Below are 235,397 nucleotides of genomic sequence, written 5' to 3'. Positions count from 1 at the left end.
GCTCTAGTGTTTGAGCAGAGTATTCTTTGGATTAGATTGAAGTAATCTATTTAAAAATGAATGACACATAGTACTAAATAAGTATTTGTGTCCATCTTACCAGTAGAGACTATATCCAGTTCCAAATAATAGGTTGCCTTTGTTGAAAAGAAAACCCACAGGCCCCAAATGCAATCACTTATTTTAAGGGCCTCACTTCAGCAAACCAATACTTCATATCCAATCTAACTGCAGTTTCAGACCCCTCAGGAAAGTAACCTTTTTTTTTTCTCTCTTAGGTAGGCCCCATGGCCAGCATGGAGCCCAACCCCAAGACCCTGAGATAAAGACCTGAACTGAAATCAGTAGTTCCAATCTTAGTCAACTGACCCACCTAGGCGCCCCCAAAAAGTAACCTTCAACATGGAATTCCTGGTTAGCACTAGGATGGCTTTGTCTACAGTAGTGTACTTTTTGTCAATAATTTCCTTTCTCCCATTCCTTTCTGCCTTTAAAGCCTTAATTTTTTTGAAGTAATTTCTACACCCAACGTGGAGCTGAACAACCCTGACATCAAAAGTTACATACTCCACCAACTGAGCCAGACAGGTGCCCCCATTTTCTGCCTTTATTTTCAATTGTTTAAAAAAGATGTATTTACTTATTTGGGGGGTGAGGGAATGTGGGAGAGGGAGAGGGGGAGGGAGAAAGAAACCCAAGCGGACTCGCGCAGCACTGAACCTGAGATTAGGACTCTGCCTTCACAACTTCAGCCCAAACCAAGAATAGGACCCTTAACCACTGTGCTACCCACACGCCTCTATCTTTAAAAAACCTTCCTTGTCCTGCAGCAACTTTCCATTTGCTGGATGGGATGCTTCCAGATTCATGAATTGTTCAGTAAAGCCAGTTTGATCTTTTACATTACTCAATTGAGTTTTTGTTTTTACTATCTTTTAATGGGGGCTATAGTATAGTTTCTTAAAACCCTTTCAAAGTAAGGCTGGGCAAAGTAAGTAAAATGGATAACTGTTCTGACAGATTAACAAAAACAACTAGCAGGATTTTAACGGTACCATATCTGGTTTCTCCTCTTATTCTAGCCCTATTTTGCTGCCCTTTTATGGGGTGCCTGCCTACCTTCAGGATTTTTAAATGTACCTAAAATTTTATAGAGAAAATATAGGCTCCTCGCCTTGACATGAGGTTTCTCGTGATTGGGCGCTTGGTCACCTCCATGTTCCATTTTTGCTAATCCGCAGGAAAACTAACAGTAAATCGGAGACCGAAAACCAATAAAAAACCAGCACACCCAGCACAGCAGTGCTGAGAAGGAAGCAACCGGCTATTAAGCCTACGGTAGCGAAGGAGGGCCAGCTATCGAATAAGTAGGGGCCACCTAGACCCAGACTAAGTGGAAATGGGTCCCAGACAGAGAGAACGACTCTGGGGGAAGTTAGAAAGCGGGGAGAGACTGCACGTGAATGAAGCGAGGCTCGCGGGGTTGAGGCCTGGATTAAGCTCTTGGCGCGAGGTTCAAGCTCGGCTGGAGACGCCACATCTGATTGGGCCACACCTCCGTGCCCTCTCCGGTCCCGAGGCCGGCCTCGGGCAGACGTGGAAGGAGGGAGGCGCGAGACGGGAGGCCGGCCGCCCGGAGCGGGGAGCGTGCGTGACCCTGCGGCGCGTCACGTGCGACGCCGGCGGCCATGGCGGGAAGCGAGCCACGCAGCGGAGGCAGCTCCCCTCAGCCACACCACAGCGACTGGAGCCGTCTAGAGGCCGCCATCCTCAGCGGCTGGAGGAACTTCTGGCAGTCGGTGGGCAAGGAGAGGGCAGCGCCGAGAGCCTCTCAAGAGGAGGCGGATGAGGAGGCCAGTACCCTGACGCGGCTGCCGGTGAGTGGCGGCCACCGGCCGCGGAGGACCTAGGGGCCGGGCCGGGAGGGGCGTTCCGCACTGGCGGCCTCGGGAGGCATCACCGCGCTGAAGCCTGTGTGTGGCGCGAGGCCGTTCCGGGCAGTGTCGTCACCTGGGAGCAACAGTTGACCAGAAACGCCGAGGCGTTGACCTTTGGTGCTCCGCAGCCGGACCGAAGGTCGCAGCGAAACGCCCGGGTAACCGGCCAGGTCCCCCTCAAGTCTTCCACGCCCCAAACCAAGTTTTGGCCCTAGAACACCCCGAACGTCGGGTTAAGGAAATAGGAGGAGACCACTGCAGACTCTGGTTAGCCTGGGAAAGCCTTCGGTCGCTGGGTGCTCGGCGTCTTGCACCTGAGGTTCAGTGTGCCGGAACACCGCCCGGAGATCGAGGCTGGTCCCTTACCGCGCAGTTCAAGTTAACAGAACTCACTCTTAACTGACCAAGACGAAGTCGTGCCTCAAGTTACAAGAGACCACAAGAATTATCCACACCACTTACTGTTAAACTTTTCAGGCAGATGGGCAAATGGGAGCGAGGATCAATTCTTAGGCATTAAACAAATTCTGTATCTCGGCTGGACTGTTGACACCCCCCTCCCTCTGACGTCTATCAGGAATTAAAAACTGCAGGCTAAGGACGCCTCCAAGCTTCTCCCTTTTGTAGAAGTTCTTTGCAATTCTGATTTGATGGAGAAAGTGAGATGGCAGAACTAATGACAAAATCAGAAGTGCTTTGACAGAAGTTTTATTTTGAAGACTAGGTTGTTTCCTTAAATGGTTGGTTCAGGTAATGTAGTGGCAAAATTCTGTGAGAAATTAAAGGACCTCTTTATTTTGCTTGAAATTCCAGAGCAATGATTGGTCTTTCATGAACGTTTCAATGTGTCAACAATTAAATGTTCAGATTCGTTTCTCTTCTAATGGCAGGAAAATAACTTCAGCATTATAGATTTAATTACTAAAAATACTGTTAAATTGATCTTTGGTTATCTAGTATAATTGTTTTGTTATTCATCATGATAGATATAATTATTAAAAAGATGGGCTGTCCAGTTGACCTTTGGATTCCCAGTATAATAAAATAATTATTTGTTTATAATTATCAGAAAACTTTTAAGCTACGTTTTTTCCTCCCTTTTACCTATTTGCCATTTCTATTTCAGATTGATGTACAGCTATATATTTTGTCATTTCTTTCACCTCATGATCTGTGTCAATTGGGAAGTACAAGCCATTATTGGAATGAAACTGTACGAGATCCAATTCTGTGGAGATATTTTCTTCTGCGGGATCTTCCTTCCTGGTCTTCTGTTGACTGGAAGTCTCTTCCAGATCTAGAAATCTTAAAAAAGCCTATATCTGAGGTCACTGATGGTGCATTTTTTGACTACATGGCAGTGTAAGTATCTAGTTTTATGCATTAAAAAGAAGCTACTAAATTTGCCTGTGGTGCAAGTTAATAGTCTAAATTCGTCTTGGCTCTGCCAATAATACATTTCATGGAATTTGGTTGTGTTTGTAAAAGTTGGGGATTAACTTAAATTCCTTCATATGACCCTTTCAGTTTTCACATTTTGTTATTTACCTGTGGTAGTTATTTGGATAATTGTAGAGAGTTCATATGTCAAGAAGGAAAACATTTCTTAAAGCTTTCATCATCTTTAGAACACTTGTCATTTTGTTAAATAGTGAATACTTTTCTGTATCCAAAAAACAAATGATCAGTGATCAGACACCAGTTCTTTCACAGGGAAAGTGAAAAGGGAAAGTGAAAGGGATGCCACAGGTGGCATCCAGCATACACATTCTCAAGATTCTGGAAACTAAGATTTTGTTATACCCAGAAGCATTGACACTTTTAAATATCATGTAGCTGAGAGAATTAATGTTGAGCAACTATAGTGTATTGAATTCTATGAGGGATGCTTTATGTATGTTTAGTTATTTAGCCATCACCAAATAAGAAAGTATTACCCTTGTGTTATAGATGTGGAATTGAGGTTCAGAATGGTTATGGATTTACCTAGTTATATAGCTTATAAGGGACTATTCAGATTGGAACCCTGTCATGCCACCTTAAAAATATATAATGTCATTGGATCTGGGTATAACCTACTTTATTGAGGGCCCCACATTTAAGGCACTATAAATAAAATTTAAAAAGTATTTATGTTTTAGATAAGAACTGTTTTTGCTCTGCTATATTTAGGATTTTTTTTCATATTTGATTTGAATTATTCAGATCTTTCTTTAATCTAAATGCCAAGTCTTATAAGACTACTTGATTAAAATGTATATGATAAGTTATATATAATTTCAGTAAGTGCTATTGTCCTCTCACTTGCTGGTTGTTACTTCTACATTGTCCCACAACCAACCATAGCATCAAGTATATATGCTGTGGAACCAGCTTTTCCCTGGGAATAGAAATAATCATAGTAACTACCATTTGTGATCATATAAAGTATTTTTTATTGAAGTATAATTAACAGTGTTATATTAGTTTCAGATATACAGTATAATGATTCAACAATTCTATGCATTTCTCAGTGCTCATCATTTTTAAGTGTACTCTTAATCCCCTTTTATATCACCCCCCACCAACCTCCCCTCTGCCAACCACCAGTTTCTTTTTTTGTCTGCTTTTTTCTTTGTTCATTGTTTTGTTTCTTAAATAATATAAATTAATTTGTTCCTTACAACCCTGGGTTAATTGTTATTGTTCAAATAATGCAGATGAAAAAACGTAAGTTCATAGTATATAAACAAAGTGGTCAGATCTACCTAGCCTCAAAAATTGATTTTTTTTTTCTTCTTGAATTACAAGTTTCCTAAATAAAGACCATTGTCTTGTTAGGTCAGTAATTGTCTTAACCACCATGATTTAGTCAAAGGGCTTTAGGTTTTATTTTGATTCAGTTACTGTGTTCTAACTTTTGATAACATGTAGAATTGGTAATTTAGAAATTTATAGCTATTGAAAGAAACTGTTGGTTTGTTTTTTTTTTTCACATGATTCTGAGTTTGCTAGGTTATCTTTAAGGAAAAGTAGAGCCTCCCTGTATATTTAACACTTACTAAACTGTTACATTGGAGGCTGTTAATAGGAGTACTTAAGAAATTTGGTTCTATTGGTGGCATTACTAATTTCTATCTTTTTTTTTAATCTCTAAAGACATTTATGCTAAGTATCCTTATAGGTTATTGTAGGGTTTCTCAGTCTTGGTACTATTGACATTTTAGATCAAGTGTTCAGATAACTGTGCTGTGCACTGTAGGATGTTTAGCAGCATTCTTGACCTCTGTCCACTAGATGCCAGTAGCACACCACACACTGACCCCTAGTCATAATAGCAGAAATGACTGCAGACATTGCCAAATGAATGCTCTCTTGGGGTGGGGAGGCAAAATCTCCCCAGACTGAGAAATGCTGCTATGTGTAGTGAATTTTTATGACTGAAACAAGTGTTAGACCAAGTGTTCCATGAGAAAATCTAAATGAAAAATTAGAAAGTAAGAGCCATTTCCAGGGGAAGACTTCCTTAACATTTGGACCACTTCTACTCCCAGAGTGCCTTTGCTTTTTCATGTGGTGGCATCCAGCATACACGTATAATATGTCTGTTCTCCACTTCCCTCCATGAGGATTGGAACTATATAATTATTGTATTGTATAATACAATAATATAATGTGTCTAGCAGGTTCTCAATAAACTATTGTTGAATGAATAACTGGCTATGTTTTTTTCTGTGTTTATTTTCTAATTGTGACAATTTTATGCAGCTATAAAATGTGCTGTCCATATACAAGAAGATCCTTGAAATCTAGTCGTCCTATGTATGGAGCTGTCACATCATTTTTACACTCACTGATCATTCAGAATGAACCACGATTTGCTATGTTTGGACCAGGTTTGGAAGAACTGAATACATCTTTGGTGTTGAGCTTGATGTCTTCTGAGGAACTTTGCCCAACAGCTGGTTTGCCTCAGAGGCAGATTGATGGTAATTTTCATGTTAATCTGTAGCATATAATAGTTAAAACACTTTGATCTTGACACTAATGTTAAATCAAAAGAAATTTTTAATTAACTCATTGATGTAATGAAATACAGTATTCTGGTGAATAGGCACTCCTCCTCTCCAGGTCCCAGTGGACTGAAAGGGTTGATTTACTTTTTATCAGAGATGAGCTTCCTCTTATTTCCTCAGATTTGTGTAATCTAGAATATAAGGTTATGTGCAAGTAAAATATATGTTATCAGGATGTTTGTATCGTAGTTACCATATTTTAAAAGAATGTTGATGGCAAAAACCCATCTACTATGTGCAAAGTACTTTGATATGTAGTAGAATTTTTAAAAAGAGCTAAATTAACACCTTTCTCCTCTTTCTGTGAAAACAATAATCATATAGTTAGTTGGCAAGCAGGAAATAGAAGTATAAATAATACTATAATTTAGCTTATGCTTTGCTTATTCATTTATTGAGAGCACCTATTAGATGCTAGAGGTATAGCTATTTGAAACAAACATCAAAAATTTTTATCTGCCCTGAAGACACTTGGTCTTGATAAGGACAAAGACAAGTATATAGGCGATTAGAATATGGTGTAATTAGCTCCTGAGTAGAAAGATAAGGCTCCAAGAAGGCTCTTTGTTGAATATGATGCCTTATTTGAGTCATTATGATGAGTTAAAGTAGGCCATTAAAAAAAAAGGGACACAAGTATTCTGAGCAGTGAAAACTACATTTCTAAAAGCACAGAGCTCTGGATACATATTACACATTTGAAGTAGATCTCTGTGTCTAGAGTGGGCTGGGTGAAAAGATATGTGTATTCCCTGCTTAAGCATTTGGGAGCTGTTGAAAGATTTAAAACAGAGCAGTGAGATGATCAAGATTACATTTTAGAAAGATCTGGCTCCTGAGTGGAAAATTGATTAGAAGAGGCTATAAAACATGGAGACCTGTTAAGAAAGGACCATAATATTGTAAAAACATGAAGGATAGCGTTGACTGAATATGCATGAGTGTTATTTCTGATGTGGTTTTCATATTGGATGATAGTGCCATTCGCTAGGATAAGGAGGAGGAAGAGACAGTTTTTTGAGGGATCTTTATAGGAAGAAGGACAGCTGCTCTTTGGAATATGCTGACTTTGATAACTCTGGGATATATAAATGGAGATGCCTGCTGTAAGCAGTCCACTTGAATGGAAACTCCATTAGGGCAGGAGTCTTACCAGCTTTGTTCTTAGCTGTGTGTTTGAACTCAGGCATGTAGTAGGCACTCAATATAGATTTGATGACTAAATGAACAATAACTGGATTACTCTATGCATCCAGATCTCAAGAGAAAGATCTGGGTTAGGAATCAAGATTTGGGAGTCTTATGGTGTCCACATGGACTTGGAAGTTTCTGAGGATGGAGAGGAATATTGTGAACTAGGTGTAAAATCTTCAGTGAATGTTTGGTTCAAGAGGTTATCAAAAGGAGATTCATAAATGATGAGTTTGAGAAAAGGGAGATGGTATTGCATCTGAATGGTGTATCTCAGAGATGGAGTTTTGAAGGTGGTTGGTGAGTAACCGGACATGGCAGTGAGGAGTAAAGAGAACATTGACCCCACATCTTTACCCTGAGATGTGTGAGAAGAAGCAGTTTTGTTACTTGAGATGTACTGCAAGAGAAGCAGCCCCTAAGGGTAGGCCAGTTCAGGTAAGGCCATGGGGTAGAAGACTCTCTAAAGAAGAGGTTGAGGATATGGGGGAAATTTGCTAATCATGAATTGTCAATTTTATTCTCTAGACAGCAGCAGAAATGATTGTTTATAAATGCCAATCTAATTATGCCTCAAACCCTGCAAGATCAAGGAAGAAGGGGGAATGGGTTGTTGGCAGTGTGGTACAGAACAGCATAGAGATCGTATTGGGTTGAGGTTAGATGTGTTAAGAAGGTAATGTCTGGAAATTAAACTGATGAAAACAAAGAGAAAATAGTAGAATTTTTTTCTTTGATCTCTTTGGAGAGTTTGTGCACCAAACCTTGTGGCCAGGGGACTAGGGCCATGCTTGCAGTCTCAGCCAACCAAGATTTCTGCGTATGGGTTAACCTGGAATGGTGACATAAGATGGCATGACAGGTTAATTTAAACAACTAGATTGGTTATGATGCAGGGATTAAAGGTGTGAAAAGTGGAGTTGTCCTAAAGTAGAGGTAAGGTTATATTAAGTTGTTTTTGAAGAGCAATGGCTTTGAAGGAAAGAGACATAATGAGATAGGCATTTTTTTAAAATATTTATTTATTTACTTGACAGAGAGAGATCACAAGTAGACAGAGAGGCAGGCAGAGAGAGAGGGAAGCAGGCTCCCTGCTGAGCAGAGAGCCCGATGCGGGACTCGATCCCAGGACCCTGAGATCATGACCCGAGCCGAAGGCAGCGGCCTAACCCACTGAGCCACCCAGGCGCCCCGAGATAGGCATTTTTAAGCCATCTCTCTGGTTGCTGTCAGAAGAATGGACAGTAGGGGTAAAAAATGGATGTGGGAGACTAGTTAGAAGTGATTGCAAAAGTCTAGTTGAGGGTATGGTAATTTAGACTAAAAGGAGGGATTGAGGATGGACAGAACTAAAGGGGCATTTGTATAGCAAAAAGAAGTAGAGCCATGGGAGAAAGACAGATCTTTTCATGAGGTAAGAGGAGAAGAGGCCCAGGTGTTAACACAGCCAAAGAAGGGAGGAGGTTAAGAAACAAGGACAAGTAACAATGTTGATAAAGAACAATGATCTTTATCCATGTTTTTATTACCATGTAAATGAAAATTGCATACAGCACATTTTCTTCAACATGAACATTTCATTTTATTCCAAAGCTATATGTAATTTGTCATGGGCTTTTTGGTTGCTTTTTTGCTGCACTGGGTAATTTTTTTTCAGTGTGATCTTTTTCTGTATTTATTAATGACTTGTTTTGATAACTATAATTTTCTTCTTTAGGTATTGGATCTGGAGTCAGTTTTCAGTTGAGCAACCAACATAAATTCAACATCCTGATACTATATTCAACTACTAGGTAAGGCTGTCTATGTGGTGGCCTACCTGGGGCATCAGGACTTGGGTACTTTATGGGGGAGGTGGAGCCTGCTTAGTTTTTATGCTTTATATTTACATTTTTCTTACAGAAAGGAAAGAGATCGAGCAAGAGAAGAGCATACAAGTGCAGTTAACAAGATGTTCAGTGTACAGAATGAAGGAGATGATCAACAAGGAAGCCGGTATAGTGTAATTCCACAAATTCAGAAGGTGTGTGAAGTTGTTGATGGATTCATCTATGTTGCAAATGCTGAAGCTCATAAAAGTAAGCATTATTTTATTTTCTTTTTAAGAAAACTTTTTTGCAAAGCAAATAAGAAAATACATTTTTAGGCTTTACTGTGGCTTCTTAAAAGCATGATGGTTAATTTAATAAATGTGATTCTATGACCTCAGTTTATTCTATGGATAAAGGACAAAGAACAGATAAGCTTATAGCATTCCTTTCTGTATCATCCTTTCAGTAGCAGCTGCATCATTAACAGCTACTATTTATCATCAAGACTAAGACTCATTTTCCAACTTTTTAATTTCTCATTGCTAATAATGAGTTCACAAACCTTAATGTGCATTAGAATCACCCACCTGGAGAGCTTGTTAAAAACAGCTGCTGATTCCTATTCTGATGGATTATAATTCATAGATTTGGGTTGTCTCTTGGGCATTCTTTTTTTTTTTTAACCTACAAAATTCTGATGCATATCGAAGTTTTATAAGTACATAGTATTTCTTTGTTGTATGCTTCTGCACTTGTTATTGATGTTTTCTATGTTTCTAGCTCTATTCAAATAATTTATGTAGATAACTGGAAAATTTTAGCCTTGTTTTAATTACCCAGATAGTCAAGAGAAAGGTGGGATGAAGTGTTAATTAAGTAGAGTAGTTAAGAACACTCCACATATTCTGAATAATTGCCCTTCACGATGCTATATAGGCATCACATCAGAATATTATTGGGCCACAAACAAGTATTTTAATTTTTCTCCCAAATCTTTTGTGAATAAGTTAAGGCATGAATATATAATATATTGTTCCCACTCAGAACAAGGTAGCAACAGGCTGAAGGGATTTAACGTTTGTGGTGCACTGAAGTTAACCAGAGCAACAAAAGCTAAGTCCAGCTCAACTAATGATTAGTTGGAATCAACCCACAGCGTTAGTGGTCTAACAGGAAAATATATTCTTTTACCTCAATCTCTACTGTTCTTCTACATAAAACATTTAGCATTAAATTAAAAATTATAAGACAAAAAAATCAAAATGAAATGACCCATTTCAAGAGATAAAGCAATCAGTGGAACCATATCCAGAGATATGATATCAAATGTTGGCACTCACAGAAAGGGACATTAAAATAACTATGATTAATCTGTTAAAGGATCTAGTGGAAAAGATGGAAAATATGTGTGAATAGATAGGGATTTTCAGCAGAGAGAAGGATGCTGTGAAAAAGTAAAATGAGAATGCTAAATATGAAAATATAGGAGGTAAACACTTTACATAGTGGATTTATCAGCAAAAGAAACCTTTGGTGAATCTGAAGATAAACTAAAATTATCCAAAGTAAAACACAGAAAAAAAAGAGTAGGAGTGAGGAACAGAGCATCCAAGAACTGGGGGAACCCATCAGGGGTTCCCAACTCAGGGAGCAGTAGACTTTCTCTTAAGAGTCCATATAGTAAATATTTTAGGCATATAATGATCTCTATATGAGATTTCTATCTCTATATGAGATTAGGCATATAATAATCTATATGATCTCTCACAGTTACCCAGTTCTGCTGTTAGAGTGCAAAAGTAGCCATAGACAATTTATAAATGAATAGGCATGGATGTTTAAAAAAAGTATTTATAAAAATAGATCCATAGACCATAGTATGACAATACCTGGTCTAACTCATGTGTAATTGGAGTCCCAAAATATGAAGAAAGAGAACAAGGAAAAAGAAATTTTTGGACCAATAATGACCAAAATTATTTCAAAATTACTGAATGATGACAGGATGCTCAGAGGATTCCAAGTAAATTTTAAAAAATAATGATACACAAATAAAAAATAAATCTAGGTCCATTAGAGCCAACCTGATGAAAACCAACAATAAAGAGATTATCTTGAAGACAGCCAAAGCAAAATGAATCATATATAGAGAGGGCCAAAGATAAGGACAGAGAATTCCTAAAAGAATTGCTGAAGGCAGTTAAGGGAAATCTTTACAGTGTTGCAAAGTGGGGAAAATCTTGTATTCAAAGATATCTTTCAAAATGAAGGTAAAATCAAGACTTTCAGAAAAAACCTGAGAAAGTTAAATATCAGCAGATTTATATTACAAGAAATATTAAAGAAAGCTCTTCAAGGCAGAAGAACATGATACCAGATGGAAAAATGGATCTTTATTAAAAAAAAATTAAGAGCCCTGGGAGGAAAGCAATGTAGCTATAGATAAGATTTTTTTCCTAACTTAATTTTTTTATAATATGTAAAGGAAAAATAGTAAGACTGTATTGTGGGCATATGATTCTTTTAAGTAAGGTATATGATACCAATATAGACAAATGGAAGGGGTCAAATGGAGATAAATTGTTATAAGGTTCTCTAGTACATGAAGTTGTGTAATACTATCTAGAGGTAGACTGCTAGAAGTTAAAAATGTACATTGTAAATCCTTGAGTAACCACTAAAAAAAGTGTGAGAGAGGTACAATTAAATAAGCCATTAGTGAAGATAAAATGGAACTATTAGAAATCTCAATCCAAAGAGGGGGGATAAAGGAACAAAGAACAGATGGGACAAGTCAAAATCTGAGAGGTTATGATTAGATTTAAATGCACCCTGTTGATAATGACATTAAATATTTTTTCATTTTCTGTTGATATATAACAAATTTCCTCCAATCTAGTGGCTTAAAACAACACTCATAGTTCATAGTTCTCAACACTGATAGCTCATAGTTCTGTGTGTCAGAAGTCAGCACAGTATGGCTGGGTTTCCAGCTTGGGGCCTCACAAGTTGAAATCAGGGTCAGATGGGTTGCAGCACTTTCTGGTGGCTCCTGGGAAAAATCTGCTTTCTAACTCACTGAAGTTATTGGCTGAATTCAGTTCCTTACTATTGTAGGAAAGAGGTTACTGTTTTCTTGCCAACCGTCAGCAGGGGCTGATATCATCTTTTAGAAGATACCTTCATTTCTTGCCTTGTGACTCCCTCTTGTCTTCAGATCCACAATGGAGAATCTTTCTCACCAGGAGAACCTCATCTCTTTAAGAGCCTACCTGATTAGGTCAGCATCACTGAGGATGATCACTCATTCTTGAAGTCAGCTGTGTCTTATAATGTAGCCTACTCATGGCAATGATATTTCATCACTGATTCTAGATTCATCCCCTCTAGATTCATATATTATACAAGGGTGTGAGTCATTGGGCATCCTTTTAGAATTTTGACTACCTCACAATATCACTGATTTTACATAGTCCAATGAAAGCCAGAGATTGTTAGTTTGAATAATAGTGCTAGACCCAAGTCTGTGTTTAAATTGTTTAAGCTAGTCTTTCAAGGAAAGGGTGGTGATAGCTATAAAATGTATGAGAGGAAAATACCTATACCAATGTATTTTTGCCTTTAAAATATGGAGACATCTGAATGGTACTGAGACTTTTTTTTTCTCTCTAATTTCACTGAAATACCTATCCTTGAAGGCTACCTAATGTAATTTTATGATAGATCAGTAAATGAAGAGCTGTAAATGAACAACAATAGGGACAGTTTGTTATGCTTGGATCCTGGTAATATTTTTATTTCCTTGTTTTGTTTTTAAGTTTATTTTTAAAATCCTTATAAGTAATGTAAATTAAGGGTTTTGACTACATTCTCTAGGACATGAATGGCAAGATGAATTTTCTCGTATTATGGCAATGACAGATCCAGCTTTTGGATCTTCAGGAAGACCTATGCTGGTTTTATCTTGTATTTCTCAAGCAAATGTAAAAAGAATGCCCTGTTTTTATTTGGCTCATGAGCTGCATCTAAATCATCTAAACCACCCATGGATGGTAAGGTCCTATCTTCTCTGGTGAGGAAAATCGGAAAATCTTATTTTATTTTTTCACTGTTCTCTATTTGATTTTATTCTTTTCTACTCATTCTCTTTAATGAAATAGCATTCTACAGTTGATCTTAATAACCTAAGCAGTGGGAGACTATTGTTTGGTATCAATGTTTCACCTATCATTTGCTCATTACTTGTCTCTTCTATCATAGATATAGTGAGATAGCATTTGGAGATTTTTTTTTTTTTAAGATACCAGTATCACTTTTTCAGCATTAAAATATGCTTTAAGGGTCATCAGAAATAAAAATTTCATCTTATTTTTTCTTGCTTTCCAAATTTTACTTTAATCATGGAATCCTATTCTCAAACTAAACCTTACATGAAGCCCCTAAGTAAAATAAAGGAAAATAAAAATTGGAAATGATTATGCTTAATAAGTTAAAGGATTTTCTTCCTTCCTTCCCATATACCTCCTGTGGAATCCTGAAGACTCTTTGGAACACAGTTGGAAAGCTACTAATAAAGGTGTACCTTCCTAAGTAGTAGGTTAGGAAGAGTGTCAGTCTTAAAATGTACATTTTTGCAATACTGAATATCACATTTATCAGCTGGCTAGCTGAGTTCATTTTAAAATGTTTTAGTTTTCAAAGTGGATCCTTTAGAGCAATTTTTTTTCTAATACATACAAATAAGTCATAGAAATGGTAGTTCTTCCCCTTCCCAAAACTGAATTCCAAGATAAGCAATAAGCCTCATATTGGTAATAATTATAAGTAGAAGATCATATTTTTTTTTTTATCTAAGTTCTCTAGAAAACAAAACAACTGACTCACCCAAAGTTTATTAGGATTTAAAAAATCCTGTTCTTTTTTTAGTATCTAGAAAAACGTTTCTTTTAATAATAAGATTTCGGGCTCAGTTTCTTACAGTGGTCTCTCTTATCTGCTCATAGGTCCAGGATACAGAGGCTGAAACTCTAACTGGTTTTTTGAATGGCATTCAGTGGATTCTGGAAGAAGTAGAATCTAAGCATGCAAGATGAGCCTTCTTTTAGACCTTGGGAACTGAAACCACTTGAAATTTGTTACTAAGGTCATGATGTGGATATTTGCTCAGCTAATTTTGTCCTGCCTTTTTGCAGGTTGGCTTTATATTGGGACAGCTATAACTGCTGTGTTTTTTACATAACTTTTATTTTTTACCTTAAATCAATTACAAGAGAAAAGTTTCAGTGCTAGCATTTAGCCCCTTAATGAAACTTTTAAGACTTTTTTTTATGACGTTTATATTTTCTTTTTTAAAATATTAAATTCTGTGAAGAACAAGTTTGTACTTCTCTCATTCTTTGTGATTTCTAGTTTCAGTTCAAAGGTTGCCCTGGTGGAGAATAGCAAATTTGCTAAGCTTTCTATAGGTTCTTCTCAAGGGTCCCTAACTGGTTATCAAAAAGAAGTTTTTATCTATTTTAAATAAATATACTGCTTAAAGACTGGAATATTCATTGGAATTGCACTTATTGTTATGGTCATACAGCTTCTGTTTTTTTTTTTCCATGAAACAGCAGAAATTAACTTTATATCCTATTTAATACTAATTCGGTGAAAATAATTTTCCTGGAAGTTTTTGCTATTTTACATAACCAAAAGTTCATAAGATTTTTTATTTTATTTATTTATTTATTTATTTCTCAGAGAAAGAGAGAGAGAGAGCACAAGCAGGCAGAGCGGCAGACTGAGGCAGAGGGAGAAGCAGACTCCCTGCTGAGCAAGGAACCTGTTTTGGGATTCGATCTCAGGATCCTGGGATCATGACCTGAGCCAAAGGCAACAGCTTAACCAACTGAGCCACCCAGGTGTCCCAAAAGTTCATAACATTTTAAAGCCAACTTCTATTCTTAGAGAAAACATTCCATAAGACATGATCATAAGACCTTCTCCTCACAAATTGCAGAGGAAATGTTATATTCCTTTCCTGTCTCATTAGAACTGAGGGATTTTAACATTGTAATAAGAGCACAGTATTTGGGTTAGGATTAGAGTTAGAGTTTTAAAAAAAAGTTTAGTAGTACTAAGATACAGCCTACAATCCATGAGTGGGTGCTGCTCCAAAAAAGGGAGTTCCTACACTTGGGTACACTCTTTCAGAACTTGGCTTCAGCAACATGTAGTTGGGGGCAGGATGGAAAATGCTGAAAATCTCCCTCCTGGGAAGATACTTCTCTCACTTAGGGAAGTATTATGGTTCTTCTTCCTTGGCTGCCCCAGTTTAGTTGATAACTTTCTGATTTGAAGGAAGGATGGAGTGAGTGAATCTTGGTTCAAATCCCAGACACTTGATGTTCTTACTGAGTTTTAGTAGATTTTTTTTTTTTGAAAATATTTCTTCATTTTCTGTATGCTTTGGGACCATTTATGGAGACTTTAAATTTTTGTTTTGTTTTGTTTTTTAATAAGTTTCTCCAGTTTCTCTAGGGAGCCATTCCACAGAACCACTCATGTTATTATGCCAAAAGTAGGTCTCCCTGTTTTCTTTTTGTAGTATGTCATCTCGTTCATTCCCGATACTGATATTGGTAATTTATATCTTTTTTCTTCTTGACCAGTCTAACTTAAGTTTTATTGATTTTATTATTCTAAAAAAAAACCATCTTTTGGATTTGCTGATTTATTCTATATCTCATTGATTAATATTCTAATATCCTTCCTGCTTTAAAATTTGTTTTGAATTTTTATTCAATTTTCTCTTTTCTAGTTCTTTAAGGTAGAAATTTAGATAATCAATTCTGTTCTTTTTTCAAAACATTAATTATTTTAAGTAGGCTCCATGCCCACTGAGGAGCCCAGCACAAGGCTTTAATTCACAGCCCTGAGATCAAGATCTGAACTGAGATCAAGAGTCAGGTGCTTAACTGACTGAGCCAACCAGGTGTCACTGTTCCTTTATTTTTTAAAAATAATCATTTAAAGCTATTGATTTCCTCCTAAGCCCTCTTTAGCTTCATGTAAACATTTTGAAATATTATGTATTATTATGCAGTTAAAATATTTTCTAACCCCTTGAGATTACTTTTCAATCCATAGATTATTTAGTATTGTTGTTTTAGTGTTGTTTAATCTGTTAGCTATATATTTTATTGTAATTGATACCTGATTCAGTGTCTCTTTTTAGCAAAGAACATTTAAAAAATTTCAATCTTCAAATTTGTTGAACGTTACTTTCTAGCCCAAGTTATGATCTATTCTGGTAAATATGCCACATGCACTTGAAAGAATTTATATTCTGTAGTTGTTAGGTGGAATATTTTATAGCTATTTATTAGGTAAAAGTAATTGATAATGTTCAGATATTCTATATTGGCTATATGATTTTTTTAAAGATTTTATTTTTAAGTAATCTCTACACCCAACATTGGGGCTTGAACCCACGAACCCAAAATCAAGGATAACTCACTCTGAGCCAGCCAGTTGCCCCATACTTGTTTTTTTCTAGTAGTTTTATCAATTGCCAATAGGCATTAAAATCTTTATGTAGAATTGCCTTTTTTTTTTTTTAAGAATTGCCTATTTTTTAACTGTCAACTTTTGCTTAATGTGTTTGATGATGTTTTTAGGTGCACATACATAGATGACTTATATTTTTCTGATTAGTTAACTCTTATCTCTCATTAATAATATGTCCTTTTTGCTGATAATACTCATTGTTGTAAAATTCATTCTCTAACATTAATATCACCCCTTCGATATTTTAAAAAAATACTGATCTCCTGATATATCCATTCAACCTAAATCTGTCTTTATGTTTTAAGTTTATCTCTTGTAGATAGAATATAGCACATTTTGCCTTTTTCTTTTCCATTCTGGTAATATACTTACATTTTAGTTAGAATGTTTAGATCATTTACATTTAATGTGATTATTGATATGATTGGCTTCAGATCTACCATTTTATTACTTATTTATCCCCTCTTCTCTATTGTTGTTTCTCTTTTCTTTCTATTTTGGATGTTTCATTGTTTTTTGGAAATTGATTTAAGTTTTTCTATTAGTGTTTTTTAGCATGTCTCCTCATTTTTTAGAGGTTGCTATAGTGATTGCAACATATTTCCATAGCTTTTGAAAGTTTTCTTATAGTTAACCTTGTACCCATTTGTGTAATAAGTACAAATGTTGTAACTGTGCAGATTTCATTATTCTTCAAACCACTCTTTGTTATAGCTGTTAAGTGTAGTATACTGCTATATGTTATAAATCTCAGACAACAGTTACAGTTTTTGCTGAAACAGTTCATATCTATTAAAGAGAAGTTAAAAAGAAACATATTACAAAATAATAAATGTGGTCTTTTATTTTTTCAAGATATATAAAATCCTGGGTTGACAATTTTACTTGTTCATCACTTTCAAGATGTTCTTTTGTTTTCTTCTAGCCTCTGTAATTTCTGATAAGAAGTTACTCACCAATTACATCTTTATTCTTTTGTATATAATCGACCTTTTTTTCTCTCTTCTTTCAAATTTACTTTTTATCTTGGTTTTCAGTGGTTTAACTACAGTGTGGCTTGGAAGACCTTGTTTATAATTATCTAGCTCAGGAGTTACTAACTTATTGAATATTGAAATTCGTGTCATTTACCAAGTTTGTGAGATTTGGGGTCATTATTTCTTCAAATGTATTTTCTTCCCTATTCTTTCTTGCTCTCTGGGTCTGTATTGTGTAACAACATGGTTTACACCATTTGTTATTATAAGCTGTCTCTGAGGTTTTGCATTTATTTTTCTTTCTGTTCTTCAGTTTGAATCTTTCAATTGATTAATCTTAAGGTTTTCAAACTCTTTATATTTTGTTAAATCAGTCTTGTGAATTTTTATAATTTATTATTGTATTGGTTTATAATTTCCTTTTGGTTGTCTTTTAAAATTCTATTTTTCTTCTCAGATTTTTTTTTCTTTTTATTTTTTTCACTGAGGCCATACATTCCTGTATATCGCTGAGAACAGTTGTAACAGCTGCTTTAATATCATTGTCTGCTGAGGCACCTGGGTGGCTCAGTTGGTTAAGCATCTCCCTTCTGCTTAGGTCATGATCGCAGGGTCCTGAGTCCATGCTCAGCGGGGAGTCTGCTTCTCCCTCTCCCTCTACACCACCCTCCCCTCACCGCCAGCTTGTGCTTTATCTCCCATTCTTTATCTCAAATAAATGAATAAAATCTTTAAAAAATAAAATAAAATCCTTGTTTGCTTATTCCAAATTTGGAAGTGTTTGTTTCAGTTTTGTTATTATTGTCCTTTTTTTTTTTTTAATTAAAGTAATGAGAGTCAGTTTCTTTTTTTTTTTTGTATCTTGCAGAATTTTGTGTTCTGAAAAATATGAATGTTAAGTTATGGTCTGGCTTCTGCTATTTTTCTCCAGTGTGTGACTTTTTTTTCTTTTGTTTAAACAGTTAACATGGTTAGACGTAAATTGCAAACTCTGTTCCTTGAGCAACAGTTCTACATTCAGTTGATCTTATATTTAAGGAGCAACTTGAGTTGGTTTTTCACACAAAGTTCAATCAAAGATATAGAAAGAGAATTCAGTGATCCCTTTCCTGGCTTTTTCTTTTCTGAGACTCCCTTTTTCCTCTCTAGTGGCTGCAGTTGTCCTCAACAAAATCAGGACATTTTTTTTTTTTTGCTTTTCAGATCTGCTCTCTCTCTCTCTCTCTCTTTTTTTTAACTTTTTTTTTTAAAGATTTTATTTATTTATTTGACAGAGATCACAAGTAGGCAGAAAGGCAGGTAGAGAGAGAGAGGGAAGCAGGCTCCCTGATAAGCAGAGAGCCCCATGCAGGGCTCGATCCCAGGACCCTGGGATCATGACCTGAGCCGAAGGCAGAGGCTTAACCCACTGAGCCACCCTGCTCTTTGTCTTTTGTCAGAATTCCTGTTAGGGGCTCAACAACTTATTTTCACATTTGGAGTTGTTCTACTTTTTTCACATTTGGAGTTCACATTTGGAGTTTGCAATCTAGTATAGCAATCATATTGTCATTAAAAGCTTCAGTGGTCTTTTTCTTATCCCAGCAAAATCTATCTTCTTGTGACAGGTGTGATATTCCACACACAACACCCAGACTAGGCAGTTGGTTCTATAAAAGCAACAGCTCTTTGGTCACCAAAAGAGCCTATTTATCCTTGGAATTTATTTAGACTTTTTGTACCATCTTTGATGGCCTAAAGTATAATTTTCATTTTATTCTGTGTATTCTTGTTGCAGTAACAATCTTTGTGACCTACATTCTATCTGAAAGCAAGCAAAATTCTTAGTGGTTTTTAACGCCTTACGATTTCTCAGATCTGTGTTCATTTATCAGAAGATTTCTAACCTTTTTTTTTCTATTCACGGTAGCTAAACTAAATTGATCATGATTTTGCACTGTGAAGACTTCTCATGTCTCATTTTCCCCTTAATTTTCAGTATTAGTTCATTTTTACTATATAGTATGATGACTTTTTACTGTTTATTTTTCTTTCATTGGAAGTATGTTTGCCTTCATATTCTTTGAGCATTGGTAGAAGACTATCTGTTTTTTCTTGTGTTTTCTGTAATTTATAATTTGTTAAGGAAGTTACTGCATTTTATGGTGAATATGTGTTCGTAGCCATTACTTCTTCACTGTAAATTGGGTCCTTTAACATTACAAAGTAAACTTTTTGTCTAATATAATATTTCCAAGCCATGAAATGCTGGTATTTCTTATTCACTTGTATTTACCAAGTCTAGCTTTTCTGAATCCGTTTGTTTTAAGTGGGTCGGTTTATTTAACAGTTAGGTTTTGCTACATGAGCCAATATGAAAATGTTTTTTATTTAATAGGTGAGTTAAATTCATTTTTATTTATTGATATGATTATTATATATTTAAGTAATATTTATATATTTACTGTGTGTTATGTATTTGTTGCATTTCTTTTTCTATGTTTGTATATTTTTATGTTCCTTATCTTAATACTTTGAATATTATATGATATATATAAAATATGTATTTGTATGTTCTGTGTTTGTTTTTGTTCTTAGGTTATCTTTGTGCTAATACCTGCATTAATAACCATTTCATTATTTAGATTTTTTCCCCTTTTCTATTATTTTCTTGCTGATCCTTTTTACCTTGCTCTTTATTTTATTTAAATTATTTTTTGTTCTGATTTTTGCTTGTGTCCCATATTATATTCTCAGTCTAATGTGTTGTTACTTGAATGTCTTCCAATTTTGTGTCTGTTTTGTTGGTTTTTTTTTATTTTCAGTTTTGTTCCTGAGTTCAGTTGGCTCTCATTTTACAGCTTCTTATTTTTATGTTAATTTTTATTTTGCACTTTTAAATATATTCTTTGAGTTTTTTCACATCACCAAATACTTGTTTAAGGATTTTTAATTTTTTTTTAAGATTTTATTTATTTATTTGACAGATAGAGATCACAAATAGGAAGAGAGGCAGGTGGGAGTGGTTGGGAAGCAGTCTTCTTGCTGAGCAGAGAGCCCGATGTGGGGCTTGATCCCGAGACCCTGGGATCACGACCTGAGCTGAAGGCAGAGGTTTTAACCCACTGAGCCACCCAGGTGCCCCAGGGATTTTTAATTTAAATGACATATTTTTCTGTGCTTTGTTTTGGGGGGAATCATTTTCATCATCTGAAATGTTTCTCTTTCCATATTTTGGTTTTTTAATACAAGAACTTAAGTATGGATGATGTCTTCCTTTTTCTGTTAATTTTGGTATATCTTACATTTTCCTATGCCAGCAATAACAATTGTAAGGAGAAAAGGAAGTTTGGTGGCTTTTTAGATTTCTTAGTGCAAGAGTCCCCTCTTGTTGGTATGATGAACTACAGGTTATTTAATTAATGTCCGCATTTTTTGTGGGAATAGGAGAGAGGATACTGATGTCTTCTGATGTTTCCATTTTCTTTTGTTTTTTATAAAATCTTTGTTTTCTACTACTCATTTCCTCCTTTCTCCTTATCCCCCAAATCCATGGGGATCCAAAGCCATTCTTCCTTCTAAGTTTTTATACTCTTCTGGAGAAGGGATACAACTCCCAGTATGGTTTCATCCACTTTCATGGTCCTCCTTCTCAATTCCCCATAACCAGAACTCTGAACATCCAGATATCAGATTTATTTTCTGTCAAGAGATAGTGGGACTCTATCTTTTGGATAGAGATAAAATCTTTCCTTTGAAATAATCATCTGTCAACCCTTCAGCCATTACTCAGGAGTTGGAGCTTCAAGTCACCCTCCCCTCATTTGATCACTTTCTTTATCAAAGGTGCAAACTTCTCAGGTTCATAGTTTTATATAATATATTTACCAGCTTAACTTGAGGATATTATTACCATTGGAAGAAGCTAACAAACCAATTCAAAATTTCACTTAGAACAATGTACTTTTCTGTGTCCAAATACAATGACTTATGTAAAGAAATAAAGGAAAATTGAAAATGGGAACAAAACATGCTTTAAAATTTTGCTTTTGGCAAAGGACAATTATTAACTGGCTTATCCACAAATAGGGAGTACTTGTTCTGACTGGAAGAACAGTTAATGTGTCTAAATATTTCTAACCAAATGTAGCAAATAAAATGTAGAATAGCCTGAATGAATATGAATATTTATGAATCTTAATTAGGAGACCAGTGCTGTAAAGTGAATGCTAATGAATTAAGAGAGCACTGCTTTGCTTATTATACTCATTTATGTGGCACCGACAGGGTTATGCTTTTTTATGCAATGATGCAAGTAAATCCAGGGTTGCTAAAGATTTTCAGTACTGAGCACAGTATTCTTAGAGGGTTCAAATAGAAAGGAGAATGTGTTGAAATGGAGTGGGCCAGTGAAGTTGAGAAGGTAGAGGGAGCACAGGGTTGATAAGAATTTTCTTAGTGGGGCACCTGGGTGGCTCAGTGGGTTAAAGCCTCTGCCTTTGGCTCAGGTCATGATCCCAGGGTCCTGGGATCGAGCCCCACGTCAGGCTCTCTGCTCAGTGGGGAGTCTGCTTCCTCCCCTCTCTCTCTGCCTGCCTCTCTGCCTGCTTGTGATCTCTTTCAAATAAACAAAATCTTAAAAAAATTTTTTTTTTCTTAGCAACTTTGGTGGTAGCTATTGGTGAAAACCCAAAATGGGACTTAATGAAGCTAAATGGTGCATTTCCATATATCACTTTACCACCATCACTTCCATGTGTTCTCATATCTTTATTGAAGAGCAAAGAAATAATACTGAAGAGTTGGGTACAGAAAGAAATATAAACTTAGGCTAGAGGATAAAGTTTAAGCAGAAACAAAAAAAAGTCTGCTACTCTGCTAGTTTGGGACCATGGGAGCAAAATTACTACCAAATATCAATAAGTAACACTACTGCTTACTTTAGGAATCAAGGTAATAATATAGAAAATACCTTATATTTGTGCGTGACTTTCTAATGTATCTACCACATTCCTCATATTATCTCACTAAGTCTATAGAGAAACTGTATACACAGAAGGCAAGATTCATGAAGATTAAGTGATTTGTCCATTGACACCCAGATAGTAAGTGACAGAGACAGTACTAACACTCGGGTATTCAGTAGTCCGTGGAACACAGCATACTGAGAAAGTGTAATGCAATTCATTGTTATCCTCAATATTCAAATACTTCTTAGACTTGTGGTTTTATACTTGTTGAGCTAGGTTAATAAAAATTTTAAGTATGTGCAACACATACATGCTTGCATGTACAAGTGCTCACACATACATGTCTGTGAATACATAATACAGATACCCATTCCCATGCACATGTGATGTATTTCTTACCTATACAGCTTCCACTAAAATGTAAGCTCTGAAAGGGTAAGGATTTTAATTTCTTTTAGTCATTGTCCTGACACCAACACCCAAAAGAATCACTAGTACATGATGGGTGATCAATTAACATTTTTTAAATACAAGAATAATCTACTGGTATGTTAATAATTATAATCATTTTGCAAATCATGTTTATGTATATTTGCTACATCATTTAAGAATAGTCTTTCTTAAATAAAACTAAAGCATGTAACCTGTGGATCAGGTTAGGCATATGTAAATTGGGTAGTGCATATGTGTGCTGAACAATAGGGAAGGATGGAAAGAACAAATAGGCACTTAACATTCATGAGGCATGAAATATTCAACAGTTATATACTTAAATTGACAATCCATTATTGATATCCAGTCTGGCCACAAGTGTCCTTTGCTGGGGCTGCCCGGGGGTTATTAGCAAGCTCTTGACCAGGAATATTGCTCCTACATCTCTAAGTGATCAAGTGTGTACAGGCTCCAGATACCTGTCATCTGCTGAGTTGCCTTTCTTGCCTTTAACTCTGGTCGTTAGAACTGCATTGTAAGCCGAGAAGGCTGATGTAACAGAGAATGAGAGGGGAAGAACAAGCCAGCAAGTGAGAGGGGAGTGAGGGGAAGAAAGAGAAGTTGGGAGAGGGAGGTGAGGGGAGAGAGACATAAAAAAAGAGAACATATGAACATTGTATAGCACAGGATTATCCTGCTTGAACCCTGTTCTACGTATATTTACCAACTTTATTTCTTTCTCCTTGCTTCTTTTTTAAAAAAAAAATGATTTTCATTCCAGTATAGTTAGCATACAGTGTTCTATTAGTTTTGGGTATACAATATAGCAATTCAACAGCTCCATGTATTACTCACTGCTTACCAAGGTAAGGTACTCTTAATCCCCTTCACCTACTTGATCCATTCCCTTTTACCCCCCCCCCACCTCCTCTCTGGTAACCCTCTGTTTGTTCTCTGTAGTTAACAGATTGTTTTTTGGTTTGTCTCTCTCTTTTATCCCCCTTTGTTCCCTGTTCTGTTTCTTAAATTCCACATATAAGTGAAATCATATGGTATTTGTCTTTCTCTGACTGGCTTATTTTGCTTGGCATTATGCTTTCTCATTTCATCCATATTGTTGCAGATGGCAGGATTTTTTATTTTTTATGACTTAATATTCTATTGTATATATATATATATACCATATGTTTATCCATTCATCTCCTGATGGACATTTGAGATGCTTCCATAGTTTGGTTATTGTAAGTAATGTTGCAATAAACATAGGGGTGCACATATCCTTTCAAATTAGTGTTTTTGTGTTCTTTGGGTAATACCCAGTGGTACAATTACTAGATCATAGGGTAGTTCTATTTTTAATTTTTTGACGAGCCTCCGTACTATTTTCCACAGTGGCTGCAATAGTTTACATTCCCACAAACAATGCATGAGAGTTCCTTTTTCTGCACATCCTTACCAACACTTGTTGTTTCTTGGATTTTTTATTTTAGCCATTCTGACACGTTCAGTGAGGTCATATCTCATTATTGTTTTGACTTGTATTTCCCTGCTGATGAGTGATGTTGAGTATCTTTTCATGTGTCTGTTGGCCATCTGTGTCTTCTTTGGAAAAATGTCTTTTCATGTCTTCTGTCCATTTCTTAACTAGATTGTTTATTTTTTGGCTGTAGAGTTTTTTAAGTTCTTTATATATTTTGAAGACAAACCCTTTAACAGATTATATCCTTTGCACTTATCTTCTCCCATTCTGTAGGTTTCCTTTTAGCTTTGTTGATTATTTGCTTCACTGAGCAGAAGCTTTTTATTTTGAAGAAGTGGCAGTAGTTTGTTTTTGCTTTTGCTTCCTTGCCTCAGGAGATGTATTGTGAAAGTAGTTTCTATGGGTGGTGTCAAAGAGGCTATTGCCTGTTTCTCTTCTAGGATTTTTATGGCTTCAGGTTTCACAATTACATCTTTAATCCATTCTGAATTTATTTTGTGTTTGGTCTAAGAAAGTGGTCCAGTTTCATTTCTTTGCATGTTGCTGTCCAGTTTTCCGAGAACTATTTCTTTTTTCCCATTGGATATTCTTTCCTTCATCATCAAAGATTAATTGACTACATAGTTGTAGGTTTATTTCTGGGTTTTCTATTCTGTTCTATTGATCTATGTGTCTATTTTTGTACCAGTATCAAGGTGTTTTGATCACTATAGCTTTGAAATATAATTTGAAGTCTGGAATTGTGATGCCTCCAACTTTGCTTTTCATTTTCAAGATTGCTTTATCTGTGTCTTTTGTGGTTCCATGCAAATTTTAGGAGTGTTTATTCTAGCTCTGTGAAAAATGCTCTTGGTAGTTTGATAAGGATTACTTTAAATATGTCCCTTTTACAACTGCACCTATAACAGTAAGATACGTAGGAATAAACCTGACCAAAGAGGTGAAAGACTTGCAGTCTGAAAACTATAAAACACTGATGAAAGAAATTGAAGATGACACAAAGAATTGGAAAGACATTCCCTGCTCATGGATTGGAGGAACAAATATTGTTAAAATGTCTATACTACCCAAAACATATAGTGTATTTTTAATTTTATTTATGGTGTTTTTCATTTCTGACTGGTTCTTTTTTATGTTTTCTATCTCTTTGTTAAGGGTCTCACTGATGTCTCCACTTTTTTCCAAAGTCCAGTAATATCTTTATGATCATTACTTTAAGTTCTCTGTCAGGGATATTATTTATATCTGTTTCGCTTAGTTCTGTTGCTGTCCTTTTGTCCTGTTCTTTCATTTGGGACATAATCCTATGTGTTCTCATTTTGTCTAACACTCTATGTCTGTCTGTCTTTGTTAAGGAGGTCAGCTACATTTCCTGCTCTTGAAAGTAAAGACCTTATAAAGAAGAGTGCCTTGCAGAGCAATGTACTCTGTTCAGTATAACTGGGCACTTTAGCTAAAGCTATGTATGTTGTTTGTACCCAGCTGTTGTGTCCTGGCTGCTTTTTCTTTCAGCCCAGTTGTCTTTAGAGTCTGTCTTTGCCTGTTGTGGGTACTGTCTGGTCCTCAACCAGAGCAGAGTGGACAATTTTAACAAAGTGCACCTTGGGCTTCCACAGGGCCCACCACTGCCACCACCACCAGTGGGACAGAGGCTCTGAAAATGTGGGTCAGGAGAGGCAGCAATGGCAAGGTTTGCAGCAGTCTTCTGGGGGAGAGTGCCCACAGAAGCTAGACTGAGGCAGGGGTTACTTTGATCAACCAAAGTGCAGGCGGGCAGGACTTAGTCTAAGCCAGCTAGGTAGTGAATGTGGGTGCTGTGCTGGCTCCTGCAGGTGGCCATGTGTTTATGCTGGGGAGTGGAGAGGCAGATGGCCCCTGCCAGCTTCTTTGTTCCTGGAGAAGTCCCTCCATGCACACTGCCTCTTTGGGACATGCCCTGAAGTGCATAGATAATTCTGTTTCTTACCCTTTTCACATCTGCAACTCCCTTCCCCAACTTTGTGAATAGCCAAAGTTTCACTTCCTACCATGTGTCTTCTCTTCATACTCTCTTCCATGTGGCTTCTTCCCTACCTTAGGTTGTGGAGTTTGTCCTGCCAGTCTTCAGGTCATTTTCTGTGTTATTTACACTGATGTGAGTATTCTCTAGTTTTATCTGTGGGACGAAGTGAGCTTAGGTTCCTCTTACTCTGCCATCTTGGCTCCTTGGTTTTGCTTTACTAGACTCAAACATAGTTGAGAGATACAGGATTAAACTGCTTGACTTTAAAAAATATTTAAGAGATTGGGGAGGGTATGTGCTATGGTGAGTGCTGTGAAGTGTGTAAACCTGGCGATTCACAGACCTGTACCCCTGGGGATAAAAGTATATGTTTATAAAAAATAAAAAATTATAAAAATATATTTAAGAGAATATTTAAAATGTGCTGTTATTTTTCAAAAGTGGGAAATTCAAAAATTTTTTGAGGAGTAAACATTTCAGGAATGCTGTTAATATATTTTTATTATGAGAAATGGAAGCAATAGAAAAATATTCTATCATGAACGTCATGAAATCCCCTTTTTCTTTCTATTTCATTGGAGTACAACATGTAGCATGGGTTTCAAATTAAGATGTTTAGTCATTGGAGCTTTATAACCATTCTCCTCAAAACAGTAGCCCCTGAACCTTGCACTGAATCATCTAAACATAATACATCATCCACATCTAGCCAACACCTGTCTCCTAAATTTTGAGTAAAATGATTTAGTTATTTGAACACCAGCTGGTAGCCTGATCTCTATACTGAAAGTAATAGAAGGATTTATAGGCTACTCATGTTGCCTTTTTTCACTGTACTTAGGAAGATAGGATGTTACTTTATATTTTAATCACTTCATAGTAATTGATTGTGGTAAACAACATTTGTCTGAAGTGAAGGAGGGATGTCTGAAAGAGAGACATCAGAGATTAACTTTAGTTAAAAGTACATTTCCAGCTGAAAACTAAAATGTAGACACTTAGTATGAAATTGATATGTGTGTGTGTGTGTATGTGCGTGTGTGTGTGTGTGTGTGTTGTATATGTTTGTGTTTCTTTAGTTGTAGAGAAATTCTAGAGAAAGTAGGCAAGGCTACCTTACCTAGCGGAAAGAAAGTTTGCAAATTTGAAAAAAGTTTGGTATATAAAAGGGCTTTTAGACATTTTATGCTATCCCTTTCTTGCCCAGAGTAGAAACTAATCACAGGGAATGCAGGAACTTACCTTTAGGACAAGTCAGGTCAGAGAAGAATTTCAAAATGGAAAATGAAGTAGGTAAATGGGGCGAATATCATAGGGTCAATGTCTTTTCATATGCCTTTCTTTCTGTGCATGAGCCCCTACTTATGGATAGTTTCGCTCTCTCCACAGTTCATACTGTATTCTAAATTTGACATCATACAGGAATGAAAAGGATTTTTACTTGGTTGGATCTCAAAGGAAAAGCATTTCGGTCATAAAATACAGAATACATGGAGTTAGAACATTTAAAATCGCATGATACAAAGATTTCTGTTACTAGTCAAGATGGAGGGTAATTTAGAAAGAGAAGATTTACTTTCCTGTCTAAGTAACAAAAAAAATGAATAAAATATATGGAAGAACAGTTTTCTAGACATCGAACATTAGGCAATGAAGAATAGTGATTCCCTTCACTGTATAAACAAATGAGATGAGATCTATAATTTCCCCAGCTTATTGCCTGTGGATTTCCTAGGCCACAAGAGAGAGAGAACCTAGACAAAGCCTGGTGGTCTCCCTGAGTCGAGAAGATAAAGAAGGGAATCTGGGAAGGGCAACCAAGCCAGAGTTCATAGGAAGAGTATCACGGAGGAGTGAGTTATGCAGAAAGAGGGAGGAAAATCTCTGGAGATCTGCAGAGTCCTCTACATGTTTTCAGCTCTGTACTGATAAGTGCATGAGGTGAAGAAACTGCTTGAGGCTGGAGAAAGAACCACCAGAATGGATTAGAGGGAACAATAACAGGGGCTTACAGAAGATGTCAGCCAATGTGGGAAACCTTATAATCCTGGAATCAGGGTAGAATTCTCAGAAGTGTTTTTTGCCTCAATAGTAGCAAAATCAACCCTTAACTAAATGTTGTTCTGGTTCCTCCTCATAACACTCATAAGCAAGACCTTACTGTTTCTAAGTAACTTAACAGCATTCCAGAAGAAAGCTCAAGAATATTTACAGAAATGCAAAAATATAGGGTATCCAACAAGATAAAATTCATAATATCTAGCATCCAATCAAAAATTATCAGCATGCAATGAAGCAAAGTATTATCCATATGAAGATGAAAAATAATCTATTAAACCAACCCAGATTTGGCACAAAGACAGAATTAGTAAACCAGGACAGTAAATAATTACTATAATTACAACTCCTATTTCAAGAAGCTGGAAATATTATGCATGTTAAATAAAGACCAAAAAAATGTTATAAAGACCTAAATTGGACTTGCAGAGATGAAAACTATAGTGTGTGAAATGAAAAGTATAATAGGTGGGATTCATGATAGATTAGACATTGCAGAAGGAATTACTGAACTTGAAGACACAGCAATCAAAACTATACAGATGAAACAGAGAAAAATTACTGAAAAAGCCCCATAGAGCATTAGTGCTTAATACTTCTTGTGGTGCAGGTCTATGGGAGGTAAGATGAATCCTTTCAGTTTTTGCTTCCTTCCAAGTATGTTTCTTTTGACTTCATTTTTAAAGAACATTTTTCCTGGATATAGAATTCTAGATGAATAGTTTTTCTTTTTTCTCTAAGAGCTTTAAGGTGCCACTCCATTGCTCACCCCCTTTGTTTTTTTCTGATAAGATGTCAGCCGTCACTCTCATCATTGTTCATTGTATGAAATATTTCTTTTCTTCTTCTGATTTCAGGATTTTATCTTTACTCTTTAGATTTCAGCAGTATGATTATGATAAGGCTAGGTATGGTTTTCTTTTTATTTACTTTCCTTGGATTTCTCTGAACCTCTCAGGTCCATATGTTGATATCCTCCATCAGTTTTGGAAAATTGTTACTCATTATCTCTTCTGATACTACTTCTCTGTTTTATTGTTGTTTTTGTGGTGGGACTCCAGATACACAAATGTTAGCCTATTTAATATTGTTTCACGGTTATTGGATGTTCTTATCACCCTTCTTTTAAAAATATTTTCTCTTTGTGTTTTAAATTGGGTAATTTTAGTTTCAATTTTCAATCCAAATTCACTGATTCATGTGATATGTTCATTATGCTAATGAGTCTGTCAAAATAATTCTTTATCTTATATTTTATTTTTCATTTTTAGATTACCATCTGGCTCCTTTTTATAGTTTTCATCCTTATTCTGTGGTTCCCCATTTGTTCACACCTACTATCTACCTTTTCCATGAGATTTTTAATATATTTATTATTATTATTATCTTGAAGTCCCCTTTTGATAATTCTAGCACTTGGACTGTCTTTGGATCAGGTTTTAATTGACTCTTGTCTCTCTTGAGAACAAGTCACTTTTTTTTTTTTCTGTGATTGATGGTTTGATATTGATAATAGTACAATAGAAGCTGAAGAAAATAATATTTACATCCAACAAAGGGTATCTTCCTTTGGTCAGACCACTAAAAAGAGGAGATGAAATTTAAGGAGATAAGTCAATATCATCTATAATTGAGTTGGATCTGGACTGGTCTCCTTCTTTAGTTGGATTTATTTCACTGCAGACTTCAAATAATTTGTGCAAGGGATCAGAATTTTCTTTTTAATCAGACTTGGGTCCCGAGTGTCTGGAGGATTTGTTTCCATTCTCCTGCTTTGCTTTCAGCCTTCTGCAGATCCTGGTTGTCTGCGTCTCAGAGGGGTGTGTGTCCGCATTCTTGCCTCTACCCCAGCCCAATCAGTCATTGTGTGTTACTCACTGAAGACCCCAAGTACCTAAGGGGTTCAGTTCATTTCTCCTTTGCTGCTTCCAGACTGCAATAAATCCCCTGTGCTTACACTTCAGAGGAGAGTCCCTTTCATCTTTCCTGCCCCTCTCCAATTATAAGTTATCACTGTCTCTTACTTAGTGTTGGGCCCTGAGAACTTAAAGAACGTGTTTCAGTTCTCCTTTCCTGCCTTCAGAGTTCATGAGGTTCTGTACACTGTACCTCAGAGGAGAAGATCTCTCTCAGCAATCCTGCCCCTTTTCCACTGAAGTTAGGTGACTGCTGCCTTTTATCACCATAAAGCCTGAGTGCTTGAAAGTCTCTCTTAGCATTCTTACACCAACCCCAAGGTTTTCATGGCCACTCTGTGAAGGCCCATGAGAAAATATTGGTAGATGGGCATGGTCTGTGTCTTAAGGATTCTCGACCATCATGACAGGCCACACTTGGTCTACAAATTTGTTTTAGAAGTTCAGCAGTTTTCCTTTTACTTACTTCTCTGACAGCTTTTTCCTTTCCCACTGCTTCACCAAGGATGAAAGAAACTGTCGGGTCTCTTCACTGCAGAGAGGGGTCTGTAACTTTCTAAGTTTTATTCATTAGGTATTTTCCCCCATATTTAGGTCTCTGATGAATTTTAATAAACCGTGATTTTATTGGTTATCTGGCTTGTTATTGTTACGGTAGGAATGGCATTCTTTTTGTAACTTTCTACATTCTAAGCAGAAGCTGACACCTGGCATTTACATATACATGATTATTTTCCCATTATATATATAAAGGGAATATATATTTATTTTCCCTTTATATTATATATTTATATATAATATTATTTATATATAAATATAAAGGGGAAATAATATATAATAAAATAGATATATTTTATATATATACATGTAAACATATACATAATTGTTTGACAAAAGTTACTGTTACTGACAAAATTTTTTTTAGAATTCCTCTTTCAGAATTTCCTTTGAATACCCCCAGTAATAGAAAATCTTTAGCTCTAAAAGTCATATCTGCTCTAAAATAAAAGTGACATTCAAAATTAAGTTCATAAATAATGCTGACAATGAAATTTAGCAATGTTTTTAGTAAAGACATTGTAATTATAAAATAGACTGTCTTATCTATCTTTTAAACAACTTTGAAGGCAATTTTATACAAGCAGTTCAAAATTGATTTTGAATGATAACAGCATCATTGAAATATGAAAACTGTTTCTAATGATGGCTGCTTAATTATAGGATACTAATTTAAACCAAGTATTGAGGAACATGAATTTTAAATTCATTTTTATTGTTCATATATCTAGCTTTGAACCTGTTTTTAAAATTACTTTGAAATATTTCAAACTTTAGTTCTTGTACTCTGATTAATGCAATTCAATGGAAAGTATATAGCTTATCATTTTATGATTTTCTTTTTAAATACAAAAAGAGGTTAATTTTAAGTTTACTTGAAAACATATCATAACACATCTTTAGTTTGTTTACATCTAATTTCAAAAGAAGTGTTTTAAGGGAAGGATAGATACCTTTCATTCATGAAAACAAAAATGGTAATGGATTACCACAGAAAAGTACTCATTTATGGGATCAGATGTGGCCACAGTTCCCAGCAGAGGGCAGCACTCCATGGGAAATCACGTCTTTAGGGGAATGCTTCTGAACTTTTTTTGGTTTGTTTTACCTCAAGTGCCAGAGTCTGGTCAAACTGTTGACAAACATTTATGGGATTTTATTTGTTGTGTTTTAAAAAGTTAAGAAATTGTGAAGCACTTTCTTTGAGGCTGAATATTCTGACTAGTTGCTTATTTGATTTTTTCCTCCTGTCACATGCCAAAATTTAAGGACATGTAATACAATGAAAATACAGAAAGGGAAATTAGAGAATCGATTCCATTTACTATAGCACCAAGAACCATAAGATACCTGGGAATAAACCTAACTAAAGAGGTAAAGGATCTATACTTGAGGAACTATAGAACACTCATGAAAGAAATTGAAGAAGACACAAAAAGATGGAAGACCATTCCATGCTCTTGGATCGGAAGAATAAACATCGTTAAAATGTCTATACTGCCTAGAGCAATCTATACTTTTAATGCCATTCCGATCAAAATTCCACTGGCATTCTTCAAAGAGCTGGAGCAAATAATCCTAAAATTTGTATGGAATCAGAAGAGACCCCGAATCGCTAAGGAAATGTTGAAAAACAAAAATAAAGCTGGCGGCATCACCTTACCTGATTTCAAGCTTTATTACAAAGCTGTGATCACCAAGACAGCATGATACTGGCATAAAAACAGACACATAGACCAGTGGAACAGAGTAGAGAGCCCTGATATGGACCCTCAACTCTATGGTCAATTAATCTTCGACAAAACAGGAAAAAATATACAGTGGAAAAAAGACAGTCTCTTCAATAAATGGTGCTGGGAAAACTGGACAGCTATATGTAGAAGAATGAAACTCGACCATTCTCTTACACCGTACACAAAGATCAACTCAAAATGGATAAAAGACCTCAACGTGAGACAGGAATCTATCAGAATCTTAGAGGAGAACATAGGCAGTAATCTCTTCGATATCAGCCACAGCAACTTCTTTCAAGATACGTCTCCAAAGGCAAAGGAAACAAAAGCGAAAATAAACTTCTGGGACTTCATCAAAATCAAAAGCTTCTGCACAGCAAAGGAAACAGTCAAAAAAACAAAGAGGCAACCCACGGAATGGGAGAAGATATTTGCAAATGACAGTACAGACAAAAGGTTGATATCCAGGATCTATAATGAACTCCTCAAACTCAACCCACACGAGACAGACAAACACATCAAAAAATGGGCAGAAGATATGAACAGACACTTCTCCAATCAAGAAATACAAATGGCTATCAGACACATGAAAAAATGCTCATCATCATTAGCCCTCAGGGAGATTCAAATTAAAACCACATTGAGATATCACCTTACACCAGTTAGAATGGCCAAAATTAACAAAACAGGAAACAACATGTGTTGGAGAGGATGTGGAGAAAGGGGAACCCTCTTACACTGTTGGTGGGATTGCAAGTTGGTGCAGCCTCTTTGGAGAACAGTGTGGAGATTCCTCAAGAAATTAAAAATAGAGCTTCCCTACGACCCTGCAATTGCACTCCTGGGTATTTACCCCAAAGACACAGATGTCGTGAAAAGAAGGGCCATCTGTACCCCAATGTTTATAGCAGCAATGGCCACGGTCGCCAAACTATGGAAAGAACCAAGATGCCCTTCAACGGATGAATGGATAAGGAAGATGTGGTCCATATACACTATGGAGTATTATGCCTCCATCAGAAAGGACGAATATCCAACTTTTGTAGCAACATGGACGGGACTGGAAGAGATTATGCTGAGTGAAATCAGTCAAGCAGAGAGAGTCAATTATCATATGGTTTCACTCATTTGTGGAGCATAACCAATAGCATGGAGGACAAGGGGCGTTAGAGAGTAGTAGGGAATTTGGGTAAATTGGAAGGGGAGGTGAACCATGAGAGACTATGGACTCTGAAAAACAGTCTGAAGGGTTTGAAGTGGCGGGGGGGTGGGAGGTTGGGGTACCAGGTGGTGGGTATTATAGAGGGCACAGCTTGCATGGAGCACTGGGTGTGGTGAAAAAATAATGAATAATGTTTTTCTGAAAATAAATAAATTGGGGAAAAAAAAATTTTTAATTGTTTACCCCAAGGGTACAGGTCTGTGAATCATCAGGCTTACACATTTCACAGCACTCACCATAGCACATACCCTCCCCAATGTTCATTACCCAGCCATCCTATCCCTCCCCACGTCCACCTCCCCAGCAACCCTCAATTTATTTCGTGACATTAAGAGTCCTTAGAGTTCATCTTCCTCCCGATCCCATTTTGTTTCTTTTTTCCTTCCTTACCCCTGACAACCCCCCACCCTGCCTCTCAAATTCCTCATATCAGAGAGATCATATGCTAATTGTCTTTCTCTGATTGACTTATATCGCTTAGCATAATACCCTCTAGTTCCATCCACATCGTTGCAAATGGCAAGATTTTTTTTTTAATGGCTGCATAATTCCATTGTACATATATACCACATCTTCTTTACCCATTCATCTGTTGATGGACATCGAGGTTCTTTCCATAGTTTGGCTATTGCGGACGTTGCTGCTATGAACATTCAGTGCACATGCCCCTTTGGATCACTAATTTGTAAATTTAGGGTAAAGATCCAGTAGTACAATCGGTGGGTGTAGGGAAGCTCTGTTTTTAACTTTTTGAGGCAACTCCATACTGTTTTCCAGAGTGGCTGCACCAGCTTGCATTCCTACCAACAGTGTAGGAGGGTTCCCCTTTCTCCGCATCCTCGCCAGTATCTGTCCTTTCCTGACTTGTTAGTTTTGGCCATTCTGACTGGTGTGAGGTGGTATCTCACTGTATACTGACTTGTATTTCCCTGATGCTGAGTGATGTGGAGCATTTTTTCATGTGTCTGCTGGCCATTTTGTTATCTTTTTTCCAGAAAAGTCTGTTCATATCTTCTTCCCATTTCTTGATTAGATTATTTGTTCTTTGGGTATTGAGTTTGTTAAGTTATTTATAGATTTTGGTTACTAGACCTATATCTGATATGTCATTTCCAAATATCTTCTCCCATTCTGTCAGTTGTCTTTTGGTTTTGCTGGCTGTTCCTTTGCTATGCAAAAGCTTTTGATCTTGATGAAGCCCAAATAGTTCATTTTTGCCTTTGCTTCCCTTGCCTTTGGAGGCTGAGGTTGAAGAGGCTGCTGCCTGTGTTCTTCTCAAGGATTTTGTTGGATTCCTTTCTCACATTGAGGTCTTTCATCCATTTGGAGTCTACTTTTGTGTGTGGTGTAAGGAAATGGTCCAGTTTCATTTTTCTGCATGTGGCTGTCCAATATTCCCAGCACCATTTGTTGAAGAGACCATCTTTTACATTGGGCATTCTTTCCCTCTTTGTCAAAGATTAGTTGACCACAGAACAGAGGATCCATTTCTAGACTTTCTAACTTTCTATTCTATCCCATTGGTCTATGTGTCTATTTTTGTACCATCTGTCTTGATGATTACAGCTTTGTAATAGAGATTGAAGTCCAGAATTGTGATGCTGCCAACCTTGGTTTTTTTCTTCAACATTCCTCTGGCTGTTCTGGGTCCTTTCTGAATCCATATACATTTTAGTTTATTTGCTCCATTTCTTTGAAAAAATTGATGATATTTTGATAAGGATTGCATTAGATGTGTAGATTGCTTTAGGTAGCATAGACATTTTCCCAATATTCTTCCAGTGCATGAACATGGAACATTTTTTTTCCTCAATTTCTTTCATGAGTACTTTATAGTTTTTTGAGTTTATTCCTTATGGTTTGGGGTGCAATTGTAAATGGGATTGGCTCCTTAATTTCTCTTTCTTCTGTCTTGCTGTTGGTATATAGAAATGCAACTGATTTCTGTGTATTGATTTTTATATCCTAACACCTTACTGAATTCCTGTATGAGTTCTAGCAGTTTCGGAATGGAGTCTTTTGGGTTTTCCACATGAAGTATCCTATCATCTGCAAAGAGTGAGAGTTTGACTTCTTTTTTGCTGATTCAGATGCCTTTTATTTCTTTTTGTTGTCTGTTTGCTAAAGCTAGGACTTCTAGTACTATGTTGAATAGCAGTGGTGATAGTGGACATCCCTGCTGTGTTTTGACCTTAGCAGAAAAGCTCTCAGTTTTTCCCCATTGAGAATAATATTCACTGTGGGTTTTTCATAGATGGCTTTGGTGATATTGAGGTATGTACCCTCTATCCTGACACTGTGAACAGTTTTGATCAAGAAAAAATTCTGTACTTTGTCAAATGCTTTTTCAGCATCTATTGAGAGTATCATGTGATTCTTGTTCATACTTTTATTAATGTGTTGTATTACATTTGCATGTACTTTTTTAATGATGTTGAGCCAACCTTGCAGCCCAGGAATAAATCTCACTTGGTCGGGGTGAATAATCCTTTTAATATACTGCTGGATCCTATTGGCTAGTATTTTGGTGAGATTTTTTTGCATCTGTGTTCATCAAGGATATTGGTTTGTAATTCTCTTTTTTGATGGGATCTTTGTCTGGTTTTGGGATCAAGGTAATGTTGGCCTCATAAAATGAGGTTGGAAGTTTTCCTTCCATTTCTATTTTTTGGAACAGTTTCAGGAGAATAAGTATTAATTCTGTAATTTGGTAGAATTCCCCTGGGAAGCCGTCTGGCCCCAGGTTCTTGTTTGTTGGGAGATTTTTGATGACTGCTTTCATCTCCTTACTGGTTATGAGTCTGTTCAGGTTTTCTATTTCCTCCTGGTTCAGTTTTGGTAGTTTATATGTTACTAGGAGTGCATCCATTTCTTCCAGATTATCAAATTTTCTGGTGTATAGTTGTTCATAATATACTCTTATAATTGTTTGTATTTCTTTGGTGTTGGTTGTGATCTCTCCTCTTTCATTTATGATTTTATTTATTTGGGTCCTTTCTCTTTCTGATAAATCTGGCCAGGGGTTTATCAATCTTATTAATTCTTTCAAAGAAACAGCTCTGAGTTTCATTGATTTGTTCTATGTTCTTTTGGTTTCTATTTCATTGATTTCTGCTCTGATATTTATGATTTTTCTTCTCCTACTGGGATTAGCCTTTCATTGCTATTCTTTCTCCAGCTCCTTTAGATGTAGGGTTAGGTTGTGTACTTGAGACCTTGTTTCTTGAGAAAGACTTGTATTGCTGTATATGTCCTCTCAGGAATGTCTTCGCTGTGTCCCAGAGATTTTGAACAGTTGTGTTTTCATTTTCATTTGTTTCCATGAATTTTTAAAATTCTTCTTCTTTAATTTCCTGGTTGACCCATTCATTCTTTAGTAGGATGCTATTTAGCCTCCATGTATTTGAGTTCTTTCCAAATTTCCTCTTATGATTGTGTTTCAAAGCATTGTGTGGCCCAAGTATATGCAGAGAATGATCCCAATCTTTTGGTACCAGTTGAGACCTGATTTGTGACCAGGATGTGATCTATTCTGGAGAATGTTCCATGTGCACTAGAGAAGAATATGTATTCTGGTTTTTTTAGATGGAATGTTCTAAATATATCTGTGGTGTCCATCTGGTGTATCATTTAAAGCCTTTATTTCCCTGTTGATCTTTTGCTTAGATGATCTGTCTGTTTCAGTGAGGTGAGTGTTAAAGTCCCCTACTATTATTGTATATTATCTATGTGTTTCTTTGATTTTGCTATTAATTGGTTTATGTAATTGGCTGCTCCCATGTTAGGGGCATAGATATTTAAAATTGTTAGATCTTCTCATGGAAGTGTGATATAGTGTCCTTCCTCATCTCTTATTATAGTCTTTGGCTTAAGATCTAATTTATCTGATATAAGGATTGCCATCCCAGCTTTCTTCTGATGTTCATTAGCATGGTAAATTGTTTCCCATCCCCTCACTTTAAATCTGGAGGTGTCTTTGGGTCTAAAATGAGTTTCTTATAGACAGGATATTGATGGTTCTTGTTTTTTTAATCCATTCTGATACCCTGTGTCTTTTGATTGGGGCATTTAGCCCATTTACGTTCAGGATGAGTATTGAAAGATATGAATTTAGTGCCATTGTATTGCCTATGAGGTAACCATTACTGTATATTGTCTCTGTTCCTTTCTGGTCTGTTACTTTAGTCTCTCTCTTTTCTTAGAGGATCCCTTTCAATATTTCCTGTAGGGATGGTTTGATGTTTGCAAATTCTTTAAGTTTTTATTTGTCCTGGAAGCTTTTTATCTCTCCTACTATTTTCAATGACAGTCTAGCTGGATATAGTATTGTTGGCTGCATATTTTTCTCATTTAGTGCTCTGAATATATCATGCCAGTCCTTTCTGGCTTGCCAGGTCTCTGTGGATAGGTCTGCTGCCAATCTAATATTTCTACCATTGTATGTTGCAGACTTCTTGTCCCAAGCTGCTTTCAGAATTTTCTCTTTGTCACTGAGACTTGTAAGTTTTACTGTTAGATGACAGGGTGTAGACCTATTTTTATTGATTTTAAGGGGGGTTCTCTGTGCCTTCTGGATTTTGATTCTTGTTCCTTTCACCAAATTAGGTAAATTTTCTGTTATAATTTGATCCAATATACCTTCTGCCCCCCCCTCTCTTCTTCTTCTAGGATCCCAATTATTCTAATATTGGTTCATCTTATGGTATCACTTATCTCTCGAATTCTCCCCTTGGGGTCCAGTACTTGTTTGTCTTTCTTTTGCTCAGCTTCTTAATTCTCCATTATTTGTTCTTCTGTATCAGTAATTCTCTCTTTTGCTTCATTTATCCTAGCAGTAAGATCCTCCATTTTTTATTTTACCTCATTAATAGCTTTTTAAAAAATTTCAACTTGGTTAGATTTTAGTTCTTTTATTTCTCCAGAAAGGGATTCTTTAGCATCTTCCATGCTTTTTTCGAGCCCAGCTAGCACCTTGATAATCATCATTCTGAACTCTAGTTCTGATAAATTACTAGTGTCCATATTGATTAGGTCCCTAACCATTGGTACTACCTCTTGTTCTTTTATTTTTGTGGTGAGTTTTTCCACCTTGTCATTTTATCCAGATAAGAATAGATGAATGAGAGAACGGAATACTAAAAGCTAACAATGACCCCGGAAAAGTATACACTAACCAAATCAGAAGAGACCCAAAACTGGGGGGAGAAGAAAGGGGGAAAAAAGAAAAAGAAAAATATATATATTGAACTGGTGAATAGAACAGAGCCACACACTTGATTTTGGGTGTATTTTGTTCTGTTAGAAGAAACTACCTCCCAAAATTTTAAAGAAAGAAAATCATATATATATATATATATATATATATATATATACACACACACACACACACACACACACACACACAAATAAGGGTAAACACAATGAAGAGATGGAATATGACTGTAAAGATGAAAATTTAAGAAGATTCTAAAAAAGGAATTGATAAGATAAGAAGTTGGTTGAAAAAAGAAAAAAAAAAAGAGGAAAAAATGTGATCAGGCCAGAGACTATAACAATGCTGTGCATTAGATTTAGGGTATATTTTGATCTATTAGAAGAAACTGTATCCCAAAATTTGTGGGAAATTTTGAAACCTATATGTATACAAAAAATAAGGTTAAATATAATGAAGGGATAAAATATGACTATAACAATGAAAATTTAAAAAAGATTTTTAAGGGGTGCCTGGGTGGCTTAGTGGGTTAAAGCCTCTGCTTTCGGCTCGGGTCATGATCCCAGAGTCCTCGGATCGAGCCCCACATCGGGCTCTCTGCTCAGCAGGAAGCCTGCTTCCTCCTCTCTGCCTGCCTCTCTGCCTCCCTGTGATCTGTCAAATAAATAAATAAAATCTTTAAAAAAAAAGATTTTAAAGAAGTTATTGATAACATAAAATAGTTTTAAAATATTAAAATAAGAAACCGGAAAAATTTTAAAAAATAGAATAAGAAAAAAATAAAGTTAAAAATATTTAACTTTGAAAGGGTAAAAAGCCATGAATTCTATGTGTTGCTTTCTCCTAGTTCTGGAGTTCCATAATTCTCATTGAGTAGTGAACTTGGTCTTGACTGGATGTTCTTTCTAATCTTCTGGTGGAGGGGGCTATTGCTGTCATTCTCAAATGTATTTGCCTGAGGCGGAAATACACCACCCTTGCCAGGGGCCAGGCTAAAAAATCTGTTAAGTTTTGCTTTTAGTAGCTTTTGTTCCCTGCAGGCTTTCTGTACAGCTTTGGAGGACAGGAATGAAAATGGCTGCCTCCCAATCTCCAGTGAGGAGGAGCCGAGAGCTTGGGCCCCCCCCCTCCTCAGTGCACCCTCAGATAAAAGCAGTCTGTCCCTCCCATCTCTCTGGTCTCCAGCTGCACTCCATGCCTACCCTGTGACCAAGCATTTCTATCTCTGGGACACAACCCAGTTTGGAGTTTACAAACTCAGGAGATTCCTGCAGTGCACTCCCACACTGCTCCTCCCAGAGGAGGAAGGAAGGGTCTCCCCAGGTCTGCCACTTGTGGGGGTCCCTGTTTGAAGAGCAGTGGCCCAACTGCACCTCAGATCATGGTTTAACATAACCACAAGCTGAGAGCTCCTCCCTGACTCCATCTTTGTAGCTTCCCCACTCTGATACCTGGGAGCTCTGCCACACTTAGACACCCCTGGTCTTTTTAAGACTCTGCAGGTCCTGGGACCACACTGTCCCCGTGATGGCTCCACCCCCTGCTTAGCCTCTGGAGCAACATCTCTCAGTGGAGCAGACTTCTAAAATTTCTGATTTTGTGCTCTGCTGCCCTACCACTTGCCAGGAGCCAGCCCCTCCCCCATGGTCTATGTTGCCTTGGATTCACTTCTCCACACGTCTTACCTTCTGAAAAGTGATCGATTTTCTGTTCCTAGAATTGCTGCTCTTCTTCTCTTCTATCTCCTGTTGAGTTTGTAAGTGTTCAGAATGTTTCAATAACTATCTAGCTGAACTCCTGGGACCTGATGATATTTAGGTCTCCTACTTCTCTGCCATCTTTCTCTTCCCCCGAATGACTTCTTTTGAAGTTCACTGGCAACTTCATGTTTTGAATATTGCATGATTTATTGCACAAAGCCATGTTTACAGCATTCTTACAATTTATGATTTTATGAATGCCTATTATGTCCCCATTAAGTTGTTCACTTTTTATCTTCTTCTGAACTGTTTTTTAAAGCTTTTTATTCATATGAAAGATATTTCATCTATCAGTTTCCAGTCCAACAAATGTTTTATTTTTGAGCATTTTCTATAAGTGTGAGCTCTGTTACAAATGCTTTTGCTTCTGAATTTTTTTAATTTTCTTTTTCTCTTCTGTAGTTCAATTTTATATGTGCTGACACATGCTGAGACACAGCAAGAAAAGGTCAGTGCCCTTCAACAACATTCTGCAGTCATATCTTCTACATTATGCCTAACCTAACTTCTTCCATTCATTTCTTTTCTTTTTTTATTACACACACACATACACACACTCTATCTCTCCCTCTCTCACACAGATATATATATATATATATTTGTATATAAATATATTTGTACTGTTTAATGTACAATAGCAAAATAAAACAAACAGTAGTGTAACCCATGTCAAAAAATAGAACTTGGGCAGTTTCCAAGCATACCCACTTAGTTCTTGGCTTCCTCTCTAATTATAATCCTGCCCCTCCGCCCTGGAGGTATCTACTATTCTGGTTGTGTGATAATCATACCTTTCTCTTTATGCTTTTGCAACCCATATATACATCCTTAAACAATGCTCTGGTTTTGATTTTTTGAACTTAATATGAATGGAATCATACTGTTGGAATTTTTTTCCTATTTTAAACTTTTGATTTGCATATTAAAAATTGTGCACTCCAATAATTAAAATCATTTGAAAAAAAAAGTTACACTCTGATTAAACTGCATTTTACAGTTTGCAGGACACCTTGGACTAACTTGGTTTTTACCCTAGATTTCACTGATGTCAAACCCTCCAGCTTCTTTGCAAGTTCTTTTCCTTCCCTGCCAGCCAACCAGGCAAATGGGAGGCAGGCTCCATGTTCATTGTGGGTCGTTCTGATTCTTTGGTGAGAAAAGGGGAAGCAGTCATTTAAACTTGATCCAACCTCTTTGCATCTTACGAAGTTAAACAGCTGAAATAAGTAAAACAAGAAGGTAGTGCTGTGGAGTACACAGTACATGTTGGTGGCACACACCTCATTATAATTTGCCTTCTTGCTTCTCCTGTTCAGTCATTTCTGTTGAAGATAGTAGTTTTTTTATGCCTTCTTTAATTTAAACTTACCAAATTTCTCAACCCCAGCCTTATGATGTTTGTCAGACATGATGCAGAGGAAGGAGAGTGAGACTCTCCAGAGAGTGAACTCCAGTCTGCTCGGTGGCCACCTCTAAGTGTACTCTTGGAATTACTTTTATCCTTCTTTACTTTTATCCTTCTTCTTTTGATCAATATTGTATTTTCAATGCCATCTATACTATAGCATTTGGCTATATCATTTTCTCAGTAATATACTCTTCCATTGTATGAATATTTCACAACTCATTCACGCAACCATAAGTGGACATTCAGGTTGTTTGTAGGTTTGGGTTACTGTAAATAACTGCTGCCAATATTCTTACACACTTTTGCTGGTACATATCTTTACATGTTTTTATGGTAGGTACTGGTATACTTTAATATTTCCCTGGCGCAACATCTCTTGGATTTTGATATTCAAACTTTAGAATATAGGTATCTTTGTAATACGCTTGTCAGTTGATGTTTTATAGGAAAAATTTATATTTATCCCCAAATATACAGTAGTACATTTTCAAGAAAACTCTGTGTGTGTGTTGGGGGTGGGTGTTGTAGGGGAAGTCTTGAGTGATATTCTAAGTAGAATTGTTAAATGTTAATATTTTGAAAGTTGCAGTCAGAATCAGCAAAGGGCATTGTGATGGTTAATTTTACATGTCAACTTGGCTGGAGGTGGGTGCCCAGATATTTGGTTAAATATTATTCTTTGTGTATCTATGAGGGTATTTCTGGATGAGATTAACATTTGAATAGAGTAAATTAAACAGATTGCCCTCTACCATGTGGGTGACCCTCATCAAATCATTGCTTGTCTCAATTGGACAAAAGGCTGAGTAAAGGAGTATTTGCTTTCTCTGCCTATCTTCAAGCTGGAACACTGGTCTCCTGCCTTCAGACTTGGGCTTAGACTAGAACTATACTATTGGCTTTCCTGGGTCATCAGCAGATACTTGGATCTTGACGGCAGATCTGGGACTTCTCAGTCTCCATAATCATGTAAGGCAGCTCCTTATAACGAATCGTAAGTCATACATATATACAATTGATTGTGTTTCTTTAGAGAACCCAGACTAATACAGCATGTTGCTGTATACAAAGTGATTGTTTGAAATGAGCATATTAATCATTTAATGAACACTTCAGCCATTTTACATCTTAACCTGACAGCTTGTCACTTGTATGTATAGGTATTTTACTGTGAATTAGTTCTGTTTTAGGAAATTGGTTGAGGTTTTGAGTTGACATAAAAATGTTACAAGTTTTCTTATTTATAATGTTGATAAATAGACTCTTGATTAGCATTTATTTTTAAAATGTCTAATTTATAAAAACAGATTTCTGATTTTTAAATGGAGAACACCTTAAAGCGGGAAATGCCACAACTAAAATGGAAATGCTAGGTCATAGGTTGTGTGTCATCAACTTGGCTAGATAATGCCAAATTGTATTCCAAAAGTATGGTACAAATATTCCCATCAGGTGTCTGTGGGAATTCTGTTGCTTATATCCTCACAAAGAAGATAACCAAATATCCCAATTTTTAAGGAAATGAACTGTTTTACAGAAAAATGTCAGTCATGAAACAGAAAGTACAGAATTAGAAAAGAATAATTTCACAGACTCAAATGATATAGATTAAGGGAAAAATTATTAATTTGTGTCAAAAATCATTAAGTGGTTAATCGGAAATTTGGTTAATTACCAAAAGAAAATCTCACATGTTATTTTTTAATAGTAAGGGAAAAACTTATCTGTTCAGTGGAGGAGAAAACAAAGTAACTTAGTAAAAGACTCAATCAACTGTAGCATCACTATTGGTTGTTAATGAAATAATGTGTGCCTTTTGATATAATACCATGTGAAGTTACACACCATTGCCTATGAATTATTCTAGGCAACAACATTTAAATTGGATTTACTAAGCCTCTAATATGATGTTCAATTTACAAGGAATATAGAATATAGACAAACAAGTTAAATGAGAGTGTGGCAAATAAAGTAGACAAATTCAGGGATATTCTGCAGGAGGTAAATGGGTTGGATTCTTTAAAAAGTTACTATTGTGAAAAAGACAATTGTGGTTGATTATGAGAAACTAAGGGACATAAAAACCAGAGACAAATGATCTTATGTTTTATATATATATATATATATATATATATATATTTATGTGTGTGTGTGTGTATATATATGTATATATATACATGTATGTATGTGTGTGTGTGTATAATTTTATTTATTTGTCAGAGAAAGAGAGAGAGAGAGTACAAGCAGGGGGAGTGGCAGGCAGAGAGAGAAGTAGGCTCCCCACCAAGCAAGGAGCCCAGTGCGGGACTCAATTCCTGGATCCTGGGATCATGACTTGAGCTGAAGGCAGACACTTAAACAGCCATCCTCACATTTGATATTTGAATGAATAAACCTCCTGTGTGCAATATTTGGGGATTATATGAGGAATTTTGAAAATACTCTCAATATCAGAGGAGATAAAATGTACTGAAAGAGAAAGTAGAGATAATTTACTGAAAAAAGCAGGTTGAGGAAAAAAATGTGTGCAATATGATTTTATACTGAGATGAAACTGCAAAGGGGTGTGTGTGTGTGTGTGTGTGTGTGTGTGTGTATAAAGACCTGGAAGTATAGAATTAAGATAATTAGTAGTGGATAAAGGATTTATTTAATTATGTTTTCCTAATTTTCTACAATGCACATATGCTTCTTTTGTAGCAATAATTTTTAAAAGACACAGAGTAGATAATAGAGGGGGATAGTCCAAGATGGTGGAGTAGAAGTCTGGTCCCAGGAATTCAGCTCGATAGCTATCAAATCATTCTGAACACCTGTTAGCTCAATCAGAGATCTAAGAAAATAATAGCTGCAACTCTACAAATAGAAAAGCAACCATTTTCTGCAAGGTAGGAGGTGTGGAGAAGTGAAACGTAGGTGATATATGGGAAGATAAACCATGGGAGGAGGGAGACTCTGTAAGCTGGCTAATGGCAAGTGATGTAGGAGTGGAGCACAAAATCAGAACTTTTAGAAATCTGCTCCAGTGAGGGACATCCTTGCCTGAACGGTGTTCAGGTGGTGAAACAGGGTGGAGTCCTAGATGGGACAGTATGGTTTCAGGTTCCTTGGGATCATAGGAAGACTAGGGATGCCTGAGTATGGCTGAGTACCCAGGCATTAGAGAGGGCAAACCACATTCAATTCAGCAAGCCCAGGAGTGGGCTCTCAGCTTGGGGTTGGCATATACTGTGAACTGTGGCAGGGTTGATCAACTACTCTTTAAGCAGGGTCCCAGGAAGCAGCAGAACCATGGCCAGACCCCACTTCCTCCCCCCAGAGGAAGAGAGCATAAGTGCCTGATGCCAGAGTGTGCAGGGTTTAGAGACATGAAACAGGGTCACGTGCCTGAGATAGAAATGCTTGGCCATACGCTGGGTGATCACAGAGTGTGGATGGAGACCAGGGAGACAGGAGTGACTGACTGCTTTACCCTGAGGATGCACTGAGGAGTGGGGCCCTGAGCTTTCAGCTCTGGGGCTGGAGAGTAGGAGACCACCATTTTCATTCTCATCCTCTTCAGTGGTTCAGAAAGCCTTCAAGGAACAAAAGCCACATAGAGCAATCTGGAGCACCTTACTTAGTCTGGCCCCTGGCAAGGGCAGTGCAATTATGCCCAGGGCAAAGACACTTGAGAATTTGTGCAACAGGCTCCTTCCACAGAATATCAGCGAGAACATCCTGCTAAGACCAAGTTTCTGATTATAGATACCTGCAAAATGCTAGTGCTAGGTAAAGATAGAGAATTCGTGTTTTTCCCCCCATGATTCTTTAGTTGTTCAATTTTTTTTTAGTTGTTCAATTTTATTTATTTCTCTTTCCTTTTTCAACCAATTTCTTATTTTATCAATCTTTTTAAAAAATCTTTTTAAATTTTAATTTTTACATTTACATTCTATCCTTTTGTTGTATTTAATTTTAGTTTTGTATATATACAAGCTTTTCTTTTTTTTTTCTTTACAGTTTTAAGATGCAGTTTCTTCTAACAAATAGAACAAAATACACCCACAATCTAGTTTATGGCTCTGTTCTTTTCACTTGTCTGATCATATTATCTCTCTCTATTTTATTCTTTTTAAAATTAAAGTCTTAACATTTTCATCTTTACAGTTACATTGTGTCATTTTAATGTCTTTAATTTTATTTTTCTACATATATAAGTTTTTCTTTCTTTACAGTTTTGGGATGTAGTGTCTTCTAACAAACTGACCAGAATACCCAGGATATAGTGTATTGCTCTGTTCTGTTCACCTGTATGTTTATAGTCCTTATTTTTTTTTTTGTCCTTTAATTTTCATTTTTACAGTTATCTTCTTTCCTTCCATTGTATTCATTTTATTTTTGCATATATGTAAATTTTTCTTTACATTTTTGGGATCTAGTTTTCTAATATACATACCAAAATGCGCACAGGATCCAGTGTATTCCTCTGCTCTGTTCACCTGTCTGATTATTTTATTTATTTATTTATTTATTTATTCATCTATTTTTTTTTATTGGTTTTGGGTCTCTTCTGATATGTTTAGTGTATATTTCTCTGGGATTGTTCCCATTTTAGTATTTTGTTCTCCCGTTCATCTGTTCTTCTCTGGACAGAAGGACATGATGGAAAAACTCACCTCAAAAAAGAGAACAAGAGGCAGTACTGACTGCCAGGGGCCTAATCAAATATATTTTAGATATAAATGAGATGTCGGAACTAGAGTTCTGAATAAGAATTATGAGATTCTAGCTGAGCTTGAAAAAAGCATAGAAGACACTAAAGAATCCCTTTCTGGAGAAATAAAAGAACTAACATCTAATTAAGTTGAAATCAAAAAGGCTCTTAATGAGCTGCAATAAAATACGAAGTTCTAACTGCTAGGATAAATGAGGCAGAAGAGAGAATTAGTGATATAGAAGATAAAGTGATGGAGAATAAAGAAGCTGAAAAAAAGAGAGAGAAACAACTACTGGATCATGAGGGGAGAACTTGAGAGAGAAGTGATGCCATAAAGTGAAACCATATTAGAATAATTGGGATCCCAGAAGAAGAGGAAAGAGAGAGCGGCAGAAGATATGTTTGGAGCAAATTATAGCTCAGAACTTCCCTAATCTGGAGAAGGAAACAGGCATCCAAGTCCAGGAGACACAAAAATCAATGAAAATATGTCAACACCTCAACATGTAATAGTGAAACTTGCAAGTCTCAAAGACAAAGAGAAAATCCTGAAAGCAGCTTGGAACAAGAGGTGCATAACCTAGAAACAGCAGATTGGCAGCATACCTATCCACAGAGACCTGGCAGACCAGAAAGGACTGGCATGATACATCCAGGGTACTAAATGAGAAAAATATGCAGCCAAGAATACTTTTTCCAGCAAGGATGTCATTCAAAATAGAAGGAGTGAAAAAAAGCTTCCAGGGCAACCAGACTAAAAGAATTTGTGATCACTAAACCAGCTCTACAAGAAATATTAAAGGAGGATCCTTTAAGTGAATAGAGAACCCAAAAGTAGCATAGACAAGAAAGGAACAGAGATAATATAGAGAAACAGTGACTTTACTGGTAATACAATAGTATTAAATTCATATCTTTTGATAGTTATCCTGAATGTAAATGGGCTAAATGCCCCCAATCAAGAGATACAGCATATCAGATTGGATAAAAAAGCAAGACCCATTGATATGCTGTCTGCAAGAGACTCATTTTAGACCAAAGACAGTTCCCTATTGAAAGTGAGAGGGTGGAGAATGATTTATCATGTTAATGGATCTCAAAAGAGAGCTGGGGTAGCAATCCTTATATCAGACAAATTAGATTTTACACCAAAGGGTGTAATAAAAGATGAGGAAGGATACTATATCATAATTAAAGGGTCTATCCAACAAGAAGATCTAACAATTATAAATATTTATGCCCTTAACATGGGAGCAGCCAATTATATAAACCAGTTATAAGAAAATTAAAGAAACACATTGATAATAATACAATAATCATAGGGGACTTTAAAAGCCCACTTACTGCAATGGACATATCATCTAAGCAGAAGATCAACAAGGAGACAGGGGCTTTGAATGACACACTGGGCCAGATGGACTTCACAGATACATTCAGAGCATTCCATTCTAAAGCAACAGGTTTATTCTCAAGTGCACCTGGAACATTCTCCAGACTAGGTCACCTACTGGATCACTAGTCAGGTCTCAATGAGTACCAAAAGATTGGGATCATTCCCTTCATATTTTCAGATCACAATGCTTTCAAACTGGAACTCAGACACAAGAGGAAATTTGGAAAGAACTCAAATACATGGATGCTAGAGAGCATCCTACTAAAGAATGAATGGGTCATCCAGGAAATTAAAGAATTCTAAAAATTCATGGAAACAAATGAAAATGAAAACACAACTGTTCAAAACCTTTGGGATGCAGCAAAGGTGGTCCTAAGAGGGAAGTATATAGCAATACAAGTAATACAGGCTTTTCTCAAGAAACAGGAAGGGCCTCAAACACCTAACTTTACACCTGAAGGAGCTGGAAAAAGAGGAGAAATAAAGCCTAATCCCAGCAAGAGAAGAGAAATAATAAGGATTAGAGCAGAAATCAATGAAATAGAAACCAAAAAAACCCAGTAGAACAGATCAACAAAACTATTAGTTGGTTCTTTGAGATAATTAATAGGAATAATTACTAATTAATTAGATTAATGATCTTATAAAAAAGAAAAGAGAAACGACCGAAATAAATAAAATCATGAATGAAAGAGGAGAGATTGCAACCAGCACTAAATAAATACCATTATAAGAATATATTATGAACAACTATATGCCAAACAATTAAACAATCTGTGGGAAATGCATGCATCCCTAGAGATACATAAACTACCGAAACTGAAACAGAAAGAAATAGAAAACCTGAACAGACCCATAACCAGCAAGGAAATTGAAGCAGTAATCAAAAACCTCCCCATAAACAAGAGTCCAGAGCCAGAAGGCTTCCCAAGTGAATTCTACTGAACATTTAGAGTAGAATTAGTGCCTGGTCTTCTGAAGCTATTTCAAAAACTAGAAATGGAAGGAAAACTTCCAAATTCATTCTATGAGGCCAGCAGTACCTTGATCCCCAAACCAAAGACCCCAACAAAAAGGAGAATTACAGACCAATATCCCTGATGAACATGGATACCAGAATTCTCACCAAGATATTAGCCAATAAGATCCAACAATACATTAAAAGTATTATTCGCAAGACTCCACTCCAAAACTGCTAGAACTTGTACAGGAATTCAGTAAAGTGTCAGGATATAAAATCAATGCACAGAAATCAGTTGCATTTCTCTACACCAACAACAAGACAGAAGAAAGAGAAATTAAGGAGTCAATCCCATTTACAGTTGCACCCCAAACCATAAGATACCTAGGAATAAACCTAACCAAAGAGGCTAAGAATCTATACTCAGAAAACTATAAAGTACTCATGAAAGAAATTGAGGAAGACACAAAGAAATGGAAAAATGTTCCATGCTCCTGGATTGGAAGAATAAATATTGTGAAAATGTCTATACTACCTAAAGCAATCTACACATTTAATGCAATTCCTATCAAAGTACCATCCATCTTTTTCAAAGAAATGAAACAAATAATCCTAAAATTTGTATGGAACCAGAAAAGACCTCGAATAGCCAAAGGAATATTGAAAAAGAAAGCCAAAGTTGGTGGCATCACAATTCCGGACTTCAAACTCTATTACAAAGCTGTCATCATCAAGACAGCATGGTACTGGCACAAAAACATACACATAGATCAATGGAACAGAATAGAGAGCCCAGAAATAGACCCTCAACTCTATGGTCAACTAATCTTCAACAAAGCAGGAAAGAATGTCCAATGGAAAAAAGACAGCCTCTTCAATAAATGGTGTTGGGAAAATTGGACAGCCACATGCAGAAAAATGAAATTGGACCATTTCCTTAGGTGTAAGGAGAGAGAAACAACTACTGGATCATGAGGGGAGAACTTGAGAGAGAAGTGATGCCATAAAGTGAAACCATATTAGAATAATTGGGATCCCAGAAGAAGAGGAAAGAGAGAGCGGCAGAAGATATGTTTGGAGCAAATTATAGCTCAGAACTTCCCTAATCTGGAGAAGGAAACAGGATGGATGAAGGACCTCAATGTGAGAAAGGAATCCATCAAAATCCTTGAGGAGAACACAGGCAGCAACCTCTTCGACCTCAGCCGCAGCAACATCTTCCTAGGAACATCGCCAAAGGCAAGGGAAGCAAAGGCAAAAATGAACTTTTGGGATTTCATCAAGATCAAAAGCTTTTGTACAGCAAAGGAAACAGTTAACAAAATCAAAAGACAACTGACAGAATGGGAGGAGATATTTGCAAACGACATATCAGATAAAGGACTAGTGTCCAAAATCTATAAAGAACTTAGCAAACTCAACACCTAAAGAACAAATAATCCAATCAAGAAATGGGCAGAGGACATGGACAGACATTTCTGCAAAGAAGACATCCAGATGGCCAACAGACACATGAAAAAGTGCTCCATATCACTCGGCATCAGGGAAATACAAATCAAAACCACAATGAGATATCACCTCACACCAGTCAGAATGGCTAAAATCAACAAGTCAGGAAATGACAGATGCTGGCGAGGATGTGGAGAAAGGGGAACCCTCCTACACTGTTGGTGGGAATGCAAGCTGGTGCAACCACTCTGGAAAACAGCATGGAGGTTCCTCAAAATGTTGAAAATAGAACTACCCTATGACCCTGCAATTGCACTACAGGGGATTTACCCTAAAGATACAAACGTAGTGATCCAAAGGGGCACATGCACCCGAATGTTTATAGCAGCAATGTCCACAATAGCCAAACTGTGGAAAGAACCTAGATGTCCATCAACAGATGAATGGATAAAGAAGATGTGGTATATATACACAATGGAATACTATGCAGCCATCAAAAGAAATGAAGTCTTGCCATTTGAGACGACGTGGATGGAACTAGAGCGTATCATGCTCAGCGAAATAAGTCAAGTGGAGAAAGACAACTATAATATGATCTCCCTGATATGAGGAAGTGGTGATGCAACATGGGGGCTTAAGTGGGTAGGAGAAGAATAAATGAAACAAGATGGGACTGGGAGGGAGACAAACCATAAGTGACTCTTAATCTCACAAAACAAACTGAGGGTTGCTGGGGGGAGGGGGGTTGGGAAAAGGGGGTGGGGTAATGGACATTGGGGAGGGTATGTGCTTTGGTGAGTGCTGTGAAGTGTGTAAACCTGGCGATTCACAGACCTGTACCCCTGGGGATAAAAATATATGTTTATAAAAAATAAAAAAATTTAAATAAATAAAAAAAAATATTATTCGCCATAACCAAGTGGGATTTATTCCTGGGCTGCAAGGGTGGTTCGACATCCACAAATGAATCGATGTAATATAGTACATTAGTTAAAGAAAAGAACAAGAACCATATATTCCTCTCAGTATATGCAGTAAAAGCATTTGACAATGTATAGCATCCTTTCTTGATTAAAGCTCTTCACAGTTCAGGGATAGAAGGAACATACCTCAATATCATAAAAGTCTTATACAAAAATCACGTGGCAAGAATCATTCTCAGTGGAAAAAATTGAGAGTTTTTCCCCTAGGGTCACGAACATGGCAGAGATGTCCATTCTCACCACTGCTTTTCAACATAGTACTAGAAGTTCTAGCTTCAGCAATCAGACAATGAAAAAAAGTAAAAGGCATATGAATCAGCAAAGAAGTCAAAGTCTCACTCTTCACAGATGGCATGATACTGTATGTTAAATACCCCAAAGACTCCAGCCTAAAATTGCTAGAACTCATTAAAAAATTTAGTGAAGTGACAGGTTATAAAATCAATGCATAGACATAAGTTCCATTTCTATATACTAACAATGGGACAGAAGAAAGAGAAACTAAGGATTCAATCCCATTTATGATTGTACCCAAAACCATAAGATAGCCAGGAATAGACTTAACCAAAGAGGCAAAGTTTCTGTATCAGAAAACTACAGAGCAATCATGAAAGAAATTGAGGAAGACACAAAGAAATGGAAAAATGTTCCATGCTCATGGATTGGAAGAACAAATATTGTTAAAATGTTTGTGCTGCCTAGAGCAAACTATTCATTCAATGCAATCCATATCAAAATACCACCAGCTTTTTTCACAGAGCTAGAACAAATAATCGTAAAGTTTGTATGGAATCAGAAAAGACCCTGAATAGCCAAAGGAATGTTGAAAAACAAAGCTGGTGGCATCAGAATGCCAGACTTCAATCTCCATTACAAAGCTGTAATCATCAAGACAGTATGCTTCTGGGACAAAAACAGACACATAGATCAATGGGATAGAATAGAGAACCCAGAAATGGACCCTCAACTCTATGATCAACTAATCTTCAACAAATCTGGAAAGAATATCCAATGGAAAAAAAGACAGTCTCTTCAAAAAACGGTGTTGGGAAAATTGTACAGCCACATGCAGAAGAATTAAACTAGATCATTTCCTGGTCTAGTTGGTCTGTCATGGTCTATCATGCCAAAAATAGACTCAAAATGGATGAAAGACCTCAGTTTGAGACAAGAATCCATCAAAATCCTAGAGGAGAACACAGGAAGCAACCTTTGTGACCTTGGCCACAGCAACTTTTTGCTAGACACGTCTCCAAAGCAGGGGAAACAAAGGGAAAAATGAACTATTGGGACTTCATTAAAAGCTTTTGCACACCAAAGGAAACAGTTGACAAAACCAAAAGACAACCAAGGGAATGGGAAAGGATATTTGCAAATGTCTTATCAGATAAAGGGCAAGAATGCAAAATCTATAAAGAACTTCTCAAACTCAGCACCCAAACATAACACACACACACACACACACACACACACACACACACACACACACACACAATCCAGTCAAGAAATGGGCAGAATACATGAACAGACATTTCTCCAAAGAAGACATACAAATGGCCACAGACACATGAAAAAATGCTCAACATCACTCATCATCAGGGAAATGTAAATCAAAACCACAATGAGATATCACCTCACACCAGTCAGAATGGCTAAAGTTAACCACTCAGGAAGCAATAGATGTTGGAGAGTTGCAGAGAAAGGGAACCCTCCTACACTGCTGTGAATGCAAGCCGGTGTAGCCACTCTGGAAAACAGTATGGAGTTTTCTCAAAAGGTTGAAAATAGAGCTACCCTATGACCCAGCAATTGTACTAATTGGTATTTACCCCAAAGACACAAATATTGTGATCCGAAGGGGCACCCACACCAATGTTTATAGTAGCAATATCCACAATAGCCAAACTATGGAAAGAGTCCAGATGTCCATCAACAGATGAATGGGTAAAGAAGATGTGGTGTATATATATGTACAGTGGAATACTACTGAGTTATCAAAAAGAAATGAAATCTTGCCATTTGCAACAACATGGATGGAACTAAAGGGTGTCATGCTAAGTGAAATAAGAGAGTATCATGCCAAGTGGAAGTAGAGGGTATCATGCTAAGTGAATAATCATAGAAAGACAATTTTCATATGATCTCACCTATGTGGAATTTAAGAAACAAAACAGAGAATAATAGGGAAAAAGAGGAAAAAATAAAATAAGACAAAATCAGACAAGGAGACAAACCATTAGAGACTCTCAATCATAGGGAACAAACTGAGGGTTGCAGGAGGAGAGGGATTTGGAGGGTGGGGTAACTGAGTGATGGACATTAAGGAGGGCACATGATATAATGAGCACTGGGTATTATATAAGCCTGATGAATCAATGACCTCTACCTCTGAAACTAATACTATATTATATGTTAATTAACTGAATTTTAAAAATACACATATGTAGCAATATTAAATATAATACTTAGGAGGAAAAAATAAATAAAAGCTCCCTAATAATAAAAACAATAAAATATTAAAAAACAACAAAATAGATAATTAGAAGTTATTTGATCTAACGATCAATTGTTTAACTGATTGATTTTCAATGGAGTGTATTTCCTGGCAAGAATTAAGATATAAGAGACAAGTTTCTGCCTAGTAATAATTGTATGCATGACTCACATACTTATATTCTAGATAATCTTCTTGGAAGTAGTGATTGCCTTGGTTAATATTAAAAATACCACTCCATAGGGTCATAAATCACCTAAGCATTTACTTAGGTGCCAGTCTCTGTGCTAGATCCTGGGCTTCAGAAAGAAAATACACTTCCTTCCTATGAGTTATCAGTGGTCCAAAATAGACTAATTAAACAGAAAAGCAGACTAATCTCAGTATGATTGGTAGGACTGATTCAGTGGTTCTCGAATGAGGAGTACCTTGCCCGCCATCCAGAGGACATTTGGCCAGGCCTGGAGATATTTTTGACTGTCTCAACTTGGGGTGTGTGTGCCACTGGTATCTAACAGATAGAGGTCAAGGATATTGCTAAACATCCTACAATGCATAGAAGAGCCCTGCACAACAGAGTTATTAGGTCAAAAATTTCAATAATGCTGCTGTTAAGAAACCTTACACTAATCATTGCATTTGGGGGCTTATATAAGAGGGGTGTCTAACCCAATAAAGGTGAGTAGGGGACAGGAGTCATGAAATGCTTGCGTTGAACCTGGACTGAAGTTTGAACAACAACTGGAGTTAACCAGACAGAGGACACCAGAGTGTTAAAAAGGTATGTGCAGAGTTGTATGGGAATATGGGGGGAAAGAGAGTCTAATTTGGGGGGATGATGAGGAGCAGGCGTGACAGTTGTCAAGGAAGGCTTCTCAGTGATGTTTGAATTTGTCCAAAAGGATTACTAGGAGGTTGTCATATGGACATAGGTATGTGGGGGATGGTGTTGGAAAAGTTCTTGAATGTCAGTTTAAAACTGAAGTAACTCTGCCAGGTATCATTTTGAGAACTGGCATATTTAGTCCTATAAGACAACAGCAAGGCTGCATATGCTGATAGTAATTCATTGTACTGTAGGGTAGAGTCATCATATTTTTTTAAAAAAATCATGTACTTAAAAAATTCATCAAGCTCAGTTGCAACGATGATATATTCATTGCAGCTTTAATTTGTAAATACCGGAGAATTTTCAGACATGCCTCTTAATTAATTTCTAGTTTAATTCTGCTATGGTCAAAAGACATACTTTGTATGATTTCTATTCTTTTAAATTTGGTGAAGTTTGTTTTAGGGTCCCTGGTGTGGTCTATCTTGTTGAATATTCCACATGCAATTGAAAGAAATGTTTATTAAGATGTTGGATAGAGTATCCTATAAATGTTAATAACATGACATTTTATTGACAGATTGATAGTGCTGCTTTTGTCTCCTATATCTTTACTGATTTCCCATGTATTTGTTGTAGCAATTACTGAGAGAGGAGTGTTGAAGTGTTCTATAGTCGTAGATTTATCTATTTTTCCTTTCAGTATTATCAGTTTCTGTCTTATGTATTTTGAGGTCATGTTGTTGGGGTGTACCCATTTAGAATTGTTAGGTCTTCTGGAGAATTGACCCATTTATTATTGTCTAACTTTTCTTTTTAAACATTAGTAATATTCATTGTTCTGAGGTAACTTTATGTGACAGTATAGCCACTCTGATTTTCTTTTGTTGGTGTTTGCATGGTATATGTTTTGTCATTACTTCACTTTTAATCTATCTATGCTTTTACATTAATTTTGTTTCTTATAAATAGTGTATACTTTAACATTCCAGTTTGAAATCTCTGTTTTTAATTAGTATGTTTAGCTCACTCACAATTTGTTATTTTTAGTGTGGTTTTATTAAAATCTACAATCTTATTTTCTGTTTGTTTTATCTATTCTTTATTTCTTTTATCTTCTTTCAGTTCCATCTCATTGGTTAATTGAGCATTTTTGTTTTGATTTCCTTTATCTTCACTATGGACTTAACATTTATTAAAAAAATTGTTTTTAGTAGTTGCCCTAGGAATTACAATGTATATCTTCAATTAATCAGAGATTGACTTCAAAAAATATCCTGCTTGGGGCGCCTAGGTGGCTCAGTGGGTTAAGCCTCTGCCTTTGGCTCAGGTCTTGATCTCAGGGTCCTGGGATCGAGCTCCACATCAGGCGCTCTACTCAGCAGGGAGCCTGCTTCCTCCTCTCTCTCTGCCTGCCTTTCTGCCTACTTGTGATCTCTACCTGTCAAATAAATAAATAAAATCTTTTAAAAATATAAATTAATTTAAAAAATTCTGCTTTGTGGTAGTTTTTCATTATACAGCACTGACTTTGAAGGCGCATACAATCACACCTACCACTAGTTATATTATTAAAAATTCTGAAAAATATATACTTTATTTATTTATTTATTAAATATATACTTTAGTCTATGTCTAGAAAGTGGTTAATAACTTCCTTGAAGGACAAAAAAAGGAAAAAATGGAGGAGAGAGAGAGAAAGAGAGAGAGGAAAAGCTCTGATTTGTAGTGTTTGATGATTTCTGTGGTTAAACACTACACCCGTGGCCAATTTCAAGCTACCACTGTGATATCACTGGTGGGGATAAGAAAAAATGAGCACAAACATTGCGTTGAGCCAGTACAAGTCTCCTCCGGTACACACTACTTATCTGATTTGGTCACCTGCTGTTGTTAAGACACATCCTTGGTTCTTGGATGGTATTTACTTTTCTAGGACGTGTAACTTTAATTCTCAAGGTTTCTAATATCCAAGGAATCTGCAACTACAATGTTTCACCCTTTTTCAAATTTATATTCTTTTATTACTAAAGACTTCAGGTTCATTAAAAATTATCATATCCCCTTCATAGGATTTCTTTCTACTTTTAAAAAATACAACCAGAGGCTCCCATATACAAATTTGTGTCAACTGTACCTAAATTAATCTAAATACAGAGGCACCAAGCTATTCTGAAATTAAAAGTTGTTTGTGACAGCTAGCCAGGAGTCAGCTGTCCTAACTTTGGGGCTTAGAGCAGTCTTAACTTGGGTGAAAGGATCTGAAAGGGTTAAAGAGCAGCTTTTGTATGTTTTCTTACAAAGAGAATGAGACTCACTGGATTGATAAAGGTTAGCCAGAAAGTCCCGTCTTTTAATGATCTAAAAATAGCTGCATTGGTGTTCATTCATAACCAGCTACTAACTCTCCCTGCGTGAGTCAAGTGGTGACTATGGTCTAAGAAAATGAGATCCTAAGTTGTTGTTTACAACAGGATTGGGGGAATGGAACAAATACTGAACATTTGGAACTTCCTGGGAGAGGCTGTTGTGAATTTTTGGGCGCCTGGCTGGCTCAGTCAGAGGGGCATGTAACGCTTCATCTTGGTGTCAAGAGTTCGAGCCCCATATTGGGTGCAGAGATTACTTAAACTTTTTTTTTTTTTTTAAGTATTTCAATTCCAATGTCTCTTTATAGAACAGAGAGCCCGAGCCACCCATGGGAATGCTAAAATAAAGATTTGGGTGTGTATGTGGGGTTTGTGTTAAAGAGAAAAATTACGTTTGACTGAGAACGCAAATGCTAAGAGACCAAGAAGGGTCATAAAGAGACTACAGTATATATTCAGGATAATATTTTGAGTAATTGTGAACTTCACTGAGCAAACACATAGGTTAGTACTTTCTTGTGTTATCATTTCTCCATATTCCAGGATGAAAGCGGTAAAAAAAATGACTGAAAGAACCTTGAAGTTAATTTCTTATTCCTAACTCCCTTTCTTTTCATCTCCCCGTGGCACACGATCACATTTTACCCACATTCTTCTAAAGGAGAAATTGAGGTCGCCTGGCTGGCTCCATCAGAAGAGCATGCAAGTCTTGGTCTTTGGATTGTGTTTGAGCCCCTCTATAGTAAAGATTATTAAAAATAAATAAACCTTAAAAAAGTAAAGGAGAAATTAGAACGTAAAACACATCTTTATGATAAGTAAAAGAATTAGGCAGGAGTTGTAAATCATTTAGATTTCCTTAGGGATAGTGATTCCAAAGCATTCCTTAGTGAACTACTATTGCTATTAATCACTTTGAGAGCCAAGAAATTCAGATTTTTTTCCTAAATGTATGCTTCTATCTTCCTGTGAGTTAAAGAATACTTGCTTAGATTTATCCTAATTATAACAGCTTAAACCTAAAAGACTGATTTTTAAGTTATATTACTTCCACATTGTCTTGCTTGTAAGCCATGCATTTTTTTCTGAGATAAAAGGAATGCATGCTCATTATTTTAAAAATTGGAGAATATAAATAAAACAGAAAAATCAACCATTACCCCAACACTGAGAAAGAACTAGTTAGTAGTTCTTCATACATTCATAGTATTTTATCTGCATCATTTTATGCACAGAAATATTTTTAAAAATTCAAATTATACCATATATATAGTTTCAAATACCAATATTTACATCAAGTATATATAAAATAGATTTTCCTTGTCCTACAGAATGTTTTAACTCTAATTTTATTTGCTAAGTCATATTCTGTCATATGGATGTTTCATAATGAAATGATGCTTCAAATAGTCCATCAAATATAGTTCTCTTTTCTATAATTTCAAAATTTTGTATCTAGAGTCCTTTATTTCTCTTTTTTTAAAAGTTTTTATTTATTTATTTGAGACAGAGCACAAGCAGTGGGTAAGGGTAGAGGGAGAAGCAGACTCACCACTGAGCCAGGAGCCTGTTGTGGGATTTGATCCTAGGACCCTGGGATTATGATCTGAGTAGAAGGCAGCTGCTTAACTGACTGAGCCACCCGGGGGCTCTAGAGTCCTTTATTTCTAATTTCAAAATCTGAACAGCTGTGAAAAGAAAAGAGTTTTTATAACTCATCTGAGGGCACCTGGGCTGGCCTGATCTAATTTAGTGACAAGACTTATTTAAACTGATGTGAGGCTATTGAGTATCTATGTTTATCCCATTTAAAGATATTTCCCAGCAGAAATATTAATAGATTATGGGGTGTTCCCCTAAACTCACAGGGGCTTAGTCTATGCATTGTAGAGACAAAAAAATGAACTCCAAAAAAATTCCAAAGTATTTCAGTTAAGAGATTATGGGTTTTAGATATTTTTTGTTTTCATAAATAATATTGAAATGAGGATTTCCATGCTTACATTTTTTGGTGCACTTTGTATAATTTCCACGGGGATACCCTTCAGTGAATAACAAAGATATGCTGAACATATAAGTCTCAATTTTTTTACTTATTTCCCAGAAAGCTTTATCATCAACAACATATAAAACTGCTCAGCCTATGACATTCTCACTTGGCTTAGTAATTAAAAATTGGATTTATTCAATAGGCATCCTCCAGTTTCACTGCAGATTTAATTTATATGTCTTTGATGAATAGCAAACTTAGAGTTTCTTTATATTTAAAAAAATTATATGTCTTCTGTGAGTAATCAGTCCTTTGCTCATTTTTCTATGAGATTGCTTGCATTTCTCATAATAATTTATATTTTTGACAAAAATCAATTCACTTTCTGTATTATTCATGCTAAACATTATTCTAATTTTCCTATCAATTTTGTCTTTGATATTTCATGTAGTCAAATTTATTGATTTTACAATTATGTATTTTATTTAAAAAGCGTAATACTTACAGTATGCAACATACTCTTGTGTTGCCTATATAACATGAAATAATGTAAATCAATATATAATTATAGTCTCAGTAGCTTGGTTTTTGCATACTAAATTTGCTGAAACTGTATTACAAACTTCTAATACTACCGACTGTATCAGTTTTTAAAAATGTATTCTGGTTTTCATATTTGTTATTGTAAGAGAATGTACATCCATTACAGAAGCATTCTCTCTCTCTCTCTTTTTTTTTTGTTTTTGTTAAAGATTTTATTTATTTATTTGACAGAGAGAGAGACACAGCAAGAGAGGGAACAGAAGAAGGGGGAGTGGGAGAGGGAGAAGCCAAGTTTCCTGTCGAGCAGGGAGCCTGATGTGGGGCTCGATCCCAGGACCCTGGGATCATAACTTGAGCTGAAGGCAGATGCCTAATGACTGAGCCACCCAGGTGCCCCATTACAGAAACATTCTTAATAATAGACATCATTTTTTTTCCAATTTATTTATTTTCAGAAAAACAGTATTCATTATTTTTTCACCACACCCAGTGCTCCATGCAAGCTGTGCCCTCTATAATACCCACCACATGGTACCCCAACCTCCCAGCCCCCCACCACTTCAAATCCCTCAAATTGTTTTTCAGAGTCCATAGTCTCTCATGGTTCACCTCCCCTTCCAATTTACCCAAAAGCACATACCCTCCCCAATGTCCATAACCCTACCCCCCTTCTCCCAACCCCCCTCCCCCCAGCAACCCACAGTTTGTTTCATGAGATTAAGAGTCACTTATGGTTTGTCTCCCTCCCTATCCCATCTTGTTTCATGGATTCTTCTCCTACCCACTTAAGCCCCCATGTTGCATCACCACTTCCTCATATCAGGGAGATCATATGATAGGGAAATGACAGATGCTGGCAAGGATGCAGAGAAAGGGGAACCCTCCTACACTGTTGGTGGGAATGCAAGCTGGTGCAACCACTCTGGAAAACAGCATGGAGGTTCCTCAAAATGTTGAAAATAGAACTGCCCTATGACCCAGCAATTGCACTACTGGGAATTTACCCTAAAGATACAAACGTAGTGATCCAAAGGGGCACGTGCACCCAAATGTTTATAGCAGCAATGTCCACAATAGCCAAACTATGGAAAGAACCTAGATGTCCATCATCAGATGAATGGATCAAGAAGATGTGGTATATATACACATGGAATACTATGCAGCCATCAAAAGAAATGAAATCTTGCCATTTGTGACAACATGGATGGAACTAGAGCATATCATGCTTAGCGAAATAAGTCAAGCGGAGAAAGACATCATTTTGTTTTTAATCAAAATCTTTATCAATATAGAATGATCCTTATATAATTTAATTATTTACCTGATTTTTCTTTGTCCAATTTTATTGTCATCACATGTCTTTCTTTGTATTGACTTTTTCTATATACCTTCACTCATCAATTTTTTTTTTACTTACTTGTGCCATTTTTCTAATCTTCTTTAGGTAAACCAATTTTATGGTACTGAATTTAAACTATTCAGATTTACTGTTGCAATAGGTATGTCTGTTCTATTGTATTTTTTTATTCTTTTGTTAATTCTTGGACATTTCTTATCTTTATGCTTTTTTTTTTTTAAGATTTTATTTATTATTTGACAGAGAGAGATCACAAGCAGGCAGAGAGGCAGGCAGAGAGGAGGAAGCAGGCTCCCCGCTGAGCAGAGAGCCCGACGCGGGGCTTGATCCCAGGACCCTGAGATCATGACCTGAACCGAAGGCAGTGGCCTAACCCACTGAGCCACCCAGGCGCCCCTCTTTATGCTTTTTTAAATATGTCATATGTTTCTCCAGTATCTGTAATGGTAAATGAACTATTTTCAAATTTCAATACTATTATATTTAAATTTAAAAATTTTAGCTTATATCCAATTATCTGACTCAATAATTAATATTGTACTTTGAGTCCCATGATCTGCTAAATCTCAACTTAATTCTCTTTGTTCCTCTCTGTCATTATTAATATAGTTATTATTTTCATAGTATAGCCTAGCAGGAGAGAGAGATTAAACAACAAACAATTAGAAAATATTGAGATTACCATCCGTTGTGATTCTCAGTTTTTTTTATCCATGGGATTTGTAATAGATTCTAACAATAAGTTGTCCATCAGTTTTGTCTTCAATATTGTCAATTCTTGTGTTTTTATAACTATTTTACTTTAGAAATGGAAGAAACAATTTGAGAATAAAAATCTGATAGGTATTCAGATACAAAGAGGAACCTTTTAAGTTAACTTTTATGCAAGTTAATAAATTGTCTCAGCTTCCTTAAGTTATCTTTCTTATTATTACAATAAAGAATAATGTTAAATATGGTAAGAATTTGGGGTATAGCTTATGGTCATTCGTGGTGGTAGGACAGTGTTTGCTCTTTTATTACAAGGACATCACGTCTCACTCTCCTAAGGCTAACTTACTCTTGGCCTTTGGATCATCTTTTCTGAGGGAGATTTTATGGAAACTTCCTATAAGGAAGAAAAAAATAGCCCCATGTTTCCTTCCTCTGTTTTTATGCTGCTAAAAAATAGAGGTTTCCATTCCTCTTTTGACCAGAGGTGTATGAAGATAAGTGAAACCCGTATTGCTAGGTTGAAGTGCAGGTAGGAGGATGGCACTTACTTTCACTTTTATCTCCTGATCTGCTAAATCTCTGTTCATGGCAGGAAAAATTAGCTCTGGGTGGTTACACTCACGTTCTTTTTTCTATCCAGCTTTCTTCCCAGGCATGAAACCCCCCAAGTGGTGATATGTTCCTGCCTGTGTTGTGATCCTGTGCTGTATGGAAGGATTTCTGTTCTTGAGATGTACTCGCATCTTTCCTCTTTACTATCAATATGTGGCTTCAATTTGAGTATCTCTTCAGTAGATTTTCTATCTACCCTACTTTCAATTCCTGTTGCTATTATGTTGTGCCTAGATAAGGCAGCAAAATCCCCTTAACTGATTTCCTTGATTATCCAGTTTCGCTCTTTTTCAAACTTCCACCCTTGTGATTTTTATTTTTAGCATCAAATCAGAGTATGACACTACTTTACTACATAATCTATCTCCCATTGCCTGAGGATACAGTTTAACAAGATAGGTAATTCCCTTCACAATCTAGTAGTAATCCAACTTTTTATTTATTTATTGACTCATTCAACAAGGCCTAGACATTATATTTGCTAAATGAATGTTTTTAGACACTAGGAGTAAATCTTTACAGGTGTTACCAAAACAATGATTGGTGCAACATAGTATAGTATAGGGAGGCAAATGCAAGCAAAGCTAGTAATAGAAAAGCCACATCAGAAACTATTCTTAAATTTATTTACTAGAATTTTTACAATTGCTAAGGGACGATACATATTTAAAATAAAATTTAAAGAGTGAAAAGAGAAAAATTTCAGTTTCGATGAATTGTGCAAGGATATAGGCTTAATGTTGTGGGCTCCGCAGATGAAAGGTTAAGAGTGCTCTTGAAGAAGTCAGCCTGGGTTATAATTCTTTTCTGCTTACTAACTTGGGAGAGTTACCTGACTTCTTTGAGTCTTAGCTTCTTGGGCTAAATGGATAATACTAGTGTATTCTTCATAAGATCGTGGAGAGAACTTAATTGATTCAAGTAAAGAGCTTGAATAGTAAGATTTCAGTCAAACTTAGCTATTACTGTTTTTGTTATTATTAACCTTAGTTGTCCAAGAGAGAAAAGAGAGCCTTTTGCTAACTTGGTGTGGTAAGTTAAATGACATAAGCCATCAGCTGCCCCCTAGTTCATAGGAAAAGTCCAACTGTTAAACTATAAATAAGAAAAGTAGGGGGGGCGCCTGGGTGGCTCAGTGGGTTAAGCCGCTGCCTTCGGCTCAGGTCATGATCTCAGGGTCCTGGGATCGAGGCCCACATCGGGCTCTCTGCTCAGCAGGGGGCCTGCTTCCTCCTCTCTCTCTGCCTGCCTCTCTGCCTGCTTGTGATCTCGCTCTGTCAAATAAATAAATAAAATCTTTAAAAAAAAAAAAAAGAAAAGTAGGGGCACCTAGGTGGTTCAGTCAGTTAAGCATCTGACACTTTATTTTGGCTCAGGTCATGATCTCATGGTATATGAGATTGAGCCCCATGTTAGCTCCACGTTCAGTGGGGGAATCCACTTGAAATTCTCACCCTCTCCCTGTGCCACTCCTCTCTCTTTCTCTCAAAATAAATAAACCTTTAAAAAAAGATGTTACCACCTGATTCTTAGTTCAAAAGCTGGAACTCTCTTTGTTCCCTATGTCCCACACAACTAAATTAAAATATTCTATTTAAAATTTAAAATTTTGATTCTTTTTTCCTTTAAGAGTAAATGCTGCATGACTGATTTATAACGTATGTTTCAAACACAGCAATCAGTTATGGTAGTTATAATTTTTGAAACTGAACTTTTTTTTGTAAATTCAGAAAACATTATATAAGGTGGGATAAGCAGTCCCTAATCTTTAGAATAGTTAAGAGGATTTTAGAGCATATTCAGGTGGTTGAAAAGCCCTAATTTATTTTGGGATGATTTTCTTGTCCTATGTCTATTTCTCTTTCCTATGTCTATTACCTCTTGGCTCCACTGTTTGGCACAAACATCCAAAGCTACTATGTTTTTTGATTGAGAGCAAAAAAAAACCTATTTACTATAATTCATTTTGGGGGATGTGTGTGAGATGGGGGAGAGGGAAAGGAAGATATAAAAACAAGGAAAGACTTAGTCATTTTCAGGGAATCTACTTTAGTTATTTAAGGAGGAATGTAGCTTCCTATTCATTTTCTTCCATTCTGAAAAAAAAAAAAATTGAGCTTTGATGAGATTTGGTCCAGGGGGAAAAATGTGATGTTACATTTGTATTCATGTATTAAATTCGTGAGGTGCTGCAATGGGATGATCCCTTTCTCAGAATTGTGTTTGGAATGTTTGTGTGACCCTTTTGAACTTTAGTCTTTTACTCAAGTGTTAACTCTAAGCAAAACAGTCCACAGACCCAAGATTATGATGTTGTTATTAGCTCTCAGAAGACATAACCACAAAAATGCAAACATGTTCTAAATATAAGGCAGAGGTTTATGATTTCTTAAGTATTTCTATTGATCTTCTCATACAAGAAAATAATATAGCTTTTGGGTAGAAAAATATACTATAATTCTAAAATTTATGTAAATTTTTATTTATTTCCTATTTTCATTGCTTTTTCCCCTAATATGAATGCTACTGTCATCTGCTTTTCATAGAAAACAAAATGTCCTCCAGTTTAAATCCATTTAGGTTTAATCCCTGACTTCAGTTTCATGCTACATTCTCTCTAATTAGGAAAAGGAAACAAGTAACACATAGGGATTTGTTTATGAATACACTGTAAACAAAGAATGAGCAGTGTTTTTATAGAAAAACCAGACCTTTATGATTGCAATCTAAATGGGAGGCAAAAGGCTTATCTTTATTAGAGATTAGCACACGTGTTAGTTTAGAAAGACTACACTGTAAACAAAGAATGAGCAGTGTTTTTATAGAAAAACCAGACCTTTATGATTGCAATCTAAATGGGAGGCAAAAGGCTTATCTTTATTAGAGATTAGCACACGTGTTAGTTTAGAAAGACTTTTCTTAAAAAAATTAAATGGAAATCATAAATATCAGCTCCATCACTGCTTAAACAAAGCAGCCATTGCTGCTTTCAACTTTATTTCTCTGTTCCTAACATATCACAAATTCTTTGAATTACCAGTGTTGATCTCACATGGCCTGACCTGGAGAGCTGAATTATTATTTCTAAGGATTTTATGAAATATTTATCTATGCATACTCAGATATATTCAGTTTTTGAAGGGTCCTAAAATTTCTGAGTTCAGTTTAAGTGCTGAAATCCTATAGAAATGAAAAACTATACAACAAGGGTGTGAATGAGCTTGTGAGGACTATTACTGTAGAGAAATTACCTTAAACCTCTCTGACATTTATACAAGCTTGAGTGCTATTTCATTATATTTTGCAGCATCTGTGAATTCAAAGCTATGGTATATGCTAAGGATATATAATGTTCAAATAAATTAATGAAATACTTGCTTATGTGTAATTTTACTCTCTCTATATAATAAAATGATTCACAATTCTCTCAGAGGGTTTTCATGAAACATGGTAGCTCTCTTTCACTTCTCTTGGGTCTGATGGAAGACCAGCGTCTTTCATAGGCCATGCCATGGGAAAACACCGTGAGAAGGTGTTAGTTTATCTTAAGTACAAATAGTATGGTATTATCTCTGAATGTTCATTCACATGAAGTCCTTCAGGGTATGGGAAATAGGTAGGAGGGTAGAGGAAGAGATACTGACAGCAGTTGTATAGGAGGCTGTAGGCCATGTAGAGTGACTATCCTTTCTTTCTTCTCTATCTCATGTAATTACCACTTACCGTTCCCATTGCTCAGACCAAAGATCTTGGAGAAAACCTTGAATATTCATTTTATCTCCACTCTACTACTGATTTTCTTAGAGATCAGTTAGCTTGGGGCCCCCCGGGTGGCACAGTTGGTTAAGCATCGACTCTTGGTTTCAGCTCAGGTCATGATCTCAGCGTCCTGGGATTGAGCCTGAATCAGGCTCTGTACTCAATGTGGAGTCTGCTTGGGATTTTCTCTCCCTGTTTTGCTTTGCCAGCACAGGTACTAAAATTGGGATTCTCTCTTTCCCTCTCCCTCTGCCCCTCCCATTTGTGCTGTCTCTCTTTCAAAATACATAAATAAAATCATAAAAAATTCAGTTGACTCTAGTTTTAAAGTTAATTTATCTAACAGAAAAAAATTAAAACAGAAGATCTAAACAACAAAATTAATGACTTAACTGAGCTATGTAGAACACTGAACCAACAATGACAGAATTTAACTTCCTTTTAATGCACATGAATGTTTAGCAAAATTGACCATACGATGAATCATAAAACAAGTTGAACAAATTTCAAAGGCGTAAAACCTTTTAGTATATTCCCCTACTGTAGTGGAATTAAGTTAAATGATTTAAGAGAGAGAATTGAGGTTATGTTGATACTAACATTAAGCATCATGCCAGCGAACATAATGAAACTCACTCATGCTGAAGGCTCCTTGTAACTTAATTAGTTATTATCATTGGCTATCCTTAATAAGAAATGCTGATGACAAAGTAGATTCAGATGTCAGCAGTCAAGAAATAGCTCAAGAGGCTGACTGATTTCTGTGTAAATAAACACATTAGATAAGATTAAGTAATTAAACTCAGAGTGGTGTTTTAAAGTCAAAATAACTATTAATTCATAACTTAGCTCAGAACTTAGCCATCATAATTCCCTTAAGACCTTAGCAAGTTGCTGTAGAAGCAAATGGAAAGATATTAGGTTGCCAAGTGATTACTATAATTTTGATAATTTTCTTTAAAGCTCTCTTTGCATATATTAAAATATATTTACCTTGAGGTCTTAACACAACCTGATCCAATTAAACAATTTGAAGATCAGAGTGTACAATCAATTAAAACAACAACAGGAGTCAAGTGCTCTATGTGCCTTATGTTATTTCTTTATTGTATTTGTTGAATTGCTTTAGAGATAACTACTAAGTAATGATTTACTAATCCAAGAAGCATCTCTTCAAAAATATCTCCCCATTGCTTCCTGTGTCAGCACCTAGCTTAGACATTCTACCTTTGATTCAGACCTAAAATTCTCATACCCAGGAAGCATATGTATTAGCTATGTGACTCCTTGGTCTTGCCAATCTAGGCTTTAGCATGAATTTCTCCAAAAGCAAGGGAGAGGGAACATGGTAGGTACAAAATCTATCTGCCTGGCATGTGCATACTGGCTCCAGAAGAACCTAGTAGGTTACAGTAGTTATGTCTAAAGTGGAATTTAAATGTGGATTAGCATCTAGATTCCTTCCTTACTTGGTGAAAAAAAATACCATAATCACAAAAACGTGCTGATAATTTTAAGATATTACAAGTAGTTTTTAATATTACATAGTTAGTGGCAGATTTCAGTAATCCTCCCTTGATCTTACCACATTTTCTATAATTTCGTTTTTTAGATTCTGTATGTCCTATATGCCAATCTAATTGTTAAAACCTTGGAATAAAATCTAAACTGCCTGGTTTAAGGTCATAAGGGAACTTAGACACATAATTCACTAAATCACTCAAAAAATATTTCAGTGTGGTGGACACATTTCTGATGGATGGTAGGTATATATAGAATAAATAATTTAATATCATTGCTTTATGAAACTTACAACATAGTGCAGAGGATGGTATTCATCAAAGTCAAATAAATGTGAAGGAATAACAATGATGACTATTATGAAGTAGTCTTGGTGGTAAAGTGTCTGTGAGAAAATAGTGCTCAAGCTGAGAGCTTAAAAGTAATAGCCAGTCAGAGAACCCCCCCAATATCTGACTAATTCTCCAGAAATAGTACCAGTTCCTTAATAGTCTCTTATGATTACAGTTTTAGCTATCATTATTTTGAAAAGGTATTGTAGATAGTTTTCTTTTTTTTAATGATTATTCTGAATTGAGGGATAACATCATTTTAATAGTATTTCCATTGGACCATGGAAGGAGCAGCACAGGGAAAAATAAAGAAAATGAATGAACAGTTATTCTTCATTTCCTTAGCTTTTGGACTGATTGATTTTGATATTAGACCATGTAATTTCTTTAACCTTTTATGAAGGAGTAGGGATCAGCCTATCTATTTGGAATCAGGCTTGGTCTCTGGAAACACTCTTTTCTTGGTAAAATAGCCAGTCAACAAAGTTTACATGAAGAAATTCATTACAGTGGCAGGTTGATTTATTGGGGAAATGTTTTCAGATTTGAACTGGAAGTGTTTGGGTGTTGTTTTTTTTTTTTCTTTTTTCTTTATTTTTAATTGACTGGGACTCTTGAAGAGACTTTATTCAATAAGTGGTTTCTAGAATAGAAAATTGCTTAAGATAATGTCTTTTCAGCAAATAGGGTTCCCTATTCTTTCTATTGCCAAATTTGAAGACTTCCAGTTGTATCATTTTATCAGCTACTAAATACTTATAATGTTGATTTTCAAAAAGCAAACTCATTCTTCAACTCTAAATCATGTCTTAAGTGAACACAATAAAATTGAAAGAAGAAAATCACAATTACACCATCAACACTATTTTGTAAACTTTTAAAATGTTTTTTAAATTGTAAAAACACATTATGAACAAATTTGATGGATTTAGATAATATTATTGTTTTTAAGATTTTGTTTATTTGAGAGAGAACAGAAGCAGGGATAGAGACAGAGGGTAAGAGAGAGAAAATCTCAGCAGACTCTTCACTGAGTTCAGAGTCCAACTGGGGGCTTGATTCCAGGACTCTGAGCAGAAGGCAGATGCTTAACTATTAGTTTAAGGTGCCCCTTAAATATTATGTAATAGCATTATTTTAAAAAATGAATGACTGGTTGTATCCTATATTGTTAGTTTATTAGCTCACACATTAAAATAAGATTGTGGCAAACCCAGCCATATCCTTAGTTGAAAGAGCAAACTGCTGAAAAGGTAATCTGTGCCAATGGCTCTAAACTGATACCATCTGTTTCCGTATTGCCAGAAAGTGGTACAAAGCATGGTATATAGTAGGCATGCAGTAAATCTTGAATTTAATTTTTTTCACACATTATTATTATTATTAAATATTGATTCTATCTTAAGTAAAAAACTCTCAGTGTTTATCAAGTCTCATTTTTTTATTTGCTTTACTTACAGATGATTTATGAATAGAGTTTGATATTGAAGTTCATTACCAGGTAACAATCATAATCTCACAAATCTAGACTTTTTAAATGACTTGATAAGTAGCAAAAGGGATGGATAACTTCATTTGTAGAGTGACATTTTGATGGCTAGCACTGATAGAAAAAGAAATAATGATAGAAAAAAATAATGTAGGTATTCAGGTAAAAATTTGTAATTTTGACTACCTTTTGGGCCATGGGAGAGTTTTTGAATTTACTTGATTTCAGAGATGGATGTATTGGCTTATCTATAATTTATAAAATATTGTACAATAAAAAGTACAGAAATTGTAAGATTTAGAATCAAGAGACTTGGATTTTAGGTTTCCCTCTGTAAGGAGTTAATGATACCATATAATATTTCTGAGTTTTAGTTTTCTCACTTATAAAGTATGGATAGTATTCCACTGATGCACAGGGTTGCATCAGGAGTACCAAATGAAATCAATGTTGGCTGATTGAAATTAATAAAAAAATAGGAACTTCAAATGAAAACATTTTCTTTAATGACTGCCCAACTCAGATATTTATGCAAGGGTTTTTTGCCCGATATGATTAATTTCCATGGAAGGCATAAACAGCTGTAGTCCATTAGATATTATTTACTTTTATATATGTATGATGGGAGAACATGTGTATGTTAAGTAACATTTTTTTCTTGATATGTATGTGTGTGTATGTATGTGTAATATATATTGGATATATATACACACAAATATATACACATATATATACACACATACACATACATGTATACACACACATATATGTATACACACACATATCCAGTATAGCCTTTGTGTGACCCCAGTGAATGTACCTGGCATATAGTGGTGTTTAGTAAATTCTTGAAAAATAAATTGATGAATGGGTTCAGAGAATATGACTTTATTCCCGGTTTCAGTGAACTCATGCCCTGGTGCTTAATAGTAAACCTGGTATGTTGTTATCACAATCACCTTGTGTTTATATATTGCATTTTGCTTTCTTTTTTTTTTTAAGATTTTATTTATTTATTTGACAGAGAGAGAGATCACAAGTAGGCAGAGAGGCAGGCAGAAAGAGAGGGGGAAGCAGGCTCCCCACTGAGCAGAGAGCCCGATGCAGGGCATGATCCCAGGACCCTGAGACCATGACCTGAGCCAAAGGCAGAGGCTTAACCCACTGAGCCACCCAGGTGCCCCTGCATTTTGCTTTCCAAAGCACATTTATATCTTATTTTTATAATCGCACGACACATGTAAGATATGTATTTTATGATTTCAATTATGCATGCCATAATTGCATATGCTTTTTAAAATACCTGCTTAGAAGCATTTCATAAGTTGTATATTAACTCATTTCACCTTAGAAGAATTTTATGAGATAAATTAAACAGGTAATATAGTTGTTCTTTCAAAAGAGAAAAAAATAACTACAACTTCAAGGAATTTAATAATAATAGGATTGGACACATTTTAGAAGTGAGACAGGATAGACTTAATATTTCATTTTGTCTTGGTTCACATACCCATCCTGGTACCCTCTGTGGCCTGAAGGAGGCAGTGCTTTAACTGACCAGATTTGGCACACAAGTGCTCCACAGAGCCTTCAAATTACATGGGCTGAGAGTGAAGCAGGAAGAATTCTTCAAGTGAAAATGTAGTAGTTTTCACAAGAGGGACTGTATGCTGTGATGGCAAAAACAATAGCTGGGTATTTTGCCATCTATCTAGTTTTTACAATTGCTTGTGATTGGCTTTCTATACTTCTATATTTCTACAAATACCTACTTATGAAATGGTCAGTTGCAGGTTGTTTTATCACCTATTCCTTTACTCTAATGCCCCTACCAGACTGTACCCAGACCATATAAAACATTCTAATAGATTTGAAGTAGTCATTCTTGCTGAAGCCTTTTTTTTAATTAAAGAATTTTATTTTAATATCTTTGGCAAATTTAAATTTCACAATAAGATAACTTATTGTTTTTAAGTAAAAGACAAAAGAAAAAGCAAACAAAAATATGTGTGAGAACAAATGTTTTGTTCTTTTAGTAGAGAATAGAGTAGAAATACAATGACAGGGATCCTTGAGAAGTAAAGAGAATTCTGTCTTTTTAGGAGAGCTAAAAAAATTTTTTTAAAGTTGAAAATAATATGTGTGAAACTGGATCAAATAATCAACAAAAATAACAAAAATTCTTGAATATATAAGATCATGAAAATCACACATATATGTTTAAATATTATTAGGGCCAGAAAAAAATTATTTGGTTTTGGAAAATGGGTCACTGGTGTAAATTAAAAGCTCCATCTGTCTCTGAAATGTAAGCTTGTTTTTCAGACTTCAAATAAGAAGAAATTAAAATGGAATAGAAATAACCATAAGCAGTCAAAAGTCTTCATTCCAGTTCCTTTTTTTTTTTTTTTATGGTATAGAAAAATGGAAGGTTTCTAAGAGCTGGCTCTCCTTGAGTTCTACAGTTCTAAGTAATACTTTGAATCTACAGTGGGAAGGGATGTTAAAGACCATGTATTCCATCCTCTTCATCTTATAGATATGGAAACTGAGGAACAGAGGCATTAATTTATCTCAGTGAGCATAGAGCTGGTTATTTTCAAAACTGGTTACCAAATTGCCCAAAGCAACGGATGAGAATTTGGTGCAAAGGGAGAGAAGAAAATGCTTCTTTATCACTTCTGCCCTAAATGTTGGACCACTTATGTCCCTTCTCACTTCTAGAGAAAAGAGATCAAGTATAAAGAGGAAGGCACTGTCAGGAGAAGAGACACAGCAGGAGAACATGAAGGATGCCATAGAGGGCACATCTTCTAATGTGGTATAATAATGATGCTCTTTCCAGGGAATTAGAAGAATCTTGCCTTGTTTCCCTTGCTCAGGATTTAAATTCTAAACTTTATCTGCCTCATAAGTATACTTTATGATGGTGCTAGAGAGCACCTAGGAGATATTTTGAGCTGCAGTCTCTTAAAATGCTTCTAACTTGACTTTTCTTGAAAGATATAAATATGTTTACAGACTATTTTCAGATTTTTGAAGGTATTTAGAAGGAAGATTTATACTTTTCCTTTCTCCATGAGTTACTGCATCACTCAACTGATATTCTGTAACAACCAGAGAAGAAATCTCTCCTCTTGGTCTCAGCCCTCCAACCAAACTTCTTATTGAATATTGGCTATTTTTCAGAGAATAATGTTCTAGACCTTTGGAGAACTTTGCTTGAGGACATTTTTATTATTTCATTCTAAGGAAAAGTATTTCATCCATGGTTATTCTAGATGCAGAGGAACTGATCAAGTATTCCCTCTGTGCTGTCATCTTTTTTTCATCAGTAGGGGGCACCTGTGGATTTAAACCGACTTGAATCCATTTTGTTCCAAAGAAACCAGATTGGTCAAATTATTTCTAGTGTTAATTCTCCTTCTCTCACCCAAGGATGTTTTTAGATTCCTCATTAATATATAGATGTAGATATAGATATAGATAGATAGATATAGATATATAGGTATAGATATATCTATATATCTATATATAATATATAAATGAGACATTCTGTTACCTATCAGTAACACACAATAGGTAATTCTCAGCCTCTTAGCCCAACACTCTGTGATCTAAAATTTTCCTGGTGAAGGCCTGCTTCTCTGCTTCTCTATGCATATAAAGTGCTATCATTAACTGTATCCTAGATGTTTGGCACCTCTGTGTTTCTGCGTACCTTAGCCTGAAGCACTGCTAGGAGTTTTCATGAAATCAACTTGATGAAATTACATTTCAATTGCTACCTTTCTATCACTGAGAAACACTGGCATCTGTACTTAATGTCTGGAAACAATTTCTAAAACTCAGGAGCTCTGAATGAAAATGCTAATCAGGAATTTATTTTGCATTATATTAAAGAAGAAAAAATGTAATATCATGCCAAAGCCCCTCAAGCAATTTTCTAAAATGTTTCTATAATATAAATAAATGCCTATGTATAAGCAAGAAATTATATTAGGGTGTAAACACTTAAACCAAATAGCAGTTACTTTATATGAAATAATATGTGTAACATACACAATCTAAATAACTTTTGCATTTTTGCTCTTTATTATATTTCATATTAAGGTACACATTGCATATTCAAAAACACTATAAGTTAAGCTACGTATAAGTTATACATTATGGATAATTTAAGAAATTTTCAAGGTATACTTTGACTACATTTTTTTTTTTTAAAGGATTATTTATTTATTTATTTGTCATAGAGAGAGAAGCGAGAGCAAGCACAGGCAGACAGAGAGGCAGGCAGAGGCAGAGGGAGAAGCAGGCTCCCTGCCAAGCAAGGAGCCCGATGCGGGACTCGATCCCAGGACGCTGGGATCATGACCTGAGCCGAAGGCAGCCGCTTAACCAACTGAGCCACCCAGGCGTCCCTGACTACATTTTTTTTTTAGCCACCTAGGAATTGACTTTAGATTCTAATATCTTGTGACCTATGAAGAGCTGCAACTGGTTTGTAATAAGATTACTTAAAAGCATTATCTACCCCCAAGATTATAAATCTGCAAATTCCTCAGGGGCAGAAATCTATATTGTTTTTTCTATTTCTTAGATGTAGTATTCAGTAATTATTTACTAACTGAATATAATCCATGTCTAAGTGTTACACCTGAGAGAAAATTTTTATATTGCAAATACTCGTAGGTTAAGTGAGTCCCCAGTCACTTTCTTTCACTACTAACCTTTCATAGGTGGGGAATAAAATAGTTTCAAAGTAATGCTTATTTCACCTGGAGCTAATGAACATGATTGTTAGGTGATCTAATTCATTAGGCATTGATACTTAAACATTATTGCAAAACTATATAGTATCTTATCTTTTTATACTTAAATAGCAAGTCCGCTGGTTGAATGGAATCCACACACAATAGACTAATCTCATATTTCTAGAAATGGGTTGTAATCGAAGTCTACTCTTTGATGAGTATTTATACAGGAAACAAGATCCACACAGGACAGTTTCCCATTTCTAGCCATTTGCCTGTATTTGGTACCTGAATTTGGTATGGAAAACTTAATAATTTTGAGTTGCCATGGGGAAGGAAACAGCCAGAAGGAAAGGAAAAGAATGAATAATGGACTTGGGAACAATCACGTGGAGATGATTCTCACTAGAGAACAATGAGACATTGTGGCATTACTGTTAAATTATTGCTAAGAGATTTAGAATTCCAAGAAGCTAGAGTCTATTGGGTACTATGTGAATAATAAGAAAGAAATTGGTCACATTTGGCTTAGGAATAATTTTAGTTAATGATGCAACAAAGTCAATAAGTCATGGGAGTTCCATTAGCTTGCATTCAGCTGACCTCTTTTAAAGAAGAGTTAAGTATTGACATACACCTATCAAAAATGCATGACTGACCCTTGTTTGGAGATTTTAGGGTCTAGACATATCAGCTTGGTTTCTTTCTGTTTTCCCTCTTGATCCCAGAGGAGTCAAGTCTGTAACTAGAGCTACAAGAGTAAATTTGGCGAGATGTTTTGAAAATCTTTTCAGGGTATTTGTTTTGACAGTGCAGTGTGGTCAGGGCTAGATCCCTTTTCAGACCTCTGGGCTGCAGTAATTTGTCCTGATTTCTTCCAACCCCCAATACTCCTGACTGTGACCTCTACTCTGCTATGCCCGGAGACTTTGTGCTTTGTATCTATAGTTGTATTGAACTAAATAAGAGTCTTCTAGGAATCAAGAGTATGGTCCTGGTGACATGGCTTGGTTGTAGAGGGGTCTCTTAGTCTTCCCATCCAAAAGACCCCTAGTATGGATTTCATTATTTAAACACTAGTATTGTCATATTTTTTCTAAAAAAAATTTCCACAGAACATCTACTGAAATTTGTAACGCGTGGTACTCAGACTTTTTTCCCTTTTAGCACATTAAACTTTCTAATGAACTAAGCTGATCTCTGTTCCAGCATTGTTCCAGGTGGATGGGAGAGCTTGAGCTTATTCAACCTATCATGTCCTAGGTCGCGTTTTCTTTCCTTCCTCTTCCTGTATCACTATCAGTTACTCAGACCTCTGCCCTTTCTTTCAGGGAGATACAAGATTCCTAAGCTATTGAAAGGGAGATTATTTTATATAGGGCAGATAGATGGGGGTTGAGTCTTTTGAAAGCATGTAGGCATTACTCCTGCTGGACTCCTCTGCGCAAGAAGGGCAACTAAGGCAGGGCTTCGGAGCAGATGTTGTACACTTAGTTCTCACTCAGTACGCGCGGAGGGAAATGTCTCTGAGCACCAAAACTGTGATACAGCCACTGATTCTGCTCCCATTTGCTCCCTGTTTCTCACTAGCCCATGTGATACTCTATGCCACAGAGAATTGCCCAGGCAAATTGTTTAGTGTCTAAACTCCAATTCTTGTCTTTCTCTTCTCTCAATCCTCCGCCCTGTTGAACTTTACCTAGTCTGGGAATCAATCTGCGTATATGTGTTAGGGAGAGGACCTGAATCTTCTAAATATTTTCTGTCCCTCTTTCGTACTGCGGCTTTGGAACATGAAAGCTAAGAATTCGTTATCTTTGTTTTCTGATTTTGAACTGCCAGGACTAGGGGCCCAACTGACTGAATCGTAGTGGGCAGAATGGAGGTCATTAGTTAACACTTCAAAATGGTAACACCCTCCTCTTTATCTTCTGACTTTAAATAACAGGGCTACTTGTGGCAAGTGTTTCGCCATGCAAATGGCAATCGGGATGCAGCACAGATGCTGCATATCACTGTCTTAGCACTCACTGTTATGTAAATCATTTGTTTATCAGTCTTTCTCCCACACCAGACTAAATGTGTGTTTTTTTTTAAATTAAAATTAAAATTATAAAAATTGTTGTAAAGTATACGCAACATTCATATTATAGTCCTACCATCACCACCCCCCTCCACACAGCTCTTCGTCTTCTTAAGCTGAAGCCCCAGATCCATCAAACATTAACTCCCCAGTCCGACTCCTTCCTGCTCCCACCCCCCTGGCAACCACCATTCTTTCTGTTTCTATGAGTTTGACTACTCTTAGATACTTTATATAAGTGGGGTCATGCAATATTTGTCCTTTTGTGCCTAGCTTATTTCATTTAGCATAATATCTTTAAGGTTCATCCATTTTGTTGTAATCTCAGATTTTTCTTCCTTTTAAAGGCTGATTAATATTCCATTGTATTTATATACCACACTTTTTTTTTTTTTTTTTTTTTTTAGATTTTATTTATTTATTTGACAGAGAGAGGGAACACAAGCAAGGGGAGTGGGAGAGGGAGAAGCAGGCTCCCCGTGAAGGGAGCCTGATGCCGGGCTTAATTCCAGGACCCTGGGATAATGACCTGAGCCAAAGATAGACACCCAGGGACTGAGCCACCCACATGCATTCCCCCTTCCCCCCCCATTTTGTTTATCCCTTCATCTGACACTTGGGTTGCTTCTACCTTTTGGCTATGGTGAATAAGAACATAGGCATATAAATTTCTGTTCAAGTCCCTGTTTCAATTCACTTGGGTGTATATCCAGAAGTAGAGTTCCTGGACCATATAGTAAGTCATTTTTAATTATTTAAGGAACTGGCCATACTGTTTTCCACAGGGGCTGTACCATTATATATCTCTGCAGCAATACAAAAGCGTTCCAATTTTACCACACCCTTGCCATCACTCATTATTTTCTTCTTAATTTTTGTAATAATAGTCATTCTAATGGGTATGACAAAATGCTTTTGATGGCTAGAATATTAGCTTCATATTCATACTTCATATTCATCTATTCTAGATGATTCTAGTTGATATTCATTATACTAAATTATATGATTCATGAATTTAGGTTAATTCTAAGGAAGAATTTCTTGATAAGCTGTGCTGACACACTCTCACTTCTTACTTAAGTTCCATTCCTAGGTAGGATGTATGCGATAAGGAAAGATTCTAAGAATTATTTGTTAATTAGAGAAATGATTATGTCAAATTGTCAGTGTTTTTTTTTTTTTAAGGTTTTATTTATTTGTCAGAGAGAGAAAGATATAGAGCACAAGCAGGTGGAGTAGCAGGCAGCGGGAGAAGCAGATTTCCCACTAAACAGGGAACCTGATGTGGGATCCGATCCCAAGATCCTGGGATCATGCCCTGAGTCTAAGGCTGATGTTTAACTGACTGAGCCACCTAGCATCCCATCAGAGGTTTCTTTTACCTGTGGGTGGACCTTTGTTTTGGGAAGAATCACTTGAATGTTTTCTGTGTGTATTTTATGTGAATGTGAAACAATTAGCTACTTTTTGTGCTGGGAACAAATATCCTTTTCCAAATTACTTAATATGCCAAGCTTAAAATAAATTGAAGGAAATTCAGGAAGGTGAGTAAATTTACATAGGAGTCAAGAGGACAGGGAGCAAAGATATGGAGACATTAGCTTGCCTTTTTCTTGAAGTTAAACATTATTAGAACATCATGGGTTTAGGGAACCTAACCAAAAGCAAATGCCAAGAATTAGAAAGCAGGTTTCCTAAGAGGTCTGGAGTACAGCTCCAGGGCCTGTGTTGTCCCAGGAGAAGGCTGGAAAACCTCTATAGATGCCTCTTGAGAGTAGGCATATATGATGTGTGTGTGTGTGTGTGTGTGTGTGTGTATGTGTGTACTGAAAAAAGTCTATGTTACTAAAGAGCTGTAACATTGGATACCCAGACTGGATACAGAGACATATTCTGAGAAACATGTTTTTCCAGTAGGAGCAGTGAGGGGGAATCTTTTACCTTCATTGATTTGGGACTCACATAGGCTCTAGGACCCTAGATTTGGTGGCAAAGAATGCCCTAGTCATTATGAATTTGGGCAGCAAACCAGAACTGTGTTGGGTTTCTGCTGTTCTGTACTGGGGAACGGGCAAACCTTAGCTCACCACTGAACTCCCAGCATTGTGACAGGCTGTTGTACTGCTTATTCCCAGTAGCATCACCAGGTGCCAGAGCTATGCATGAGGTTAGAGACAGTAGGGTACAAAGGGCAAGGAAGGACAGAGTCTCTAAATCTAGGTAGGTTGTGTGTAATTCCTGGCTCTGGACTTCAGTGTCTTGTAAGCAAAATGGGTGTGGTATTTTCTCCTTCTCATAGGTTTGTTGTGAATGTTAAATACACAGATACCTGTGAAAGATTCATAATGGTGCCTATTATAAAACAGTTCTCAATAATGTTAGGTAAGAGAAGCAAAGAACAGAAACCCTATTGGGAACTGACTAAATTTTCTACTTTTTCTCCATAAGTATCTAGAATCACATGTGAGATTGAGTGATTTATTATGGGATTAAAGATGGGGGGGAAGACTATGTAGACTTTTATTCAAATATTAAGAGGAGCATGAATGTCAGTTTTTACCTTCATTTGGTGATGTTGAACATATTTCTTTTCATGTTTGTGTGTAGGTGTCCTTCTCAGTTTTTCTAAAGTACATCTCAAACTGTCGTGTTAACTGATATTTCTAACTAGTGATAATCATTCTCAAACCCCCCAGGCTAAAAAGTGGATCCTGCTTTGAATCCCTTTTTCCCCCCTTGGTGTCCACATCCAGTCATTCACCAAACACTCAATTTTTTCTTCATAAGCATCTTGAATCTGTCTTTTCCTCCCTATCCTCATCTTTATTTGTTCAACTAGTCCAGACAAATTCCCAATAAGCTGCACCTACTCAAGTGCCACAGGACAGAAATAGATTTTATGAGCTTGTATTGACTTGGGAGCAAATAGGGCTGTTCCCTGGCAAAACTTGAAGTAGGTAAAGTTTAGCTTTGGCACCTTGCATTTGCCAGCTTTTCCCCGGAGATGAAAAAAGCTGACGTGGCTTCTGGCCAGGACTGCACATCAGCAAGGAAATTCTCTATGGGTTCAATACTTGCGAATGCATCCCACTCAGCTGCAGAAAGAAGGTAAGCATCTGAGTTTGGTCTATAAGCTTTCCTACATGTTAGACTGTTTGCTCCATGAAGATAGGGTATGCTATCTTTTTACTGCTGTAGTCTAAACATATAGGACAACCAGAAAGAACACAAGAAAGACAAAAGTATCAAGACTGTCAGTGTATTTAGAAGGATAAAAATTTGATTTGGCTGAGGCAAGTGTGGTTTCAGTCATCAGGAAAAACATTCAGTGAAGAAGCTTTCCTACATCACTCTCATTCTGCTTCATGCTCAGGCCTGGAACTTTTGGTTTGTTCACTGTGATTTTTTAAAATTCTGGAAAGAATTAAACTTATATCCCTCTCCAGCTTCTGATTCTACATATGTTGATATTTCCCTTATCTATGAATATAACAGGTGAGGATAATATCCAGAAACTTGTCCTATAAAATGTATTTATGAAATGTGAATGTAAAATAATTTATAATGTTCAATATGCTTTTAAGAATTTTGCCCTTTCACTCTACATATTCTGATGTACATGTCTAATTGAGAGCAATTTCTCTAAAGCAATAGGCATTTTAGGTTAAGTATGTGTCCTCATAACCAGATAGGTCTGAATTTAAATCTTAGTACCACCATTTGCTAACTCTAGATTTCCTTCAGCATGTTATCTAACCTCTCTGCATCTTACTTTCCTTCCCTATGTTACTAGTTTTTTTTAGTTTTTGTTTTTAAATAAATAATATGTAAAATGCTTACCTCAATGACTGACCCATGGAGAGCACCCAAAAGAGAAATTTCATTTTTTTTCTTTAAAGAGATCATAGGAATCAGTTCACCTAAGCCTCCTCTTTTTCACATCAAGAACAGAAGGTTTGGGACTAGAATTAGAATCCAAGTTCCATGACCCCTTATAAGTTAGTTGATATCCATTAGAGAGTATGGGTTTTGGAACCTGACGAATTTGACTTATTCTGGATTTTTCCAATTACTTCACAAACTTTATTTAACTTCTCTTAGTCTTAGTTTTTTTCACCCAAAAATCAGGGAATTTCTGCCTCTGATATATAGAAAACACTGAGACAATTCTTGGCACAATGTGAACATACAAAATGTCTTTGTTTCCCCTAATGACATACCAATGATGGGGTAGTAGTCATATCAGCTCCAGGCACAGGCAATTGAGAGGAGAGAAAGGGGCATTATCTATAAGAATTTAGAAATAGGAATAAAACTGGCTGAAAATTGCCTTATTTTTATTATCACCATGCACAGTAAAAATAAACTTTCTGAAAAAACTTTTTTTAATTATTATGTTCAGTTAGCCACTGTTTAGTACATCATTAGTTGTTTTTTGTTTGTTTGTTTGTTTTTTGAAGATTTTATTTATTTACTTGACAGAGAGAGAGATTACAAGTAGGCAGAGAGGCAGGGGGAAGCAGGCTCCCTGCTGAACAGAGAGCCCGATGTGGGGCTCGATCCCAGGACCCTGAGATTGTGACCTGAGCTGAAGACAGAGGCTTTTTTTTTTAAAGATAGATTTACTTATTTATTTATTTGGCAGACAGAGGTTACAAATAGACAGAGAGGCAGGCACAGAGAGAGAGGAGGAAGCAGGCTCCCTGCTGAGCAGAGAGCCTGATGCAAGGCAAAGGCTTTAACCCACTGAGCCACCCAGGCGCCCCTACATCATTAGCTTTTTTTTTTTTTTTTTTTAAAGATTTTATTTATTTATTTGACAGGTAGAGATCACAAGTAGGCAGAGAGGCAGGCAGAGGGAGAGAGAGAGGAGGAAGCAGGCTCCCCGCTGAGCAGAGAGCCCGATGCGGGGCTCCATCCCAGGACCCTGAGACCATGACCCGAGCCGAAGGCAGAGGCTTTAACCCACTGAGCCACCCAGGCGCCCCCATCATTAGCTTTTGATGTAATGTTCCGTGATTTGTTAATTACGTTAACACCCAGTGCCATGAGAGACTATGGACTCTGAAAAACAAACTGAGGGGTTTGAAGTGGCGGGGGGGTGGGAGGTTGGGGTACCAGGTGGTGGGTATTATAGAGGGCACAGCTTGCATGGAGCACGGGGTGTGGTGAAAAAATAATGAATAATGTTTTTCTGAAAATAAATAAATTGAAAAAAAAAACCAAAAACAAACAAACAAACAAAACACCCAGTGCTCATCACAGCATGTGCCCTCCTTAATACCCATCACCCTGTTACCCCTCCTCCCACCTCTGTCCCCTTTGAAACCCTGAGTTTCCAGGGTCTATAGTCTCTCATGGTTCATCTCTCTCTCTGATTTCTCCCCCTTCAGATTTCCCTGCCTTCCCCTAAGGTCCTCCATGCTATTGCTTATGTTCCACATATGAATGAAAATATATGATAGTCATCTTTCTCTGCTTGACTTACTTCCCTTACTTAGCATAATCTCCTCTAGTCCCACCCATGTTGAGGCAAAAGCTGGGTATTCATCCTTTCTGATAGCTAAGTAATATTACATTGTATATATATGGACCACTATTTTCTTTATCCATCTGTTGAAGGGCATCTTGGCTCCTTCCACAGTTTGGCTATTGTGGGCATGGCCACTGTGAACATTGGGATGCATGTGCTCCTTCTTTACACTACATCTGTGTCTTTGGGATAAATATCTAGTAGTGCAGTTGCTGGGTCGTAGGGAAGCTCTCTTCTTAATATCTTCAGGAACCTTCATATTGTTTTCCAGAGCGGCTGTACCAGCTTGCATTTCCACCAACAGTGTAAAAGGGTTCCTCTTTCTCCACATCCTCATCAACATTTGTTGTTTCCTATTTTGTTAATTTTTGACATTCTAACTGGTATAAGGTGGTATCCCTTTGTGGTTTTTTTTTTTTTTTAAGATTTTATTTATTTACTTGACAGAGAGAGGTAGCCAGAGCAGTAACACAAGCAGGGTGAGTGGGAGAGGGAGAAGCAGGCTTCCGGTGGAGCAGGGATCCTGATGTAGGGCTCAATCCCAGGACCCTGGGATCATGACCTGAGCTGAAGGTAGACGCTTAATGACCGAGCCTCCCAAGCTCCCCTCGTTAAGGTTTTGATTTGTATTTCCCTGATGGCTAGTGATGTTGAGTATTTTTTTCATGTGTCTGTTAGCCATTTGTATGTCTTCTTTGGAGAAGTGTCTATTCATGTCTTCTGCCCATTTTTTTCTTAAGATTTTATTTATTTAATTTGACAGAGAGTGAGAGAGGGAATACAAGCAGGGTGAATGGAGGAGAGAGAAGAAGGCTTCCCACTGAGCAGGGAGCCTAATGCAGGGCTTGATCCCAGGACCCTGGGATCATGATCTGAGCTGAAGGCAGACAATGACTGAGCCACCCAGGCGCCCCTCTTCTGCCCTTGTGACTGGGTTATTTGTTTTTTGAATGTTGAGTTCTAGAAGTTCTTTATAGATCTTGGATATCAGCCCTTTATCTGTAATGTTATTTGCAAATATCTTTCTTCCTGAAAGTCTTTTGTTGGTCTAAGTTCTAAGTAATTGTTGAGAATACTGTTGAGATTAATTGTGTGTGGGGAGAGGGGTGCTTCAAACTGGTATATTTTTTAGCACATTTTGTTAAAAAAATTTGTATTCTACATGAAAGTTAATCCTGAGAAGAGTTGGCCTTTGGCATATACAGATGATGTTACAGTTGTTCATTTTGAGAATGATTTTGTAGTGGAGTAGCCTTTGCCTTTTCCTCTATACTCAAATCAACCCATGCCTTCAGGCTGGTGATACTCACAATTTATCAGATACACCTATATTTGTCTAAATCCAAGCTTAGTTTCCAAATGAATCTTTTATCTAAGTATGGATACGCTAATATGGCACTCTCCTAATGTCAATTCTACTAAAGTCAAAAGCTAAAAAGAAGATGCAGACATCAAGTCTTTTTACTCTGGCAGGGGAATGGTCAGAGGGAATTTGATTAATCTGATATTGCCAGGGGAAAAAGTCTGCCATGGAAACATGAGCACTGAAGTGTGCTTTTGGAAATAACAGGGGAATGGAGAGTCTGATCTCATGAGATTGTGTTTTAAAGCAAGTGACTGAAAATATATCAAGTGTGATAAACTATTTGGAATATGGTGACCATCTAGTGTTTATAGTAGAAACAGAGGCTGATAAATAAAATTTACAGTTAAAAAAAAAAAAAGAAAAAGAAAAAAGAAGCAGAGGCTGATTACTACAGCTTTGCTGCCTAACTTGAAATCTGGGATTGTGATACCTCCAGCTTTGTTCTTCTTTCTCAAGATTGCTTTGGCTATTTGGATTTTTTTGTGGTTCCTTACAAATTTTAGGATTGTTTGATCTAGTTCTATGAAAAATGTTATTGGAATTTTGATAAGGATTTCATTGACTCTGTGGATTTCTTTGGGTAGTATAAACATTTTAATGATTTTTGTTCTCCCAATCCATGAATACAGAATATCTTCCCATTTGTTTGTGTCATCTTCAATTTCTTTCATCAATGATTATAGTTTTCAGTGTACAGAACTTTTACCTCATAGGTTAGGTTTATTCCTAAGTATTTTATCATTTTTGGTATATTTGCAAATGGGACTGTTTTCTTAATTTTTCTTTCTGCCACTTCATTATTAGTGTATAGAAATATAATAGATTTCTATATATTGATTTTGTATCCTGCAACCTCACTGAATTCATTTATTAGTTCTAGAGGTTTTTTTGGTGGAGTCTTAAGGGTTTTCAATATATAGTATCTTATTATCTGCAAATAGTGAAAGTTTTACTTCTTCCTTTCCAGTTTGGGTGGCTTTTATTTATTTTCCTTGTCTGATTACTGTGACTAGAACTTCCAATACTATATTGAATAAAAGTGATAAGAATGGACATCCTTGTCTTGCCTCATCCTTGTCTTGCTTCTGATCATGAGGAAAAAGCTGTTTTTTATTGAGTATGATGTTAGCTGTGGGTTTATGAAATTAAATATTTAACACAGCACTTTATTCTGTTATGGTAGGTATTCTCTATACCTTCTTTGTTGAGAGTTTTTTTTATCATGAATAGATGTTGTACTTTGTCAAATACATTTTCTGCATCTATTAAAATGATCATATGGTTTTCATCCTTCCTCTTATTGATGTGATGTATCATGTTGATTGATTTGCAAATATTGAACCACACTTAAGTCTGGAAAATAAATTCCAGTTGATTGTGGTGAATGATTTTTTTTAATGTACTGTTGGATTTGATTTGCTAATATTTTGTTGAGGATTTTTACACCTATATTCATCAGAGATAGTGATCTGTAGTGTCTTTATTTGGTTTTAGTGTCAGGTTAATGCTAGCCTCATAGAATGAATTTGTAAGCCTTCCTCCCGTTTCTATTTTTTAGACTAGTTTGAGAAGAATATGTATTAACTCCTCTTTAAATGGTAGGATTCACCTATGAGGCCATTTTGTTCTGGACTTCTGTTTGTTGGCAGCTTTTTGATTATTGATTTAATTTCACTGCAGGTAATCAGGCTGTTCAAGTTGTCTATTTCTTCCTGCTTCAGTTTGGGAGTTTATATGTTTCATGTTGCATGCACAAGTATTTATAAGTGTTATATCTTCTTGTTGGAGTGTTCCCTTTATGATTATGTAGTGTCCTTCTTTGTCTCTTGTTACAGTCTTTGTATTAAAGTCTATTTTGTCTGGTACCAGTATTGCTACCCCCAGCTTTCTTTTCTTTTCATTTCTTTTGCATGAGAAATGGTTTTTTATTCCTTCACTTGCAATCTGCATGTGACTGATATGGTCTGATATGAGTCTCTTGCAGGCAGCAAAAGAGTGATACCCATTTTTTTCCCCCTTTCAGCACTTTAAATATCATGCCACTTTCTTCGGGCCTGGAAAGTTTCTGTTGAAAAATCAGCCGAGAGCCTTATGGGGTTTCTCTGGTATATAACTCTTTTCTCTTGCTGCTTTTAAAATACTCTCTACCGCTCCTTTTTGCCATTTTAATTGCTATATGTCTTGGTGTGGGCCTCCTTAGGTTGATTTTGTTGGGGGCTCTCTGTGTCTCCTGGATCTGGCTTTCTTTCCTTTCCCAGATTTGGGAAGTTTCCAGCTATTATTTTTTTTTTAATAAATTTTTTTGTTTCCTTTTCTCTCTCTTTTCCTTCTGGGATCTTTATAATGCAAATGTTATTATGCTTGATGGTATTCCTGATTTCCCTTATTCTATTTTCATTTTAATTTTTTTCTTTCTTCTTTTCAGCTTTATTGCTTTCCATTACTCTGTCCTCCAGGTTGACCCTTTATTCTGCTTCTTCTGGTCTATTATTTATTACCTCTATAGTATTCTTAATTTCATTTATTGTTTTCTTCATCACTGATTGGTTCTTTTTAATATTTTCTATCTCTTTGTTGAGGATCTCCTGAGGTCCTTCACTCTTTTCTCAAGTTCAATGAGCATCTTTATGACCATTACTTTAAATTTTCTATCACACATATTACTTATATCCATTTCATTTAGCTCTCTTGCAGTGATTTTGTCCTTCTTTCATTTGTGACATATTTCTCTGTGTCTTCATTTTGACTAACCTTCTTTGTCTGTTTCTATGTGTTAAGAAAGACAGCTACATTTCCTACTCTTGCAAGTAGTGACCTTATGAAGAAGAGGTCCTGCAGTGCCCTGAAGTGCAGTGTCTCCTGTTCACCAGAACCTGGTGTTTCAGGATGTTTCCTATGTGTGTTTTATGTTCTTTATTGTTGTGGTTGAGCTGCATTTGCCTTCAGTCCAGTATCTGCAGTATCTCTTTTTGCGTGTTGTGGGCAGAGTTTGGTCCTTGTGTTGTTAGTGGACCAGTTAGAGGATGCCTTTGGTCAACCCTCATCCCAGCTGAGTCATACCACGTGTTTGCCTGTGCTGCAGTTGCACTGAACTACCAGGTGCTCTCCCTGTGTTGTTCCTGAGAAGATTTCAGGGTGTTTGAGGCCTGTAGTCAGACTAGATATCTCCCCAAGAGAGTATTCTTATTTGTATTTTACTCCGTATTTTTATTAGTATTCTTATTTGGCTCCTCAGTAAAGAGTATTCTTATTTGGTTCCTCAGTCTGGGACAAATCTTGTACTGAGACTCAAGGTTATGAACACAGACTATTAGATTGAACCACTAGATCTAACTGGGAACTGCCTTTGAACTTGTAGGAGAAAAAGAGGCAAACTGGTAAGCAGTCTTCTCCTGCCCTGCTCAGGGTTGGGCATCAGAGAGATTTGCTAAATCTCTGTTGTATTTCACATTTCTCTGACTCTGCAATATAGAAAAGATTGCAAACAAATTAGAGAGAGCAAACAAGTTTTTAAGTAATCAAGTTTCCAGGAACAAGAGGCTTTTTGTTTCCATATGAAATCATAGGTTTGAAAAAGAATATTGGAACAATTCAGCATGTTACTTCCTTACTTTCTCAAGTTCCTCCAGTAGGGAAACCAGACGGGAGGATTATGGACATGACCATCTTGTGGACAGTGTCCAAATTACCCTCAACAAGTATATGGTTTGGTTTCTTTTTAACTAACTAGTCAAGTCCAAGGACTAAAAATTTATTTTTAAATAAATTTATTTAGCACTTGAATAAAATAGCATTTGAGTGATATATGTTTTTCATTTTGAGAAAGTTCAAAAATAGGAAGAAGCCATTAATGGAAATGAACTGTGTCATTTATAGATGACATAAGTGTGATGACACTGTGAAGTCTACCTCTCTTTATTACTCCTTTAGGCTACTATTGCACATCTGGTATCTGTCAGTTCCCTCAATATATACATTAGAAATGGGCCAGAAATGCTTACAAAAGCATTTCACAAATATGAAACTCCACCTCTAACCTTCCTGCAAATCAGTTGGTTAACTCTTAAGTTTTCCATCCATCCTTGTTTTTCCTTTTTTGCATTTACTGTCAACTTGCACTGAAGGTGGACCAGCTATTTATTTCTGGACATGGACGTGTGGCTAGGAGTTGTACTTGGTAGGAGGGCTTTTAACACAGTCTCTGAATAAAAGCCTAACCCTTGTTCTTCCCAAGTAAACAAAAACTGGCTGACCCCAACTTTGGGTAGAAATTGGCTTTAATAATCTTCAAAGGTTTACACCTTGTCTTATGACCAATGCTTAAACTCAGTTTAGAAAAATGTAGTTTCTCCAATCAGTGTTTTTTCCTTGTTCTTTTTCTTTAAGATTTATTTATTTATTTGAGAGAGAGGGAGAGACAGGGAGAGTGAACAGAGGGAGAGAAAGACAAGAAGACTCCCTGCTGAGCAGGGATCCTGGCATGGGGCTTGACCCTAGGACCCTGAGATCATGACCTGACCTGAGTTGGATGCTTAACTGACTGAGCCACCCAGGCACCCTGTCTTATTCTTTTATATAAAAACAAATAATATCCTTTCAAGTCATTCCAACTATGAAAATGTGAGAGTAATGATCACACTGTATGTTGTGAATAGATAAATTAAGCTTAGGTGATTTATTTACCAAGAAAATATTAAAAATTATAATTAAAAACTTTGTGTATAGGAGACAGTTTTAGATTTCCTAAGAAAAGATGTAAAAGAAACTGATTACTTTTTTCAAGCAACTAAAAATATATTTGTTGATAAATAAAACACATTTTAAAAGGTTAATTTCCATTTTATTACTTTTGCTATGTAATTATTTTTATTGTAATGTATATGAAAAGACTACTGTGTGCTTAGCTTTATCATGATTATGAAGATTTCATGTAACTTTTGCTGTTTAAGAAAATACTTAAAACCTTGTCAGACAAACCATAAGAGACCTTTAATCTCACAAAACAAACTGAGAGTTGCTGGGGGAAGGGGTTTAGGGAGAGGGTGGTTGGGTTATGGACATTGGAGAAGGTATGTGCTATACTGAGTGCTGTGAAGTGTGTAAACCTGGCAATTCACAGACCTGTGCCCCTGGGGTAATAATATATTATATGTTAATAAAAAAATAAATAAATAAAAACCCTTGTCAGATCTTTTGAAGTGTTGAATTCTGTGTTTCTCTTGAGTAGATACAATCTGAATGTTTTATTGTTTTTTAAAACAAGGTTATCAGGAAATCATAAAATTTATTTTTTCATCAAATTTGGCAAATGATTAGAAAGCTTATCAAGTAATAGAAAAATAGGGGTGCCTGGATGGCTCAGTCTAGGCATCAGTCTTTGGCTCAGGTCATGATCCTGGGATCCTGGGATTGAGTCCCGCATCGGGCTCTTTGCTTGGTGGGGAGCCTTCTTCTCCCTCTGCCTGCTCTGCCTGTTCTGCCTGCGGCTCTCTGTGCTTCTGCTCTCTCTCTGACAAATAAATAAATAAATAATCTTTTTTTTTTTTTTAAAGATTTTATTTATTTATTTGACAGAGAGAAAGATCACAGGTAGGCAAAGGGTCAGGCAGAGAGAGAGGGGGGAAGCAGACTCCCTGCTGAGCAGAGAGCCTGATGCAGGGCTTGATCCCAGGACCCTGAGATATGACCTGAGCTGAAAGCAGAGGCTTAACCCACTGAACCACCCAGCGCCCCATAAATAAATAATCTTAAAAAAAATAAAGTAATAGAGAAATAAAAGCTAAATATCATTATTTACCATTTTTCAGAATATTTGTAACTCAGGTATAACATCAATTTAATGAGTTGATAATACTTAAAAAATACACTAGACTAGACCAGATATTGAAGGTTATGGGAGTGACTTTGTGTGTAGTAAAATAGTAAGGTTGATTACTGATTTGTGAAACTTTTGTTTTATTTCTGTGTGTATGTGTGTAAGATGTATTTCTTAAATCTGTAAGTTATTATATTCTATAAATTTAAAATGTTGTTAGTGGTAATATAATTGATACAATCAATGGACAAGTTCTTATGCAATGAGTTAAGGATATCAGAGGTTGGGGTAGAGTGTAGGTTTTTACCTAGCTTTACTTACCATGATAAAAGTACTTTAACTTCCTAACCTGTAAAATGAAATAATCATAGAACCTATGTCACAGGATTGTTGTCAGATTTACATGAACAAGTATATTCACAGGGCTCAGTATATGCTTGACACAAAGTAAACCAATAATACATTATATGTTAATTAATTGAATTTAAATAAAAATAAAACAAATAGATAAAATACAGCTTTCAGCATTAAAAAAAAAAGAAACCAGCTGTTATTACCATCAAACTTTTAGGTTGCAAATACTAAATCTAATGAGAACAGGAAAGACAGTCTCTTTGTTTTAAGAAACCAACGACTTAAAAAAGAAAGACTTGTCTATTGTGTGTGTGTGTATCTATGTGTGTGTTGGTAGACTAGGATAGTAATGATAGAAATTTTGTAATTATTTTCAGATAAATATTGATAAATGTAGTCCTATAAATATTGCTTTATGAAGACTATAAACTGTAAACAACCACTAACTTCTATGTCATCCAATGTCAGTCAAATAATTTCATTTACAGCATGTGAAATTAATTGCTTATGTTTTTAACAATTTTAATACACAAAGAAATAAAAGTTTTCCTTTAGCTATCCTAAGAGCTATATCTGGAAAATAACATAAAAATGGATTTTGTGTGTGAGTGTATCAGTAACTGATCAGAGGTATTAAGATATATGATATGTGGAGTGCGGATATGTGATGTGTGGATCTAAGATGGCAGGAAGTGTAGGGAGATAAGAAAAGAGTAAAAATGGGGTACCGTGTTAGGTATGGCTATTACTTCTGCTGATGAACTCTTGGCCTTGGCTTAAGGTTTTTGTAGATAGTGGGCCTATCAGATGAATTCAGTATTGACAGTAGGGGAGAAATATAGTAAAGCAATTAGCAAGTGAATATTTTTGGACTTGCTGTCCCTTTCGACTGCTTGATGATTGAACTTGTTCAAAATGACAGTAGTCCAGGGTTGTATTAATTTTATATTCCATAGGGTCATACAGGCAATACTGTCTTCAGCCAAGGGCCACCTGGAGCCTTATGCTTTAGAAGACCTACTCTGACCTTACTTTGTTCTGGGTTCCTTAATACAATTGAGGATTCCATGGGGCCAAGGGGATATGCCTAGCAGGAACCTTTACAAACCTTTCCTCTATTCTTACCTCACCAGAATCACCACCATCTAGTCTAGTAAGGAAACTTTTAGTACCAGAGTGATCAGTTTCTTAGGTTTTATGAAATGACAGGAAAGCTTTGACCACACAGAAATAATATTATCCAATAAACACCTAATTCAGTGTGGATCAAGAGTGTTAGAACTTGTGATCTTCCTAGTCCTGGCTGAGGAGGGAATGAGATAGCAACTCAGAAATGCTCATAAACATGCTAGAAAGAAATGGGATCCAAGTTGAAGTTTTATTTATATTAAAAAGTACCCTAGATCCAGCATGTTGTGTGATAGTTCTTATATGACAAAATGGTCAATTCTGTGTGCCTTAATTCATAGGGTCTACACCTGTCAAACTCTGAATTGGAAAATCTTAGCATCCTTGATTATAAAATACAAATGATTGTTTTTCAGAGTCCATAGTCTCTCATGGTTCATCTCCCCTTCCAATTTACCCAAAAGCACATACCCTCCCCAATGTCCATAACCCTACCCCCCTTCTCCCAACCCCCCTCCCCCCAGCAACCCACAGTTTGTTTCGTGAGATTAAGAGTCACTTATGGTTTGTCTCCCTCCCTATCCCATCTTGTTTCATGGATTCTTCTCCTACCCACTTAAGCCCCCATGTTGCATCACCACTTCCTCATATCAGGGAGATCATATGATATTTGTCTTTCTCCACTTGACTTATTTCGCTAAGCATGATACTCTCTAGTTCCATCCATGTTGTCGCAAATGGCAAGATTTCGTTTCTTTTGATGGCTGCATAGTGTTCCATTGTGTATATATACCACATCTTCTTGATCCATTCATCTGTTGATGGACATCTAGGTTCTTTCCATAGTTTGGCTATTGTGGACATTGCTGCTATAAACATTCGGGTGCACGTGCCCCTTTGGATCACTACGTTTGTATCTTTAGGGTAAATTCCCAGTAGTGCAATTGCTGGGTCATAGGGCAGTTCTATTTTCAACATTTTGAGGAACCTCCATGCTGTTTTCCAGAGTGGTTGCACCAGTTTGCATTCCCACCAACAGTGTAGGAGGGTTCCCCTTTCTCCGCATCCTCGCCAGCATCTGTCATTTCCTGACTTGTTGATTTTAGCCATTCTGACTGGTGTGAGGTGATATCTCATTGTGGTTTTGATTTGTATTTCCCTGATGCCGAGTGATATGGAGCACTTTTTCATGTGTCTGTTGGCCATCTGGATGTCTTCTTTGCAGAAACGTCTGTTCATGTCCTCTGCCCATTTCTTGATTGGATTATTTGTTCTTTGGGTGTTGATTTTGTTAAGTTCTTTATAGATTTTGGACACTAGTCCTTTATCTGATATGTCGTTTGCAAATATCTTCTCCCATTCTGTCAGTTGTCTTTTGGTTTTGTTAACTGTTTCCTTTGCTGTACAAAAGCTTTTGATTTTGATGAAATCCCAAAAGTTCATTTTTGCCTTTGCTTCCCTTGCCTTTGGCGATGTTCCTAGGAAGATGTTGCTGCGGCTGAGGTCGAAGAGGTTGCTGCCTGTGTTCTCCTCAAGGATTTTGATGGATTCCTTTCTCACATTGAGGTCCTTAATCCATTTTGAATCTATTTTTGTGTGTGGTGTAAGGAAATGGTCCAATTTCATTTTTCTGCACGTGGCTGTCCAATTTTCCCAACACCATTTATTGAAGAGGCTGTCTTTTTTCCATTGGACATTCTTTCCTGCTTTGTCAAAGATTAGTTGACCATAGAGTTGAGGGTCTATTTCAAACCCCTCTATGAGGGGTTTGAAGTGGAGGGGGGGTGGGAGGTTGGGGTACCAGGTGGTGGGTATTATAGAGGGCACAGCTTGCATGGAGCACTGGGTGTGGTGAAAAAATAATGAATACTGTTTTTCTGAAAATAAATAAATTGGAAAAAAAATAAAATAAAATACAAATGACTGCTTTTTCTCTAACTCTAAGAACTTATTATAAGAACTTCCAGCAAATAATCCTTTATACTTATAACAGCATGTATTATAATACACACACACACACACACACACACAGTGACCTTCATTTTCAAGGTTTTTTTTGTGTGTGTGTTTACTGGACAATAGAATTAAGTCTGGACAAATTGGGGGCATATTTTTGCTGATCTCTGTTAACATCCAGGTGATGTTTTCTGAATTTCCTGCACAATAGTATTAAGAACAAAACACAGAAATAGTAATTTGAGGAACAAAGGTTCAAGGAGAGCTCCTCATGTCTTGCTCTACCTTTCATAGTTTCCTAAGTAGAAACCAAGGGGCAGCAAGAGAGCATTGGGCACCTGCAAAGGAATGAAAGGAAGGAGAAGAGAAGAGAAGTAGCTAGATGAAAGAATGCAATGTGGAGGGGCAATGAGATAGATTTTTAAATATAAGTTCATACAAGATTAACCCTATGTACTGGGAATTCAGGGATGTGTCTATTTATTGCCACCCATTTTTTTTCAATAAATAATTACTGAGCAACTACTGTGTATTGGGTACTGTTCTATGTGTTTGAGATATACCATGAACCAAAGAGAAAAAGATGGTACCCTTAGTGATTTTATATCTCAGCAGGAGGATACAAAATAAATAAGGATATCAAAGAGTAGGTTAAAGTGCTGTAAGTTAAACAGGTAGAACAGGATAAGGAGGATCATCAGTGTGCCTATGGTCACAGAGGATCAGGTTTCAGTGTTAAATAGACAATCAGGGTGGGACTCATTAAGATAGCAGTATCTGAGCAAAGATTGTAGGAGGTTAAGGGGGTTAGGAGTTTAACCAAGCAGCAGTCTGGTTTGTATGAGTGTGTGGTGTCTGTGTATGCATGTACACGTGCGTTGTTCATGTGTGTGTGTGTAGATGGGAAATCTTCCAGCAAAGGAAACAAACCTCTAGATCAAAGGTCTCTGTAGAGAAGGAATAGGAGCTGAGTTTTGGACATGCTGACTTTGGCATGCTATTTAACATCCAAGTGGAAATGTTGAGGCAGCTATTGGATATTCGAATCTGGAGTTTGGGAGTAAGGTCTGGACTTAAGTAAGAATTTGGGAGCATTAGAATAGAGAGAAGGTGGATTAAACCTCAAACCTGAATGTAATCACCAAGTGATTGTAGCTAAAGTAGAGGACTGAGAATATCTTTAGATACTTCAAAATTAAGAGCTTGGGAGGGCTTGGAAAACAAAGGAGATTGAGGAGAGCTTCATTGAGGAAGGAGGAGAGGCACAACTACTTTCTTTCATTGCCAAAATTGGCTATTGTTGATGTCTCAAAGTATTTGTTCTAGTAAAAGCCATCTCCTCTCCTATAAGAGGCAATAGAAACTATGGGACTCTGCTGCCACTGCCAAAAACCAAAAATCTTGCTCTCCAAAGATGTACCAAAGAGAAGACCTGTTTTAAACACACTTAGAAATTTTTAAAAAATTTTATTATAATGCTAGGGATCTGATCATCAGAGCTTTATATCTGAAAAACCCATTTTCTTATTTTAAGTTGGTTATCCTGTTTCTAATACTTTTGGTAATAGCAGACCTCTAGCAACTAATTTTTTTGAATTCTCAGATTCCTATGAAAAAAAAGCATTTGCCATCCAATGATTGTGTACAAATGAAGGCTGACCACTTCTTTGAAGCTTGATAGAAATGTGCATGCAAAATTAATAGTAACTCAATTTCATCTATTGGTAAAAGTGGATACTAATTTGTATTTATGTGCCTTTTATGTGGAAAAAACTGGGGTGTGTATAAATGCAAACCAGTCATTTTATTGTGGTAAGTATTAAAAGCTTATTAGATTAATTACAGATAGAGGCATTTGGTTCACTGCTAATAAGAGATATGATAAATGATTAGCATTAACTAGATAATGGAAATTATCTTGATTTACCATTGTCCAAAAGAGAAAATGTGTTTTTCCTGATTTATTTGTCCAAACTTCTGAGTGCCCACAAATTCATTAAGCACCTTTTGGTACAGAACCATTTCTACACGTATTTTTAGAAATCTACAGCAAATATCTCAAGGTACTGCTGGCTGATCCTTTTATCCTAGTTAATTAGACCAAGTAAACATACCTAATGTTTGCTGTAGAGCAACTCATAATCTAGTATGCCTAGAAGTTTGAATGTAATTTAAAGTTGATTGCAAGAAAGATTAACCTAAATCAGAAAAGCTGACTTCATTAGACACAGTAATATTTTTTGAGAAATTTAACCTAGGTTTAACAGTTATTCTACGTATAAATGTCATGGGAACTCATAAAATTGTTTATAATAAGCAATATATAGAGGAAAATTAAGAACAAACTATAAAGATGTTCTTCATTTGATTTTCAAGCTAGAAAAATATTTGACCTGGCAGTCAACATAGTCAGACGGTTGTGACTGAAGAGTTGCTGAGAGTTCCCTTACGATGCTTGTGAATGATATTATTGGTTGACTAGGGTAGTTCTTCTTGTTTATTAACATTTGAGAAGTAATATTCATGGCCAAAAGCACTGGTAAATTTTTCCAAGGTGTTTGTTGGCTTGCACTATAGATGGCTTTACTTAGGATGCTAGTTCCTTTGATATCTGTCAAGATATAAAAACAGGTATTTCATAGATAATTACCCTACATGTTTCCATGTTCAACTGCTTGTTGATGTGCTTATTTACTTTGAACTGATTTTTCATTCATACTTTCAGTACTTAATAAGATATCAAAGGCAAAGTAAAATAAGTAAAATAGGGATGGCTTTAATTTTGGACTCTGTCTAAACTAACTTAAGGACAAAAAAATCTTCCTCTGTGTTATCTAGACACAGAAGACCAGATCTAGGTGAGGTGAATGGGGCACTTGCTCTGCTATAAGATTTAGGTGGGCTGGTCCAGAGAATGAAGGATCTTTCTTTTATAGAGTATGAAAGTTACTCTATAGGTGAGGACTTAGCTAGGACATCTGAAGCAAAAGAGTGATGTGATCAAATCTTCCTTTCAGACCTCTTTCCCTTTTAAACCTATTAAAAAGATAAATGAATAACAATAGTAGACAATAGCAATAATGCTATGACATGAATGACATCTTTTATGATACATGTAAATGGTAAAGCCCAAAGAGATAGGATACAGAAGGGATAGTAATTAGCAAATTCCACTTCAGGTTTGCCTCAAATCTCAGTTATAATGTCAGGTGTAATGTCACAATTTCCTTTAAGTTTATCTGTGGGCTCTCACCTTTATGAAAGTAATCTGAAGGATGCTTTGAAGAATAATTTCCTTGTTGTGATTCAGTTTCTGAAACCCCAAATTCCACAAAGACTATTTCCTCTTTTCTTTAAGTTAAACATTCTATCTAGAAAGCTGTTAGATGAAATGTTCAATTTCATCTTAAATCCGTCATCCAACTTTTTTGTTTGTTTGTTTGCTTTCAAATATATTTTAGTGTTTTTAATCCAGTTATCAACTACCAATGCCTCAGCTGAAATAAGAAATAATCTTATTTCTTAAGATTAAGTGAGAATAAGATCGTATCCTGGCATGACCCAGATAAGTGTTGACAGCCAAAGTATTTGTAACAATGATTTCCTTGCTCCAGTTTTCACTAATATGAAGTAAGAAAATGAGAAAAATGTAGTGAATTTCTAGAACAGTTTAATATACTCATTTGTTTCTGATATAGTGGATTCTTACTCAGTTTTGTTGTTTAAGATTTCTTTGTTTTAGGAAATATAACAATTTTCTAAGTGTCCATATTTGGCAAAATATACTATTACTATTATTAACCCTATCGTAGTTCACTTTTTTATCCTTTTACTATTTTACTCTTAAATGCGATCTGAGAGATTCCCATTCATTCATCCACTTATATCCTGAAAAACTTTTGAGATGCTGTATCAAAGACTGGTCTAGGTACTGGGAACACAGCAGGAATAACAAAAATATTTGTTCTCATGGATCTTAAATTCTGACAAGTGTGGATTCGAGTTATAAGCCAATTAATATATAATATATCGAGTGGACATAAGTTTAAAGAAAAAAGTGAAGCAGAGTAAGGGGACAGTTGAGTGGTGGGGTTCTTCATTTGATAAGATATATTTGATCAGGTATCTTAATGAAGTGAGGAATCATTTCAGGAAGTAGTTTTCTGCTTGGCATATTCAAAGCTTGTGAGGAGGTCTTTCAGACTGGACACCAGGGAACTACGAAGAGGAGAATGAGATGAGATCTAAGGAGCAGCTTCCATCTCTTAGCAGAATGGCTTGCATATAATTCAATAAACTGTTTTCTCCTGTATCCCATAACCTATACTTGTCCTCCAAAGATGACATATACTGATAGAAAACCCAAATTATAAGAACTTTGAACAGCCAAGGAAAGAGGCAGTAGGGTGACTGTGCTAACTAGGTTATATTAGGTTATAAGACAGACATTTTCCATAACTTGAAAGAGTTAAATCTATAGTGCCAAAGTTTTAATAAAAATATATATAAAACACATGATGAAATAAAAATAAACAACTAAAAATTATTTGGGGCAAGATGTGTTGAAGTTAACAATATTTTGAATTTTTTCCAATTCTTTTTGAGTGCATCAGTTTGAATAAATTGCTTAGAGGTAGGAGTAAAAGATACAATGAGTAGTCATTTTATAGTCTTGATAAGTTCATTTGGCTATACTTTCAAGAAGTTGAAGAAGTACATTGCTTTTTGACTATAACAAATTCACTTGCAGTTTAGGTCAGTTCTTCTCTTTTAACAATACTGAAGGAGCACATATTGAGTGTCAGATGATAGATCTGAAAATAATTTTTGATAATGTATCAATGTGATGGTTTACTAATACAATTAGTGTGCAATTTTTACCACAAAACATGGAAGGAGTCAAAGAATTAAGTAACACTGGTATACAAAACTCCTTCCATTTTCATCTGTATAATTTCTCAGCAATTACATCTATAAAAAATGAAGAGTGGGAATGGAATGTTTGTGGTCTCATCCTAGAAATAAGTAGCGAACCAACTGCAAAAATAACCATACCTACTAATTTACATTTCCGATAAAATATTACTTCTCTATGTCAGGTAATTGTCAATATTTATACTATTTATATAATATTGATTAATTATTTACTATTATTTGAAATAATTAAATCTAGAAGGAATATTTTAACACAGATTTATAGTCTTATAAATTTAAAGATTTTATTTATTTATTGACACAGAGAGAGATCACAAGTAGGCAGAGCACCAGGCAGAGAGAGAGGGGTAAGCAGGCTCCCTGTGGAGCAAAGGGCCCAATGCGGGCTTGATTCCAGGACCCTTGGATCATGACCTTAGCCTAAGGCAGAGGCTTAACCCACTGAGACACCCAGGCTCCCCTATGGTCTCATAGATTTAAAAAACATTTTAATTTATGTACAGATTTTTGTGTCAGGAAAGTAAGATACGTTGTTTTAAAAAATAATTTCAAATATAAAAATAGATTGGATTAGGGTAAAATTTTGTAGGGGAAGTGGAATGGAAATACAAGTTTTGAGTAGAGAAAGAAGCAATATGCAATTTCTGACTTGTAAAGAAGAGCTAATTCAATATTTAATTAAAATAGAGAATAATGTTTACTCCTTTTGGATATAAAATATAGCAGTTTTATTTACATGTCAATATTTAAACAGACCAGAAGTTATATTGTTTATAATACAGATTTATGATAAAAAAATTATGGTTAAGTTAAAAATGTGCAAAGAGGCATACAATTTGCCAAAATTCTTTCTAGTAGTATAGGAGTAAAAAAAATTAGAGGTTATTGTCCTGTGATATTTCTTGGTATAGCCCTTATACATAAACACTTTCCAATTCTCCTCTGCCTTCACTGTAGTAAAGGAGCTGAAATAAAATCAGATCCTAAGGAAGCTTTAGCAGTTCTAATAAAACCAAAAAGGTTATCTACTTCTTATCATTGACAGAGAGATCAAACAAGCTATGTGCTCTGAAACTCTGGGATTCTTTAAGTTGAAAGAAAGTGTTCTGAGGTTAATGCTAAATAATATTTTTTTCAAAAAAGCATGAAAATCAATAGACTTTTTCTATTTTTTATTTTTTCCTTCTTAAAATTTTGTTAAAAGCTTTGGTGATAGCTTTGGTTTTTTGATGTCTATTAGTGATCTTTAGTTATTGAATTATTGAACTCAGTATTATTTATTATAGTGTACAATATATAAATATTTTTATTTATTATGCATTATAGCATATGATACATAAGTATATTATTTATTATTTATATGTTATCTATTGTTATTGAATTAAAAGTAGCAAGTGAATATAGAAAACCTAAAACCAGTCTATCATACTTGATTTGATAATTTATTTTTCTTTTCAGAAGTTGTGTGCTAATGATTGTGAATTTATATTTCATGTGTATGTGTATGGGTGTGGTTGGGTTTTTTTTTCCTTTTTTGGACTAAGAAAGTAGTTTCTTATTTGTGTGAAGGAATTAAATATGAAATTTCAAAATATGCTAAAAAGATTATGGTATTCTGAAAAGGTCTCTATGATGTCTCTAGCCATTTGAACAAATTTGAGAACCATTAAGGAAGATCATTGTTTGTAAATTATTAAACAATCTGAAGAAATCAGCTAGTTTAATTCAGAGTGTCAAAATGACTAGAGTTTTACCTATACTCACAATACATTTAATATGAAATAATACACATTTCCTTATAAAATTATTATATAGTGGGGCGCCTCGGTGGCTCAGTGGGTTATGCCACTGCCTTCGGCTCAGGTCATCATCTCAGTGTTCTGGGATCGAGTCCTGCATCAGGCTCTCTGCTCAGCAGGGAGCCTGCTTATCTCTCTCTCTCTCTCTCTCTCTGCCTGCCTGTCTACTTGTGATCTCTCTCTGTCAAATAAATAAATAAAATCTTTAAAAAAAATTATTATATAGTAAATGGAATTTCTCTAAGAGGACTTAATCTCCAAATGTAACCCTTATTTTCTCAAATAAGTACAAAGACCACTCAAGATGAAATTCTGGATTTTCAAAGCCTCATTAAGTAGTATGTAGAGTAAAGGCCTATAATAATGAAGAGTTATTGAAAACTTTCAATCCCTAATAAAAACCAGAACCATATTACTTTATGACCCCCTGGCATGTGCTTTTTAGTTCTGCCTATGGATCAATAATTTTGTTTAAAACTTCATGTCCATTGACAGGGGTTCCTGACAAGCTGGCTTTTTTGCATTAGCCTCTTCCAGGAAGCATCTCTTTTTCTATTACATTAGAGTATCTTTAGAGTTGACTAAGTGTATCAGCTGCATATACCTATTATTGAAGATGAAGATGTTTTGAAATCACTTAAGAAAACGCTTGCTTATAGAAATTACTTAAACATCTCCAGTGTTTCACTTTTTACTTTCTCATGTATTCTGGGTGAATAGTTTTCTTATTTGAATTACAGATGCAGTTTTGTTGTTGTTGCTGTTGTTTTTTAAAACAATGTGCTAGATAAAAGATGGGCTTTAGAAGGCAGGTGATGTAATGAGCAGTGGGTGTTATATAAGGCTAATAAATCATGGAAATCTACTTCTGAAACTAATAATACCCTATATGTTAAGTAATTATATTTAAATAAAAAGAAATAAAATGTGTGTGTGAGAGTGTATGAGGAAATAACAAAAAGAGAGAGAGAGATGGACTTACACAAATCTTTCATTTCTCCCCAGCTTCCATTAATGCCTATGTTCCAAATATGAGAATTATTTTTTTAATTTAATTTTTTTAAAAATTTCTTTTCAGTGTAACAGTATTCATTGTTTTTGCACCACACCCAGTGCTCCCTGCAATCCATGCCCTCTATAATACCCACCACCTCGTACCCCGACCTCCCACCCCCGCCCCTTCAAAACCCTCAGGTTGTTTTTCAGAGTCCATAGTTTCTCATGGTTCACCTCCCCTTCCAATTTCCCTCAACTCCCTTTTCCTCTCCATCTCCCAATGTCCTCCATGTTATTTGTTATGCTCCACAAATAAGTGAAACCATATGATAATTGACTCTCTCTGCTTGACTTATTTCACTCAGCATAGTCTCTTCCAGTCCCATCCATGTTGCTACAAAAGTTGCGTATTCATCCTTTCTGATGGAGGCATAATACTCCATAGTGTATATGGACCACATCTTCCTTATCCATTTGTCCATTGAAGGGCATCTTGGTTCTTTCCACAGTTTGGCGACTGTGGCCATTGCTGCTATAAATATTGGGGTACAGATGGCCCTTCTTTTCACTACATCTGTATCTTTGGGGTAAATACCCAGTAGTGCAATGGCAGGGTCATAGGGAAGCTCTATTTTTAATTTCTTGAGGAATCTCCACACTGTTTTCTAAAGTGGCTGCACCAACTTGCATTCCCACCAACAGTGGAAGAGGGTTCCCCTTTCTCCACATCCTCTCCAACACATGTTGTTTCCTGTCTTGCTAATTTTGGCCATTCTAACTGGTGTCAGGTGGTATCTCAATGTGGTTTTAATTTGAATCTCCCTGATGGCTAGTGATGATGAACATTTTTTCATGTGTCTGATAGCCATTGTATAACACACACATTTAACAACTGAATCTTAAGAGTACAGGTCAGTCAACTTTTCTGTATGTACAACAGAGAAAGAACCTTGGTAGCCCCTTGAAGGTACTCTTCCCAGTCAGTATTACACCCCGAGGTAATCGCCCTCCAATGTTCTCTCACCATCGATTAGGCACACTTGTTCCTGAACTTCATGTTATCATGCAGTATGTCATCGTTGTGTCTGTTTTCTTTTGCCCCACATAATGGGTGTTCACAGAGTGTAGTTCATCTCTCTAAAGGCAAATTTTAGGCTAATAAATTAATAGGAGAAAAGATTTTTAGGTTTGGTCTGGTCTGGTTTTTATTTTTTCCTAACTGAAAAGAAGGTAATCCCCTTGACAAGATCCTGGTAATCTGTCAAGGCATACCTCCTAAATGAGTTAGTCTTAGGGGTGGTAGTAAGTGCTGGCTCCTCAGCTTCTGAGCACAAAGTAGGATGGCACTGCTTGCCACCTTGTGGTTGGGTGGGGCCACTATTTTTGGAAAATATGTGTCATGTGCAGAAATGACACATAATCGCTTTTGAGCTGGAGCATTTAGTTGCTGCTGCTTGACCCTCAAAAACTACTTCTGCCAAGATGACCAGGATGTTTCAGACAGGGGATGCTTAATTAGCCTAGGTCTTCAGTGAGGATGGTGCAGAGCAAAACCACCAGCTGGTGGACATTCAAGTGAGAAAGAAACCTTTGTTGTTTTAGGCTGCTAGGAATTGGTAGTTCTTTGTTACCAAAGCATAACACTTTCTGCCAAGCAATTTCAAGGGCTAAAAGGAAAATTGGGTAGGAACTTGGCTTATATTTCCAGCTGATAAGAGTATCAGACATGGTGTTGGAACTTACACACAACTCCTAAAGGGGTCCATGTCTCTTCTGTCGTCTTTCATATGAGTCCTAAACAGATGTGTCCCCCGCAGCTACTTTATTCAAAGTTCAATTACTTTCTTGAACTGGTTATTCTTCAGCACAGCTCTCTGATACCCTTCCTCTTACTTCTCCTAAGAAATCATTCCTCAAGATGACGGGTTGAGATGACAGTTTGGGAAACACTTGCTGATAAATTGATTTACAATCTGTAAATTCCTACAGTGACTATTCTTGCTTTTCTCCAGTATGAAAAAGCCAGGATGGTGTATGAACATTACAAACTAGCTTTGTGACATTGCTGTGTTTCAAGGGATCACATGCTGCAGATTTTTGAGTATTACTACTGATAGGAGTAATTGCTTCTCCCTTCCACCAATTAATTAAATAATTATTTTGTTTATTTGTTCACTAGACATTTATTGAATGTTTTCCATGTGCCAGGAACTGAACCAGGAACTGTGATTTCACTGATGAATAAATTACAGATTATGTCCTAAAAGAGTTTGCTTTCTGGGAAAGAAGATCAGAAGATGATAAAAGGATAGTGAAATGTGAAAGAGGTATAAAGGCTACTTGCAGAGGAAATGATTAACTCTATTGTTAACTGTGGTGGTGTGGAGTTCAGGAATAGCTTCACAGAATTGGTGGTTTTTTAACTAAATCTTGAAGTTATAGGCAGGTTTTTTTTTTTTTTTAAGCAAAGAAGCATAAACAAGCATTACATTTGATACATGCATCAATATTGACAATATAACACAATTCAATTTCTTAAAAAGTTCAGATTCTCAAAATTGAGTAAGATATATAGACTACTTTGCAAGGAAAACATTTTTAAGAACTTGAGTTTTAACTTGCATATTTTTTATTGTAATAATGTATAAATATATATTAATAATTTAGAGTAAACTATGTATGCTATAATCTTTTACTGCTTTAAAATAAGAATAAATTTATAGTATATCACACTTTTTTTAAAAAAGTTTCAAAAAATTCTCGACAAATACGGAGGGCTTCTATGTGACTTTATTAAGATGCAGGAAGGAATTATGTTTCATATTCTGGTTAAGTTTGGAATTATTTTTGCGAAAAGTGGTTACCAAAATACCCAAATTTTGAAAGGGAACTCTAGAACTAAGAACAGTAAAATTAATTTGATAAGATAAATAGTGTTTTAATTGCTAAAGTTGAGCTTAACGGTTTGAAAATGTGCTTTGGTAGTCTCTCTTTTTTCACTTGTGGTTAAAGTGATTCCTTAAATTTTGCTTATGATGGACCATCTTCTAAGTAATTGTCATTAGGCTGTTGATATTCTTTCTGTTAAACAGTAAGCTGTTTTTAAACTACTCTCACATTATTTTAATGACTCAGTCATTTCAGTGGTTGTGCTTGAAATTATAATACTGTAAAAGGTTTAACAATCTACTAACAAAATATTCTTCATATTCTTACTACTACACTTATTGCTAATGATGGTTTGCAATTTGGTAGCTATAGAAATAGAATGAGTGACATATATCTCTTCTCTCTCTCTCTCTCTCTCTCTCTATATATATATATATATATATGGATTAATTAGCAAAATGTCAATCCTTTTGAGTAGATCTTGCTTATGCTATGGTGTGTCCTCTCATTACTCAGTTCTCCTTCACTGAATTCTATTTATCTCTATTTGAAATAATCTGAAAACATTGTTTTCACATTTGTCATTTCATTTGTTAAATATCATTAACACATGAAGGTTGCCTCTGTTTTTTTCCTCCACTGACCCAAGATATTTAAGATAACATATTATTCTATTGCATTTGTTGATTCATCATGGTACATAAGAGTCTAAACTTAAGTAGTAAGCAAAACTCTTCCTCAGTGAAAATGTCTCCCAGTTGAAAATTATTGCAAAGGAGAAGGATAGCTTTTATATATGGAAACATATTTTAATATAAGTATAAGGTCAGATATGGAGTATTTATTGTCATTTTCACATTAAGACAATATCTACTATTGAAAGACTTCTTGGGGCTAAAATTCCAATCATGTAAATTCAGTATTTGGTCACACTGGTAGCTTTGTCCTTTTGTCCTTCATTGCTAAGCAACCAAAGAAAGTGGTTAGGTAATCTTAAGAGTGTGTATAAATCTGCTTGGCTTTGTTTTATTTTAATTGTGCCTAGAGAATTACATATGTGAGCAAAACAATTATGGCTAGAACTTAATTAGCACATCACATATGCCAGAAACTGTACATGCACTGTTTTATTTAACCCTCACTTTACTTATGGGGGTCAAGTCCCAGACCAATATTTTACTCAGTATTTTATGTTCAAAAGTATTTGACGAGGCTTGGGTACCCTGCTTGACTGATGTAGGGATGCTATTGTTCCACCAGGTCACCTTTCAGGACTGTAGCACTCATTCCCCCAATTGCTGGGGTCTTGAGCTGGAGACATCACCCTCCTGAGGTCGCCCACTCAGGCTTGCTAAAGGGAGCTGCCTTGCCAAACTTACGTCTCTTTCCTGGGAGCAGCCTATATCTAATATTCATTAAAGCAGATTTGGGGCAATTCTGAAAAGGATCCCAGCTCCAGGGCTTTCCAAACAATCCAATGAGACCTTTATTCTAATTGCATCACAGTTCTTCTTCTTTCTTAAACCAGTGCTTCTCGGCTGAGAGTGATTTTGAACACCACCACTACCACCAACCCCCTCCACCAACCCCCGCTTCCCCCGCTGGACATTTGACAAAGTCTGGAGATACTTTATTTATTTATTTTTTTTAATTTTTTTTAAAGGTTTTATTTATTTATTTGACAGAGAGAGAGAGAGAGATCACAAGTAGGCAGAGAGGCAAGCAGAGAGAGAGAGGGAGGAAGCAGGCCCCCCATGGAGCAGAGAGCCCGATGCGGGGCTCGATCCCAGGACCCTGGGATCATGACCTGAGCTGAAGGCAGAGGCTTAACCCACTGAGCCACCCAGGTGCCCCATGGAGATACTTTAGAATGTTATAGAAACGAGAAGCATTTGCTACTGGCATCTAGTAGGTAAAGGCCAGGAATACGGCTAAACTCTACAATGAATGCACAGGACATTCCCCCACATCAAATAATTCTTTTTTCCAATTATCAATAGTGGTGAAGTTGAGAAAACACTGGCTAAAATCCACAGATCTGGTTCCTATTAGCCTCCCTGATAAACCTTTTGCACTCAATTCTTAGTCTCAAAATCTTAGCATCAGGTGGGAGGTATCTGAGAACTGTGAAGCGATTACAGTGCCCTATGTAGTATTTGTGGTTATGATATCATTAACATCCTGGGCTCTGAACATATCTGGCTGCTAAGGAAGAGATTTACTATTAAAGTACATACTGGGGCTTCCTAGAAGCTAATCAAAATAAATTGGGAAAAGACTCAGTCAAAAAGTAATGATACACGTCAAGGCCCTAAGTATGTTACTTATATGACTCCTTTCCCAAAGAGAAAAAAATATGCTAAAGATTAGGGGGAAGGAAACTGTTGTGAACACCTTTTTCTCCCTTAAATGTTGCAAAATAGAAGACAAATGGGAAGAAAAGATTCTTCATTGTCAATGAAATTAGCAATTAAAATAACTCCTTAGTTTAGATAGTTGAAGAATGTGTGCCAAAACCCACGAGGGAGGACAATGATTGCAGATAATTTCTTTTTCAGACCTTTCAGCACATACAAGTGGAAATGGGTTATTTAGCTCTGAAGAGCCTACCATCAGTCCCTACTTGGAATGGCAGAGTCTGAGGCTGTGCATGGCCTGTATGAGAAACTGGGCCAATCTCCATGCTGTAGAGTAACACAAAGGACAGAGAAACTCTGCTAACAGCTCAACTTTAAAAGAAGCAGGTTGCCAATGGGTTAACAAAGAGGAAAAATAGTTGTATCAATCCACCAGAGTCAGTTAAAGAGAAATAAATAAATCACTTCAACTACTCTCCTGCTCCAAAGAAATAAAATTCTGTGACATAAGAGTTCTCAATAAACCACCCTGCTCACCCTGAAGTGGAGATGTGTATACATTTATACCACATTGATTGCTGAGGACACAATCGATGTCCTCATTAGTGTAGGGACAGAGTGGTGACATGCCCCAGGGCACAGCACACAGCAGAACTGAGGAGAGGCAATATACCTGAATTTAAGCTGCTTGTATCCTATCTCACTCTCCCTTTCTTCCTAAAACTATTTTTCAGGTATTGACTAAATAAGAAAAAATAACTCCCACTAAAAAATAAGTAATAAGTATCCTAAAATTAGGATATGAGAGCAACAATGTAAATAAGGCAAATGGCCAAATATTTTTCTTTATGAAGTTTTCTTTTTCCTTTGGGAAGGGAAATCTTTCCCAAGAACTTGAGTCTACTCTTACTGCCAGGGAAGGGCCACATATCTTCCTCAATATGTAAGGGAAGCTGAGAAGTCAAATATTTTACCTCAAAACTAGGTGAGGGAGAAGGGGGTTAGAACAAGGATATGTTTGCCATATAAATCCGAACAAGACATGGCTGGGATCAAATTCCATCTCTGCTGTTTACTAGCTTTGTGACACTGGATAAGTTACTTAACTTCTCTGTATTTCAGTTTTTCCTTCTTTAAGATAAGGATGATGATATTAATAGTACTTATTTCAGAGGTTATTGTCAAGATTAAATGAATTACTGCATAGAAAGCACTTAAAACAATACCTGGCATATTCTGTTAGGTGTTAGCTAACAGACTCTAAGGAACTCTATCTGGACTCTAAGGAACTCTGGCACTAAAATATTATAATTCCAAAAATAATTGTTTGATGATAAAAGATAGGATTTATGAGAAGTACAAATAATTTAGCTTTGCAGTTAGATCATCTGCTTAAAAATATTAAAATATTCACTTCTCAGTAGAAGTGAACCAGTGCCAGTAAATACTTTCATTGGCTTAAAATTGTTTTTATGAGAGAAGAAATATGACTTGTATAGTTGGATGAACTCTTGAGCAAGGAGACTAGTGAACATAGAATGATTATAAGGATTTAACTTTACTCAAAAAACATCTGGAAAGAATCTCTTTAGGGAGTTGTTCTACCTTATTTTCCTTCAAGTTTATAAACTATAGTTAAGTTTTCCTAAGCAGGCAGCAATGTGTCCTGAGGGGAATTGTCACAGCTCCCTTCCCATAAGCCAAAGTTAACTCACCATGAAGTGCAAATTTATGAAGACTCTCTTCGTCCCATGACCTAAAACTGAGGTTTATTGTAAAGAAAGAAGTCAGCTAATAAATAGGAAGACAAGTTCACTCTGGATGAGAACTTACTGATGACTGAAATGAAAGCTTATATCTGGGTTAAAAATATATCTTTCAAAGTACATATGGTTCACTGAGAGGAGAAGGTAATTCATGAATAAAAATCAGCAATTAAGGTTTTAAGAGAACAGAGGAATATTGGTAGCAATGCTTAAGAGGGAGAGATCACATGCTATAGGTTGATCAAAGAACATCCTAAGGAGATGGCATTTGAGTTTATTGTTAATGAAAGAGCTAGTTTTGGACTGGAAGCATTGGAAGGAAGGGTATTATGGCAGAGGGAAAGAAGTAACAAGCACATGGGAAGGAAATTGTAGGATAGCCACTGACTAGACTTCGGGAACAGATAGAGTCATCTGCAAGCCAACTAAGCTTAGGTAGGAGTTTGGATTTTATTCTAAATATACTGCTGAAGAATTTAAAGAGGAAAGCAATATGATCTGATTTGCATTAGTAACAGTAAAAATCACCTTGCCTTCCTGTAGAACAAATGTCAAGGGAATAAGAATGATAGCAGGGAGTCTACTGCAAGAGAGGGCCCCATTGGTCTAGGGCAGATCTAGGTCCCATATGTCATACATACTGACCAGTCACAAGGATCAAAATGTGGGTGGGATTCCTGCTATATCAGGTGTTAACCCTTCAGTTTCTATATCCAGGGCAGTCATAGGGTGTCTCAGAGGAAAGCTCAGAGTGGCTGGCAGGGGCACCTGGCAGGCTCAGCACATGGCTAAGAGGCCATATACAAGCTTGCCAGAATTGCTTTAATATTTTAATGACCAGTACAGTTGTATATGTGCATTCTATCTGTCTCAGCCCTACTCTTGGGTGGAGGTGATGGAGATGGTAAGAAGTGGTCAGACTGAGGATTTATTTTGGGGATAGAAACTATAAATAGACTCGCTGATGATTATTATAAGTAGGACCTATGCCTTATAAAAGTAAATGTGTTAAGACTTGGTGCTTAACATTTGTCATAAATTCTTCTAAAATACCTTGCCTGAGGGTGCCTGGGTGGCCCAGTCGGTTAAGCAGCTGCCTTTGGCTCAGGTCATGACCCCACGATCCTGGGACCGAGTCCCGCATCAGGCTCCCTGCTCAGTGGGGAGCCTGCTTCTCCTCCCACTCCCCCTGCTTGTGTTCCCTCTCTCACTGTCAAATAAATAAATAAAACCTTTTTAAAAAAATAACTTGCTTCTCTTTATAGTCTCAGTAAAGAAAATAATTTTTAAAAATAAGGGTTTTGTTTGTTTGTTTGTTTGTTTTTGTTTTTGTTTTGCCAACATGAGTGTTTATGGTTTTGAGATTATTTTTACTGGATAATCATGTAGGGGTAGAGATAGGAGATACTGGGACAGACAGCAACTGACTTCAGTACAAAAACTAAAACATTATTTTTAACTAAGTATTGGTTATCGACTCAATTTCTTCTGATCAGTCTTTTTTCTCTAAGTCAAATGTAGGAAGGAACTTTGTTTACTAAAGTTGCTAAAGCTAATTATTTTCTGGTTAAAAGACAGAATGTAAACTCCTGGGTTTAAAGAACTTTAAAAATGGTAGTAATTGTAGTCTTTTTATATTTCATAATTTTAAATGAAACATTTCTTTAGGGTTCCATTTCTCTTCTTTGATTTAATGTGCATTTTCACATTGAAAACCACACAGTACTGAGTGTATACCAGACCTTGGCAATGAATTAGAGGATATAAATCAATCTGTAAGTAATACTGAAAAGCTTCAGAGTTTTATAAAGAAGCTATTTTCTAAGCTGGGCTAAGAATTTGAAAGGCACTTTTAAACAAACTTTCCTCATTCAAACTTTTTCCCCCATTTTAATTTTAACACTTTGTTCATTGATTTCCTTGGCAATATTAGATCATAAGAGCAGGATACCAAGCCATGATAAGTAATTCCATCTTAAATAAGTCACAAAATCCCCTTGCTTCAGAGGTTGAGAGAACTCTAACCAGTAGAATTAGATTTTGTTCACCAAGTGGTTATTATTTAAGAGAATTCCTATTGCCAACCTTATTGCTTTCAGCTAACTTAGAGGTCAGTGTCTACATGGATTTGAAAATGTAAAACCTGGTTGACAGATGCCAAGAAAAATTTTGAAAGCCTCTTGTGTCTTGTTTTGGGGCACTGGATGGCATAGTTTGTTCAGTAAGTCCAACTCTTGGTTTGGGCTCAGATGGTGATCGCAGGGTCATAAGATTGAACCCTGCCTCTGGCCCTGTACTCAGTGTGGAGTTTGTTTCAGATTCCCAGTAGCCCCTCTTAACTCATGCTCTCTTGCTCTCTCTCAAATAAATAAATCTTTTAAAAAATAGTTGTATCTTGTTTTATATAATGGTTGAATATTAAATGTTTCATATGAATCAAACTTAAGTAATATTCAGAATAAGAAAGGGAGAGTACTGGGGCATCTGGGTGGCTCAGTCATTAAGTATCTGCCTTTGGCTCTGGTCATGATCCTAGAGTCCTGGGATCGAGCCCTACATCGGGCTCCCTGCTCTGCAGGGAGACTGCTTCTCCCTCTCCCACTCCCTCTGCTGTGTTCCCTCTTTTGCTGTGTCTCTCTCCATCAAATAAATAAATAAAATCTTAACAAAAAAAAAAGAAAAGAAAGAAAGGGAGAATACTGTTCAAATACAAATACCAATCAATCCTTCTGAAACAAATAGAAAATTTCTAGTTATTCTAACTTTACGTAAGTCAAGGTTTGGCTTGGAGTGGAGTATACCTCTTATAAATGGTAAAAAACCCTGGGGATAGTTCATGAAATATTATGACATTGTGGTATTTGAATGGTTAGTTAAAAGTGGAAAGCAATTAAGTAAAATCATTTAATATTATAAAGACAAAAATAATTAGGGTTTGTGACTTAATTCAGATTTTTAAAAATTGAGTTCAGAGCAGATAGAGACCAAGAGTCTACTGTTTTTATTTTATTTTATCTTGTATTGCTAAAAAGTAAATTCTTTACAGTGCCATGGGATGACAACAAAGATCACTGTGTTAATAACCTGTGTTCAGAGAAGAACATCATTGATGATTCCATTATAAGTTTCAGTTTCCTTACCTCAATTGTGGAAAGAAGGTAGAGGACACACACTGTTGGGTTCTATTAAATTCTCTATTCTAAATCTTACACATTCACTGTGTAAGTAATATATCCAAAAATGTGCACACAATTATATTTTATTTGAAATATAATCACTACTTAGCATTACTATGTGTCAGGAGGTAGAGTCATTCATTCATTCTCAAATATGATTAAGGAAAAACTTTGTATAAGTCAGTGTTCTATAAGGCAATACTGTATGTGAACAGGTCACATTCTCAGTGGAATGAGAAAAGAAAAGAAGAAATTAGTTTATTAGGAATTAAAATTAGTAATTAAGAGGAGGACTGGGGCATCAGGGTGACTCAGTCAGTTAGGCGTCTTGACTCTTGGTTTCAGCTCACATCATGATTTCAGGGTCAAGGGATCAAGCGCCGTGTCGAGCTCCATGTTCAGCATGGAGTCTGCTTGTCCATCTCTGTCTGCTCTTCCTCTCTCTCTCAAATAAATATATAAATAAAATCTTAAAAAAAAGGGGGGGGGGCTGATAGCTCCATGATATGAGCAAGATGGCACAGCAGCTAGAAGCTTAACAGAACCAGGGAAAGAGCCTCCTAGGATCACTGCTGTATTAGTTTGTTGGGGCTACCATAACCAAAGACTAAAAATTGGCTGGCTTAAATGACAGACCTTGATTTTCTCACAGTTCTGGAAGCTGGAAGTCCAAGATCAAGGTGTTGGAATGTTTGGTTTCTTCTGAGGCCTTTCTCTTTCGCTTACGGAGGGCTGCTTTCTCACTGTGTTCTCACATGGTCATCCCACTGTGTGTAAATTTCTTTTTTCAATAAGGACAACAGTCATAGTGGATTAGGGCCCACCCTAACATCGTCCTTTAACTGTATCTCTTTAAAGGCCCTATCTCGAAATACAGTCACATTCTAAGGTACTAGGGCAAGCCTTCAACATATGAATTCGGTTGGAGAGACATAGTCCCCAAACAGTTCATAACAACTGCCAACTTTGGTTTTGGGGAAGGCCGCGTGCATGCCCTAGGCTTCACTAGCTCAGGGGCAGGCAGAGCTTGCTTATGAAACAATAAGCCCTGATGCGGGAACAACTTCCTTGGAAACCAAGCTTACAGTTAAAATACCACTTATCTCTGGCAGTCTGGAAGACTGTGTGCAGTTCTTTCTCAGGAAACAGCAGAGAGGAATCATCAGGGGTCCTGACCCCTGGTGAACATCAGCAAACAAGGCAAATGCCCTGAACTATGACAGCAGCCTCCAAGCAGCAACACATCCAGTGGCATAAGGGTAAAAACCTAACTGGCTGAGGGGGCTAGAACAAAACCTCTGACCTAGGAATGACCTCTAGGTACCCAAGAGAAGAGGTAAAACAAAAAAATATCTGAGTAGGGACAACAGAGGCTGTGCACCGTGGAGAAAATAGACTTCACAGAATGAGTTCAGCCAAGTTATTTAAATGAACTTTCATGAACAAGTTCTGGGGATGATGGATAGCATGGTGAGTATGGTTAGTAATAACTGTCTGTATACTTGGAGTTTGCGAAGAGAGTAGGTCTCTCTCTCTCCCTTTTTAAAAAAAATATTTATTAATTTGACAGAGATCACAAGCAGGGGGAGCAGGCTCCCCACCAAGCAGGGAGCTCAACATGGGGTTCGATCCCAGGACCCTGAGATCATGACCTGAGCTGAAGACAGCCACTTACCTGGCTGAGCCACCCAGGTGCCCCATCTAAGACAGTAGATCTTAAGTATTCTCACCATATTCATACATACAATGGTAACTATGTGAGGTGACATAGGTATCAATTAACTTGATTGTGGTAATCACTTCACAATATATTCATAGAGCAAATCACAGTGTACATCTTAAATATATACAGTTTTTATTTGTCAATTTATACCATGATAAAACTGGAAAACAAAACAAAACAAAAACATGTACACACAGTTTTTCATAGCTATTCATAGAAGCTTTATTTTTACTGGCCCAAAAGTGACAACAATCCAAATTCTTACCAACTAATGAAGAGATGAACAGAATATACTGGTTCTTTACAATGGAATATTGTTTGGCAACAGAAAGTAAAGAAGTATTGAATGGATCTTGTAACATCATGCTAAGTGAAAGAAGCTAGTCATAAAAGACCGTATTATGTATTATAATTTATGTGAATTATCCAAAATAGTCAAATCCATAGAGATAGAAAGATGATTACTGATCACTAGAGGCTGAGAGGAGGAGGGAATGTGGAGTTACTGCTAATGAGCATAGGGTTTGTTTTGGGAGCAACAAAATATGCTAAATTTACCTTACGGTGATGTTTGTACTATGGTACATACATGCTAAAATAAATTGAATCATACACTTTAAATGGATTATACCTCAATGCTATTGTTAAACACATGAATTATAAGATAACGCAATTTTTCTATGTTAGCGTGTACCTCAAGACCTCAACTATCTTTTAAACTTCCTTATACATTTGGCCGTCCCTTTAAAGATAAGAATACCTTAGCTTTATTTCAAATACTATACTAAAATGCCCACTTTAGCACAATAATTGTGTTTCTTATGTTCAAATGCTGCCATTTTCACTCTCTCAGTGAGTAGAAATAATTCTGGAAAAGTCAAGTGTCTTAACATCATAATCAGACTGCTGATTATTATTGAATTGACTGTTAAGGAAGCTAGTCCAATACAGTAAGATTATTGGATTATCCTATTCACATTGCAATCTATTGCTAATGTAGGTTTGGTTAAATAGTGGCAAAAAAATCTCCATATTTGTTGCCCAATCAGTAAGTCATGTTATCTTCAGACTGGCTTCAGTATTATGATTCCTTTTTGTATTTAGTTGAATGAGCACCTTGTTTTTCACCATGTTCCTATTACAAGCCTGCCATTCTGTGAGTATTTACTTCCTGCATTTCCATGGCTGAAGGCTTAAAAATGAATTTAACCTTGAAAACAGCCATTAGAGTTAAGTGAACCAGTTCAGTTCAACAAACAAGATGTACAAATCATTAAGTGTCCAAAGTCAAGGGTGATGTTGACCAGATATTTGTTCTGCTTCCTACTAAGTTAACCAGCAATGTTCCCTGTTTAAAAGCCAGGACAAATAATGTTTTTAATCATAAGACCCACCCTGGCCCTGAGATCATTTTGCACATACAAAATTTAACTTTATTAACTATTAGCAAGAAGCCTCCCCTATCATGGCTCAATTCATCTTAATAAAGTCAGTCAGAATCTAAACAACTCAAAAATTACATATAAAGAAAAGATTTAGTTTCCTACCAAGACTAATAAATGATTTAGATGTTATAGTCTTTCTGTGGGAGATGGATAAAATATGAAAAACAAACAAAAATGACCAGGAACTAGTAATGAGCCTGTTAGCATGTAAAGTCATGGCAGTATTACCTAAATGGAGATATAAGCAAAGAAAAGGAATAAAAATTATTCATAAAATAAAGGGCTGATGCTGAGGGAAGAGATCTGAGTAGATGATAAATTAAAAGGGATCTATGTTTCTATCTTTCTCAGATGTAATTTGTGAATCCCAGAAAAAGGACAGTATACTTAAATTTGATGTTCTTGTCGCACATATCTTAAAATATCTCTGTGATAGAAACAGAGTGATCTTCTGTAAGGGTTTGGACAGATCAATTCAATACATAGACATGGCCATTCCTTGATTAAACCATGAAGGACTAGTAATTTATGTTTGCTTTCCTCCTTCTTTCTCATTTTTGCCTTCTGTGGCAACCTTCCCTTTACTTCAAGGGGGGCCTGTCCTGAAGCACCCCCTGACATGCTTTTAGCATAACTAGAAGTATAGCTTCACCTTCATCAAGATGAACATTTATTCCTTTAGAACCTGATAATATCTGGAAGTTGGAAGTGATTTTTGGGTCCAAGGTAAAATAATAAACCTAAAAGATCCTACATTTGAAGAGAGTACATTTGTAAATGAGAAATAGTGGATATCTAGTATTACACATCAATAATTGAAATGGGAGTGAGAGTTTAGAATTATCTTGGAGGAAGAAGGTCTGCTTTTACCCCAAGACAGCACTCTGGAAGAGATGTGAACTCTGTGAAGTTGGGCTTTGATCATCTCTTTCTGTTTAGTTCCTTTATGTCCAAATAATTAAAGTATTTTAGAAATACAGTCCTTTGGGTTTTCATGCTTTTTTCTATGGGCACACCTAGAATTTGAAGTTTGTTCTTTAGGGATCATTTTGGATGCTGAGAAATAGACCAAATAGTTGGAGCCCCCAAAATTCACTTGTGTTCAGGATCCATCTAAAGAAGATATTTAATATATCCTCAACCCTAATAGGATTTAATCTGAACAAAAAGTTGCTTGATGTTCCTGCCATAAAACTTGAATCTGGGGATGCCTGGGTGACTCAGTTGGTTAGGAGGCTGCCTTCAGCTCAGGTCATGATCCCAGCGTCCTGGGATCGAGTCCCACATCAGGCTCCTTGCTTGGCGGGGAGCCTGTTTCTCCCTCTGCCTCTGCTGCCACTCTGCCTGCCTGTGCTCGCTCTCTCTCTCTCTCTCTCTCTCTGGCAAACAAATAAATAAAATCTTTAAAAAAAAAACTTGAATCTGAATTTAATCAAGATTCTAACTCATATTAAAAGAAACTATAAGGAGGGGCATCTGGGTGGCACGGTGGGTTAATCCTCTGCCTTCAGCTCAGGTCGTGATCCCAGGTCCTGGGATCAAGCCCCGCATCAGGCTCTCTGCCTAGCGGGGAGCCTGCTTCCTCCTCTCTCTCTCTCTCTCTGCCTCTCTGCCTACTTGTGATCTCTCAAATAAATAAATAAATAAATAGATTAAAAAAAAAAAAAGAAACTCCAAGGAAACAATTAGTCAAACTTAGAATGTAGAAATTCTGTGACAAAAGAAGACTCAGATTATTAAAGTTATATGGCATAAAAAAGGGAAAGGTGAGATATTAGAGATTAAAAAGGACTTAAAATGATATTTCAACCAAATACAGTGTATGCAACTCATTAGGATCCTAATTTGAGTAAGCCAATAAACCTCTATTTGAGATGAGGAAAATTGCAGAGACTGAACACTATAAAACATTAAGGACTTACTGTTGATCTTTTTAAGGTTCTGATAATGGTATTTTGCCTTTGTTTAAAAACAAGTCATTTCCAGTTAAATATTCATACTGTTTTTGTTTAAATATGATTTTAGTTTTTTATTTAAAACACTTGAGTAAAAACTTCTAGGGGAATAAAGAAATAAGAATGGTAGAATAGCAACAATCACTGAGGTCAGGTTGTGGTACATGGGTGTTCCTAATGCTCTTGTGTTGATTTTATGTATGCCTGAAAGTTGCCTTAATAAATAATAATCAAAGTACCACTGTGAAAGAAACAGATTTAGGGATTGTATAGTCTTCATTCACAAAAAAAAAAAAAAAAGATACATTTGTTTTGTTATTCCAGTTTTTTGGTTTTAGAGATCTGTAAAAAACAACCACTGTAGAATTCAAATATATGTTTTACAAAACTTTGCTTCCCTTCCCTGTAATTTAAGTTATTTTTAACTATAAATTTGAAAACATTTCCATCGCAGTTGTTTCTAAATTTACTATTTGTAATACTTGTAGTACGACTTACTATTTCAGTTTACTTTAGTTTGTAAGTAAGAATAATGTAGTCTTGTGTAAAGTAGCTATTTTATTTAAGCCAACTAACAATTGATTTTTTTTTAAAGAATAAAAAGGGGTGACAACATTGCACTTTATTTGAGCTCTGAGATATGGCTTTTGTATTCTGAGATGTGGCTACCTTCAAAGACCACTCTGCCCTCACATAAGACTCATTTCCACCATTTCTCAGCGACTCATGTAGGACCCGTCTCCATCCTTCTTCATATCTGCCTCTATAAACCTGCAGGCCCTCCCTCCACCTTTCCTTAGATGTTTCTCACTAATGAACATTTTCCTCATTGCAATAATCTAAATAAACTAATTTCTCTAATTGTCCCATCCATTTTTGTCTTTCACAGGGTCTCTGCTTGTTTGATCTCCATTATCCTGGCCTTTTTAGCTGTTTTCACATCAGTTCTGGTTATTATCAGACATAAGAAAAGATGGAAACAAGCCCTCTGTGTGACCCCATCAACAGCAATAGCATAAAAAGTGTGCAGGTCTTTCCTTCCCCTTTTCCCCAGACCTTCTCATAGCTGATATATTAGAATAGATTAGATTTGTTTAAGCAGACTGAGCCAACAGTGTGAAACATTTCTACTCAGAGATTAAGAATTGTTTTCTCTGATTTAAAGCAAATATATTGGAACATGGTGCAAATGTTGAAGAACTTTTCTTTTGTGGTATCTGAGCTTTAATTTCAAAGTGGTTCTTGTTTTGATGGGCAGAAGTTTACCCACAAGCAGGGTTCTAAAGCCATGCTAATCCCTTTCAGTTGACAGTGGAACTTTCACAAAGTTCCTAAAGAAGCAAGATTTAGAAACACCTTACATTGTCCATATTTATCTGATCACTTTTTCCATGAAAATTAATTCTGTTTTTCCTCTCTTCAGTAGCCCCCAAAGCTCAAAATTTATTTGTTGAGTGATTTGAGAAGGGTTTCTCTTGATATGAATAATAATCCCAGTAAAGTCTTTACTGGGATTATTATTGCTTTCCTACATTATAGGAATGATATGAACTTGTATGAATATGCTTCATTTTAAAGTAGCAATGAGCTATATACATAGCTTTTGCTTATATTTGCCACGCATATATTTAAATCTTTCATTTCCAAGGGATAAAATGCTATGCATTTGTCCTAGATTTTCATTACTAAATTTTGTTCGTTTGCATTGCTATACAGATTAACTTCAGACATCAAAAGGCAACTTTTTTGAACAAATCTTTTAGATTTGCAATAATGTATAAGGGAGAGATATTTTGATTCTTTCTTTCTCATCAACCTAAGTATAGAACTGGTTAGCATCTTCTCATCTTAGGTCCTTACTGTTGTAGCTGAGGCTAAACTGATCTAGTCCCTTCTTTCCTCCCTTCCTTCCTTCCTTTCCTCCTTCTTCTTTCCTTTCTTTGTTAAAGTATCAGTGACTTCTAGATCATGCTCAGGGAATTTCTTAAATGGCACTGTTTTGGACATGACATTCTCTTTCGTGGGAAGATCCTCCCTGAAGACTCAGACCTTAAGAAAGAGCCTATGCCTTTGACAACCACAGCCACTTTACCTCAGTCTGACCAGAACTATGGCCAATTTTGTTCCAATTTGGACTTTATATATATCTTTTTTTCTCCCTCTGGAATTGTCAGTCCTTGCTGATGAGCCACACTATCTGATAGTGCAGAGAAACCATCAGTTTCATCAACCACAGTCAATACCACACTTTGTATTTCTAGCCCAGATTTACCACCACCCTGCGCTTCTTTTCTGGTCTAATTTGAACCCAGTGGTATGCCCTCACTGGCATGTCCCTCACTCCTGGACTCTTGTCAAGTGGCAGAGTTTACCTAATGTATCTTGTGCCTGAACGTCTCTTCTTTTGGATCCTCTTCTGTGGCTCTATACCCAGAAGCTTCATACTTCTGGGTCTTGTGCCTTATTTCTGGATTTTTTTTTTTAAGATTTTATTCATTTATTTGACAGAGAGAGATCACAGAGAGGCAGGCAGAGAGAGAGAGAGAGAGAGAGAGAGAGGAGGAAGCAGGCTCCCTGCTGAGCAGAGAGCCCGATGTGGGACTCGATCCCAGGACCCTGAGATCATGACCTGAGCCGAAGGCAGCGGCTTAACCCACTGAGCCACCCAGGCGCCCTTATTTCTGGATTTTTAAGAAGCATCCACCATGTTTACAACTCTGTCCTTCACATGTTTATGTTTCATTAATTTTTACATTTCTCATCTCCAACCAAGATGCCAATTTCACCAGTTAGGAACTCTGACAGGTTCCTGAATATGAACATAGCTCACTAATGCCTCTGGAGTAGTATTTCTTGGAAAAGTGACAGAAGGAAGTCTAGATTGCCATCAGGTATAAATTATTCTGCAATAGTTCTCATATATGAGTCTCCTATTGCAGTTCTCAACAACCATGTGTTCTTATTCACAAAATGTTGAAGGATAATAGCAGCTAACAATTATTGAGAATTTGCTAAGTATTAGGGCACTGCATGCTTTGCTGTATTTGACTTTAATAGCCCTGTGATCTGGACATTATTAACTTTATTTGACACATGAGGAAACTAAGAATTCATTAGTTAAGTAACCTACCCATGGTAACTCAGAAGGGATGAAACCCAAATTTGGAATCTGGCTGATCTCAAGTCCATATACCTTAATACCATACCACTTTAAAAGAAGATAACAAGGATGAAAATTTCATCTTGTTCATGTATGCATCCATAGTCAGTGCCTAGCATGATACCTAGCTTAAGAAGTTACCAAATTACTAAAAATCAATTGTGGTGCAATTGGGCTAGCTTATAAAGCCTTCTAATTACTGTGGACAGCTCATGCTTACAATAGTCATTGAACCTACAGCCTCTCTCTCTAATCATTACCTTAGAATATGCTTTGGCCTTTAGATTGTAAGTACTGTGACCCAATGTACCTATGGTAGAATTTGATGCAATGCATTTCTTTGTTACCTGGAATGAGATACTAGAGTGTGCATTATCCGTATACTGTTACACACCTAACAAATTCTCTCTCCAAAATGTATTGGCTGTTTCCTCCAGCATCAGTGTATTGGAGGATTACTCTGGGCTTGTTCAGTATCCGTTCTGTTTCTCTACATCAGACAGGTCTCCTTCCAGTTGGATCTGGGGAGATTTTAGAATCCTAGCTCTATACCTCAGGCTCTGCCTATGTGATGTCAACAACTCTGTGACTTCCCACTGTCACCCACAGCTTCAGACCCTGTGCCACTCCCACAGACTCTCTCACACCACTTGATAAGCCTCGAACACCTAGTTCTGACTGGGACTGTCATCTCCTTTGGATCATCTGAGGTTTTTACTGTCATTCCTACACCACTGAACTGGTGCCCCAATAACCTAACAACCTTCTCCCTGGGTTTTCATGCCGTGTGTCTTCTCTTTGTTCTGCACTCTGAAGGCTTATATCCATTCTTTTTTTTTTTAATTTTATTTATTTATTTGACAGACAGAGATCACAAGTAGGCAGAGAGGCAGACAGAGAGAGGGGGGAAGCAGGCTCCCCACTGAGCAGAGAGCCCGATGCAGGGCTCCATCCCAGGACCCTGGGACCACAACCTGAGCCGAAGGCAGAGGCTTTGACCCACTGAGTCGCCCAGGAGCCCCTAGGCTTATATCCATTCTAAGAGCATTTAGTTCTTTCAGTGATGAGGCAAGGCAAAAATATCCAAGTAAATGAAATGTGTGGATAGATTGGATAGATTAAGTATGGCACAAATATTATTTCAGTTATAACTGAAGTGCCTAGCACAGAACTTGACTCATACTTGACTCATCATTCAAAGAAATATGAAGACTAAATGAATGAATATACAATTCCTATCCAACAATAAGCCTATCCATCTTCTATGCAGAGCAATGGATCACAGTCCCATGCAATCAGAAGCGGCCCACTTTGGTGTTATGTCTATGTGTTATGCAGGCAATTTTTTTTCTGAGTGTTTAAAATACCTGGGTGGCTCAGTGGGTTAAAGCCTCTGCCTTCGACTCACGTCATGATCCCAGGGTCCTGGGATCGAGTCCCGAATTGGGCTCTCTCCTTGGCAGGGAGCCTGCTTCCTTCTCTCTCTCTCTCTGCCTGACTCTCTGCTGACTTGTGATCTCTGTCAAATAAATAAATAAAATCGTTAAAAAAAAATGGGTTCCCTCTCTTTTACTTGTTGATATCTGAAATGTTCTTGACCTACAATCAGAGTTACTAGAAAATCCATGACACCGTATTATTTCCTGGGAGCAGATATTTCTCTGCTGTGAAAGAAAACACAAGAGGCATAGGTGCCTGCAGGAAAGGGTAAAGTAACTAATGCAGAGATGAATAGCTAGGAGAAATGAGAATAGATTTTGCTTACTTCTCAATTCTGCCAGTAATTGGGGTAGACAAAATTTTCCCTTCTGTCCTTGCAGCATTTGGGGGAATCTTTGACAGAATGAGAAATGCTAAGAACTTTTAATGTAGGGCTAAGAGATGGGGATATAAAGCAGGGGCTAACAGAGGGATGAAATCATAGGGTCCAATGAACTCTCGTTTAAGTCATTAACAATGCAATGTTTTGCATTGTGGTTCTTAATGAAGGTCAGTTTCCAAAAAAAGCATATGTCTAATTAAGCGATGCAAAACACTCTTTCTGCAGAATATTATGTTAATCAATTTTCCTTTTTATCTGTATTATACCAGGCCTTTCTTTTTATCATTTATTTTTCTTTTAGAACAATCATTTAGGATTCAAACAGTTTTATTGTGACTCATGAGAGACTTTTCATGGAATTTAATATATTTATTATTTCTTATTACCATTGTTATGCAGGTCAAATTATTAATTTTAGAATCATCATGTAGCTTTAGAATATTTTGTAACTTGCCTGTGCTAGGAAAATTTTATTTGATGTGTTCTTTATGAAATCAGTAGATAATAAGGCCTAATCCTTTTTGAATTTTTATATTTGTTAACATTTCTACAGAGTCTATTCATTGTTTTACATAAAATGAATGGAGGAATACTTAAAAGTGTAATGTATTCTTGGGAAATTTATTATGAACATCTGAAGTTCTGGGCAAGAGGAAAAAAAAAAGTCTTTGGGATGTAGGCTTTATTTGGTAGGTTAATGAAGCTCCCATAATCCCAAATAAGAGATGGAAAAGGACATACAGGTAGACATATTTCTGGTAAAATTATTGTGTTTCTCAATTTAAAAAGAAAATATCACAGCTTTTATTTGGAAAAAAAATTATAAATGTCAGAAGTCAAAATAGCTGCAAGCTAGAATAAATAGTGAAATAACATCTGTACATAAGGAAGAAGTGGTTGGGATGAGCAATCTTGAAGTCACCTAAAATTTCAGTTCCCTGTCATGATGGAAGGAAGATATTGTTGGATGAGTGAAGAATTAGGGGGAGTATTAGCCACTTATCCCTCCTGATAAAATAATCACAACAGGGTTCTGACTGAACAACTGATTAAGCAAAACCAAGATCTCTAGCAAAAGCAACGCATACACATGGTTAACCCTAAAAACACAACATTAGAGTGACTGAGAGTTTGCAATATAAACGCTAAGTATTCACGAACCAAGACTTTGCATTGGGGGAAAATGTACTGAGTGAGGGAATCACAGCGAGCTAAACTGATAGTCTGGCCTGTGGGTTAGGATGAGTAGCAGTGAGGGTGAGAGGTGAGCTGTAGTAGGGGAAATAAACCATTCCCAAGGCACATCTCTGGAGTAGGGAAGCAGTGAAGAAATAGAACGTGTTGTTGAGAAGCAAATAGGGTGTATCTTGGTAACCTTTGCCTTTAGTGTGTAGGATGTGCTTTAGCACTTTTTGTAGAGCAGGTCCGCTGGCAACAAATTCTCTCAGCTTTTGTTTACCTGAAATCTTTTTTTTTTTTAAGATTTTTAAAAAAATTTTGTTTATTTGACAGACAGAGATCACAAGTAGGCAGAGAAGCAGGCAGAGATTGGGGGGGGGTGCGAAGCAGGCTCCCTGCTGAGCAGAGAGCCCGAAGCGGGACCCTGAGATCATGACCTAAGACAAAGGCAGATGCTTTAACCCACTGAGCCACCCAGGTGCTCCCTGTTTACCTGAAATCTTTAATTTACTTTACTTTTTATTTTTTAAGATTTTTTTTTTAAAGATTTTATTTATTTATTTGACAGAGAGAGATCACAAGCAGGCAGAGAGGCAGGCAGAGAGGGAGGGGGAAGCAGGCTCCCCACTGAGCAGAGAGCACGATGTGGGACTCAATCCCAGGACCATGAAATCACGACCTGAGCCAAAGGCAGAGGCTTAACCCACTGAGCCACCCAGGTGCCCAATTTACTTTTCTTTTTGAATAAAACCTTAGTAGATATAGAATTCTAATTTTCCCCCGGCTTATTACTGTACCGTATAAAATTTGACAAAGCTACATAGTTTGTGAAATTTGGTGATAATTGATGAAGTGGCTTCTGCTATCTTTTTTCCTCAGGACTAATTGACATGATCTGCCTTGCATGATAACATGTCACTTACATTGTAACAAAACAACCCAGCAGAGATGGGCCTGCCCTAGCGAAGACAGAGATATGTGGTTTTTGTATGTTTTGTGGGTGTGTGTGTGCTTATATTTCTCGTTAAGATCATGAGCCCAGTTTATACTTTGCCAATAATGTAAGAAGTAGAAATGAGATAAGTGTGATAAAATTTCCAATTTACATCAATGACTTTTTTCTTCTGTTTCTTTTTTTTTTTTTTTTTTCTAAGTAGGCTCCATGCCCCCGAGTGGAGCCCAGCTGGAGGCTTCAACTCACAAATGACCATGAGATCAACACCTGAGCCGAGATCAAGAACTAGAGGTTTAACTGACTGAGCCATTCAGTTGAATAGGGTGTTCCTATTTCAATGATTTTTAATAGCACTTCTTCAGGTGGGGCCAAACCATGCAATGTTTTGCATTGTAAAGATGGAATTTTGTCTACTTGAAATGAGACACCATTAAGAAGTTTCAAGTTGGGGGCGCCTGGGTGGCTCAGTGGGTTAAGCCGCTGCCTTCGGCTCAGGTCATGATCTCAGGGTCCTGGAATCGAGTCCCGCATCGGGCTCTCTGCTCAGCGGGGAGCCTGCTTCCTCCTCTCTCTCTCTGTCTGCCTCTCTGCCCACTTGTAATCTCTCTCTGTCAAATAAATAAATAAAATCTTAAAAAAAAAAAGAAGTTTCAAGTTGGGAGTGACATGATCTGATTTATTTTATAACAAAATCACTAGGAAAGGAGAACTAATTGGAGGAGGACAGGAGTAGATGCAGTGAAATCAGTTTAGGGGCCTTTGCTGTAGTCAATGCCAGTTTTGTAGGTTAAACTACATTAGTAGCAGTGAGATGGAGATATGTTTTGGAGTTAGAACCAAGAGGACTTGTTCTAGAAATGGATGTGAGGAGTGAGGGAAAGAAAGCTAAGAATGTTTCTCAGGTTTCCAGCTCTAGGAACTGTGAGTTGAGGTGGCATTTATTGAGAAGGGAATAGAAGACCATCTTGGGGAGAAATAGAGTTTCAAAGAATTAATTAAGTAGGTTGTTATATAGATATGATTGTGGGGAATGGCCAGCAATCCCTGTACCCACAGATGAAAGATTACTCCAAACTTTGCTGTGAAAGAGAGAAGGCAAGGGCGTCAACGCTCAGAGATGGAAGAGCCTTTACTCTTCTCCCACTTACATTGGTCCTTCAGGATATCACAAATCCTTATTACTGTTTCCCAAGTACCTGATGTGTGACAAGGGCTCCTATTGAAACTAGGAGAGTCTGTTTACAGGAAAGATAAGATATGGTAATCTGTCTGTTCTACTAAATATAGCCTAAGGGACAATGCATTCATCTCTCAGATCACAGGGTGGCGGTTTGGGCTAAAAAAGCTTGGGGAAGGCAGCTCCCTGCCACTGAGTGACTACACATGCCTTGGCAGTCCAAAGGCCTCCACTCTTCTCTGAAACCTTCCTTTGCCCCCAGTGGCCTCCATGTTACATTTTAGCAAGCCAGGTATTATGGCTGATTTCATGCTCTACATTAACCCCAACATACGATGGTTGATTTTATGTGTCAACCCAACTAGACTAAGAGATATGTAGATGGCTGGTAAGATTATTTCTGTGTGTGTCTGTGAAGGAGTTTCCAGAAGAGACTAGCATTTGAATCTCTATACTGAGTAAAGAAGATTGTCCTCACCAGTGCCGGTGGACATCAGCCAATCCATTGGGGAACCGAGTAGAACAAAAACATGGAGGGAAGGCAAATTTCTGATCTGCTTGAGTTGGGACACCCATCCTCTCCTGCCTTCGCACAGTGGCACTCCTCATTATTGTGCCTTTGGCCTTGTACCACAACTTGCATCATAGGCCTCCTAGTTCTCAGGCCTTTGGACTCAGACTGAGAATTAACACCGCTGGCCCACTGGTTCTCAGGCCTTTGGGTTTGTATTGGAACTATACAACCAGCATTCTTGGGCTTTGAAGTTTCAGCTGGTAGATGGAGGAGCTCTCAGCCTCCATTATAGTGTGAGCCAATTCTTCATAAGAAGCATCTTTTTATATATCTATACATATCCTAATGGTTCTGGAGAACACCAATACAGTAGGCAAGTGGATATTCAAGTTTGGAACTGAGAGATCATGCCTACGTTGAACTAAAATCTGGAAATCATCAGCATGTAAATGGTACTTAAGACCACAAACTGGATGAGATCACCTCAGAGTCAATTCTAGAGAAAAGAAAAGGACTCAGAAGAAGGCCTGATGATATTATTCAAATCAATATCTTAGCTTTCTTTTCAGTTTCATTGATATATTATGTCAATAAGATGCTATTTTAATTATAATTGCTCTAAAATAAGTCTTTCATACTGTGAAAAGTCATTACTTGTTACTTTTCTTTTTAAAAATTTTTTTGCTTTTCATCTGTATTTTCTCACATATAAACTTATGTATCACTTTATGAAATAAAAAACTTCTTGGGGTGCCTGGGTGACTCAGTGGGTTAGGCCACTGCCTTCGGCTTGGGTCATGATCTCAGAGTCCTGCATCGGGCTCTGTGCTCAGCAGGGTGCCTGCTTCCCTTCTCTCTCTCTGCCTGCCTCTCTGCCTACTTGTGATCTCTCTCTGTCAAATAAATAAATAAAAAATCTTTAAAAAAAAAAAAAACTTCTTGATATGTGACACTAATTTTGTGAATGTTATAAAAAATATATAAAAGTATAAAAAGAAATAACATAAAAAAGAAATAACACTGATATTTTGTTTGATATCACTGATTCAATTGTTGCACTAGAGACGTGATTAGAGCTTGTCCAGCCTATCAAGTTGAGAATACTTACAGAGCCTAAAATTGGCCCAGAGAGACGTGGTTCTGGTGAAAGGGAGGAAGCACAAGGTCAAATGAGTTGGTAGCCACTGGCTAGGTAACTTGCCCCATTAACAGACAGTTCCAAAGCATTGGAACCATTAAAGGAAAAGTGCATAATTTACATTTGGAACTTGATTTAATATGTACACTGTGACTATTTCTGAGAACAGGTTTTAATTTTTCCTCTTACTTTTTAAAAGCATGAAAAGTCGTCCTATCTCAGTGGATTAGAAAATATTCAAGCTCTTCCGGAACTCTACGGAAAGCGCTCAGGGAACAAAAGCTCCTGAAAGCAAAGCCCGAGCGGATCACTCAGCCCGGCCCCTGGTAAGGGCAGTGCAATTCCGCCTGGGGCAAAGACACTTGAGAATCACTACAACAGGCCCCTCCCCCAGAAGATCAACAAGAAATCCAGGCAAGATCAAGTTCACCTACCAAGGAGTGCAGTTTCAATACCAAGGAGAGCAGCAGAATTCCAGAGGAGGAGAAAACAAACCACTGAACTCATGACTTTCTCCCTGTGATTTTTTAGTCTTGCAGTTAATTTAATTTTTTTCTTTTTCATTTTTTTTTCTCTTCTTCTGCTAAATTTTTTTTAATTTTACCCTTTTCTTTTTTAACGTTTTTTAACTAGTTTATCTAATATATATATAAATATATATATTTTCTTTTTTATACTTTTCTTTATTCGTTTTCTTTTTTTTAATTCTTTTTTTTCCTTTTCTTTTCTTTCTTTATTTTTGAACCTCTTTTTATCCCCAAATCAGAAGAGATCCCAATCTCTTCAATCTCTTTTTTTAATTCTTTTTTTAATTCTTGATTGAATTTTTAATTCAATCTCTTTTTTTTAATTCTTTTTTTTTCTTTCTTTCTTTTTGAACCTCTTTTTATCCCCAAATCAGAAGAGATCCTAATCAGAAGAGATTGGGAGATCCCAATCAGAGGAGATCCCAATCAGAGGAGATCCCTCACCCAATCGTGAGGGGGGATTCCCCCTCACGATTTGGGATCTCTTCTGATTTGGTTAAAGCATGTTTTCCTGGGATTGTTGCCACCCTTTTAGTATTTTACTTGCTCCTTCATATACTCTTAGCTGGACAAAATGACAAGGCGGAAAAATTCACAACAACAAAAAAAAACAAGAGGCAGTACCGAAGGCTAGGGACCTAATCAATACAGACATTGGTAATATGTCAGATCTAGAGTTCAAAATGACAATTCTCAAGGTTCTAGCCGGGCTTGAAAAAGACATGGAAGATATTAGAGAAACCCTCTCCAGAGATATAAAAGCCCTTTCTGGAGAAATAAAAGAACTAAAATCTAACCAAGTTGAAATCAAAAAAGCTATTAATGAGGTGCAATAAAAAATGGAGGCTCTCACTGCTAGGATAAATGAGGCAGAAGAAAGAATTAGCGATATAGAAGACCAAATGACAGAGAATAAACAAGCTGAGCAAAAGAGGGACAAACAGCTACTGGACCATGAGGGGAGAATTCGAGAGATAAGTGACACCATAAGACAAAACAACATTAGAATAATTGGGATTCCAGAAGAAGAAAGAGAGAGGGGAGCAGAAGGTATACTGGAGAGAATTATTGGGGAGAATGTCCCCAATATGGCAAAGGGAACGAGCATCAAAATTCAGGAGGTTCAGAGAACCTCATAATCAATAAGAATAGGTCCACACCCCGTCACCTAATAGTAAAATTTACAAGCCTTAGTGACAAAGAGAAAATCCTGAAAGCAGCCCGGGAAAAGAAGTCTGTAACATACAATGGTAAAAACATTAGATTGGCAGCTGACTTATCCACAGAGACCTGGCAGCCCAGAAAGAGCTGGCATGATATTTTCAGAGCACTAAAGGAGAAAAACATGCAGCCAAGAATACTATATCCAGCTAGGCTATCATTGAAAATAGAAGGAGAGATTAAAAGCTTCCAGGACAAACAAAAACGGAAAGAATTTGCAACCACCAAACCAGCTCTACAGGAAATACTGAAAGGGGTCCTCTAAGCAAAGAGAGAGCCTACAAGTGGTAGATCAGAAAGGAACAGAGACAATATACAGTAACAGTCACCTTACAGGCAATACAATGGCACTAAAATCATATCTCTCAATAGTTACCCTGAATGTTAATGGGCTAAATGCCCCAATCAAAAGACACAGGGTATCAGAATGGATAAAAAAACAAAACCCATCTATATGTTGCCTCCAAGAAACTCATTTTAAGCCCGAAGACACCTCCATATTTAAAGTGAGGGGGTAGAAAAGAATTTACCATGCTAATGGACATCAGAAAAAAGCAGGAGTGGCAATCCTTATATCAGATCAATTAGATTTTAAGCCAAAGACTATAATAAGAGATGAGGAAGGACACTATAGCATACTCAAAGGGTCTGTCCAACAAGATCTAACAATTTTAAATATCTATGCCCCCAATGTGGGAGCAGCCAACTATATAAACCAATTAATAACAAAATCAAAGAAACACATCAACAATAATACAATAATAGTAGGAGACTTTAACACTCCCCTCACTGAAATGGACAGATCATCCAAGCAAAAGATCAGCAGGGAAATAAAGGCCTTAAATGATACACTGGACGAGATGGACATCACAGATATATTCAGAACATTTCATCCCAAAGCAACAGAATACACATTCTTCTCTAGTGCACATGGAACATTCTCCAGAATAGATCACATCCTCGGTCCTAAATCAGGACTCAACCAATATCAAAAGATTGGGATCATTCCCTGCATATTTTCAGACCACAATGCTCTGAAGCTAGAACTCAACCACAAGAGGAAGTTTGGAAAGAACCCCAAAACATGGAGACTAAAGAGCATCCTTCTAAAGAATGAATGGGTCAACCGGGAAATTAAAGAAGAATTGAAAAAAATCATGGAAACAAATGATAATGAAAATACAATGGTTCAAAATATGTGGGACACAACAAAGGCAGTCCTGAGAGGAAAATATATAGCGGTACAAGCTTTTCTCAAGAAACAAGAAAGGTATCAGGTACACAACCTAACCCTACACCTAAAGGAGCTGGAGAAAGAACAAGAAAGAAACCCTAAGCCCAGCAGGAGAAGAGAAATCATAACGATCAGAGCAGAAATCAATGAAATAGAAACCAAAAAACAATAGAACAAATCAATGAAACTAGGAGCTGGTTCTTTGAAAGAATTAATAAAATTGATAAACCCCTGGCCAGACTTATCAAAAAGAAAAGAGAAAGGACCCAAATAAATAAAATCATGAATGAAAGAGGAGAGATCACAACTAACACCAAAGAAATAAAAACTATTATAAGAACATACTATGAGCAACTCTACGCCAACAAATTTGACAATCTGGAAGAAATGGATGCATTCCTAGAAACATATAAACTACCAAAATTGAACCAGGAAGAAATAGAAAGCCTGAACAGACCCATAACCAGTAAGGAGATTGAAACAGTCATTAAAAATCTCCAAACAAACAAAACCCAGGGCCAGATGGCTTCCCGGGGGAATTCTACCAAACATTTAAAGAAGAACTAATTCCTATTCTCCTGAAACTGTTCCAAAAAATAGAAATGGAAGGAAAACTTCCAAACTCATTTTATGAGGACAGCATCACCTTGATCCCAAAACCAGACAAGGATCCCATCAAAAAAGAGAGCTATAGACCAATATCCTTGATGAACACAGATGCGAAAATTCTCACCAAAATACTAGCCAATAGGATTCAACAGTACATTAAAAGGATTATTCATCACGACCAAGTGGGATTTATCCAAGGGCTGCAAGGTTGGTTCAACATCCGCAAATCGTCAATGTGATACAACACATCAATAAAAGAAAGAACAAGAACCATATGATACTCTCAATAGATGCTGAAAAAGCATTTGACAAAGTACAGCATCCCTTCCTGATCAAAACTCTTCAAAATGTAGGGATAGAGGGCACATACCTCAATATCATCAAAGCCATCTATGAAAAACCCACCGCAAATATCATTCTCAATGGAAAAAAACTGAAAGCTTTTCACTAAGGTCAGGAACATGGCAGGGATGTCCATTATCACCACTGCTATTCAACATAGTACTAGAAGTCCTAGCCTCAGCAATCAGACAACAGAAGGAAATTAAAGGCATCCAAATTGGCAAAGAAGAAGTCAAATTATCACTCTTCGCAGATGATATGATACTCTATGTGGAAAACCCAAAAGACTCCACTCCAAAACTGCTAGAACTTGTACAGGAATTCAGTAAAGTGTCAGGATATAAGATCAATGCACAGAAATCAGTTGCATTTCTCTATACCAACAACAAGACAGAAGAAAGAGAAATTAAGGAGTCAATCCCATTTACAATTGCACCCCAAACCATAAAATACCTAGGAATAAACCTAACTAAAGAGGCTAAGAATCTATACTCAGAAAACTATAAAGTACTCATGAAAGAAATTGAGGAAGACACAAAGAAATGGAAAAATGTTCCATGCTTCTGGATTGGAAGAATAAATATTGTGAAAATGTCAATGCTACCTAAAGCAATCTACACATTTAATGCAATTCCTATCAAAGTACCATCCATCTTTTTCAAAGAAATGGAACAAATAATTTTAAAATTTATATGGAACCAGAAAAGACCTCGAATAGCCAAAGGGATATTGAAAAAGAAAGCCAAAAGTGGTGGCATCACAATTCTGGACTTCAAACTCTATTACAAAGCTGTCATCATGAAGACAGCATGGTACTGGCACAAAAACAGACACATAGATCAATGGAACAGAATAGAGAGCCCAGAAATAGACCCTCAACTCTATGCTCAACTAATCTTTGACAAAGCAGGAAAGAATGTCCAATGGAAAAAAGACAGCCTCTTTAATAAATGGTGTTGGGAAAATTGGACAGCCACCTGCAGAAAAATGAAATTGGACCATTTCCTTACACCACACACAAAAATAGACTCAAAATGGATTAAGGACCTCTATGTGAGAAAGGAATCCATCAAAATCCTTGAGGAGAACACAGGCAGCAACCTCTTCGACCTCAGCCGCAGCCACATCTTCCGAGGAACATCGCCAAAGGTAAGGGAAGCAAAGGCAAAAATGAACTATTGGAATTTCATCAAGATCAAAAGCTTTTGTACAGCAAAGGAAACAGTTAACAAAATCAAAAGACAACTGACAGAATGGGAGGAGATATTTGCAAACGACATATCAGATAAAGGACTAGTGTCCAAAATCTATAAAGAACTTAGCAAACTCAACACCCAAAGAACAAATAATCCAATCAAGAAATGGGCAGAGGACATGAAGAGACATTTCTGCAAAGAAGACATCCAGATGGCCAACAGACACATGAAAAAGTGCTCCATATCACTCGGCATCAGGGAAATACAAATCAAAACCACAATGAGATATCACCTCACACCAGTCAGAATGGCTAAAATCAACAAGTCAGGAAATGACAGATGCTGGCGAGGATGCAGAGAAAGGGGAACCCTCCTACACTGTTGGTGGGAATGCAAGCTGGTGCAACCACTCTGGAACACAGCATGGAGGTTCCTCAAAATGTTGAAAATAGAACTGCCCTATGACCCAGCAATTGCACTACTGGGGATTTACCCTAAAGATACAAACGTAGTGATCCAAAGGGGCACGTGCACCCGAATGTTTATAGCAGCAATGTCCACAATAGCCAAACTATGGAAAGAACCTAGATGTCCATCATCAGATGAATGGATCAAGAAGATGTGGTATATATACACAATGGAACACTATGCAGCCATCAAAAGAAACGAAATCTTGCCATTTGCGACAACATGGATGGAACTAGAGCGTATCATGCTTAGCGAAATAAGTCAAGCGGAGAAAGACAACTATCATATGATCTCCCTGATATGAGGAAGTGGTGATGCAACATGGGGGCTTAAGTGGGTAGGAGAAGAATCCATGAAACAAGATGGGATAGGGAGGGAGACAAACCATAAGTGACTCTTAATCTCACAAAACAAACTGTGGGTTGCTGGGGAGAGGGGGATTGGGTGAAGGGGGGTAGGGTTATGGACATTGGGGAGGGTATGTGCTTTTGGGTAAATTGGAAGGGGTGGTGAACCATGAGAGACTATGGACTCTGAAAAACAATCTGAGGGGTTTGAAGTGGCGGGGGTGTGGGACGTTGGGGTACCAGGTGGTGGGTATTATAGAGGTCACGGCTTGCATGGAGCACTGGGTGTGGTGAAAAAATAATGAATACTGTTTTTCTGAAAATAAATAAATTGGAGAAAAAAATGTAAAAAAAAAAAAAGAAAAAGAAAATATTCAAGCTCTGCTCTGAGGAAGGAACACTCCTTTTCCCACCTTATCACTTCCAACTTGAAATTTGAAGTGTGATGTTCAAAAAGCCTGAAGCTACTTATAATCTTGCAAGTTCTTGCTCTCCCTGTCAGTACCTTCGTGCTTGCAGCTCTCTCTGCCTGCCTTACTCTATTGCCATCTCTTTTGGTCTGGCTAAACCCACTCATTTGTGAAAACCCAGCTCAGAAATCTCCCTCCGTAGGAACCTCCTAAAGCCTCTTCCTGTTAAGGGCCTGTTCTGTGTGCTTCCCAGCTGTCCCATATTTAGCTCTCTCCCAAGTATGGTAATGTGTTGTAATGACTGCGTGCTTCCTTGGGCCCTTCACTAGAGTATGACCTCTTGGAAACTCAAGGAGGGTCTCTTATCTCTGCATCCCCAGCACCTAGACAATGCTCAGCATAGATCAGACATCCAATAAATATTTGTTGAATCAATACACAGCCAATCTACCTTCTTTTTTTTTTTTTAAGATTTTATTTATTTATTTGACAGAGACAGATCACAAGTAGGCAGAGAGGCAGGCAGAGAGAGAGGAGGAAGCAGACTCCCTGCTGAGCAGAGAGCCCGATGCGGGACTCGATCCCAGGACCCTGAGATCATGACCTGAGCTGAAGGCAGCGGCCTAACCCACTGAGCCACCCAGGCGCCCCGCCAATCTACCTTCTTAAGAAGAATCGCATCGGGCTCCCAGCTCCATGGGGAGTCTGCTTCGCTCTCTGACCTTCTCCTCGCTCGTGCTCTCTCTCACTGTCTCTCTCTCTCAAATAAATAAATAAAATCTTAAAAAAAAAAGATACATTGTAGCATCTTAAAAAAAAAAAAAAAAAAAAAAGAAGAAGAATCTTACTTACCTGAATAAAGAGTTAAAGCATTCTCCAAATTTCACACTTTAATAGGACTTGTAACTCTGAAATGTAAAAAAGAGATTTATAAGTGTAAGGGTTGAATACATTAGCTTAAAATTCATTTTCTCCTGACATTGACTTGGAACTATTTCTAAGAGAAATAGATGTCAGAGGTTTATGGAGTGTGAATAGGACAGCCATTTAAAACCTAATCATTCTTTCCACCAGATTCTGAAGCTGATAATAGATTTTAGAACAAGGGGGCTTGTTGTGGTGGATAGAGTGCCATGCTCTTCAGATAAAAGTGAGTAAAAAATGTGGCCTTTGGGACACACTCACTGCAGAAAAAGATCTCTCTTTCACAATCTGGAAAAGATGTTCTAAACAGTCAGTAGACACCAAAGGTATGAAAAAGAGCCTCCAAGCACAGAGAAAATAAATTATCTGTTCCACTGCTATATCTAGTGTCCTCAGGAACTTGAAACTTGAATTTTGTCTAAATATAAAACACTTGGCAAAGCAGGCCTTCTTAGTTGTCTTTCTCTGGCATTTTGTCAGGTTTTGCTGGAAGAGAGCATCTCCTATTATCTAATGGAATTTCCCCTAATGGAACCTGGTACAAAGATGAAACCATACTTTAGTATACTGAAGAATAGGAACAATATTTTTTCTTAACTCAGAAAAACTAATACATTGTTCCAGTGAAGTTCATAGAATAGTAGAGTATCAAGTCTTGAAGGCAATTTCAGTGTTTTCATATTCAACTTCTTGATTTCACCAATGAAAAACATATTAAGGACAGTGAAGTAGCTAGATCAAAGTCCCAAAAACTGTGGCATTCTAAGGGCATCAGACATGTAAACAAATAATAAAAAACATGATAAAATACATGATATAATTGAAAATAAATCAATGTTAGTTACTAGCACTGTACTTTTATTTTGTAGAGGAAATATCTCATTATCTATGATGGTAATCATCATAATCAATGAATATCTTTACTTATCAATGATAAATATTTTGGCACGTGTATACATGGAAAGCAGGGTTGTGTTGAATTTCATGTTCAATCTCTTGAAAACTAGATGAAGGCATTGAGTTAGGAAATGGGGAAAATATTCAGATCACCAGCTTGTAAGTTCCAAGGATCACTAAATCATCACTTAACCTCTACCTTTGGGATGGATGATCCTGAAAACAGTATTAGAGAGTGAAATATAACTCTTGTTATATTTCCACAATTAATGGAGCAAATGTCATAACCCCACCAATCAGGAAATCCTCCATATACTCACCATGTATCTAAAATAATCTCTTCTTAAAGACTGTCGTATAATTTCTACACAAAAGCGAAATAATACTAATGAATAGTGATGAAATGTTATTTCTTATAAAAGTCTTTTGCATAATTACTCTTTTGATCCTCATAAAAAGACAGATTAGTACTTATATTTCCTTCATCTTTACATGTGGAATCCTAAGGCTGATAGGTTAAATGACTTGCCTAAGAGTTGGTGAGGGCTGATGTCATGAGTCGTGCAGAAAAGGGCAGGTGGGCTAAACAATACTTCCCCATGGGAAAGAATAGGGAGCCTTTGATCCAGATAAGGACCAATGTTTAATAACATGGGTTACTAACTCTACTACATTGAAGTTTTTAAAAGAAGGAATAAACTTTTGTATTTAAATAGGGAGCCTATTATATATGTAATAATCTCCTAGGTATTTTGCATATTATTGTGTTCACTTCCACAATGGACCTTCCCTAGGACCTTCCTTAATCATTAATCCTGTGATTAAAGTAAATTGGTATAATTTCAACATAGTTCTTGGCTTAAAGAGCCATGAACTGAACAACTTGGTTCCATGGAGGTTTGGCTTAAGTAGAAAATTAGTTATTTGTTTTTAAACACACACACACACACACACACTCACACGCACTGTGTATATATTTATAAAGGCACATAATGATGTGGTTGTTAACACGAATTCTGAATCAGGTAGACTGGATTCCTATCCTCCAGCTTAGCTGTTTACTAGTTGTTGGGTCTAACTAGCTGTGTGACTTTGGAAAATGTCTTGAGTCTCTGTTTCTTCACCTACAAAATCGGAGTAAATAGAATTCTTGTAAGACTGTAGTAAGAATTAAATGAGATAAAATTTATAAAATGCTTAGCATATTTTTTAGCATAAGTAGTTTCAATAAATATTAGTAATGATAACATATATATGGTGTATAGTTCCAAAAATAGATTTGAAGCAGTTATAAATATTCATTACATAATAGTTTATTCACACAGGCCAATAAGTATGTGAGGAAATTGAGGGGACAGGGAATTAGAAGATAATGGATAAGACGATATTGACAATAAGATTAGTACATAATATTTGTGAGAAAATGTCCTCTGCATTTCTTTGTGTAAGCCAGAAATATTGCTTCAAGCTTCCTAGCAATTAATGCACAGAGGAAAACAAAGTTAAATTAAATTTTATCATGCCCCTAAATAAACATAAAACAATGTTTCAGAACAAGACTTTATTTCTTTTGACTGACCAGTTCAGTGGCTTTCTTCATTATGTGGATGTTGTGACATTGTAAATAATGTCTTCCACATCTTCCCAATAAATACAAAAGTAAACCTTGCATTTCATATACATCGATGAAGGCAAAGGCCTAAAACCAAAGTATAATTCAGTAAAGCAATTCCATGAGTGAGGGGGAACATGTGACATACGCTTAATTCTTTGATGACCTGACATAACTCCAGTCTCGGCCCTGAATTTAGGGTACCTAGAGATATAAGCAAACTCAACTCAGCAAATTTTTTACAGATAATATTTATTAAAACCAACTTTTTGAGAATACATTGCCCAGAACAGAACGAAAGTTATACTTACTGAGAACTATCTGGGAGTTTATGATTCTTTCATAAACTTTAATTATTAAATGAACTGGAAGTTGGGTTGATATTTACTTACTAGGTGTCTAGTCACGTGACAGGCCACCATAAATCAAATCCACCTAATTAGGGAGATAACATTATTTTTTTTTTTTACACAGACTTTCCAAAATCATAGAAGTCTTTATTAGAACAACAAATGTGGTGACAAAAGAGTAAGCTGGAAGGAACTCTATCTTCTTTAGGGCTTGATCCCTAAAACTACAACACTTGCCGACACATGTAGTTATCAAAGATGAATTTTATTTATAAATAATGAGGGAATCGATACATGGAACAGCTGATCTGAAGTAGAATATGAAGAGTGGGCAAATATACAGACATCAAGACCTTGAGAAGAAGTTACAAATAGATGCAAATATCCACTAACCAATATCCACAGGAAGATAACGGATTGCATTTTACCAGGCACAGTCTGCATACCTATGAACCAAAATCTTTTGCATTACTGTCAGATTTTTATGACTTAGGTGTAAAATAGTCAAAGACTGAGCAATAGGCTGAGATCACAATGAAGTAAGTGCTAGACAGGAAAGTCAGTAATCCTTTCAGTCTTTTTCATAATATTTCCACACAGTAGGCACTCTGAAGTATTTTTAATAAGCAAATCATGCATATTGATTAAACAATACATCTAACTTGGATATATCATGTAGAGAAATATTTAAAGAAATACAAGGTGTAATTTTTACCTTTTCTCACAATTCTTAGCACTGTGATTATAAATTCTTTTTTCAATTTGCCTTTAAAAAGATAAGCTCAAGTCCTTTTGCTTATTTGTGTAAAAATCTTCTGTGCCTGTATCGCTCTGTCTTTGGGCCTTTAGAGTCATTTCTTTTTTCTGTTACAGGTGTGCTCTTCAGAGGGGAATAACACTTCTTATATGCTTTAACTGCTGACAGGTTTTTTTTTTTATCTCTTTTGCTCTCTACTCAATTTCTGCTTATGCCTTTATTCAAAAGAAAGAAAAAAAGTCAGAAGTACAAGTTGCCCAGGGACTTAAAATTGGTTTTTGAAATGAGGACAGCCATTTTCAAATTCAGTTAATTCATTCATTCATTTTTTTATGGGACTGAGCCCTTAAACCTGTGGTGTCTGATGCTTCCTTGGGTCCTAGGTATCAGAATTTAATTGATCATTGGACACCCCATTGGTGTTTGGAGAATTGGAGAATTGGTTTTGGTGCTGGCAACAACCTAGGTAAGTGACGAGCAGACAAGGATGTGGAGAAGCCATAAGAGTTAAAAAAAAAAAAAAAAGAGTTAGAAGAAATCCAAAAAGACCATTGTGTGGTGGAAATCAAGAGAAAAATTTCTGAGAAGGAATACATGGTTATTAGCATCAATGCTGCAAAGAAGTCAAGTAAGGAAAGGCCTGAAAAGTATGAGTTGTATTTAAAACTAACTTTGGAAGTAATTCCAGGAAGGAATCAGGGCAAGAATGGGGTAAGGGTGGAGGAGTTCATAAAAAGGGGCTTGAGGAAAATCAGTTGCAGTGAATTTAAAAATGACCTCAAAATGAAGTAAAAAGTGCCTAATGGATATACATTTTTTGACTTAGTGTGCAGCAATTCTAAGCTGTTGATACATTTTGTCATTCTCAAAAACCTTACTAATTTTTGCTCTTGCTTAGTAGATGATAGTGACAAAATTACACAGATAGCCCAAGGTAAAGAAGATGGGATATGAACCTAGGTCTGTAGGACTGCACATTTTCTCTATTTTTAACCACAACAGAAAAGCTGAGTTTCTCTGTCCTAAAAAATTCTCTAATTCAGCACTTCTATTCCCCTAAGATACTAGATAACTGATTTCAGTTATTTTGTAGCTGTGTCTTGGGTCACATCACAATAATACAATTTAACCAGACCTAAAGGGGAGCACCTTATGTACTAGTAACCAATATTTTTCTTTTCTTTAAATTCTTCTTATAATGCTATTTTTGAGTTAGCTCTAAGAAGAAAATTGACTTTAAATGCCTAATAGAGTTTCAAAATGTCGTAAACTTCTAATAGATCTCTAAAAACAGTTTTGCTTTTTTTTTTTAAATAAATGTTCTGTCTTTGAGATGACAAATGAGAGTTTAGATACAGCCAATGCTTTTATATCTGAGTCAACCATCCACAGAGGCACTTGAGATGGAAAGGATATTTTTATTCTTCATTTTTCTTGCTAATTAATATGAATTGGTGCCACTGGAATTTAATTAGCTCAAAGTAGGCATTTTTTCCCCTTAAACAAAGAAATGTTGCTTTACCATTTTATTTTATTTATTTAAAAGATTTATTTAGTTATTTTAGAGAGAGCGAGAAAGAGAGAGTACACGTGTGTGAGTGGGGCAGACACAGAGAGGGGGAGAGAATCCTAAGCAGATTCTGTGCTGAGCCCAATCCCAATACCCTGAGATCATGTGAGCCTAAACCAAGAGTTGTACTTAACCACCTGAGCCGCCCAGGTACCCCTTGTTTTACCATTTAAAAATATGATTCAGTTTCATCCATAAGTCTTTACTACTTGGAAAGGAAAAGAAAACCTTAAAATCCAGTTGAGAGTAGGTTTCTTAAAGCCAGGGCACTACTAATGAGAGAAAATCAGTAATTGTTTCAACTCACTGTTAAAGTCCGTGTTTTCTAGTGGGAATGCAAAGGCAGCATATTCTAATGGCCACCATTTTGTTTTATTTTGTTCTGAGTTTTTGTTTTCAGATGAACAATCACAATTTATGGCAGCTTTTGAGATTGGCAACATTTATATAATTTAATGTAGAAAGGATTTCATAGTTCTTTTAGAGCACTACTTCCCAAAATAAAGCATACAAGCTGAGGGGATGGTGTGTGCAGTATATCACCAGGGGCATATGAATTCTTTAAGAGAAATTTTCAACTGTTTACTTTCAATTTGTTAATGATCTGTAATATAATAGATGCACTTCCGGGGTTATGAGAGGACTTTACACATAGCTTCCTAATTTTAATGATCATATTTGCCTTTATGTTTCTGGTATTACTCCCATCAAAGAAATCTTGATGGGTGTCAGGGGGCACACCATGAATGGATGTGGCATAGTAGATCAAACTGATAAAAGTAGTAAATGCATTGACTCTTCATGAGACATACAGAAAAGATGTTCCAAACTCAAAAGAGCCTGAACCATTTTATTCTGAACCATTACCTCAACAAAGAGTGAATGCTTTAACAAGTTATCAAGTGAGAATTTATTATAATTGCCACTAAAGAATTGTTTCCTAGCTGGCTTTTAGTTTAGAATGAGAGCTGGTTGTTCTGAATTAGCAAAAAAAAAAAAAAAAAAAAAGCCTGGGAGTTATTAATGATATTTTGTAGAAAATACTTAAACAATAACAACAATGACATGCTCTGAATTTGTATTGTTGAGTTTAAAATACAGGAACAGACTAAAATATAGGACCAAATCTGGGGCTACATCTTTCTCTTTTAAAAACACTGACAATTTGTTTCAGAAAAAAATTGTCACATTACATTAATATAGTAAATTTACATTTTATTTTTGCTTTGGTTAATCTAATTGGCTGGCAAGTTTATTCTGCTTTTAAAGTTTTGTTAGAGCTAACTACAGTACCTTTACCTCTGAACATTTTTTATTAATATTAAAACAAAAGTGATCTTTGTCAACAAGAATCTGGAAGAAATGTTTTCCTTTTAAAGGCATCTGTGGCTGAGAGATGATTGTCTGCCAAACGATCCATTTGTTCCCTGTTTTAGATGGGGTTTCCTAGAAGCAGAGCCAGGGATTGGAATTCTTGTATAATGATTTATTGAGGAAGTGATTTCAGAAGAGGATGGGGGTTAGTGAGAGCAGGATAGGACGGAGGGAGGAGCTAAACTAGGATGTGGTCTCAGCTGGAGAGCAGCTGGAACTAGATTGGTTCTACTGGAAGCTATAGAGCATGAATTTCCGCAGCTTATTCAGTGTCACTATGGGTTACTGCCCCCCCGGAGTTATTATAATGGCTCCCATTAGGAGGAGATAAATAGCTATGAGCCACTAATGAGGGCTAAGGCATGAGAACTGGGGGATGGGTATTCTAGCCCAGTGAAGTGGATCTGGGGAGAGCAACCATGAGGCCTGCTATAGGACTGCCTTGCAGTCCTCAGATATACTTGCTTCTCAGATTAAGTTAACTCCATCTAGTCACAGTTTTTCTGATCCTGAATGGTCAATGTTTGGGGAAGACTTATAAGAAGCTTATTTAAATCAAGTATAGCTCCTGTGGTATGATTGGTCTAGACATACCCTTTATCCTTTCTTCTCTACTAGTTATTCTAGAATGTCTCTTCCTTGGGTAGCACCTCTGTTGGACTAGTTGGCTTGTCTTACAGCATCTGATGCAGTTACCATACTTTTATCAACCTGTGGTTATTGGACTTGTTCTTTTAGTGAAATTGGTCATAGAAATACAGAGATAACCCAACAAATCTCCCTGTTTGCACTGGCTAGCCATACTTTATTTCCTCATGATGAATAGGGTCAGTTAATCTGCTGGTATGGTAACTGTTTTTTGTCTGATGGTCTACTGGCTTGAGTTGCTGAAAGTAACCAGGAGTTAGTCATAACTTTAAGTTTATTGGGATTCTCCCGGTGTTCCCTGGTGGAAGCATCCTTCCTCTAGGAACCAGGATCACTGGAACCTAAATTACAGATGTGGGGAAACACAAATTCCCTGAGAGGGTGACTGGAAGTGATGGTGAGTAGGCCCATTCCTGCTTTTATTCCTTTGTTCCCAGACCTTGCATTCTACTTACTGGTGACACAGAACTACTAATGTCTATTATTTTAGGGTATATACTACATCCTGAAGAAGAGCTTTCCAGCCATGTAAAGTATTTTTGACAAGGTGGAAATTCAAGACCCCTCAAGAGGACATTCCACCACTATTAAGTTAGCAGCTTCTGGATGATCCAGAATATGGTGGGATCAATAAGTAGATACCATGGCTATGTTCTACCACTGCTCATCTTGTGCCATAAAGTTTGTCTCTTGTATTTCCTAGAAATGCTAGGAAAGTAGCACTTCCTAGCAATGCTAAGTGGGATTTGGAGGCTTAAATCAGACACTTCGGAGTGCTGCTAGCTGGGTGTTATGGGCAGAGACTAAAAGTTGTTGACAATCCAGATGAAATATTGCCCCTATAATGCAGAAGGAGTTTGATGTAATCAACTTGTCACCAAATAATGATTGGTCTCTTTGAAGGATGATACTGTATTCAGTGTTATGGGTTGCTGGCCTATTGGACACTCACTGGTGACAGCAGTTGATCATCCTTCATGATAGGGAATCCATGCTGTTTGGGCTCACATGGCCTTCATCTCTGCCACCATTAATTCTCTGTGCCAGAGCCCATTGCATGGACACTGTGTGACCAACAACAGATGTTGGTTGCCATCTATTGGCCAAGTCACCCTTGTTATTTAGTTCCTCTTCCATGACAGACACTGTCTTGTGAACACTGATTTATGATGCAAATATTGTTATATGTGTACTAATTCCCCAGCACCATACAGATGCTTCTTTCATGTCCCTAATCTAATCGTACTCCTACCAGGCTTCTAACATACCATATAAGACCTTTACCATGCAGTCAAAAGACCCAGTTAGGTGGCATAGAAGGACATTAGTGGAATAGTCACACAACCTAATGGAAAATATCAACCAGGGATTAGTGTGAATTGATCACCATCATGCAGATGATTATTACCATTGTCAGCACAACAGCAAACATCATTTCCATATTTTAATATTTCTGAAACTTTCACACCTTCTAGTTTATGGCTTCTTGATGTGTGAAGTTTTAGGAATATCCTAGTCAATTTATTTTATTTCATATGAACAATGAATGAAAAATCTATGTCTCGTACAGTTCTTTCACTAAGAATAAAGCTATTGGGTTAATTGGCAACATTTTAAAATTTCTTAGTTGCATACAAAATAATGGTGCATTTAAAATCAATGGCTTCTTAGAATATATATATAGCTGTGCCTTCTACCTACTATGTGCTGGGAATACAAAGAAATACTTTATAACCTCTGTTCTCAGAAAAGTCACTTCAACTTCAATTAAATTCAGCGCTACTGGGCAGGAGTCACTGAGTGTTCTTTCTCTGGGGCACCAAAATAGGAATGGGTAATATCCTGTTTCATTTGCTAAACATGAGGATTACCTGCACCTAACATATTCAGCTTGTCTTCCTTTGCTAGAAATATCCCCCCTTTCCACCAATTTTCCTAATAATTTACCTTTGTAGCCAATAATACTTTGAAATAGCAAATACCACAAGCTGGTTGGCTTTATGATAGTATCATAGTACTTTCATATAACCAAGTGACACTGTCTAAGATTTTAAAAGCCAAATTTGGGACGAAGGAAAGGAAGGACATTGTGTGCAAGTATTGCTCTGATAACAGAACCAATTTTGTCAGAAGCACATTTAGCCTAATATTGGATAGCACTGCTTCAGAGAGGACAGTTTGCAGCCTTATTCTGGCTGGAAAGGATGCAGCCTAGAGGGGGAAGAATGTTTCACTTTGATAACAAGTTTATTTGTTGAATGTGAAGATGATGAAAGAAAGAGCATGTGGGAGCATATGTGCAGTAGGAAGAGAGGGGCACATCTAAGACTGTCATACCCAGACCTGTTTTTTAAACTATTTATTTATTTATTTATTTAGAGTGTGTGTGTGTGTGTGTGTGTGTGTGTGTGTTTGTATTTGAACAGCAGGGAGGGAAAGAGGGAGAGAGAGAGAGAGAGAGAGAAAAAAAAATCTCAAGGGACTCCCTGTTGAAAACAGGGCCCAGCTGGGGTGGGGGAGCTCAATCCCTGAGATGGTGATCAGACCCTTAATCAAAAGTCAGATGCTCAACTGACTGAGCCACCCAGGTGCCCCATATCCAGGCTTTTTAATTAGCTTTCAGACTATAGTAGATCCTCTATAAAGTTTTATTTAATGTGTGACTGATAGGGAAGTCTGGGATGTCCTGAAACCCAGGTTATCCTTTATTGTTCACCCATCTAGACAGAATACTTGGTAATGGTAACAAGCACAGCTAAGTTTGAGGGGGAGAGAAATCTTAAAGGATTTCATTATGTTACTTTCACTGAAAGTTTTACTGTAGAACATCATTATAGTTTTTACTGTAGAACATCATTATAGTTTTGTTGTTGTTCTTGCTTTTTTCTCCTTAAGGGGTTCACACTATGAGAAAGCTTATTAGCTAAAACTAGCTACTGATAAGATACTTCTGGCATGTCAATGAATAAATTCTCTTGAATCCAAGCTAAAATGGAATCTTCTACTGTTGTCCACAACAACATTAGAACACTGTTTGAGAATATGCTCCTTTATTTCTGTTAGGTAAATAGAGTGGCTCTCTGAATACACAATTCCTGGTTAGTAAGGACTAACCTACATTTGTTAAAAGAACTGCCATTTAATGTTCTTTTTTTTTTTTTTTTTTTAGTTTTTCAGTGTTCCAAGATTCATTGTTTATGTATCACACTCAGTGCTCCATGCAATGTGTGCCCTCCTTAATACCCACCACCAGGTTCACCCATCCCTCCACCCCTTTCCCTCTAAAATCCTCAGTTTGTTCCTCAGAGTCCACAGTCTCTCATGGTTTGTCTCTCCCTCTGATTTCCCCCAATTCACTTTTCCTTTCCTCCTCCTAATGTCCTCCATGTTATGCCTTATGTTCCACAAGTAAGTGTAACCATTTGATACCTGACTTTCTCTGATTGACTTATTTCACTCAGCATAATCTCCTCCAGTTCCATCCATGTTGATACAAAAGTTGGGTATTCATCCTTTCCGATGGCTGAGTAATATTCCATCATATATATGGACCACATTTTCTTTATCCATTCGTCTGTTGAAGGGCATCTTGGCTCTCTCCACAGTTTGACTATTATGGACATTGCTGCTATGAACATTGGGGTACAGATGGCCCTTCTTTTCACTACATCTGTATCTTTGGGGTCAATACCCAGTAGTACAACTGCTGGGTCATAAGGTAACTTTATTTTTTATTTTTTGAGGAATCTCCATACTGTTTTCCAAAGTGGCTGCATCAACCTCCATTCCCACCAACAGTGTAAGAGGGTTCCTCTTTCTCCACATCCTCTCCAATATTCGTTGTTTCCTGTCTTGTTAATCTTTGCCATTCTAACTTGGGTAAGGTGGTATCTCAGTGTGGTTTTGATTTGAATTTCCATGATAGCTAATGATGATGAACATTTTTTCATGTGTCTGCTAGCCATTTGTATGTCTTCTTTGGACAAGTGTCTGTTCATGTCTCCTGCCCATTTTTTTGACATGATTATCTGGTTTTTTGGGTGTTGAGTTTGAGGAGTTCTTTATAGATCTTGGATATCAGCCCTTTGTCTGTAGTGTCATTTGTGAATATTTTCTCCCATTCTCTGAGTTGCCTCTTTGTTTTGTTGACTGTTTCTTTTGCTGTGCAGAAGCATTTAATGGGTTTAGATAAGCAGTTCATTCTAGGGTGTCTACCAGCCTGTCACAACTCAAGAAGTTCCACTTCTTTGTTAGCTTTTGAGACATAATTCTCATGAAATGACTTCTTTGAGATTAAAACCAAGCCAAACAAACAGGTATCAAAAGGAAAGAACGACTATTTAACACACCAGAATTATATTGCTGTGAGAAAAAAACACTGTAATTCTGAGTTAGCAATGCTACCTCTGGAGCCTGAAAATGGTTCCTGAACCGGCATCACATACTCTACAACACAAGTAAGTGAACAAAGAGTATAATGCAAACATCTCAAGCCCACATTCTCAAGGTCCAACTTGCCATTTCTTTAAGGCAAAGAGGAAGATTTCAGTGAGTATTATAAAAAACTCAATTGTTTTTAATCTTTTCTGAATTAGAGAACCATCTATAGGGAGGCCCTGGGGAATATAGGAATAAACCTTGTCTTGAGACTTGTGATCTGGCCCCTAAAATTCTACCTCTCACCACCTCTGTTACTTTGAACAGGTCACTTCACCCTTCTGGGTCTGTTTCCTTACCTATACTTAGACCCCACTGAGGATTATGAAAGCATTGAAGTAATCTCTAAGATTATTTTTAGCTCAAATATTTTTTGGTTTTATAAAAAGGATGATGGATGGGGTGCCTGGGTGGCTCAGTGGGTTAAGCCGCTGCCTTCGGCTCAGGTCATGATCTCAGGGTCCTGGGATCGAGTCCCACATCGGGCTTTCTGCTCAGCAGGGAGCCTGCTTCCTCCTCTCTCTCTCTCTGCCTGCCTCTCTGCCTACTTGTGATCTCTCTCTGTCAAATAAATAAATAAATAATCTTAAAAAAATAATAAAATAAAATAAAAAGGATGATGGTTGAAGTTAAAGAAATTTTTTGAAAAATTTGTGCAGGGGAAATGATGAACTGTTGATGAGACCAATATTTATAATGCAGTGGGAAGGAAAACCAACATTTATTGAGTGCCAGCTGTATGCCAAACATTGTACTAAATGCATCTATCTTATTTAAGATTCCCAACAGCACAACCAGGCAGTATTATTTTCTTTATTTGACAGATGAAAATAAATCAAAGTTTTGTAATTTACATAGCTGGTAGATAGTGGAACCAGGAATTTGAACCCAGGAAAAGTTTACCAAAGACACTGTTCTTTTTAGGAATCAAAGAAGGAAATTGAGAAGAAAACATACCTATTAGAGAATAACTATGCTATACTGAGGGAAGATTTTCTGAATGAGTTTATAATATTGGAGATTTAGCATTGTCCTGCTAGCTTTTGAAACTTTTTTTCAATATGCACAGTTGGGGCAATAGAACCTATGTGATATTTATGATATTTATTTCAACTTGGTAACCTTCACGAAGTGAAAAGATATACTCACTGTTTTATTCATTTCACCCATGGAGCTCTCTTTCTTGTTATTTTATACTTTAGGGAGAAGGGAGAAGATTATTCCCAATGAGAAAAAGTAGCAAGACTAAAGCTTCAGATCTGAGCTCACTATATGACAATGTTATTGCTTTTCAAAAGACTTTAAGGGACCAGAAAGCCTACATTCAGCTTTGGCTTCTATGTGTATTACTGGGTCTGCCAACAGTAAGTGCTTAATAAATGCAGTCTCTTTCTACTTATAAACTAGATTCATATTTTAAATACAAAATGAAAAAAATGGGTAATGATAAGTGGCCCATATACCCCCTCAAGATAAAACAATTCAGTAGTCGTGCAAGGGACCTAAAATGTAAAATTATGAATTATACAAAGATGAACATAAAAACAAATTATGAATGTTTGTGTTTTACGTAGAGCGCACTTCTGGTATGAAGACATGTTTGCAAATTTTAGCATCTGGAAATTTCAGGCAGGCTTTAGCCTAGTTGAAATTCCCCAGCAGCATTAACACTGAGCATCCTCATAATTCACCAGAGTTGTAGTCCCCCATTTAAAGTCAAGAATAGCTCCCTGAGTTATTTTGGCTCACGTTTTGAAAGGAGACCAGAGCAGCTGCACAGGAGTGTTGGGTGTCCTCATAGTTTATCCCTTGGGTGATGTTTCTTCCACTTATTGCTGTTTGTTCCTATTTTTAAATCATTGTCAGTATTTTTTCCTTGGCTCTTCTCACTGTCTGCACTTTTCTGGCTCTTCTACACAAATGGTTTTATGTTTTTTTTCTCCTAGATTTAACAATAGTTGAGCTCCTTTGCACATTTTTGGTCAAAAGTGAATAAAAAGTTTTTTAAAGCATTCAGCAGATGTAGATCCCAATTTTACTTTTATGATTTCAAACAGTGTATAATATTTCATATATTAAGCTCTTGGGTATTATATTCCAAAACTCTTTTTAATTTGTGTTCTTCTTATAGCAACAATATGTCCCCTCAAGCATACTGTCTTGAGGGGATTTGTTTTAATTTCCCTTGCCCTAACTTCTTTCATTAGATAATTTATGTCTGCAGGGAATACTTCCTTTTCTTTGGTTACACTCTGCTCTTGTATTTTCTGAATTATCAATGCACTGAAGACATAGAGACCTTTTTCTTTTTAGCTATTTAAATTGTAGATTAAGGAATAGTCCTCTCAGAATGGTGTTAATTGGGAGAAAAACCATTATGAAATTAAGTTTCCAAGGATTTAGAAAGCAATCAAGTGAGGCATATACTTACTGACCTTCTTAATCCCATCCACATTCATGATTTCTTTCTGCTTCCATCAGAACCTAAGACTCTTTCTATACACAGGGAAGTTAGAGCTTTCACCAAACCATTCTAACAAACCCAACATCCAGTTAACCTAGGAGCCATGGCCCTTAAATAACAGCACCAACCTCAGGAAAAACTCTGAAACTAAATGCCTGGCCATGTAAATACACATGTGAATAAAGAGCTATTTTCTGTGTTTGAAAAATTCATTTTGAAGATTTATTTTTTAAAACAAAGGGAGATTACAAGCCAGGTTAGGTATGTTTGATTAAACCTTTCATTTGGAAATAAAATGGATTATGCTTGGTGATTAAGATCCACATGTTTCATGTATTGAAGACTCAAAGAGACCTTCCTTGGCATCATACTTGGCTGTAAATTCTTTTGGGAAAGAATTTAGTCTTTCTATAGGCTGTGAATTCTTTTGGGAAAGGGACTGTGTCTCACTCATTTAGTTCTCCCATCATTTAGTATATTTCCTGGTATATAATAAATATTCAGGAAGTGACTTTAGTATATTTCCTGGTATTTAATAAATATTCAGGAAGTGATTGATGAATAAATGAGTTAGGCAAACAAGAATCAGTGTGAAACCTGAAATGTTCCCTGCCCCCCCTTTTTTACACAAGAAAAGGGAGACAAACACTTATTAGGAAGCCCTTTAAGATCAGAGAAATTGTATGCATAGCAGCTGATGTAATAGGGGTGTTCTAAAATCAGCAGGCCTACATGAAGAACCTTGATTGCTATGTGTTTTAAAACCAAAATTATACCTTATCCTTTGAATGGTGAAACACCACTGTAAATATAATCTATTGATTTGGCTATTTATCCTAACTAGCAAAAGTAATCTGAACCTCATTTTAGTTTATGGAGAATCTAATATGGACCAAATTGACAGAGTTTTAATTTTTTTATTAAAATGCATCAAAGTAGAAAGCTATGATCACATTAGCAATGAGACTTGTTAGCAATTTTGAAGATATTATGGAATTTGTCCAAGAATCCCAGAATGCTGAATTATATTTTCAACCTTACCTCAAGGTCATCCCCAGAAAACACGCAAGAAAAATGTTACATTTTGTTGCTGGCAGAGACCTTGGTTCCAAATGCCAAAGGAGAGCTCTGGAGACCTACACTGTTTTTTGTAGAGAAATGCTTTATCTAATCTTGGCTGGCCTCAATTTACTTAAATGAATTGGCAAAGAATCTTGTTTAACCTATTTAACCTCCAAACAAAGCCACCAATGTTACCACTCTTGGGTGATCTTGAAGAAGCAGAAGAGTCTAAGAGACTAAGAGAATTTATCCAAGTATATGGGTGGTATAGAGCTCTGCATCCAAAATAAGAATGACCTTCTATCTTAGAGGAGTGTGTGATAAGAAGGTATCTCAGTATTAGTGGAAAAGGAAGTTCAGATGAGACCTCACACTTTTGAATTCTCTATTTTTAACTTCATCTGTAACTCTGCCCACTCAATGACTAATTAATTGTCTTTAATCCAAACTAATTACAGTGGATTTCATCTGGATATAGAAGAAAAAGATGGAAGAAATACCTAGAAGTCCTGCAAGGGACCAGCACTAAACAGAACCAATTGCCTTCTGCCATACTTCAAATATAGGTGAAGAATAATCAATTTGCGAAGAAATGAAATATCTGCTACAAAGGACATGATAAGATTCTAGTTAACTAAGATTGTAGTTAAGACAGTGTATTACAGCTGAAAGAATAGAAAAATCAATTACAGGAGCTAAATAGAGAACCCAGAAATAAACCCACACAAATATAGTCAACTGCTCTCTGACAAAGGAGCCAAGGCAATACAATGTAGCAAAGACAGTCTTTTCAACAAATGGTCATCCACATGCAAAAATGAAACAAAAGTTAACTCAGAATGTATCATAGACCTAAATTTAAAATGCAAAACAATAAAACTCTTAGAAGAAAAATAGGGGAAAATCAAGATGATCTTTGGTTTGGTAATGGTTTTTTAGATACAACACTAAGAGCATGGTGCATGAAAAAAAAAAAAAGACTGACAAGTTGGAGTTCATTAAAATTAAAAACTTGTGCTCTGTGAAAGACACTGTTAAGAGAAGGTAATGACAAGCCACAGACTGGGAGATAATATTTGCAAATCAAGTATTTGTTAAAAGACTGGCATCCAAAATATACAAAGAATTCTTAAACTCAACTTTAAGAAAACAAGCAATCCAATTATAAAATGTGCAAAGGACCTGAACAGATCCCTTACCAAAGAAGATATATAGATAGATATATATATATATATATATATATATATATATATATATATGGCAAACAGGAATTTGAAAAGGTCCTAAAACTCATGTCATTAGGGAATTGCAAATGAAAACAATCGAAACATGTTTTCTTCATAGCAGATGCTGGAAGATGAACTTTGTCCTGATTAAGCATCATTCCATACCCTACTTTCCTCTAAGATATCTAGGGCTCCTAAATTCATAAACCCAGACTTGAACATAGGTATCTCCCCAGAAACCAAAGTCCTCTCAGTGCTCAAGATGCTCTATTATTATATCATGATGATCATTGTTAAATGTCTAATATGACTGCAGTAAGTCAAGCATTGCTCAGAAGTTAAGGATAATTAAAGTGAAATAGGAAATTGTCTGAAATTTTCCTCAATTTGAAGAAATATCCAGATTAATATTTTCAAAGTACTAAAAACTAACTTTGGTCTGAAATGGAAAAGTTTAGAGATATCTAAATATTGAGATGAATGTATTAGTTTTGCTAATACTGCTGTAACACATTACCACAAGTTTAGTGGCTTACCAAAACACTAATTTCCTGTCTCATAGTTCTGTGGGTCAGAAGTCTGAAGTGGGTCTCACTGACTAAAACCAAGGTGTTGGGAGGGTTGTGTTACATTGTGGAACATCTAGGAAAGAATTAGTTTTCTTCCTTTAACATCTTCCAGAGGCTGCCCACATCCCATGACTCAGAGCCTCTTTCTAGTTTCAAAGCCAGCATGGCATGTCAAGTCCTCACACTGAATATTCTCACACTCTTCTGCCTCCCTCTTCTACTTTTGAGGACATTCTGGTTACACTGGGCTCATCTGAATAATCTAGGATAATCGCCCTTTCTTAACATCAGCTGATTAGCACACTTAATTCTACCTGCAACATTAATTTCCCTGCTATATAAAGTAACATATTCACAGAGGATTACGATATAGGCATTTGCGGGGGTGGGGGTACTGTTCTGTCCACAATAACAAGCCAGGAGTTGCTGCCCCTATTGGCTCTAATAGCTCAGAACTTCAGGGGAGCAGTGTAAATGACTTCATTAACTAAGTTGGGGAGACTAGTGAAAAGGTCTTTCAGCATATCCTACTGTGAAATTCTTTCCACAGAAATTTATGGGGGTGGACATAGCTCTCTGACATCACTTTGTATCTACTGATCTGCTTATACCTCCTAGTAAATTTAGTGTCTTATTTTAGCATTCTTCTTTCTTTTTAAAAAAGAAGGAAATGTTAAAATACAACTAACTTTATTTCCAAGGAGGCAGATCTCTCTTTTGCATGACATTAGGAGAGAGCAAAAATATACAAGAAGACATAGCAAACATTCTCACTAGTTATCTGATGACAAATGAATTATGTTATTTATGGCTATAGATCTATTCCCAGCTTCCTTGGAAATGCTTTGGTGTGGAAACAATGAACACTGAAAGATCATCTCAACCTGCACTCTAAGCCATGACAATTTCAGAGACTAATAAAAGGAAAAGAATAAACAGAAATGTTTTGTTTCTCTGAGGCTGACCAAATTGGGAATGGATTCCCTGGTCTCACAGACATACCCTTCTGAAAGCAGTAAAACCGCAATATGTGAAGTCCGCACCCTTCCGCAAGCCTGCCAATACCAGGGGATGGACAGGCTCAGGTCTGAACATCCTTTATCAGTCAGAGAGTCTTAGAGGTGGGATATGAATTGCCCTATAATTTTAAAATTTATCATTTCATACTTAGGGTGAGCCCTTTAGGCTGAATGGAGGAGATACTCATTGGGGTTTTTCAAATGTAGAATAATGAAGTTTTAAGATATCTACTAAACACAATGGTGTAATAAGCTTCTTAATTGTGTTCAGGACAGAATTTTTATGATTATGCAATCATTTTCCAATTCTCAGCCTTCTAAAATAAACATCTGGACCAGGTTAAAATCCCCTATGGAGAGAGACTGGGTGCCATTTTGCTATTTTTCACGATGTGCTTCAGGTCCTAAGCTCAATAGCCCTGGCTTCTCTGTTCTATAACTTTTGTCCTTATGTAAAGATGACTCAGGAGAAATGTGGCCCAGAGAACTCTCAAATTTCTTGATGTTTCGTAGTTACTAATCTCCTCCATACTTGTTCTAACTAATTTTCTGGACGTATCACTAGTGTTTCTGATTCCTAAGGTCTAGCTGGAGGCAGGGAGTTGGCATCTTTAGCAGAGTTCCCAGGATAACTCTGATCATGTAGTTCTCTAAGCACACTTCGAGAAACATGGCCTTAGTTCCGCGAACCATTCTGGATGAGTGCTGTGTGCATCCACTTTGCACAGCTATCGTCATTAAGGAACACACTCTCACATCACACTATGGGCCAATTAATCTGATTTCTCTAATCATGAGTGTTCTAATAGTTCACTCTTCAAAGTGGTGAGGGATTTCTCAGAACCACTTTGGTTTTTGGAGAAGTGGAGTGACTGCATCAACACTGATTTTGTTTTTGTAATGTGGGCAGAGGACAAAATTAACCTTTTGTTTTCTGGTTTGAGTTAGTCATTTAGTCCAAAAAAGAAAGCCATTAAAATACTCACTGTGTCATTTTGTTTGATTACAAACCAAATAAATTTGGTAATTGAGATTTTGATGAATCTGGACAATTTCTATATCCACATTGGGGCAAGTGTTGCAGGGGAGGAAAAGGAAGAAGTGAGAGTGGGTAAGGAGATTATTCAATACATTTTATTTTGGAGACTTTTGCCACTATTCCTGACATTAACTCAAGCATTCCACAAACAAGTGGCTCTTAACATTTTGGGGAGAGTCATGGACTCCTTGGGGAATCTGATTGAAGATCAGAGCCCTTCACCAGAAAGATGAATGTACACATACTTTCACACAAAAATTCTCAAACAACTTTGGTATATTATGGACCCTCCCACACCAAAGCTCATCCATAATTAGAACTTGTGTTCTGAAAAGATTGCCCTGTGCCCCCTCCCTTTAGAGAATTCTTTTTACCATGATCACAGACTCTCTTGGATTAGTCTTTATGCATTATATAAATACGAATCACCTGGGGTAATTGTAAAGTGTATGGATGTCTGGCTTCCATCCTCAGAGAATGATTCAGCAGGTCTGGGGTCCAGCGTAGGATGTTGCAGTTATTTTATGACCCTCAGGAGATGCTGATGCAGGTAATAAATGACCACAATTTGAAAACCGGTCAAAACTGAGAAGCTGGGCAGTGACTCAGAAAGAGTCACTGGTATAAAAATATAGTAAAAACAAGCAGACCACTTCCCTCCACTACACAGAAACCTGGGTTAAAAGAGTGAAGCTAGCTCTTCCCATTCCAGGCCTGCTCTATCTGCCCTTCTGTTCAGCTTGGCTATCCATTTTCCCCAAGGAGAATTTCCCACAATGCCCATTTTAACTTCATATTTTTTGCATAAAAGATTGAAAATGAGGGTGCATAGGCAGAACAATTTTTCTCCCACCTCGAACTCTCACAACAGGCCAAGGGACCATTCTTTCTCTTCAAAGGGATTTCCCTCTCCTGTGTTCATGGAGCTTCACTGCTTAGAACTCAGAAGAGGTAAGGGCAGGGTGTATTGAGTAGAAGAGCTGCAGAGACTCTTCCTCACCAGCCTCTAGATTTTTCCAGACAGTAACTTGGCTGGATATTTTAAAACAGTTCAGAAGAACTTCTGTAGGTTGGCAGCAGCCATTGGTGAGAAATTCTTTTCATTTGTTGAGAGTTTATTTGTGCCAGTGGACAAGAATACTATAGAAGCAAACAAAACAGCTTAGATCCTGTCCTGCCTTAAAGGCCAGGCTCATCACTTCCCTTATTGATATTTCAAAACAGTGGTCAGAATAAAATCCAAACCTATGCACCTACTCCAATAAAACAGGGCATATAATGTCCAAATATCTCAATATATAATTGTTAAATTTTATAATTTATATCAATTATAATTTAAAATTTTAAAATTTCTTTTAGAGAACAAAGGGGTATTGTTTTCACGGCATTGACCTCAGCTAACTTTCACAACGCTAGCTTGTCAAACTTCCCTCTTTTATCCCTTATTATAAAGATTGCTTTCAGATATTTTGCGAAGAAATGGAAGAAGAGATTGTCACAGGTGGTCTGATGCAAGAGGACATTTCGGTGGCTCTCATCAAGGCAAAAGAAAAAAAAAACACCAAATTTGATGAGTCTTTTATTTTTGACTCAGTGAGATGGTTCCCTTGGCAACCAACATGGGAGGTGATAGAGCTGGAAGAGCTAAGCGCTCCTCTCCTACTTCACCCACAGCTGATTAAAAGGCTTTCAGACAAACAATGTCGATACACAGGAACAATAAATGTCAAATGCGATGGTGGGGAAAAATAAGGGTGGCAGGTTGGGGGAAGCAAGACAACTGCTTAAGTGTCATCAAAATTTAAGTGAAATGAAACATACTGAAGGCACTGTTTCATTAACATTCAAATCAATTATACTCAATCAAATCTAATTATTTTATGTTGTTGTTTGTCTCCTAAGTGATTCCACATCAAGTGATTCCTTGATGTGAAAAGAACAGAACCTTCTTGATTAGAAAACAGCTGACAAATATTTGATTAAAAACCTAATGAGACTTGCACTGTGGTTAAAGCATGGAGTTTCAAAGAACAAAAAAGATAGTTTGGGGTTTTGAAAAACTTGGATTGTTATGAATTTTCAAAGGAAATGGTATGTGAGGTGTGGCACTCACAACTTCACAGCTGGCCTCTCAGTAAGATGTTTCAGAGGACAAATAAACAATAGTAAAGTGTTCACAACTGCAGCTCCCATTTGTTCTGATGCATTGCTATTACATCATTGACTATTTCTCTTATGCTGTATCTTTTATCCTTTCCTTAACTGGAAATTTATATCTCCCACTTCCCTTTAACTGTTCTACTCAACCCCTGCACACCCCTCTGGCAATCATCAGTTTGTTCTCTGTATTTATAGGTTTGTTTTTGCTTTTTTTTCTTTTAATTTTTTTCTTTTAGATTCCACTTATGAGTGGAATCACATGGTATTTATCTTTCTCAGTCTGACTTATTTAACTTAGCATAATATACTCTAGGTCCATCCATATGTCTCAAATGCACAATAGCATCCGTTTTACAGCTGTATAATAAATAGTCCATTGTGTGTGTGTGTGTGTGTGTGTGTGTGTATCACATCTTCTTTATCTTTTCATCCATTGATGGACAGTTAGGTTGTGTCCATATGTTGGTCATTGTAAATAATAAATATAGGGGTGCATATACCTTTTTGAATTAGTATTTCTTTCTGTTTCCCTTGGGTAAGTGCCCAGTTGTGGAATTATTGGATCATATGGTACTTCTATTTTTAATTTTTGAGGAATCTCCCTTCTGTTTTCCTGGTGCCTAATTCAATTTGTATTTATATTCCCCCAGTGTCATATTCCAACAGTGTATGAGGGTTGGAATGGTGTATGAAGGTTCCTTTTACTCCACATCCTCATCAATGCTTGTTATTTCTTGTCTTCAATTTTAGCTATTCTAACAGGCTTAAGATGATATCTCATCATAATTTGGACTTGCATTTCCCTAATGATTAGTGATGTTGGGCATCTTTTCATGTGTCTGTTTGCCATGTGTATATTTTCTTTGGAAAAATGTCAATTAAGTCCTCTGCCCATTTTTTAAGTGGATTGGTTGGGGTTTTTGGTTTGTTTGTTTGTTTGTGTGTTTGTTTGTTTTGGTGCTGAGTTGTAGAATATTTTAAAAGAATTTTGGGTATTAGGGGCACCTGGGTGGCACAGTGGGTTAAGCCTCTGCCTCTGGCTCAGGTCATGATCTCAGGGTCCTGGGATCAAGCCCCATGTCGAGCTCTCTACTCAGTGGGGAGCCTGCTTCCCCTCTCTCTCTGCCTACTTGTGTTCTCTCTCACTGTCAAAAAAAATAAACATTTTTAAAAAATTCTGTAAAAGGGGAGACACCTCGGTGGCTCAGTGGGTTAAAGGCTCTGCCTTGGGCTCGGGTCATGATTCCAGGGTCCTGGGATTGAGCCCCACATCAGGCTTTCTGCTCAGCAGGGAGCCTGCTTCCTTCTCTCTCTCTCTCTACCTGCCTCTCTGCCTACTTGTGATCTATATTTGTCAAATAAATAAATAAAATCTTTTAAAAAAATAAAAATTTTGAGTATTAACCCCATATCAAATATGTTATTTGCAAATATCTTTTTGCAGTAAGTAGGTTATCTTTTTGTTCTGTTGATGGTTTTCTTTGCTGTGCAAAAGGTTTCTATTCTGGCACAGTCCCAATATTTTTGCTTTTGTTTCCCTTGCCCTAGGAGACACATCTAGAAAATGTTGCTACAGCTAGTGTTAGAGAAATTACTACCTGTGTTCTCTTCTAGGATTTTTATGGTTTCAGGTTTCACATTTATGTCTTTAATCCATTCTGAGTTTGTTTTTGAGTATGGTGTTAAAAAGTGGTGCAGTGGTCTAAAAGTGGTCTTTTCCATGTAGCTATCCAGTTTTGCTAGCACCATTTATTGAAAAGATTGTCTTTTCCCTACTGTATGTTCTAGCCTCCTTTGTCATAGATTAATTGACCAAATAAGCATGGGTTTATTTCTAGACTGTCTATTGTATTCTATTGATCTATGTGTCTATCTTTGTTCCAGTACCATTGGCTTTTGATTACTACAGCTTTGTAGTACATCTTGAAATCTGGAATTGTGATATACCCAACTTCGTTCTTCTTTCTCAAGATTGCTTTGACTATTTGGGGTCTTTTGTGATCCCATACAAGTTTTAGTATTATTTTTTCTGGTTTTCTGAAAAATGTTGTTGATATTTTGATTGAGATTGAATCTGTAGATTGCTTTAGATAATGTGGACATTTTAACAATATTCTCCCAAAGCATGAGCATGGAGTATCTTTCCATTTGTGTCATCTTCAATTTCTTTCCTCAGTGTTTTTTAGTTTTCAGAATACAGGTTTTTCACATCTTTGATTAAGTTTATTTCTAGGTATTTTATTCTTTTTGGTGCAATTTAAATGGTGTTTTTTTCTTAATTTCTCTTTCAGCCACTTCATCATTAGGATATAGAAACACTACCAATTTGGGGGTATTAACTTTGTATCATCCAAATTTATCATGCAAATGAATCATGAATTCATTTATGCTATTAGCTTTTTAATGGACTCTGTAGGATTCTCTATGTATAGCATCATGTCATATGCAAATAGTGACACTTTAACTTCTTCTTTACCAATATGGATACCTCTTATTTCTTTTTCTGGTCTGATTGCTGTGGCTAGGACTTCCAGTACTATGTCAAATAAATTTGGCCACAGTGGACATCATTTTCTTGTTCCTGATCTTGAAGGAAAATCTGTTTCTCACCATTGAATATGGTTTTAACTGTGGGTTTTTCATTTGTGGCCTTCATTATGTTGAGGTATGCTCCCCAATCCCTCTTTGTTGAAAATTTTTATGATGAATAGATGTTGTACTTTGTCACATGGTATTTCTGTATTTATTGAAACTATCATATGATTTTGATCTTTTGTTTTATTCATGTGGTGTATCACACTGATTTGTAAATACTGAACCATTCTTGCAACCCTGGAATAAATTCCACCTGATTGTAGTGAATGATGTCTTTAATATATAGATGAATGTGGTTGGTTAATATTTTGTTGAAGATTTTTACATCTATGTTCATCAGGCATATTGGCCTGTAATTTGTGTGTGTGTGTGTATGTATCTGTGTGTGCATGGAATCTTTGGTTTTGCTATTAGGGTAATGCCGGCCACACAGAATGTATTTGAAAGCTTTCCTTCCTCTTTTATTTTTTGGAATAGTTTGAGAAGAATAGATATTAACTCTTCTTTAAGTGTATGGCAGAATTCGCCTATGAATCCATCTGGTCCTAGACTTTAATTTTTTGACAGTTTTCTGACTACCAATTCAATTTTGTTACTTGTACTCTGTTCAAATTTTCTATTTCTTCCTGGTTCTGTTTTGAAAGATGGTGTGTTTTTAGGAATGTATCCATTTCTTCTACGTTGTCCAGTTTGTTGGTATATAATTTTCCAAAGTATTCTCTTATAATTCTTTGTATTTCTGTGGTATCAGTTGTTACTACTTCTCTTTTATTTCCGATTTTATTTATTTCGGTCCTTTCTCTTCTTTTTCTTGATGAGTCTGGCTAAGGCTTTGTCAAGTTTGTTTATCTTTTCAAAGAACCAATTTTTGTTTTCACTGATTTTTTCTTTTTTTTTCCTTTTCTTTCTTCTTTTTTTTTATTAAATTTTTATTAACATATAATATATTATTTGCCCCAGGGGTACAGGGGTACAGGTCTGAGAATCATCAGCTTACACATTTCACAGCTTCTTCTTCTCCTTCTTCCTCTTCTTCTTCTTCTTCTCCTCCTCCTTCTCTTCCTCCTCCACCTTCTTCTTCTAGTTTCTGTCATTTATTTCTGCTCTGATCTTTATTGTTTCCTTTCTTCTACCCATCTTGGGCTTTGTTCTTCTTTTTCTACTTTCTTTAGGTAAAAGGTTAGATTGTTTATTTGAGCTATTTCTTGTTTCTTGTCATAGGCTTGTATATTTACTTACCTCTTAGAACTGCTTTTGCTGTGCCCCAAGGATTATGGACTGCTGTGTTTTCATTTTCATTTGTTTCCATATATTTTTTAAACTTTTTTCTTTGATTGCCTTCATTGAGCCCTTACTTGCTTAGTATCATGTCATTTAGTACCATGTGTTTGAATTTTTTCCTGTTTTATTTTTTTTGTGGAAAAACTGTTTTGATCAGGAAAGATCTATGGCATGATTTTGACCCTCTTAAATTTACTGTGGCTTGTTTTGTGGTCTAGTATGTGATTTCTTCTGGAGATAGTTCCATGTGCATTTGAAAAGAATGTGTATTCTGTTGTTTTAGGGTGGAATGTTCTGTATATATCTATGAGGTCCATCTGGTCCAGTGTGTCATTCAAAGCTCTTGCTTTGTTGATTTTTTGCTTAGTTGATCTGTCTATTGCTGAGAGTGGAGTGTTAAGGTTTCCTACAATTAACACATTATTATCAGTATGTCTGTTTATTTTAGTTAACAGTTGGCTTATGTGGTTGGCTGCTCCCATGTTAGGGGCATAGATATTTACAATTGTTAGACCTTCTTGTTGGATAGACCATTTAAGAATTATGTAGTGTCCTCCTGTATCTCTGACTACAGTATTTAGCTTAAAATCCAATTTGTCTGATATGAGAATTGCTATCCCAGCTTTCTTTTGTGGTCCATTGGCATGAAAGATGGTTCTCCATCCCTCCACTTTTAGTCTGTATGTATCTTTATGTTCAAAATGAGTCTCTTGTTGGCAGCATATGAATGGTTCCTGTCTTTTTATCCAATCTGCAACCCTGTATTGTTTTATGGGAGCATTTAGGCCATTCATGTTGAGAGTGATTGAAAGATATGCTTTTATTGTCATGTTGCCTATGAGGTCCTTGTTTCTATAGATTGTCTGTAAATTTCTGATCTATATCACTCTTGGGATCTTTCTCCTTTTATAGATCTCCTTTGATATTTCTTGCAGGGCCAGCTTGGTGGTCACATGGTCTTTCAGTTTTTGCTGGTCTTGGAAGCTCTTTATCTCTCCATCCATTCTAAATGACAACCTTGCCTGATAAAGTATTCTTGACTGCATGTTCTTCTCATTTAGTACCCTTAATATGTCTTGCCAACCCTTTCTGGCTTGCCAGGTCTCTGTGGACAGGTGTGACATTATTCTGATGTTCCTCCCTCTGTATGCAAGCAATCTCTTCCCCTTAACTGCTCTTAAGATATTTTCTTTAGTTTTAAGATTTGCAAGTTTTACTGTTACATGCTGGGGCATTGGTCTCTTCTCTTTGATCTTGGGAGAGGTTTTCTCTGCCTCTAGAACATGAATACTTGTTTCATTCCCTAGATTAGGGAAGTTCTCCGCTAGAATTTGCTCAAATATATCTTCTAGTCTTCTCTCTGTCTCCACCCCTCAGGGATCCCAGTAATTCTGACATTGGGACATTTTATGGCATCATTTATTTATCTAATTCTGTTTGCATAGATTCTAAGCTGTTTGTTCCAGGCCTCCTCCTGTTCCTTCTTTTCTATGAGTTTGTCTTCCAGATCACTAATTCGTTCTTCTGCCTCATTTACCCTAGCGATTACAGTACCTAGATTAGATTGTATCTCATTGTTAGCATTTTTAAGTTCTGCCAGATCAGTTCTCACTTCTGCCCTTCGAGAATCTAAGTCACCATTAATGGTTTTTTTTTCCATCCTAGCAATTATCTACATAACTGTTACCTGGAGTCTATTTCCAACATCTTGCTTAGATCCATATCCATTAGTTCTGTGGCAGAGGTCACACTCTCTGAATTTTTCCTGTGTTGGAGGTTCCTCCTCTTAATCATCTGTTGAGAGGTAGTTGAGGGAATGTACAGAGTCCAAATTATTGACCACAACCCAAGTAAGCTGCACTTGTTTTATAGGGACCTTGGGGTTGTCGGCCTCTTGTTCTTTTAGCCTGTCCTCTTGGGGTGGGAGGGCCTGCCTTGCTATTCCTCAGGCAACCCTGCCTATAGGGAGGGATGGGCCCAGTGAAAACTGGTTTTGGGGGGCTTTTATTCTCTGGAAGCTTTCCCTGGTGGCTTTCTGCATCTCTTTGGAGAGTCAGAGCAGAAGTGACTGTATCCAAACCTCTGTCTCAGAACAGATAGATTGCAGCCTGTTTTTCAGAAAGCACTCCAGGCCACACTGTCTCCATTTTTGTCTATGCTGTTAGAAACCACACAGTCCTGGGTTTTGTGCCCCACAGCAGCCCTCCCATACCTCATTTTCAGGTCCAAGCATGTCCCTGCCCTTTGTGCTTCTAAAACCACTAGCTCCCCCAGTTCACTCGGGTGCCCCCACAGCTCCAGGTTTCAGTCTGGGGGAGTGGTCCTAAAGTCCTTTCCCTGACACTACTGGTTTGCAAGTCCATTCCCACTGTGGGAGGCTTTGTGCCTAGGTGGCACAGGATCCCGGAAGCTCCTTCCCCCTTCCGTTTATCTTCTAATATTTTCCTGTAGAATCATAGCTCCCTACTTCATACCTCGAAACCAACTACCAGAGATATTCTGTTTGTAGAGATTCAGATATATCTTCTTACATCTCAGGGTGATTTTGCGGCTGTTCAGAGTGGTCTGGTAGATATCCAGCTCAATTCAGGGGACTGGTTGAAATAGGGTCCTCTACTCTTCTGCCATCTTGCCCCCTGATCCCTTTTTAATTTTAATTTAGGATAGCTCCCCTGCTTTTTGGTTTTGTTTTTCATGATACTGACTTTAAAAAAAAGGTACAGGTCAGTTGTAGAATGTCTGACATTTTGCACTTTTCTAATTGCATTCTCATGTTTAGATTCACATTGAATATTTCTGACAAGAATAATTTATAGGAGATAATGCATACTTAATGCATAATGTCAGAGGACATATAATGCCAGATTGAACTACTACTACTTTTTTTTAAAAGATTTTATTTATTTATTTGACAGAGTGTGAGAGAGCACAAGTAGGCAGAGAGGCAGGCAGAGGGGGAAGGGGAATCAGGTTCCCTGCTGAGCAGAGAGCCCAATGTGGGGCTTGATCCCAGGACCCTGAAATCATGACCTGAGCCAAAGGCAGAGGCTTAACCCACTAAGCTACCCAGGCACCCCTGAACTACTGCTATTAATGCTAAATTAATTACTTGGTGAAGGTGATGAACATTAACTCTTTTTACTTAAAATTATATCTAATAAGCACTGAGTAATGTATAGAATTGTTGAATCATGATCTTGTACACCCAAAACTAATATAATACTAGAGTTAATTATACTTGAATTTAAAAAGTTATATTTAGTATGTGATCTATGTAACTCTGTGAGTATCTTATTTCCTACAATCCCAAATCCCAATTTTAGTGTTCTTTGATGGCATTTACCTAGATAAACTATTACACTGGAGATGGCAAAATGGCTAATCCTATCTATTAACCAGAATTTTTCTCAAAATATGAGCCACTCCTTCCCCATTCTTATTCCTTTTGAATATCACAGTGGATTCATGAATTATTTTAAAATTTAATGCATTAAAATATATTACTATTTCTGTACTTTTTGAAACTCCAGTAATATCAAATTTGGCCCAGAGGAGCCCCTTTCAGTATACGCCTCTGTCCTTTTGCTATTACCCCATTTGTCACCGAGCACTCCTTTGCTTTCTGGAACCCATGCTTACTGTAGATTTTTCCTGTCCCATATCTGGAATCAACCTATTCTTCAAAATGCTCAACTCCTTTTATTAGGGAGTGGTATTTAAAAACTAGTATCTGAGTAGTATGTATTTTCCTTACTGGGGTACCATTGTTCCTAGGCTATTCTAATGGATAGAACTAGGCAGTGTATTTTAAAATGAATTCCAATTCCAATTTAGCATTACATCATTTTTCTCAGCTTTTTAATGGTTATATTTATATTTTTTCTCTCATAGTGAGAATTTTTATTTCTTATAATGATATATTTACCTATTTGTCATTTTATGTCATAAATTCAACAGTTTAAGAATTAAAATAGTAGGGGCGCCTGGGTGGCTCAGTGGGTTAAAGCCTCTGCCTTTGGCTCAGGTCATGATCTCAGAGTCCTGGGATCGAGCCCCACATTGGGCTCTCTGCTCAGCAGGGAGCCTGCTTCCTCCTCTCTCTCTGCCTGCCTCTCTGCATACTTGTAATCTCTGTCTGTCGGGTTAATAAATAAAATCTTAAAAAAAAAAAAAGAATTAAAATAGTATTGTGACTAACAATAAAACTTTTAGGTAAAGTTTAACATTGTCTTTCCTCTTATAATTGATCCCACTAAGACTTTATAATTAAGACACTATTTCCAAAGATGCTTCAATTAATTCTGCTTCCTGAATGGCTGTATTATCAATTTAATAGGCAATTAGATTAGATTCACTTGTTTCTCTTTGTATTCAGTTTTAGGGTTTGCTTTTTTTTTTTAATCTTTTAATTTTAGCCTTCTTTTTTTAGAATATATAGAACATTTACATAGCTCAAATTATAAACTATATTAAAATATTCTTTTTCCTTCTACTATTTCAATTTATACCAAATTGGTAACCATTTTCTGTCCTTCCTATGTTGTTGGGGGTTTTTTTATTTGCAAAAATAAGCAAATGTGTGATACCTATTCCAATTACCCCTTCTTTCTTATACAAAATATAGCCTACTACAATTGACCCTTGAACAGCATGGGTTTGAACTGCACAGTCCATTTATATAATGGATTTTTTCAATAAATACACTACAATAGTGTAAATGTGTTTTCCTTATGATTTTCTTAACATTTTCTTTTCTCTAGCTTATTTCATTGTAAGAATATAGCATATTATATATATGTGAAACACACAACATGTGTTTTTATTAACTATTTTGTGTCATCAGTAAGGCTTCTGGTTAACTCTTAACTTACAAGCTTCACAAGTTGTTACTGTTTTTTTCTACACCACCCCCTCCTCACCACCACCACCCAGTTGGGATGGCTAAAATGGGCTGGAGTTGGGTTACCTCCCTTCTTCCACACCACTTAGGCTTTGATTAACTAGTTTCTCCTGAGAGCAGGACTATTAGGAACAAAGTGCTCTGGCATGTTTCCAAATTGTTCCTTTTCCCTTTCCTCTGCCAGAAACTTGAGGGGATTTTTCTTCGATATTTACTAGGAGATCCTGATCAAGCTCCAGGGGGTACATCTCACAAAATTGTGGCTGCCTACTTATGATTGAGTTTTCCTGGCTTTTTATGTCTCTGAATTGTCCATACTGAGATGTCACAATTCATCAGTTACAGTTCAAACTGGAATCTTTGTTCTGTTCCTTTGATCTTATCCCTAATACCGAGCTACTTGATTTTATAGCTTTATGTTAAGTATTAAAATAAGTCATATAAGCCCTTCAGCTTCTTTTTCTTTTTTTTTTTCACAATTGTTTTAATATCATAAGGCCCTTAGAATTTTCATATATATTTTGGGACCAACATGTCAATTTCTATTTAAAAAGTCTTGGAAATTTTTATTTGAATTGTTTTGAATCTATAAATCAATTTGGGGAAAATGTATATCCTAATGATATTAAGTGCTCCAACCCATGAACCAGGTATATCTCTCTATTTAGATCATTATTAATTCTCTCACTAATATTTTCTCGATTTTTAAATAAAAGTATAGTTAACAGTAATATTTTTAAATTTTTAATGTAGAAGTTTTGCTCGTCTTTTATAAAATTTATTCCTAAGTACTTTATGTTTTCCATGTAACTGTAAGTAGCATTTTCTTGCATTTTTCAACTGCTTGGTGCTAGTACAGAAATGGAATCATTTTGTATAATGACCTTGTACCCTACAAACTTACTAAATTTTTATGATTGAATTCTATCTCTAGATGTGCAAATTTTTGCTTCATGAAATTTAAAGCTCTGTTGTTTGAAGTATATATATTTAGATTGCTGACTTCCTAGTGATTCCATTTTATCATTATTAAATGGCACTCCGTCCTTAAAACTCTTGCTCTTGATATCTACTTGGGTATTAATATAATCCCCAGTTTCCTCCTGCTTTCTATGTATTTGTGCCTTTAAATTTATTTATTTATTAAAAGAGAATAAAAAAGACATTATTTTTGAGAAATCAACCAAATTTATGCATTTAACTTTATTCATATATATTTATATTTATATATTTATTCTGCCTCTTTGAGGCAGAAATCTAATTTGATTTTGCCTTATTTGTCCAGTCTGACAATTTCTGCCTTTTAATTGGAGTGTTTAGAACATTAACATTTGATGTAATTATTGATATGATTTGGTTTATATTTATCTTCTTGATTTTTTCATTTGTCTGTTTTGTTTCTCTTTTGTTTTTCTCCTATGTTCTTTCCTGTTTATGAAATTTTTTTATTTCACATTTTATTTCCTTTATTGAATTATTATCTATGTCTGTTTTTGTTATTTTTTAGTGGTTTCTCTAGGGGTAATAGTATATATCTGAACTTATCCAAGTCTATTTATAGTCAATGCTGAACCTTTCGTACTTCACAACTCCCAGTTCAGAAATGCAATAACTGTACAACAATATAATTTCATTTACACAATCCATCAAAGCTTTTGTGGTATTTCAGCTAACTGACTGTGATGTTAACAAGGTGTTAGAGCTATCTTTCCATTCCTGCTGAGACAGGACTCCTATGTCCCCAGCATTGCTGGGCCGCTAATATTTCTGTTTTATTCTCCACCCTTTAGTAAGCCTCACCCAGCTTACCTTGCTCATATCAAGCATAGCCCTTGGTCAAGGACTTGTGCAGAACTCTCCAGTCCAATCACCATGAAAACTTCTGGGATGTTGTTCTGTGCAGTCCCCTCTTCAATGTTTGCCCTGCAGATTTCAGCTGCTTCAGCTTCCTCAAGTCAGCAGGACCATCTTGCTCTGCTAATTCCATTCCACTGCTTCAGTGCGAAAATTCCCAAGCAGGGAGGCTTTCCTTGTCAGTTTCTCTTCTTTCAGAGATTGCATTCTTTTACACACTGTTCTCCAGTTTCATATTTGTACACTGGGGGAGGGTTAGTTCAGTATCTATTAGATCTACTCAAAACCAAGAAGCTTTAGGCACTTCTTATAATGAATAGAATATGTTTCAGGGCACAGGCTCATGGCACCTGTAAGTTAGAAACTTGTAGAGTTTACCTTCACTTTGCTATTTACAGAATTTATCTCTTTGAGAGTCTCTAGTAGTGTAACTGGAGTTTAAGAAGATATTGTATAGGTTCTTGAGGCATTCTGGAAGAATTTAACTTCATTTTATGTATTCTGAGCATTTCAGAATTCTCCAGTTTCCCTCTGCTTGCTTCGCCTTTGTGCCTTCTTCATTCTCTTTTTTCTCTTTCCTATGCTTCTTCAATTTCTCTCTCTTTTAAAAAAAATTAATACATACTTGTATAGGGGATCATATGGGCCCAACATTTTGGGAGGCTTGGTGGATATTAACTCATTTAATTATTGAGCGCAGTGAGTAAAGCAAAAAGGAGAGTAGTGGATGCAAGGCAAGTGAATGTGCCTTACCACTTGTTTTCCTTCTGGAAAATTAAGTGAATTATTTGTCTTGCTCTCCCCACATTTCTTAAACTATTAGAAAAAAACCTTTGTTATGTTTGTTTTGGAGAAATGTAGAACGATTATGAGCAACATTTTAGGTGAATTGTTAGGCAATTAACTCCCCTTTTTGTTTCCCCTTCACTCTGTAGAGACTGGAAGAAGTTCTCGCCCTTCCTCATATTATGTGATTAATTTTAATACAGAAAATTAATTAATTAATTAATAAAAATATTTGGCAGAAGAAACTCTGCCAAATATTTTATTTCAGAAAACTTTCAAATGTGGCAGATCTGGTAAGCTAAGTTTCAGCTCAAGTAATAGTCACTTAGAAAAGAAAAAAAAATTAAATATAGGACTAATTTAACAGCTTCTAAGAGCCTGTCTGGATTTATTTATATTTTAAAATGTTTTTCTGGCTCTGAGATAGTTTTTCTGGCTCTTTTGTGGCAGTCAAAATGCCACAAAAGAAGTACAAAAACATGACTTTCAGTGTCCAAACAATCTGGTCTAGAAAGTAAAGCAAATTGAGGGAACAAATTAAAACACAATATTACCTCCATTCTCTCTTATGTTCCACAGTTAAAACATCCAGTGCCTTCATGTTTTTCCTTTATCAGGACAACGCTCTCTTCAGAGAATCTGGCACCTTAGTTCTCAAAGGCAGAGTGATGGAAAAATCATTTGACCTACAGCAGCAAGGATACCAAACTGTAAGAGGACACGGGGAGCCAGCATTCCAGTCTTGACTTTGGCCTTTACAGCGCAGACCTTCCCAAATGGCAGTACCAAATGTTTAAATTTTTGCCATGAATATAAAGCCTCATTCCTGGCCCATGCATATTGTTACAAGACTTTCATAAGTCAATTAACAGACATATCTCACTCCAGGTAAAAATGGAAAATCTTTCTTATATGACACCCTGGTCAGAAGGTGGCCTCCCTCTTTCCTGGACTGGAATTTGTATTTGTCTGCCAAAGCTACTGTGGCTATTTGAGAGCCAGATTAGGCCTTCACAGGGGAGTTGGGGTCATTGTTCCCATCAAGTGCCACCTCAGAGCCCACACTCATTCTCCCTCTCTCTGGAACACTTCACAACTCATGACTAACCACTTATGCTCAGGCTTCCACTTCGAGGTTACCTCTTCATAGGCATCTTCCTCAGTCACCCAATATAAATGGATTCTCTAGACACATTCTCTTATAATTCTTATGTTCTTATCCTTCAAAGCCTTTATCTCACTGCACTAGTATGTCATTTATCTCTGTTTATTGCTTGTTTCTTCCACTGAATCCTGTGCTCCATGAAACCAGGAATCATTTATAGTTGTCCAACCACAACAAACACGGTCTCTAGTATAGAGCCTGGCTCACAGTAGGCGTTCGGTATACATTTATTGACTAAATTAATGAACCACCTTTCTTCTACCCACAACCCCACAGAGGACTATGGAAGCTCCATGGAGAGAGCTTCAGTAACCAAACATGGAGTGGGGGGTGTGCAAATTCATCTTATCCAAAATTATGCAGATGATTGACAAAAGCTACCCTGTGGCAAGGGTCAGAAATATGCAGGATGAATCATGAGAAGCGAGGTCTCTGTCCTCTAAAACCAAATAAGGAAACCTGAATGCACACAAGCCAATTTTAACTAGACACCTTGTACAAAACCTAGGGCAAAGGGCAGGGCTCTTGTAGCTTATTTTACAAATAGAGGTTTTTAAAAATTTATATAGCAGTGTTAATAATCTACCTCCCTGTGGGTAAGATGATGAAAATAATTAGCACAGGGGAAAGTAACACCAAAGAAAGTCAGCTTATTGGAATAAGAGCTTTCAGAGCAAGGGTATTTGACACCATCTTTGAGCCAACTGCAGAAATACTTGTCTGAGTAGGCTTAAGTGAAAACTGAGTATTCAACTAAAAGGAATGTATTCCACAAGAATATCACACCAGCTTTCCAATGTAACAGAGAACTTTTGGAACCAATATACATACCTTTAATTCTAATCTGGGGATGGCAAAGAAATTATATCTGATGGGCTAAGTCTAAGTCCATTGGCAGTGGCTGCCCAGAGTACTATACTGTGACAAATTCTAAGGGTGAGTCTGGGCTCAGTGAGGAAATGAACCATACCCGGTAGTAATGTTTGATGGGCAGAGAACAGGGATTAAAACTAATCATCCCATGTTGCTGTCATTGCCAGTTAAAATTTTTTTTAAAAAGTTTTATTAATTGGGATTTTGATTCAGATTGTAGGTAGGGGTGACATGATGGCCATCCTGAGGGAATAACACCTCAAGTTACAAAAGTAACATTAACATCACACCCAAATAGGTTCCATTTTGCCCCATCCCATAAGGAATAATCTTCATTCAAGGTCCATGGCCTTCAGAATGCTCCCTTTTCTAACCCTTTCTTGGAGCTACCTTTTACCTGTGTGATCCTTGTTTCCCACCTAGACCAATTAGCCCATTCTCTGGTCTTCTGCAAACTCTTAGGGTAACTGTACACAGAACATTGGATAAATGATCACAAGGAAATATACTCAAAATTCTAAATCCTTTGATTCCAGGGCTTTCATACCTCTAAGATAGATTGCATTTAAGAAGTGTGGAAATCTCTCCATTTTTTTCATCAAGAAACCTGGGCGACCCCACAATCTAATTCTAACAGGAGCTGAGTCACAGAGAGACTTTTTATAATATTAAACAGAAAATCAGCTACAAGAACAGGGAGGGCTCCATTTATAATTCCTAGTCCCAAGATCAGGCAAGTGGACTAGTTATAGTTTTTAGGAAAATACATTTCTTGATTTATAAATAAAAATTTTTGAAAGCTGACAATGAAGCAAAAAAATGCAAGATTTTTTCATATGTGTTTTTGTTTTATTTGATTTGTGTTGTTGTTAAATGTAAAAGAATGTTTACAGAGGTTGAGAAAAATTTGGGCCCTCTTTAAATTATATCCCCAAGAGGTATCTTCATCCTGTAGGGATATATTCACCCTTCCTTTTCTAGATAAGCAGTTGAACAATATTCCATTGACTTTTACAGTCACTTTCTGGGTTATGGTCCTCCTATGACATAAACAAGTCAAACCCAAATCTTGGTAGAGGGTAAATAGAAATCATCTGCCATACTGAGGACATTAAATCATGCTCTTCTAAATTTCTCCTGATTTTCCATTAATGAGGTAAAAGTTAATTAATGGGGTATTCACATAGAAATTCTCATAAAGGGGGCACCTGGATGGCTCAGTGGGTTAGGGCCTCTGCTTTTGGCTCAGGTCATGATCCCAGGGTCCTGGGATCAAGCCCCGCATCGGGCTCCCTGCTCTGCAGGGATCTTGCTTCCTCCTCTCTCTCTCTCTTTCTCTGCCTGCCTCTCTGCCTACTTGTGATCTCTGTCAGTCAAATAAATAAATAAAATCTAAAAAATAAAAGAAAGAAAGAAAGAAAGAAATTCGCATAAAGTTGGTAAGGTTCATATTGTTTATTTTTGAAAAAATATTTTCCCATAAAATCTGACAAAATGTTTTCTGTACTTGTTAACATATAGTTAATGTATAGTTGTGTGGTATGGCATAGTATAGTATAGTGCAGTATATCTATGATGTTACTAATTACACCTACCTGTTCCTGTGATTTAAACTCTTGTGCATCTCCATTGTCTGCACAGATTAAAGTTCAAGTGTTTTAAAATAGCTTGCAAAACCCAACTTAATCTGTTATTTCCTATTTCCCTAACTTCATCTCCCTTTTGCCTTTTACCTATGATCTCCAAAAGTACCAAATTGCTAGCAATTACCAGCACACTGGCCTTTCCTTGCACCCTTAACTTTGGTCATGTAGCTTCCTCTGCCTGAAATTGCCTGTCCTCCCTTCTTTGCGTGGTAATATTAATTTATCCTTAACTAGCTTCTCCTTATACCACATCCCCATTTATGCAGAGGTAGGTATTTCTCTTTTGCTTCATAAATTGGTGAGTTTTCACCTCTATCATTATGGAAATAATTGTTAGCATTTTATATGTAGTCTCTCTATCTGGAAAGTAGACACCAAAGGGTGCTGAGTCCTTAAGCATCTCCGTTTGGCGCAGATCATGATCCTGGGCTCCTGGGATCCAGCCCGGCACTGGGCTCCCTGCTCAGCGGGAAGCCTACTTCTCCCTCTCCCACTCCTCCTGCTTGTGTTCTCTTTCTCACTGTCTCTCTGTCAAATAAATAAAATCTTTTAAAAAGAGAGAAAGTAGGCACTTGCAGGGCTGTGAACAATATCTTGGTGTACTCAGTGCCATGTCAGGGCCAGTGTCCGGCTCATCAGAGGCCCACACATATGTGGCTCGATGATTAAATTAATTAATGGAGAGAATTCATCATTCAGATAACGAAGGAGAAAGGTGTTCAGTAACTGTAATTCATTATGATGAGGCGCGCGCACACACACACACACACACAAAAACAAAAAAGTACAAATTCGACTTTGTACTTTTCGTTTACTTACTTATGACTGGAGAGTATATTATAAATAGGATGAGTGAATCTCTACTCAGATTGAAGAGGAGATTGAACCTGGTGTCACTTCTGCTTTTCGATTCCCTCTCCTCTTCTCCCGAGTGCAGCCCCGGCACCATCCTCCCTTCCCCAGTTCCTTCCCTGATGACCAGATCGAGCTTCCACAGTCCCCTCTGCTCACAGCTAATGTTCTTTCCTCTCAACTTTATAGCACTTTCAGTCTACACTACGGACTTGGCATTTTAAATGTGACCCGTACCCTTAGACAGTTTTTCTGTGTCCTGTTTTTTCTATTAGGTCATAAGTTCATGGCGACTAGAAACCACGCTTCTTTTTTCCCTTGTAATTCCAGCAATGTGTCTTGCACATGGAAAGGGTCTTACACAACATGCTGTACATTATGCAACAACACGGGAGCAAAAAGAGCTTGAACTGAAAATCGGGAAACCTGAGTTGAGAGCCCTAGCTTTCACTTAAAAGCTTTGTGACTGTGGGAAACTTCCTTAATTCTCTAAGCTTCAGCTGCATTATACATGAAATCAAAATCAGAGTGGTCAGAGTGGTCAGAAGGATAGCATGAGATCATGTTAGTAACGTGTTTCAACTGCAAAAGGCCCTTCAAATATTAAGTAATAGTATTATTTTGGAAGAAACACCTCACTTTTCAGGATCTCTCTTTCTATTAACTCCTTTATCTCTTCCCAGCAGCTGTTAATAATTTCTAGGCTCTTGATTTTTATCTGGTTTCTCAGGGAGGAAGACAGACATTTACCTCTATTAGTCCCTCTTCTCCTCCAAGAGTTTCAGAAATGCTGGTTTCCTGCTTTGCTTCTGGGTGCTATAGCAGTGTGTGAACTGGTAGCCACTATAAGAAAAACAAACCTTCATAACAGAGGAGGTTTGTAACAAACAATATGGTCTTTGTTTGCTCCAACTTTTAAAAGCATGATTAAAAAAAAAAAAACTGTAGAAGTAATACAAGTGCATGAGAGATCATTAGAAAAATACGAATGAATAGGAAAAAAATCACAATAAAATTATCTATAATCCCATTACAATAATTGATAATGCTTTGGCATACTTATTTCCAGAATCCTTTTTTATGCTTATATATTTTAACATAGTTCTAATAATTAATCATTAATTATTATCCATAATAATTCAGACGTTTGATAAACTGACATTTTAATGGTTAGAAAGTTTAAATGTGGGGATTACCTGATTCTTGGACATTAATTTATTTTTAATTTTCATCATTAAAAATAATGCTATAATTAATATCTTTCTATATATCAGCTTTTTATTTCTTTCTACACATAAGATAATTTATTCAGGAAAAATCAATAAATTCCTGTGTCAAAGGGCTCAAACATTTCTTTTTAAAAAGATTTTATTTATCTGAAAGAGAGAGCATAAATGGGGGTGAGGCAGTTGGATTGGGAAGTTGGCTGAGAGACAAGCAGACTCCCTGCTGAGTGGGGTGCCCTAGTAAGGTCTGAAGGCAGGGCTGGAGGAGAGGGGCTCCATCCCAGGACCCTGAGATCATGACCTGAGCCAAAGTCAGACACTTAACGGACTGAGCCACCCATGTACCCCTCAGAGGGCCCAACATTTCTAAGCCTCTGATGATCTGTCTTAATTCGATTTCCTTTGAAGAATCCTACCCTACACTGAGTGGGGCAGCCTGAATGGAGGACACATCATGATTTAGGCAAGTTATTGTGATGATGGTTAATGTTAATAAGATGAAAAGAGAGAAGTGGGCAGATCTGAGGCCATATTATTTAGAAACAGAAATGACTATAGCTCTACTCTCCAGTATAAGAGAGAATATGCAAAGAATGTTACAGGGTATTTGAAGCATTTTTTTCCTTAAATAAAAACTATTTGTTGAATAATATTTCACTTTGCTTCCTTAACACAGAACTCTGATTTAAAGACACTCTAACAAATCCTTCCATGAACTTTAGGAATTGCTTTATGAAATCAGGACCTAAATCCAACCAGATTTGAATCTCAGAGCTGAGGAATATAGGAGAGGGTGATACTTTCAGAGAAAGGCTGAATTTTATCTTAAGGAGATGGGGCCCGTAGCCAAGCTATATCACCGAAATGACTTCATTTGGAACTTTCTCCCTAATTTCAAAATAATAAGGCCTTGGCATAACTAGCTCAGGACGTTATTTATAGTTATTTGTTTAATTAAAAATGAGGGAGAAGCAATTCTACCATTACATGCAATATTTTGGTAGAAGTTTTCTGCTAAAAAGCAAACAACATGCATTTGATTTGGACTCTCTCTCAAGATAATGTTTGGAAAGGAACTTTCCAAAAAGGGCACAGTGTTTTCTTCTCTTACCTCTCTAAAACGGTGGAGTTCTAAGCTTTCCTCTCTTTTTCTTCTAAGATAAGATTGTTGACAGATACATACAAGTCATTGGAAGGTTTGGACATTTGCTGTAGTTGCTTTGTTTGCATGTTTGTTTTCTTTCCTTTCTTTCTTTCTTTCTTTCTTTCTTTCTTTTTTTTTGCATGTTTGGTTCTTAAAATGAGAGATAGAGGGACAAGAAGAGAAATATTTGGTGTTTTCTCAGGCAACAATCTGGAATCGTGCCTTCGATTTATGCTTTGGTTTATCATTCTGGACGTTTAAAAGCAACTAACTAGGAAGATGTACACCCTAACTTATTCCCAGCAGCAGCTTCTGCAGGCCCCAAGTGAAGAGATAGTTTCATTTCTACCCTGAATCTTGATTCAAGGAAAAGTTAGACCATCTTGTAGTCAGGGATGATATTGAGAACTCACGGTTGGGTAAAAATCCCTCTTTAGTTATATTCTATGAAATACACAGAGTATTGGGTTGTTTAGTTCAGTACGAATGAAAGCCATTTTATTTTTACCTTAACCAATAATTTGTTAGGACTGAAACCAGAAATAATAAAACATCCTCTTCTTTAATATCCTCTCCCATGTTTTTCCAGCCTTCGTGGGACATCAAAGACTTCCACGCTGTCAGCTACTAGAAGCTCGCTTGACTGTCTGAGGGTTCAGGTGAGAAGCTGAGTAGGAGGCTCACTGTATATTACATAAATCTTCTAGCTTTGTATTTTTAAATGATCATTGCCGCTTCAAAATCTTGCTAATATGTTTTTTCTTTTCTTTCTTAGTTCTTTACTTTCTCTTTTGTAATGTTCTTGTTTAGCCACAGTTGACAAATTGAGCAGTAAATAAGAAATCACATTAGAGAAGAGTAAGGTTTTCTGCGACTGGCTTCTTATAATTTTTTTTTTTTTTACATCCTGGCAGTTTTGTTTCTTAACTTATCTATTTACTTGAAAACTAAAAATAATTGTATGTATATGAGGGAGAATCAATTCGTAGAGCAGATTATAAAATGGAAAATCTTACTGCTATATTCTCCAAGCCCCATGGCTTTCTACAAAGATAAATTTCTTCCTGGCAGTTGTTTTCCTAAAGGACAAACCTACTGAAGAGATTATTCTAAGTGCCTTTGATGACAATTAAAAGAGAGAGTGGACACCTTTGAAAGCAACAAAATGAGGTCAGCATGGAAGATGATGAATTTTCCTAGAAACATACAGAATCAAAAAGAAACAGCTGAATTACAAAATGAATAAAATAGCTGAAAAGAAACCTTAGCAAAGAAGATGTATAGATGGCAAATAATCATATAAAAGAGGTTCAGTATCATATGTTATTAGGAAATGCAGATTACAACAACAATAAGATACTACTACACACCTATTAGAATGGCTAAAATTCAAAACACTGACAACATCAAATGGTGACAGGGATGTGAGCAGCAGGAACTCCCATTCATTACTGGTGAGGATACAAAATGGTGCAGCTGCTTTGGAAGACAGTTTGGAAGTTCTTACCAATCTATCACCATATGGCCCAGAAATTATACTACTAGGTATTTACCCCATGAATTGGAGAGTTATTTCCACATAAAAACTTGTACAAGAATATTTATAGCAGCTTTATTCATAATTGCCAAAACTTGAAAGCCACCGGATGTTCTTCAAAGGTCAATGAATAAGCAAACCGAATAAATACCCAGACAATGGAACATTACTCAGCGCTAAAGAGAAATAAACTATCAAGCCATGGAAGGACATGGAAGAACCTTATATGCATATTATTAGGTGACAGAAGCCAATCTGAAACGGCAGCATACTGTATGAGTTCAACTAGATGACATTTTGGCAAAGGAAGAACTATAGAGATAGTAAAAAGGTCAGTAGTTGCCATGGGTTGAGGGGTCGTTGGGAAAGAAGAACAGGGGCAACACGGAGTATTTTAGAACCATGAAACTATTCTCTATTGACACTCTAATGGTGGATACATGGCATTTTACATTTGTCAAAACCCACAGAACTGTATAACACAAGGAGTGAGCCCTGATGTAAACCATAGACTTTAGTAATAATAATGTATCAATATTGACTTATCAATTCTAACAAATGTGCAACACTAGTGTAGGACTTTAATAATAAGGAAATGTGTATTCTCTGTTTTTTTTAAAAACCTCATTCTGTATTTTGTCATTCATTTTTTTAATAAATAATTTTTTATTTTTTATAAACATTTTTTTTATCCCCCGGGGTACAGGTATGTGAATCACCAGGTTTACACACTTCACAGTACTCACCATAGCACATACCCTCCCCAGTGTCCATAACCCTTCCGTTCCCCCCAACCCCCCTCCCCCCAGCAACCCTCAGTTTTTTTAGTGAGATTAAGAGTCACTTATGGTTTGTCTCCCTCCCAATCCCATCTTGTTTCATTTATTCTTCTCCTACCCCCTTAACCCCCCTGTTGCATCTCCACTTCCTCATATCAGGGAGATCATATGATAGTTGTCTTTTTCTGCTTGACTTATTTCGCTGAGCATGATACCCTCTAGTTCCATCCACGTCGTTGCAAATGGTAAGATTTCATTTCTTTTGATGGCTGCATAGTATTCCATTGTGTATATATATCACATCTTCTTTATCCATTCATCTGTTGATGGACATCTAGGTTCTTTCCATAGTTTGGCTATTGTGGACATTGCTGCTATAAACATTCGGGTGCACGTGCCCCTTCGGATCACTGTTTGTATCTTTAGGGTAAATCCCCAGTAGTGCAATTGCTGGGTCATAGGGTAGTTCTATTTTCAACATTTTGAGGAACCTCCATGCTGTTTTCCAGAGTGGTTGCACCAGCTTGCATTCCCACCAACGGTGTAGAAGGGTTCCTCTTTCTCCGCATCCTCGCCAGCATCTGTCATTTCCTGACTTGTTGATTCTAGCCATTCTGACTGGTGTGAGGTGATATCTCATTGTGGTTTTGATTTGTATTTCCCTGATGCCGAGTGATATGGAGCACTTTTTCATGTGTCTGTTGGCTATCTGGATGTCTTCTTTGCAGAAATGTCTGTTCATGTCTTCTGCCCATTTCTTGATTGGGTTGTTTGTTCTTTGGGTGTTGAGTTTGCTAAGCTCTTTATAGATTTTGGACACTAGCCCTTTATCTGATATGTCGTTTGCAAATATCTTCTCCCATTCTGTCAGTTGTCTTTTGATTTTGTTAACTGTTTCCTTTGCTGTACAAAAGCTTTTGATCTTGACGAAATCCCAAGTTCATTTTTGCCCTTGCTTCCCTTGCCTTTGGCGATGTTCCTAGGAAGATGTTGCTGCGGCTGAGGTTGAAGAGGATGCTGCCTGTGTTCTCCTCAAGGATTTTGATGGATTCCTTTCTCACATTGAGGTCCTTCATCCATTTTGAATCTATTTTCATGTGTGATGTAAGGAAATGGTCCAGTTTCATTTTTCTGCACGTGGCTGTCCAATTTTCCCAACACCATTTATTGAAGAGGCTGTCTTTTTTCCATTGGACATTCTTTCCTGCTTTGTCGAAGATTAGTTGACCATAGAGTTGAGGGTCTATTTCTGGGCTCTCTATTCTGTTCCATTGATCTATGTGTCTGTTTTTGTGCCAGTACCATGCTGTCTTGAGGATGACAGCTTTGTAATAGAGCTTGAAGTCCGGAATTGTGATGCCACCCACTTTGGCTTTCTTTTTCAATATTCCTTTGGCTATTCGAGGTCTTTTATGGTTCCATATAAATTTTAGGATTATTTGTTCCATTTCTTTGAAAAAGATGGATGGTACTTTGATAAGAATTGCATTAAATGTGTAGATTGCTTTAGGTAGCATAGACATTTTCACAATATTTATTCTTCCACATATGAATCACATATGAGTTTTACTTTGTCAAAATTATTTTTTTTTCTCCCAATTTATTTATTTTCAGAAAAACAGTATTCATTATTTTTTCACCACACCCAGTGCTCCCTGCAAGCTGTGCCCTCTATAATACCCACCACCTGGTACCCCAATCTCCCATACCCCCGCCACTTCAAACCCTTCAGATTGTTTTTCAGAGTCCATAGTCTCTAATGGTTTACCTCCCCTTCCAATTTATCCAAATTCCCTTCTCCTCTCTAACGCCCCTTGTCCTCCATGCTATTTGTTATGCTCCACAAATAAGTGAAACCATATGATAATTGACTCTCTCTGCTTGACTTATTTCACTCAGCATAATCTCTTCCAGTCCCGTCCATGTTGCTACAAAAGTTGGGTATTCATCCTTTCTGTTGGAGGCATAATACTCCATAGTGTATATGGACCACATCTTCCTTATCCATTCGTCCGTTGAAGGGCATCTTGGTTCTTTCCATAGTTTGGCGACCATGGCCATTGCTGCTATAAACATTGGGGTACAGATGGCCCTTCTTTTCACGACATCTGTGTCTTTGGGGTAAATACCGAGGAGTGCAATTGCAGAGTCATAGGGAAGCTCTATTTTTAATTTCTGAGGAATCTCCACACTGTTCTCCAAAGAGGCTGCACCAACTTGCATTCCCACCAAGAGTGTAAGAGTGTTCTCCTTTCTCCACATCCTCTCCAACACATGTTGTTTCCTCTTTTGTTAATTTTGGCCATTCTAACTGGTGTAAGGTGATATCTCAATGTGGTTTTAATTTGAATCTCCCTGATGGCTAGTGATGATGAACATTTTTTCATGTGTCTGATAGCCATTTGTATGTCTTGATTGGAGAAGTGTCTGTTCATATCTTCTGCCCATTTTTTGATGTGTTTGCCTGTTTTGTGTGTGTTGAGTTTGAGGAGTTCATTATAGATCCTGGATATCAACCTTTTGTCTCTACTGTCATTTGCAAATATCTTATCCCATTCAGTGGGTTGCCTTTTTGTTTTTTTGACTGTTTCCTTTGCTGTGCAGAAACTTTTGATTTTGATGAAGTACCAAAAGTTTATTTTTGTTTTTGTTTCCTTTGCCTTTGGAGACATATCTTTAAAGAAGTTGCTGTGGCTGATATCAAAGAGATTACTGCCTATGTTCTCCTCTAGGATTCTGATGGATTCCTGTCTCAAGTTGAGGTCTTTTATCCATTTTGAGTTTATCTTTGTGTACGGTGTAAGAGAATGGTCGAGTTTCATTCTTCTACATATAGCTGTCCAGTTTTCCCAGCATCATTTATTGAAGAGACTGTCTTTTTTCCACTGTATATTTTTTCCTGTTTTGTCGAAGATTAATTGACCATAGAGTTGAGGGTCCATATCTGGGCTCTCTACTCTGTTCCACTGGTCTATGTGTCTGTTTTTATGCCAGTACCATGCTGTCTTGGTGATCACAGCTTTGTAATAAAGCTTGAAATCAGGTAACGTGATGCCGCCAGCTTTATTTTTGTTTTTCAACATTTCCTTAGTGATTCAGGGTCTTTTCTGATTCCATACAAATTTTAGGATTATTTGCTCCAGCTCTTTGAAGAATGCCAGTGGAATTTTGATCGGAATGGCATTAAAAGTATAGATTTCTCTAGGCAGTATAGACATTTTAACAATGTTTATTCTTCCGATCCATGGAAGAGCATGGAATGGTCTTCCATCTATTTGTGTCTTCTTCAATTTCTTTCATGAGTGTTCTGTAGTTCCTCAAGTACAGATCCTTTACCTCTTTGGTTAGGTTTATTCCCAGGTATCTTATGGTTCTTGGTGCTATAGTAAATGGAATCGATTCTCTAATTTCCCTTTCTGTATTTTCATTGTTAGTGTATAAGAAAGCCACTGATTTCTGCACATTGACTTTGTATCCTGCCACATTGCTGAATTGCTGTATGAGTTCTAGTAGTTTGGGGGTGGAGTCTTTTGGGTTTTCCATATAAAGAATCATGCCATCTGCGAAGAGAGAGAGTTTGACTTCTTCATTACCAATTTGGATACCTTTTATTTCTCTCTGTTGTCTGATTGCTGTTGCTAGGACTTCTAATACTATGTTGAACAAGAGTGGTGAAAGTAGGCATCCTTGTCTTGTTCCTGATCTCAATGGGAAGGCTGCAAGCTTTTTCCCATTGAGGATGATATTTGCTTTGAGTCTTTCATAGATAGATTTGATGAGGTTCAGGAATGTTCCCTCTATCCCTATACTTTGAAGCTTTTTAATCAGGAACAGATGCTGGATTTTGTCAAATGCTTTTTCTGCATCAATTGAGAGGACCATGTGGTTCTTCTCTCTTCTCATATTAATTTGTTGTATCACATTGATTGATTTGCAAATGTTGAACCATCCTTGTAGCCCAGGGATGAATCCCACCTGATCATGGTGGATAATCTTTTTTTTTTTTTTTAAAGATTTTATTTATTTATTTGAGAGAGAGATAGTGAGAGAGAACATGAGGGAGGAGAAGGTCAGAGAGAGAAGCAGACACCCCGTGGAGCTGGGAGCCCGATGCTGGACTTGATCCTGGGACTCCGGGATCATGACCCGAGCCGAAGGCAGTCGTCCAACCAACTGAGCCACCCAGGCGTCCCGTGGATAATCTTTTTAATGTGCTGTTGGATCCTGTTGGCTAGGATCTTGTTGAGAATCTTAGCATCCATATTCATCAGTGATATTGGTCTAAAATTCTCCTTTTTGATAGGGTCCTTGCCTGGTTTGGGGATCAAGGTAATGCTGGCTTCATAGAAAGAGTCTGGAAGTTTTCCTTCTGCTTCAATTTTTTGAAACAGCTTCAGGAGTATAGGTTTTATTTCTTCTTTGAAGGTTTGGTAGAATTCCCCAGGGAATCCGTCAGGTCCTGGGCTCTTGTTTTTTGGGAGGTTTTTGATCACTGATTCAATCTCGTTATTAGATATCGGTCTATTCAGGTTGTCGATTTCTTCCTGGTTCAATTTTGGTAGTTTATATTTTTCCAGGAATGCATCCATTTCATCTAGGTTGCTAAGCTTAATGGCATATAACTGTTGATAATAACTTCTGATGATTGTTTCTACTTCCTTGGTGTTAGTTGTGATCTCTCCCTTTTCATTTATAATTTTATGAATTTGGGCTTTCTCTCTTTTCTTTTGGATTAGTGTGGCCAGTGGCTTATTGATCCTATTGATTCTTTCAAAAAACCAGCTTCTAGTTTCATTGATACGTTCTACTGTATCTCTGGTTTCTCCCTCATTGATCTCAGCTCTAATCTTGATGATTTCCCTTCTTATGTGTGGAGTTGGTTTGATTTGTTGTTGATTCTCCAGTTCTTTAAGGTGTACAGACAGCTGGTGTGTTCTAGATTTTTCAATTTTTTTGAGGGAGGCTTGGATGGCTATGTATTTTCCCCTTAGGACCGCCTTTGCTGTATCCCATAGGTTTTGGACCGAAGTGTCTTCATTCTCATTGGTTTCCATGAATTGTTTCAGTTCTTCTTTGATCTCCTGGTTGATCCAAGCATTCTTAAGCAAGGTGGTCTTTAGCTTCTAGGTGCTTGAGTTCCTTCTGAACTTTTCCTTGTGATTGAGCTCCAGTTTCAAAGCATTGTGTTCTGAGTATATGCAGGGAATCATCTCAGTCTTTTGGTATCGGTTGAGTCCTGATTTGTGACCCAGTATGTGGTCTATTCTGGAGAAGGTTCCGTGTGCACTTGAGAAGAATGAGTATTCTGTTGTTTTAGGGTGGAATGTTCTGTATATATCTATGAGGTCCATCTGGTCCAATGTGTCATTCAATGCTCTTGTTTCTTTATTGATTTTCTGCTTCGATGATCTCTCTAATTCTGAAAGAGGCGTGTTAAGATCTCCTACGATTAGTGTATTCATATCAATATGACTCTTTATCTTGATTAACAGTTTTCTTAAGTAATTGTCTGCTCCCATATTGGGAGCATAGATATTTACAATTGTTAGATCATCTTGGTGGATAGTCCCTTTAAGGATTATGTAGTGTCCTTCTGTATCTCTGACTACAGTCTTTAGTTTGAAGTCCAATTTATCTGATATGAGAATCGCTACCCCAGCCTTCTTTTGAGGCCCATTGGCATGAAAGATGCTTCTCCATCCCTTCACTTTCAGTCTGCATGTATCTTTAGGTTCAAAATGGGTCTCTTGTAGACAACATATGGATGGGTCCTGTCGTTTTATCCAATCTGCAACCCTGTGCCGTTTTATGGGTGCATTGAGGCCATTCACATTGAGAGTGATTATTGATAGATACATTTTTATTGACATCGAGTTACCTTTGAAGTCTTTCTTTCTGCAGACTGTCTCTATATTTCTCTTCAATGCTATTCTTGGGATTTTTCCTCTTTTATAGAACCCCCCTTAATATTTCCTGCAGTGTTGGCTTGGTGGTTGCATTGTCTTTTAAGCCTTGCTGGTCTTGAAAACTCTTTATCTCTCCATCCATTTTGAATGTCAGTCTTGCTGGATAAAGTATTCTTGGCTGCATGTTCTTCTCATTTAGTGCCCTGAATATATCTTGCCAGCCTCTTCTGGCTTGCCAGGTCTCTGTGGACAGGTCTGACGTTATTCTGATGGGCTTCCCTCTGTAAGTAAGGAGCCTCTTTGCCCTGGCGGCTTTCAAGAGATTATACCTACAATTAAAATTCCTCAATTTGACGATTAGGTGTCGTGATGTTTTTTTGGAATGTATAATCTTGGGTGGAGACCGTTCAGCCTCTAGTACATGAACGCTGGTTCCATTCACGAGATTGGGAAAATTTTCATGAAGGACTTGTTCCACTATATCTTCTAGACTTCTCTCTTTCTCCTCCCCTTCAGGGATTCCAATAATTCTGACATTGGAACGCTTCATGGCATCATTTATTTCCCTGATTCTGTTTTCATGGTTTCTAAGCTGTTTGTTCCAGGCTTCCTCCTGATCCTTTCTATCTGTTTGTCTTCCAGATCACTAATTCTATCTTCTGTCTCAGTTACCCTAGCTTTGAGAGAGTTTAGATTAGATTGGAACTCATTGAGAGCATTGTGAACCTCCTCCCTGGTAGCTTTAAGCTCCGCCCTAACATTGTGAACATCCTGTCTGGTCGCTTTCAGTTCAGCCCTAATCAATTCTGTTTGGTCATCCATGGCTTTCTCCAACCTAGCTATTGCCTGGATCATTGTTAGCCTGAATTCTCTTTCCGACATATTGTCTATGTTGATAGCCATTAGCTCTGTTGCAGAAGGTCCATCCTCTGTATTTTTCTTCTGTTGGGCATTCCTCTTCCTAGTCATTTTGGTGGGAGATGACTGAACACATGTAGCTTGATGTATCAACTCTGGTGCAGTCAAGGTGCACCCTGGAACACTTCTGAGCAATCAGGATTCCCCACCCAAACGAGAGACAAAAGAAAAGAAAAAGAAAAAGAAAAAAAAAGAAAAGAAGAAGAAGAAAAATAAAAAGAAAAAAGAGAGAGAGAGAGAGACAGGAAAGAAAGGGAAGATGAAAAAGAAGGTTCATCCCAGATGGGCCCCAAGGTAAGATTTATGAAGTAGACAAACAAAAAGAGATAAAAAGACTGATACAAGTATATGGCAAGAGAAAAAAAAAATATATATATGCAAATAAAGAAAGAACCTCGTCAAAAAGAAACACAAGTGTAAAATTTATATGCTATCAGGACAAACACAAAAAACACAGAAACTTTGGTCGAAGAAGATGGGAGAGTTCTTATGAACTGCAGACCGGCGCGGCTCCCATCCCCTCACAGGAACTAGAACCCACGTGCTCTGGGGCGCGCTGGTGGCTTAGGGACCAGGAGCGGTTTCTCCACCGCACTCTTTCTGCCTCAGCACCGGGGAGGCTGTCTGGGACTGGGGATTTAAGCCCCTGTCCCTAGCCGCCCCCATTCCCACAATTTCCCCCTGCGATCCTTTGTTCTTTTGGAGTGCTTTCAACCAGTCTCCAAGTTAATGCTGGTCCCCAGACGCAGGGCACTCTCGCTCGTATTGGGGTATTACTTTCCCACCGGTCGCCACTGGTGGCTCCCTCCCCCTTTTGTTTATCTTCCGATATCAGTCCGCCGTTCCCACTCCGCTTTACCTGCCCACTGGTGTCTTCTGCCCCTGTAGAGATCCAGACGTGTATAATTCTGATCTCAGGCTGATTTCATGGGTGATCGGAGTTCTTTGGTAGGTAATCAGCTCACTTTGGGGTACCGGCTGAAAAGGCGCCTCTTCCAACTCCCCTGCCATCTTGTCCCTCCCCCTGTGTCCCACAGATTTTGAATCGTGTTTTCATTATCATTTGTTTCCATGAATTTTTTCAATTCTTCTTTAATTTCCTGGTTGACCCACTCATTCTTTAGAAGGATGCTGTTTAGTCTCCATGTATTTGGGTTCTTTCCAAATTTCCTCTTGTGATTGAGTTTAGCTTCAGAGAGCATTGTGGTCTGAAAGTATGCAGGGAATGATCCCAATGTTTTGATACTGGTTGAAACCTGATTTAGGACCCAGGATGTGATCTATTCTGGAGAATGTTCCATGTGCACTAGAGAAGAATGTGTATTCTGTTGCTTTGGGATGAAATGTTCTGAATATATCTGTGATGTCCATCTGGTCCACTGTGTCATTTAAGGCCTTTATTTCCTTGTTGATCTTTTGTTTGGATGATCTGTCCATTTCTGTGAGGGGAGTGTTAAAGTCCCCTACTATTATTGTATTATTGTTGATGTGTTTATTTGATTTTGTTATTAATTGGTTTATATAGTTGGCTGCTCCCACGTTGGGGGCATAGATATTTAAAATTGTTAGATCTTCTTGTTGGACAGACCCTTTGAGTATGATATAGTGTCCTTCCTCATCTCTTATTATAGTCTTTGGCTTAAAATCTAATTGATCTGATATAAGGATTGCCACTCCTGCTTTCTTCTGATACCCTGTGTCTTTTGATTGGGGCATTTAGCCCATTGACATTCAGGATAACTATTGAGAGATATGAATTTAGTGCCATCGTATTGCCTGTAAGGTGACTATTACTGTATATTGTCTCTGTTCCTTTCTGATCTATTACTTTTAGGATCTCTCTTTGCTTAGAGGACCCCTTTCAATATTTCCTGTAGAGCTGGTTTGGTGTTTGCAAATTCTTTCAGTTTTTGTTTGTCCTGGAAGCTTTTTATCTCTCCTTCTATTTTCGATGATAGCCTAGCTGGATGTAGTATTCTTGGCTGCATGTTTTTCTCGTTTAGTGCTCTGAATATATCATGCCAGCTCTTTCTGGCCTGCCAGGTCTCTGTGGATAAGTCTGCTGCCAATCTAATGTTTTTACCATTGTATGTTACAGAATTCTTTTCCTGGGCTGCTTTCAGGATTTTCTCTTTGTCACTAAAACTTGTAAATTTTACTATTAGGTGACGGGGTGTGGACCTATTCTTATTGATTTTCAGGGGGGTTCTCTGCACCTCCTGGATTTTGATGCCTTTTCCCTTTGCCACATTGGGTAAATACTCTCCAATAATTCTCTCCAGTATACCTTCTGCTCCCCTCTCTCTTTCTTCTTCTTCTTCTGGAATCCCAATTATTCTAATGTTGTTTCATCTTGTGGTGTCACTTATCTCTCGAATTCTCCTCTCGTGATCCAGTAGCTGTTTGTCCCTCTTTTGCTCAGCTTGTTTATTCTCTGTCATTTGGTCTTCTATATCGCTAATTCTTTCTTCTGCCTCATTTATCCTAGCAGTGAGAGCCTCCATTTTTGATTGCACCTCATTAATAGCTTTTTTGATTTCAACTTGGTTAGATTTTAGTTCTTTTATTTCTTCTGAAAGGGCTTTTATATCTCCTGAGAGGGTTTCTCTAATATCTTCCATGCCTTTTTTGAGCCTGGCTAGAACCTTGAGAATCATCATTCTGAACTCTAGATCTGACATATTACCAATGTCTGTATTGATTAGGTCCCTAGCCTTCAGTAATGCCTCTTGTTCTTTTTTTTGTGGTGAATTTTTCCGCCTTGTCATTTTGTCCAGATAAGAGTATATGAAGGAGCAAGTAAAATACTCAAAGGGTGCCAACAACCCCAGGAAAATATGCTTTAACCAAATAAGAAGAGATCCCAAATCATGAGTGGGGAGAAAGGGGCTAAAAAGAGGTTCAGAAAGAAAGGGGGAAAAAAAAAAGAAAAGAAACAATTAAAAAAAGAAAACGAATAAAGAAAAAGTATAAAAAAGAAAAAAATATATATATATTAGATAAACTAGTTAAAAATGTTAAAAAAGAAAAGCGTAAAAGTTAAAAAAAATTAGCAGAGGAAGAGAAAAAAATTGAAAAAGAAAAAAAAATTAAATTAACTGCAAGACTAAAGAATCATGGGGAGAAAGCCATGAGATTTGTGCTTTGCTTTCTCCTCCTCTGGAATTCCGTTGCTCTCCTTGGTATTGAAACTGCACTCCTTGGTAGGTGAACTTGGTCCTGGCTGGATTTCTTATTGATCTTCTGGGGGAGGGGCCTGTTGTAGTGATTCTCAAGCCCCTTACCAAGGGCTGGGCTGAGTAATCCTCTCGCGTTTGCTTTTGGGAGCTTTTGTTCCCTGAGCGCTTTCCGTAGAGTTCCAGAGGACGGGAATACAAATGGCAGCTTCCTGGTCTCCGGCCCAGAGGAGCTGAGAGCCCGGGGCCCCACTCCTCAGTGCACCCTCAGAGAACAGCGCCCAATTACTCCCGTTTCCATGGCCTCCGGCGCTCCAAACTCACCGAGCCTGCGACCCCTTCAAGGTAACCCCGGGCTGGGAGCTCACTCCTGGGCTCTGTCTCTGTAGCCGGCTTCCCCGTTCTAATACCTGTAAGCTCTGTGACACTCAGACACCCCTGATCCTTCTGTGACCCTGCGGGACCTGAGGCCACGCTGACCCCGCATGGGCTTCACCCCGGTTTAGCCTCTAGAGCAATGTCCCTCAGCGGAACAGACTTTTAAAAGTCCTGATTTTGTGCTCTGTTGCTCCGCCGCTTGCCAGGAGCCGGCCCCTCCCCCCGGGGTCTATCTTCCCGTTTCTTTGGATTCACTTCTCCGCCAGTCCTACCTTTCAGAAAGTGGTTGATTTTCTGTTCTAGAATTGCTGTTCTTCTTCTCTTCGATCTGCCGTTGGATTTGTAGGTGTTTGCAATCTTCAGATAAGTTATCTAGCTGATCTCCTGCTAGCTGAAGCTACTTCTTCACCATCTTGACTCCTCCCCTGTCATTCATTTTTTGATGTCTACTTTATTAAGCTTACATTTTCTTTCAGGTCTTCTATTTCTTTCAGGACCATGGGGCTCTTTTCCCTTCTTTTGGGATACATTTTGTTTTGTTTTGTTTTACTTTGTTTTTGCAGAATTGAAAATGTCCTTGGAAATTTTTTGATCTCTATGTTATTCTCTACTTTTGATTCACTATAATCAGAAGAAGTATTCCATATTATTTTTATTTGGGAGGGCAGGGGGATGCTAAAAATGTATATTCTCTGTTAGCAAAATATACCTTTCTATATCATATCAATCATGAGTTTTATTCCCCAGCATATATACAAAGTATGTAAACTTCTCTTTCTTGATTTATCAACTTTAGATAGTATCTATTAATTCCCAAGAAGAAAAGAAGAAACTTAAACCTTTTAATGTGTATTTATCACTATATTATTTTTTTATTGTCTGGGCTTATAGAATTTATAATCTGCGTACATTTTCCTAACACTGTTTAGATCAGTTCCATATTTCATTGGAATCAGTGTTCACCATTAGTTCTTTTATTTTGATGTCTGCTGGTGACAGGGAGTTCATCAGATTTTTTAATGAACAGCTCATGCTTACAATATTCTCAGAGTTCTTTGTGTTTGTAATGCCTGCTTCTTCTTCATATATGAACAGCTGTTTGGCTATACCAAAAAAAAAAAAAAAGTATTTGAGTTATATTAATGGCTTTTCTTTCTGTCTTTTTCATTCTTTGTTTCTTTTTTTTGTTATTTGTTTTGTTGTAATTTTGCATAGAGTCATGCTGTTTATTTTAAACTTATTCATATTTAAATTAAGTATCAGGATCTTGGTTTGCTCTGATATAACATGGGTGAATTCTCCAAGTCAATTTTAGTTTTAGAAAGATACATCAATGATTTAGGTCAGAAGACGATAGCTCTTTAGAACTCAAAGACCACAGAACTAATGTTTCTTTCCCCTTGTGTAATTAAAAAAAGACCAACTAAATCTTCAAAGCCAAAACAAACAAACAAGTAAAAAAAACAAATAAACCAAAACAAACAATACAAAAAACCCCCTCGAGGCACGTGATGTGATGAACACTAGGTGTTATATGCAACTGATGAATATTGAACACTGTATCTGAAACCAATGATGTATTATATGGTGACTAATTGGTTCTAAATAAAACAAAAACAAAAACAAAAACAAAAACCCAAGCCCAGAGAAGCAAATTTAGCAAAGCTCCCAACTTTAATACAATTTTCTTCTCATTACAACAGTGTTTCTCAACATGCTAAAAGGTAGGTGGTTAAAATTTTGAATGTACAAAAGGAATTAAGGAGACACGGATTTTGGGTCATGCATTGGCCAATGACCCCTAAGCTTTGTCCTATTTGTCCTGTTTCTAAAATCATGTATTTAAATTTGAATTTACATGAATTTATCACCCACCAAATGTCACTTATTTCAAGGAAACCTTGGGTTCAACTCCCAGCTACTCAACTCTTAACTACTCATTACAAGGAAAATTGGGTTCAAATCCAAGAACCCTCTTACTCATATATGGCTTCTGGATACCCTTGTTATTTGTCATATTTGTTTAACATTTGATCAGTGGCAATAATATTAATAGTAATAATAACAATATCTATTATTATTGTTATTGATAGCATTATTGGTCACATGTCATGTACTAGCTGTATACTTTACAGTATTATTTTATTTAAACCTCATGACCATCTTTTTTTTGTAATTTGTAATTTTTTTCTGTAAAAGGATATTGTTATTAAGAGAGTTTAGATATAGGGGTGCCTGGGTGGCTCAGTAGGTTGGTCATCTGACTCTTGATTTCAGTTCATGAGATCATGAGATCGGGGTCATGGGACTGATCCCCATGAGGGGCTCCACAGTCAGTGGGGAGTCTGCTTAAGATTCTCTCTCCCCCTCCTCCACTTCCCCTTATTCTCTAAATAAATAAGTAGATAGATAAATCTTAAAAATAGAGAGAAAGAGTTTAGATATATTTTTTAGACATCTGCCAGAGTGTGTTGGAGCTGTAACTCAGATATCTAACCATGAAATAATGTATTCCTATCTGCAGTGCTACTGGCCTCCAGGCATGAGATTATACATAGTAATAAACTATGTAGATAGCTCAGATAGATATGTAGAATGGTTATTTCATTTATCTGGATATTTTTCTCCTTCAAATTCTCTTCTCTCTTCCTTCCTCTCTCCCTCCATCTTTCTCCATCCCCCCCTCCCTCCTTCCCCCCTTCCTTCTTTCCTTTTTGTCTGTGATAGCTCTGTGTTTGAAAAAATTAAATAATTAAACAGTATCCCAAACACTTCAAATTTGTCAAGTCTTCGACGTATTTATCCTTTTGTATGAAACCCAGATAGTACCACTGTTAGTCATCTGCTCACAAATCTCTTACTGATCTCACAAACTTCTTATTGTTCACAGGTCAGTCTCTAATCTAGGGGCAGCATTCTCTAGCCTATGTTCTTTCTCCATTCTAGAATCTCTAACGTCCCCTCTCCTCTCAATATATTCACAGTTCAGTTCTATTTCAAGTCTTGTATATATTCATAATCATTGCCTATAAAATTTCTCTACTTGGCTTCTTGAGATTAATTCTAGAGAGACTACTTTTATCCTTAAGCAGAAAAATGGGAGGTCTGTGCATGCAGCATGAGATTTTATACCTGAGAAGAATTTAGGAGTTTTCTAGTCCAACATTTTACTTTGTGGATGAGGAAATTGAGACTTAGAGAAGCTAACTGATTTGCTCAAATTTGGATACTAATTTTTATCATGGTAACTGACTTTCAGTACAGCCCCTCAATTTTTTCTAATTTTAAGTAAAAGGAATATTTTAAAGTCTATCTTAAAATCCACAAACCATCTAAAATTTTTAAAAATTTTAATATTATTTATTATTTTTATTGCTATTCTATTAATGAAATGTCTAATAATGTTTTGGAAAGAAGGACTGAATGAATGAATGAATGGATGAATATTTAATTACAGAGTCTCACAGGGTACCCTATCATCTTGATACTTTTAATAATGGTTTTCTCTCAATTTAATGTCCTTATAAATATAATCTCTACATAAAACACTGTTTTATTTTAAACTGTAATATTATGCATTTACTGAAACTTAATAATCTATACATTATGCCTTACTAAATTGTATTTCTTAGAGAAAGGAACAACTTTTAGATGATAGCTTAAAAATTATGACTTCACTAATAACTTAAAGTTCTTCCAACCTAATGCGCCAGTTCCACTTGTGAGTAAACATCCATCTACCCTGCCCTTTATATTCTCCTCTGTCCTATTTTCACCTCTGACTTGACAGTGGTGACCTTCAAAAGTAACAATAACTAGCAATAATGTCCTTAAGCCCTGCTGGCTTCCTGGCTGGCTAGCGGGCCCAGATATATTCCATGCTGAGATCTTACCTTTATTTAAGAGATTTGTTAGACTGATGGGATAAATGTAAGCATACTCATCTGCACCATTAAACACTGTTCAAAGGCTCAAAGGTCACAAGTAGAAGGGAGAACAGCCATGGATATTGATGGATTACTGTTTATAAAGAGCTCTAGGACCACATGTCTCCACATTGTACTCTGAGGGTTCCACTCTGGAGGTGCAAATTGTGGTGAAGCTCTTCAGTGGTGCTTTTTGAATGAAGCAGAGGCAGAATAACATGGCAGTTAAGGGCATGCACGAGCTTACACTTTGATAAAGCTGGAGATGAGTTCTGACCTTGTCATTTCCTGTGAGCCACTCCTCAGGCAAAGTTTAAACCTCAGTTTCTCATTTGTAAAATAGAGATAATTATAAATACTTACCCCATTGGGAAGCTGTGAAGATTAAATGAGATAATGCATGCAAAGTGCTTAGTGCACTGACCCACTCCTGCTAGACCCTGATTAATAATAATAAAATCATTGAGGCCAGAAAAGTCCATAGTTGGTAATCCTGCATTAATTCTTGTGCCAAACTTTAAAGGCATGGCTTCTGATGAAATGCTAAACACCCGTAATTGATCAACAAAGCAGTGGGTTGCCTGCATCAGATATGCTGAGGAAGGATACATAAATGCAAGCAAGCATTTCTCGGACTGAGAGTCATGCCCTGCACTGTCTGCAGATCCCAGATGAGCTGGCAGGTTTTTCAAAACAAGTATTTAAATGAATGAGTCAGCATTCAAAATGTCCTGCAGTGAAGTCCAGGAACCACATCAACATACGTTGCTTGACATCTGAGGAGGTTGATTATTTATACTGAGTTATGACCAATTCAGAGGCACCATGCTGAGATGTTTTCCTCTAACAGTGCTGTGCTTTTGAGCCCTAATAGATAGTATATGATGTAGCTATTTACATGCATGCCTGTGTCCCTCTACCACGACACGGGGACTGTGTTTCACTTGCCATTGTATCAAGTAATACATAAGAGAGTGCCTAGAGGGGTGCCTGGGTGGCTCAGTGGGTTAAAGCCTCTGCCTTCGGCTCAGGTCATGGTCCTAGGGTTCTGGGATCGAGCCCCACATCGGGCTCTCTGCTCAGCAGGGAGGCTGCTTCCCACGCAGCCCCCCACCCCCGCCTGCTTCTCTGCCTACTTGGGATCTCTGTCTGTCAAATAAATAAATTAAAAAAAAAAAAGAGAGAGTGCCTGGAAACTAGAAACTGCTTCATAAAGCCTGGCTGACTAAGTGAGTAAAATATGAATTCCAGCTATGTTATTTTAATACTCCCTAGATAATTTCATCCTGTCTTTGTCAATATGAAAGACACTGCCAACTAGTCTTCAAGGAGCACAAAGTTGATATTCTGTAGAGTGTGATTTCAAATATGCAGAGACACCACCCCCACCCCTTAACATGGCAGTGTAGAACAGGAGTGGGAGCATGACTTCCAGACCCAGCCTATGTGGATTCAAATCCTGACTTTGCCATTCCTCAGTTTGTGACTTCAGACAAGTCACTTAGTACATCTGTGCCTAGTTTTCTCAACTCTAAAATAGGGATAATTATTGTATGTACATTAATACAATTACTGAAAGGATTAAATGAGCTAATATTCATAAAATGTTTAGATTATTGACTAACATTTGGTTAAGTACTATAGTATTCATTATTAATATTTATTACAGAACATCAATAAGCTCATATGCTAACTATAAGGCTCTGAAATAGCCAACCAGCTCTCTGATTATTTTTTTCAAAAAATTTTTAAAAGATTTTATTTATTTATTCGGCAGACAAAGATCACAAGTAGACAGAGAGGCAGGGAGAGAGAGGAGGAAGCAGGCTCCCTGCGGAGCAGAAAGCCTGATGCGGAGCTCGATCCCAGGACCCTGGGATCATGACCTGAGCCGAAAGCAGAGGCTTTAACCCACTGAGCCTCCCAGGCGCCCCTATTTTTTTCAAATTTTTATTTAAATTCTAGTTAGTTAACATATAGTATAATATTAGTTTCAGGTGTAGTATTTAGTGATTCATCAGTTACATACAACACCCAGTGCTCATCAAAACTGTTCTCCTTAATCCCCATCACTGATTTAACCCATCCCTCCCAGTAAGCATCTCCCCTTCCAGTAACCCTCAATTTGTTCTCTATAGTTAAGAGTTGGTTTTTGGTTTGCCTTTCTTTTTTCCCTATATTCATCTGTTTTGTTTCTTAAATTCCACATATGATGGAAATCATATGGTGTTTATCTTTCTCTGACTGACTTATTTCACTCAGCATAATACACTTCAGTTCCATCCACATCATTGCAAATGACAAGATTTCATTCTTTGTTATGGTTGAGTAACATCCCGTTGTATATATCTACACCGCTTCTTATTTATCCATTCATCAGTTGATGGACATTTGGGTTCTTTACATAATTTGGTTATTGTTGATAATGCTGCTATAAACATTGGGGTGCATGTATTCCTTTGAATTAGTATATTTGTATCCTTTGGGTAAATACCTAGTAGTGCAATTTCTGGATCATACAGTAGTTCTAGTTTTAACTTTTTGAGGAACCTCCATACTGTTTTCCAGCATGGCTGCACCAGTTTGCGTTCCTGCCAACAGTGTAAGAGGGTTCCCCGTTCTCTGCATCCTCATCTCTCTGAATGATATAAAGGAGCATTAAGTGATGGTTATACTTAGAGCTGGAAGAAGCTCTTACTTGCCCACATTTGGGCTGTGTTGTGCTCTGTTTCTCATTGTATTGTATTTCCTTGAAAATCAATCTTTATGTAGCATTTATATTAATTAAATTTGGTTAAGCCAAATACTCCCTTATTCAACCATTAGGATAACTCCTTGTTTCATACACCTAGTCTTCTTGAGTAGTTTATGACAGAAGCTAATTTGACACTAAATGGTAAGTTTTAGATACATTGCTCAGGTACTGAATAATAGAGTCAGAAAATGCAAACAAAGAATATAGATTAAACAAATTATGTACTTAATCGGGATAATTACACAGGTTTGCTGTGGAAATAGAAATGTAACATTATCATTCTAGGTTCCATACCTGTGCTGGATCTATTGTGCCCATTGTATCTGGTTCAAGGATAAAATTAAATTCCATTTATATGCTTAAAATATCTAATGTAAGTACTCATTCTTGAAGTAATATATTCTGCAAAAGCATATACTTCATATAACAGAATTAATAACTTTAATATCCATACTTTGCTTAACAGTCTTCCTAAGTTTTGATTTTTAAAAAAAGGTATTTCAAAGGTTATAAATAAAAAGAAAAAAAAACCCTTAGGTGGAAGATTCCATGATACAATATTAAACAACAGAAAGAAGGTAATAAGATTTGGTATCTTTTACATTCTGTGCGCCAAGCAGGTCATTTTTATTCAACTATCAGGTACAAAATCAGTGAGCCTTATATACTGTGACTAGATAAGACTTGCTCACTGGATATACACAGACAGAAAGGCTAAGGGCATTGAATCTATAATAATACTTGAATTTTCGGAAGTTTAATATTCTCCCAACCTCAAAGAGCTTCCATGCAAAAGTAAAGTGAAATGGCCTTCTGGACTCGGAAAGCGTTGTTTCTAGCCATTGTCAAGCAGACAGCATTTTATTCCCAATTAAAAAACGTAGGTTCTATCCTGGGTTAAATAGTGTCTCCACAAAATTCATGTCCAGTCCACCCCGAATCTATGAATGTGGCCTTATTTGGAAATAGGATCTTTGCAGACATAATCAAGTTACGATGAGGTCACACAGAGTTAGGGTGGGCCCTAACCCATATGACTGGTGTCTTTATAAGAAGAGAGAATTTTGGACCCAGGGATACAGACACAGCAAAAGAGCATCACATGGTGATGGAAGAGAGATTGGAGTGCTAGGTTCCTTAGCCAAGGACTGCTAAGAATCCAGCAATCACCAACAGCTAGGAGAGAGGCACGAGATTCTCTTCTAAGCTCCCAATAAGAAACCAACCCTGCTGACACTTTGATTTTGAACTTCTGGCCTCCCACACTGTGAGAGAATAAATTTCTATTGTCTTCAGCCATCTAGTTTTTGATAATGTTACATCAACCCTAGGAAACCAATTGCATAGTTGCTTAGTTACCTGCCTTCCCATGACAAGGTTGATTAAAACAACTAATGAGAACTGGTATGAATGTATATTTTGAAATAGCCCTTAATACTCAAGATGACTTAAAGGTTGTCCTAGTTCAGCACAAACAGGAGTTCTCTTCTTGGCTGGTGGGGCCCCCTCAATATCTATGTGCAAGTTAACACAAATGAGAGCTTTTGATTTTGCTTGTTAGAAAAATCAGAACAGTCAGAGCCAATGTATGTGGGGAGAAAGGAGTGGTGGATGGTGGAAGACAATGACATGGTAGCTTTCCCCAACTCCTGGCCTGCTAGCTTGTTCATCAGCACTTATGAAAGGAGGGGTTTAAAAGCAGAACCCAAATCATCTGTTTTCATGAGTAATTTCATGAAACATTCCCGTTTCTGGGATCCACCAACGAAGTAGAGGTCAAGATGGCAGAAAGTGTTTTCTTCCACATTTGATCATGCAGCTCTTGTACTCTAGTTTTTATGAGGACAACATAGGTAAATTTACATATGTAAAACATACGTGGTTAGGTCTGATGATTATAAAAGGGGAGAACATTAGCAGATCTATTTCCAAGTACATGGAAGACTCCCCTGGGGAAACTCCAAAATAACTGGGCAAGATTGCTTGTTAAGTAGCAATATGTATAATTTTCCTGTGTCTATAAGGAGAGACAATAAGCCAGGGGGAATTTGTGCTATTAATTAATGGTCATTAATTTAATACATTTGTGTTGAATGCCTTCTAAATATATAAACTCAGTGAAGGAAGATATCATGTTTTGTCATGCTACCCTGCAAAGCAGGCACTGAATAGATGGATATGCCATGTATAGCACCAAGTCCAAAGAATACAGGGACAAGACTACACTGCCCCACACGACAGCAGAGAGCCAACAGGTATCAGGTTGAAATCATAAATTTGATCCACAAGGATTATTTTTAAATAAAGTTTAAAATCTTTCCCAGTGTGACTAAATAAACAGTTCTGCGGGGCACCTGGGTGGCTCAGTCAGTTAAACATCTGGCTTTGGCTCAAGTCATGATCTCAGGGTCCTGCAATCGAGCCCCACATCAGGCTGTCCACTCATTGGATGTCTGCTCGTTCCTCTCCCTCTGCACACCCCCCGCCCTCTACCCCTTGTGCTCTCTCTGTCTCTCTTTCAAATAAATAAATAAAACCTTTAAAATAAAATAAAATAAACTGTTCTAATTGTCAGGAAAATTACTTGAAATAGTTCATTTCCCCCAAACTCTCAGATAAATCAAATGAGAATGAAATGAGGAAAAGCAATAGAAAATTGGTCTTCTCAAGCAACTGCTCTGAAATGAATACATTTCCTTTGAAAACTCTCAGAACATAAATCCCTAACCATTGCAGTAGGTTTTACTAAATACAGGCATAGCATTGTACTCTTACAGCTCTCTTTGAAGCTAGAAATACATTGTAGCATACCCAGTCACAACTTCTTGTTGAAGGAGTCAACTGAAATTTATTTCTTCCTGTAACTTAAAGCAGAAGTAGGATCTTTTTCCAAGCAACATTATGAAAAACATGACTTTGAAGAAATGTAATAACCATTTATGATCTTCTGCAGAATAGAAAACATCACCTACTATACTATCCCTGTCTTTTGACTGAACTCCAAGCATTTTGGCAATCTCTCTCTGATTTCCTCACCCTGTAAGTATTTCATGTTACCAGTTTCCTGTAATGTAAATGCATTATTAGAACAACATGACAGTTTTGTGTATAGAAAATTTTGACAAGGCTGTGCAAGATGAGAGCCGAATTCTTTGAACAAGAGATGAAGCCCTAACAGAGTTTTAATGATAAATAGAAGAGGACTGAATCTCTCAACTCCCATAGCAACTAATAAAGTTCATCCCAGACTTATTGAGAAACAAAGTTAGTTTCTAAGGTTCTAGAAGGGCATGCCCAGCGCCAATCCTTATCTTAAAGAAAGGAAGTCCATTGCCCTGTGTAGGAAATGATTCCATTGTCCACTTTATAATGGCAATGTAACCTTAATAAAAATATATGTTGTTATACTGTAACAATGTAATAGCTCACTGTGACACTGCTCAGAATTCAGAGGGGTCATCTAATTGTTCTAGAGTGAAAACCCTAAGTGTAACAAACCATAGAAAGGAAATTTGACAAACAAACATCAAGCATAGTTCCCTAACCAAAGTACTTAATACATATTAGTTCCTCTCCTTACTATTTGTCAAACTTATAAAGTGTGAGTATTTATTTCCAAGATCTTTTTAAATTTTATTCTCTTTTGTACCCGAGATGGTGAAAGGAACACATTTTTGATTAATGCCTGGTAATTATTTTGGATTAACTTGCTAGGTAGTGGGACATTTAGATAATGTCAAAGTCATAGAGCTGAGTTCAGTGGGAACACAAAGGAGGACATAGCTATGAACTTTTAAGATTAGATTGCTATTTTAACTATTTTGTTTCATGGAGGAATTAAGCTTTTTAAAAAATTTTTTTAATTTTTAATATTTTTTAATTTAATTTTTTTAATGTTCCAAGATTCATTGTTTATGCACCACACCTAGAACGCCATGTAATACATGCCCTCCTTAATACCCACCACCAGGCTCACCCAACCCCCCTCCCCCACTCTTCCCCTCCAAAACCCTCAGTTTATTTCTCAGAGTCCACAGTCTCTTATGGTTCATCTCACCCTCCAATTTCCCCCAATTCACTTCTCCTCTCCAGCTCCCAATGTCCCCCATGTTATTCCTTATGCTCCACAAATAAGTGAAACCATATGATAACTGACTCTCTCTGCTTGACTTATTTCATTCAGCATAATCTCCCCTAGTCCCTTCCATGTTGATACAAAATTTAGGTATTCATCCTTTCTGAAGTCTGAGTAATATTCCATTGTATACATGGACCACAACTTTATCCAGTCATCTTCTGAAGAGCATCTTAACTCTCTCTACAGTTTGGCAAACATGGTCATTGCTGCCATGAACATTGGGGTACATATGGCCCTTCTTTTCACTACATCTGTATCTTTGGGGTAAATTCCCAGTAGTGCAATTGCAGGGTCATAGGGTAGCTCTAATTTTAATTTCTTAAGGAATCTCCACACTGTCTTCCAAGGTGGCTGCACCAACTTGCATTCCCACCAACAGTGTAAAAGGGTTCCCCTTTCTCCACATCCTCTCCAACACTTGTTGTTTACAGTCTTGTTAATTTTGGCCATTCTAACTGGTGTAAGATAGGAATGAACCTTTTAACATGTATGATCTCTTACAGATATTCAATTAGTTAAAAAATAAAAACCAAAACCAACCAACCAACCAATGATCTCCTCTTCCCATTCTTTCCATAGATGAATACACTTTTGTTGTTGTTGCTGTTATTGGTTTCCATTAATTCTCCTTACTCCTATGTAAATAGAGCTCAATTCCCATCCTACCAGGACTTTGATACATCTGTCATTTTTTCTTCGTTTTGTTCAAATCTGTCTCAGGAGATTGAGGAGAGATGACTATATCTATTTATATGGTGTATATTTTATAGCTTACAGTTCTAGGGGATGACAGTGGTCAACATTGTAAGATATGAAGAGTAAGGTGAGGAACAGAGAGAAACCTGATTTTTAACTCGTTTTAACTAAACACCAATATTTTAATAGAGAAGCACAGTATGACCACCCTTTATTTCCTATCTTCCCACAAAACTGGGAAAGATCACATGTTGACCTTTCTTTCCTCTTTGCTTCCCATTAGGGAATAACTTTTTCATTTCCATCATCTCTTTGGCCATGCCTCATGGTTTAGATGAAAGCCTAGTGCTGGCTATGACTAAATAAACATAGCATATTACAGGAAAAAAGAATAGTGCAGGTTAAGTCAAGGATGCCTATTTTTCTTCTTGGAGGAAGAAAAACGTGGGAAATGGAAAAGTCAAAACAGTGCCATGTAAATCTCACATCTGTTCTGGAGGCACATTGTCTTTCTAGAACGAACATTCAAAATATTCCAAAAAGCCTGCCAAGATTTACCTGATGATTGCTACCCATTTCCAATGCTTCACATGGGGATTAATAATATAAGAAAAGTGGATGCCTGGGTGGCTCAGTGGGTTAAGCCGCTGCCTTCGGCTCAGGTCATGATCTCAGGGTCCTGGGATCGAGTCCTTCATCGGGCTCTCTGCTCAGCAGGGAGCCTGCTTCCCTCTCTCTCTCTGCCTGCCTCTCCGTCCACTTGTGATTTCTCTCTGTCAAATAAATAAATAAAATCTTAAAATATATATATATTTTTTTTTTCTTTTCTCCTTTTCATATATATAAAGGAGGAAAGAAGGAAGCTCCCTTTGACATTGGAAAGTCTTGGGCAGGAAACTGAGAGACCCTTAGGCAATTAAGTGTTGTATTTCACTTTTTATTCCAATTGAAGAATGAATCTACTTCAATAATCATAATGCTCAACAATGGTTATGGAATTATACTATGTTCCAGGAGCTAGACCAACTACTTAAAATAAATATATCACCTCATTAATCATGACAGCTCCATTTACTTAATAGGATGCCTGAGGTACCTGAAACAGTATTTAAGCATATTATATGGAGTTAAAATGAGAATGTGTATTCCCAAACTTGTGCTCCATATACTCTACTACTTCCAAGAGTTAGGAGAGCTTGCAAGAATAGTTGACCAGTTAGAGGATAAAGTTCATTAGAATTTATGGAAATTACCATGGTCTATTTTAGTGAAAGGAATGTAATTTATTTATATGTGAATAATGATGCATATATGACTTCATCTAGTCATTAAGAAAAGATAAAATACTGTGGCTCAAAGTATTGCTCCACACTCTTGGATTATTCAAACAACCCATACAAAACTAACTGGCTAGTCATAAAATTAATCTAACAGTAATTTTTTTTATTTTAAGATTTTAATTGCTAGAAGATTAATCTTTTCTTAATTACATGAACAATAGCTCCATCCTCTCACTCAGAAGAATAATGGATCATCACTTTGGCTTTTTTCCCATTCAGAAACCAGAGAAATTCACCCTTCCCAAGAATCTGACCTGGCCCCAAATACATATGTTGTGAGTTTAATTTGAAAGCTTCTGATCTATCTGAAAAGAGAAGGATGACCACTGTCTTAGCTTGCAATCTCCAGAAGCAGATCCCAAGACAAAGATTCAAGAGCAAGTATACCATTTGGTTGAGGATTCCAGTAAACACTGTTAGGGAAGGAGGACATAAGCTACCCCGGGGCCTCCAAGAAGTTTAAATCCATCAAGGAATTCTGAAAGAACACAGAGCAATCCATCCAAGTTCAGTTATTTCTTAACCAAATCATTGCCAGTCAGGATAAACAAAACAAAACAAAACTCTTCCTGCAGAAAATCACTGGAATTTATAGAATGCAGCTTCTGGGCTGGGCTACAGTATTAAAGTTAGTCACTGGAATTGTCTCTTTCTTACAGAGTGACAGGCTTGTGAGCATAATCTGAAAATGGATAAAAAAGGGAGAACTTTTTCTCCTGTACATTGTATCATCAAATCCAGGGGCAACCATTACTAATTAAGTTGTGGTTGGTAAAATATTTCTCTACTTCAATAAGGATTTATACTATATTCTTTCTAAGAATTAATGTTTATCTTAGGAAGATGTTTGTGGATGTGTATTTTTGATCCATTTGGATTATCAGGAAGAATAAGGGGGCATGCTTACAACTCACAGATGGAGTGCTATACTTCATTCTGTAAATCATTCATCCTCATCCTCCAACTCTTCAGTCTTTCTGAGACGAATAACTCAGAATTTGAGCTCTATATACTAGTGGATTATAGGATCCACAGATTTCCTGAGAGTCATATGTGAATGGTTTCAGACTCACACCAACCTGTGTATATAGGGAATGGGGTTGCCTTCAAGGGAAATTTGAAGAAGGGATCCTTATAGAAGAGGCAGGACCTAAATATGGTAGAGCAACCAAGAACTGGGTTATACCTTCAGATAAGTCTCTATGTAGTGTTCAATGTTTTTATGTTTTTCCTTGGATTGTGAAAGAGACCTATTTGACATTCAGTCTTAAATGCCTCTGATCCCCACAGCAAATTTTTTATTGACCTGCAATCTTTCAGTAAAAGTTGATATATACCAGATAGACTTCTGTAGCAATCATGGAAAAGTATACCCTGTCTTGTATTTATTCATTTCTGAGAATGGCAAAGAGTTAGTCATATATATTTATGTATGGATGGGAGATTTTATCCAAGAATTTCAGGGTAGAATGACCAGCAGTTCATTGGAGACCTGGGACCAAGGAAAGGAATATGTAATAGGGTAAGTAACTCAGACTGGATATGAAACAAACTCACATTTTTCCTAAATACACCAGAGAAGGGAATGGGGGTTTTTTGGTACTTGCCTTATAATTAGCAATCAAGGACAGCAACAATTAACAGTCATGACCAACTCTAGATCCAATAATGATGCTGCCTTATAGCTATGCTTATTATTGTCCTCATTGCTAAGCTTCATAAGAGCTCAATAAGAGCTCAGGAAATTCTAATAATAAGTTAAATTTAGTTTATAAAACTATTTTATAAATATATATAAATATAAATTATTTATATATTATTAAATATACTTTTAGTTTATAAAATTATAAAATATTAGTTTATAGTTATATTTATAACTAGTTTATAAATAAACTAGTTTATTAGTTTATAAAGTTTAAGAATCTTTACTCCCTTGGTACCTATCTTAGTAAATATCCTTTATACATGCATAAAAATTAATTCTTATGGAATTGTGTGCCATTTTCTTGTATGATCTTGAGAAAGCATTAGCTTTGTATGATCATTTCTCAATTAGGCAATAACCCAGGAGGCATGACTAGATTTTAACAAACACTGTTTTAACTTAGGAATCAGTTCTTAATGATCAACATCTTCTTAAACATGAAAAAGAACCATAACAAAGGAAGTAATATGAGAAGATAAATGCATTAAATAATTAACATATTTGGAATTCATGAATCCTGGGGTGGGGAGAATATATATATACATGGCAGTATAGGATAGGAGAAATAGTATAATCATATAATCAGTGGGAATATGAATTGTAACCAAGTAGTACATAGAATCTCATGACTATTGTTACATATTATGTGGAATTGTTTGGACAAAATAAAAATAGGACTATAACAAAGGAAGGGTGCACCTTATTCCAAAGAATCATATCTATTAGAAATGAAGATAGAATAGCATTATGTATCAAGAAGATAAAATTTAAAATAGCTTTATTACTTTTTCTGTTTATTAAAATAATACACCACTAATGTTACCATCAAATATTTATATTCTGGAAGATATATTTATATGTACGTTCACATAAATTTCCATATTTGAAGAAGAAAAAATAACAGAAAGTGTGCCAGGAGACAATGGGGATTTTGTTGTTAGAGGTGAGTAGATCCTGCTTAATTGAAGGAACTGGACATGAGGGCTGACAGTTCACAAGCTAAAGGAGGCAAGGTGGAATAGTAATGGAAATATTCACAGAGTTAGTATTAGAAATTGCAACAAGGACAATGATAGCTAGTATTTAAAGACTAACTTTATGCCAGATAGTCTATATGAATTATCTAATACCATGGGACAGTGAACTAGATACTATTTCCCTCAGTTTACAAATGATACTAGGTAACTTGCCTCTGTATGTACAGCAGGTAAATTACATTAGTGGTCAAGAACCTCAAGTCCCAGACATGTGCTAGAAGTTTCCTTCAGCACAGCACATTAAATGCTCACGAGACTGCTGACAGTATCATGACCCTTATAGCTGGGGAAATAATCCAGGAGCCCCTTTTGGCCCTCAGGAAAGAATTCATTTTTGAAGTGTTGGAAGAAATAGTGAACTTGGGGGAGCAGGGCATTTCTGAACTGCTCTTGTCTCCACTATGGTAGCTTCACCACCGCATCTACTTCTCTGGGTCATGAACTTCTTATATCTTATTCTGAGATGGAGAGAGTATATCAGGCTGCTCCCACGGACTGCACTCTAGCCCAGGGAAGCTTGGGCAGCAAGCATCTGACCTGTCTGGCTATGGGGTTAGAGGCTATCTATGCTACTCACCATGGCACAAAATAAAGAATTCCACAAACACCAGAAGGAGGTCAGGTTCTATGCTGCCAAAATACAAGTATCCAGTAAACATAGGGAGGGAGAAGGCTATCTCATTAGAGGAATTTTCCATGGTGGGAGGAAATACAGGGAGGAGAAAGATTTAAAAGAGAGAGAAAAAAAAAAAAGTCTGCTGTGCATTAGCTTTTTCCTTTTGTAATTCTTTATATTTCCACTGCCTTTTTTTTTTAAAGAATTGATAACATAGTCATTTATTTTTCACACATTTTTTTCTAGTCAACACATTTTAAATTTGTAAGTCGGTAGCTACCTGAATCTTTTAAAAACATTCTTTTTTCCTATCCTTTTATAAACAATGTTTTTTTTTTAATTGTCCTTTAAGCGTCCTGAAGAGGTATCCTCAAGAGATGAGAGCTCTTTAGGCTATTTTAGTTTTTAACTTAATCATTTTGTTTTTAGCTATATTGAGGTAAAATTAACAAATATAACTAAGATACTTTAGGTTGCATAATGGTGATTTGATATACATCTATACCCCTCATGCTCTGTCTTGTGGGAAGGAAGGTGGCAAGAACATTTAAGTTCTACTCTCTTGGCAAAAGTTATCTATATGACAGTTCCATTTTTAAGTTTAGCCACATGATCCAATTAGGGGACAATTCTGTAGAAACAATAAATGCTATTTGCTTGAGCCAATATTAAGCTATCCTGTTGCTCAGTGCACATAGGAAGTAAGTAGTTAATTAGTTAAAAGGACTTAAATTCTATTGGGTCTCTGCAAACAAGAGACAGAGTGCACCTTTGAACTTCAAAACTTCCAAAATGAGGTAGGGTCAGAAGAGTTTAACTGGGGCAAGAGGGGGGGACCACAGAGATTGAGTACATTTGTTTTTGGAGGGTCAAGATACAGATAAAACTCTGCAAGGAACCTAATTCTTCTAACAGCAAACCAGAGGAATAGGCATTGGTCCTCCCATCTGAGGCCAATCATATCTGAGGTATGACTTTCTGATGGTTTTGTAGGGAAAAATCCCAAATTTTGGATTAAAAGCCATCTTCAACTTGTGTGGGTGTCAAGAGCTCTTCCTAAATCTCATAGTATTTTCAGCTTTTATTATAGCTATTAATGCATAAACATCATTAACGCTTTAATTAAACAGTTTATATTTTACTCAAGATACTTGTTTTGAGGAAGAGTAAAAATACCTATTATCTCATGGAAGATTTAACATATTCCTGAAAGCTGAAACTTAAACCACTCATTGTTCCTTCTGTAGTCATCTCAATATAGTTTTTCTTTTCAGTTTCCATGAACACCTGCCATGCTGTCAAACAATTTTATACAGAAGTGCCAGCTGAAAGAATAGACATTAATGAAATGCCTTTACACTAGGAAATAGCCTTTTCAATAGAATTAGTTCTGTTCAGGTCTTTTTTATACTACTGAATTACCCATCAGTTTTTTTGTTTTGTTTTTTATTTTTTTTGGGTTTTGCCTTTCTGATAACAGAGCACTAATGCAGCTGTGGACCATTCTGCTCTAAACACTCTTTTGATTTAGAGTGGCTAAAATCACATTCTGTAACACTGCCATACACTTACAGTTTGCCTGACTGGTGTCATACACTTTTATGTATATCACTTACTCTCTGTGGAAAATACCTCTAGTGACAGCAGCACTCAATGTCAGATTTCTTGCCACACCTTTTCTTCCTGGTTATTCTAGCACAAGCCTTATTTTATGAATACATCAACACTACCTAGGTATTTTTAGGATTTCGACATTTGATATTCTTCAAAGAATATAAAACATGCATTAGATTGTATGTTTCTTTTTTCTTATTCACAGATAATATATTCCCTTAAGATGTGACCATTTACATTGAGTCACATATTATATTCTTATTTTCTTCTGTTCTTCCTATCTCTATGAGGCTAAAGTGTAAGTGGCTTGTGGGATAATAGACTAGCATCATGTGTTGGTGAGTTCAAGCTCATTGGTGAACTATTTTCTTCTATTTATTTCAATACTTAGTGGCAGTATTTCGGTAACACCAGTAGTTCAGAGACAGCTGAAAGCATTATGCATATCTCAGTCATCTAGGTAAATTCTGAATCATCGCTAAAACAGGCATTTTTTTTCTTTTTTTTTTTTAATTTTTTTTCCAATTTATTTATTTTCAGAAAAACAGTATTCATTATTTTTGCACCACACCCAGTGCTCCATGCGATCCGTGCCCTCTCTAATACCCACCACCTAGTTCCCCCAACCTCCCACCCCCCAGCCCCTTCAAAACCCTCAGGTTGTTTTTCAGAGTCCATAGTCTCTCATGGTTCACCCCCCCTTCCAATTTACCCCAACTCCCTTCTCCTCTCTAACTCCCTTTGTCCTCCATGCTATTTGTTATGCTCCACAAATAAGTGAAACCATACGATAATTGACTCTCTCTGCTTGACTTATTTCACTCAGCATAATCTCTTCCAGTTCCGTCCATGTTGCTACAAAAGTTGGGTATTCGTCCTTTCTGATGGAGGCATAATACTCCATAGTGTATATGGACCACATCTTCTTTATCCATTCGTCCGTTGAAGGGCATCTTGGTTCTTTCCACAGTTTGGCAACCGTGGCCATTGCTGCTACTTCTCCAATGAAGACATACAAATGGCTATCAGACACATGAAAAAATGTTCATCATCACTAGCCCTCAGGGAGATTCAAATTAAAACCACATTGAGATATCACCTTACACCAATTAGAATGGCCAAAATTAGCAAGACAGGAAACAATATGTGTTGGAGGGGATGTGGAGAAAGGGAAACCTTTACACTGTTGGTGGTAATGCAAGTTGGTGCAGCCACTTTGGAGAACAGTGTGAGATTCCTCAAGAAGTTAAAAATAGAGCTTCCCTATGACCCTGCAATTGCACTACTGGGTATTTACCCCAAAGATACAGATGTAGTGAAAAGAAGGGTCATCTGTACCCCAATGTTTATACTCCTACTTTTAACTTTTCTTTCAGTCATTCTCTTCATAGAGCCCCACATTCACGCCCTCTGACATGAAGCTTGTATTTTCCTTAGTGTTCTGATAATAAAAATAGATCAAGGTTTTATTAAAGGCATGAGCTGGAAAATTATATACCAGCCTTTAGTCCAGTTAGGGGTTTAATTCAGACCAATTCAAAGAGACATGAGCATGGAGAACAGTGTTTGCATAATTGCTAGGCACATTATATTTGAGAAGATCAATGTAAATAATTTCATGATCAATTTATGCTAGGGGGAGGGCCACTATTAAATCTCAGAAAATTTCTTCCTCTTACCAAAGCTTCTCACAAGGCATTAGAAGGCGATCCCCTTTCTGTGCATAGGGAGAAAACAATGAAGGCTGTATGTCACATCATTATACCTAGGTGGTTTTCTCCCCATTGTTTCTCTACCACCAGAGCTAACTTCACCTTTTGTATTCTTTGCACATTTCATCAACATTTTAAGTATAACTTTTTTTAAAGATTTTTATTTGTTTATTTGACAGAGAGAGAAATCACAAGTCGGCAGAGAGGCAGGCAGAGAGAGAGGAGGAATCAGGCTACCCACTGAGCAGAGAGCCCTATGCGGGGCTCGATCCCAGGACCCTGAGACCATGACCTGAGCTGAAGGCAGAGGTTTAACCCACTGAGCCACCCAGGAACCCCTTAAGTATAACTTTTAAAAGACTTTTAGCAAGAATGTTTAGTAAACATGCCATATGACAGACTAAACAAATCTGGGTTTTTTCTCTCTACTATGAAGCCTGCAGTCCACTGGACTCCAGCAAATCCATGTCAGATTGAATCAGCTAATATTCCAGCCGTTGGAGATGGGTTTATCTCAAAGCTGCCTCTGGAAAGTTCTTGAGCAATAGGTCACAGGCCAGGCTCTGGCCTCCTGTCTGAGACACTTTTCCAGTGGGAAGGCCACCTAAGATGGGACTATCCTTCAGGCTGAAAGAGATGGAGTCAGGTCAAGCCAATTTCCCAAACTGCCAATTTAAACAATGACATAATTTCACATGCCAAAAGTCTATTTGTACATAATTAGGGAGAGATCAAAAAAAGAAACTATAATAAGGATTTACTGAGTTTGAACCAATGCCTGTCCACGTTTGTTTATGTTATTTCTCCCTCTTTTAACTTTTAGAACATTAGCTCTTTGAGGACAGAGCAGAGCTTTTTAATATTAGGTACACAATCTATCCTGATGTGACAACTTAATAAATGTTTAAGATATGATTAGGCCAAAATTATCCTTATAGTTTAAAAATGAGAAGCAGCCCCTCTTATATAGGATAGTCCCATTTAACTAAGGAAGAAGAAAAAAACCTCTAAATTTTTTTTTAAAATAATCATTGGAAGTGGCGGGGGGGTGGGAGGTTGGGGTACCAGGTGGTGGGTATTATAGAGGGCACGGCTTACATGGAGCACTGGGTGTGGTGAAAAAATAATGAATAATGTTTTTCTGAAAATAAATAAATTGAAAAAAAAAACAAAGAAAAAAAATAATCATTGGTTTCAACTATGCTGTGTGTGTGTGTGTCTGTGTGTGTGTGAAAACTCAGTTTAATTTGTTAGTACAGATCAATTAAATTCTCTTCCCCTAAGTACTGATGATATTATTTATACATAAATTGGTTATAAAGTTAAACAGAATATAATTATTAAAAATTCAATATTTTCAATGGTAGAAACAGCCTCAATTTGGGGGAAATAATTTAGACATTTAAAGGTGTACAGAAATATGTGAAAATAGGAACTTAGGCCCATGCAAAGCATGGGCCTGAAAAGAGGGGGGAAGATCTAAAGAAGAGAAAGGCATTATGAAATTTTGGTAGTGACCAGCATAATTCTATGAGTTTATGAATTAGTTAATTATACTATCTCAACAATAAATCCATAGAAATTGTCAGTCAGTGAAAATTCAAATATTTTCATCACTGTCTAAAGTTTTCTTGATTTTTATCCTTTTCTTCTTTCCCACTCTGCTTTTTTACTTTGAGATTAATTCTGAAAGAAATTATTTCCAAATATATCTTAAATTAGAAGCTCTGATTAATTCCTAAGGACATAATGCTGAAGAGAATCATTAATATTAGGAGATAATATTGCCCATAGACCCTGGGCCTTGAAACTTAGAAAGTCTTGCTGAAGTCCTCCTTTAACTATTGCCTTTTCCATGGGGTGAAAGTCTGCAGGGTCAAGAGGATACAGTCACCTTCACTTCCCTTAATCCAGATCATTCTCTGAACATCCCTCAGAGAATGGAGGAGGTACTCAAAAGAATGAGCCTGGAATTCCCTACCCTAAGGCACCAAGCCCACTAGGGCCAATGCATCACGTCTTTAATAAGTCTCCCAATGGCAGACTGTATTTATGATATGTATGTTCTTTGGTCCAAAAGTATATTTTTGCAAGTATATCACAATAAGTAGTATAATATTATTTGAAAATAGACTGTAATAAGGTACAGAAGCTTAATATAAACCCGACTATCCATTGGGGCACCTGGGTGGCTCAGTGGGTTAAAGCCTCTGCCTTCAGCTCAGGTCGTGATCCCAGGGTCCTGGAATCGAGCCCCGCATCGGGGTCTCTGCTTGGCAGGGAGCCTGCTTCCTCCTCTCTCTCTGCCTGCTTCTCTGTGATCTCCGTCTGTCAAATAAATAAATAAAATCCTTAAAAAAAAAAAAACTTAACCCCCCCCGACTATCCAATAAAATATAAAATAAATAAATAAATCAATAATGAAGATAGAGTGAAATCTTAAAATATACACAATCATAAAGAAGCAATAAAAAATGAATCTTAAAGTGCAGATAGGCAATTAACACATGAATTGCAAATGGTAGATTTAAAAGCAACAATCACACTGATAATTATTTTAATTATAAATGCTATAAACATACTATTTGAAAAGGCAGAGATTATTATACACAAAAATGGGCCTCAGGATATGTATAAGAAAATCAGATAGGTTAAACGGAATGAAAAATTATATACCCTTTACTCAGAATGCATAAACATAAGAAAGCTGGAATGACTATATTAATATCAGACTAAGTAGACTTCAAAACAGGGGCAATGACCTAGAATAGATGTAGCAAAAACTGACAGAATTTAAAGAATCCACCATCCCTGTCAGAAGACAGAGATGACCTGAACAATACTATCAACCAACTTGATTTAATTAATATACATATATAGAAAAAGAAACAGAATAAAGAATAATGTGTACTCTTTCAAGTGCATATGAAACTTTCACCCAGATATATGCTGAACCATTAAAAGGTTCAAAAAACATAAAAGGACAGAAATTTTAATAATTTGTAATTAAGATAGTTAGTAGTTTCATTTAATTTTTTTCCAAGTTTTTATTTAAATTCCGGTTAGTTAACATACAGTGTAATATTAGTTTCAGCTGTAGAATTTAGTGATTCAACACTCATGTACAACACCCAGTGCTCATCATAAGTGTCCCCCTTAGTCCCTGTCGCCTATTTCACCCAACCCCCCCACCTCCCCTCTAGTAACCATCAGTTTTTTCTCTAGAGTTAAGAGTCTATTTCTTGGTTTTCCTCTATTTTCTCCCCCTATGTTCATCTGTTTTGTTTCTTAAATTCCACAAGTGAAACCATATTGTATTTGTCTTTCTCTGACAGACTTATTTCACTTAGCATAATACTCTCCAGCTCCATCCACATCATTGTAAATGGCAAGATTTCATTCTTTGCTATGGCTGAGTAATATTCTGTTGTATATATACACCACACTTTATCCATTCATCGGTTGAAGGCCACTTGGGCTCTTTCCATAATCTGGCTATTGTTGATAATGCTGCTATAAACATTGTGGTGCATGTATTCCTTTGAATTAGTATTTTTGTATCCTTTGGGTAAATACCTAGTAGTGCAATTTCTGGATCCTAGGGTAGTTCTAGTTTTAACTTTTTGAGGAAACTCCATACTGTTTCCAAAGTGGCTGCAGCAGTTTTCGTTGCACTAACAGGGCAAGAGTGTTCTCTATCCTTGCCAAAACCTGTTTCTCATGTTGTTGATTTTAGCCATCTGACAGATGTAAAATGATATCTCATTGTATCATCACTGACGATCAGTGATGTTGAGCATCTTTTCATATGTCTTTTGGCCATATCAATGTCTTCTGTGGGAAAATGTTGAATTCATATCTTCTGCTCAAATTTTTAGCTGGATTATTTGTTTTTGGGTGTTGAGTTTTATAAGTTCTTTATTTATATATTGGACACTATCCTTTTATCAGATTTGTCATTTGAAAATATCTTCTCCCAATCTGTAGGTTGCTTTTAGTTTTGTGGATTGTTTCCTTTACCGTGCAGAAGCTTTTCATTTTGATGAAGTTCTAATAGTTTATTTTTGCTTTTGCTTTTGTTTTCCTAATAGTTTATTTTTGCTTTTGTTTATTTTTGCTTTTGTTTTCTCTAGACACATCTAGAAAGAAGTTGCTAGGGCCAAGGCCGAAGAAGTTACTGCCTGTGTTCTTCTCTAGGATTTTAATTGTTCCCTTTTCACATTTACATCTTTTATCCATTTTTTTCTTTAATTGATTTTTAATTTATTTTTGTTTATGGTTTAAGAAAGTTTTACAGTTTCATTCTTTTTCATGTAGCTGTCCAGTTTTCCCAACTCTCTTTGTTGAAGATACCGTCTTTTTTCAATTGCCTACTCTTTCCTACTTTGTCAAAGATTAATTGACCATATAGCTGTACATTCATTTCTGGGGTTTCTAGTCTGTTTGGTTGTGCCTAGTTTTGTGCCAGTATTATAGTGTCTTGATTACTACTGTTTTGTAATATAATCTGAGGTCTGGAATTGTGATGCTTCCAGCTTTGCTTTTCTTTTTCAGAATTGCTTTGACTGTTTGGGGTCTTCTCTGGTTCCATAGAAATTTTAGGATTGTTTGTTCTAGGTCTGTGAAAAATGCTGTTGGTATATTGATGGAGATTGCATTACATGTTTAGATTGCTTTGGGTAGCATAGACATTTTAACAATATTTGTTCTTCCAATCCATGGGCATGGAATTTTTTCCTATCACTTTGTGTCTTCAATTTCTTTCCTCAGTGTTTTATAGTTTTCAGAATACAGATCTTTTATCCCTTTGGTTAGGTTTATTCTTAGGTATCTTATGGGTTTTTGTGCAATTGTAAATGGGATTGGCTTGTTGATTTCTCTTTCTGCTGTTCATTATTGCTATATAGAAATGCAACAGACTTCTGTATGTTGATTTTGTATCATGTAACTTTCCTGAATTCATCTATCAGTTCTAGCAATTTTTTGGTGAAGTCTTTCAGGTTTTCTGTATAGAGTATCATGTCATCTGCAAATAGTCAAAGTTTGACTTCTTCCTTGCTGATATGGATGCCTTTTGTTTCTTTGTGTTATCTGATTTCTGTGGCTAGGACTTCAAGTACTATGTTAAATAACAGTGGTGAGAGTGGACATTCCTTCTTCTTCCTGACTGTAGAGGAAAAGCTCTCAGTTCTTCGCCATTGAGGATAATATTAGCTGTGGTTTTTTCATATATAGCCTTTATTATGTGGACATATATTCCCTCCTACCTTGCTTTGTTGAGGGTTTTTTTTTTTAATGCTCAGTTAACCAACATATAGTACATGATTAGTTTTTTATGTAGTGTTCAATGATTCATTATTTGCCTATAAAACCCAATGCTCATCACATGTATCCTCCTTAATATCCATCACCTCGTTACCCCATCCTACCACCCCCTTCCCTTCTGTAACCCTCAGTTTGTTTCTGGAACTCCAGAGTCTCTCATGGTTTATCTCCATCTCTGATTTCTTTCCATTCAGTTTTCCCTCCCTTCCCCCGGTGGTCCTCCATGCTATTTCCTTACATTCCACAAATGAGTGAAACCAAATAATAATTATTTCTCTTCTTGACTTATTTCATATAGCATAATCCACTCCAGTTCCATCCATATGGATGCAAATGATACTATTCATTTTTATCACAAGTGGATGTTATACTTGGTCAAATGCTTTTTCTGTATCTATTGAAAGGATCATATGGTTCTTATCCTTCATTAGTGCAGTTTATCACATTGATTGATTTGCAAATATTGAACCACACTTGCATCCCAAGTATAAATCCTACTTGATTGTGGTGAATGATTCTTTTAATGTACTGTTGGATTAGATTTGCTAGTATTTATTGAGAATTTTTGCATCCATGTTCATCAGAGATATTGACCTGTGGTTTTCTTTTTTAGTGGTGTCTTTGTCCAGTTTTGGTATCAGGGTAATGCTGGCCTCATAGGATGAATTTGGAAGGTTTCCTTCCGTTTCCTTTTTTTGGAATAGTTTGACAAGAATAAGTATAAACTATTCTTTAAATGTTTGGTAGAATTCATCTGTGAAGCCATCTGACTTTGGACTTTTGTTCGTTGGGAAATTTTTTGTTTTTATGACTCAATTTCTTTGCTGGTTATTGTTCTGTTCAAATTTTCCTCTTTCTTCCTGTTTTAGTGTTCATAGTTTATGTTTCTAAGAATTTATCTATTTCTTTCAGATTGTCCAATTTGTTGGCATATAATTTTTCATAATATTCTTTTATACTTGTTTGTACTTCAGTGATGTTGGTTTTTATTTCTCCTCATTCACTTGTCATTTTACTTATTTGGGTCATTTTTCTTTTCTTTTTGATAAGTCTGGCTGGAGATCTGTTAATTTTTTCAAAGAACTAGCTCCTGGTTTCTTTGATCTGCTCTATTATTTTTAAAATTTCTATATCATTTGTTTCAGCTTTAATTTTTGCTATTTTCTTTCTGCTGGCTTTAGGGTTGTCTGCTGCTTTTTCTAACTTCTTTAGGTGTAAGGCTATGTTGTTTATTTGAGATTTTTCTTTTTGCTTGAGGTAGGCCTGTATTGCTATATACTTCCCTCTTATGACCACTTTTGCTGCACCCCAAAAGTTTTGAACTGTTGTGTTTTCTTTTTTGTTTGTTTCCATGTATTTCTAAATTTCTTCTTTGATTTCCTACTTGAACCATTCATTGTTTAGTAACATTTGTTTAACCTCTATGTATCTATGGTCTTTCCAAAGTTTCTCTTGTGGTTGACTTCAAGTTTCATAGGGTTGTGGTTACAAAATATGCATGGTATAATCTTAATCTCTTTGTACTTGCTGAGACCTGATTTGTAACCCAGTATACAACCTTGTGCATCCCATACATATTTGAAGAAAATGTGATTCTGCTTCTTCAGGATGGAATGTTCTGAATATATCTGTTAAGTCCACCTGGTCCAAAATGTCACTCAAAGCCATTGTTTCCTTGTTGATTTCCTTCTTAGATGATCTATTGATGTAAGTGGAATGTCCCCTACTATTATTGTATTATTATCAATTATTATTATTGATTATTATTGTTGATAATTGTAATTGATAATTATTATTATTATCAATTTGCCATTAATTGTTTTATATATTTGGGTTCTCTCATGTTGGGGGCATAAATATTTATAATTGTTAGATCTTCTTGTTGGATAGTCCCCTTTATTATGATAGAGTGCCCTTCTTCAATTCTTGGTATGGTGTTTGGCTTAAAATCTACTTTTTCTGTTCCTCAAAAAGTTGAAAATAGAGCTATCCTACGACCCAGCAATTGCACTCTGCGTATTTATCCTAAAGATACAAATGAAGTGATTCAAAGGGGCACGTGCACCTGAATGTTTACAGCAGCAACTATGGAAAGAACCTAGATGTCCATCAACAGATGAATTGATAAAAAAGATGTGGTATATATATATACAATGGAATACTATGCAGCCATCAAAATAAATGAAATCCTGCCATTTGCAATGACGTGGATGGAACTAGAGGGTATTATGCTTAGCAAAATAAGTCAATCGGAGAAAGACAACTATCATATGATCTCCCTGATAAGAGGAAGTGGAGATGCAACGTTGGGGGGGTGGGGGTAGGAAAAAAATAAATGAAACAAGATGGGATCAGGAGGGAGACAAACCATAGGAGACTCTTAATCTCACAAAACAAACTGAGGGTTGCCAGGGGGAGGAGGTTAGAGAGAGGGTGTTTGGGTTATGAACATTGGGGAGGGTATGTGCTATGGTGAGTGCTGTAAAGTGTGTAAACCTGGCAATTCACAAACCTGTACCCCTGGGGCTAATAATACATTATATGTTAATAAAAAAAAATTTTAAATTTTTAAAAAAATAAATAGAAAAAAATCTACTTTGTCTGATACAAGTATTGTTACTCTGCCTTTAATGTAGTTAGTAATTTTAATTTTATGACCAAAAGTAAATAAAGTAGATATCAATAACCAAAAATGTTTTTTAAAATCCTTAAATATTTATAAATAATACAACCCACTTCTAAGGAAAAAAAATTATAAAATACTTTGAATTAAATGATAACAAAAAACAGCATCATATGCATTTGGGTAAATTGGAAGGGGAGGTGAACCATGAGAGACTATGGACTCTGAAAAACAATCGGTGGGGTTTGAAGTGGTGGGGGGGTGGGAGGTTGGGGTACCAGGTGGTGGGTATTATAGAGGGCACAGCTTGCATGGAGCACTGGGTGTGGTGAAAAAATAATGAATACTGCTTTTCTGAAAATAAATAAATTGGAAAAAAAAAGAAAGGCAGAATAATGAAAAAAAAATAGCATCATATGATAGCAACTCATATGATGAGTTAAAGTAGTATTTAGAAGAAAATTAAATGCTTACACTAAAAAGGAAGAAATGTGAAAAATAATAATCTAAGCTCCTGCTTTAAAAAGCTGTATAAAGAAGAGTAGATAAAACCTGAAGTAAGAGAAGAAAGGAAGTGATTAAGTTAATGCGGGGAATCAATAAAATAGAAAATGGACAAATAATACAGAAAAATAATTGTAACCAAAAATAGTTTCTTTGAAATGCTTAATGAAATTGGTAAAACTCTGGAAATGTTAATGAAGAAGAATAAGACACAAATTATGAATATTAGAAATAAGTGATTCTATAGACATTAAGAGTATAGTAAGGAAGGGGTACTTTGGGGCTTGGTCAATTAAGCATCTGACTCTTGATTTTGGCTTAGGTAATGATCTCAGGGTCATGGAATCAAGCCCCGCATCAGGCTCATGGTCACTGGGGAGTTTGCTTGAGACTCTCTCTCTCCCTCTGCCTCTCCCCGCTGCTCTATCTCTTTCTCTCTCTCTCTAAAATAAATAAATAAATCTTTAAAAAGAAAAGAGGAAAGTAATAATGGAATATAATGAAAAATTATAAACAAATAAAGTAAAAAGATGAAATGCACAAATTACTTGCAAAACACAAATTAACAAAACATATACCAGAAGAAATAGCAAATCTGAATAACTCTATTTAAGTTAAAAAAAAAACTGAATTTGAACTCAAATTGATCCTGGGGCACCTGGGTGGCTCAGTGGGTTAAAGCCTCTGCCTTCAGCTCAGATCATGATCCCAGGGATCTGGGATCGAGCCCTGCATGGGGCTTTCTGCTCTGCGGGGAGTCTGCTTCCTCCTCTCTCTCTCTGCCTGCCTCTCTGCCTACTTGTGATCTCTGTCTGTCAAATAAATAAATAAAATCTTAAAAAAATTAAAAAATAAAAACTGAATTTGTAATCTGAAATATCTGAACAATGAAAACACCAGTCCTGGAGGACTTTATATAATTCTGCTAGACATTTAAGGAAGAAATAATACCAATCTAACAAAAACTCTTTCGGAAAATAAGGAAATTAATGAACATTTTCTACTTCACTTAATGAGACCAGCACCACCTGATTAAAAAAAAAAAAAAAAAAGTAAAACCAGAAAAAAAGAAAAGAAAAGAAGATATTAAACCAATATCTCTCATGCATATCAAAGCAACAAGCCTTTTTTTTTTTTTTTTTTGGTCAAGTTAAGGCAGGCATGGGATTAATTCAGGAACTGAAGTTTAGTTTAGCTTTTCTCAATCAATCAATATAATACATTATTTTATCAGAATAGAGATCAAAATTTGATTATCCAAATAGATGTAGAAAAAGCATTCAATACAATTCAATACCTGTTCATGATTATGTAGAAATAGAAGATAATTTTCTCAATTTATAATATCTACAACAAAGTTAAAGAGCTAACATTAGATTTACCAGTGAAAAGACTGGTAAGAACCAGTCTTTCATGGTAGAAAGAAAGGAAGGAGGAAAAGAAAGAAAGAAAGGGCAAGGAGTCTTTCATGGAAGAAAGGAGTCTTTCATAGGAAGTTATGTTCATCACAACTATTAAATATTGTACTAAAGGGTAGCCTATGTAATAAGATAAGAATAAGGAAAAAAGATACCATTTGGAACCAAAAAAAGTAAAACTGTCTCTGTTATCAGATAATAAGATCATGTATACAGAAAATCTTAATGAATCTACAAAACAAAGCTTTTGTAACTAATGAGGCATTTAGAAAGACTGCAGACACTGATATAAAAAGTAACTATATACTATCAACAAAGACTTAAAAATTAAAAGCAATACCATGCTACTGTGAGTAGCATCAAAGGAACCCAACATATTTAAAGAAAAAAAATTAAAATATGTGAAAGTTCTGTATACTAAAAACTAAGAAACATTGCTGAGAGAAATTACACAAAAATAAATGTAGAAATATACCATGTTTCTGCATTGGATCACCCCATATTGTTAAACTGTCATTTCTTCATAGTTAGCCTATGGTTTCAATGTTAAGCTAATTAAAATTCCAGAAGGCTTTTTTTTTTTTAAGAAACTGACAAGCAGACTCTAAAATTTATATGGAAATGCAAAAGATCTAAAATATCCAAAATAATTTTGAATAAAGGGGAAAAAAAAGAGAATTTACTATAAAGCCATAGTAATTAAGACTATGATATTGGCATAAGGACTGTGTGTGTGTGTGTTTATCCAGGAATCGACCCATCTACACTTGATCAATTGAATTTGGGGCTTTCTAAGTTGGGCTGTATACGTAACACATTTTTAATGTGTTCCCCATACATTACCAGTTTTCTTGAATATAGTGTATGGTAAAGCCTTTAAAAAGTATGTTAAGAAAAATAAACACTTGGTCCAGATTTCTGGTCATTTTTTACCAAAAACATTCTCTAACAATATGCTCATTGACATTTCTCCCTAGAGACACCAAATGTAACAGGGAAGAAAATGCAGAGTTTGCAGAACATTCCATTTTTGTGGAAAGCAAAGCATTAGAGGTCCAAGTCATGCAATTTTCATGGACTGACACTTTGCTCTGAATTGCACCTAAAATGCCAAAGAGAAAGTGGTGAACTTTATACATTCTGTGGGTCACTCTGTCAGCCTCATGAGCTTTGATGTGATTTCCTTCAGTTTTTTGCAATGCATTCAGTTAGGTCTGTTTTCACTTTCCCATTGGCAATTTTCTATCCTGAGTCACATTGACCTCTGTCTGCCCTGAAACAAGGGGGGCAAGGGGGCAGTGCAGCTTGGCTGTTTGGGCGCCTGCTGTGAACATGTGGAGAGGAAGTAGTGAAATACTTCAGAAGGCCCAGTTTGCAATGTTCCAGAAGCATCTCCTATACACAAGAGGTCACCCACCAACATCTTTTCATTCTATCTTCCATCATTTTTATCTTACTATTAGAAAGACAGTGCGAGGAAATGTTTCGCACACAGCCTGAACAATCAGCAGGTTTCCTGACACTTTCTTAGGCCTTTAGAGTATATGTTCAGGAAAAGAATTTACAGCCTGGCATTGGACCAAAGTCTTTATTCTGTAGATCTAGTAACCAGCTCCACTATGTTTTATAAAATATCAATATCTCCATTATCTTACATATTTGTCCCTCCCTCTGGCTAAACCTTCTGAAGAATTTAGCTAGGTCACCAGCTGTTCTAACTATGCTGTCAAACTTCCATGGCTTAATTAAACAAAGCCTTTTCCTCCCCTTAAAAAAAAATGATTTTTTTGGGGGGGGGATGATAAATAAAGTTAGTTAAATCATTAAACTTATTTGTCTTTTTATTCATACCATATATTTGAAGGAAGAAAACAAAGTTGGTGGGTCTTAGGGTTTGAATTCACAAAATCACAACCATTCTCATCTTTAACAAATTATTCCCAAGCAAACTTCTGCTGCCTTCTTTTGAAGGATCATACTTCTGCACAGAGGCCAGCCAACAAGCGGCTGACTAGGAGGGAGATTTCCAAAAGTGCAATCTCTGCCCAGCTCACAGGAAACAGCCTGTGAAGTGTTTCCAAACCAAGGCTGCCAAGGAAGATCTTTGCCAGCTAGCTGTGGCCCCTAGTGTCCAGGATTCTCAAGATCTCTCCCTCACAGCTGCCTAAAGGCACAGTGGAACTTCTGAATATTCCAGGGCAGGTCTAGGCATACAGAAAATGAGATATGGAATAGAAACAGGAAGGAAAGGGGAAGACATGAAACAATGTAAAAGCACTGGAGAGTCTAGATTAACTGGAAAGTATTGCATAGATGTGAACAGTTTGCACAGGGACATAAAATAAAGCAATGTTAGCTATATTGGGGACATATTTAGGTTGCAAATGGAGCCTAAGTTAGGGATCCTGAAGGTTAATCTTGCAGGACAATATAGGCTGGAATCCTTAGATGGAGATTGTATCTTTATGGGTCTGAGGTAAATGTCAAGGGGAAATAACACAAATAAAACGAGCATTCTGGAAAAAATATTTCAAAGTGCTTGGGGGCTCATTTAGATACAGAGTTTGAGAGGAATAATTCAAAATAGATTTAGGTGCTGGACAAACCCAACAGACAATGCTGGTTATCTGTACTCTCTTCCTTTTTAGGTTTTGGAATACATAAATGGGAGTTTGTAGATATTTGTTGAGAAACTGTGAAAGTTTAGCTGAGTTTCCACCAAATCAGTATCATTTTAACATAGACTGTTATACAATAATATTATATGATAGTTAACATTTCTAAGAAAACTTTTGTTATAAAAATGTTAATACCATTTCAGAAAGGGGGATAAGGGCTACTGAGTTTTCTATTCTTGAACCAACTGGTAATTCTAATGCATTTACCATTGCCTTTTCCATTAATCTGCATATATACTTAATCGTCTTCTTATCCAGTTTAGATCCATAATCATTATGTAATCATTACTCTTTATATACTCTTAATTCTGCTGTTTTTCTCTCCCATTATCATACTCACTGGTAAACCCCAACCTTCATTAAATCCAACTGTCTGCCCTCTCTGTGCTTGTGGTTGAACAGTTAGTTAGAGATGGCTGGAAGAAAACTCAGAACCATGCTACAGTTCCCAAGTACTTGATGGCAGTTTTGCAGTTTTCCCTGTACCCTAATCCATTCTCGTTTACCATCTCTATAATTACCACTAGACGCCAGCTTTGTATGGGCTGTAAGCAGCATATTCAAGGGAGTGCTGAATGATTGTAAGAGGTTACATTTTTCTAATTTTCCTTGCAAGACTGTATCCATCTATGTATTTTAGTCTCATTTCTGTTTCAGAGTTAAATAGTATCTTCAAAGGGTATCACAGGTGAAAATTTAAATTTTAAACCATTAAGAGCATGTTTAGCTTTTTGTTGTTAGGAGAATGAGGTAAGAAATGCTTCCCTTGGGATGCCTGGGTGGCTCAGTTGGTTAAGCAGCTGCCTTCAGCTCAGGTCATGATCCCAGCATCCTGGGATCGAGTCCCACATCGGGCTCCTTGCTCAGCAGGGAGCCTGCTTCTCCCTCTGCCTCTGCCTGCCATTCTGTCTGCCTGTGCTCGCTCTCTCTCCCTCTCTCTCTCTGATAAATAAATAAAATCTTAAAAAAAAAAAAAGAAATCCTTCCCTACCACGTGTTAAGGACCTAAATCAATCCATGAGGTACTCAAGTAATTAATAGTGTTTGGTAGCAAAATGGTCTTAAGACACATGGTAAGAGATTCATGTACCAAGTGCCAGCGGTTCTAGTTCTGTTTTTGCCAAGTAGGCAAGTCACTTAACCTCTGTATATTTTTTCCTTTGTGCACTGGGTACAGCAACTGCCCTTTATTACATAGAACTGTTGGGCAGGTATATGATGAATGTGCATAGAAATATTTTGCCCTTCCTAAAGGAAAGAAGAAATTTTAAAACCTCAGTTATCCCAAAGCACAGCTAAAGGTTGCCTAGCTATTATTTATTTACATTACTTTTTAATTCTTTCTTTTTAAAAAATTATACAGTAAATATGAAATCTTTATAATAGAAAGAAATAAACTTGGGTTGAAAAAATAAAGGAAATCTTCAGTCACTTAATAGTCTTTTTGCATTCCACTTTACAATAGGTGGGCCCATCATAATACCACTACTATTACTAATTTTATGTGCACAGAGCATTTTTACTGTGGGCCAGGTACTGTGCTGAGTATTTTTACAGAACTTCCTGTGACAAGTGAGAAATGTATTTCTTTAAAAGCATCTTCAGTCATAACATTTATGTTGTCAAAGAGACTCCCATAACAACAATGAAAATTGATGCCGGCATGATCTTTACAGATATTTTTAGCAACAAAATATTGAAGTAAAATGGACTAATTGGCGAAGTCTTGGTTAATAGAAAAAAACTAATTACGCCCTAAGAATTCGGACTAGTTGAGATTCGGGAGATTTTAGTCTAACTTCTGCATTGGTCTGAATAGATCATCTGGAAATTTCCAGACCATTAAGTACTCTCAGCTGAGGGTAAGTTATTAATGATGTTTCACAGGTTTTTAGAGTTAATAACCCCTGCATTAAGTAACAAAGTCCTAATCTAGTCAAGTTCTATTTAATGTATTTATTCAGTTATTTCGCATTCATTCTCATACTTTACTTTTTGCATTTTTACTAACCTTTATAAGAGCCGATTTTATAAAAGGTTACATAAATAAGAATAGTCACAACCAGTATAAATCTCCATCTTCCTATTTCCCAACATCAACCTTGCTATGCAAAGAAATGGTTTCCCTGGCCATTCTTTGCCACTCTTGGCCTCATTTTAAGGGGCTGTGTGTTTCCGTAATGTGTAAATGCACTTCCTATCTTTTGTCATATGCTATTATTCAACAAGGTTTTACTTTATATCTGTTGACTTACTTTGTCATATATTCCTGCACCACGGCCTGATATGAAATATTTTTTCTCTCCCATACTGCTATTTGAAATTTATGCTGTGCTTGCTTTCAAAAAGGACTTAAAATACCAAGCCTGGATCAAAGTAGAACAATTAAAGATTAAATAATTAAGTGCCATAAGCAATCCTTATACATGTGTAATATTTTATCAGAATCTGGGAATAAAATTGTTCCTAGACTGGGAGCTAAATATAGCTTTAGGCCATTCAGCAGCTAAGTCATAAAAGTAAACATAAAGGTTTTGTTTTTGTTTTGGGGGGTTTTTTTTGGCCTCCTTGTCTGATAAAATGAGGCATCCCAGATCATCAGGTCGGATTTATCTTTTCCTTCAGTTCAGGTGGTAGACAAAAAATATGTCGGTGAAGTTTTATTACATTAAAAATAAATTACAAGAGCTAAAATGTGGGTTGACATGCCAGAACAAGACAAGTGTCCCATTAACTACTTTAAGCAGGCCCAGGCTAATGTCCCAGTTCTCTTGTCACTCCCTTTGGAACCCCTGCCCCACTCTGGGCGCAGTCACGTATATGTACCACTCATCCTCTCATTACCCCTGTCCTCTTTCCACTTCCATCTACTGATCCTGTTTCTATCCTTTGAAGGGCTCTGCTTCCTGGCTTCTATCTAAGACTCTGACCTCCACTTCTGACTCTCTACCTTTGATTTGATTAACTGGCCAGTATTCAGGTTTCATCCTCACTGAGCAGATTCTTCACTCAACGCCTCTCATAGCCTGCTGGCCTTCTTGTGTCTGGTCTGGAGAGAGCTGCCTTTGAATCCAGTGTTAATTCTCAATCCAGTCAGTTGTAACCCAGGTTGTAGCCTAATGGAAGTTAAAGGGAGTGTGTATTTTTCTTTCTCTACTAGGTAAGAAACTCTAGAACTTTACTAAGTTCAAATTCCAGTCTGCCATTAACTGCATAACTTTATACTCTCTGTGTATCATAGGCTTGGGTTGTTGTAAGAATTAAATTGGTTAATACATGCAAAACTCTTTATGGGAGATGAATGCCACATAGTACACACCACATTGTAATTATAGTCATCATCACTATTACAGCATTCAAACCATAAGAGACTGCCCAGGGTGCCTTTCCTAGAACCAAATTCTAGGAAGAGCTTCACCCATGGAACTTTCACAATGGTGTTGTAGAGGCTGTTGCAGCCCTGCTTACATCTCAGGAACTATTTTTCCTGCTTTGATATTCCCCCAGCTTGTAGCTGTTTAGATGTTACTGCTACCAGTCTTTTCTGGAGAGCTGCTCGTGGGCAACAGAACCCGTCACTCCTAGGTTACCTGAGAGTTACATACCTCTCCCGTGGAGTAGTCTCTATCCAGTGACTGACAGATACAGGGCTATGAAAGCCCAGCCCACCATCTCTAGGCAGAACAAACTGGTATAATTTGTGTTTCAGATCTCCACATGGAATCAGACTTAGACTAGATTAAACCTGAAATCGCCTCCTTGCTAATTTGCTTTACTTGGCTAGCCTGCTTCCCTCACTCCCATACAGGGTTTTTCTGAGCATATTCTCTCAATAAATCACTTGCACACAAATCCTCATTTCACATTCTGCTTCTAAGGAATTGGACCTATGGGAACAGACAACATAATAGACCCCATCTTTATCCATGGTTTGGTATAAGTTCTTTTCTTGAAGTGTAAACTCTAGTTTACTTAAACTCTAGTTTAATTCTTAACTAGCTTCTTTTTACTTCTCATGGTAATCTGATACATGCTTATAGTTACTTGTTTCTATTTTATTTTCCCCTTTATTGTTGATTTTAAAACTTTTTTGAATACATAAAATAGTAATATGTTTCAAAATCCCAAACTATATAAAAATGAATAATTGAAGAAGTTACATTTACTTTTTTATCTTTCCACCTTATTTCCATATACTTTTTAAAAAAATATTTTAATTATTTGACAAACAGAGATCACAAGCAGGCAGAGAGACAGGCAGAGAGAGAGGAGGAAGCAGGGTCCCCACTGAGCAGAGAACCCGACACGGGTCTTGATCCCAGGACCCTGGGATCATGACCTGAGCCAAAGGCAGAGGCTTTAACCCACTGAGCCACCCAGGCGCCCTCATTTTCATATACTTAATGTAGATATCCAATTTCACTGGTTTCTGGCTTAACTTTTTTTTTTTTTTAAACCAGTACTCTAATTTTTTATTCGGTTTGTCCATGCATCTAGCTATTGAGTTCTCAATTTCAGTTATTATATTTTAAAATTTCAGTGTTGCTATGGATTTTTTTTAAGATTTTAAGTAGAAGATTCTACTTCTGGGCTGAAATTTTTCACTTTCTCCTATATTTTTTTGATTGTATTAATCATAGTCAAAGTCCCTATATAATAACTTCAAAATCTGGATTTCCTATAGATCTTTTTCCTAGTTTTCAGTCATTTGGTCCTGTCTTTTGGTACACCCAAGGTGGTAAAAGACATCAAATCAGAGACTTAAGAAACACTAAAAAACTGAGTAGTAAAATAAAATCACAGTTAAGCACATCATAGTGTCAAGTTGCCAAAAAACAAGTTTTCATTGGATGCAGGACTCACTTATGAAAAATATCATTTAATAAACAGAGATTCTATCTTTTTCTAAAGAGAATTTGATTTTGTTTCTGGCATGTAGTTTAAGTTAGTATAATCCAATCAGGGACCAAGGGGCCTCAAGGCTCTCTGTTAGGTTTTTTTAAGGGCTTATCTATTTCTGGTTGTCTCATTCTTAGGATCTTGTCTTCCAGGGTTTCAGATGAAATCCTGGAATATTTACCAAGGTTCTCCTATCTTGGCAAAACTTGAACTCTAAAACTATATCGCTAAAACTAAGACTACTCAGGTTTTCAATCTCTCATCTGTGGGAGAAAAAGGGGTCAAATACTTTGGTTAACCTCCTGGTGCTTCCCTTCTATATAATATCTCAACTCCTTGAGTCTTGATTCTAGTAGTAGTTCCCTAATGCCTGCAAACATTAAAAAAAAAAAAGTGTGCTGAATTTTTTTAGCTGTTCTTCTCAGGAAGGTTAATCTTTTATAAGCTAGTTCACTAGGTGTATAACAAGAACCCTCAAGACACAATATTTTAATTATATGAATTCTCTCTAGGTTTAATATTATAGTCAATATTATTCCAATTAATATTGCACTAAGAATTTTCCTTTCTTTTCTTTTTTATTTTATGGTGGGAGAATCAAGGGCAACCCTACAAAATGATACTGAGAATCATCTGGAAGACTAAATATCTGAGAACTGATATGAAAAAAATCTTAAAGGGGACAGTAACAAATTTGGAATGGAATTTATTTGATCCTGCTGTATCTTAAAATTTTTTTAAAAAATTAGATGCAGTTAGAAATATGGAATTATTTTGACACTAGGGATTGAATAGATGGATTAATGGACAGAATAGAAGACAGAAATAGATCTACAATAAAAGTAGGAATTCTAATCATAGTATCTCTTTATATATATTTTCTCTTGGTTTTGTTTCTCTGAAGAATCCTATCTAATACTACCAGATTTTGGTATCAGGAAGAGGCATGTTGCTATAACAAATACTTAAAAATGTGGAAGTGTCTTTGGAACTGTGTAATGGGTAGAGACTGGAAGAGTTTGAGGCACATGTTAGAAAAAACCTAAACTGTCTTGAAGAGACTGTTGGTAGAGGTATGAATGGTAAGAGTGTTTTGGGTGAAGTCTTAGATGGAAATGAGGAATATGTTAGTGGAAACATGTTACTAGAGGAAAGCAGGTGTTTGTTTTAGAGTGGCAAATGACTTCATTGCATTCTGTCCTAATGTTTTGTGGAAGGTAGAACTTACAATGATGAAATGGATATTTAACAGAGAAGATTTCCAAGTCAAGTCTTGAAGACGCGGTCTCCTCTCTCTTTGCTGTTTATATTAAAATGTGAGGGAAGAGAGGTAATTTGAGAAAGGAATTGTTATGCAAAATGGAAGCAGAACTTTCCTCTACATTCTTAAGCATCTCAGGGTAATTCTCTTGAATGTCCAGATGTTGGACAAATCTCAGGAAGGGAATAGATCAGCTCCATAATTTGAGAAGCAGCAGGACAGGGACTATGATACTTTGAGGAGATGAGTACATCCTCCACTTTGTTGTTACAACTGGTCCATACCCCATGCTCCTTGAATCCCTTCAGGAGTGGGTACTTTAGGCAAGACAGTCTTTTTCCGTTTGAAACCTCACCTCGTCCCATCTGGAATTCCCTGAACTCTCTGCTCCTTGTCTTTGTCATAGCACAGGCAGTTCAGAGTGCTGAGAGTGGGGCCGTATACTAGAAACTATGTTGGGAAGCAGGAGTGCATCATGAAGTCTCCAGGAATGGTAAAGGGATTAAGGGCTGAACAGAGGGGAGGGCAGGGACAGGGGAAAGACCCCTGTGGAAGGATAGGCAGACCCCTGCAATCACTAGCACTCCTGAAGGGCTGACGCCAGACACAGAAGTCAGGGGCTCTCTTGGGTCAGGTAAACTCATGATTGGGAGTGGAGGTATGCATCTATGGGGAGCTTCCCAATTTCTTCCTGACCTAGGTTTCCTCAAGAGATTTTCCTTTTGGTTGACCAGGAGAATATGGGTATCCAATACAAGTAGGTTTGCATGAAAGGATCATCATCCAATTTTCCTTCCAGGAAGACTTACTCTCTAACCCAAGTGGCAAGAAATGATCTTTAGTTGTGATGCCAGGACCAATCACCCTGAGCCTGGGAAACTGCTGTGCTGACAGGAGCATGGGTGGAGAGGGGAGAGAAAGAGTCTGCTCTGTATCCTACTGGCAGTGACTCAGAGGGACCCCCCCCCCACCTGGGTGAGTCAGTACTGGTGGCTAGTGTGGCCCACTATCTACCACTATCCACTAAGTAGCAGATTTTGCTACTGTGAACTCAAAGATTTTGAGTTTAATGGTTTTGTGCTCAATTTTTCTTTCTTCTTAGTTATTTATTTCTTTTATTTTATTATTTTATTATGTTATGTTAGTCACCATACAGTACTTCATTAGTTTTTGGTGTAGTGTTCCATGATTCATTGTTTGTGTATAACATGCAGTGATCATTGCAATATGTGCCCTCCTTAATACCCATCACTGGGCTAATGCATCACTGGGCTAACACATCCCCCTACCCCCCACCCCTCTAAAACCCTCGGTTTGTTTCCCCATATCCATAATCTCTCGTGGTTCGTATCCCTCTCTGATTTCTCCCCTTCATTTTACCCTTCCTTCTCCTAGTGTCCTCCATCTGATTCCTTATGTTCCACAAATAAGTGAAACCATATAATAATTGTCTTTCTCTGCTTGACTTACTTCACTGTACTCATGTTTTCTTGACGAATTCTCTTGACAAACCCTTAGCATGATAGCATAGTGACTACACAGGTTGCTCTTGGGGTAAATTGAAAATAAATAGAAATTTCTATCTCCTCCCCCTAAAAAATGAAACTGGAACCTAAAGAATATAATTACTGCTACCACCATAGGTACTTCTGCCTTGATGCATGCTGAAACACCAGCACTTTTTTTTTGACCACTATTTTTGCACCATCAGTGCAAATTTCAACACAGTTAAAAAGGTAAATGAACTTTTAGAATTATCATGAAAATAGTTTTGATCTAAATGGGTCTTGAGGAAACCCAAATGTGTGTGGAACCACCCACTGTGAACTGCTACATCAGAATACCAATTAAAACTAGGTAATAGACACAACTATAACACACTGTTTAAAATGAAGTATTCAAAAGTAAATAGCATACCATGTTTTTTATAAAGTAAGTAGAAAATTATACTAGATTCAGAGGTTTTTAACTTTAGTGAACTCCTGAAAATACACACAAATGCAAAATTTGTGTACGGGCTCCTTGAAATGATCTGTGGACTTGTCAGTGGGTACTGTGCATTACTCTTCATAATTTTTGTTGTCTCTCTCAATGCCATTTGAACTTATATGCTCTGCCTCTGCCTAAAATGTAAAATCCCAGTGTTTCATAAATTCTGTTAAAACATTTACGATTTCTTTTTTTTTTTTAAGATTTTATTTTTATTTATTTGACAGACAGAGATCACAAGTAGGCAGAGAGGCAGGCAGAGAGAGAGAGAGAGAGAGGAAAGCAGGCTCTCCGCTCAGCAGAGAGCCCGATGTGGGACTTGATCCCAGGACCCTGGGATCATGACCTGAGCTAAAGGCAGCGGCTTAACCCACTGAGCCACCCAGGCACCCCAACATTTACGATTTATTTTGTTGAATAAGCTTCACCCAAGGAGGTTCAGATTCCTTTTGTGTTCTATCAAATTTTCTGCCTCCTTCTTACTTAACAAGGATGCTCTGTCTTTCTTTGCTGTCATAATTATTGAAGAGTAACTCCCCACTGCCACAAATTATTACAAGATCTGTTGTCAACATTAACACTAATCCCTAAATTTATTTCTCTCAGTCACTTATATACCTAAATCCATTCCACCAGGGTTAAAGCCAACAAACAGTAACTGAATTCAGCCTCAGGAATAATTGTGAATTAACAAATCACATTTTCTAAAAGAAGTCAGTAATGACATGAGGCACAAGTATGTGCTTTAACAAGGATCACAGAAAGTACATGTATGAAAGTTAATGGCTACACATCATGCCAGTAAGTAGTATATTCTTTAAAATAAAGTTAATATTTATAAATATTGGGCAACTATTTGGATTCTGTCTATAATGCTATGTTTGCTTCTCTACTGCCTTAAAACAAAAAACATCTTAAGAAAGAAAACAGGGGTGCCTGGGTGGCTGAGTCTGTTAACCATCTGCCTTGGTCTCAGGTCATAATTCCAGTGACCTGGCATAGAGTTCCACATTGGGCTCCCAGCTCAGTGGGGAGTCTGTTTCTCCCTTTGCCTACTCCCCACCCCTGGCTCATGTGCTCTCTCTCACAAGAATAAATAAATAAAATCTTAAAAAAAAAAAAAAGAAAAGAAAACAATGGAATGTACTTGCCTTTTTATTTTCTAGAAGTCTGGTGTTATAAAGCAATTTAATAAGAATTTTTTAGACACCTACTAGACCCAATATCTATGCTAGGCTTCATGTAGAATGAGTAAGAGATGATTCCTGCCATCAAGGTGTGTACAACTTGGAAAAGGAGAAATATATGTATAAAATAAAGTAGGTAACTTGGAATATGATAAATTCTAATAAAAATGCAAAATTCATACAAAGAGTAAGATTCATTCTGTTTGGGGCATACTAAAAGATTCATGGAGAAAATGGGATTTGAACAGGATCTTGAAAATCAAATAAAACCACAGGTGATGGAGATAAGGAGGAAATTCTAGGTGAAAGTAATGGGTATAGGGAAAGTATTGGGGTGTTTCGGGAATGAAGAGTCCTTCAGTTGAGAGCTTTGAGTAAGGAAAAAATCAGAGAGGGTGAGGGAGTGTTCTTGAGGGGAAGCCTTCCGCATCTGGCCTTGCCTTACCTTTTCAGCCTTATCTCCTATTGTGCTTCTCCTTGCTCTCTCACTTTGGCTATGTGCGTCAGGTCCTTGAACTCAAAATGCACCCCTGTCAATATGGCCTTCGCCTGTGCTCTTCCCTTTGCTGTGTAGCTTTACCACGATAAATCCTACCCAGTGTGCAGCTCTTAGCTCACTTCCTATCCTTAAGGAAGTCCTTCCTGATTAATCTGACTAGGTTGAATCCCTATTTTACATTCATTCATGTCATGCCGTCATTCTCCTTTGTAATACTTCGCACTGAAAATGCAGTTTTAAAAATATATGTGGTATTTTCATTAATGTTTGTCTTTTGCCAGACTAAGAGTTCCAAGAAGTAAGAATGGTGACCATTTGTGTTTATCCTTTTATCTCGAGGTCACAGCGCAGTACCTGGCACATGGCAAACACAATGAATACTTATTGAATGAAAGATGACTGAAGGTAGACGTGAATTAGTGGTGCACAAAAAGAAGGAAGTTAACCACAGTGAAACAGTTTGCCTGCTCCTACCAAGATGATATGAACATAAAAAACAATTTTTAAAAATTGCTTTTGAGTTGTGATTCGACTGTTTTTCGAGTGTTTACAACTGGTTTCCAGTGTTCCCCTGAAAAACTTGTATTTTGCAATTTTGAAATCTTGCTATGATGCAAGGGATTTGGATCAAAAAATTAATGGGTACCCTTGGGAGATGAAACTCTGTGGCATAATTTTAAAGTTTCACTTATTTTGAAGGAAGTTTAGAATCTCCGGATGTACAAGAAAACACAGGTCAGGTCTTTCCCACCTACTGCAAAAGAGCAGAGGGCAGGCGCACCACGGAGGCTGAATACTTGTCAGCTGGAAAAAAATGTAGTCCAAAAACGAGGTCCTTTGTCCACAAAATCACGTCTTGTTCTGCACTGTAAATGAGCCATTTAAGTGGTGACAAGGTGAATAATCACAAAGCTTAGTTCATTTCTTATCAGAGAAAAAAATGACAACTTTGAAAAATGAACAGAATATTTGGTGTTTCAATAATAAGAGTTTCATTGGACCAAAATTTCCCATAGATTTTGGAACATTCAGTGACAGGGGAATTATTTCTAAGAAGAACAGAATTTGTTGTAGCCTTCTTTTATTAATACTGATTGTACCAGAAGAATCTATTGCATATCCCCAGACTAGCCAATTCCTCTCTTTCTATTCATTCTCTCTGTATCTCTAGACTTTTAACTCAGCACACCCATACCACAGCCTCAGGCTTATCTAACAAGCCACAGTAAACATGTGCTGTCCAGCTCGGGGATTTCCTAGAGTTTGCAAATGTGTTGTAATATATGCCAAGCATGGCCAATAGGTTCTGGCAAATACTCCCTCCCCTTCCTTTTGTCTTCCTATATGAGCCCTTCAGCAACTCTTAATTCTTGACCTGCTTGATTTTCTACCAGTTCCATTTTGTCACCATCAGATTGGGTAACATGGCCTCTCAGCTGTGTGGTCCCTGCCACTCATAATGAAGTGTAGAACTGCACAGAGCCCAAGCCTGGAGAGCAGGCTTGTACAACCAGAAAGGTATTTATTGCTCCAACCCAGTATTCCAGTTTACCTGTGTAATCCAAGACTTAGAAAAATATGATTAAAAGTGCCCTTGTTGGTCTATGCCAGGCCACCTAAAAAGAGGAGGAGCAGAAAGGCAACTCCAGTCCTTAAGAGCCAAGAATGGAAGAGAAACAGCTGGAAACACCTAAGGGCTGCTCGTCCACAACTTAAGGAAATGAAACATTTTGAAAATATGTATCAAAATAACTCTAGTTACTCATTTAGTGCACCTGGGTCCCACCCATTCATTTAGAGACTTAATCAGTAACATTGAAATATGGTTATAAATATGGCTCACTGAGAAAAAAGATCCTGATTCTCTGAGGGTGAGGGGTAGGTATATAAATTTTGAAAAAACTTCTCGGAGATCTGGGTACCATTCCTACTTAATTAAATACCAGACTTGAATAAACAAGAGATATTGAGTATAAATGTAAGGTTTAACTGGTCTTATCCATCTGCCTGTGGAAAACAGTCTGGAATGTGTTTCCCAATAGGAGAAAATGAAGATCTTTTCATTTGCTTTGCTCCATAAGGAACGAGGGAAAAAGGAGTAAAAGTAGGCTTAGTCCTGGGATCCCCTGAGTGGAGTCAGGCATTGAAAGTATAAGGTTCTAGGTCCATGTATTTCTCTTACGAGAGGGGATGGAATTGAAGGGGTCAGTGGGAGGCAAAGGAATGGTTCATATTGTAATCCTAGTTTATAATACCTTCTAGAGAGCAGCAGTAAAGACCATTTCAGCAGTTTGGGTAGGACAAGGCTTTCTTTACGGTTTTGGCAGCAGGGATTCTGTACCCATTACTAGCAACAACAACATTATAGTAACAGAGCATTTGGTTTTTCCCATGGCCATTGCTTGTCCACAAATCTCTGGGAAGCCAAAGTGGAAGGCATAGCTTCTATACTAGGGAAGCTGTTACCGAGAAGCAAGATTCTATGCTGGGCACCAGGGAACGAATGCACTGAAGTTGTGTAGTTTTTGCAAATTTTCCCAGACAATTCAGTTTTCTTGTATTCGTCTTGGTAGAAAAGAGTGTCTGCCAATAAAATTTGAGAAGGTAAGGGTTACTCGCACAAAACCTTCCTGGTTTGTAATGGAAGCCAGTGTCAAATAAAACTTTCCACACATATAATATTTATTAGGAAAAATTCATTAACAAAGCAGGCTCTAACAGTTAATAAATCTGTTCTGTAAGCTTGATGAAGTTCTTTTGCTCTGCCCTTTAAGATGCTCAAACACACCTGGTACCAGAGGTTTATTTGAAACAGATTCCCCTCTAGCGGGCAATGAGGCAGACGGATATCCCAGTACGACCTCCATATACTCCCTTCGTCCTTTCTTCCTCCCAGTCACTGTTAGATCCTCAGGGGCTGTCCTCATTCCCAGTAATTTCACCTTGTTTCTGCTCTCTGTCTGGAAATATGTCAAGACAAGTATATGATTAAACCACTAGTAAAACAAGTTCAGAAAATGAGCACTTTCTTAGTTTCAAGAACATGTGAAAATGCTTTTGATAAAAGCATAAGAAAAAGAATAAGAAAAATTTTACCAACAGTATGATGTCAACTACATGAAAGAAAGATCACAGGACAAAAAGACTGGAAAGAATAAAAGCCTGAGGTTAACAATGTGAACACTGGTCCTCTTGCAGTGGTAGGATGACATATGATTTTCTCCTGTCTGTTTTTTTTTTTTCCTGAAATTTGGAATTCCTTCATTTTAAAGTATTTTTAGTATTCTGATAATTAGTAAAGAAAAACAGTTTATCCACAAGACTAAGATCAATGCACTGAACACCGATTGAAATACCATAGTTTTGCATTTAGAGTTTCCTTTAATGATATTCAAACTACGTAATAGTAAAAACGATAGCAAAAGAAATTAACATTAATAATCCTTTTTCTTAAAAACATTTATGTAGTGCTCACTTCAGCAGCACATATACTAAAAACATTTATGTGCTAAAAATATTTATGTAGATTTCTAAAGATTTTTTTAAATTTGGTATTCTTAACAAGTATAAAAAGAGGAATTTGCAATGCTGATTTTTACAGGTAGCAAAGGATTTCAAGAGACTTCACTGGTTTTCACCATGATTGGTCCTCCTCATAGTTGTCTAAACCCTTCTTACTGTGGATATTACATTCTGGAAAATGAATATATTAGTTTCACCAGCTCCCCACAGCCTCTCACAAGCTCCCTATACTTGGTATTCTACCACACTCTCTTTCCCATACCATTCCTACCTCTCTGGAGGTGCGGGGTCCCTAGGAAATTGCGGTATCTTAGGCTCTTAAAAGTGGAGTTGTCTTCAAGCTGTGAGCTGAGTACAGTCTTAGGGCACAAGAGTACCTTATCCTGTTGAATAGTCAATAGGCGATAGGATATTGTTGATCATCAGATCTCACTAAATGGAATCAAGAGATTCAAGGGTCACTGCACAAAGGTAGAGTAGTCTCTGGGTTTTGTTTTGCATCTATTTAGCTTCTGTCTCTGGAGACTCCTGGTAGCTTCTTGGAGTTTGAAGATTTCTTCTTCTTCTACTTGATGTCTCTCCTCTCCCAGGAAACCATTTTTATCTAGACAAGGAGCAAGAATATTCTGTCTGTACATATGCATCAGAATATTTCTGGTCAAGACCTAAACCAGTGGCTTTTTAAACTTAAGACATAGAATTTGTCATCTTTGTTTTCTTAGTTATTTGGCGATCTCTTTTCCCCAACATCAGTAAATGAAGGCTAAATAGAAAGAACATATGCTGATGAATTCCTCATTGTTTTGACCTATTAGAAATTGCATAATGCACTGAGCTGGTATCCACTTGTTTTATGGACTCATCTGCTTCTAGCTCTTACCTAATTATGCTGGACCATTTGCAGTTCCAAGAGTGTGCTGACTATGCTATGTCCTTTATGCTATTCATTCTTACTTGCTCTTCTCTTTACCAAAATGATCTTCCTTTCACTCATCTTGCAAACCTCTTCAAAATTCAATTCTAATGTCTTCCTCTCAGAAACCTTCTCTGAGTCTTCATGCCATCCTCTGGGCTTCCAGAGTAAGAGGAAGCAAATTCAGATGGTCCTTGATACACCAGATTGTTGGCTTAGCAAGTCTGAGTAACTCACTTGAAGAACGGTCTGATCCAGGAACCAAGGCTCTTCCTTGATAACAAGGCCATTTTCATATAGAATATTCCATTCTTATGTTGTCACCGAGAAAACTCTGACCTTCCTTTATGAATATAAGGAGTGTTCAGGGGCACAGTCTTGCTGTGGCTGGCTTAGGTACACCACTCTGTGACAAAATGAGAACCCAGAGGATTATATGGTTCTACTATCTCTCTGCTAGCAAGTTTGTCACCAATAAACTTTATTTTATATTTTGACCACATGGTGACTGTAGCATATGTGTTTAGGTGCCCATTGTGCCTGGATCTGTGAAAACCTTGCACATTATAGTAATCAATTTATTTATTTGTATCCCTGGTTAGACTGTAAATATCTTGGGGCAATTTAATGCCTTATTTGATTTGGCATCCCTAGAATCTAGCACAATTCTTGCACATAATAGGTACTCGAGATTAGTGAGCATTTCCTTTTATTCATTCATTAAGCCTCACATACATGTCTGTCATTTACTGAGTCAAAGATGACCCAGTGTGTTTGTTGAATATCATTCTTGAATGAAGAATGCTAATCCTTAATACTGGGGATTAAAGCCCTGTACATGGGTAATAAGGGATGACACTAAATCCATAGTTAATAATTATTCCTCGTATCTTTTATGTCCAAGAGCCACTTAACTTTAAAATTAATTACATGGTCCTGGTCCAACCAAAATGATCCCTACAATGACTCATGAACTGCTCATCATTCTTGTTTATGAGCTCCAAGAAGAATTTTAGGGTTTTATTTGAACCTATAATTATGTGCATGTGTACTTATTTTCCGTTATTTCAGATGGAGACTTCTAAAAGTAAAATAGTTTTATCTGAGATAAACATTAAGGTAATTTGTGTCTACACAACAAAGCATTTGTGTCAGAGTGAGTACAACACTATCTAGGAAAACGTTTAAATGGTCTTTATTTAATTGGTTGCAGGATTTCTTCTTTTGATGTTTCATTCTAATGCTACATTAGATAAAATTTCCTATGTAGTAACATTGTTAGTGCTGAAAATAATATGTACCCACATATATTTTTGAAAATTGGAAGAAATAAATATGCAGACCTTCTAAAAATCAGAACTCTCCAAATTACTATTACATGCTTTGGAGAAGGGCATAGAGAAGTAAGTAAGTTATATGCAGAGATATCAAGTACATCTGCTTGGTTGAATCTTACGAATGTAAAATTAACAAATGTGGTAGGAGACAGTGGGCAAACAATAATGTTAAGAAGAGAGAACAACTTAAAGAGCTTTGTAGCAAGACTTTATGTCATTATTTAAATTGTTAACAACCACCTTAAGTATGATATGCATATCATTGTCTTCAATTCACGGGTAAGGAAATTGATGCTAAACATTATGCAGCTAACATGTGGCAGAGCAGGGATGTAAATCTAAGCTGGTGATTGTTCTTCCACCTTGTAAAACTTTTAAATTAAGCCATTAAGTAACTTGGAACATGGCTTTTGAAGTTAGGTCATTCCGGATTCATTTCTCTTCTCTGTTACTTACTAGCGCAAAATTGGTTAAATTGCTTAACCTCAGCTTCCCTGTCTATAAAATAAGAATAATTCTTATCTCACAGCATTGTAGTGAGGCTTACAAGGGGTAGTATGATTCAAATCTAAACTGCCTCACTTGGTGGTAATAGGTCATGGAGACATCTTTTAACTTCTCATAGCCTGTTTCTCCATTTGTAGGAGTTGGAGAATAATAATCCCTATCTCTTAAGGTTATTGTGAAGATTAAGTGAGATAATATAGGTGAAGTACTAAGCACATAGTAAGTGCTTCATAATTATTAGCGAACATCATCTATTATAGTGCACAATACATTGTAGTTATTGAATCTAGCCATTCTTAAGATAGAATGAAAAATAAATGGCTGAATAAATAAATTGTTTGGTAGCAGAGCTCATGGGGGACCTAACTGGTACTAAGAAGTATTTAATATTTATTTAAAGATTTTATTTATTTATTTAACAGAGACAGAGAGATCACAAGTAGGCAGAGAGGCAGGCAGAGAGAGAGGGGGAAGCAGGCTCCCGCTGAGCAGAGAGAGAGGGGGAAGCAGGCTCCCTGCTGAGCAGAGAGCCCGATATGGGACTCGATCCCAGGACCCTGAGATCATGACCTGAGCCGAAGGCAGAGCCTTTAACCCACTGAGCCACCCAGGCACCCCAAGAATTTTATATTTATTTCTCCTTCTATTTGTGTGCTATCTATAAAAGGCAGGGTTATATTTTAAATGAAATACACTAGCTAGAATGCTCTTTTCTGTATATAAATTTCTCACCATTATTTGTATATGAGGAACTGCTGAGCTGTTGAACTGAAATGACAGGTCTAGCTCACAGAGGATCACAGAGATACCCCCATGGAAGTATGGAGAACACAGCTAAGAGCTCAATAGCTATTTACGGGCAGGCAATATCAGACCCTCTGTTTTTGCTCCACAATGATCAAAGCCTACACTGGTTTCCTCCACCTCCCCTTCCTCTTTGCGTTCTTCCCCTATATCAAATACAGATATTTATCTTTCTTACTTCAGAGAAGATTTCTCCATTCTCTCTCCTGGCACTTTCCATTACAGTTTACCTTATGAGTAGTAGTCTCCTATGAGGCATGATTTCTGGGATAGCAGAAATGCCACCTGCTCCCCAACACTTCTTTGATCTACCAAATGAGCCATGTATTCCAGAGTTCACACTCTGTGCCCTTGCCTGACCAGACTGGGGGTTGTTTAAGAGTTCTAAAAGATGTAACTCATTAGGCCTTATCAGACACTTAAACCAGTGCTGTTACCATAATGCTTCAAAAAGTGGTAGGGCTTCCTCAGCAGTCCCTCGAATGTAGTTGGGAAGAATAGAATTGAAGGTGGAGATAACTCTGGACTTCCTCTTGGGCTGCCTAAATCAGAATGTATTATTTCTATCCTTTAGGCATCCCTGCAAAATTTCACGGAAGGAAGGACTATTCTACTAGACGTACCTTATCAGATATATTCCTAGGCTGAGACTTTCAGAAGTTGGGACAGGTCCTTTGGTTTTTGAGGCTTCCACTGTATTAAAAATTGAAAAAAATTGCTCAAGAAAGGGTTAAAATTAAATATTTGTATTTATGTGACTGTATGTCATTTAGAGAAAACATCAAAATGCTGTTTGAAGACTATGGTGAATAAGAGGTCCTGGTTCTAGGTGAGAACTGTGGTGCTGTGCTTTGAGTTGGGAGCTCATAAAGTGATTGCAAGTTTTAAGATGAAATGAGGAAAGGATGTAGAAAGAAGAGACTTGCAGTATCCAAGAAAAATTGCCTGCTTCCAGTTATGAGTCTATCGTTTGACCTTGCTTGAGATCATTTTCTAAATCAGAATAAACTTCTGTATTTACAGATTATTTTTGAAAAGGCCCTGGATCACCTAAACTTTACTTCTGTTCCCTCCTGTCTTATGAAGTCTTTAAAAACTATTATTGATACATTATGATAGATCAAATTATTGTTCCCAACTATTCTCTCCCTCACTGTGATAAATCTATGACTTTTGCAAAGCCTTGCAGTGGG

General features: G+C 36.8%; 1 protein-coding gene across 4 annotated transcripts; it reads left to right on the top strand.

The window, feature by feature from the left end:
* Positions 1-272: 272 nt before the first annotated feature.
* Positions 273-145,950, top strand: FBXO4 (F-box protein 4). 4 transcript variants are annotated; one of them, XM_044232410.1, is made up of 8 exons: positions 273-588; positions 1,242-1,877; positions 3,064-3,299; positions 5,685-5,905; positions 8,901-8,976; positions 9,086-9,261; positions 41,247-41,292; positions 145,847-145,950. In XM_044232410.1, exons 2-7 carry the CDS (start codon positions 1,689-1,691, stop codon positions 41,264-41,266), a joined length of 918 nt encoding a protein of 305 aa, XP_044088345.1. In that variant the 5' UTR covers positions 273-588; positions 1,242-1,688; the 3' UTR covers positions 41,267-41,292; positions 145,847-145,950. The 4 variants fall into 4 exon arrangements, with proteins under 4 accessions (XP_044088345.1, XP_044088329.1, XP_044088342.1 ...); XM_044232394.1 differs by lacking the exons at positions 41,247-41,292; positions 145,847-145,950 and adding exons at positions 12,871-13,046; positions 13,998-14,535; XM_044232407.1 differs by lacking the exon at positions 145,847-145,950 and having other exon boundaries at positions 41,247-41,405.
* The last annotated feature ends 89,447 nt before the right edge of the window (positions 145,951-235,397 follow it).

This window comes from Neovison vison, chromosome 1 (genome assembly GCF_020171115.1).
Source record: "Neovison vison isolate M4711 chromosome 1, ASM_NN_V1, whole genome shotgun sequence".
In the NCBI taxonomy this organism is placed as follows: Eukaryota; Metazoa; Chordata; class Mammalia; order Carnivora; family Mustelidae; genus Neogale; species Neogale vison.
The sequence above is the reverse complement of the archived record's forward strand: the minus strand, read 5'-3'. Positions and strand labels throughout refer to the sequence as shown.

Bases quoted from the DNA above. Each gene is read 5' to 3' on its own strand.
- FBXO4 (XM_044232394.1), top strand. From the start codon at position 1,689: ATGGCGGGAAGCGAGCCACGCAGCGGAGGCAGCTCCCCTCAGCCACAC. The intron at 8,977-9,085 runs GTAAGGCTGTCT...TTTTTCTTACAG, and splicing joins ATACTATATTCAACTACTAG to AAAGGAAAGAGATCGAGCAA. The intron at 13,047-13,997 runs GTAAGGTCCTAT...ATCTGCTCATAG, and splicing joins ATCTAAACCACCCATGGATG to GTCCAGGATACAGAGGCTGA.